At 55.4% G+C, this 272,855-nt stretch overlaps 17 protein-coding genes and 1 long non-coding RNA gene across 33 annotated transcripts; 8 read left to right on the forward strand and 10 right to left on the reverse strand.

The window, feature by feature from the left end:
* Nucleotides 1–1,029: 1,029 nt before the first annotated feature.
* On the forward strand, nucleotides 1,030–4,447 carry GTPBP3 (GTP binding protein 3, mitochondrial). 3 transcript variants are annotated; one of them, XM_075037840.1, is made up of 9 exons: nucleotides 1,030–1,263; nucleotides 1,907–2,142; nucleotides 2,478–2,564; nucleotides 2,672–2,874; nucleotides 2,992–3,064; nucleotides 3,160–3,303; nucleotides 3,450–3,615; nucleotides 3,727–4,005; nucleotides 4,108–4,447. In XM_075037840.1, exons 1-9 carry the CDS (start codon nucleotides 1,226–1,228, stop codon nucleotides 4,337–4,339), a joined length of 1,458 nt encoding a protein of 485 aa, XP_074893941.1. In that variant the 5' UTR covers nucleotides 1,030–1,225; the 3' UTR covers nucleotides 4,340–4,447. The 3 variants fall into 3 exon arrangements, with proteins under 3 accessions (XP_074893941.1, XP_074893940.1, XP_074893942.1); XM_075037839.1 differs by lacking the exon at nucleotides 1,030–1,263 and having other exon boundaries at nucleotides 1,804–2,142; nucleotides 2,478–2,539; XM_075037841.1 differs by lacking the exon at nucleotides 1,030–1,263 and having other exon boundaries at nucleotides 1,804–2,142; nucleotides 2,478–2,539; nucleotides 3,875–4,274.
* Nucleotides 4,448–5,631: 1,184 nt separating this feature from the next.
* Nucleotides 5,632–8,448, reverse strand: PLVAP (plasmalemma vesicle associated protein). Its single transcript, XM_075037842.1, has 6 exons — nucleotides 7,981–8,448; nucleotides 7,492–7,582; nucleotides 6,684–7,273; nucleotides 6,236–6,359; nucleotides 6,056–6,134; nucleotides 5,632–5,943 (listed from the first exon to the last, which is right to left on the reverse strand). Exons 1-6 carry the CDS (start codon nucleotides 8,356–8,358, stop codon nucleotides 5,937–5,939), a joined length of 1,269 nt encoding a protein of 422 aa, XP_074893943.1. The 5' UTR covers nucleotides 8,359–8,448; the 3' UTR covers nucleotides 5,632–5,936.
* Nucleotides 8,449–10,828: 2,380 nt separating this feature from the next.
* Nucleotides 10,829–13,568, reverse strand: LOC142035347 (uncharacterized). Its single transcript, XM_075037411.1, has 5 exons — nucleotides 13,235–13,568; nucleotides 12,715–12,764; nucleotides 11,796–12,192; nucleotides 11,517–11,600; nucleotides 10,829–11,303 (listed from the first exon to the last, which is right to left on the reverse strand). The coding sequence occupies exons 1-5, from the start codon at nucleotides 13,566–13,568 to the stop codon at nucleotides 11,188–11,190; spliced, it is 981 nt and encodes a 326-aa protein (XP_074893512.1). The 3' UTR covers nucleotides 10,829–11,187.
* An 8,503-nt stretch (nucleotides 13,569–22,071) lies between these two features.
* Nucleotides 22,072–29,875, reverse strand: CILP2 (cartilage intermediate layer protein 2). Of its 2 annotated transcripts, XM_075037817.1 has the most exons (9): nucleotides 29,794–29,875; nucleotides 28,119–28,217; nucleotides 27,503–27,775; nucleotides 27,058–27,240; nucleotides 26,489–26,647; nucleotides 26,117–26,377; nucleotides 25,866–25,974; nucleotides 25,610–25,767; nucleotides 22,072–25,505 (listed from the first exon to the last, which is right to left on the reverse strand). In XM_075037817.1, exons 1-9 carry the CDS (start codon nucleotides 29,852–29,854, stop codon nucleotides 23,113–23,115), a joined length of 3,696 nt encoding a protein of 1,231 aa, XP_074893918.1. In that variant the 5' UTR covers nucleotides 29,855–29,875; the 3' UTR covers nucleotides 22,072–23,112. The 2 variants fall into 2 exon arrangements, with proteins under 2 accessions (XP_074893918.1, XP_074893917.1); XM_075037816.1 differs by having other exon boundaries at nucleotides 28,119–29,875.
* Nucleotides 29,876–31,038: 1,163 nt separating this feature from the next.
* On the reverse strand, nucleotides 31,039–34,946 carry YJEFN3 (YjeF N-terminal domain containing 3). Of its 3 annotated transcripts, none has more exons than XM_075037846.1 (5): nucleotides 34,458–34,946; nucleotides 32,743–32,853; nucleotides 32,529–32,642; nucleotides 31,916–32,066; nucleotides 31,039–31,263 (listed from the first exon to the last, which is right to left on the reverse strand). In XM_075037846.1, exons 1-5 carry the CDS (start codon nucleotides 34,800–34,802, stop codon nucleotides 31,064–31,066), a joined length of 921 nt encoding a protein of 306 aa, XP_074893947.1. In that variant the 5' UTR covers nucleotides 34,803–34,946; the 3' UTR covers nucleotides 31,039–31,063. The 3 variants fall into 3 exon arrangements, with proteins under 3 accessions (XP_074893947.1, XP_074893946.1, XP_074893945.1); XM_075037845.1 differs by lacking the exon at nucleotides 34,458–34,946 and adding an exon at nucleotides 32,968–33,455; XM_075037844.1 differs by lacking the exon at nucleotides 34,458–34,946 and having other exon boundaries at nucleotides 32,743–33,455.
* A 3,008-nt stretch (nucleotides 34,947–37,954) lies between these two features.
* NDUFA13 (NADH:ubiquinone oxidoreductase subunit A13) lies at nucleotides 37,955–39,362 on the reverse strand. Its single transcript, XM_075037853.1, has 5 exons — nucleotides 39,216–39,362; nucleotides 38,980–39,058; nucleotides 38,626–38,697; nucleotides 38,470–38,539; nucleotides 37,955–38,214 (listed from the first exon to the last, which is right to left on the reverse strand). The coding sequence occupies exons 1-5, from the start codon at nucleotides 39,307–39,309 to the stop codon at nucleotides 38,095–38,097; spliced, it is 435 nt and encodes a 144-aa protein (XP_074893954.1). The 5' UTR covers nucleotides 39,310–39,362; the 3' UTR covers nucleotides 37,955–38,094.
* Nucleotides 39,363–46,613: 7,251 nt separating this feature from the next.
* Nucleotides 46,614–114,841, reverse strand: GATAD2A (GATA zinc finger domain containing 2A). Of its 5 annotated transcripts, none has more exons than XM_075037835.1 (11): nucleotides 114,735–114,841; nucleotides 81,830–81,904; nucleotides 71,842–72,113; nucleotides 60,942–61,071; nucleotides 60,275–60,406; nucleotides 56,427–56,558; nucleotides 55,114–55,281; nucleotides 54,006–54,285; nucleotides 53,151–53,440; nucleotides 52,193–52,310; nucleotides 48,129–51,132 (listed from the first exon to the last, which is right to left on the reverse strand). In XM_075037835.1, the coding sequence occupies exons 3-11, from the start codon at nucleotides 72,102–72,104 to the stop codon at nucleotides 51,002–51,004; spliced, it is 1,644 nt and encodes a 547-aa protein (XP_074893936.1). In that variant the 5' UTR covers nucleotides 72,105–72,113; nucleotides 81,830–81,904; nucleotides 114,735–114,841; the 3' UTR covers nucleotides 48,129–51,001. The 5 variants fall into 5 exon arrangements, with proteins under 5 accessions (XP_074893937.1, XP_074893936.1, XP_074893933.1 ...); XM_075037832.1 differs by having other exon boundaries at nucleotides 52,124–52,310; XM_075037833.1 differs by lacking the exon at nucleotides 114,735–114,841 and adding an exon at nucleotides 100,539–100,707 and having other exon boundaries at nucleotides 52,124–52,310.
* Nucleotides 114,842–115,432: 591 nt separating this feature from the next.
* On the forward strand, nucleotides 115,433–123,412 carry LOC142035626 (uncharacterized). The gene is made up of 3 exons (XR_012651924.1): nucleotides 115,433–115,530; nucleotides 118,234–118,431; nucleotides 123,109–123,412. It is a non-coding gene; the product is annotated as an uncharacterized LOC142035626 (long non-coding RNA).
* MAU2 (MAU2 sister chromatid cohesion factor) lies at nucleotides 118,519–138,615 on the reverse strand. The gene is made up of 19 exons (XM_075037857.1): nucleotides 138,173–138,615; nucleotides 138,005–138,022; nucleotides 137,675–137,740; nucleotides 136,894–136,989; nucleotides 135,129–135,223; nucleotides 134,559–134,586; nucleotides 133,333–133,488; nucleotides 132,641–132,787; nucleotides 132,080–132,170; nucleotides 131,285–131,388; nucleotides 130,178–130,255; nucleotides 129,528–129,593; nucleotides 129,159–129,242; nucleotides 128,131–128,180; nucleotides 127,807–127,884; nucleotides 127,230–127,341; nucleotides 126,534–126,624; nucleotides 124,663–124,790; nucleotides 118,519–123,177 (listed from the first exon to the last, which is right to left on the reverse strand). The coding sequence occupies exons 1-19, from the start codon at nucleotides 138,599–138,601 to the stop codon at nucleotides 123,103–123,105; spliced, it is 1,992 nt and encodes a 663-aa protein (XP_074893958.1). The 5' UTR covers nucleotides 138,602–138,615; the 3' UTR covers nucleotides 118,519–123,102.
* A 417-nt stretch (nucleotides 138,616–139,032) lies between these two features.
* Nucleotides 139,033–158,187, forward strand: SUGP1 (SURP and G-patch domain containing 1). 2 transcript variants are annotated; one of them, XM_075037858.1, is made up of 14 exons: nucleotides 139,033–139,067; nucleotides 139,316–139,487; nucleotides 140,092–140,195; nucleotides 140,628–140,855; nucleotides 142,678–142,801; nucleotides 143,392–143,495; nucleotides 145,199–145,322; nucleotides 147,171–147,679; nucleotides 152,510–152,616; nucleotides 153,272–153,449; nucleotides 153,711–153,817; nucleotides 154,657–154,802; nucleotides 156,305–156,434; nucleotides 156,975–158,187. In XM_075037858.1, exons 1-14 carry the CDS (start codon nucleotides 139,043–139,045, stop codon nucleotides 156,999–157,001), a joined length of 2,085 nt encoding a protein of 694 aa, XP_074893959.1. In that variant the 5' UTR covers nucleotides 139,033–139,042; the 3' UTR covers nucleotides 157,002–158,187. The 2 variants fall into 2 exon arrangements, with proteins under 2 accessions (XP_074893959.1, XP_074893960.1); XM_075037859.1 differs by having other exon boundaries at nucleotides 142,690–142,801.
* A 2,206-nt stretch (nucleotides 158,188–160,393) lies between these two features.
* Nucleotides 160,394–165,724, forward strand: TM6SF2 (transmembrane 6 superfamily member 2). Its single transcript, XM_075037456.1, has 10 exons — nucleotides 160,394–160,485; nucleotides 163,303–163,409; nucleotides 163,521–163,618; nucleotides 163,842–163,945; nucleotides 164,069–164,151; nucleotides 164,362–164,486; nucleotides 164,616–164,717; nucleotides 164,843–164,935; nucleotides 165,023–165,142; nucleotides 165,518–165,724. The coding sequence occupies exons 1-10, from the start codon at nucleotides 160,394–160,396 to the stop codon at nucleotides 165,722–165,724; spliced, it is 1,131 nt and encodes a 376-aa protein (XP_074893557.1).
* Nucleotides 165,725–166,761: 1,037 nt separating this feature from the next.
* Nucleotides 166,762–170,968, forward strand: HAPLN4 (hyaluronan and proteoglycan link protein 4). Its single transcript, XM_075037457.1, has 5 exons — nucleotides 166,762–166,789; nucleotides 167,997–168,114; nucleotides 168,473–168,835; nucleotides 169,589–169,891; nucleotides 170,631–170,968. Exons 2-5 carry the CDS (start codon nucleotides 167,997–167,999, stop codon nucleotides 170,966–170,968), a joined length of 1,122 nt encoding a protein of 373 aa, XP_074893558.1. The 5' UTR covers nucleotides 166,762–166,789.
* A 2,532-nt stretch (nucleotides 170,969–173,500) lies between these two features.
* NCAN (neurocan) lies at nucleotides 173,501–181,937 on the reverse strand. The gene is made up of 14 exons (XM_075037458.1): nucleotides 181,865–181,937; nucleotides 180,364–180,765; nucleotides 179,602–179,776; nucleotides 179,387–179,514; nucleotides 178,776–179,069; nucleotides 177,524–178,444; nucleotides 176,253–177,437; nucleotides 175,574–175,690; nucleotides 175,231–175,344; nucleotides 174,857–175,015; nucleotides 174,670–174,752; nucleotides 174,432–174,576; nucleotides 173,764–173,946; nucleotides 173,501–173,649 (listed from the first exon to the last, which is right to left on the reverse strand). The coding sequence occupies exons 1-14, from the start codon at nucleotides 181,935–181,937 to the stop codon at nucleotides 173,501–173,503; spliced, it is 4,128 nt and encodes a 1,375-aa protein (XP_074893559.1).
* Nucleotides 181,938–196,360: 14,423 nt separating this feature from the next.
* NR2C2AP (nuclear receptor 2C2 associated protein) lies at nucleotides 196,361–198,899 on the forward strand. The gene is made up of 6 exons (XM_075037865.1): nucleotides 196,361–196,420; nucleotides 197,223–197,284; nucleotides 197,456–197,546; nucleotides 197,676–197,781; nucleotides 198,134–198,201; nucleotides 198,496–198,899. The coding sequence occupies exons 2-6, from the start codon at nucleotides 197,244–197,246 to the stop codon at nucleotides 198,610–198,612; spliced, it is 423 nt and encodes a 140-aa protein (XP_074893966.1). The 5' UTR covers nucleotides 196,361–196,420; nucleotides 197,223–197,243; the 3' UTR covers nucleotides 198,613–198,899.
* Nucleotides 198,900–199,403: 504 nt separating this feature from the next.
* On the reverse strand, nucleotides 199,404–205,052 carry RFXANK (regulatory factor X associated ankyrin containing protein). 4 transcript variants are annotated; one of them, XM_075037861.1, is made up of 10 exons: nucleotides 204,846–205,052; nucleotides 204,001–204,215; nucleotides 203,693–203,770; nucleotides 202,905–202,985; nucleotides 202,481–202,546; nucleotides 202,205–202,305; nucleotides 201,055–201,180; nucleotides 200,467–200,533; nucleotides 200,150–200,230; nucleotides 199,404–199,787 (listed from the first exon to the last, which is right to left on the reverse strand). In XM_075037861.1, exons 2-10 carry the CDS (start codon nucleotides 204,206–204,208, stop codon nucleotides 199,729–199,731), a joined length of 867 nt encoding a protein of 288 aa, XP_074893962.1. In that variant the 5' UTR covers nucleotides 204,209–204,215; nucleotides 204,846–205,052; the 3' UTR covers nucleotides 199,404–199,728. The 4 variants fall into 4 exon arrangements, with proteins under 4 accessions (XP_074893962.1, XP_074893965.1, XP_074893961.1 ...); XM_075037864.1 differs by lacking the exon at nucleotides 204,846–205,052 and adding an exon at nucleotides 204,626–204,833 and having other exon boundaries at nucleotides 199,404–199,779; XM_075037860.1 differs by lacking the exon at nucleotides 204,846–205,052 and adding an exon at nucleotides 204,626–204,833.
* Nucleotides 205,053–205,288: 236 nt separating this feature from the next.
* Nucleotides 205,289–218,626, forward strand: BORCS8 (BLOC-1 related complex subunit 8). 2 transcript variants are annotated; one of them, XR_012651925.1, is made up of 6 exons: nucleotides 205,289–205,364; nucleotides 207,013–207,125; nucleotides 211,482–211,546; nucleotides 211,961–212,068; nucleotides 212,995–213,180; nucleotides 218,470–218,626. XR_012651925.1 is itself a non-coding variant. In XM_075037868.1 (5 exons), exons 1-5 carry the CDS (start codon nucleotides 205,328–205,330, stop codon nucleotides 213,035–213,037), a joined length of 366 nt encoding a protein of 121 aa, XP_074893969.1. In that variant the 5' UTR covers nucleotides 205,289–205,327; the 3' UTR covers nucleotides 213,038–213,576. The 2 variants fall into 2 exon arrangements, 1 of the variants encoding a protein (XP_074893969.1); XM_075037868.1 differs by lacking the exon at nucleotides 218,470–218,626 and having other exon boundaries at nucleotides 212,995–213,576.
* On the reverse strand, nucleotides 214,894–219,797 carry TMEM221 (transmembrane protein 221). The gene is made up of 3 exons (XM_075037866.1): nucleotides 219,490–219,797; nucleotides 215,887–215,972; nucleotides 214,894–215,601 (listed from the first exon to the last, which is right to left on the reverse strand). Exons 1-3 carry the CDS (start codon nucleotides 219,795–219,797, stop codon nucleotides 215,084–215,086), a joined length of 912 nt encoding a protein of 303 aa, XP_074893967.1. The 3' UTR covers nucleotides 214,894–215,083.
* A 4,085-nt stretch (nucleotides 219,798–223,882) lies between these two features.
* On the forward strand, nucleotides 223,883–234,916 carry MEF2B (myocyte enhancer factor 2B). 2 transcript variants are annotated; one of them, XM_075037460.1, is made up of 9 exons: nucleotides 223,883–224,022; nucleotides 230,859–230,938; nucleotides 231,116–231,319; nucleotides 231,402–231,530; nucleotides 231,621–231,783; nucleotides 232,715–232,860; nucleotides 233,394–233,505; nucleotides 233,588–233,681; nucleotides 234,156–234,916. In XM_075037460.1, the coding sequence occupies exons 2-9, from the start codon at nucleotides 230,885–230,887 to the stop codon at nucleotides 234,466–234,468; spliced, it is 1,215 nt and encodes a 404-aa protein (XP_074893561.1). In that variant the 5' UTR covers nucleotides 223,883–224,022; nucleotides 230,859–230,884; the 3' UTR covers nucleotides 234,469–234,916. The 2 variants fall into 2 exon arrangements, with proteins under 2 accessions (XP_074893561.1, XP_074893562.1); XM_075037461.1 differs by having other exon boundaries at nucleotides 233,591–233,681.
* Nucleotides 234,917–272,855: the final 37,939 nt, after the last annotated feature.

The following is a 272,855-nucleotide window of genomic DNA, read 5'->3' on the forward strand; positions in this document are numbered from 1 at the left end:
GCTGCTCGCTCCTCCCTGCTCTGGTGCCTTTGTCTGCATGGCCACCCCCCCGTATCCCCCCCCCGCCACCACCGCAGCGACCCGCAGCCCTCCCCAGGTCCTCAGCCGTCCCCAACCCACTGCACACTGACCCGAGATTTTGGGGGCCGTGGGGGGAGACCCCCCAGAACAGGTGGGACCCCATTGTCCTGCCTGCTCGTACCCCAACCCCTGTGCATCAGCTGGCTTGTATGTCCGTCCCCCCCCAAGCCTTGGGCCCTGAGCAGGAGGGGACAGGATGGGGACAGGGATGGGGACCCCCAGCCCCGGGCAGGGATGGGGGGGCAGGATGGGGGGAGGTTTGGGGGGGCAGGATGGGGAGCGGGTACCGCGCCGTGATGCTGCTCGGGGAAAATTTCTATGGTTCACGGAGCAGAGAGGCCGCGGGCGGCTGCGGGCCCCTCCCGGTACACACGGCGGGGGGGGGGGGGGGCAGCTTGTGGGACCCCCCAGGCCGCAGGTCAGGGGTCAGGCCTGGCCCCACTGGGGGGGGTGAGACCCCCGGGATGTGGTGGGGGTTCCCCGGGGGAAGAGCAGCTCTGGTTTGGGTGGGTGCGGAGCCGGGGCTAAGTCACCTCGGGGTGTGGGGGTGCCCAGCGCAGGGACACCCCCCCCCCCCAGGGTGAGCGGGGGACCCCAAAAATCCCAAATGCTCCTGGACAGCCTGTGTCGGGGGGGGGACAAGGGAACCCCCACCTCCGCGGGACGGGGACACCAGTGGGTGCAGAGGGGATGATAAGACAGGGACGGGGCAGGGATGGGCTCTGCCACGGGAGGACATGGGTGCTGCCCCCCCCGCTCCAGACACGGGGACCCCCCCAGCTCAGGGTCCGGCGGTGCTGGGGGTTATTTTTAGGGTGCAGCCGGGGGTCGCGGGTGTCCGGCTCCCGCCCGGCCCCGCACCCGCCGGGTTGCACCGCAATACCTGGGGGAACCCCGCGGGGGGGGGGGATAGCGAGGGACCCCGGGGGGGGGACACGGACACGGACACACGGACCCCCACGATCGCGCCGGGCGGAAGCGCTCGGCTCCTACGGAGCTTCAAGCGCCGCGACGTCCCTCCTGGGCGGCTGACCAATCAGAAACGGGATCTCCGCCGTGAAGCCCGCCCCTCGTCGGCGCGCTGGCCAATCGACGCGCGAGGATGGGCGGGGCGAAGGGCCCACGCTGAGGCCGCCGGGGGCTCATGGCGCTGCGGAGGGCGCTGAGCGCGGCGGGACGCAGGTGGGAGCACCCAGGGGTGGGTGGGGGGACCCCGGGGTGGGGGGGCACCCTGGGCTCTGGGGAGGGGGTGTACGGCAGGGGGTGAGCCCGGGGGTGGGGGTACCTTGGGGTAGCCGTGGGGCACGGGGAGGGGGAGCGCTTGGGGAGGGGGTGCACCCTTATTTGGGGGGGTGCAGAGGGAAAGGGGGGTGCACCCTGATGCCTTTGGGGGTGTGTGGGGTGGGGATGCACCCCAGAGGGGAGGGAGTGCGCAGGAGGAGGGGGTGTGTGTGGGGGGCTGCACTTTCAGGAGTGGAGGGGGAGATGCGGGGGGGGGGGGGGCTGCGGGGGGAAAGGGGTGCACCCCTGCACCCTGCCTGCCCGCCCTGGGCCTGGTGGGGTGCACGGGGAGGGGTGCAAGCTGGGGTGGGGGAGTGTAGAAAGAAGGGCTGCACCCCTGGCCCTTGGGGGGGGGGGGGCATAGGCAGGAGGGGTCTGCACCCCAGAGTGCAGTGGGAGCCCCCTTGGGTCTGTGAGGTGCAGTGGGAGGGGTCCCGGGGGGTAAATGGGGGGGTTGCAAATCCTTGCACCCTCTCTGGCCCATCTGGGGGGTGCAGAGAGGGAACCCCTGCACCCCTTCTCCGGGCTGCCTGCCCCCTCGCAGGTGGGCGCAGCGCCTGTGCACCGCGGCGTGGGGGGACACCATCTTCGCCGTCTCCTCGGGACACGGGCGCTGTGGGGTGGCCGTTATCCGTACCAGCGGACCGGGCAGCCGCGGGGCCCTGCAGAGCCTCACCGGGCGCCCCGAGCTGCCCCCACCCCGCGTCCTGGCCCTGCGACGCATCCGAGACCCCACCACCGCCGAGCCCCTGGACCGCGGCCTCGTCGTCTGGTTCGCAGGTAGGGCTGACATCGTGGCTCGGTGCCCGGTGGGGGTCTTGGTGCCCGGCACGGCCCCTCTCGGCTTCCCCGGCACCGTGAAGCCGGCTGAGTGCGGATGCCGGTGGGGATGGTCCTGGGTCGACGCTGGCCCCTGTGCACCGATCGTATATAGCTGCAGTACAGCTGCTAGCAGGGGTTCTCTCCCGACCCCCCCCAAAAAACCCCTGCGAGTCAGAGGCATGCATGGTGCCACGGGAGGGGAAGGGATGGGGTACGCCGGATCCGGCCGGGGGGGCAGCTCGCGGCGGTGGGATCAGCCGGTGCCCATCCAAGCCGTTCCCCCTGCTCCGCAGGTCCCCAGAGTTTCACCGGGGAGGACTGCGCCGAGCTGCACGTGCACGGCGGGCCGGCAGTGGTGAGCGGGGTGCTGCGGGCGCTGGGTGAGGCTCCCCCCGTCCTTCCCCCCCCCCCTTGGCTCCTGCTCCCTGGGGGTGCCACCGGAGGGTACCTCCAGCTCAGGGAAAGGGGCTCACCCCACGGCTGGCAGGGCGCTTGCCCGGGTTGCGTCCCGCCGAGCCCGGGGAGTTCACGCGCCGAGCCTTCCGCCGCGGGAAGCTGGACCTGACGGCGGTCGAGGGGCTGGGGGACCTGATCCGGGCAGAGACGGAGGCCCAGCGGCGGCAGGCGCTGCGGCAGATGGAGGGCGAGCTGGGACGGCTCTACCAGCGCTGGAGCGAGACCCTCACCCAGGTAAGGGTGTCGGGGTGTGGGCTCGGATCCGGCCGCCTTGGTTCCTCCGCTGGTGCCTGGTAGCTTGGGGACACGGGGCTGGGCTGTCCCCACCGACCCCCCCCCCGCACCGCCCAGGCTCTTGCCCACCTCGAAGCCTACATCGACTTCAGTGAAGATGACAACGTGGAGGAAGAGGTCTTGTCCCAAGGTGAGGGCTGGCAGGGTTGGGGGTGGGACTCGGACACCCTGTCCCTCCTGTCCCCCCACCACCACCACGTGTCCCCCCCGGCTCTCTCCCCGCAGTGGATGCCACCGTGCGGGAGCTGGAGCAGGAGGTCGGTGCCCACCTGCAGGACGGGCGCCGCGGGGAGCTGCTCCGCGGTGGGGTTCACGCCGTCATCGCCGGCCCCCCCAACGTGGGCAAGAGCAGCCTGCTCAACCTGCTGTGTGAGTGGGGCGCAGGGGGGCTGCGCACAGCCTGGACGAGGTTCCCCCTCCCCGGGGACGACAGCCACCGTCCCCGATGCCAAAAGGGCAGGGGGGGGTCCCTGGCATCGTCCCCTGAGCCCTGTGTCGTGTTGTTTCCCCCCCAGGCCAGCGTCCGGCAGCCATCGTGTCGCCGGTGGCGGGGACGACGCGGGACGTGGTGGAGGTGGCGCTGAACGTCGGCGGTTACCCCTTGGTGCTGAGCGACACGGCCGGGCTCCGCGATGCCACCGACCCCGTCGAGCAGGAGGGGGTCAGCCGCGCACGAGACCGGTGAGGCTGGGGGAGGTCGGGCTGGGGGTACCCCCCACCGCAGGGGCTGGGATGACTGGGAGGCGGCAGGATGCGGCCCCTTGCCCTACCCTGCCGCCCCCCACTCCTCAGGCTGCAGCAAGCAGACCTGGTGCTGGCCGTGCTGGACGCCGCGGCGGTGCCCGCCGAGCCGGCCGGGCTGGGGGCTGCCCTGGGGTCCCTGCTGCCCCCCGCTGCCCCCCCCTGCATCCTGGTGCTCAACAAGGCTGACCTGCTGCAGGGAGGCGGGGGGACCCTACGCGACGCCTGCACCCAGGGAGACCCCCTGCCCCCCGCCGCCCTCCTCTCCTGCAAGACGGGCGAGGGGCTCGACCACCTCCTGGAGCTGCTGGCACGGCAGCTGGCGCGGCTGTGAGTGTGTGGGGGCACGGAGAAGGCGCGGGGACGTCGGCCACCCCGTCCCAGCTCGGAGGGGTGCTCCAGGCTGGTTTCTCCCTCCTCCCCGTCCCCCAGGTGCGGAGACCCCCTGGCAGGCTCGCCCAGCCTGACGCAGAGCCGGCACAGCCTCCACTTGGGCGACTGCGTGACGGCGCTGGCGCGTTACAGCCGGGAACGCCGGCAGGACCTGGGGCTGGCGGCCGAGCAGCTGCGGTTGGCGCGGCGGCATCTGGGCCGGATCACCGGCCACGTGGGCGCCGAGGATGTCCTCGACATCATCTTCAGGGACTTCTGCGTTGGCAAGTGAGGGGTGCAGCGAGGGGGGGGTCCCCCGGCTGCGGTGCCACCGGCGTTGAGAGGACTGCGAGCAAGGGGAGCTTTTGGCTCCGTCCTGGTATTAAACCGTGGTGCCTTTGGCGGCTTTGGCGTCCTTCCCCCTCCCTGGTCCCCGGTGCTGCGGGGCTCGGCGTCCCCGTGCCGGGCTGCGGTGTTTTCCTGGCCGGGGGGGAGCATGTCCTGAGCCCCAGGCATGGAAAAAAACACTGGGAGAGGCCCCGTTTCCTGGCCAGGAGGACAAACAAGGAACTGGAGTGTCTGGAAGGGAAAAGCCACCCCGGGCTTCCCCCCTGGGGCATCCCCTCCCGTGCCGTGGCGTGGGGGATGTGGGGCTCAGCATCCTGGTGGGTCCGTCCCGGCACCCTGAGTGCACCCCCAGCCCCGGTGGGGGTCTTGGGACCCCTGGGGCACAGCCCCAGTCTGGGGAGCCATGGGATTCCCCCCAGGTCTTGCACCCACTTGGCAGCTTTGGGCACTGCAACTCCAAAGGTGGGGGCTCCCCAGGGACCACCACCCCGCCCTAACCCCCCAGTTGGGTCTCCCAGTCTCCGGAAGCGCCTGGTGCTCCGAGATTATTTATAGCGGAGCTCCAGGAAATCCTCTGGCAGCGAGCGGGTCTCCCCGGTCCCACAGCCAGGCTGCGTGGGGGCAGCTGGGACAGTGGGGGAGTCCCTCCGTCACCCCCCATCCCACCCCGGCACCGTGCTCTTCCAGGGGCTGGGCAGAGACCGGGTGGCATTCCCATCCTCCGGCAGCGGAGGGTGGCAGGAGCATGTGGCTGCCTGTATCCTGGGAGGGATGCAGCCTGGGGGACCCGAATGGGACTTGGGGGGGGGACGGGACCCGCGTGGGATCTGGGGGTGCTGGATGGGGACGGGGGTGTCCCGGGAGCGCTATGTGCCGCCGATGGGGTGCTGGCAGGGGATGGCGTGCGGGCAGCCCGACAGGCAGGAAAAGCTCTTTCAACAGGAAGGAGTGGGAAGCACGGCTGTAAATCAGCAAGCGGCAGCTGGCGATTAATCACCGCGCTCGGCGCGTCCTGTGCCCGCCGCTGCACCCCGGCCCCATGTCCCGGCGTGCGGAGGGGCCTCGGTGGCAGGATGCGGCCGCCAGGGTTCGGCGGCCAAGGGCTTCCCGCTCGCTCGGCCTCGCACGCTTCCCGCCCCAGAGGGGCGCGTGAAGCCGGGACGGGATGTTCCCGCTCCCCATCCCGGCCGTGGCCTCTGCATCCCCCCCCCCGTAGGCATTTAGACACACATGCGGTGAGCTGTGTCGGTGCTCAGGGCCGGCTCTATTTACAGCTGTCGACCGCCCCGTCTCCAAGCATACGGGTACATGCGCAGGGGAGGCGAGCGTGTGGGAGAGGACGAACGTGGGGGCTCGGGGAAGGGGACGGGAGGTTGGCTCTGGCCCTGCCGTGCTGGTGGCCCCCCCCCAGGGGCAGGGGGAGGATGGCAGCGGTGCCGGCCACTCGCTCCCGGTCGGGTTTTGCCATCCATGCCGTGGGAAGCACCTCCTGGGCTTGTCCTCGAGCCCCTCGCCGCCGTTTTCTGTACGCTGCTCGGCCGTTAGCCGCTGCAGAGAGGGCAGGATCAGGCCCCCAGCACGACTCGCCTCCAGTGCCCCCAGCCGCCTTCACCTCAGCCCCCCACCAAAGCCCGCAGGCTCCCGCGCTGGCCCCCCTCACCTGGTGTTCTTCAGGGTGGACGTGTACTGCTCCACGATCTTCTGCACCGTCCGCTGGATCTCCTCCACGTTGATTTTGCCTGGTGGAACGGAGGAGCGGGCCCTGAGCTGGGCTGGACACCGGTGGGTGGGGGGAACAGTGGTCCCCAGCGAGTCCCCCACCCTCCTCCCCAGGACTCACCCATATTCCCGAAGATGCCCTGGTTCCTCAGAGCGTCCGCGTAGGAGCCGGTGCTGGCAAAGGGTCCCGGCCGCCCGCTGCTGCCCAGCACCCGTGAGCCCGTGATGTCGAAGAGGGTGTCCATCTGCGGAGGAGAGCGGACGGTGGTGGTCAGCGCCGGCACCGCCGGCCCGCGCGGCACCGCACCTCTGGGCAAAAAAGGGGGCCTGGGGGTGCTGCAGCGGCTTGTCCGTGCCTGGGGTGTACTCGCAGCCGTGCAGAAGCGTGTTTGCAGAAGAAAGCACGCGCGTGCAAAAGAAGTGCACGCGCGAAAGAAAACGCCCGTGCCAAGGTGCGTTTGCAGGAGGGCATGTGCAAAAGAAAAAAGGTGCGTGCCCAGCCTCGTGTGCTCCCGGCACGGCCACGGAGGGTGCCCAGGGATGTCCCCGTGCCCCGGCAGCTCCCTCACCTTGGAGCCCATGCAGATGTTGAGCTGCTCCTTGAAGTACCCAGCCTGCGCGGCGGCTTTGCTCTTCTCCTCCAGCTCCTTGCTGAGCTGCTCCTTCTCCGCCAGCAGCTTCTTCTTTTCCTCCTGGTTGCCCTTGACCTGTTTCTCGGCGTCCTGCAGCCGCTTGCCCAAGTCCTGCTTCTCCCTGGAGCAGTTCATGTGACACTGGAGCATGTTCATGTCGCAGACGCTTTTCCCCATGTATTTGGTCTCCCGTTCCTGCTGCCAGAGGAAAAGCCCCTCCGTCTGCTGCGTCAACCAGGTGAGCTGGTCGTTGACTTCGTTGCAGCTGTATGGGACGGCCAAGCCCTTGATGCGCTGGAAGAGGTAGTTCATGTCGGACCTCAAGGATTTGCACTCGTGCTTCAGCAGTTCCAGGTTGGATTTGGCAGGCTCGCAGGCGATCCTGGTGTTGAGCAGGTCCCGCTGGCAGCTCTCCTGCTCCTGGGTGGCTTTGGTCAGCGTGGCACCTGCTTTGCGGCAGTTTTCCTCCAGCTCCTTCTTGGCCAGGGCTGTCTGGTCCAGCTGGTTCCGCAGCAGCGCCTTCTCGGCTGGAGGGGGGGGGCGCACAGGTTTGGGGTGCGTGGTTTCCCCCCCCCCCCCCACTAACTCCCACCCTACATCTTGGGGTGACACCCCTGCCCGGCCTGGGGAGGGGGCAGACCCCCTGCACAGCCTGCGGTGGGTCCCCAAGGGGTGCTGGGGGTCCCCAGGGGGCTGGGAGGGGGATGCCCAGGGTGGGGGGACAGCCCGGGGGGGGGTCCCTTACCACTGCAGCTGGCATTGATGACGCTGATGGTCATGTGGCACTCGTCCAGCTTTATCTTCTGGTAGAAGATGATCTTCATCATCTCCTGCAGCTGAGGTAAGGGGAGGAAGGGGGGGGGGGGGTCAGAGCATCCCGCAAGGACCCCCCCCCGACCTGGCATCGCCTTGCTCCCCCCAGGCGGTGGTGAGAGCGCTGGGGGCTGGCGAGGGCAGGGGGTTGAGGAGGATGAGGAGGGGGGCTGTGAGAATGGAACCCCCTCGGCCAGTGGCTGCCTCTGGAATGCCAGGGCTGAGACCCCCCCCGGGGCTGGGGGGGGGCATGTCAGTGTGGCCAGCAGGCTCTGCCCCCCCCCATCCATCCCTGCTGAAGCTTGTGGGGCTGAAGCAAGGTCCCAGCTCCCCACAGCCCCCAGCACCCATGGGTGGGTTGCTGCCCCTAGTTCCCGGGGGGGCTTTTCCTTCCTTCCCCAGGGAAGGGGGGGGGGCTCACCTTGGGGATGGGGTTGGAACCCTGGGTGCTATTGCACTTATCCAGGTCCCGTTGCACCTTCTGGGCGAGGACCTGCAGCCCTTGCTTCTCCTTGAGGGTGGCGTTGAGGGTGCGCGTCAGGTTCATGTTCCTCCCGCTGAGGGTGATGATCTTGTTGTAGCGATCCTGCAGCTGCTCCTCCAGCAGCCGAAGGTGCGTGTCGGTGCCCGCCTGCGCGTTGCCGTACACCATGAACAGCACCAGCCCCAGGATGATGAGGAATTGGATGAGGGAGGTGAAGAGGAAGATATACTTCACGTAAAAACCACAGTCCCGCTTGGGCATCGCTTCCTTGGCTTCCAGACCAAACTTGGCCATGGCGTAGCTGCTCTTCTCCATCCCACCGATGCTCTGCGCACCCCACCCCGCGACAGCCCCTTTCAACGGGGCCGCGCCGGGGTGGAGCTCGCTCCCGTCGCCGTGTTTATATTGCTGTATTTAATATTTCCTTCTGCTGGGCTCCTTCCTGCCTCTCCGGATGCCTCAGACCTCCCGGGTTATCACGATGCAGCTTCTGTTTGCGGGAGGACTATTGTTCCCGATTGCTAACAGAGGCGGGCGAAGCGTGGGACCCTGCTCCCCCTCCCTGTGCCGGGGCTCAGCGCTCCCCCGGGACCAGCTCTCACCCCAAAATAGCCCCCGGCACGGCAGGCACTGGGGGTGCCCAGGGAATGAGTCCCCAGGGGCAGGCAGGGTGGGCTGCGGCTGCCCGCACTCACTGGTGGGGTGATGGAGGAAAATCCCACCGCCTGCACCGGGCACCCCGGGGTTGGTCCGGGCACCACGTCCTCGTGGTGGGATGGTGGCATGCGAGTCACCAGTGGACCCCACGGCTCACCGGGTTGGTGGCACGCAGGGACAGATGCTCCACGTCTGCTCTCCTGCAGCTCGCAGGCAGGGGAAGGATGCGGCCAGGTCCTGGCTTGCAAGTAGGGTTGGCAGTGGGCTGGGGTGGGTGATGTGGGGTCGTGGGATGGAGCCACTGGTGGGAACCTGTGGCTGCAGCTCCCGTGGGTGCTGTCACCCCACAGAGCCACCATCCTGCCACGGGGCCCGGGGAGCTGCTCCTGGTCTCTGTCCCCTGCCGGAGACATCTCTGCTGGGCAGAGAGCAGCTGGTGGAAGGGAGCAAGGGGCAAATCCAGACCTTTCTGTGCCCACCTGTGGCACTGCCACATCCCCAGGCTGCCAAGGAAGCCCCGGCCAAGCTCATGGAGCGCGGGTGGCCCTGGCCCCGTGCGAGGACGGCCACCCGTGCCACCATCGCTGCCGTGGCGGCTCAGCCCAGCCGGGCACGGATGGAAAGAGCCGTGGGTTTGCAGCCATCTCCCCCTTCCCGCTCCAGGTCTGGGGTCCCCTGGGCCCCACACTGGGCTGAGGGGGGAGCCTGGGGGTGAGGGCTGGCTTGGGGACAGGCTGGGGACACGGAGGGGGCTCCTCAGTGCAGGGAAAAGGGGTCACAGCGGGAGAGGGCAGCACCGTGGCAGGGACCGGAGGGAGGGGGAATGGTGCCCATCGGATCCTCAGTACTGGTGACCACAGACGGGGCATCTGGGCTCAGCCGGACCATGTTCGGATCCTGGCCATGGCCATCGCCGCCCTGTCCCCATCCCATGGGAGCCCTGGGCTGCGGTAGCGGGGCTGACTGTGCCCGGGACACCCCCCAGCTCTGCAGGATGCCCAGCCAGGGCTGGGGGGGGCTGGCTGGGGGGGGCCGAGGTGTGGGGCCACGCCAGGCGCTGACCCCGAGCCGCTTGCTGTTTCCTGCCTTCTGGCTGTGCCGTGGTCCCTGGGGACCGGGAAGTGTCTGCGATGGTCGGGATGGTGTCGGTCCTGAATCCATTCTCAGCTACTGACGTTTCCTTCCTGAGCTGCAAATAACGGTGAGTCACCCCCCGGCCCCCCTCCGGCCCCACAGCAGGGACACTGCCGGGGCTCTGCCAGACCCCTGACCCCAGGACCCCAACATGCCAGTGGCTTCGCTGGTCAGATGCTCCCTCTGGCATCTCGCCCCATGGGCTCCCCGCAGCCTCCTGGGGTCACCGGGCATCCCAATGGGGTATGCAGCCCCCCCGCCAGGCTGCAGACCCTGCCTCTGTCCCATCTTCCCATTAGCCTCCCGGCTATAATTAAGCTTTCCCATGCTGAGGGCTGGTGCTGCGTTGAGGTCGGGCCATGGGAATGGCTCTACCTGGTTCCCCTCCCTGTCCCAAGTTGCTGGGGGGCTGGGGTCTCCACTTTGGGGTCACCGGATTTGGGGTGCAGGAATGGGGCTTGTCCCCCCTCCATAGGCTCTGCAGCCTGGGGACCCCCCGACACAAGCGGGGGTCATCTCGCAGAGGCACTTTCACCTGGAAAACCGCCTGCCAGCACTTTCCCCGGCCCCCAAACCAGGATGGGGAGGGGGGCAGCGAGGGGCACGGGGGGCAATGATGTCCCGTGGAAAGCGCAGGCAGGAGGAGGCCGGATGCCTGCGCGCAGCCTGCCTGCCCTCTGCACAGGATACCGCGACGGCAGGAAAATCTGCAACTTTCCTGGAAACTTTCTTCAAAGCGGATCAAAGATGCCGGGAAGCAACTGCAAAACAGCAGCAGCTGATGATCCCCGTTCCCCTCGGCCCCGTATCCCTGGCTGGGCTCCCCCCCCCACCCCAGGGTGCCTGTGGGGTCCCTGGCAGAGCCGGGTCCTGTCCTGGCAGCCGCTGGCACCGCGGTGGCAGAGCCCGGTTAAAAAGTCCTGGGGGGTGTGTGGTGACAGGGCTCTGGGGATGGCTGAGCTGGTGGCACGGGGAGACGTCCCGGTGAGCGGAGCAGCCTTTATTGCCCAGTGTTCCCAGTTTCTGGAGCGTGCTGGGAGCGTGGCATTGAACCCCGGAGCTGATTAAGGAGCAGCTCCAAGCAGTCGGTGGGGGAAACCATCCCTTGGTTGAGCTAAAACTCTGCCCAAAAGCCGGACAACCGACCCCTCCGGTCCTGCCGTCCTGCTCCAGCGGTGGCATCGGGACACACGGCAGCGTCACGATAGGCGACAGGATCGGGACACGTGGTGGTATCGGGATACAGAGTGCCATCGGGACACAGGGTGGCATGAAGGCACACGGTGACCACCGGCATCGTTCATCTGGACACGCTGGCTCCAGTCAGGGCTGAGCCGCTGCTGGGTCCCAGTGCTAAGGGGCGCTGTGGGACTGGGAATGATGGGCTCGGCGTTGGGGTTGGGGGGGGTGCCCGGCCCCCAGCCCCCGGCAGGGAGGGGGTCTGGGGGTTTGTGGGGCTTCAGCCTTTCCTGCAAAAGAGGAGAGAGCAGGGAGTGAGTCCCCACACAGCCCCAGGTCCTGCTCCCCTGGGGACACCGGTGACGATGGCACCCGCCGGGAAGAGTGGCCGCGAGCACCCAGGCTGGCCGCACCGGCCAAGCCCCCTCCCCAAACGACCCCAAAGGGTCGTGTCCCCCCCCCTTCCCAAGCCCTGCAGGTAGGCCAGCACCCACAGAAAGTACCGGGACGGGGGGCACCTGCGCCCGGTCGCTCGGTCCCTCGCCCGCCGCCGCCGCAGCGCGTCGACCTCGGCCGCGTAGTCCCGTCTGCGGGGGGAGCGGAGTGGCGTGAGGGGGTGTCCCTGTCCCCCCTGGGGATGGGGGGACGGAGGGTCCCCGCGGGCAGAGAGGGACAGGGCAGGGTGGTGGAGGGGCTGGGCGTGGGGCTGGGTTGGTTTGGGAGGGTGGGTGCTCTGGGGTGCTCAGCCCGTGGAGGGGGGGGGACACACACAAGGACCTTACAGGGTGGCTTCGAGCTCTCTCTGCCGGGCCTCGCATTGCTCCCCGCGCGCCCGCAGCGCTCGCTGCTGCTCCACCGCTGCCTCCAGCCGCTGCCGCAGCCCCAGCGCCTTCTCCTTGCCCTGCGCCAGCTCCTCTGCGGGACGAAGGGGACAGCGGGGGTCACCCGCGCACCCCAAACCCGAGCCCCTTCTGCCGGGCGTTGCCCAAAGGGCTGGGGGACCCCCCGGGTGAGCTGCTTGAGCGGGGTGACGGGGGGGGACCTGCGCCCCACGCCGCTGCTGCCGGGGGGATGGAGCTCACCTTGCAGAGCCGCTTTGCCGCGGGCCAGTTCGGCCCGCGCACGCCGCAGGGCCAGCACCTCGTTCCCCAGCGCCGTCACGTTGGCCTCCAGCCTGGCCTGGGGAGAGGGGACACGGCGGCGTGGGGACAGGGGTGGGCAGCGTTCTCCCCGTCTCTTCATCTGCGGCTGGAGGTCTGACCCTCCTCGCCACGTCCCCAAGCTGTCCCCCATGCTCCTGGTGGCCTTAGGTTCCCCCCGTTATGTTTCTCGAAGGGGTAGGGACGTGGATTTGGGGGAAATCCCTCTTCCCTGGAGGGATGGCTCAGCCTGAGCTCGGCGAGGATGCTGGCGCACCAGGGATGTCACGGGAGCCCCAGGTCACCCAAGCGCCCCGTGAATGGCATCCCCAGTGCCTGAGAGGGGATGGGGCTCCCCCCCGGTCGGGTCCCCAAGAGGCTGCGCAGCCCAACCCCAATCCCGGCGCCAGCCCTGGGAAGTGGGAGCACTTTTCCAGCCTCTCCGGGCCATTGTTCGGCCGGATGAGCCCCGGAGGGGCGGTGGGACCCGGCTCTTCCTCCAGGCTGCGGCCGCGGTGCTGGGGCCAGGCCTTTTCCCAGCCAGGGCCGCAGCTAAAAATACCTGGGAGGAGAGAAATGGCAGCTCCGCACCGGCTCCGGCCTCCGCTGCTGCTTTGGGACGGGGTAATTATATGTGCGTGGAGCAGCTTGGTCACAGCTAAGAATAGCTGCCCCTGGCTGGGCACGGGCACCCGGGCAGGGGGACGGCAGGACCCGGGCTGTGCCGAGGGACCGGGAGCAGCCGGGGCTCCCCTTTTGGGATGTCCCTTGCGGGAAGGTGGCCGTGCACCCCTGGGGTGCTGCCGGTCCATCCATCCCAGGGCTGCTTCTCCCCCTTCCCGGCTCATCTTTGCAGCCAGTCTTTGCTCTCCGGGGATTGCGCATCTGCAGCATCCTTCCTATCAGTGCCGGGGTTTTCCACGAGCCTGGTCGAAATCTCCCAAGGGATGAAGCATCACCCTGGTCTTGGCTACTGAGCTCTCCCAGAAATCCCCCTCTCCGCCCCAACATCGCTCCCCCCCCCCCCCCCCCCGCCGTGCATGCTGGCCGAGGACCCCCTTGTCCCCCATCCCTGCCAGCACCTACCGCCCGCTCCCGGCAGGACGCCAGGCTGACATTGAGTTTCTTGCCGTCACCGCGGGCCTGGACGAGCTCCCGCCGCAGAGCATCCTCCGCCCGTGCGGCCGCCGCCGCCGCCTGCTGCAGCCGGGTTCGGTCCCGCTCCAGCTCGGCCACGCGGTTCCCCAGTTCCCGGCTCTCGTTGGCCGCCCGTTCCCGGCAGCCCCGTAGCTTCCCCACCGCCTCTGAGCGCCACACCATCACCGCCACCGAGACCGTCACCGCCGCCACCAGCACCAGCAGCATCACGCACAGTCCCAGCACCTTCAGGGTGGCCTTGGGCACCGCAGGGTCCATGCCGGAGGGGGACACGGGACTGCTCGCCCGCTCCGGCGGCGGCTGCCCGGGATGTGCCAGCATCTCCCAGGGCAGGTCGCTCCCTGGGTTGCCGTAATTACCGCGTGTGGGTTTTTCTCACCAAACACGGCTTTGGGCTGTGGTTTCTTGCAGGTCACAGCCCAGAATAGACTTTGTTTGTGCTGGAGGTGGGAGGATGCTCTGCCCCGGCGCCCGGCCATAGGTCACAGCTGGAGGGACAAGCAGGGATGCAGTTGGGGTCCGGTGGATGTTGGGAATGCTGAGGCTGCAGTCTACCTGAGGGGTATCTGCAGCACCCCCTTACCCCCACCGTGCAGCAGGGTCAGGGCTCTGGGTCCCCAAGAGGTGCTGGAGCAACAAGATGCTGGATTTCCACAAGTTTTTTTTTAATTTTATTAAAAACTAACTTAACCGTGAAGTGCCTGTGGACCCCTCGGCTCAGGGCAGCCCTGCCATGTCTCTGTGCCCTCCAGCACGTGCCCCAGTCCCCTTCTCTTTCCCTGGGCACAGTCCTTGGTGGCTGGAGGGAAATCATCTCCCCAGGATGTCCCCACGGTGAATAGGGTGAATTTGGCAAGCAGAGCATGCAAGGAGGTATAGGCGGTCCCGGGACAGGGCTGAGCGGGCACCGGGCTCCTGCAGCAGACACTGCACCCGCTGTCGCACCCAGACTCCGCCAGGCTGGATGGGGATGGTTCCTCCTCGCCCCACGTCAGGGGACGAGGAATCATGGAGGTCCGTGTTCCTCCTGCTCATGGGAGGAGCATCCCAGGGAGGAGGAGAACCAGGAGGCTGAGGGACGCGGCTGGGAGCCTGTTCCCACCCGAGTGCTGGCTCCTCAAGTCCTGGAGCTCCTTCTGCAGGTGCTCGTTCTGCAGCTGGAGCTCGTTCCTGGGGGGGGGAACAGGGAGAGTCGGTGACAGTGTGAGGCTGGGGGTGGTGAGGGGGAGCGTGGGGCTCACCTGCTGCTTTCCAGGTCCTCCAACTGATTCTGCTGCTGGGCCACCTCTGCCTTGAGCTTCCCGTTCTCCTCTGCAGGGAGGTGACGGCAGACCGGGATCAGGGTGTCCCAGGGGACAGGGATGAGGGTGACTTGAGGGGATGGGGATCAGGGTGTCTTGGGATGGGGATGAGGGTGGCCCAGAGGATGGGGATCAGGATGACACAGGGGACAGGGATCAAGGTGTCTCATGGGATGAGGATCAAGGTGACCCAGGGGACAGGGATCCGGGTATCTCAGGGGATGGGGATGAGGGTGACCCAAGGGGTGGGGGGCCAGGGTAGCCCAGGGGCTGTTGTCTGTGCCCACACCCCCCACCCCGGACCGCTCACCCTGCCCAGGACTCACCTTGCAGCTGGGTTACCCTGGCGAGCGCCTGCTCCAGCTCCGAGGCTTGCCCCTCCAGCTCACCCTGAGCATCGGCAGAGGGAAGGGGCTGGAGGCTCCGGCTCGGGCGCTCCCTCGCACCAGCCAAAAGCACCCAGTTCAAGGCGGGGGGCTGCAGGTTTCCCCGTAGGGTCCCAGCCCCCCACCTGCCAGCAGAACCCCAGCACCTACCAGCTTATTCCTGCAGACTTCCCACTGGTGGTGGGCTTCGGTGAGGGACCGGTTGGTGACAGCCAGCGCCTCCTCCAGCCACTCCAGCCTCACCGAGCAATTCCCCACCATCGCGGGGACTGCGGCCGGCTGGCAGAACATGGCGGTGAGGGCTACCACCAGCGCCACAACGACCACGCAGAAGACCACGGCCACGTGTATCTTCCAAGCTTGCTTGGCTCGGGGCAACCAGTGTGGGCTGCAGCCCTCCATCCTGCCTGTGCCGCCCTGTCCAGGCAAAAACACACTGGGTGGGAGCGAGCTTGAGTTTCCCCCGAAAATCAAACAGTTTCATTTCTCAAAGAGTGGGACTTTCCAGGAAATCATGTGGTTTGAGACAGAGCAGCATCCGGGGGAGTTGAATGGCTGCTGGGCTGCCAAGGTCTCTTGTGGGGCTGGTGCTGTGCCCCTGCCTGCACCGGGGCTGGTACCGGCAGGGCTGGGGCAGATGCTGGGGGGACCCCGCCACTGCAGGGGGGTGACCCCAGCCCTGTGTCCCAGCGAGCTGGGGGGCTGGGGGTGTGCATGCAGCCCCATGGAGCTGCCAGTGGGGCCAGTGCCCATGGTGGGGGGGGACATGGCAGAGCATCCCCCAGGGCAAGGGGTAATGGGGGTGTCAGGGGTGTAAATGGGGTATGGGATACCTGGAACATGGGGTGCCTGGGGTATGGGGGATTAGGTGTAGGGGGTACTCAGGGTATGGGTTACTGGGAGTGTGGAGAATTAGGGCTACGGGGTTGTGCTGGTTTTGACTGGGGTAGAGTTAATTTTCTTCATAGTAGCTGGTATGGGGCTATGTTTTGGATCTGTGCTGAGAACTGTTGATAACACAGAGATGTTTTCCTTATTGTGGAGCAGTGCTTGCACAGAGTCAAGGCCTTTTCTGCTTCTCACCCCACTGGCAAGCAGGCTGGGGGGGCACAAGGAGCTGGGAGGGGACCCAGCCGGGACAGCTGACCCCAACTGACCCAAGGGATATTCCATCCTATACGATGTCATGCTCAGCATACAAAGCTGGGGGAAGAAGAAGAAAGGGGGGGGACGTTGGGAGTGATGGTGTTTGTCTTCCCAAGTCACTGTTATGCGTGATGGAGCCCTGCTGTCCTGGAGATGGCTGAACACCCGCCTGCCCATGGGAAGCGGTGAGTGAGTTCCTTGTTTTGCTTTACCTGTTAAACTGTCCTTACCTCAACCCATGAGTTTTCTTGCTTTTACTCTTCAGATTCTTTCCCCCATCCCACCGGGGGGAAGTGAGCGAGCGGCTGCATGGGGCTGAGCTGCTGGTGGGGGTTCAATGACAACAGGGGTACTCAGGGTGGGGGGTACGGGGGTATGGAGAATTAGGGGTATGGGGTACTTGGGATATGGGGTACTGGGGGTATGGAGAATTAGGAGTATGGGGTACTTGGGGTATGGAGAAATGGGGGTATGGGGTCCCTGGAGTATAAAGTAACTAGAGTCTGGGGTGCCTGGGCTCAGGGCTACCTCAGGTACAGCATAACTGGAGTTTGGGGTAACCAGGTTATGGGGTACCTGGGGTGTGGGGTACCCAGGGTACAGGGGTACCCAGGGTGTGGGGTTACTGGGGTAGGTGGTACCAGTCTGCAAACACTTTTGCAGCGCAGCCTCCCCCCCCCCGGCCCAGTTCTGCCCAGCAGGGCTGCCCCGGATCTGCCTGGGCAAAGGGGCAATTCTGGGGCCAGGATCCAGCCCTGGCTTCTGGCAAGTGCTTGGCCCTGTGATGTCCGTGCCAGTCCAGGCTTTCATGGGACATCCCCGTCCAGAATGCTCCTGGCTCCTGCTGTTCGGGAGGGTTTTTGTGTGGGGGAAGAGTTGGCGAGGGGAGGAGGAAGGTTAAAGGATGAGGAAGGGCTGCGAGCCCTCCGCTCCCATCCTTAGGGAGCAGCATTGTGGTCCAGCCACTGCATGGGCTGTTTTTTGGGAGGCCGGGAGTGGGGCTAAGCCAGCATTGGGGAGAAATTCGAAACGTTCTTTTTTCCAGGAGTTGTGCTAAAATCCTGGGGTTTTTAATGCTTTTCCTGCTGGTGTTTCTCAGCAGGGAAATGTCCTCTGAGAAAAGGCAATGCCAGCCGGTCCATCGTGGCCCTGAAGGACCCCAAAGCACTTGGGGGGACCGGGACGACTGCCTTGCCGGGTCCTCTCCCTGCCACTCTGTGGGGCTGGGAGGAGATGGGGGACACGGGATGTGGGGATATAGGGTATGGGACGTGGGATGCGGTATTTGGGTATGGGATACGTGATATAGGATATGGGATGCGAGCTGTAGGATGTGAGGTATAGGATGCAGGGTATGGGATACAAGATGCAGGATATGGGATGCAGAATCTAGGATATGGGATGTGGAATGCACATATGGGGATACGGGAATATGAAATACGGGATATGGGATGCAGGATGTGGGATAGGGGAAGTGGGATGCAGAGTGTGGGATGCAGGACTGGAGTGACACTGCAGCTGGGAATGTCACCCCCTCCTCGCACCAGAGATGATCACCCAAATAAATCCAAGTCCAGCCAAGGTGGTGCCTACCAGGAGCAGCCCAGGCCAGGTCAGAGCTGGGGGGCCAAGGGGGCTGGGGGAGTCCCTGCAGTCACCGTGTTTCCGCAGCCAGCTGCTGGTGCCACTGCTCCTGCCACCGCAACTGTGCCAGGAAGCCGAGACCCCTGGCACAGAGCCCTGGCACGGGCAACCCAGCCCCAGGGATGCTCCGGCTGCATCCTGGCACGCAGAGACAGCGGCCACCGCCTCACCTTTCCTCCCCCCCAGCTCCAGAAATAGTTGTTCCACTTTTAGTATTTTTATTCTACTGCTTCATGTGATAGAAAAAGCAATGGCTGTAAAATGAAAAACACACAAAATATTTACCAAACTTCAAGTTTTTGAGTCAGATTTTCAACATCTGGAGAATTAAAAGGCTCTGGCAGATTCGGTGAGCTGTCAGCGTAAAGGCTTTAAGTATGTTGTTATTATTATTTATGGTCTGGAGCCTGAAGAGGAATGAAGGCCAAAGGTTTCAAAAATAGCTTGAAAAAAGGGAATGGATGTTTTTTCCAGAACCAGCTCACTTTGAACAGCAAGATATTGAGATGCAACTCTTAAAAAATATATCTAAAAAGCAACTGGGAGAGGAATGTGCATTGTCAAGGGCTGCCCCGAAGCCGCCTGGCGCGGTGGAGCTCGGCTGTCCCCGCGGCGTCCCGGCTCAGGCTTGCTTTGCAGAGCAAGTGTTAGTGCTCCAAGCAGCCCTTCTCCCTCTTTCCACTGTTTTCCCCCAAATCCTGACTTCCAGTGGCCCCTTTCGTGGGAGCCATACAGTGATACCCGCCCTGGTGCCCCCGCTTTGGAAGGGGCTGGGGGGGCTGGGGTCTCTCGCCTCCTGCTCCTCCGTGTTCAAGGGCCATTTGTTTTCCTCCTCCGGCAGGTTGTCCGGAGGGACCGGCGGGAACAGAGCAGCGTCTCTTGGCCAGACGGCCTGGAATTCGGCAGCTGGATCCAGCCTGGCCCTGCCATCGTGGCAGAGACAGGGAGCTGGCACCTCCCGTGTCCCCCCACGGCTGGATGCCTGGGGATGCTCCGGGTGCCCAGGGATGCTCCGGGTGCCCAGGGATGCTCCAGTTTGGGATCCCCAGGGATGCTCTGGTTTGGGGCCTGAAGGGATGCTCCGGTTCAGGGCAGGGGATGGAGCAGACACCTCTACATCCCCTGGGACTGGAGCCCTGGGCAGGATGCGGCCCCTGAAGCAGCAGCGCTGACCACAGTGCAAAGCCAGCGAGGATGGGGTGTGCAGGGGCACATTTTGGGCTGCCGGGGGCCAGGGCTGGCACACAGGAGAAGCTCCTGCCGTGGCAGCAATGCCCTGCACCCTGCTCACCCCATGGCTTGGCCCCAGGGAGGTGGTGGGGCAGCATGGCCCCCCCCGCAGCCCCTCAGGGGGAGGCTAAGAGGAGGCTTCCAGGAGGGTGCAGCGCCTCAGCTTTTCCCTTTCATCCCTTGCCTGCGCCTGTTCCCTTTCAGCCTGAAATGTTGGTTTCTCTCCTATTTTCGGTTGGCTTTTTGGTTGCTTTCTTTTATTATTTTAATTTAGGCACTGTCATTATATTTTCCATTATTTAAAAAAAAAAAAAAAAAAAAGAAAAGAAAAGAAAGCGAGCAGCTTCCCAAGGCGTTTTCCAGCTCCCGGCTGCTGTTCAGAGCAGCTTTTGTTCCTGGCCAGTGCCAGGACGTGCTTGTGGGGTGCAGCACGGCAGCACCCCCATCCCACTGCCCGAACCCCGGCTCCCTCCTCCCTGCGGGGCTGGTGGGGGCTTGGGGGGATGCACCCCAATGTGGCGATGCTGTCGGGTGGGGAGCTGAGCAAACGGCAGCCCCATCCCTGCCGTGGGGGCCCCGGCAGCACCGAAGGACGTGCCGATGCGGCGGCGCACCGTCCCGCTCATTTACGTTGGGCTCCGGCCATCCTTAATTGCTGGCGGGGCGGGACAGGAGCTGCCGGCTCCTGGGCTCCTTTTTCCCTTCCCTGCTTTGCTATTCCCTTTTGGCCGGGGTTCGGGGGTAACAAGAAGCAGCTGAGCCTGGCCCCGCCGGCTGCCCCCACCTGCCTTTCTCATCACCACGGGGATACGCATCCCGCACGGAGACGGGGTCTCGCGGTGCCCCTTCACCCGCGTCCCATGGTCCTGCCATCCAGGAGCTCTCCCGGGATGTTTCCCTCTTCCATCCCTGTCTCTGCTTCCCAGGCATCGTTGGAGCCGGATGGCCCCGCCAGCGCTGGGTGCAAGCGGGGAGCGGGGTAATGTTGCACCCACACCTCACCCACCCCAAAAACCCACGGCCGGGACCCACCACACCCCATCGCTTGCCCAAAGCCCTGGGGGACCCAAAGGGATCCTCGCTCCGGCCCCAGCTTCCCACCTGCCCATCACGGAGCTGAGCTGGGGGCATCACCCGTGCCAAGGGGCTGAGAAGGCAAAAAAAAGAGTGATTTTTGACCCCAAAGCTGTTGTATTGCAGAAAACGCCTCTGGGTTCTCCATCCTGCAGCCTGTGGGTCCGGTGTGGGGTCCCCGCGGGGCTCCCCCCGCCGGGTACCCCCCTCCGGAGCCGCCACGGGTCACGCGGAGCCGCGTGCCGGTGGTTTCTGCTAACGATTACGAGAATTACAGACAAAAGCATCCCAGCTGGCAGCCTTGGACGCTCAGCCGTGTAATCAGCCCTGGGCTGGACTGCGAGGCTCAGCATCGCCTGGAAGCCGGGAGGGGCCGGGGGGTTATTTTGGTACCCAAAGATGCTCCGCAGCACACGGATGAGCTGAGGGTCCGGCCGGCCCTGGCCAGCGCAGGGAGCATTTGGGGCCGGGATTGGGACCAAGGGGCTCCTTGTCCCTGGGACTGGAGGGTGCAGGACCCTTGGGACGGGGACCGCGGCTTCAGCTCCTGAGCTGAGAGTCCCACACCTGGGGGGGAGCACCAGGAGGATTTTGGCTGCAGCCCCCAGCCCAGCCCCTGACCCCGGGCAGGTTTCCAGCCCTCGGGAATGCGGGGCTGGGCCGGACACCCAGCACGGACCTCCCGCAACCCTGGCACATCCCTCCGTGTGTGCCCCTGGCTCCTTCTCTGTGTCTGTGGGAGTGGGGGGGAGCTCCCGGCCACCCCTCATGGCTCTCCCCTGCTTCCAGCCCCTTCCAGCCCCCAGTGCCCGGGACAACCCCGTGGCACAATGCCGGAGGTCCCGGCCGGCGCTGGGATGGAATCCGGCAAGACGGAGCAGGGCGCAGCTGTGAGCGTAAGGGGCTGCAAACGGGGGCGTCCGACTGGCCCTTTCGCATGGCTGCTTTTTGTCTTTTTTCGCCCCATTTTTCTTCCCGACGCCATAAATAGCAGCAGAGCTGCAGGAGCCGCTTCCATCTGCCCTGCCTGCGCAGCTGCCTCCGACCAAGCCAACCAGATGGTGGAAAACAATCCTGCCCGCTGGCATTCCCCCCCCGCCAGCCCCCCGGCGCTGCCGCCAGCGGTGCCCGCGGGGGAGCATCCGCCGGCCTTCCCCGGCGAAGACGGACGCGGATCCCGGTACAGCACCCCGGGATGGGCAGCACCCAGGTTTTCTGGGGGTGGGAGCCCCGCGATGGGGTCCCGTCATTTCCAGCGCCTCCTCCCGTGCTGCGCCGCGGCGGCACCCACCCAACGTGCCGGCGTCGGTGGGTTCTCGTCCAGGCGGGATGAGAAGAGGGGTTGGGGTTTGGCAAACGTGTCCCGTTCCCCCCCGCCGCCCCCACGCCCCCCTGGGTGCCCCGTGTCCCATTTGATCTCGCAAGCGGCCGCAGCCAGTATAAGGGTGAAAAAATGCCGCGTCACGGCCAAACCATGTTGTAAAAGGGAAACGTTGTCCCGGGAGCGGGGTGGGGGGGGGGTTTGGCCCCGTAAATGCAGCCTGTTCCATTACAGCATCCACCGGGAGCCACGGGTGGGATGGGGCGCGGGGTGTGTGTGTGGGGGGGATGCCTGCGAAACCCACCCAGTACCGCAACCCAGGGGGGACAGACAGACGTCCAAAACGGACTCGCTGCCCTTCACCCCGGCTGGGGTCACCCGGTGGGTCCCCAGCTCCTGCGCCGGGCGCATCCCTGTGCCGAGGGGGCTGAGGGGCTGGATGGATGTGTGTGTCCCCCCCCCCTCAGCTGCCACGTCCCCCGGCCACGGGGAGCTGGCGCGGTTCCCCCCGCACCGCCGCCAGCCGGCTGAACCGGGCCCAAGGCAAACAGGAGCCGCCGGGACGGTGCTACCGTGCAGGGCGGGAGGCGATGGGGCAGGAGTTGGGGGGGGGGAACACGGGTCTGGGCACCCCCGGAGAAGCCCAGCAGCCAGGCGGGTGTACACACAACCTTATATTTTGTAATAAATAATGTACAAATCCGCACGTGACCTCGGTGCGTGCCGGCACCGCTGCCACTGGGTCGCATCCTGCCATGGCCTCTCACTCGCTTCCCTGGCCCCGGCGCACCCCAGGAGTTGAGGGGGGTTCCCTGTCCTGGGGAGGGGGGGTTAAGAAGTGCCTGTTTTGAGGATTTTTTTTGCCTGCGATAAAGGTAGTTGGGGCAAAACGCTCCCCAAGGGCAAAATAGCCGGGTTGGTGGCAGCAGGATGGGTGCAGGATCAGGCCCGGTCGGGCTCTGTCCTGAGCTCGGATGAAGGGCACGGGGACTGAGCTCGGCATCCCGGGCATGCCGCCCACCGCCGAGCCCCCGCACCCGGCCAGAGAGCTGGCACCGCGGCCGGAGAGCTGGCGCTGTGGCCACATTGCTGGCACCGCACCACGCCGGGGCAGAGAGCGCAGGGAGGGCTTTTTCTCCACGTCCTTGGGCTTTTTCCCCCAAAGAAACCCCACGTTTCCTTGTGGGGTACAGGGCAGGGAAGCAGTGGGTGCTCCCGGCACCCTCGGCCAACGCTGGCCCCGGCACAGGCACACGGGAGCCCTGCCTGATGGAGCACCAGGCAGGGGACCCCTTCCCATCCCAGCCCCTTCCCCTATTTGCTTCCACCCCCTATTTTATTCTTTTTTATTTAAATAACCCCCGTGGGGCCGCGGCCCCGCTGCCGGCACCACCGGCACCGCGGTCCCTGGGGCTGAGCACCAAGAGCTGCCCCGCGCGGGGCTGGGGGCGAGGGCAGGGGCAGCACCGGGGGGGGCTGACGAGGCCGGCGGGGGCTCCCCGCTGTCACCCCCCCTCCCCGCGTCCCAGCGGTCCCCTGCCCCACTGTCCCCCGAGGGCACGGCGGGAGGGTCCCACTTCACGTGTCCCGTGCGCGCGCGTTCCCCCCCCTCGGTCGTTATAAATGAGCGCGGGTAAAAGCGACGGGGAAAGGGAGGGCAGAGCTGAGCCGGGGAGGGGGCATGGGGGGGGATGTGGCACTCACGGCTGCCCCCGGATCCGGCCCATCCTCCGGCGGCTGCTGGGGGTCCGGAGGGTGGCCGTGGGGCCCAGGGCTCGGGCGCCGGAGGCGAAGTCCATCACCTCGGGGGGAGCCCGGCGCATCTCGCCGGCCCCCATCTCCCGCCGGATCTCGGCCAGCGCCTCGGCCGGGGCCGTCAGCAGGCGCTGGAAGAAGCTCTCCCGCCCCGGCGGCCGCTCCTGGCAGGTGAAGGTGACGGCCGTACCCGCATCCGCCTTCATCTCCCGCGAGAAGCCGTCGGAGGTGCCGTCGAAGCAACGGCCGATGGCGATCTCCTTGGCCAACCGCGGGTTCTGGTCCGTCACCGTGTAGATGCCGTAGTTGTGACCCAGCGGGTCGACCGGTGCCAGCATGGTGAAGGCGGCCGTGTGGTTGTTGTCTGCCACGGGCGGGTGACGGCTCAGGTAGTCCCGGAGGAGGCTGTTGACGGCCGTGCGGTGGCAGCTGCCTTGGGGGACGATGGAGACCAAGGTGCGATCCACCAGGCTCTGGTCGAAGAGCATCCCGCTGCACTTAAACTCCACGCAGGCCCCTGAGGTGTTCTCCAACAGCGTATCCCGCACGCTACGGGTGTCACGCAGCCCGTAGAGCTGCCCCCGGGTGCGGGGGTGGCTGCCCCCCACATTACGGGACCTCACCATGTACTCCTGCGGCCCCTCAATCTGCACCTTGATGAAACAAGCCCTGAACTCCTGAGGGTTGGGCCACCACGAGAGGTAGTCGCCGGTCCAGGAGGTCAGGTCGCTCTCCTTGAAGGGCACCACGTTGTACTCATACTTGTCCACCTCCACGCGGTAGAAGCGGAGGTGGTTGGCGCTGACCGGCGCCTCCTCGCACTCCTCGAGGCTGCGGTAAGGGTAGATGGGACCGTTGGTCTCGTCAACGTTGTTGGGGTCGGGCTTGGCCACGTTGATTTGGAAAGCCGTCTTCTTCAAGTTGGGGTCATCGTGGTCCAGCCGACGGTAGCCCAGCTTGCCCAGGTAGGGCTGGGACACCCCAACGGCATTGGGGTTGAGCTTGGGGCTGGAGGCCACGGCTTCCAGCTCCTCCCCACCCAGCGTGGCAGTGACATACGCCGAGTAGGCGTCGGGGCGCTGGCCGTCGCAGAAAGCGGGCAGGCAGGCTCCGTTGGGACCTGTCACCACGCTGTCGAAGCGACCCCACGCCCGGGGATTGGCAGGATAGCCGGGCTGGGGCTCCAGGTTGATGAGGCTGATGACCACCCCTTCCAGTTGCTCGTAGGGGTTGAACTTCTCATTGCTGTAAGCTCTGACCTTGACGAAGCAGCGGCGGTCCTCCGGCACATCCAGGTTGAAGAGACGCCGCTCCCGGATCTCCAGGTTCCCCACCAAGAAGGTCCTCTCCTCCCTCTTTCCCCGGTTCCCCCCGGCCGGCCGGAGGACCCCCTCCTCCTCCCACAAGCCGGTCTCAGGGTTCAAGGACCACAACTTCATCTTCTGCAGGTGCTCCGGCATCCGGACCTGCGCCGCATCCATCCGCACCTCCACCGGCCCCGTCTGCAGCGCCGCGCCGCTCTCCCCTTCCAGAAAATCTACAGCGAACATGCCGTAGGTCCGCAAGGGAACGATCTCCCCCTCGGCGTTGGCAAAGCTGAGGTCACTGGAGGCGGCGCTGGCTGTTGCCATGTCCCTGGGGTCCAGGAAGGTGACGCTGGCTTTGACCGTGCCCCTGAAGACCTCCCCAGAGGGACGGAGGAAGACGCCGGCGGGAAGGACAAGCTCCCCGATGGGCTCCTGGCCGCTCGCCTCCCCCAGCGGGATGGCGTTGCTCCGGCTGCCGTCCAGATCCACCGGCTCCTTCTTCCGCAGCATCTTCACCTCCTGGTAGACGGCACCGCCACGGCGGTTGAAGGGCAGGACCTTGACGGCATCCACCAACCTCTGCTGCCGGTCCACGAAGCGAACCACCAAGCGCTGCGTGTCCGGCGGCACCTCGATGGTGAAGGAGCCCTTGTAGCCGGTGAAGCCGACCTTCCTCCCACCCAGGAAGATCTGCCCGAAGCGCAGGGGCTCGCCGGTGTCGGCCGCCGTCACCCGTCCCTGCACCAGGATGCGGGGCTGGGTGCAGGGTCCGCAACCGCACTCGGCCACCACCTTGATGGGCAGCACGAAGCCGGCGCAGGGGATCTCCCGCGTCTCCATCCTCCGCACCCCGCAGCAGCGCCCCGTGTCCGCTCCGCACCCCGACCGCTCGGCCGGGCCGCCGGCACACAGGGTGGGCGCGCAGCGACCCACGTCGTAGTAGCGGGAGCCGGCGGCATCCTGCGGGCACTCGCTGGGCAGCTCCACGAGGCTCGGCTCAGGCTCTGGCTTGCAGCTCTGCTGGCCCTGGGCTGGGGGGGGGGCGAGGGGAGACAGGCGGTTAGGGCGACCCTCCCCACCGCACACCCCATCCCGGCACGATGCTGCCGCTAACGAAGCCCGTTCCCGTTCTCACCCAGCACGGTGAGCTGCGCCGGCGCCGATTTGATGGCGCCCGCCTCGGTGCTGGCTTTGCAGTGGTAGGTGCCAGCCTGCTCCGGCGCCAGCCCCCGCAGCACCAGGTGGCTGCCGTACCGGTACACCTTCCTCTCCAGCAGCGTCCCGTTGTGGTACCTGTGGGGACATTGGGACGGGCTCAGCGGGGATGTGGCCGGCGCTGCCTTTCCCCACCGTCCCCAGCCGTGGCTCTCTGCCGCCCAGACCCTGCTCACCAGTAGTATTTCTTAGGCACGGGGGTGCCCGAGGCTTTGCAGCAGAAGGTCACCTCCTGCCCGGCCACCCGCACCTTCGCCTTGGGGTGCAGCACCATGTAGGGTTTCTCTGCAGGGGAGGAAGGCGGCAGAGGGTGCAACAAGCCGTGGCCGCCCCCCTCCGGATCGCTCCCCCCCTAACCATGCATCCTTCGGGAAAATCCCTCGAGGGTTGCACGGCTCGGCCCCGTGCCCCGCGCCACGATGCTCACCCAGTCTCTGCAGCGTCATGTTCACCACCGCCACGCCGGAGCCGTTGGAGACGATGGGTGCCAGTCCCGGGGCGAAGCCCTCCCGGTGGGCGCTGACGTTGGCAGCGGTGCCCTCGCACAGCCCCGCCGCGGCGAAGCGCCCGTCGGCATCGCTGCGGGCCAGCAGCACCGGCGGGCGTCCCTCCAGGTAGATGCGGGCATCTGGCAGCGCCGCGCCGGTGGCGGAGACGACGGTGCCCTGCAGCGTGCGCTCAGGGCAGGCTGCGGGGGTGGCACGGCGCTCAGACCCCATGGCCATGGCCGGCGGTGGGGCCACGCGGCTCGGGGGGGGGACACCGGGGAGGGGGTTCCCGCGTCCCCGAGGGCAGGTACCTGGGCAGGGCGAGGGGGGACATTTCTGCACCTCGGTGGGACGGCCGGCGCACGGCACCTTCTTGGTTTTCTTGCAGCTCCGGCGCCGGACACGCGTCCCGGCACTGCCGCAGCTGCGAGAACAGGGGCCCCAGGTCCCCCACTCCATCCATGCCGACTCTGCGGGGGAGATGCCGGGCAGGGATCGGGCACCCCGCTCCACCCCAGCCCCCAGCCCGGGGTGGTCCCACACCACAGGGACACGAGGGGGTCCCCAACCGGGGAGGCTCCATCCAGTCACCCGCGCCCGGCCAGCCCCGGCTCACCCCCGCGCACCCCTGCCAAGCTATTTTTACCAACACGGCCTCTGTTATTGCAATTAAGCTGATGATGCGCAGGCGGAGGCTGCTTCGCACGCGGACCTGCCGCGTCGGCGCGGGGGGCAGCCGCTGCGTGCCAACGGCCCCTCGGGGACCCCTCGTGCCGCTGCCAACGGGGACCGGGAGAGGAGCCGGAGGTGACCGGCACCAGGCAGCGAGTGGTGGCCGGGGGGCAAGTGGGTGCCGGCAGGGATGCCGGGGGGTCCCTACCTGGGCAGGGGCCGGCGCTGCACGGCCGGCGCTCCACGGCTTTGCCCTTGCACTTGAGCTCCTTGAGCGCGGCCACCAGCCGGGCGTTGACGCATCGGCGGGTGCGGGTCTGGGTGCCGCTGCTGCCGCAGGCGCTGCGCGAGCAGGGGCTCCAGGAGGACCAGTGCGACCAGTAGATGTGCTCTGGGGGTGGGGGGGCAAAGGCATTAACTGGGAACCCAGCGCTCGCACCCAGCTCCGTAAGGAAGGGGCGCGTTGCCCCCGGGACGATGCACCCAAGGGGTGACTGCTGGAGCGGGTGGGTCTGGTGTAGCCGCAGCTCCGGCAGCACCCGGTGGGATGCGGCAGCGGGGGGGATGACGAGCAAGCAATGGGTACGGCCCCCCCTCAACATGCCAGCGGGGTCCGGGGGGGTGGGTGGGACGCGGCAGGGACGGGCACTCACCCAGCGGGCAGAGGAATCGGATGTGGTAGTTGGAGCAGGTCTTGCCCTGCGGCTGCTCCTTGTTGATGCAGCGAAAACCCTTCTTGGGGCTGACGTGCACCACCTCGCCCACGTCCTCGGGCAGCTCCCACTCGGTGGTGCGGGCCTGGATGGCCACCGGCCGCTCGCAGACGCGTCCGCGGTAGTAGAAGCGAATGGCCTCCAGGCTCTCGTAGTCCCCGTCCCCCCCGGGGTGGTCGATGTTGAACCAGGACGTCCACTCGGCTCCTCTCCCTGGGACGGAGCGAGCCCTGAGCGCGCGGATGCGGAGCAGCCCTGCGGTCCCTGAGCACCCCGGGGTGTCACCGGGGCTGGGGACAGCTCGGGGACATCGAGGGCTCCACGGACGAAGGATGAACGGATGAAAGCACGTGGGGATGGAGAGCACCGGGGGATGCGGAGCTTCGGGGAGCGCAGGGTGGACACCACGTCCCTGCTGCGAGGGTCCCGTGGGGACACTGCCACGGGGGGAGATGGCACCTCCCGGGCTGGCATGGTGGGCATCGCCCCGTGCAGCCCCTTTGGGGTGTCCCAACTGCAGGACCCGATGACACGGGGGGCTCAGGGACAGCCGTACCTGCCGTGTCCAGGTCGAGGTCTGCCAGGCTGGGAGCTGCTTTCCAGGGCTTCCCCGCCGCGCCGCTCTTGCCCGGCTCCGAGTTGTTCTCCAGGGGCTCTGGGGGAAGCACAGGGTGAGAGCACCCGGTGCTGGGGCACCCTCTCCCCAGGGCACCCAGTGGTGCCCAACTGGTCCCTTGCCAAGCTGCGGGCACCAAAGGAAAGCTCAGCAAGCGCTGGGACATGCCGTGTCCCAGCGGGGATGGGGACCCCCCCCACCCTGACCCCCCCAGCCCCACATCATCAGCCGGGCGAGGGGCTCAGGGCAGGATTTACCGGCTCCAAGGGACCAGGCTGGTGGTGTCACCATCCAAGGTGGCTGAGGACAGGCTGCAGCCTCCTGGCTGGCCAGGGATGGACCGAGGGGCAGCCGAGGCTGGCGCCGTGTGGCGAGTCCGGCCACGCCGGGACCCACGCTGTGTCCACAGGCTGCACACCGGGGAAATGCTGCCCGCGAGCTCCCGGCTGCCCTGGGGTGAGCCCGGCCCCAGGGGTGATAGGGCATGGGGAGACGAGCCAGGGTGCCCACGCACGCACCCACCATGCTGAGAACAGGGCATGAACCTGGCGTCGCACTGAGCCCCACCAGCCAAACCGGGAGGCGGCAGGTAATCGGGCTGTAAAACCGCAGCCGGCAAGCGGAGCCGGTGCCGGGGCAGTGGCCAGCGCAGCGGGGCTCGCCGTGCATCCCAGGCGGAGGGTGTCCCCCCGGCAGCTCCCACCGAGCCCGGCTGGCCACGTCCCACCGGAGTGTACCCCGGTGAGCCGGCGTCTCTAAGGGCAGCCCTGCCTGCCCCGCGTGAGGGTGATCCGGGGTGCTGAGACGGGAGGGTTCAGCCGTGCTGGAGGGGATGGATGCAGGGAGCAGGTCCCTGGAGAGAAACCTGGTCCCTGGAGAGAAACCTGGCCCCTGGTGCCTGGCACTGACAGGCACTGGACGGGATGCTGCCGAACACTCAAGACACCCCTGTGCAACCTGGACCACTGTGAGTACCCCACGGGCATGCAGTGGGCACCTCACAGGCACGCAGTGGGCACCATTCCTCCACCAGCAGCACTCCCACGGCAAAGTTGGAGCCTCGACTCTGCCACCTCCTGTCCCTTCCCCAGGTGGCAGGGAGCTGGGGGACAGCCGGACCCCTCGCAGCCCCTGTTCTGCAGGTGGATGAATTTTGTCCCCAGTCCAGGGACATTCCTGGCTCAGTCTGGCGCGGATGCTGCTCTTGGCACCTTGCAGAGACCCCCATGGGGCTGGAGGGGGCTCAGCACCGGGACGCAAAAGCCCCGTGGAGCGGCTGGCGTTGCCGAGCCAGCCAGGGCTTCCCTCAGGTGCTCAGCCATCACACAGCGCAGGACACGTCCCCGTCCCTCGGGTGACATGGCCAAAGAGAGGGCAAAGCCGCCCTGAGCCTCGCCAATGCATCTTCCCACCATCCGATGCCAGAGGGACCGCTCCTGGCCGTGGCCACAACCCTGGCGCACCTCTGACCCTGGCACACATCTGGCCCCGGCGCACATCTGGCGAGCGCTCAGCCCCATCCCCATCCTGCCCCGTATCGCCGCCGCCAGCCCCCCGGGAGGGCGGCACGGATGGGTTCGCCGTGCCACGGTTAGACGGCGGACCCCGGCCTTACCTGACGCCCCGGCACCGTGCAGGGCGGCGAGAGCCAGGAGGGCCAGTGCCAGCTCGCCCATGGCTGCCCTCGCGGCGGCGGGTCGGCCGGCGTCTGCGAGCGTGGCGGCACTGTGGGTCTATATATGAGGCCTTTCCCCCTCGCGCCGGCAGACAGCAGCAATCGGCTCCTGGCACTCGGGGCCGTCGGCTCTGCCGGGGCTGGATCGGTGTCAAGAGGGAAGCGGGAAGGAGCCCTCCCCAGCGAGCCGGCCGCACGCTGCCGCTCGCCGCTCCAGCCCGGGAAACTTGAGGGTTTGTTTTTGCAGAGCTGCTAAAATTGGATGCGCTTGGGAATGTGGAGGGGAGGGAAGGGAAAAAGCCGAGCGAGCCCGGCCTCGGCGCTCCTGCGGTTGGGGTCGGGGTGCCAGCGCTCCCTTGGCACCCGTCGCCTTGGGGCACGGCGGGCTGGCGGGGGCCGGTGGGCGCCCGCGCCGTGACCTGGCCCACGTGGGGTGTGCCGGAGCCGCGCCGTGTCCCGATGCCGAGCTGGAGCTGAGGCCGGGCAGAGCTCGGTGCACCCATGGCCCCGGCTGCCCCGTGGGGCTGCAGGATGCAAAGCGCCCAGCGGTGCTGGTGTGTGATGGTGGGGACCCCCCCTCAGGGTCACCCCCAAACTGCAGCCGCCCACAGCTGGGGACCACAGTCCCCTCCCGCAGCCCGGCCGGCAGAAGTCCCGGCGCATTCCCTGCATTCCCCAAAACTCCGGCTGCACGGAGCTCCCCGGTGCGGGGGGGAAGTAGCTCCCAGCGCTCTTGCAGGGTCAAGAACACCCTCTCTGCTGGGACAGGTGGGGACGGTCCCCAGCGGTGACTTGTCACTGCCCTCCCTGTTAATTAAACACCCCATAACGAGGGGGCTGCTCCTGCAGCCCTTCCCCGGCACATTTGAGGGTTTCAGGCTAGGGGGGGATGTGGCAGCACCGGGGACCCCGCAGCCACCCACGGGACCCTGGCAGTTGCCCACGTCCCCATGGGGTGGGTGATAGAGGAGGTCACGCCGGGTCTGTCCCCAAAAGCAGGTTGGTGACAGGTCCCAGGGGATGCAGCACTGGGGGGGTTGAGCCGTGCAGGGGGCCGAGTCCCCTGGCGTGGATGGAGTGTGGGGTCAAGTCCCAGCACAATCTCCCCGCCCAAACCCTGCCGGGAGACCACCGTCCCCTCGCCCCGTGTCCCCAAGAAGACACCGACCCCAAGGAAGAGCCACCAAGCGCTTTATTCCCGGGGGGGGGCTCACAGGGCCACCACGCACTCGGTGCCCGGGTACTTGGGTGGGTTGAGCTCAAACTTCTTCTGCACGTCGTAGGGAAGGAATCGACCGGCCACGAAGTGCTGGCGGCCCAAAAAGCGACGGGCACACTGCTTGGGCGCCGACAGCGACACCAGGACATCGGGGCTGATCCCACCGCTGCTCCCGGCCTCCACGTCCCACCCTGTGACAGCAAAAAAAAACACGGGGAGACGGTCAGGGGGCGACCCCAGGGGACGCGGTGCTGCCGGCAGCTCCGAGCTGGTGTGCCGGTGGAGGATGCTCTGGGGGTGACGGAGATGGGGAGGGCACAGGGAGGATGGGGTGCGTGTCCCCCCCCATTGGTATTGCTGCCCTGTTCGGCTCTGGCCACGTCCTGGCACCGTGTGGGGTTTTTCTTGGTGGGGATTCACCGGTGGCCGTGCCGAGGGCTCCTGTTTGCTCCTGCGGCGGGGGGGGGATGCAGCGGGGGGGGGGGTGTGTGATGGCAATTCCAGGCCTGGCCACCAGACACCCGGGTGTTTTCAAATTACATCATGTCTCAGTTCAGGGAGTTTGTTATTTATCGTGGATGCCCTGAACGCATCCACAGAAAGCGGCCGCCAGCCCTGGCTCCTGGCGGGGATGCTGCCAGGCTTGGGGGGGGGCCAAAGTGGGGGCTCCCCAGGGCTGTCCCCACCCTGGGAGGGCACCACGGGGGCTCCCCGGCCACCCAGGCACTGAGGCCAGGGTGATGCCATGGTGGGCAGGGTGACAAGCCCGGGGTATGGGGACCACCGGACTGGGGGGGGGATCCCATCCTGCCCGGGAAAGGGGTGCTGAGCACAGTGCCGGACCTGAGGGCACATCCAGGCTGACGATGGGGATGCGGACATGCTTCAGGGTGGCCAGGATGGCGGCACAGGGCTCCCTCCCCTCGGCCGCCTCCGCCTCGGCTCCCAGCACGGCGTCCACCACGGCGTTGTAGGCGTCGTTGATCAGCTGCACCTTGTGGGGGGGGAAACGGGACACGGTGTGTGTGGGGGGGGTCCCCTGGCCACCCCCTCCATGGGACAGGCACCGAGCCCCACGCAGGGATCCCGTCTTCCTGCATAAATAGGCTCACCCAGCAACTAGTGCCAAAAAATGTCCCCCCTCCCCGTCCCAGCCGAGGCAGGGAGGGGGGGGACACACGAGGCCCCGATGGCGGGGCAGAACCCGGCACGCCGAGACGCTCAGCCCCGGCCAGGGCAACGTTTTCGGGTCACATTCCTCTCGCTGAGCCCGGCGCTTCCAACAACAACAGAGCCGGTGGCTGGCGGGGCCGCGGCAGCCGCCGCTGGATTTCATGGCATCCCCGGGCTCCCAGCAGAGCCGGGGGCGGGAGCGGGGGGAAGGAATAAAAAAAGAATAATAAACTCAACCACGTCAGCCGGTGAGCGCGGCGGCAGCGGCTCCAGGGGGGCTTACCTCGGTGGGGAGGTAGGAGAGGAAGGGGATGTCCATCTTCTCGCACTGCGTCGTGAAATCCCGGTACAGGGGGTCCGGGGAGCGTTTGGGGTAGAAGATGGTGGGCTCGTAGTCCTGCGCGGTGGAGAGCGGGGATGCGGCGTTGGAGCCCGGCACCGCTCGGGGATGAAGAGGAGGAGGAGGAGGAGGAGGAGGGGGGGAGGAAGATACCTACAAAGATCCGCAGGTGCCGGGCGCACACCAGCCCGATGGCCCCGTTCTGCGCCGGGCCGCACACCACCAGCACCGTGGGCTGCTTCCGCGGCAGGGACGGCAGCGGGAAAGCCTGCCGAGAGGAGACGGGGACGTCGTGGCACCGCCGAGCCCCGTCCTCCCCCGGGTCAGCCCTGGGGATGGCACCCAGTGCCAGGGACAGGGCTTGAGGGGCGAATGGACCCACGGTGGGGATGTGCTGCTGGGTGGGCAGCGCGGTGGGATGGGGACAATGCCCAAAGCAGGATGAGGATGGCACACATGGCAGGGCTTGGATGGCACCCAGGGCAGAAGAGGGCCCGTAGTGGGATGCGGGTGATGCCCATGGTGGGATGCAGATGGTTCCCACGGTGGGATGCGGACGATGCCCATGGTTGGATGCCGACAGCTCCCACAGTGGGATGAAGATGACCAAGGTGGGTTGAGGATGATGCCCAGGAGAGGGACGATGCCCGCAGTGGGACGGGGCTCCCCGCCAGCCTGCAGGGAGGCGGCCGCGAGCTCCACATACCAGCAGCCTGCAAAGGGAGGCTCTGTTTATCCATTGACGGATTTTTTCCTGCTCACGGAGCCTGGCTCCTGGTCCCATCCAACCACCAGAGACCCGAGCGGCACGGCCTGCTCGCAGCCGCCGGGGCGCTGGACAAAGCCGCGCTTGCCTGGCCCTGGCCCTGCCCCAGAACCTGCCACGCTGCCAGCTGCCTTGTGGCTCCGGGGGACGTGCCGGGAGGGGACGATGCTGGGGACCCTGGCTGGGTGGGGGGGATGCCTGAGCTGGGGGTCCGTGGATGCTGTCCCTAGCTCAGCCCCATGAGGAGGATGCTCAGCCCCATGAGGAGAATGCTCAGCTCCGCTCTCCCCAGCTGGGACTGGCGCTGGAGCCAGGGATGCTGCCATACGGGGGTCCCTGGAGGGGTGGGCAGCCCCGTGCCATGGGACCAGGACCTGCCCCGAGGCAGCCCCGGGATCCAGAGAGGCTCCAACACCCAAATATCACCCCTCCTCAGGCAACTCCTCTGCCCTTAGGGAAGGGGATGGCAGAGCACGGTCCAGACACCTCCAATGGAAAAGCTGAGACAGGCGGGCGCGGAGCTCCGAGGCACAAAGCTGCCCTTGATGCTGCACCTCTGCTGGCGCTGCCCAGAGCCCGGCTGCTGCCTTCTCCTCCTCCTCCTCCTCCTCCTCACATCCAGCACGAGCGCCCAGGGCTCCCAGCGACAGGAGAGCACTGCCAGGGCATGGGGAGCCCCGGGGATCCCCCCCAGCACCCTCCTGCCCACACAGGGCAAGGGCAGCCGGTGCCCGGCAGTGCCAACACCCCGTGAAGGGCTGAGCATCCCCGTCCCGTGGACAGTGTAACCCACGGCCCCAGGTGAGCCCAATTCACCCCAGGGGAAATAATGAAGAGTGGCTGAGGAATGCAAAAAAAAACCCCCAAAAACCCAAACCCACCCAGGGAGAGGCTGCAGCCTTGGCATGGCCAGAGCATCGCTTCCCCCTCGGCTCTGCCACGAGCCCTGCCCGTCCCCTGTCCCCATGCCTTGGTCTGGGGCAGGAGGGAAACCGCAGCCCGGGGTGGGAAAAGCCACGCAGGGGGACAGGACAAGGGTGGGAAAGCAGCCGGCAGCGAAGCCCCCGGCCCTGGTGGGGTGTCCCCAGCCCCACTGGCCGCCTCACCTTGGTCACGGCCACGGCACAGGCATGTCCCCAGATCTCGATCAGCTGCTGCCGCCCAAACCGGTAATCCTCCAGCAGCTCCTTCTCGATGGCCTCTGCCTCCGCCTTGCTGGGGGGGGGAGCAGACAGCGGTGAGGATGGGGACGTGTTCCCCCCACCCGCAGCACCAAGCCCCTCGGGACCCCGCTCCGTCCCCAGGGTGCGGGGCAAGGGATGCTCGGGGTCAGCGGGCGAGCGGGCTGGGGGCTTGCAGGGCTGGGGGTGGGCACGGCCAGCAGCTGGGGGCTGGGGACGTGCACGGTGCATTCGGGGGCCCGGCACTGCGGGGTGGGGGCTGTATTTCATGCGAGGCAGGGCCCTGGCAGCGTCCCCCGGCTCGTGGGGATCGGGCTGTTATATAAAGGCAAACAATGCTGCGGTTGTTCCTTCGCTGCCGAGCCCAGAAGTTGGCAGGACCGGGGAGCCTCCAAATTGGACAATAATTGCTCACATCTGTTGGCTCACCTGCGCCGCGGATGGGAACAGCGTGTGCCGGCTCCAGCGTGCCGCCGCGCTTGTTATGGAAGGGATGGTGAAATCTGGCTCCGGGGAGAGGCTGGAATCGGGATCCCGGCAGCCCGGGGATGAAAACTTACAGCCCTGCGGGGGTGACTGGGCCGTGGTCCCGGTTTGGGGGTGCACACTCACACCTCGCCAGGTCCCAGCCGCAGGGAAGGGGACCCGCTGGCCCACTGCCACGTGCAGGAATGGTGTGGTGCTACCGGCCACGGGAACTGGAGGGGTTACTGGGCCGGGGTCCTGCTGGGTCCCTGCCTGTGGGGTGGCCCCGCACCATCCAGGCTGACCCCATGGACCGGCCACATCCCCTGGTGTCTGGGGGACACGTCCCCCATGTCTGGCCACAGACCTGCCATGCCCTTGTCACTCTGGCAGATCCCAAAGACCCTACAGACCCCATGCCCTGGCCGTGCCGACAGATCCCGTTGACCCCACGTCCTCTGGCTGCCCCGGCTGATCCCATAGACACCCCCCAGCCCCCTGCATGTCCTGGCTGATCCCACAAGAGCCCGGTACCCTGGCCATCCTGGCAGACCCCCAGAAAAACCTCATCCTGCCCCATCCCATCTTTTCCCATCCCATCCATCCCCATCCCATCCCATCCCAGTCCCCAATCCTTTGGTGCCCTCTAGTGAGTCCCAGCCCGGCCCCAGCCCCACAGCAGGATCCTGGGGGCAAATAGAGGGGAAAAAGGGCCAAATCCAGCCCCCGGTCCCCCCCCCTTGCCATGCCAGGGCTGGCAGAGCCAAGCGGGCCCCAGTGCAGCTGTGTTGTCGGTCACCCAACAAAAGGCGCGTTTCGGCTCTGACAAAATTCCCCACGTCTGCTCCAGGGGAGAACATTGCCCGTAATCACTGCTGGCAGGGAAACCTGGGCCCCGGCCCGGGCTGGCTCCCGCTGTCCTGGCATCGTCCCCGGGCAGGGGGGGGGACACAGCACGGAGCTCCCTGGGTGCTGGCTCGCTGCCCACCCAGGGAGCAGTGTGTGTCCCCCCCTCCCCAAAATGCTCCGGGGTGCACGTTCGCTACCAGCCCTCCCCGGGCTTTGCAGTTTGGCTTTGCTATAGGGCTTGGGGATGCGGTGAAGGGGGGGGGGAAATGGGGGTCCTGTCCCCCTCAGCGCCCAGGGGAGACCCAGCAAAGCCCAGTCTGACCCAGTTCAACCCAGTTACTGGTTTCTCCCGGAGGGGATGGTGGACGGCTGGGGCTGCTGCTGCGCTGACGGGGCAGAGACCTTAAAGGGAGTGGGAGGGAGAGGGGCCGAGGGGCTCGAGAGGGTCCGTCCTGTGTCCCCTCTCGCACCCCGGGCTCTGCACCCCAGCTCCGCACCCCAGCTCCGTGTCCCCCCCCTCTGCATCCCAGCTCCACATCCCAGCTCCGTGCCCACCGCTCGTCCCTCCCCGGCACAGCTCGGCTACGGGACCACCCCTACCGGGGTGCAAGCCAGGGCAGGGGGGACACACCAGAGGCAGCAGCCCTGCTCGGGATTGGGGTGTCCCCCCCCCCCACCCGGTGGGACCCCCCAGCTCCGCTCCCCGCGTTGGGGACGCGTCTGCCGGAGACATCCCTGCCGCAGCCATGGAGACCCGGGATGCAGTTGCTCCGGCAACCGAGGCTATTTGGGTACCACCCCCCCCCAACGCCCCCGCGGCTCGGGGGGTGCGAGAAGCCCGGAGTGGGATTGCCCCGGGGGGACCGACTGTTCCGGGGGACACGCGTGGGGACCGGAGACACCGTGTCCCTGCCGGGAGGAGCCCGGGAGCTTCCCAGCAGATCCGAGGGGGGGTCCTGGGTCAGCGGCGGGGAGGGGGGGTCCCTCCGCACCACCGGGATCCTCCCGGGGGTCCCCACCACGTCCCACGGGGACCCGGCACCGGCCACGTCCCTGCGGGCAGCGGGGACCAACCCAGGGTGAGACGGTGGTGGCGGGGGGGGGGAGACAAGGCACCGGGTGGGGGGTCCCGGCCGTTCCGGAGGCAAACCCCGGCAGCCCCGGTGCGGGCGCACGGTGATGGGCACAGGCGCGGCAGGACCCCAGCTCCCCCTCGGGGCTCCCGGTTCTCCTAACGCGTGGTCCGGGGCGGGGTGGGGGGGTCCGGGGGGGGCTGGCCGGGACTTACCTGAGGTACCGGGGCGGCTCCCGGCCGGTGCCGGTGGCAGAGCTCATACCGGGCAGCGGGACGGCGGAGCCCTGCGGGAACGGCGGCGACTCGACCCCCCACTAAACCCCCCCCCCCCCCCAACCCCGGCGCTTCTCGGTGCCGCCCGGGGGAGGCGGCTCCGGCTGCCCCCGCCCCGCCCGGCCCCCCCCCCGGGAGCATCGCACCGGCCCCCGGCCCGCCCCGCGCCCCCCCCCCCCACTCCCGCGGACGGTGCTGCCGCCGGGGACCAGCACACGGGCAAATCGGGTCTGTGACACCCCCCACACCCCCCCCGGCCCCGCAGGCAGCGGCGGGGGGGCAGCTGCCTGCACCCCACAGCGACCCCGGGAAGCCCCTTCCTTCCCCTGAGCAACGGCAACAAGTCAAAGACCCCAAATCGGTGGGGTTTGCCCTGCCCTGGCATCTCCAGCATCAGCAACCACGCAGTGAGCTCAGAGTCTACCCCCAAACTGCACCCCCACCCCCAACCCAATCCGCCACCCCCTGCCAGCCCCCCGACCGTGATACCGAGGGACCGGTCCCCACCGCAGGGGACAGGCAGGTACCCAGTCCCACTCCGGCACTTTTGGCAGCTGGAACAGGGTCCAGCTCAGCCCGGTAGCGACCGCCCGCTTCTCATGGTCCATCCCACACTCCCATCCCAATCCGAAGCCCCGGGGGAGCAAAAGCCAGGACCCCCGAAGACGCAGGAGCAGGGAAAAAGCAACAAGCACCCCGGGAACAACCCCATTTCCCACCGGGGGATACGGAACCGTACAGGAACAGGCACGACACCGTGTCCGACACCACGGATCCGAGTGCTTTTAATAACAGATGCTGGAACAGGCGGCACCTGACAACAGCCGCCCCCACGCCGGTCCCCCCCCAGCCCCGCAACGCCGGGGAAGCCGGCGGGCCGGGAAGTGCTGTGCCGGTGCGTCAGACGTAGTACTGCAGCCCGAACTTCTCGTTGTCCATCTCGCTGGTGGGGCGCAGGTAGTAGAGCTCGTCCACCGTCGGGGGAACCCAGCGGTCGGTGTGGAACAGGGACTCGCCGACCTGGATAGGGAGAGAGCACTGGAGGGGGGATCGGCGTGTGTGTCTGCCCCCCCTGGCTCTAAGCCCTGACGGGGGGACAACAATACACGAGCTTTTACCCCTCAGTGTAGCCCCCCCATGCTGCTGGCTCCTGGGGGGGGGAGCTTCTTCAAACCCAGGCGATCGGAACTTTCCAAGAGATCCAACACGGACCCAAACCCACCAGGACGGGATAAACCAAGGGGCAACCTCCGGCACAACCCAAGAGTCACAAACCTTCCAGCCAGGAACGTCCTTCATGATTTTGGCCTCTTCGTCCAGGTTCTGCCGCAGCAGGCGGAGAGTTCTGCAAGGCGGGGGGGGGGAAGGCTGAGCCCCCACGCGTGGGGACGTGATGCCCGGTGGGTGTCTGTCCGTCCCCCCTCCTGTTACCTGCGGTCCGACTCCGCCTGCAGCAGCGGCATCAGGGCGATCCGCGCCTCCAGGTCCTCGATGAGCAGCCGCCTGCACCGGGAACGGGGAGGGAGGGGAGGGGGGTGTCAGAGCTCAGCGGGGCACCGGGGGGGGAGTCCCGGGCTTCAGGGGAGCACTGAGGGGCGGAGGGGGGGGAATCCCGGGGTGCCAGAACCGGTGAGCCCCCGGGTGGGAGAGCAGGGTGAATCCCGGACAGGGGACGCAGAGGAGGCGGATCGCGGGAGGGGTGAAACGGGAGAACCGGGAGCGGAGGAGAGTCCCGGGGAGGGACCGGGGGGAGCCCCGGGGGCGGGGGGGAGGGGGAGTCGGCACCTGCGTTCCCGGTTCCACTTGATGAGGGTGTAGTAGCCCAGCAAGAGGCTGCCGATGCCGAGCGCGAAGAGGCTGTAACCTGCGGGGGGGGGGGGGGGGGGGGGAACGGGTGAGGGGCGGCACCGGAGACACCGGAGACACCGGGGAGGGGGCGAGTAGGGGCAGGGGCCGGGCCGGGCCTCCCCCCGCGGAGCCTCCCGGGCCCGTCCCGGCTCCGCTCGCCGTCCGCCGCCCACCTGAGATGCCGCGGCGCGGGAGGTGCCGTTTGTAGTCGATGGGCCCGTACCCGCCCGGCGGAGCCATGTCCTGCTTCACCTTCGGTGCCGCCATCCCGGCGGCCGCCCCGACGTCACTTCCGCCGCGCTCGCAGGAAGCGCTGGGCTAAGGGACACCACGTGACAGCTCCGCCGCGCCTTAAAGGGGCAACGCAGGAGGAGGGCAGAGGTGGGTCCCACCCCCGCCGGTCCCGGTGCGGCGGGGTCCGGGACGGAGGGGGAAGCCCGGCGGACGGACGGCCCGGGAGGCGGCTGGGGCTGCGAGGAATCACCGAGCAACCGGGCAGGAGGTGGGAGCGGGGACACCTGCTGCTCTCCCGGTGCACGGATCCTGCACCCGGGGGTGCTCAGCCCCTCCGTGCACGGCCGGTACCGGGGCAGGAGGGCTCCTGCACCACCACCACCCCCCCCTCCTCCTCCCGGTGCACGGCCGTATCGGTGCATGCAGCTCTTCCCCCTGCCCCGGGGACCAAACCCCCGGTGGGGAGCGGCTGCGGGAGCTACGGGGCGGTGGAAGTGGGGGGGGTGCACCCACTGGTAGGCAGCTCCCAGCTGTGTGCACCCACCAAGTGTGCAAGAAAAAGCATGCACCCACCAGCAAGTGTGCACCCACCAGCAAGTGTGCACCCACCAGCGAGCGTGCACCCGCTTGCAAACACGCACCAGCAAGCGTGCACCCACTGGAAAGTGTGCACCAAGAGCGCAGTCATGGTTAAGCGTGCACCAGCAAGTGTGCATCCACTGGAAAGGGTGTACCAAGAGCACAGCCATGGTTAAGTGTGCGCCAGCAAGCGTGCACCAAGAGTGCAGTCATGGTTAAGCGTGCACCAGCAAGTGTGCACCCACTGGCAAGTGTGCACCAAGATTACCGACACGGGTGAGCACGCACCGGTAAGCATGCGCTAAAAAGCGTGCACCCGCCAGCAAGCATGCAGCAAAAAAACCCGTGGGAGCCTGCACCCAAAAGCGTGCTCATGCTGGAGCGTACACCCACCCGTGAAGAGGCCCCTGGCAGCATGCCCACCCTCCCCCAGCCCCTCACACCCCAACCCTGGCTGCGTTCTGTTCCCCCCCCCCCCCCCCCACCCCAGCCTGAAGGCCCCCGCAGCTCTGGGTGGCAACACAGCCACCACCCACCCACCATTTTATCTGTGCACCCCCTCCCTACCCCAGCCCTGGGGGTCCCAACTGTGCTGCCCCAGCACCGAGGATCCCCACAGCACCCTGCACCCCCTGCGATGGTTTTCCTCTGCACCCCCCCCCCCCCGGCTCTGTAAGCCCTCGGACGCTTCAAATCAAGGTCACTCTTGTCTTAAGCTCTAATCAGCGGCCGTAATCCCTCGGCTGCTGCAGGGACTTAATAACTTTGCAGATGGCACGGCCGAGGCCGCCGGGCAGGCGCCCACCAGGGTGCTGGGTGGGGGGAAAGGACACTCTGGGGAGTGGGGACACTCGGGCTGAGCCCCGCAGGCAGCAGCTCCCTGCTTTCTCCAGCATCGCTTTGCTCCCGGCCACCCGTGGGAGCCGTGGGATGGGGGAAGGATCGCTGCCTCCTGGCCCAAATCCTGTCCGTGGAGGACACGGGGACGGGTGAGCCCAGGGATGCTCGTGGTCCTTACGGGATGCACCGGCAGACACGGGGAAGGCTCCTGCTCTTTGCCCCATCCTGAGCGACCCCGTGGGTTCATTAGCACCAGCACCCAGAGCCAGGGTCATCCTCCGCATCTACTGCAGCTCGTTCAGCCTTTATAGGAGAAGACTAACTTGGATGGCTTCCCCAGTACCGAATCATTTCATTCCAACCGAATTTGCAGGAGAACTGAGCTGAGAGGTGGGCAAAAACCCTTGCAGGGGAATGAGCAGCCACCCCATACCTGCTCGCTGTCCCCGGACCTCGTCCTCCTGCCCCACTTTTGGCAGGGATGGGAGTTAAACCCTATGGCAACCCATGATTCTCACCGACATCCCTCGGGGAAGCGCCTCTGGGGGGGGAAACATGGGTGTTTTCTCCCCATCCAAGTGCTTTCCTGGTGGGTGCCCCTGGAATAAGCTGCACCTTCGGGCACAACCACAGATCCAGGTCTCCAGCAGCTACTTGGCCCATTGAGAAAACAAAACCGTTCCCTCGCTGTTAGCTTTGCTCACTCTTGGAGCAGGGAGCCCGGCCAGAGCACAGTCAAACCTCATCCCCCTCCGCTGCCGTAGTTCGAGCTGCAGCTTCCCTGGGGGGGTTCCCGCTCCCCGGCCATGTTCCCACGCCGGGAGCTGTTTCCCCACTTCCCGTGTGGTCCCTTCATCACCTCCACGGGCCCTGTGTGCTCCAGGGTCAGGCACCGAGCTCCCCCAGGACTCAGGTTTTTCCCTTTGAGGATGCTCCAGAGAAAAGGCTGCACCCTCAGGGGGGGCCACCCCTGCGGCGGCTGCTCCCCATCATGCCTGGGCTGATGGAAACCTCCCGTTCCCTTTGTTTTCCCAGCTCTGAGAAGATAGAAAGCTATCGGTGGCTCATGATAAGCTCACTGAGCTAATAAGCCAGAAAAATGAAGGTGTGGAGGGGATGGGGAGGCAGCAGGGGTTTTTTTTTGGTGGGGAGGACATAACGTAAGCGGGAAATTGCCGAGGGCACGGCTTGGACCGGCTCTGGACTCTGCAGATACTCCAGCCCCACCACACGCACCAGGGAAAGGCTGGAGCAAACCCCCAAAGCCACGTCTCGGGGATGAGGGCTTATGATTCAGGGGCTGAATTAAAGACACCAGACAAGGGGAAGGGGAAGAGGAAGAGGAAGAAATTCAGCCTCATTTCCCAGCAGGCAGGGCTTTGTTCCTGGGTTCAGAGTGTTTAATGCTTACCTGTGGATTTTTCCGCTGGCAAATTATCCTAATGAAGCCGGCGTGACTTTGGCAGGACACCTACGTGCATTCCCTGATCCAGCCTGGTTGTGCGCGGGGAGGGGGAGGAAGAAAATCAGGAGAGATCAGTCAGCTCGTGTACAGAGAGAAATCCCCGTCCCTGAGCAGCCCAAAGCCTCCAGCTCCCTTCCACCTCGGAAACCAAATTTCTGTGTTTAACTCCGACTGGGTCTGATGGCTTTGCAGGACCCTGAGACCCCCCAGGGTGGGGAGCTCAAGGCTGAGGGAGATTCCATCCACAGAGAACACTGAGGCCAGAGCCCTGTCCGGCCACTAGCTCCGTGCAAAGGCATCCCGGGATGTTTCATGCTACCTGCTACTTACCAGAAGATGCAAAACCCATCGGGTCTTGTTCTGCTGCCTCCTCTGCAGCAGGGAGGAGCGGGACAGGCTGGAGCAACACCCCAGCTTTACAAACTTGGTGCACCGACAAAAAACCCCAAACCCATGATGCCGTCACCCTACCTGCAAGATGCATCGCTGTGGCACAGGCAGCTCGCTCGAAAAGCCACGTCTCTGGTCCAGGCAGCACAGGCAGGAACAGCACCGTGATATGGGAACTGCTGGGAATAATGTTCCGTGATATCAAGGAAAGAGCTGCCCAGCAAAGAGGGGTTGCCTCGGGTTGGGGGCTTACACCCACAAGGGGTCATAATCCCCCCGAATCCCGAGAGCCTGCAGTGATGTGGGTACCACGCAGGCATCCGCTTCAGGAGGAGCTGGCTGACGCCGAGGACGGTGCACGAGTGGGGTTGGGGTCTCTGGAGCAGACCGAGTGGGGGGAACCAAGTCCCCAGGGCTGCCCCACCGCAGCGAGGGTCAGCACGCCGGCTCCCACCCCAAGCTCAGGTGATGGGCGCAGTGCCGAGTGCCAGGACTGAGGGTTGCATAAATGGGATTATTTCTGCATCGTAGGGGGAAGGAACACGTTTGATGAGGTTTCTCATCAAGCCCCAAACCCTTGATTTACCCTTCTTTAGGGCTGTCAACTCAAAACCTCATAAATCCCATCAAACAGCTCCACCCAGCCATTCTGAAACATGGGCGAAGCCGGTTTCGTAGCATGCCCCCAACCCACTGATCTCCCAGACCTGTAATTAGCAGAGGAGGCTCAGACCTGGCCCTAATTTTAGCAGCAGACTTCAAGGAGTCGGTCCTTTCAATGGCCACCGGGAAAAGCACCCGAGGGCTGGGGTGCCGAGCGCTCTCCTGCTCTTAAGCCCGACTTAAAAGCGAGGCTTTATTACTGCAAAAAGGGAACAAACAAAAGTTGGTCTGTTCTTCAGAAGTCATTGTTTCACAGCTTGGGTTGTCTGACAAATTTCCTTTTTAATAAATAACCTTTATCCTTAGGAGTGGAATTCCTTATTCAAATACTCATTATTAAGGCAATTATTAAGGCTTTTGCTAAGCAATAGCTCAATATTCCCATCTGATTCACCTGGAGGGAGAGAGCTTGGCTGGTTCCAGCATCCACTCGCCCACCCGCTCCCTGCCCTGAACCGAACCATCCCTTTTGTTCCAGTCTGGGGTGGCCTAAAACTGCCTCATTTCCCCATCACCGCCAAAGTCCAGAGAGGGGAGTGGGGGACTGACATGAAAACCAGCTTTTTAATATTTCACTTGTATTTAAAAGGGTTTTTATACGTCTCTCCCTGGTACACCTGAAACCTACTGCGGCTGTAATGATGAAGAGGGGCTCCTTTGTTCATCATTTATAATTTAGAGCAAAGAAGGTATTTAAAGAGCCAAACTTTCCCTTCTTTGACTGTATTAATCACAGCCTAAGCTTTTTCTTTTTTTCCCCTGTGGCCGAGGCGAGCACATCAAGGTGCAGGACAGGACGGAGCAGCTCCCACCTTCCCAAGCAAGGCGAGACCCCCCCAGCCGGTTCCGAAGAGGGGAGCCCGGAGGAGCTGATGCAATCCCGCCCCGCTGTTACGCGGCTGCCGCATCACGCTCCTGCTTTTGGGAGCGGGCCAAGTATTTGTAAGATCAAAACGAACCTCGAAGCTTCTTTGCTCCCGAGGGGATCCCCTCGGTGGGGAGCAGAGCTGGGGGTTCACGGCCGGTCAAGCCATGGGGCAGCCCCGACAAAGAGGAGGGAAGGCTCTGCTGTAGCTGACGAGAAACGGGAATTAAAAGAGGTTGTGGACAGAATTGCAATGGTTATCAGGAGTGATTAAAATCCTCCTGGCTCTCGGTTAGGGCTTTGGAGGTGATGGGTTTCGCCGACACCCACAGGGCCTCCTCCTCCTCCTCTTCCTCCCAAGGGGCTCAGCCCCTGCCCAGGCTGCTGGGAGCAGCAGACCTGTAATTTCCAGTGGCTACATTTCCTAACACAGCCCCTAAACTGGGAGTTTTTCAGGCTGGAGTGTAGTGGACTTAACCCTTCAGATGCCAGAAATATCTAAATTAGCGCACACAATTAGCACAATAGAATTACCTCTGTGACTTTTGAGACGCTAACCTGCAGTACAGGACCCCTCTACAACGTTCTCTGGTTCAGCTGCCCCCCGGAGCCTGCCAGGTTCAGGTATTGCCATCTTCTTCTACCACTTCAATCCACAGTAGCTTCATATCTTTGGTACCAAAATAGCCTAGCATTAATAGCTTTCACTTCAGCAGTTTTGCATAAAAAGACTTTCTCGAGAAGAGCCTTCACGAGCACAGCAATTAAACAGCTTTGAGGAAAATGAAATAGCCTGCATTAAACTGGTTCCTGAACTTGCATATTCAGAAATTTAGAGATTTTTCCAATTCTAGAAGGTCAGAAGCAGCTTGTAAAGGACCCAAAAAAGCCCAAACATTTCAAGCCGTCTGTGAACACTGAGGAAGGTTCAGGTCAAAGCTGACCCAGTTACATCCAGCGGCGCCAGGAGAAGTGGACTGGGGGGCATCTGGGTCTGCCAGTGCTGCTCTCGGCTGTCGGTGCAGATCGGCTCGTAAAACAAGGCTGCTCTTGCGGGGAAGGGGCTTTGCCCCTCGCTGTAACCTTCTCCTCACTGCTCTGCCACTGCAAGCTGTCAGCAGGACCCGCAGAACACTCCTCCCATCGCGTTGACGCTTGCAGTTCCAAAACCAGGTTTTAAGACGCCAAAACGAGTTGTTCCTGCTTTCACCCAGGCTAAACCACTTTTCATCCTCAGCAATTTCAGGCGTTTCCATCAGGAAGGCTCGCCAGAGCACAGGCAGACAGTAACCATCACTCTGAAACTGCATCTTCCCATTTACCGTAGGACAGCAGCTCAGCCTGCGGCAGAGGACCACGGCTGGAAATGGCGATTGAGTACTTCTGGCAGGATGAGGCTGGGATGCTCGATGAGTTTCCAGCTTTGCCCAGGGATGAGCAGTTACGAGTTACAGACAAACAGACAAAAGCCCAGGGCTTGATCCAACACATGCACAAATCCTGAGTTACCGCTGTGGTCTTGCCCTTGACAACACAAATGCACACACTGCATATGGAAACATGAGCTGTAAAAAACAAACAAAAAAAACCCACCTATTTTTTCTCCCCTGCCTTCAAGCTGGCCTTCATTCTAGAGCAGGAACCACGTCCCTTCTTTCCTCTCTCCTCCCAAACCAGCGACTCTGGAGCACGGGCTGTTGGCAAAGCCATGTCACCTTGCTGCAAACCACCGTGAGCCGAAAGACAACAACGCATGGCTTCGGGGAACTGCCAGTACCACGAGAGAGTAAGGTGTGATGGGACTCGCTACACGACGTATCTGCGGCACTTCCCAGGCTGCTGTGCAATGTCCCAAAGGCTTTTTTTTATCCAGAATTGGGGCCAAAAATATTCTGGCGATGTTCTTGTTCAAGTTTGGAATCTAAATCTCCTTTCTCCTCCCAGAAGGTAGCAATCCACCAGCTTCTTCAGTTATCCTTGAGTATTTAAATAAACTTGAGGAACACAGGGTTAAATTTCTAGTTTTGGAATTACAGAATGACCACAACTGCAGGTCTCCAGCTCCCAGCCCTCTCCGGGGCACGCAGGCAGAACACAGGCAGCTTATTTCATCTTCTCCGGCTTGCTTACTTGGGAGGTGTGGATTTTACGACAGGACACGTACAATGGATAAAAACCAAAGGGTAACCGAGTGGCAGAGAGCAGCAATTCCAGGGTGAGAAGGGCTGAAGAGGTGTTTGTGACTCGTTTCTGCCTGGAGAACATGTGTGCCCTGTCCAGAGATGGCATCTGTGAAGACATTTAATCCATTTGTGGCTTTTAATTTCAATCCACGAAATTCCATGTAGACTTCGTCTTCTCTTCTTCCTTTCCCGTTCTCCCATCAACCTGTTTTTTGGGGGAAGAAACTGTGCCCTTGCCAGAGGAAAGGAGTGGACCGCAACCTCATCTCAAGCATCCTCACCTGTAAGCAAGTGGTGCAAAACAAAAGGTATCTCAAAACAGATATACTTGAAATAAAAGGCAGACCCAAGAGTTTGTCCATTTGTTTATTGTCATTCAAATACTAAAAATCCCTCACAATACAATATACAGTTATTGATTTCAGATTCTTCTGCCATTGAGACTATCAGGTTTTAGTGGGAATTTTTTTTTAATTTTTGTTTTATTATCAAAGATTTAGAGTCACAATAAATACGAGTGACAAAAACATACCCTGCGCTGGCGTAACATTACTCTGTTACACTCCTTTGTTAGATGATTATAAATTCTTTTCTTTTTTCTTGTTTTAAAAAAAGCACAAAGCAAGTTATTTCGCTAAATGCAATATACAGCATAACTCTGCCTTAAGCAGACAAACACTACTGCGGTTCCTTGAGGTCTTTTTGCATTATATATATATTTATATATTTATATATTTATTATTTAAAAAAAAAATGCCTTCTGTGCCCCCTCCTTCCAAAAGGAGAAAGTGAGAAATGAGCCAAATAGGGTTTCTGATGAGACCTGCCTAAGCCTGCTCTGATCTACTCCTGCAGCCCAAGCCCCCCCCATTCCATTCTGAACTGTACTTTGGTAATTTTTTTTTTTCCTTCGTAAGCAAAAAAAAGTGACAACTAGGTCTGAGAATTCAGAGGTAAATGAACGGTTCCCTAAAACTATGATAAAAATATCTATAGAAAAAAACCAACCCCAAACTACCTCAAATTTAAGATTAACCAAGAGTCTTCCTCACTATTAGAGCTGGAATGCCATGTACAGGAATCCCTAGAATACAAAAATTAGCAAAGTCACCCTTTACAGGAACTGGAAACGCTGTCCAAGTCGTTTGTGCTATAAAAATAAAAGGTTCAACCAGGCCACTTGTCGTGTTTCTGAGCAAAGGACTGCAACCTCGCCAACACTCAGAAATCAAACAGATAATAAATTAGGTTATAAAAAAATAAAATTAAAAAAACCACACAGCTCCCAAATTGCAACACGGGTTTCAAATGAAAATCCGGGGTTTATTTCACAAGTTGCTAAAATCTAAGTACAATAGTCATTTTCATTATTACTGTATTATAAAATCTTGTAGTCGCAACGTCTCAAAGAAAGGTTATATGGCTTGCAAGAACCAACGCTGCTCTAACCCTCTCCCCAGGAGAGGGGGGAAGCAAGCAGCATCTGAGCAATGTCAAACCAGCTCATGCAGCAGTTTGCAGCGAAGCAGTGGAGGGTCGGGGAAACAGGACACGATGCCAGATACTCCACCTGAATGATACCGATTTACAGGTTAGACTGTCGAGCAGCACGTTCAGTCTCTTGTTCTGAGGGAGCTTTAAGTAAAATGGTCTTTTTCCAGGAGAGGGCCGATGAGGTGACTTTCGGACAGCTCTGCAGCAGAACTAATAGCCCTTACGGAGGCAGGAATCCCAAACATGACAGCAGTAGAAATAAACCAAAGATTTGTTCTTAAAAGCGTTGTCTAAACCCCCTTCCTTCACAAATCCCAAATTATTTAACCTTTAGGGTGTAACACCATTATGTTAATATTCCATCTAACTGAGCTTTTCTATTTGTTGATTTTTTTTTAGTTTTTTTTTTTTTTTTTCTGCAAGAAGGGGAACATACAGATGGGGAGGAGGAGATTTGGAAAGACTGCAGCAAGTGTTTTAAGGACTATCTAAAGGTGGCATGGTACCTTAACTAGCCCAGTTCAACACTACTCAACTGAATACGCAGTTTTGACTACAAAGGAAGAAGCAATTCTTCTGGCATTTAACATATGTATACCACTGAAATATTTCCCTGGTGCATTTATCTAAAACTTTGCAGAAACACATATGTAATAAATATATCGTCTAAGTTACCTGCAACACTCCAAGAACCAGAGATTAAAAACAATGTCAAAACTGGTTTGAATCCCGACAGCCTAATATCCATGTAGTATTTTCTGTTCAGTTACAAAGCCTTCAAAATAATTCTACCCTAATACGTAAGTTAGTATTTGCGTGATTTTCTTCTACATTAAACGAGAACAGATCGCGGTCTAGCATTGCTGAGGGAGCAATGTTTGTAAGACAGTATGTGCAGCCTCATTTTTATATTCAGTTCCAAATCTTGAAATAAGCCTTCTTGATTATTTTAAGGCTTATCTGAAGTCTCCCCTATCCATTGTGCTGAAATTAAAATTGACAAGCTGCTGTACTGAACTGGTGGTATCCAAAAAGGTTTTGACATAGCTTTTAAAACAGGCAGGTTTAATCTGCTTCTCTTTCCATTCCCCTTTTTTCCAGCATCAGCTGAAGCTACAGCTACTCCAACACTGGAAAGAAATTGTGACGCTGTCCAGGCTCTCCAAAAAGGCATTTCCATTTTAGTTTGAGAAGTTTTGCATGTTCTTTTTAAACAAATGCACTCCCCCCAGGTGATTTAACAGTGCCAGACATTTGCATCAATGATAAGATAATGCAGGCAATTTGTCAGATGAGAGAAAAAAAAAAAACAAACCCAAAAAATCTCCACACAGGTAAGGAACTGAAACTTTTTCATAGTATTTCAAAGTGCAAAAATAAAATGCACTCAATTTCTCTCTCCACATCTCCCAATCCACAATATCTTGGAATGAAAAGAAAAATTAAAAACTCAAACCAATTCCTCTCATCCCCATTTAGCTCTTAATATACATTTGTAAAACAAACAAAAAACAAAGTCAAATTGAAATTCTAGGGCTTTATACAGCAACAAATACCATTTTGCAAAACTAGGTTTTCTATACTACTGAACAGTTTTCAAAGTATCTAAATACTGATATTCACACAACAGAAGAGGGGCTAAAATGAACGAGGTTTTTTTTCACTATGCAATAGTTAGATCTGAAGGGGGACAACCCTATACAGTTATTGGTTTAAAGTTAGATCTAACAGCAACTGCTAAGAAAATAGATTCAGCATAGACTGAATAGTAACCCCTCCCCCCCTTTTCTTTTATATATAGATATATAGATATATATATATAATTTTGCAAATAATTCTTATCAGCACTACTTCTAGTACTGATATGCAACACAAGTAGTAAGGCATGTATTTCTGCCACTTGAATTCAACTTTAATTTGGGAGAAGCACAAGGAAGAGGGAGGGAAGATGACAGAAGAAAAAAAATCAAACTGGACCTGATGGATTTGGGTTTAACCTGTGGAATCCCCAAAATATATTAAAACCACGTAGAAACCTGTCCTTAAAGCAGGGTTACCTAAAGCTCTATCAAAAATGAAATACTGAAGTGATGGACAGAGGAGCATGCTTGGTACGCCTGGAAGAACGGAGCTCTAGAGGGATCAAGGTAGGCAGTCCTGCCCCCCAACATGCCCAACACGTGCTGGCACGGTCAGCAGGCCACCGCAGCACAGACCGGGAACGGCTGCTTCTCGGCGGGTATCGGCAGAGGAAGGAGCCTGCGACCGGACAGCAGCTTCCTGGTCCTCTGCTCCCTCCACTTGCCCGTTCTGATTGCGTGCAGCTTCTGGAATTCCTATTTTATTTTTTCTTTTTTTGAGTAAAATTGCTCAAAACAACAACAACAAAAACCCTCCAAAAAGAAAATAATCAAAAACAGTTTCAACTTTTAAGTCTCTGGGAACATATGAAAGGCCCAACTGCTCTTCGCTGAATTAGAAAGACTGAACAAAGGTGTTTGTCTATTCAGTAAATTAGATTTTAGACTACCAACAGTTCAAAGTCTATTCAAAACAGAATCCAACAAAAGTGAGAGACTCCTGCACTGGTTCCCACCTGCCAGACAAGTTTTGGTGGCAGCCAGTCCCTTAGAAAAAAAACAAAAAACAAACCATACTCAACTGGAATTTGAGTTTGCACTTATTTATCATTAGCTCATCATCAGAAGATTTTGAAACATTATAATCTGTAGACTGCCTTCCTGGCTAGAGGAGGGGCAGGGAAGAAAAGCAAACATGAACGTGGCTCACTAAATGCATCTGCAAGATCAGGTTGAAATTCCTCTCTCCTTGAACTGACATCCATGCTCGATCGCAAACGAACACCGTGTTCCTGGTGAACAGGTAGTTATTAATAAAGAAACCGAAGGCAGAGAGTCATTTAGTCCTCCTTTTGTGCTGGTGACAAAAAAATCCAAACTAAATACATAAAGCCAAAAAAAATAAGAATTCTTCCCCTTCCCTGACAGCCTTCATCATCAGTCAATCATAAGAATCTGAGAACCAAATGAGCTTAAGTCTTTCCCACCCACGTGGTGTCATTTTCTCATAGCAGGGACAGCAGCACTCGATGGGATGAGGAGTGGTCTTCTTGCATCCTATAAAGCCTGGGGCATATCCAGCTGGGATTAAAGCAGATTCCACTGTACTGTGGTATAAAAAGGATGGCAGAAACAGGAAAGTCTTCCTCTCGGGCATTCCTCTGCATTATTTCCACGTGGCGGACTGTGGGATGGACCGTGGGGGAATCATATCCAGGAGATATTCACGCTGGCGGTCTACTGCTGAAGATGACTTGTGCACAGCTAAACTAGGATTAACAAAAGGTAAAGCCCCACCTGACGAGATATAAAAGAGAAGAGAGAACAAGTGTCACCGTATGACACGAACAGGAGACAAAACAGTGGCAAAAACACACTATTCGCGTTTCACCCACGTGAAAACGGATCACCTAAGCATGGATCATCTAAACATGGGGCACTACTGGCCACGGAAGTCAGACGCCTTCAGAAGATGAAAGCTTCCAAAACCATCTGAACAAACAGGAGCAACATTTTGTACCAGAAATGAAGATTTGAGCAGGCTAGAGCTCTCTACAATGAAATTACATTTTAAATGATAAATTAACCTGTCAGGAATAAAAAAAATCAAAAGAAATCCATTCAGTACTGGGCAAGAAAGTAGATCACAGAAGAGCTAGTTGCTACAGTGTTTCCCTCCTGGAGATCCTAATTATCATTTAAGAAAACAAATGACTCTTCTCCAGTCAGATTCTTTTATATATATACATATATATCTCTCTCTCTCTATATATATATAAAATTACATTAGAATTTATAATTTCCATTTATCCAAAGCAACAGCTTTTATTACTTCAAAACCTGAGGAATGCTGGGAGTGTGCACTGTAGCCTTACCTAGAGCAAAAACGTTTATTTACTGTATGTTGCTTTCAGCAAGAGAAAACACCAGTCAAAATTAAACGACTGAACTAAAACTCCCAGAAATTAGTGACAAACTCCTGCAGCATGGTACTGGCTGTGCATACGGACTCAGTGATGAACAGTCTGACATTACATCTATTTAGTCTATTTATAAATGTGTAAAGCAGTAGTTTTTATTTGGTAGCACCACCTGATTGCCCCTTTTGACAAGCATAAACCACACCAAAAGCAAGTGCCAACACCAATACTAAGAGCAAAGCCTCGCTATCATCGGGCTTTCATGCAGGAAGTGTCAAAGAGAAAGCATCCTTACCCAAAGAACTATGATTGTTGGACAGAGTGCAGCTAGTAAGTACAAAGAAAAGAAACTTTAGAGAAAAATCTACCTGTATTGATGGGAGTCTTCTTCCAGGCGGCAGCGCTGCCCTTGCTGACAGGTCTCTCAGCATGCTTACCTGGCCTACTCCCAAGTGCTGCTGCAGACGATGCATTCTGCAACTTGGGTGACTGGCTAAATGCATGCAACACTCCTCGTGGAGCTCCAGGAGGACCTCGAGACATCTGGCTAGAAGTCTGGCAAGAGAGCAAACGGTAAGACAGGTGTAGCAGTTTTCTGTCTCTCAAGTACAATAGCCTTGATGAATCTTTACTGCTCCTCTCTCCTTCCTTGGCTTCATCTGCCAAGCCTAGAATGCATTACTACAGTTTCAGGGCTGAAAACTTCCAAGACATCTCTACAACAAAATAAGAATCAGCTTTCTACTTCTGAAAGCACCTGTAAGGATGAGGAATTGTAACTGCAAAGCAGCAAAAAAATGTGCGGTGTAAGCATCTCCATACACAGGCAACACTACTTCCCTGACCTAAATAACCAGTACCTTGATTATTTCAACTCAAAGCAGCACTTAAGCAGCTTCTGTCTTCCTCCAACTGAAAGGTGGTTTTACAAGGTGTGCGAGACCTTGGCTGCTACCATCACCTTTAAACTTCACCAGCAACATTATGTGTTCCTGGCTCAAGCCAATTTTTTTTCTATCTTAGGTCAATTTACTCTTCTGCCTTTGGTGCTGGAGCACCTCTTTCCATTTGGTACATCCTAAAAAAAAATTCAGGAACGGACTTTGCAGGATAGGAGTTAAACACTCTGAATAATTACAATGACTGCAGAGAAACACCACTCTCGTCTGTTCTTCAGGTACAGAGAACGTAATTCAAGTATCAGGTCCCCACATGACAAAAACCACTTTCACCAGCCTGGTTTTAAGCTTACACTCAAACACACACACTGTGGAGCTTAAATAAAGCAAGTCCACATATCAGTTTCATGCCGGGATGTGAAACACTTGCACTTGGAGCCACAGGACCCTTGCCCCATCATCACCAAGATCTGGCTTCTGGTGGACAAAGCCTTACCTGCTTGAGCGAGTGGTGCTGCACTATAGGGTCTGACTTGGTCTGTACAGGAGACGCAGTCTGTTGCAGTATCCTTTGCTCAATCTCCTGCTCTTGCTGCAGTGCTTTTACGAAGGCAGCCTTCAGTCGGTTAGTGTGCTCAGCTTTCAAGGCCTTTTTCTGATTCGATGTCATGCAGGTTTCACACATAATGGTTCCATTCTTCTCCTCCCTCCAACGGCAGGTGAAGTCAGTCTTACACTGAGCACACATATAGGGCTCGCGAGATGATACAGCAACCGAAACTTTACCTGGAGAACACAATCAGCTTAGCTCAGCTCCACCTGTGGCTTCCATGAATGAATAATACTTGAGAAACCTCAAGAATATTACAGCATAAAAAAAAAACCCCAAAAACAAACCCAAAGCAAACCCTCCACCCTTAACTCTTCTCAGTCTGAAGCCTTGTGCATTACTAAATCTTTAAACTCTTTACTTCTGTGAATGTGTGCGTAGGTATCTGGCAGATACTTCTTTAGACTCTGGTTAGAGAATTTAGTGGCGACAGACAAACAAGTGGCTGATAGGAAGTGAACAGCTCTGGGGAGAACTGGATGCATTTTAGAGAAATCTTTTCAACCAGTGTCTAGCCCATGAGAAATCTTAACTTTTTTTTTTAGAATTTTTTTAGACCTTTTTTATAATTTTAAATAAAACAGTTTGAAAATTATTAAAGGAAGTGAGTCTTAGATTTGACAGAGTATGACAATTTAATCCTGTGACACCTGAAACTCACTGCTGCCTGCTACTGAGGTAAAGTCTAGATGGGAAAGATGCTCTCCTTGCCTTTGAGGAACATTTTTAACACTATCTCACCTTGAGTTTCCAGCAAATTCTGCACAACTTCTTCCAACCCGACTAAGTAAATAAATTCGTTATTAGCTGCACTTGGCAGGAAGTTCATCTCTGGTGCAGGTGGCTTGGGAGGAGGGATCTCCAACAGCGTCTTCTCCAGCTGCTTCCGCAAGGCGAGCTTGGCAGCGGCTTGCCGGCTAGCCGGCGAGTCGTTGGAGTTGACGATGGAAGCGGCGCTGGTCGTAGTAGCATTAGCCTGAGCGGATGTCACGGTTGTACCTTTGATTGAAGTTGGTGAAGCCTGGGAGGAAACACGACACAGCTTAGTGACAAGTGCCAGATGGTTTGGCACTTTTGAGACACGTGCTTCTCTCCACCGAGAGGGATGAGAGGGAGGGAAGCAGCGTTGGCTCCAACGCTGTGTGGGGTGTTTGTGTGCAATGAAAGCTGGCTGCTTGGGACTAGACTGAATCGTCTGCTTCTAAATCTCATTTTTGCATGTGACCAAACAGATCACAATACATATGTTTACTGCGACGTTGTACCTCCTGTTACAAATATTACGTGTCATCTAACACTAATTCTTTTTGTAAAGACCTTTATTTTTCTTTACTGATCATTCTTATAATTTTTTTAGAAATTCTAAAGAAAAAAACCAAAAAGGAGTCCTTTTCCTTATGATTTTGTCAAAGCACTGACTTTAAATTGTTTCCTTTATCTACAGCACTAGTATGGCAATATCAGTGTTAGATGTTAAGTTGCTGCTTCAGTATCTCTTGGTGTTTCAAATAGGAGGGCTAGCCCATTTTCAGCTCTGTTTACAAGAACACTCATTTACGCTTCTTAAGGAAGAGAAAAAAAGATATCCTAATGGACAGCAACATTCAGTTCACTGAAACATATATTTCTTTCCAATATTCTGTAATGTTTTGCTTCATTCCTATGTCCACGAGGTGAATGTGAACAGAGAAAAGGACTGCATGGGAAGAACAAGGAGCAGTAATAAGCGACCACATCAGTTAGATGACAGCAGGCCACACCAATTAGATACAGTAACCCAACGATCATTAATTACAACTGTCCATCTCTGTTCCTCTGAATGTTTGGCACAGAATCTTACAGAACTCACCTGCGGGATATTGACAAGCAGGCTGGTGTTGGGGACGTTGGCGACGCGGATCAGACCCTGCTGGATAATTCGCTGCCCCTGAATTTGTACGCTGGGGACCGATGCCCGCGGTGCCAGCAGCAGCGGAGGTGGCCCCGTGCTGGAGTGCTGTCGGATGTTGTGGATTTGCTGGGAAGACACAGAAATGGGCTGATGCAATGGTGCCATGAACAATGGGGAGGATTAGATAGCGGGAAGTAAGTGGTGGAAGTCGAATGGGATGACATGAGACAGTGGAAATGAGGCAAGGCAGGGAACGCAAAGAAAGCGTGATAATTAACATCCGCGCCAAAATGAGATGTTTTTCCCTTTCCCTCTGTCAAAATGAAACAAGTAGAAGGTAATGTGAAGAGATGCTTCTATGTGAGGCTATCACATTATGGTCAAAACAGCTGTGCCCAAAATCTAAGTTTCCGAGTCAAATTTCTTTCAAAATGTATAGTTGTTAAGCCTGTTTCATTTTAAAGGCATTAGGAAAGCTATTTCTTAGAATGAGGTTTTCTCCATAATCAGAATAGAAAGAAAATGAAATACCAAATCTCTACCTTCCTCCTTAATGCTGGCTATGCAACAGATAAAAGCAGACCTTTCACTGCAAAATAAATCCTCATTTAACAAGGAAATATTTTTTTCCTGGTATCCCACGGAAGTCATAATTTTAGAAGACCATATCAAATTGAACACTGCTTTCCTACTCCTTTAGTGATATCACTATGTTCTGTTATAGGTGACAAAGACCCTGCAAAGCAGCACTTTCAGACATCCAGTCAACTATCTCATTTCAGCAGCTCTTATTCAATTGCAAGACAGACACAATGAGGAAAGAAACCCTGAATTTTAGCATTTGAAAAGGTGAAATTGATATGACAGAAAGAATAATGAGGGGGAAAAAATGGAAGAACGAGGGATTGTGTTTCGTTTCCTCTGCTGCCGCTCTCCTAAAAAGCGGGTGAAGCTGGAAGCCTGTAAATTAACTTTCATAATAAAGGCAAACAAACTGCTTTGGCGCAGCTAAGGGAAGCAGCTACACAGGTAAGGCAGTATCTTGCATCATCACAGGATTTTGTCATGCTTCACTGGAAGCGTTATTGGAGAGCACAATATGCAAAACTGGAATGATGCAGGACCTTTCAGTAGCAATACATGTAGCCATACTAAGAAATCTCAGCAAGAGCTTTGTAGGTTCCCTCCAGACAAGCACAAAGATGACTAAGAAAGTAGTTAAGATGCATTAAGGAAAAACAGAGTCAGTCTACCACAAGGTAAATACTTACCTGTGCTCCTCTGACAAGAGGTGGCATTACTATCTGCGTGTTTTGCTGAGTTCCTAATTTTGAAGAAGTCTGCTGCCCTCCACGGACCAAGGGAGGAGGAATAACAGTGCCTGGTATACGTGTAGAAGAGGTCTGCAAAACAGAAAATAGTTTACTCACACTGTTTTGTTCTGGTGTATTTATATGCCCGCTCTCTTCTGCTGCTTAGTGTGCCAATAAAGCAGTATCTGAAATCTTACGCAGCAATATGGACATACGTAAGGACGCGATGGCAGTCTGGCTACACACTCGGGGATTGTTCTCTCTCATCCTGCACAGAATTTAAAAGGTAAAGAGCAGTCCTGAACAACATTTTCATCTGCCCTCCCACCGTTGAAATACAATAGCTCAAGAACTGCTGTACTGAGACACACCAAAGAGGCACGCCATAACCCAAGTACAGGAGTGGGGGTACACGAGTGCAGTTCTCCTCTCTGGCTGGTATGATGGATGCAGTATCTGTCTCGAACCAATGGAAAGACTGTAGGACAAGAGATGGCTAGGCTGGCTTCAGTTCAGTTAAGTGTTCAAAAAAAAAAAAAAAAGTGTATTTTGCAGGGGCAGTCAGAGAATGGGGAAATACAAACTGCTGTCTTCAAGGAGAAGCACGGGGCAGACAGAAGTTGGAGATGCAGGAACCTGGGGAGGTGAGCAGACTTGGCATGTGCATGTATGTGGGAAGGAAAAAAAAGAGACAGGAAAAGGGGAAAGCTTTAGAAAAAATGAAATAGAAAAGGAGTCAGGCTAAAGAAATTTGCAAAATTGTTGCCCATGCTTTTTGGGCTGCAGACTGCATTAAATCCTCAAAGTTATATTGTCATGAGAAAAAGGTGATACAGTTTCATGCACCACTCACATTCCTGCGGACCACTAATGCTAGGCAATCAAGCCTGAGAAGCACTCATGGCTCCAGAGCAACAAACCTATCATCCTATTCATGTGGCTTTACACATCTTGCCACTTCCCTCACTCAAGCCCCAAACTGACCATCATCTGTGAATTAAGACTTCTAAAAACACTGAAGCATCCATTTTCATGAGTTACCATGTGTACACACACATACATATTTAGGCAGGTGGGAAGTTTTATCCACTTCTGTTATGCCTTTCAAGTGAAGATCAAATGTTAACTCAACTCCTACACACAGGAATTAGTAGAGTTTTTACAGTCAAGCAGAAGCAGGTGGAGGTTAGGTTAATTTGCCCAAACACTGCAAATTAGACAGAATAACTTCAATTCTGGATTCTTAGCTCCCAGCTCTCTTCTCTGTCCAACCGAAGTTTCACTGTCTGATCGCTGTTGATTTAACTTGTGGTCCAGTTCCTCTGAAAGTGCTGTCTTCAGTGAAGGCAACTTGCCTCAAGGAAGAGATTACTCCAACTGACAGATTGCTTTAGGTTTTGTGAATGTTTCCTAAATGGGTAGCAAATTTACTCCTTCCATCAAGTATAGCATTCTAGGGGATTTTGAAATGAAGAGTTGCCATTTTCCAAGTGAAAGCATTTTGTGCTGAAGCAGTTTTGAAATTTGTTTTGAATTAGCCCAAGGTAAATAACCAGAAATGTTTTAAATCCAAAAGCAAAACAAGATACTAGACTCAAGAGGAAGATTAGGTTGACAGATGTCAATTGCCTCTGCTTTTTTTTTATTTCCCCAAGGCTTTCCAACATTTCGTTTTAATTTAGTCTGAACCAAGATCTTTCCTACCATCATGTGCCATTCAGTCACCAAGCCAAAAGAGAAAATCACATGATTCACTCAGCTCTTACAATTAATCATACTGAGGGCACAATTAAGTCTCTTGAGGGTACGGCAACACACCGCCACAATATTTCTATGACATAACTCTATGGCATCCTCTTTCACCAAAGGTCGTTAGTACTAGTATGGATATATTTGTCAGCAGAGTGGATCAGGATGATCAGCCACTGAAAGATAAGCTTATGAGAGTTATCTCCATGTGACATCCTACTTTTATCTCCCACCCCAATCGTTCTTAAAAAGCTTATAATGGGGTTTTGGGAGTTAAAAAAAAAATAAAAAAAATTCCACCTGGCTCCAAGCCATTAATGTGATGGGACTGTCTTTCCTGTGTTGTGCACCTTCTTCTCTGCTCCATGCCCTGAACCTGGCAGCCTGGCCCACCCCACTGACCTGGAGGGACGGTTTGCCAGCAGGAACACTCTGCGGTCCCCGCACCAAGGGCGGAGGGGTGGCCACAGCACTCCCAGAGGAACCAGCAGGCTGGAAGAGGAAAAACCAGAAAGAAAGCAGACGAGTGTAAGGGTGTAAGCAGAATTACAGAAGCTAAGGGAATAAAAGCGTTTACCTCCTTGCGCCTCAGTAAGAGAATCTTCAAAGACTGCACACACTTCCCCCCTCCCCCATCCCTTTCTTCCTCCAAGCATCTCAACATGCATATTTAAATGAAGAAGTTATTAGGTAAGTATAGATACCAGGAAAATAAAAGATTCTATACACCAAAAGCAGAGCAATGGGGAAATCTATTTTAACAGTCTCAGCTTAGAGCCCACTTCAGTCTTATCCACCATTACTACTAGTCTCAACTAACTAGGTTCAAGCATAATGCAAAGTGAAAAAATGTTTAGGAAAAGGACTTCAAACATTAAGAAGTTTAAAGTTTAGGATATGTCATTTCACCCTAGTTAGTTCAAACATCCAGAGGTCATTTGGTCAGCGTTCAGCAGCGAGTTCAGCGATGCAGGTACTTGCATTAGTTTTAATCCCATCTACTGAAGCACTCAGAAGTCCGGGAGAAAGATGCCAATAAAACAACCGAAACCAGCCAAGAGAGCTGTATTAACATCCATCTGCACCGTGAAGTGCACTTAAATCTACACATCGCCCCCATCACAAAATCCATCAAGTCAGCATCACACGCTGTAAAATAAAATTGTTTAGTTGCTATTGTTACAGATACTTGAAATTTAGCCTGTGCCTTGATAGCAGCGCGTGGGGTGTTCGCACGCCCCCTCGCCTCCCAATCTCCTCTGCTCTTCTCCTGCCACCCTCCACCTCTACCCTTCAGTGCCAGCATGAACAGCACACATAGCGAGCAGAACGGGCAACTGCTCTGACAAGAAGGTAGATTTTTTTTCTGGGTTAGTTTCTGAAGAAAACAGCTCTCCTCCCAGGACTCTGGATATTGCGCGTGGTTGTGTGAGATGAGGGATGGGGAGAGGAGGAAGGGAAAGGAGTTCAGGGTAGGAGAGCTGAACCACTCCTTCCAGGGGCTGCCTGGATTTTTTGGATGATGAAAGCATGCAGCTAACCGCAGACTTACTTCACCTGGTAAGACCTGGAATCCAGACCTGGGCTTCTGCCATGCAGCACAAAACGCAGCTCTTGGCCGCCAGCTCCCAGAGCCTGGGGTTCAAACACTTTTAACTCTACCTGTCAGCACATCTGTTATGCGCAAGAACCTCCTCCAAATGTATTTCAGCAATCTCTACGCAGCATTAAGGACTGGACGGAGTGTTTAATAATTGGAAGTATACTACATTCATAAATGGATCTGAGTTTTAACAAGAAGGTCTCCAGCTTTTGAAAATGGCTGATAAACTGTCTTCTTGTTTGGTCTTGGCAAGACAAAAAAAGGAATTCCACAAAAAGGAATGGTTAACAGGAAAACCACTAAAAACTTCATAAAGATTTTATGAGAAGTGAGATATGCTTTATTTGAAAGCTATCTTATGTTCCATAGGTTACGGCAACTGCCACAGTTCTTTAAATTTTTTCTGCTCCATTTCAAAAGATGAGATGGTAAGTATCTGTAGGAAGATAAATACCTTCTGAGTAGTGGTCTCCTTCTGGATTTGACTTTGCCGTAACTTTTTCAATAAAACAAGCTTTGCTTCTTCTAACCGTAACTCTTCTTTTAGTTGTTTAATCATTCTCTCACGCTCCTCTGGACTGCTTTTCTGTAGGGACAAGTAAGGCAATAGAGGGTGGGAAAACAGGGAGGGGGGAAAGGGAAAAAATAGATACCATACAAGTTACAGCAAGAACTTATAGCGTTATACTTGTCATGTATGTCTTAATATCACCAACATGCCTGCAGTATATGGACACAAACTGAGTACGGAGGAAGAACTCAAAGGCAAAAAGTTTTTGAGGTATTTTCGCTAGCAAAACAAGTAAACAAAGTCAAATGAAGAGTGCCGCAACAACTCTGTGTTAAGCCATGCTGAGTAAGGGACATTGTGTCTACTAAAAAGCCAATTCTGAAAAAGGTGCATTTTTTAAGCATATAAAAATCACGGAGTTAAGAGCCTGAAAAAAATAAAAAAAGACATCAGTTTTTAACAGCTTCAGGATTCCATGCTTGCAAATCCATCTTTATAAAACCACGTATCCACCTGACCCTGTGATCACAGGTGACTCTGTGGGAACAAGTGGTGTGTTTTCTTCTTTCAAGATGGCACAACTTAAGTGTGTCAAGACAAGACTACTCACCATGAGTGCCTCTGTGTTGGTCTCTTTTAATGCTATTTTTGTTAAACCATTCATTCTAGGGCTAGAAGGTTCATTGTCGGATAACACTATAACATCCGGTGAGGGGACTCTCTTTTCTCTCTTTATTTCACTGCCAATCAAAAGAAAAAGACAGAGAACCAGTCAATAAAAATAAGCAAACAACTACTTCATGCTCCAAGTAATGTTATTTACAACCTTGTGCTAGATTAATCCCAAATCTCTCAAATTCTGAATAAATGCAACATGGACGAGCTCAATCAATTTCTGTTCTCCTTGTGGATATCAAGCTTCCCAGTACAAAAGCATGCCATGAGGCAAGATTCAGCCACAACACATACCAATGGTGAATTCCTTCAAATTACAAGCTTTTCCATCAGCCACTTCACCCCCCCTTAGAAGACACAGAGTCTCTCCAGGGCTCTGCCTGCACTGGGGGAAGACCACATCCAACCCTAATCCAGGAACAAACAGGTCTCTTGCTGCTTCTCTTTAATGGGCTGAAAGGCAAAACCATACTCCCCTTTTCCTTATCCTTTCCTAATGCAAATATTGTAAGTTGTGGCTTTTCATCACTCAAGATACTGAATCTGAAGGAAACCCAGCACAAAACAATTCACACCTATTCACTTACCTAAGTTTAAGTACTTCATGGTATTATTTTCTTTCTACACCAACACTACTAAATTCTTTTCCGCTATTAACGGTGAAAACCCGTAACGGTCTCAACACAGATGGACACATCCACACAACTTCACTGGAAACCACTGAAACATGTCTAGACTTATACTGATTTTAAGTCTTTATTTGGCTTTAACATTCAGTGTCTTGAGTGATGGCTGCACCTTCCACCTGAATTCCTGACAATAAATCACCTCTCAGCTGCATTGCCTATGATTATCATACGAGAACAAAAACTTAAAACTACGTGAACCAAAAGGGACAGAGATGACATGACAACAGATGCCAGTGCCAGCACAAGCTGGTAACTGTCAGATCACCCTTGGTACCAGGATTTGGGATTTCAAACTACAAAGCATAAGTATTTCAGAGCAAGGTTTGTGGCACGTGATTGCCGACAGGTTTAGCAGGAGCTTCACAGGAACGGGACAGCAAAGTCTTCTGCACTGCCCAGGAAACAACGACAGCACTTGCTTGAGAAAGGGCCAACAGCAAGAATTGTAGGGGAACGTAACACAAGTAATTGTTTTGATTTTCTTGTAACCCAAAGCCAGAAGCAGGAACAGTAAAATTTACAGTGAGAACCTTCTGGCTTACAGTTATGCATTAGACAAAATGCATGAAGAATTTGTATCAAGCAAGATGAAGCAACTTCACAAGTAAGAGATGTGGCATATGAGTTTTGTACTTTCAAGTATCAGGTAATTACCTTTTAGATTAAACAACAGTTTCTAGACTTAACTGATATGCGGTATTGGGAATTCAATGATCTAACAGAAATTAATCCTTATTATCTTATTTAGTGATGCAAAGAATATTCACAACAAATAACAGCACTGAAAAGCTGTGTACCCTAATAAGCTTTGTGAAACGCACACCTTCAGTAACCGCTGAAGGCAGGTCAAACAGTATTATGGATACTGCAAAACCAGCCTCACATACTGAAAAAACAGCTTTTAAAATACAATTTCCATGTTAGTGGAAAAAATAAATAAAAAAGTAGAGTGTCCTCTAGAGGGCACAGCAAGCCAGTAAACTGGAGTCGTTTAAACTCTGGGGTTGTTTCAAAATTAACAGTGGCACAGGTGAAGTATTTCCAGCTTTTTCCTGTATCCAAATGCACCAAACTGGCTCAGGTCACTCTTAGCAGGGAAGTAACTGGGTCGGGCCAAGCTCTAACTGGCTCGGTACACTTCTCCCGACAGCGGTGAACAGCAGGCATGCAGGGAATGCACCGACGTGTTGAGCTCATCACTGCTGAGCCCTTTTCAGGTGACAGCTGGAGCAGCTCCACGTGAAAGACTGAGACTCTAGCTGAGTCAGGCACTGGCTGTTCCTCCTCAAACTTTAAGGTGAAATCCCTCATGAAAAGCATGGACAGTTAAGTTACCTAAAAAGCCGAGAACTGTATAAACACGGGGATTGGAGCAGCCAGCGTTCACGACCCGAACCACCCCACTCCCAAATCAGAGGGGCTCTTCTCACCAGCTCCACCCTTGAACCAGCCCAGACAGCTGCAGGGAGGGAAGCTGCAAAGAGCTACGGGGTCGACACGTTACAACCCGAACGCGTCCGCAAATACGAGGCGGCGTGAAGGATTTTATTTGGCTGCAGGTGACGACTCTACCATCGGCGACGCTTCGCCCCCCTCTCCCAAGCGACAGCGAGGGCAGCCGGGTCGATACCGGGCCGTCCTCCGCAGGGAGGTTGGCGGAACCCGGGAGCTGCCAACGGGGCCACGCCAGAGCCACGGCCGCCACGCTCCGGCCGGCTTTTCAGCGCCCGAAGCGGCAGCGTCTGAACCCGCCACGGATGTCGGCACCGGGGCTCTCCCCTCCCGCCCCGAGCGGGGGCCACCGCCGGGTCACGTGACCCGCCGGGCACGTGACCCGCCACGGCGAAAACCATGGCAACGGCCGGTCCCAGCCGGTGCTGCCCGGCCTTCATTTTGTGAGGTGAGGTCGGGCTCAGGTGCCGGCAGAGAAAATGGAGCGGCCGTGCCCGGGGGTCCCCCCTTCGCCCCAGGGGTCCCCGCCGCCTACCCGCCACGGGCACCCACGCCGAGGGTCGCTTGGCGTTCTTCAAGAAAATAAGTGGGAAACAGGGCGGGGGCGGGGGGAGGAGGAAAAAAATAATCAAAAAGCAGCCCCAGGAGAGTCACTGGACTGCGTCGTGGAGTCCTCCTCGGTTTATTTTCAGGCTGGACGAGGAAGGCCAGGCTGAGAGATGACGCCTGCCAGCCCCCGGGCTTTCCCAGGATACAGCAAGGAGGAAAATCTTAATCCTGAAGTAGTTCCAACGACGCATGCCGAGAACAGAATGACAAGGCATCTGCAGCAACGTGCGATCGACACCAGTTTGCATTCGTCAGCAATCTCAATACTCTTAATCTTTGGAAAAAAAAAAAACCCACACCAAAATTTAGGAGGAGGGGGAGCGCACATCGCAGCCCGCCATCCAAGCCTGGGATCGCTCGGCTGGGGAGCCGGGCAGCATGGAGGAAGGGCGGCCGCTCACACTCTTGATGCAAGACCAAGCACCGGCAGCTGCTCCAAACGCTTCTCGTCAGCCCACGGACCATGACCAGGGCACCGGGAGCTCGGGATGGAGGTCTGTCTGCCCAGCCAAGGGGAACAGCAGCTGCTTGGCCAAGCCGTGATACCACACGCACCTTCCACCAAGGCCCTTCCCGAGATGGACTAACAGCACCTCCAATAAGGAGCTACTGCAGCCTGGATCAGGGATCCCCTCTGCTGCAGGGGGTACCCCTAGTTACCTCCTTGCACTTGTGCAAGATACCACTGCTTTCACAAAAAAAAAAAAAAAAAAAGCAGCTGCCTAGGGCACTTTGTAGGACCACGGTATGAAATCTGGAACTAGGAAACATAACCTTGCCCTTAACAGCTCTGCAGTAAAACCCATCTTTTACTCAGGCTGTGAAGCAGGAGGTGACAAGACCAGGATCGCCGGTCGCTAGCCTGATGGTACTTCATCTAAGGGCTTCCCCAAACCCGTGCGATTTCTCCATTTTGCAAGATACATTATGACACTCCTGACAGCTATGTTATAAGACACTGATCTAATAAAAGCTGCATTAGAAACCACTAACTTCAGAGTTATAAAATCATGTATTTTCACAAAAGCATTAGCCATATCTATTTAGGACCATCTGTCTAACCAACTTTGAGTCTGTTGACATGCGACCTCACAGAGAAAAACCATTCTTGCAGCGGGGAGATACTGTATATTTTTTAAGGCAACACATACTGACCACAGCAACCAAGTTGACTCATATTCAGTATTACAGGATTTAGATCCTCAGCAGCACGACCAACTGCATAGTGAATGAGGCGGCACAAGACTGAACTGCAGAAATGTAGACCAGAACTCTGCAAAACAATCTTCCTTCAAAAAGGAGTTTGCTTTACTCTTTTGTTAGCCTGTGTGTAAAGCAAAAAATTCAAAGCAGATGTTTCAAAATAAGGAAGACAATGGAAATATCACCACTTTCAGAAAAATACTGCCACCAGCAGTTAATAATTTGGGATAACTGCCCTGATACCATGACCTTTATCCTCTGAAGCCATCAGGCATATCCTTTAGCTAAATAAAGACATAGTTCCATTATTCTCCCTTCAGCTTTCCTAAGTGTTGCTGTCTCAATCATTTGGACTCTACGCTAGAAGATGAAAGCAGGGTTGCTGCCCAGTTACGTACACCCATTTAAGCATCCACAGCAATAAAACACAATTCAACAGAGACCTTGCAGAAAGTTTGTGTAAGGAATCAAATGCAGACCTCCTAAGTACCCTAAGAAAAAGGCCATGCTTCCTCCAATATCCTCTTTTAAAATCTCAAAGCATAAGGACAGACGCGTCACGCTACTCAAGAGTCTTCCTTACTGTCTTGGAGCATCCTGTAGCAATTCAGAGCACAACAACTATTCCAGAAAAAACCAAACCAAACAAAAAAGCCACTTTCCCATGGGGACACTGTGTATTTATTTGTTGAAGAAAAGAGGGTCAGGTGGCTGAATCCAGCCTTGGAGGTCTGCTTCCACTTAGCTGAGCCAGAGGAAGATTAATTAAATTTTTGTTGTGAAGATGATACATGCGAGGTCTAAGGTATCTTGAGATGGACTCAAACTTTTCTAACAGATTCACCCTCCTGCGAGACAGAAGTTTCAATGAAGTATGACCAAGGAAGACAAAGTTTAAACTTAACACTAGTAAGAGAAAAACAGACACCCAGGAACTACTGGCTCTGGTAGAGGGTTTAATTTCAGAGGACTTGTGCTGCAGCTTACAGAGAGCTTCACGACATTAACAGAAGAGCTCCTGTATCTCAACAAGCAGCCTTTGCATTCATTCATACTGATCCAGAAGCATTACACAAAAAATAATCTTCCTTTTACAGACCAGATGATCTTGCCCATGCTCTAAAATGCCCTTTTGATCACTCTTCAAAAAAAAAAAAAAAATAAAAAAAAATCAGTGCAATGCTGCTCACTTGGTTAAAGTTACAGAACTACTGACCCAAAATATTAAATCCCCCACTGCAGTGCAAGAGACACCTATATAGCCCTGTCCTCTGGTATCTCAACATATTCTGCCCATCTGCAGGTAACCAAAGGAAACATCACAACTATTATTCAAACTAAAGCTTAATCTGCATTAGCAAATATGCAACAGTTTTGCCTCAGTCCATTAACAATCTCTTGTATACTCTCATCCAAAAATATTTGGCAAGGACGGAAGACAAACAAGGAAAGAAAAAGCAATGCAGTGGGGAATTTTTTTTTTTCCTGGAGATGTTTTATCTACATGAATCAAAGAAGTTGCAATGGATCTAGTGACTGCGGTGCAAAACTGAAGCAAAACAAACTTCATCCCTTCCTCTGAACATAAAAGAAGGAAACCTTAATCAAACTATGTCTGCATTTAAAATAAAACATTAGAATTCCCCAAGAAACTTTGGCATCAATTTTGTCACAATATCCTTTAGTACAACACATACCAGGAGGCATAGACACAACGTACATAAGCTGAAAATGAGATCTAGAGTATGGGGCTGTGCCATATTTCCATGCTTACTAGCGGCAAGAGAGGAGCCTGTTGCTCTTCACTGGTGCTGCTGTGAAAGCTGTTCCCAGTAAATTCCAGTAAAGTGGAGAGTTTGGGCAGCCAACACAGGCTGCATTCTGATGTGCTTTGGAACATGTTAGAATTTCAAAGTCAAATCCATTCATTTAGTAAGGTTTCAATGTGATTTGGCCAGATTAAAACAAAACAAAACAAAAACAAACCAACAAAACAAAAAAACCCAAACCAACCTAAAATCCTTCAAAGCACCAAAATTTAGCATCAAAACCCTAACACGAACATGCAGAGCACAGCCATTAGGCCAACTTTCATACAATTTCAGAACAATTTCTATTAGATGTTATTTTTAATTATCCTGTGTAACAAAAGGAGAATATGTTGATTCTGGGGTTCCAGAGCAGTGCAGTATTTGTCAAGCACACAAATCATAATCAGCAAGACCTAAAATTAAAGGAACTATGGAGTTCAGATAGATTATCTGTCTGAGAGCACTAACTATAGGGATGCCTACAAACTCTTCACACTCATCCTTCCTGGCAGTTTTCATTTAAGCAAACAAGCAGTGGCTTAAGTCAGGCCAGCTCACTTGTAATTTCAAGAAGCAAGATCTTAAAGCTGTGGGTATATTTGATACTTGCGCATACCACACATCAGGAGACAATAGATGGGTGCAAGCAATTTTTGTGGAAAATAAACCAAACGTATCAAATATAGACTTTTTGGCTTATCCAGACTTTTATTTCAATTGGAAGGAAAATTCAGACTCTGTAGCTTAATGTGAGAAGATGACACAATACATATAGTGGTTTGGAATGCAGGGCTTTTTGTTTGTTTGGTGGTGGTGTTTTTTTTGGTTTTTTTGTTTTTTTTTTTAAAAAGACCCCAAATGATACAAAATCTGTAGGAATAATTTCGTTTATCAGCCAGCCTTAAACTGTTTTTGATCAAGCCACAATATGCTAGTTTATCACTCTTGGCAAATAGAGAAAAGACAGGAAAAATTGCAAGATGTTCAACTGCCTAAAAAGTTTTCCAGTTTGCTTTACAAACGACACAGTCTTGATAGCAATCTTGGGATGAACAAGTAAGAACCGGGGATAGATAGATAGAAGCCAACTCTTTTATTTGTGTTTTATTAACGGTCTCACCCTTACCATTGCCATCACACTTGTGTGCTGTGACAAAACCATTTTCTCTCTCTCACTCGCTTTCCTGGTATGACTGAGAAGCCTTGCTTTTTGGAATTCTGAAGTGAAACATATTTTGAGGTTATCTATTTGGAGAGTTACTATAATTTTGAGGATTTAAGATAGCACAGTGCAACAACCAAGCACAACACAGCTGCTTACAGGGTCAAGTAGTATCCTTGCCCGTAAACACCCCACACCTCTATGAGCAAGGTTTTCCTACAATTGGGATAACAGTATGCTGTTCCTGAAGGATCCTGACACTTTTGGTCCAGAAGAGAGGACAATTTGTCCTCGTAGACCTGTCTGAGGACTGCAGCTACCATCTAGACAGCCAGTTACACGACTTGTGTCCAGAAAGATCACTTGTGGTCTCTGCCAAACCTTAACTGTGAGTACACCAGAAATCATGAGCTTAACCAGTACTGTGTATGCAACTAGTTCATCTTGTATGATTCAAGAAATAGTACTAGAAAAAAAACAACCTGGAAGATGGTCAGAACATATACCATAGATGAAGGGAGCTGCATCTGGAGTACAGTAAATGCAACGTGATGCAGCAGGCGGTATGATCCAAGAACGGCTCCAGGAGAAAGCCCCAGCCTCAGCTGGAAGCAACTGATGCTCAATGCAGGGCAAACGTGGTAGGAAACTCATGCATTTAAGGGGATGGAAAGAAATGAGGAGAGATGAAGAACAGAGGAAAGGGAAAGCAAAGCTTGAAAGCACAGTAAGATGTCAGGATTCAACCAGGTCTGACAAATGTTCTTTCCCTCCAGCACCCATATTCATGTAAATCAGGGTACTCGCAAGCAAAGCGATTTATGTTACACTATTTTACCATCCCACCGCAAACGAGACATGTCCTTATCAAGGGGGGAGGACTCTCCTTCCTCCCATTCCCTCTCCGCAGTAGGTCTAGGATAATTACACACCAGTGTAGCTAGCTCCTAGTGCTGCAAAAATGCCAGGCAGAGGAGCAAGATTTTGGTTTGGCCTTGTGTGACCTCTCATCAAAGACGACTTCTACCACTACAGACTTTCTCCTGTTTCTTCTGGCATCAGAAAATGTGCTCAAACCAGATCCTATTTTTAAATTTAACTTCAAGGTTTAGGAAAAAAAATATTAAAGGAAATATATTTTTAAGTTTAACGCAGAGATATTGCCAGGTTTGTATTTCAAATCTTGAAAATCAACTGATTTCAGAAAGATAATCCATTCATTCAGCTTTATGTCAGCTAAACTGTGATTATTGCTGGGCCACCTTTTCCAAGGAAAATATTATGTTTTCAATTCTAAAAGCATTAAGGAAGTTTAAAAGCCAAAACACCACACATCACTAAGCATGAATTTTACCAAAAAAGTTTGTAGCAGTTCAGTCATTTTAAGCAACAGCTCTTTTTTCATCTCCTCAGAAAATCAGCTCTACTGCTTTAAAGACACAGGTCTTATGAAAGCTGCGAGCTAAATTCCTCTAGAGATCAAAGGTCTGGAAAGGTAAGTCCTACACTTAATAAAAAAAAAATTATCCTTATGAAATTAAGATCCACCTTCCCTACAAATGCCGATTGTATTCTTATACATGCAAGGGATCAGACTCATCCAGAGACAAGCTGCTTCTGTATCACAGGCATCTCCAGACTCAGATTGCATTTGCTTGGACATATTTGCATCTTGAGGCTGGTCAGCTGCTCAGCGCCACGTTTATGCTCCGGGAGCGGAGCCACGCATGGACCACGGGCACCGCCATAACGCAGGAGCAGAGCCCCAGAGCCTGGGAAGCTGCTGCCTTACTTCCAGAAGTTTGCAGAATCATTCAGGCTCATTTTTGTCATTTGAGATGACCCAAGGTTTAATTCCTCTCTATTAAGAGTTTTATACAAACACGTGTTATTAAAGGTGTTCCAGCTTACAAACAGTATCCAAAGAGCTTATCCAAAGCCTCATGAAATTCTTAATTATAATTATGACAGACTTCAGCAGACTTGATATCAGACTGCCTCCTTATGCAAGCATCTTTTTTGTACGGGGAAGCCGCTTCTCCCTCCTTGCCGAAACTGAATACAACAATATCATATTACCACCTGAAATAAGAACGCTGTACGGAGAGAGGATGTTCTCTCATCTCATGTAAATAGGTGTTATTGTTCCAGATGCTCTCTGGAAGTTAAGTGTACAGCCCCCTTGTTCATCATCCTGTTTGTGCGTCTTGCAACAGAAACGGACACCATCAGAGCAGAAACACTGGCACACATTTCAAAAATACTATAAATTCACAGAGAGCACATGCATGTGGGGGCAAGTACTGCAACAAAAGAGTTAGAATACCTGATTCTAATTTATTCAATTTTTGGTATGAGCAATCTTTTTAGATATTCTTCAAAAAAAGAGCACGCATACCTGTGTTAATTAGCAGGCAGCGATTACACCGAAAGACACCTTTAGAGATTTACACCTAGTCAGCACAATACAACTGCTTGACATGAAAGTCATCCATTACCCCAATTAACTGCTTCTGTGCAAGACATAAGTACCTCCTAAATATCAAATTGAGCAACTTAGATAATTCTCCCTTTGGCAGACGGTTTATGGAGAAAGCTGAAAACTATCACCTTCCCTCAATCACACTGATGGAAGAGGTCTTGTTTTACATATACTAAAGCAGTATTTGGATAAAGTAATCAGGCTCTTGCAGTCTAAGTTTTTCTTAAAAAAAAAAAAGCATCAAAAGTTGGGAAAAGTTTACAAATGAATTGCCATTAAACATCAAAGATATCCATTTGCTTAGTAGCACCCATAAGCACCCCTCCTCCCAATAATTCCTGCGCAGGTGATAAGGATCTCATGTTTTCAGTTTCACACCTCAAATCTGCACTGCTGTAATACCTGACATCCAAGCGAACACAGATTTACTACTCCAAGAGCTGTTTAAGCCATTTTGCACAGACAGGCAGGTCTCAGTTCTTATGTATTACCACTCCAGAATCGGCTGGTGTTAGAACCAGGAATAAATGAGGCTTCTAGACTTCCTGCTCAATCTATTGCATCTTACTGCACTATTAAGAAAAAAGCAAGACCTTGAAGGGCCAACATCAGGGCCACATAATTTTTATGCTGGTACAGCCAGAATCTGTGGTTAGAAATACGGTAGAAGATTTGGAATCTGGCTTTAAAGTGATGCCCATAAATCTGTATGTCAGAACCACCCGATTCATGTGTGTATCTCATATACAAGTCAAAGGAAAAGCTTTACATTTTTGTAGGAATAAAAATCTCCAAAGTGATAGGGACCTTTGAATTCATGCTTTCAGATGTCAAATTTCAGACATCTTAAGAAGGCTGGACTTTCAAAAAAGTATTAAGAACTTGTCCTACAGAGAATTGCTGCAGACAGGTGGTGTCTTTTCATAACACTTCTAGTGTCAAAATCCACAAGTTACTTCGAAAAGGAAGTCAGACTTATCTGTACAAACTGCTCTGTCAGGAAGAATCAAGTTGCAATTAAAACTCCTCTGTTTAGACAATTATAATCTATTATTTTTCCTATATCACAGCTCAATTAAAAAAAAACCCAAACCACTCTTCCTCACATAAATCTCAATCAGTAGCTCAAAGCGCATCCTCTTTGTAACTAGTACGTTTTTCTATTCAAGACTGTATTTCTTTACTCAGCTGCTCATCACAGCTGCCACTGCTGTCAAAGCTTGTGGAAGAAAAATCAGTAAGGAAGTTATACAGAAGTAGCTGTTGAATATCACGTGAAGAGCCAGAGCTGCAACAGACATGTAAAATTTTAATTCTCTCTACCTTGAAGATGCAGAGAACAACTCCTTAGTGCCATCTAACCACATTTTACTGTGCTGGTATCCCAAATGTTACAGTGCAACTGCAGCACGTAGGTCGTAACTCACCTTTTGGAGGTGCTCATGTCCACAGGCTCATCTCCCGTCTGAACCTCCACTTTAATGGTTGCTTTCACCTCTCCACTTTTTAATAATCCTTGCACTTTTCCAGCTCCAGGATCTGTTTTTATTTTCATGTCACCTTCAGCATTTATATCTGTTCCTAATAGTCCTTTCTCCATTTTTATTTTTTTACTGTCCACATCGTTATGCGTTATCTCACGTTCTAATGCTCGTTTCTGACTTCGTGTCCTGCATGCTTCCTCTGTCATTGTGAGGCTCTGGGGAGAGAGGAGACACAAACGAGTTAAGTACACTGGAAAAAAAGTAAGTTGGACAAAACACCTTAATTTCAAAACAGGGCAAAGTACAGCGGTTACTGCAAAAGAAGTTCAGAAAGAGCAATAAAAGTTTTGCCAGTATGCTCACTTACCCTATCTTCAAAATACATCTCAGTCTGAAGCTATTAAGCACCCGGCATCACTGTACTTACACCTTTTTATGTTACACAAAAACAAACAAAAAACCAAACCAAAACAAGAACACACACACAAACCTCACTAAGCATAAACTAGAATCACCAAGGAGAAAAAAAAAACCACCACCAAAAACCCCTGCATTAGAGCACAGGAGAATATACAAACCCCCACGACGAAAAAAGTTTGGCTCTTTACCAAAAGGCAGGAAGAATGTATGTATTTGCCTCCCATGCAAATAAATGCAATTACTAAATTCTAGATTAGGATCTCCCTGGGACTGCTGCCATGTCTTTCTGAGGACCTAAGCCTGACTGCAAGTTTCGGGAATCAGACACTATGGGGAAAAAGACCACCACACCCTGCGTGAAGAGAGGCTTCCATATTTCTTGACAGCCTGCCGCCAGGCGCTAAGGCACTGCCATTGTAATACTCAAGTTGAGACTTTCTCCCCTCCTGGCGAAGGAGCCAGGCTTTTCCAGGCGGCAGAGGAAGCGCTGGGCTCAGGGGAACCAGGCTTAACTCCTCGCCTGCCAGAGGCGCAGGAAGTTTTGCTCCTGGTGGGCTCTGACATCTCAGCCCGCACTTCAGTACCTGCGGACACCCATCCATCAGACGCGGAGCTGAGTCAGGCTTTGATCCCATGACATCACTGGGCTCCACATGACCCTTCCCAGGATGCAGCCTGCGAGACAAAGCACTTTCCAGAAACCAGTCTGAGCCGGCGGCAGGCAACCCGCAGCGGGGCTAACCCTGCCGCCGGCCAGGCACCCCGGAGCATCCCTCCTCCGCCTCCTCGGGCACCCGCTGGTCCCCTCCGGGAGCTTGGGGACACCAGGCACCGAGGGGGTGGCATGGGGGAAGAGGGAGAGAGACACACCACACACACACCCTTCATCTTTTCAATTAATTAATTAATTTTAAGTGTTCCTCCCATCCCAGCTTTTTTTTTTTTTCCTCCTCCTTTTAAAATGGATTTCAAGAGTAAGGCCAACACACAATAGTTGAACAAAGTCTTTGAAATGTTTTTAGCAGTGAGAGATTAACATAATTATGCAACATAAGTAACCTCTGCTCACCCCCCACCACCCCGTTATTCAACAATGTCACATAAGCAGTATGTGATATTGCCATTTTGATAGCGTAAGCCCCACGCAAGTGACCACAAGTTTCTTTACATGGTGTTCAATGAAATCTATGGTGGTTTTTTTTTTTAAGGGGGGGGGGGGGATTAAAATCATAGTCAATACACAAAGTGCCTCCCCTCGGCTGATCTGCATTTACAGTGTGACCACACTTGAACTTACAATAATGGAAGAAAGGTGTGTTTTTCAGAAAGGCTAAGTTAATTTTGGTATTTATGAAAGCAAGTAAACAGCGCGCCGCCCAGGCAGGCAGCCAGCAGCACGGAGATTTTCGGCGCAGCTCAGTGCACCCCAGCTGACAGGCAGCAGCCTTTTCCAAACCCCACTCTGCCTCAGACAGCCCTCTGAAAGCGCAGCTTTTAACTGCAATAGTACCTCAGTTTAAGTATCTCTGCTGACAATACGGCAGCATGTCAACTGCTTCTCCCCCTGAACGAGCCGATCAGGCAGCCTGACCAGGAATCGCAAATCTTATTCCTATTAACTTGGTGCAAACGCATCTGAACCCAGGGCTAAAACAAAAGACCGGCCAGCAATCGCCCAGCTTACGTATACAGAGATGCGCTATTAATCACAATGACTTTCTTGAAGCAAGACTGCTTAGTCAGTAGGAAACCTCCTTAAACCCTGATCTGGGTTTATTTTCAGTATCTTCATATTCTCCAACCTCGCAGTGATGAGAAGCAGCAACTCCAGCAGCCTGTGCTGATCCAAGAGCTACAGCAGCACTTCAGGCACTCAGGCTCCAAACTTTAAGAACATTTACATGACACTGTATTTCTGCTCCTTCGTTTTTCCCAGTTTTGATTGGGATAGGGAAAGGCAGTATCTTCAGATGTACTGGGATATTTCATACACCACACACAGAGCTGCCAGGCAGAACTCTGCGCACTCATGGTGGAATCTCGCTTACCTGAATAAACATCACAAGCAGTGGAAATGATCTAAATCTCGTATCAACACTAAGTTTTATCTTAAAAATTAATGCAGTCAAAATCTTAACGTAGAAACGGGTTATGCATACTGAATACTTCACGAAGCAGCTGTTTTCTAGCTAACCAAGACAGCTCATCTTGGAGTGATGGAGGCAGGCAGGCACTAAGTACCCCACTCAGAGCATTTCCAGGGGCAAACCCTTTGCACGCAGACTCCTTACAAAGGTCAGACTGAACAGATTAACAACCTTGATGAAAATGCACAATGTCCCTTTCCAACAAAACCCTCTCCTATTACAAATTCTCAAGGACATCGCGTCTTGCACCCTGCAGTTCCTTTACGAACTAGCAGCAGCCATTTCTCCTTGTAACGCCACCATCGTCCCCTTATCAGACACTAGCAACAAACTTTACTTGGAAATGGCCTCAGCTTCCCTGTGCATTCCCTACTCACGCAGTCAGAAAGCGACATCTCGGTTTTCCTTCGAGGAACAGTGCTGCTGCTACAACAACTTTTCTGCAAATCACAATTCAGTCCAAGTTTTTGTTAAAAATTCACAGCGTCTTGTCACAACGATGTAGGCTGGAAAGCAGCAACTGGGGACAGCGATTGCTAGAGAGAAGAGTATCTGTAGCACAACCGAAACAGTGTGTTGTGAAGATCTACGTTACTGGAAAGACCTTTGGATGAGATTGCACTAAGATTTTTACAGCTAAATCTGAAAATTGCAAGCGCAGGCTCACTGTAATAGAGAGATCTAGTTGCACAGTTCCCCTACCACAACAGTGATTAAATCATATTTATTGTAGATGAGCCCTAAAACCAAGCTCCCTAAAATAGTTTTAACCCCTTCAGGAAATAGTACTGGAAAATAATTTGCTAACATGGATCCAGATGCAGAGAGAAATAAAGGCAAATTAACGTGACACCGAGAGAAGGGGAGGAACATAATGAGAAGGATTTCTTTAAAAAGCCTATTCTGCCTCTCTTTTCAGGGGAAAAGATGAAAACTGGTAACATCAGAGTCTTTTATGGGAATCACCTGGGTTACTGGGCCCTATCTCCTGCAAGTCAGAGGGCATCCAGAAGTAAGTGCACAGTTTAGGTGAGTCCCTGGCAGGATCAGTTTCACACAGCAGACTAGAAAACACTTCCCAAAGCAGCCTAAACTCAAGGTCTGTAGGAAAAGGTTAAAACCAGATGGGTGCCCTGGAAGAGAGGAGGAGGAAGAGGGTACCTGCAGAGACCTGCACCAGCAGGGATGGTGTCCTCATTCACGGAGAGGACGTGAGCAGCTCCGTGCGTGACAGGAGGAGGTAAGAGAAACCCAAACCCACGTGGGAAGAAGGCTCTCTCCTGATGGCAAATCTGGCAATCCCCAGCACCCAGGGATGGCATGCTGGTCCTCACATGAGAGCTTCCCAGCACTATTAAACAGCACCTTACCAGTACGCTGTGTGACCAGCCCTTAAGTCTGCTGGATTTATTGAGATCACCCCTTCACCAGTGGGTTCCACTAGACGAGAATAAATCAGCTAGATGTTTCAGAACATTCAGGCTGTTTCCAGGATAACCTATAACTTCGGAAGCTACTCCCCAAATCCCCACTTCTTCTTTCCCACTGTCAACAGCAAAAGGAACCAATCAACGTGAACAGTAAACAGCTTTGGTTCAACTTGACTATACCTTTTATTTGAAAGAAGGAAGAGAAAGTAAGGATTACACAGTAATTTTTAAGTTTTATGGAAGGTTCTGCTTTTTATTACAAGGAATGGCATAGCTTGGGGCAGAACGCTCGGGACCGAAGCGGCAAATACTCAGTGGTAAGTGCTATCACTGTAACAGATTAACTACTACGATCAATTCAAAAGGCAGTTTAGTATACCATATAAAATGCAGTAAACTCCTCGGACTGCAGGCCATTACATTGGTCACCCTGAAGCCTTGCCAAAAACTCCTCCATGCAGCTCCAGCGCCCTCTGAGTGCACTGACAACAGGAAAAACCCCAAACCTCCTGAGTTCACCACCTATTTATGCTAGTCTGGTAAACATCGTGTATGCTTGTGATGCCACCTGATGCTTTCCATTGGGAAAAGGGTCAAGAGAGCTCTCTTGCCGTTTTCCAAACCCCTCCTCCCTCCAAAGAGCAGAGCAGCAAGACCAAGACGACAAACCTGGTTTAACTCAGACAGTGTTTTTTCCAGCAGGGATGCGTAGGACACCGTGACATACCACCCAATCCCTTGCAAAGGGCTGGGGGTGCTGAAGCAATCACCTGCTCTTGCTTGCTTTTGCTGCTGCAGGGGAAAGTTACAGAAGAGGAAAAAACTCACAAAGTTCCAGTTTAAGACTTGGGAAATGAATTACTTTATGCTGATTTTTCCAGATGTGCGGTCCAGTCCAGAATAAACCCAAGCAGCTGCAGAAGCCATGCCCAGTTCACCCGACTGCTGCCTGACCAGGGCACGAACAGGCAACTGGGGCAGCAGCCGGAACAGGTTGGATGCACAAGCACAGAGAGAACACCAACATGGTACACAAAGACAAAACAACAATAAAAAAACAAAAGCACACTTTGCTTGCTGTTTGTAATGTACACTTCCACTTTTCCCCACATCACATTCAGAGTTATCTATATCACCTCCTCTCCCGTTTGTGATTTACAACTTCCTCATACAAACTCCAAGCAATTCCTTCACAGAGAAGTAGTTCTGCTGACTTTTCACTGTTTAGCACAACTTGGTGGTTTGAAGTTAAAAGGACTGAAGTTAAAATTACATCCCAACACTATGCTAGAGTCATCAGCAGTGCTGGCGAGTGCCAGCAGCAGATACGGGTTCAGTGCAGATCATCTGCAAACAGGCTCGAATCCCACTGCAGCCGCACACTAACCCATCCAGCTATGCAATACTTGCTCTTTTTGGAAGCCAAAAGCAAGTATCAACAGCCTTCTTCCCCAGCACGATCTGGAAACTTTTACAGCAAAAGAGGGAAAAAAAAAACCAAAAAGGACAAGGTTACAGAGAAGGAAACAGGGAGGTTAAGACACATTCAATGCCCCTCAGTGCGTATTTTCTAAATGTAGTTGATCAAAAACTTACTGACTCTGAACAGTCATTCGCACCCAGCACGGATTTGATGTGCACACCAGACAGGCCTCCTGCAAGCACAGCCCATGCAGTCACCTTGGATCATGCACACACCCTGCCCACAATGCCTAGAAATTAGTTTCTCATAGCAGGATGTAAAAAGTTTCAATGAGAAGCCACTGTTTCAACTGAGCTTATTTTCTTGTTATGATGTAAGTGGGTTTTTTTCCTATGTATACACTGATCACGAAGCCGTAAGTGAGATGTCCTGGAAAAAGTCATTAAAATTTTTACGTGTGTGTGTGCGCCTGTGTATTCATGTGTGCATGCATATAAACGTGCATACACATGCACACACACAGAAGTTCATGACCTTATCACGTAGATGTTTAGAAAAATAAACTTTAGAAAACCAAAGTAAGAACTAGATTTCATTTTTTTAAAGACTAAACTAATGCAACAGCAGTAGGACAAGAACACTGGTTATTTTGTAGGTTGGGGAAAAAAAAAAATATTCATCCTGCACCTGAATTCAACTGGGCAACCAAAAATCCATCCCTTCCCTGGTGAAGGCAACAAAAAGCATGACAGCAGCCAGAGGTGGGTTGATCATTTTGCTATCTCAGCCATTATTTCCACACCACGAGACCTAAAAAGAAGAAGAACTGCAAGTGCTGAAGCCTCCTTCAGCAGAAGGGACAAGAGGAGGGTACCTGCTCTGCAGCCCACTCGCTGCTCCCAGTGGGGAGAGGCTCCCAGCCCCTGGCTGGCTGAGCACTGCAGCCCACCAAGGGTTAAGCCCTGCCATTTTGGTGCCATTCACTGATATGTCCATTAAGGGTGTTACATAACAAAATGGCAGCCCTTAACCCTTCCCTCGCCGGGCTCCCACGCTGCTCAGCTGCATGTGCTCACGCCAGCCGGCCACCACAGCACCTCCCGGCTGTGCAGTCCTGCTTCTCTTTTTTACTACTATTATTATTTCCCCCCTTCTTTAAGCATTCAGGGAAAAATAAATGAGCTTGCTCAGGACTGTTAAGTACTTGCAATTAAAAGGAGACGGAGCCCCACAGAAGTTTCCTCCGTGCCACGAGTGTCGGGCGTCTGGAGGCAGCAGAGGAAAGTTCTCTGCTGGCCAGGGGACAGCAGCAAAACGGTCCACCAGCAGGAAAGCATCATTTCAGGGATACCAGCCCAACGAATCGCTGAAGGAAAACAGCCAAAATGTGGGGTACCAGAATCCTACGCTGCCCTGAAAACAGCCATGACATCCCCACGGCTGCTCCCAGCGGCCGGCTTCAGAGGGGAGCACCTGCAGCAGCTCCTTCTGCACCTCAAGCCCTGCAGAAACCGCTTTTATTTCCATCCGAGTGACCAGGCACTAAGACACACACCGTGCCCACGTTGCAACTGCTCGCAGTCATTATAGTGCAGTAGGAAGCAATTCAGCCTGGGTTTGACTAAATATTTACTAAAATGAACAGATAAACATTTGTAGAAAGGCGCTGAAGTCAAGCTTGGAGCACCACAAACATGAAGTCCTGTATTTGGCCAGAAACGGGACTTCAGTAGCTGAAGTCCCACTGCACTAGGAGTCACCCTTCTGCTTTCCACGGTGTTTGTGTCAACTCACCTTAAAAATCCCTATCAGGGCTCAATTTGGCTCCATTTATTAATGTGGAGTCTAACAATTATCTAAGTGCTCTGCGTAACAGAGAGAGAGAAGCATTCACAATTCTTAACACAAAGCTCAATGTGCCACAGATTCTATTAAACCTGTAGCCGTGTAAATGGCAAATAGCTGCTGCCTGTAAAAATCAATCTAGTAATTTGCTAATTTTTTTGTAAGAACTTCAGAGAACTGTTCACTATCGAGGTGATCTTAGAAAAAATTATAATAAAGCAACTAAAAAGACTGCATAAAAATATCAGGTTTTTTTCCAAATACCTTTTACTAGTGTCGCTATTCTCTACTCGGAGTATCCAGCCTAACAAAAAAAAAAAAACAAAACACAAAACCAAACCCCAACCCTCCCTTCTCAGTCCTGCCACAATGACACAGATTCCCTGGTTCACTCTGCAAAGCGATGCCAGTTTTTCGCATGCTCTGTGATCGTGATTCATAGCTGTAGTTTTCAGGAATGAACTGCACAGTTCAGTATGGAGTTGGTTCATTGCCACCCCTGAGCTTATTGGGGGAATTCAACCACCCTCACACGAGGCAGTCAAAGAAGAAGAATGAAATCAAAGTCATTTTGTTAAAAGACACCAGCTATTATCAGAACCGCACGGTCTGACTCCACCTCGGCGAGAAAGACTCTGCCTTTCTTCAAGGTATGGATTCTCTAGGCACATCGATTCTCACAGATATTAACTGATCATTAAAAACTGTTTATCTAGTGTTTACTTTGATTCAAAAATAAAACCTTCCACTTAAAGGACTACAACTTGATTTAAACTTTTATTTGATGGGAACAGATTTAAATATTAAGTAACGGCACCATAGATTGCAAGCAGATCCTCTCCCCTTCTTCCACCCCCCTTCCCATTTAACGTATGCTTCTTATTAGAGGAGGGATCTAGGTTGGTTCATTTATTTTAATGCAAGAGCAGCAAAATTAGCATCTTTAAATACTCAGTCACAACAACAATCAGCTTTTCCAGCACCACATGCTGTGCATATTATAATACAGGCAATTCCTTGGGTTTTTTTCTGCATTTTAAAAACTTAAAGAGAAGGGAGGCTCTCTGTGCACACAGACCATCCAAACTGGCTTCAGCATCACTCCTCTCCAAGAAGTGCTGTGCTCTTGATTCATGTTCAACCCAATATAAATTATTTAATACAGCCTCAGTACGATCATAGAGGGAATTGGTGTAAGTGGATACAAAGGACAAGGTAACAAAAGAAAGATCAAAACAACTAAGGAATTTTCTTGTTTACCAATCAATATTCTAATTCTTTTAAAGAGAACGCTAAAATTGTATTAATTCTAAGGTCCACTGCTTTGGGTTTGAAGAGGTGTTTTTAGAGGGTACAGCCACTACACGAGGGATTTTTTTGACCTGAATTCTCCCCCAAGTTTTATGGATCTATTTTTGTCTTAAAACTACTGGGCAGGAAGTCTGCTAATGACTATGTCTGGGCTTTGTATTACCAAAGAAGTCACGGAGATTCCTCAGTGCAGGATACCCGTTAAATACCAGTTTCAATTATGGTTCAAAATGCACTATTTTGATAACAAGTTGAATTGGCAAAATAAGATAGTATTTATGCACACTGCTCTACAACTGCACAGAGCTATGTTTTTCAGGTGTTTTATGGTGGTAACTCACTGAACAAGAAAGCAGATTAAGAAATTTCCATTATTATGGTCAAGATGTCCAAGTGTGACACTCTCTGCTACTCTCACTGTCATGCCTACTCCTTCACCTCTGAAAGGTGTTTTTATGATTTCATTTAGCTTCTTGGTCTCATGAAAGATGGCACTACTTTGCGAGATTTGGGAACTTATGTAACAAATAGCAAAAAAAGAAAAATCAGTAGTGCTCATCGCTTGCACAACATTAGTTCTGAAGCTGACTCTGGTACAACACAGTAAATCAAATGAGTAAATCTATGAGCAGAGACATCAACACCTACACCAGGAAAATGAGATTGGAAGAAAAGCGAAGACCAGAAATGCTTAAAATTGATCACCAGAGCCTTGGCAATACATGCGGGGGGGGGGGGGGGGAAGAGGATAAATCCTTAAACTGCTATTTATAAAATTCTTCACTTGACAATACAGTGGGACAGGTGAGCACCATCACACACAGGACAGCTGATCAAGATAGCTTTACTTTAGCTACACCACTGAGCATTGCCAGAGCTACAAAATATCTACAGAAATTTCACTTCAATTCAGAGTTTTTCTTCTGTGCACAAACGATCAAAATATATAGAAAGTCTCAAGGAAGGAATTTCTGTGTGCTTGCTTTTGCTTCTCCTCTTGTTCAAGACCGACAATATTGTGCAGCTGTTGTGACTCCCCAGTTAAAAGGAAGTGAAACTTCTTTGTCCCTTAGTAAGCTAGGGAGATTTACCTACTTCGGAGTGTGGATTAAGTGCCAAGTGAAATGCCACTTTTGGTTAAGGCACAGGAACCGAATTCTGATCCAAGTTTAAACTCAGAGCCCCTCTACAGCTCTTCCTTGTCCTCCTGGACAAGGCAGGAGCTGATGGTGCAAAAGACCAGAGGACAATTCCACCCTCCCAGCCCACCTCCCCATTTTCAGTACTGAACGGAGGGAGAGGGGGTCTCTGTGCAATATTAGAGACTCGTCCTCCATCTTATTCACAACTCCTACCTGTCAGTGAAGTTCATGGGTTCCAGGTGGGATCCCGACCAGGCCAAGTGGCTGAAAGTGTCTGCAGCAAGGATCCTGAGGGAAGAGACAAGCTGGTTAGTATACCTGGTGACATGCCCACCACCTTCAACCAAAACATGCTTGCGGATGAGACAGTCATCCTTAAACATTGGCACGCATGTGAAAGATGAGAAGACTGCATCCTATTATTTTAAGGAAAGGAACTGCAAGTCAGGCTTGTGTTCAAATGCTTTCAGATTAAAAACAAAAGCACACACAAATATTTTAAAGTTACTGCTTTTCTTACTGCATATTTCTTTAGTCTTTACTTCTTACATTAACACTCTAGGGGGAAACCAACTGCTTCTTGATATCTCTGGTTTGACCCAAACACCTGCTGGAACCAGCGTTCTCATTTCTAACTGACAGTTTCCCTCAAGGAGGAAGAGACCTACAAGACCTGCATTTGTCCTAATGGCCGGTACCACAGGAGCTTGCTCCAGGCAAGTCTTAAAGCAGTCACTGTGCCACCTCCCCATTTTACCTCTTGGACAAAAGCAGCACAGGTCCACGTGTGCGTGCAGGAGAATGCCACTTGAAGACACATCTTCAGAAAGAAACTTGCTGCTTTTAATTTGTCCAACAAGCCAGCAGGCCCCTGGACAAGCATTTTAATAACTAGTAAGATGCAGCCAACAAGGCAGTATTTGTCCAATGTTACCTACATAAAAGTAATATTACTTAAGCAGCAGGAACATTAAGAGATGCAAACAAAGAGAGTCATCTTTGGAAGTGATACCACAGTCACATGCATGCTCACACATGGGCTCAGTTCAGCAACTTAGTGACAATTTGGTATTTTCACTTAAGGGACATCAGAGCAAGTTTTATTGCCAAGCTGGATTCATTGGCTAAATACAGTCAGAGGTTTTGCTGGGGTACACCACCACCCACACCCCATAACACAGATGAAGTCAGTTGTCCCCCTGTTCCTGGTCCCACTTGAGACTACATCACCGTTTGCTGCAGAAGCTTCCATGAATTTGTACATAAGCAGAGAATGAAGGGGGAAACAACTTCTTAGAGAAATTTTTGTCCTGTAGGACAGCATATAAAAATAATTCTAAAAGAACATGCTCATGTGTTTTATCTGCTTCTTATTCCAGAAAGAGTTCTGACAGCCGATGCTTGTTTATGCTTTACAAAAATCCTTTTATGAGCCTGTACATACAGTGTGTGATATCCAAACCTTCCTTCTCCCTCTCTATGGAAACACCAAGGGAAGAAACCCACAGCCAGCACACGCTGGTCAGTTAGAAAAATCAACTAGTTTTGCCATACTAGTGGATTGGTAGGTACCTGCACCAGCAGCACATGCCAAGTCAAAAGCCTCTTATCGCAGCCTGCTTTTACACAGCACATAGCAAATAATCAGTTGACAGCCACAATTTTAGCAGCGGGTCTTGCACAGGGCTGTGCACGCTGACACAACGTCGTGTCAGCTCTCGGGGCAGATGGCAAGAGGCGCTGGGCTGTAGGTGGAGCACAGTAATTCATGCACACTAGCTGCCAAGACGACTCCTTGGAAGCTCGGCCTCTTATTTCTGCTAAGCCACCAAGAACTGAGTCATTTCCCTCCTCAAAAAGTTGCAGAGTTATTTTCTTTTGTCCAGAAGGCAGGACAACAGCTCACTGACTTCTAGTCCTCCTCTCTGGACAATGGAAAAGGGCTATAAAGGGTCACCCCTCTGACACCCACCCGAGGATCAAACTGTCCCCCCCTCAACCAAACTCCAGCAAGCTCAGAGGTCATCTTGTCCCAAAAGCTGGGAGATTGTGCCCAGTCCATCTTCTCTGTTTTACTATTTTAAGCACCCCAAAAGGTTCCAATAGGTTAAACAAATTGCTACAAAAGTGCAGATATAGAAACTTAATGAATGGATATGCAACTGTATTCTGGTCCCTGATTAGCTATCTAGAGGGCAGGTCTTGCTAATTATAGCTCATCCTATTAGTCCAATGCTTTTCTAATTAGAAGCCCATTGAAAACCACTGCAATAGCTACTTCAGTATCTTCAGCAGTGCTATAAAACTCGACAGATACAGCAGGACTTCCATGCTGCTCCTCGTGCATCTGGCCTGGACACAAACAAACAGTTCTTCATCGTGGAAGATGACAAAAAGCAACACACACAACACACACCGCGTACCGGGTCGTGACAAGCACCATGGCACAACCACGGTAATTGGTAGTTAGGACACTATTGCAGCAAGCAGGAAGCCACAAGTTGTAACACTGCTGGGGGGGGGGGGGGGGGCGGGGAATAAATTTAAAAAAAAATAAAAAAAAATTATTCTGCCTGGTAGAGGTAATTGCTGAACAGGACTGGTAAAGGTCTCAGTGGGAGGGGAGGATCCTCCAGGCATCAGCTCTGCACCGGCTCAATCTGAAGCTGGCTCAGCTCTGCCGGGAGGACGGCACACAAGGCACCTCCAGCACAGAAGAAGCCTGCGTTTTACAAAAAGTTTTCCCCAACAAACAGGTATGTGAATGAGCTTGGCAGCAACCTCACATCAGAGTGCTCCCCGTGTTTTGGAGGAGTTCAGCAGAGATCGCTCCTTCCGACGTGCTCTGGACGTGGGAAGCCTAAGCTACCGAATCGTATTTCTGAGGCTCTGGCCAGCCTCCATTTTTAATGAACTGTAGCATTAAACTCCCATAGTGCTCGTGTCATGGGACTAAAATAGTTTTCATCTTGCAAGGACACCAGAAGAGCAGTTTAACCGCTTCACTGCCATGGGACGCTGGCGGCGCAGGACCAGGGCCACCTCTCATGCTGACCCACATTCAGCACGTGGAAGTTTCCACTGAAACCCAACAGACCGCCGGCAACGAGCTGCCCGGGGAGGCAGCAGGCGCCACGGCCCCAGATCCTGCTCCAGCTCCCACTCTCTGTCGCTCTGCGGCTGGCTCCATCCACGGCTTAGCCTTCTCCTGCATCTCCAAGATGGGAAGTTCGCTTTATGTGGCACACGCCACTAAGGAAAAAAGGTTAAAATGCTTATAAGAATATTTTGAAAGATTAATTTTTAAAGCATCTGTTCAGGGAACCTCCTAGGAAGCAGGCAATAAACAGTTAAAACTCGGAAGTGAAACTCTGTCCAGTTTTGACGGCACTTCCATCAGAAAGAAAAAGCCACCGCAGAAGAAGCGGAGTGTGTAGCTGGGCACCAGAGCCACAGGTACGGTGTGCTTGGTGCAAAGCTGCTGTCGTCCAAGGGCACCAACAGGGCTCTGCCAGCACGTGGGGACACCACACACTACCTGTCTTGTAGGTCCTGCATCGGCTCCTCCACTGTCCAAGAAAACGAAGTCTTTAGTACCCTATCACTCTGCAATTTCTTTCAAAGGTTGCATGTTTCATTTAAAAAGAACTCTGGCTCTCATTCTGATGTAGCAACTTTTTAAAACCGTAATAAGTGAAATGTTCAAGAAATTGAATAGGCACTGGACTGAACAGTATCTCTTCCTAACTCGCCAGAACAGAAATCAGATTTGTTTGCTCAGAGCCTACTTTGTCACTCATGAAGTTTTTCTTTTCTATGAAATGATGATGAAAGCTGTAGATCAGAATACTAGGGACCACATTTTTACCAACATTGCTGAATCCCATCAACACTACCTAGAAAAATTATGATCCAGTAAAATTCAAGAGAGATTTAGCCTGCAAAACAGGGTTTTAAAAACATTAAATTTTCAGAATAAGACAGGCTATGGATTCTCTAAGAAGATTAAGGCATGGAAACTATGACACAGGTACCACAGTTTAGCACTACTGCTGTACATACCTCCTCAAACAACCGAGATAAGAAAACTTTTGTACTTTTTGGAAGGCTAAGTGAACTGGTCAGCAGGAAAAAAAAAAGGAGTCACATTTCAATTTAAGTATTGACAGTCAAAGGGCTAGCTTCTGTCTCATGTGTTCAGGCTTTACTTCCATGAACATTTTTGAATACAAGAGTAAAGTCTTCAAAGACTTTATTGGTCTAGAAGGAAAACTTGAAGTATCAAATTAGGGTTTTTTTAAGCACCTAAGTATCAGTTGAAAGCATTTTTGTACGCTCCAAAAACACAGACTCCTCCCTGCACGCATCTCAACAGAATTATAGGAAGAGCCATTGTATAGAAATAATAGTCATGGTGCACGTTTTCACTACAGCGTAAGCAACCATCATGGAGTGGAAAAGCTCTTCTCCTGCTTTTTACGAATGTGCCGATCCATTCTGTACCTGGCATACTGTCATGGTTTAACCATTGGTATCCTTCTCCAAATATTCAAGCATTGCTTTTTAACTACTGTGTGCCTAAAGATTCAGGTGAAAGCTGCCAAAACACCCTGCATACCCGCTCTTCAGTTTTAGCCTCTCTACAGTGAAGTACCACCTTGTAGGAAGGGAAAAAAGCTCCTTTCAGATGCTCATTAATACCACCACTACCCGTTTATTGTGTACAAGTCAGATTGCAAATAAAACCTGTTACAAATTAAGAGTCTCTCCCACTCACTCCTGAATTCCTGTGCCAGAGATAAAACATGCGACTCCCCTCCTGGGCCATCGATAGCATTTATAATTACACCCTTCAGATCAATGCTTGCGTTCACAGGGCAGGGAAACCAGGGCCTGTAGTAACCCTTTAGTTAAGCCGGTCCGCAGACGGGGATCACACGCTGCGCCAGCCGGCGAGGGCATCGTTTGAGACAGCAGCAGAAAGTCAGATATAGAAAAACTACTTACTGGCAACAGCTGTTCTTCAAGCATGTCACCCCAGCATGTCCTTCTTTTGGAGAACGCTTATTTTCCAGCATTTGTTCTCTACTGGATACCAAGTGGATACCATGGGCTGCCAAATCACATGGAAGTGCACACAGGCCTTCAAGGAGAAGCCCTGCCTTTACTTCTGGATCTGGAAGAGTATGATCTACTAATTACACTAGCTACACTGCACCCATACAGATCTTGACACCACTTTAGCAGAACTAGAGTTCAGCTTTACTCTGCCCTCTCAAACCCTGCCATTCACATACACCAGCGTGCAGGAAAACAGGAAATCTCAGAGTAAATTTTCTCCAGAAAATCCAGGCTGAACCTTTTAAAAAAACCTGGTATAATCTAACCTCTTGCAATCAAAACTTACTGTTTTGAGACCAAAGTGCAAGTGCATTTCAACTTCTCTTGTTCCTTAGTCTAGAGTATCTCAGTGGTAATTACGTTAGCAAACTCCTTCCTCCCTCCCCAAACAAGCCCCATGATCTACCTGTGCTTTTACTGAGATTAGCCAGAATTCAGCCAAGTGTGGATACCTGGAAGATGCAAAGATAAAGAGGCTCCAATAATGCAGTTCAGAAAGAGAAATCAACGCTAACTGCAATTTTTTTTCTTCCAGGAAGCCTTGCTATTCAAGACCTTGCAAATCTGGCTTTCTGTAACCAGAGCCTGGAGTACCCAATTACTACTGTCCTGGTCAGCAGTTCAGAATGCCGAAGCGAAGCGCCCACAGCAAATGCAACAGAGTTTACAGATGCTACGTGGAAAATGCAACACTGGCTAGCCCTGCGCGGAGTCCCAAGTCAGCACAAAATGGAGTGCATTTCTCTGCAGGTTGATTCAGAAGATCAGGCAGGCTCAAAATACCCAGATCACGATTTGGTTGGCTACTCATGAATAGAAACACCCATGATTGTCTAGGGTTGCACCACTACGGGCTCTAGCAGACACAAGCATGCAGCTTGCTTTTCACTCATAATACAATTTATGTCTTCAAATGGGGGTGGGGGGGGCAGGTTCCCCAGCAAAACTCTGAAAAAACAGTTATTCCTCAAAAAGTCCACAGGAAACAGCTCTAAGACTCTTGAGTTCCATAAAAGTAAGAACAATGTGTTATAAAGTGAGCTACAAAAGCTGATATTTCTAGATAAAGTTAACCTTAGAGCAACCCTTTGGGTAGACCAGTTTTGTTTTGCTTTGGTTTTGAGAGTGATATTCCCTTGTACAGAAGCATTTAAGCAATGTCCTCACTCAAAGGAACAAAGATGTATGATAAAGAATTAGGAAAGTCCATGAGTGAAACAGAGAGAAAGTATTATTTTTGTCATTAATTTTACAATTAGTAGTTTAAACTGTGAAACAGGAGTTAAGTCAGAGAAAGGATGAAACCACTGATTAAGAGGCTGCACTGGAGCCAGGTCCAAACAGTTTTATACATCTGTTTCACATCTATCCAAGTTAATCTTTGTAATTACTATATGGGTAGACCTGACTCATTAAATCAAAATCTTTGCAAGAAGCTGACTTGCAGGAACAACAAAAAACACCCTGCATGTCAGAGACAGCAGCCAAGCAGCAGACATGAACAAAGCAGCAGTGCCCGTTTCAAGAAGAGGAACTATAGTATCTACTGTTAAGCAAAAGGAGAGAACACCAAGAAGAGCTAAAAATAGATTCAAGTGTTTTGGTTTGGGGGTTCTTTGTTTTATACATAGCACAGTTTGAACTATTTTTCAGTTACTCTGTATTTATGGCCAATTATGTTGATCCTCACCCAGGGCCAAGATCTATTGGATTCACGGCGTGAGCACGAAGGGTTCCTATCACCGGAATATTCGTCATCCAGATCAATCCAGATCAACAATGCCAGCTCTGCGACTCTGACACTGCAGGACAGACATTTCCTTCAAGATGACTGAGCCTGTCCAACCATCCTCCATCCACAGCGAGTAGCTGCAACGGACTGGTTTTAATCAAAGTGCAATCTAATCACCTAATGGTGCCGGTCTCTGTGGATTGTTGTATAAACATGTTTTTCAAGAACTGGAATTACTATCTTCTGTTTTCAGATGTAGAATATATTTTTTTACAGAGGAAGGGGGTGTCTCTCTTCTATGCAAAGAGGCAGCATTATGAAATGCATTTGCAGAACTGTTTGGCAGAATATTAAACAGGGGAAGAGGGATGTGTGCATGAATTTATCACCTCCTTCACTGAGTGCCCAACAACCCCAAGGAAGAAGACTGGAAAGCTCTGGATCTCTCATTAGGAGACAGAGACGGAAATGAGTGGCAACGTCCAATAAAAAAAAAAAAAAAGCAGGTGGCAAATTGTTATTTCTAGCTCTGGTGAAAAAAAAAAAATCGGTTCTACTTTCATCATCGAGTAAGATGTGCTTTTTGCATGCATCATATTTGCTCAGGAATGCCATATTTGGGGGCTTGCTTTCATCTACTTCACTGATGCTCACTGCTGCAATGAGGCTTTGCTGTGCTCTGCAGGCAGTTTGTGCTCACCAAGTGCCAGTGACTTTAATTGGGCAACCTGGCATCAACTAAAATATGATAACTTGATTCCTCCTGAATAGTATGGTTTGTGCCTACCTGGCTTTAGCATCAGCTACTGGAAACACAGTAGTAACCTTTTTTTTTCTTTTTTAATTTTTGGGGGGGAGCTCAAGATACCATCCTCCACTAATGACACATTCTTAATCTCAGTTGTAGGAGTACAGTAATAACCCATAAGCTAATAATTTTGTAGCAGCAATTTTAGTTTCCCCAACTATATTATTTAAAAACCTAACCGAGGGTGTGTGTAGAGAATGACACCGTTCAGAAATCCAAATAAGGGAATGAAATGGCAGCTTGGCAGGGACCCAGTGGCCACACCTATTTACAGGGGAAGCCGAGCACAGCCACCATCATTAATTAATTCAGAAGCCTCGGCACACAAAACTTGATCTGGATGCACACTGCATCCCCCACCTGAGATCAAAAGGGAGCACTGCACGCTGAACATCATAAGCCATGCTTGCACACAGCCATGTCCATATAAAAATAAGGAAGGCTGTGGGGCTGATGTTTAGCCCCTGGTCCTGCAGTTAGAAGGGAAAAGGAAACAAAAGTTGTCATTATCACCCATAGGATCTAGGGGTTTTTTTAATCTTGAGCAAGCCTAACTACTGGTAAGAAACCTGTAAGGGTCCCTCGACCCAGAAGAAGCAATAGGCAAACGGATACCAAAGATGAGCAAGACAAGATTTAGACTCTCGGTTACTTCAAGTGGCTTTATGTAAAACAACATCTAACTTCCACAAAAACATGAGAGCATTTTGAGTAGAAAACAACCAGAGGTGTCACAATTACAACAAACCACATTTTGCAAAGGAGATGATCTTATCTGGTTTGCATATCTAAATGTCCTAAGGGATCAATAACATGCGCAATATTAAAATGAGTCTTATTTAATTACTTCTATAGTCTTCATCATCATAATTCTCAGGCACCTCACAGAAATAAGTTACCCATCAGGTCTTAACTGACAGGATTCACATGCTTTTGTTCCCCAAGCCACTTCTATCACTTAAAGGTCCTGGCTGCTTGTTAAACCATCATCTTCAGGTTTAAAAACACTTTTTGGTAGCAAAAGGAATTAATACATCCCTCTCTGGATACCTTTGCTAAAGGAAGGAGAAGCAGCAGAGGAATCTTAAATATCTTCAACAGAAACTAATGGAATAAAGATTGCAGGTAACAAGTTTGGAGGTGTACTCTGCCTCCCAGATCCCAGCTTTCCTGCAGAGCAGAGAAGTGTACAATCACAATCACAAAGTTTGCAATATTTATTTAAAGATGTCACGTAACAAGTTTACTTTCTTCAAAACTTAAGAATTTTAGAGCTTTTCCCGCCATAGAATACCTTACATATGTGTCATATACCAGACCACCCCCAAAGACACTGTGCTTTCCACCTCCTATTCTATGTTACTGATTAATTTTGCTTTCTTTTTGACTGTTAATAAACTTTCCCACAAACAGTATTTCCAAAATATATTAAGACCTATTGATATAATAATCAAGAAGTTTCTCTTGGTGATCCTCCTATTCGATCCTGCCAGCAGTAACAGTACCTACATATTAGCAGTCTTTCATGAACTGCAAGACATTAATTTAGTGCTAGCCTTAACTGTAAGGGCTACCTACTATCTTGGAGCATAACTTTAATGAAAATTAGAATTATGTGTAGCCAACCTGGATTAGTCTTGAGCTGAGCTTCTGAAAGTTATACAAGGATTACTTTTCAAGTTTTATGGACAATGTCATCTCCTTGCTGGGATCTTTCCTTTCGGAAGAAGCTACACCATGAGCTACAGTCTTCTTGCAGTATCATCTGCTTTCAGGAACAGGTATAGAAAAGCTGTTACAAATGTCATCTTCCTCTCCGCCCCCCGCAACTGCAAAAGTGAATCTGAATTTTAAAAGGGCCTACGACATCAAATTCCTGTCACATTTATAGAGTTAATCAAGGCGTTAAAGGCACACTTCTCCCTGGTGCATGCATGGCCCAGAAAGGAAGGATACTGCCCACAGAGCATCAGCTCTTCATGAGCACAACGCACAGATGGAGCAAAGCTTCATTGGATACCCTCCACAGATACCAAACAAAAGCAAGCAGCTTTACTATGAGGCAAGGGTTCTTCCACTACCAAAATAACTAAGCGCTTGCTTTCAAAGACTATATCTCAAGCCTTAAAAACAAACAAGCAAGCCAGCAGAAAGCAAAATTGGAAGCCCACACTCCAGAGCATCCTACAGAGCATAATGCTAGCACCATACCTGCAACTGGCACATATGTAATTTCACTATTTTACAATGAAAACCTGAAAATGTTAGATTTATATTGTGTACAAATCTCAATAGGTGGTTCAGCGTGTTTGTACATACCACAACACTAGGGACACATGCACAACTGCAGTACCTAATTCTCTTGGAGACAGGATTTTCTAAGATCCTATTAAATATGAATGCCTTCAGTTTACTTCCTCTAATTCTTGCAAGCATTTCAAAGCTCGTGATCACATGGCTATTTCAGCAAATGAACATAGTGGGCATAGCTCACAGGCTATGGCAAGGAAGTTGCTCCTACTTACAGCAATAGGTAAATCAGCATTAGCATGAGATCTAATAATTCCATTTTCTGACTCACTTTAGTACCTGGAAAGTCTTCAGTATTTGTAGCATAAAACAGACTAAGAGAAAAGCCATTACTGACCATCTTCAGCAATACTTTTCCTATGAAACAGTCACAAAAGTGACTTTGCTGCTGCAATGAGGCTTGCCCTGTTTCAATGGCATCCCACACTGGTGCTGGGCTCCGTTTAGTCCAGCCACGCTCTGGGCATTTACAAAACTGTTTTAAGAAAGCCTGCTGCTAACACCTGTCTCAGCCATAGGGTAATTGTCTGGTCTGCAGGAGATGTAGTTTCAGCAGCCAACATTGACAAGAGTCTCTCCATCTAGATCAAGTTAGGAAACAAGTAACAAGTTAACCAGCATCACTCAATTGGAAGTATTCTATTGCATTTAAAAAAACACAAGGAAAAAAAAAAGAAAAGCTTTCTTGAATGCCAACTCCTATTGTCTTATAGGTAGTAAAATTGGGTATTTATAACCCAAAGTGAATGAGACAGGTCATGTCAAAATCAATTTCAAGACTAACTGAAAACTCAATCAAGGCTTCATTTTTTTTTTTTCCCATTGAAAAGCTACAAAATAAGACTTTGTTCCCTCAACTCCAGCAATCTGCCACTTCAATGCAAAGACCCCATCATAAACTCCTACTTATTTTGGATATTTAACAAAGAAGGGAAAAAACCCCAACAAACCAGACTGTCTTGAGATCAGCTCACTCTTAGCTACATACCTATGACCATGTTCATCTGGTCTCCCATCAAATATGATTAAAAAAAAGCCACCCTTTTGAGATGCCATCTAACATTCTTAGTTGTTCTTACCCACTTTTGTCAGAACTTTGAGTAACAACATTTACTGTTAAAGAATTAGTAATTATGATAAAAAGAGTTAGCGGAACCTCTTCCCGGCAGGCAAGGCAGAGTATCTATTTCCATACTCTCTGCTGGAACTACCCACATTACTTACACAGTGAAACAGCAATGAGTTATTTTTCACTTCATGGTGTGCAAAAATAAGAACGTATCATACAGTCTCACTTGCTACTAGGTGTTTTAGAAACTTCCTCAGGTACCTGACTTTTAAAATATCCATTTATATTCAGCTGAAGATACTGGAAGTGGGGGGAGAGGGGGAGGAATGGTGTTTACTTCATGTCAGGGCTTATCTCCTGCCTTGGGGGAGTGCTCTTTTATAGGCTTCTTTTTTTTTTGTTCCCATCCCTCCAGCTCCCATTCACACAGCTGGAGTGAGGGTAACAAAAAGCACATATTGTTATGGATGACTGGAAGTGCAGTGGACTGCCTCCCGACTGTGGATCCATGCAGCTTGGGCTACTGGGTCCAGAGTGATTTGGGTATAACTTTTTAATTTAGTTTGATTCGTGTTTATACAGGAATAAGCCCAAGTCAGAAGGTGACGCATAAGACACCAAAACCAGAAGACGAAGAGCTCACACACTGATCCCTTTCATGCTGCAGCAGAGTTCACTACAGGGCACTGCAAATTAGCAGGGAAACTGCATTCAAGTTATTAGTCACCTCATAATTGTTAAAGGAATTGGAGACCAACTCTTCTTCCAAACATGGCAGGAGTAAAGCCTTTCCGGCAGAGCTTTAACTTAATGCCAGATCATCTGGAATACCAAACTTGCCAACATCTCCAAAGAGGCAAGTCACGGCCAAACTACCTCACCTAGAGAGTCACCCAAAACCAGTCATGAAAACTCCTTTACTCTTGCAAACGCTGGTTTTTGGGGTTTTTTTTTTTTTGGTTTGTTTTTCCTTTGGGAGAGAAGAAGGGGGGAGGGAGGCGAAAGAGCAGGAAAAGAAACAAAGAAGTAGGAGAATGAATAGAGGCTGAAATGCTTAACTCACTCTTAAGAGTAAAAAAAGTCAAACACAGAATTTAGTAAGAATGAATACAAACAGAACAGATTGATATAAACTCAGAGATGTGCATGTTAAATAGCTCTTTGATACCTAAACAAGACTTGAAACTCCTGGAACGCTTTAACACTCCAATCATTTCCATGATACAGACCATTTGACATATTCTGCTTATTGTGAGCAGCACCTGATTGAGTCACAGAGGACTTCTAAATGGGAAAGGACCCCCATCAGGTCTGGGTCAGCGGATCAGTTTGTTTTGTGCACAAACCAGAAGTCGGAGTGAGGACTCAAGGAGTCCAGTCGATGCCCAAGGGCCCTCCAGGAAGGACAGCGGTGGGAGGAGAAACAGCCTTCCGAAATTGAGCCTTCTTAAAAATAAAAGACAAAATAAACATGCCTGATCACAAGCTTCCACACATCTTGGTTAAAGGCACACAGACTTGACCCTGCTGCCAGGAGAGACCCACCAGTTATAAGGGATGTAGAGGAAGAAATTCTGCAGAGCTCGAAAACTCACCCAACTTGTGCACGTCACCTACAAACACACAAAATCCTGAACATGAGAGTCAGGGGCGAACTCCCTGCTTCCCTCAGTCTAGGGTTTGCCAACTCCCCATTAGACACGTGACACTCCTTCCCCGTATTTGTCTGGCCTTCAGCATCTGCGGCTGGCTGTTAAATTTTACTCTCCTAGACCTTTCAAATGTTTGGATTTCCTAATACAACAAACTGGCATTGCAGATCATGAGGTAAACCTGACGACCCTTTTCGCCCTCTTTTCATCTTAAGTCCTACCAGCAATTCTCATTTGAAAAACAAGATGGCATGGGTTAAACAATCTCAGAGATAAAAGCTAAAGAAGATGAAGACTAAAATAAGAGGAACTGCTGTTATAAGCCACATTTTGCATCCTTCGTTTGTAACACACGCTTATACCCATTTTGCAGATGGGATAACCAAGGCATAGAGAGGTTTAAGTGACTTACCCAGGGCAATATAAAACTTCTCCTCCAGGGATGACGGGGAGGCAAAGGTAATGGTGAGAACAAGCTACCACAGCACACAGGACATCAGCTGTCCCGAGCAGTGTGATTTCAAGATGCAATAACAGGGACAAACACCTGGCATTGCCTACCCCACCTCCGAGCTCCACTGGATCCAACAGCTCCGGCCAGACACCGACCCGCTGCTGACCAGTGCCATTCTGTGCTCAAGCTGCAGCGCTGAACTGAGTCAAACCCTACTGATAATAAAGACGAGGAGGAGAGAAAAGGGCATTGCTACAGCTGCACATAGCAAAGGTTTTCCACTTTCTGCCTTACTTCAGTACGTTGAAACAGCAATACATTCAAACATTTTTGCTTCAGAGTCAACACATCAAAAGCGGACAAAACTTTCTTGCTAAACCTTGATTTTCTCCCATACAATCCAAAGGGCCTAATCAGTTTTTTTTCTTTTTCCTTCCAAATGCCCTTGTCACTCCAAGAGAGTGAGCTGTGCTCATGAAGCAAGAGTCACGACACTGCTTTCCAGCCTCCCTTGCACTAGAAAGAGAGGAGCATAGCGGACCACAGGTTAAAAAGCTCCAGCACAATGAAGAGGTGCTCTGTAATTAAGACATAGGAAAACTGTACAGGACAATTCCTCCCTGCCCCGTGGAAGCCGCAGTCTCCGGAGGTGATGCCAAACAGGTCACACAGACACACACACAAATGCTCACAGGTAAACAGCAGCTGTTTACTGGTGCCCTGCTGGAGAGTCCCGAGACCTGACACACCAAGAAGTCAAATACCAAAGAACACAATTAAAGGCAATGAAAGGTAGAAATGCCGGTACCTTCAGCAGTTGGGGAAGGAAGAGGAGAAGTGCTGAACAGCAAAAAGCCAACATAGGAAACTGCATATTAATAAACCTTAACCTTTGTTCTGTCCCTGTCCTATAATGCTTGCTTCGGGCAATTCACTCTCCTTTTCCCCACCTGACAATGGACATATGATTCATCTGACACTGAGGTTCACTGATGTACACAGGTCATTCAGACTGAGCAGTGCTAAGCATATAGAAAATATCACAAAGAAATGAATAACCTCAGAAATTCCAGGTGGTGCATAAGAAATAAAGCAAGAACCGCTAACCTAGCGAGGGTCAATATATTCAACAGATGTCCAGTTCCCCAGGTGAAGGGATGCCACAGAAATGCAGACAAAAGGAGGGGGAAGAAGGCTAGAAAACCCTAAAAAAAAAGGGTTCCCAAGCAAGTCTTTACACCAATCAATCATAGTATGAATGCATAAATAAGCACAATGTCTATATTTAAGTGCCAAATTCTAGCTTGTTAAGTTTTAAGGGCACAAATCTAAAACAAGCGGCATGGGTAGCACAGGGAGAGCAGGGACAGCCTGATGAAACTATCAAGAACAGACTTTCAAAGAACACCACAACTGAAAGGCTGTCCTGGAGTTTTCCAGTCCATCAGTAGCACGTTCTTCTCTTAACATTTATTTTGTTTAGTGCCAGGAGAAGAGGAAAGAGTGCTCAAGTACCATTCCCCCCCCCAATCAACAAAATATGCTAATTACATTGCACTTCGCATACTGGTCTACAGACCATGTGCTGTGATACCTCAAACATGAATAGCATTACACAAAAGCAAACGCTACTTCCCCAAGTCTAAAAATAAGTCTACCATATTTTCAGATACCACAGTCTCCCAGAACATTTGGAGGGGGGAAAAAAACCAAACCTACTACACAGTTCTACGTTACTTAAATTATTATTGAAAGAGATATAAATTGTAAGTCAAGAAGTGCCTGGAACAGGGCTGTACTGTTGGTCATTCTAAGAGGAGGAATATAAAAAAAACCCCTCCACAACACAGTTCATTTTTCCTTTTATTTTTTAACGAGAGCTCAGCATGTGTACTTTAATTCAGAAGGGGAATGCACACACTGCCTGTTTTCTTTCCAACTTTTTTGCTGTGACCTATTTGAGCAGTACCTATACTCAGGATAAAAGCCAGTACCTGCACAGGTACATTATCACACACATGGACTCTGTACAGAGCACACAACTTCCTACCTCACAAGACACATAAAAGGGAGACACGGTGCTTTGTGAAACACGAGCAAAATAAGCACACGACTACTCCCCCCAGAATATGGCAGTAAGAAACAAAAGTATTAAAGCCTGGGGAAGAGCTCACAGTTCATACGTGCACAGTGAGTATAAAAAAAAAAGTTCTGATGCCCAAAGATTTGAAATTTTAAATGCATAAGTACACTTAATACCTACTATCAGCAAGTAACATCTAAATACTGCATGTAGAAGTTTATGGTTCAAAACATTCTAAATTTAGTCATCAAAACAGCATTTTCCACTCGAAGTTACACATAAAGCAAGTGCTCCATCAAAGCAGAAAACCTGAGCTTTGCTGACCACTACAGCACCTTGTCGATTCTGTCCTTCCCCATTTCTCGTACCAACGACTTTTCGTTGGTTGGTGACCAGCCAGGGATTTCACAACACGGACACTGTTTCAAGAGGTACCACTGAAAGCGTAAGATGATCTGAAACGTGGCCTCATCATATCTGAATGAATTTTAGACTTCGTTTTTAAAATACTTCCAGCACTATCCGAAAGATGTCAGAAGTTGACTTCCTTTATCCCAAGCATCATTCCTTCTTCTTCCCTCCTTAAAGTAGCATAGCAGGAGTGATTCCGTAAGAAAGTAAGAATGCTTATAGCCCATACAGATGGGTAGGGCTAACGAAGAGCACACCCAGAAATAGAAGTGTAAGACCATAAGACAGTAAGCCCAGAGTTCCTTCCACAGTTATAGTTCCTTTGACAGCACAGGGATAATTCCAGTTCAAACCTGAGGCTGTGCGGAGAGGTCCCTGAAAGGGCCAAACGTACCTACGTACGTGTGCTGCTGTCTGGCTGAAAAAGCGATCCAAATCCCTCATCTTGCCTTGCATAAGCCTCACAAACATCACACAATACACCAACACTGTCTGAATCTGAACCAATGATTTTAAACAGCTCCACATATGACTACCGGCCTGTAATTACTACAAAAAAGTCGTAACGCAGCTATATTAAGTTACAGTATTAGCATACTGACACTGCATCATATGCCAACAGTGTTGCATCATCACCCATTGATGCAACCTCATGACTATGTAACGCTGTTAGGGATGGTATTAGCTACTCCTCTGTGCTTCCACCTCTGAGGGAAAAGAAATAGATTCGGCTACCTCCATCCTGCTCCACTGCTGGATACTGAGTGACCACAGAGATACAACTCACTCTCTCCCAGTGAAACTCAGCAAGGCGGTTTTTACTGCAAGCACAGAACTCGGTCCTTTTTACACTCACACAAAGCTCAGCCAGAGCATGCTAACTGGCAATATATTCGCTCTTTTTCCAAGTAAAAGTTAGAAGAGCATCAGCCTGTTGCTTACCTACACACAATACATAAAGGGGTGAACTTTTACAGCCTCAACGTCACACGCCAAGCTGCGCAGCCCTCCTCATTTTCAAAACCAGATAGTTGGGGGGAAGAAAAAAAACAAACTAAACAGTCCCCAGCCCTGAAACCAGTGCCTTTTGCGATCCTATCCGAGATACTTAACCACAGAGCCTCGCTGCCTCCAGGATATCACACCCTTTTTTTTCTGTCCAGAGCTTGACAATCCAGGCGCACTGAAGGCTACGCCAGCAGCGAGTAATGGAGCGTGATGTACAGGAATACGCCGTTCCGTACGTGTCGCAATCTCAGATGGCTGTGAGGTGGCACTCGGGGGTGACACACACACACACCCCCGACAGCCAGCTCTGCCTCCCCACACACAGCATGGTCCCTGCTTATAGCCCTTGGGGGCCTATCAGCCTCCCCATGGCCCAAATGCCAGCAGGCATCAGTGCGGTATCACCGCCACATCCCAGCAGGTACCATCCCAAGATCTGGTGGGATCGACCATTTGTCACCAGAGCCTGGCCTGCGGAGTGCACGTGTACAGCAATACAATGCCCAGAAAGCCACCACTCAGTTCACTTACACAAAAAGCTTTCCACATGCTACATATCCCTTGATTTCTTACTTTCTTCTGCCATCTCCTGCCTCTGGTCCCCTACCACCTCATCCTCTCCACTAGCACATCTCTCATGACCCTGCTTCTTCCTACCCACATCTCCTTCCACTTGAGACACTGGTCAATAGTTTGTCTGGAAGAAAGCAGGGTTTCGTTCTCTTCTCCCGCTGATGTACGGCAGCTTCCAGCCTACTGGCATGTCTCTTATTCCCAAAGGCCCCTCTTCGTTTCACTTCCTGTGTGACTGCCTCTACAAGCAGCTCTGCTACCTCTGCTTCCAGCTGCATTCACAGACGGGCAAGCAAGAGAGAAACATGAAAGTCAAACACCTGCAAAAGAAGCTGGAAAGGAGGATTAGGGCCATGCCTGCAAATTAGTGCTCCGTGACAGTCACTGCTCTATGCATCAGCTTAGGAACCTCTGTCCTGGGGAAGGGGGTTTACGGGACAAAGTATAAAAATAGAAGAGTGTGGGGCAGCCAGAAAAAAGACAAGTGAAAGTAAAACCTAAGACGTATAGAGAGTGCAAAATAAAAAAAAAAGTAAGCAGATGCTCTAGAGAAGTGTGTGCATCCCGACTTGCGGGCTTCCCCGGCTTCCTCGTTCAAAAGCAGTAACCGATGCCGGACAGTTTTCAGTCGCCGGCCCCCCCGCTCCTCCACAAACGAGAGCAGCGATTCCTGGACACTCGGGAGCTCGACGCGTTCGTGCGCTTGGGCAGCGCCACTTCCCGAGGACTATCCCCACCGGGGCCAAATCCTGCCCGGCCCCTCCCGCAGTCACCGGGAACGTGCGGTAATGGAGAAAACCGGGGGCAGCTGGGCACGGCGCCCAGCGAGACCTTCACCCGCAAGCCCCCGCCGACTACCCCGTTACCGACACGACACCCGGGGGGAGGCGGCGGTTGCCTCGCACCCCCTCGGGGGTGGGGGGTCGTGGGGGCACAGCCCGGTGCACCTTGAGCCGCAGGAAGGAAGGGCGGGAGGGGACTCTTATTGTGACACGGGCCGCAGCCCGGCCGCCAGCCGGGCCAGTGCCACGGCGGGGGCTGCCCGGGGCGGGGGCTGCCCGGGGCGGCCGCTCGCCCCCCCACGCACACCCCACGCCCCCCCCCCTTGCCGCGGCCCCCGCGGGGCCGATGCCCCCGGGTCGGCGGTGCCGCCCTGCGCGGGGGGCAACGGGGTCCGGGGCGCTCCCAGCCCCGCGCCGGCCCGAGCGGCGACGGAGGAGGAGGAGGAGGAGGAAGAGGAAGCAGGCACGGCGGAAAGCTCGTAACAACTTTCCGAAACAAACGCCTCGCAGGCTGCCGTCCCAGCGCCGAACAAAAGCCGGCGGCGACCCGGGGCGCTCGGCCCCGGGCTCGGGGGGCGCGCCGCGCCGCCAAACTTTTCGTTTACCGGCGAGGATGCAGCCCGGGAGCCCCGCTGCCCCTCTGCTACCCGCCGCAGGCAGGGGCACGGATCTCCTTCGCCGGCAGGCATTAATCAATCAGTCCGCCCGACGGCTGGAGCCCGGCGGCCGGAGAGCGGGACTTTGCACTTTTCCCGGCTTAGCGAGGGCTGCCCGCCGTCCCCGCACGGCCGGGCTCTCCCGGAACTTCCCCGGGAGCGCACACGCATCCCCCGCGGCCGCCTCCCGCAAATAACTCCGCCGCCGCCTCTCCCTCCCCAAGACAATAAACCCAACGAGAACTTTTCATCTGGGAACTCACAAGCCGCGGCACCTCCCCGCTGGTCCCCGCGCATCCGGACTGCCGCCGGTCCCGCTCCCCGGCCGCCGGTTCGCTTCCCCCGCTCCTTGCCGCCCCCTTTTCCGCGCCGCCAGGGATCCCCGGCTAATCCTCTCCGCCGCGGCTCCCCTTGCCAAATAATGCGCTTCTCACACATGGAGTCGCGGCGTCACTCGGCGGAGCATGCGCGCGGCGGCCCCCGAAACACAGGGCGGCCCGTCCTGCGCCGCAGCGGCGGCGGCGGCTGGCGCGGCGCCGCGGGGACAGCGGCGGCGGCGGCAGGAGCAGCAGCAGCGGCCACACCGCGCCGCGCGGGGGCCCGGCGCCGCTTCCGGGCAATGGTGGAGCAGGTCTGTGACCCGGGGCACCATTGGCCGGAGGGGGTCGCGGCACATGGCAGGCGGGCGGGGATTGGTTGCGGCGCGGGCTGGGGGCGCCGCCGCGGGGTGCGCGGGTCCCGCCGCGGCGCCCGGGGCCACGTGGAGCGGCGGCGGTAGCGGTAGAAGCGGCGGCGGCCCCGCCGCGGCCTCCGTGCCCCGGGCCGGGCGGGTATTGTTCTCGGCGCGGCGCCGCCTCCCGGGCCGGGCGGAGGGGAGCTGCCGGGAGGCCCTGCGGTCCGGCCCGACGGCAGGACCTCCGCCGACACGGATCGTTCTCGGGGCCGCTTATCTTTTTTCCTTCCTGAGCGTCTGCAGGCGCTGATGAAGGAAACGGATAGCGGCGCGCAGCTCCCGCGGCTGCCCGGGCTCGGCCGCTCCAGCCTGCTGAAGGATACCGCGGCAAAGAGCAGGACGACGGCTGCGGGAGCGAACCGAGGGGCAGATCGCGTATTCCGGGGTGGGCTACCGATACTCGGAGGCCTTGCTAGCGAGTGCGGACGGGCGGCGGGGAGGCACGGACTCGGCTCGTTTCTGAAATCTGTCTTGAAGACAGTAAAGTCTGATGGAGACGGTCTGAGCTTCACAGATTCGGGAGAGAGACGCTCTAAGCGGCCAACGCTAGAAATAGCTATTTTCTTACACCGGAGAGCCTCAGGGTAGCTCCTACCAGTGCTGCCGACAGCTCGCAGTGGGTCAGCGAGTAGCAGAAAGCAGCCTGAAAATATCTGGAAATACTCAGAAACCCAACTCTTAGCCGTGGCGTGCACGAGGAGCGCGACTCCCGAGGCGCAGACCAAACCCGAGGGCACAAGGCAGCGCAGCGAGCCCTGCGACCTCCCTGGCACGGAGGGCAGAGCTGCGGGTGGGATGGGAGAGCAGCATTTGTGGAGTAGTCCTGCTCTCCTCCTGTCCATCTTCTCGTAGGAATACTTTAGAAGGGCTTTCTGAAGCCACGTTCACCAGATCTTAAATCCAGCAGGTAACTTAGTTGAGACCAAATTAACAGCAGAAGAAAGTCTGAACTGTTTGGGTTTTTTTTATTACCAATCCCTTTAACACACTCTCCTGATCTCTGGTGTGGTTTTCCAACTAACTGCCGTTTTTCTCCTGTCCTTCAGCAGAGGCAGCTCATTGAACGCTGTTCTCGCCCTTGTATTTCTTTGGTCTGTTAAGTATTCTCACCAGGCTGTAATCCTGGTGCAGGTCTGCCTAAGGGCGGGGGGGTGGTATATGAATAATCTTTCCAAGTTACCAAAAGACCCAAATTCTTCTAGATTTTGCGTAGCAGACTAATGCCAACGAGCCTTAAGACCTCCAGTTTGCCACATTTCTGGAGACAGGTTATTTTTTGGATGTGGTCTGTTGGCTCCTAAGCCACCAGCCTGACTACATCTTCTTCACTCAGCCCAGTAAGTCAGTCTCAGGTTAATAATTTTCACTAGGGCCATACCCCGTACTTCAGGGTCCTCCTTCCTCCCTAAGAGGAGGAAGCTTCTGGCTCCTGCAGTCGTATTTCTGACACGTTTTCTAAAACCTAGCTGAAGCATGAAGTTAAAAACGAGAGGGATGTCACAAGGAGTTAGGGAAGAAAGTTACCCCAAAAGCAATGTTCTGCCCGACCTGGTGTGCAAATGCTCCCCGACAACACGCTTCCAAGTGCGATACTTATTAAAAGCGATTTAGAAGCAGAATAATTAGCAATGGTGGTTTGGGTTTTTTTCCCCACGTTTTGATCGCTTAATTCTGAGGCTGAAAGTTACTTTATAGGGCCTGTGAAAAGACAGGGGCCCTCTTCTACCTTCTTGTGGGTTACATCCCCTAATCATACACCATATTCAAGCACAAAGGATTTCCAACAGTGATGGCTCACTCGTCTGCACCATTACTTTGCCTCCCAGTCAGCACATCATCCAGAGTCTTGCCTATTATTTTTTTTACATTAAAAATGACAGACAACCCCTTGTCAAAGACTGCAGGTGCCCTCTCAAAGAAATGCAGAGGGATAGCCAGCATAGGAAGGGAAAGCCACATCGTCACCACAACGGCTAGCGTGCTCTCCGCCTTCCCACTGGAAGCCAGCAATGGGACCAAGCGGCAAACCTCCCTCCAGGCCCTTTTCACAAGAAGACTACCAGGGAAAATTCAGTTTTAGCTGTTACGGGGCAGGTAACTGTAAGCCTAGAAAACCAAACCACCCTGTCTACAGTCCTTCAAATGTGATGCACAGAAATACTACCGCAGACTGAAGAGAATGCTTTTTTCTGTTTGATCAGCTTACTGAAAACATCCAAGTGAGTGATTATTTAGTAATTACTTTAGAACTGTGTGTGGTTTAAGACCAGTGACTGATTTTTTTATTTTTTAATAAAGACTGGCTTCTCTCTGAGGGCACAATTCAAATTTTAGCAACAAGATCTTGCTGGGGGATGGTCCAGGTGTAGCATCAAGAGGGACTGAGTCACCTGGAAGGCACATTAGTCTTGTAATTGCTTAATAGAGACACAAGCCGATGTTATTTCAATCACAATCATCTGTGGCAAGTCAGTGGCTCTATCAGCAAGAGAAACACCGATACCGCAGAATTGTTTATTCCTAGAAATACATATGTGCCATGAAGTAACTTGTTCACAACATGTTTATGTCAACTGCTGAAGTGAAACTAGTCCTAAGCTGCTTGCAGGAGGAAAGTTCCACGAAACCGCAGCAAATTAAGGAAAAAAGCTAATTAATCTACCTGTATCTGTCAGGCTTTGAAAGAGTTGGGATTTGGGGAGGAATTCTGTGGGTATGTTCCATCTTGTGTTCAGAAAGAAAGTGAAACTGACACTACTTCAGTCCAAACAAGGCAAACCAGACACCTGAAACAGTAATTAATAAATGGTATCCCTGTTTTAATATATATACATCTTTGCCAGGTAGAGAGTATTTGCCAGTATTTAAAATAGCACCTAAAATTTTCACAGCCAAGTGTCAGTGCACCCTTAATCTGAATATACTCTTTTTTGGGACTCTGTACCTTCTAACTAAATACTTGGGTGCTACGCATCACCATATTACACCTTTATTAAAATAGGCAACATTATATTATTAACATTATTGGATTTTAATCTGAATTAAATACTACATTTAAATTAAAATCCAATAGTTCAAAATTAGAGAAGCTATTTATGTAAGCAAACAGCTATACTTTTGCAGATCTTTTCCTTGTTATGAATCAGACGATGCACAGTAAGTAAAGCAATACCAGAACAGTATTACCTCACCATTTCTCACCTGGGCCTTGACTAAAGCTACTCAATTAAGCGCAAAGCAGAGCACCATGTCTGCGGTGGCCAAATGGGAGAAGAAAAGCTGGAATTCAGCTGGCTGTCTTGGGTGTGTCACTAAGGTGACACTGTTCAGCGGAGGGCATCAGCTGCACCGTGCTAATGACACTCCCTGGTGCCTTGGTGCCTGGACTGGCTCTGCCTGGGTGGCTCCGGAGGGAAGCCGTCCCCATCAGCCTTTGCGCAGCAGGCACCCACTTCGTTTGTTTGTATCAGTCTTTTCCATTTTTGTAAAGGTGTATTACAGAGATCCAACCTAGCAAATTGCCTTGAATACTTACTTGCACATGATTTTCATTTAAGAATGTGGCATAAACCCAGAAAGCTGCGTAAATATTTGTTCCGATAACCAAAACTGATGTTATGTAGCCTAGATTCTACTTTAAAGCTGAACATCTCACCACAGAAGCAAAATTTTGCTGGAGCCACAAAGTCCAACTATAAATTTCTTCCTCCAGAGTATTTCCCGCATTCCAAATGTGAAGTCCATAGATAATATGGATCAAATACTTCATCCTTTCTGTATATTTTAATACTACACGATCTACACTCTTCATAAAAATACCACCTAATATAGCATACACTAGGACATTAATTTTGTTGCAACAATAGCAGAATTTGGTATTGGGATGTGAGAAAAAAACCCCAACAATTTAGGCAAAATTCACAAGTGTCCCTAAAGGAAGAATGAAAAATTAGATTAAGCCTTTTCTCAATGCACATGAATGTAGGTCAAAGAACAAGAAGTAAAGCTCAAGCCAGATCTGGTAGACTTGGTCATCCTCCTGCAACCAACAGCAGATGTCAGAGGTAAGACGCATGGGAACATGCTAATATTGGCATACTAAACAGGCTAAACAAGTTCTTAAGCTCAATAGCCGATATGTGTTTTAGTAAAGGTAGAGACTCTAAAGTCACTTGATGGTCTTAGAGGACCAAGAAATCAGGAGCACAGATATTTCTGAAAGCTGCTTCAGATCAGCGTCTGTATGGGTCATGTTCACCCAATTTCCGCTGTTCAGAAGATAAGCTAGGGGCTACTGCTGTGTTGACCTGGAGTCTGACACTGCAATCCTCTATTTTTTAAAAAAAATCATACCCCAGCACCTTGTAAAAGATGGTGGTTTTTTTAATCTTTTACTCCGCTGCCTATGAGTTTGAAATTAACAGACTACATCCTTAAATAGTTAAAAGGATAAAACTGTAAGCATGCTGCAATAGTGCTCAGAATCTTAAGAATACGATTTTAAGATGGCTTATGCTAAGGATGAAAGGAATTCCACAGGCTTGAGACCAAGAGATGGTCCTTTACTTATTTTCTGGTGAAACTATTTTCATGCAAGTGCAAGTTGCAGCTCCCACCAGCTGCTCGAGACAGAATTTCTGCTAAGTAGTTCAGGAATAGCATGAGATGGTAAACTGGTGCTTTTTGACAAGAAGACTCAGGCACTTCAGGGTCACTATATAATCTGTACTGCCAGGTCTGTTTGCCTGTCTCCCACCCACTGGGAGTAACACTTAAATGTGAAACGTTTTCTGCAGCAAAGCAGGACATGAGATTGGAAACAGTCAAAATTCCATGATTTAAACAGTGAGGTGAATGACCCTAAATAGAAATGAAAATTAATCTTTCTGGAACTGAAAGAAATTAAAGATCTCTAAGTTGCTGAGGAAATGGGGAAAGCAGCAGACGTATGCAAATACTGCTTGGCCCAAGATGGTGCCTTCAGTGTGATATTATCTGACCTTGTCTCTAATAAGCACTTTTATGGTTGGAAGAGGATACATTAGGAGCTTTGCTCCAATTCAACAAGCGCTTCATGGACTATCGATTTTGCTCGGAAGTGGGAGAGAACAAAGTTCACCCAGCATTGCTGTTATTTAAAGATCTGCAAAAGAACATCTCAACCTCCTGAAACGAAAACTGGTCCACCACAGATTGTCTCAGATCACTTCAGTTCATCTTGTGATCTGCAACTTCGGACACAAATGTTTTGCTGGCAAACAGTGAGTCAGACCCACAGAGCCATTACTTGAGGGAATGGCTGTAAACAAGCACCTCTTGCTTTGTTTACTGATCATTGTCACGTGGCTCATCAGTACTTGTCCCTAATTAAAAGAAGAATTATCTAGTTGCAGTAAACTCTACAGAGTTCCTGTATAATTGGACTTTCTGTAAGTTTTAACCACCACAAACAGTCCTATGAGAAGCAGGAGCTCGAATCAGTGGGTGCACACCACCTCAGGCTCCCTTCCTGCTGATTTTATCAATCACTGAATATTCCCAAGAATCTTTTTCATCTGGACCTGCCAGCCTATTTTTAACTCTCACATCTGCAGCCTGTAAGTGCGATACACCAAAAGAAAACCAGGGCCCTCATGAACCTCACTGTTTTCATCATTTTGTGCCAGAGATAAGGCTCGGCCTGTGAGTCTCTTCTCTAGCGTGGAATCCTTTTCCAGAACAGACTATGGGATACTCGGCACTGGGGGAATCTGCTTACGAGAAGTCTGCCAACCAGCAGCGGCTTGTTCTGCATCAGCTGGACTGCTGATCACTTAACACTGTCCTTTTTAAATGAAAACAGGGTTGTGCCACGGTCCACGTATGCGATCAGATGATTTTATTATTATCTGCTAATTTCCTCTCATCTTACACACACGCACACTGCATTTTGCCGCCTCTAACTGGTAGGCTTCTCAGGGTGGGGGCACTCTGAGTGCTGCAGGACCGCTGTGCTATTAAACTGTGTAATTTTAAACATGAACTGCTTCCCGAGTGCAGTAATGAACACTTCCAGTTGTGTATAATTTTTTGTTGACTCCTGATTAAAAAAATATTTAAATTACTAATTCACACTAGTATCTGTGTCCATATACGCTGAAACCCTAAGCAGCAAAGGCAGGAGAAAAGAGAGCTGACGCACCACAGTTGTTATGAAGTACTCTTAGAATTAAAACGTGTTCGGCATTTCCTCTGGCGTGGAGAGTGTTTTGGTCCTTACTGCCCTCCAAATTAGAGGTAATGGGGGAAATATAAATATGACCTCAATAACGAATAGTTTTTACCAATTGTGGAAGAGAAGCGACCAAAAGCTCTATTTGTAGCTACCCCATTTTCTAGAAAACGAGCTTCTATCCTTGAGGGGACCAGTTAGGCTGCCTGGTATACTTTGGGCTGAAATGGTTTCTTTCTCAAGAAGATTAAGCAGCAGATCTGAAAGTCGTACAGTATCGTAGATGCCATGATTAAAACTATGCTCTCTCTCTCTGACACATGTGAGATGCCCCTGCACAGGGCTACGGTGCCATTTTCAGGAACTGTACCAAAGATTTTGATTTTGAAAGCCAGATTGTGCTGCTCAGCCAAGTTGTGAATTTTTAGGTTATCAAACTTAAAACTGAAAGGGTTCAAAAGTATTTTCAAGTAGGATTTGTGTTTATCTGCCAAAATGTCCTGGAAATTGCAGGAGGTGGTTGTTACTGACTCCGGGTTGTCATTGTTAGTAATACATCGTTATTAATCAGATTTGAACAACCCCCCAGTCGGTGTTTACCAGTTGGCAAACTGGACACAGAAAAGCCTGATTCAGGAAGGATTTGTTTTTACAGTTCAGACCCTGCAAACTAAGGGTTTCAGAGCGTGTAGGGAATGTCTTTCACAAGGTAAACGGGTTTGTAGTTGCAGCCTGAAGAACTCCACCTAAATTCCACAGCTGTATTTGAGCAATTCCCAGTAGTTTATTCTCTCAATCCAGCATCAGACTAGATTCCTAACGGAGATTAATGCTCACACAATCAGATATCTGTCTCTGTGGATGCCATGACATCGACAGTTCTCTGTGGTTTAACAGACAAGTTCTGACTAAAGATCCTTAAGGATGGGGTAACTGAGAAATAAAGAGTTGATGGTGATACAGTTTTGATGAAAATGGGTACGAGATCCTCCAAAACATTGTCAGGTTACTCTTCCTTTAGATTTATTTAAATATGCAGACAGGCAAAAGATTCATCCTCTCCCTGTTGCTAAAACCCGTACTGTGTACGAACACTGAGGCTGGTTGTGTATAAAATCATCTTTTAACTGAATTAGCTTCAGGTTTAACTTCTTTTTTTACTGCAAGTAAAGCCCTTCTCACCCCAAAGAGTGGGACTACTGGTTGGCTACAGACAAAAACATCGAGCGAGGTGATCAGCATGAGAGGTTAAATTTCAGACTGTGATTAACCTTAGCACACCGATTATCTCCAGGACCAAAATCAAGGTAGCCTTGGAGGGAGCCAGGCAGAGAACTGAAATCAAATGCAGAAATCTTGCAACAGAGAAGAAATGAACTTAGTACAATCCTGGTTTAAAAGGGACTGCAATAAAAGGTAGATAAAGAGCAAAAAGTAGGAACTTGGAGCAAAACACATGCAGAATACTGTGCCTTCAATAAAACTGAGCATTCTACTTAGAGCTGTGAAAGGGAGTGCCCAGTTGTTCCTGGTTTCTCAAGGCATCCACCCAGAGATCAGCATTGCATTGAAACTTGCATTGCATCCAAAGACAACTGTGCAATTTCGCTTCAAAATCATCTCCTTGATTATAATTAAATTTATTAAAATCATGTAGCATGCCACGCAAATTATCTGTACCTCTCGAACAACTTTCTTTTAAACTTTCATTGGTGAATGAAAGTGTGACAGTTCAACATGACCTCAGTTTGCTGTAACTCATGTTGTTATTTGTAAAAGATGAATACTCCGAGTCCTTTGTTACCTGTAATTCTCAAGGACTTGACTGTGTTATTTGCAAGATACCAGCAGAGCCTTGCTATAAAGTTAGGTTACAAGCAATCACGGGCACATTGATGTAAAGCCAAAGGTCTGAGAAAGCACAGCCAGGTTTTACTGATCTAAATAAAGTCGACTAGGCAGATTGTTATTGGAGTATGCTGCGTTTTGAAAACCTCTGTAGTTTCACAAGGATTGTAAGAGTCTTATACCATGTTTACTGTAAGCATTTATTAACATTGTTCCTTGTGGTAATAAGATGTTTATTATCAGCACATAAAAAACGCCAGTCTTTTCCCCTAACCGACTGCTAATTCTAACTTCAGTTCTATGAAGTTGCCTTTCTTCCCCCAACAGCACTATACTAGGTCAGTTCCATAACCTGCTTTCCTGCTGAAAAGCAAGGCTTATAAATTAGATTCATTTCTAAATTTAGGATTGATGGGATCAGTCATGACTGGTCTTATTTCTTCAGGCAGATTTCAAGGGAAAAGTATTCATAAAGCAACTACCCCTTCTTGCTTACAGTTTATGGAAGTCCTAAACTATAAATCTCAGCACGTTCATTGCGTTAGTTGCTGAGACCACCTTCAGAGAATTAACATAGAGCTTTTATTGGAAGACCAAGATTAGGGGGTTTTCTTCTTCCAAAATAATCTTCTATTTCAATAGTACTTCACAAATTGCATATGTGGTGTCCCCTAGTCTTTATGTTAGAAAATACAGGCTGTCCAATAGGAACAAGAATCAGTTGAGGAAGAAGAGAAGAACGCTTAGTTGTGCCAACGGGCAGACTTTGGTAAGCTGTTTTCCAATCTGAAATCTGTCCTGGACAATAAATCCAAATACTTCCACTGAGAAAAGGCAGTGGGGGAGATCCCTCACAGCCATCAGATACTGCTACTGGTTACATCAGACACTGCTACTGGTTACGTGCCGCTCCCAATGCACTGCTAAGAGATGGCTCTCAGGGAGAAAATCACATCTGTGTCACCAAAAGCTGAAGCACCCTTTGTTTTCCTTTGAAGAGGAGGCTGGTCCTCCATCACCACTTACCGAGCCTTGCTCTGGGTCTGCCGGGTGCAGAGGCACACGCAACCAAGAGGGAGGAGAGAGAGTGCCACAGAACTGCATTCCACGGTTTCAGTGCTCTAATGAATAATCATATACTTGTTTAATAACTGCAAAAAAAGGACAGCCCAATTCTTATCATCAGGCTCCCTGGAGATTTGACATCCTTGGCATTGTATCCTAAAAGGAAGGAAGTTTCTCACTTCCCTAGCTATTTCAGTTATATAAATCAATTGTTGAAGGATAGTTTAACTGGTCTGCGCATCGGAACCAAGGCAACTGCACTTGGGCTCAGATGCTCTTTAGAGATACTTATTTATAAATTAAAAATATGTTTGTAATTTATCAGTAATTATATGCATGTACATTGAAAAAATGGTGAAATCTAATAGCTAGGAAAAAAGACTGCCTGATTTTATACTGGCAGTCATGATGCCAAGTCTGTTTGTTCCCCGACTGTGAAGCTGTTTGGTCGGGGTCCTCTGGACACAAAGCCCAGATACCCAGTCACCAAATACCAACAACCATCCTCCTCTCGTTTTCTCCAGCCTCCTTGGAACATCCATGTTGTACCAGCCGGGCAAGTGGGTTCAGTTGCATAAACTTAAAGGAGACTATTAGTAGGGGCGGTGGATTAGAAGATGGAGTTTTCTGACAAAGAGAAAGTTGCACCACAGGCTGCAAAAACAACAATAAAAAGATGGAAAAATCCTGAGAATACCTCTGGTAGCTCCATGAGCGTAAGGCCACTGCTTTACTATGCCAGGCAACCAAAAAGCAAACGCTGCAGGTACTGTTCCAATATTTCAGCTTGGCACTAACACCCTGATTATTCACTTGCAGCAAGGTATAGATCTGTCCTAAGCCATGGAAGCTAAAGGGTGAACTGATGTCACGGCTGACATAACGAACCTGTTGTAAAATGAAACTATGATAAAGACACAATAGCTCATACATGTCCATGTACCTGTTTCTAGGGAAATTGTGTTTTCCAGAGTATCCTTCACAGCCGGCATTCATTTGCTTATTTTGCAAATCTAAAAACCTATTTGATTAAAAGTAACGACTCAAGTGAAAAGGCTGGGAGGATTCAGTCATACAGCAGTGGTTCTCATCCTCCTCTCCATGCTGATTTTAAGCTTCCCCTTCTAACTCTGCTGCAGAGAGTAGTATTTTCTCCTGTGCTTAAGATGGGTCAATGGATTTGGTTGATGCGATTTATTTGTCTGGGGTAAAAATATTTATTATCCTATTCTGAAAGTAACTTAGGGCATCTCTATAGGTAACCAACCAAACAGGTAAGACCGCTGGCCTCTGGAGATACTCTCCGATGCTCTTCAATGGCCAGCCTGCCTGTATGTACATAGTATGGCAGCTCAAATGCCATCAGTTTTCAGACCTGGGCTACTAACCACACTGGTAAGTATTCAAAAAATACACACGCCAGCTTGCTCCAAAGAAAAGGGAATTAGTCAGCAAAAGGGGTAGTCTTATAGTGTGTCTTCTCTCATTGTTCTTTGGCTGCAACATCCATTAATATTTTTGGTTGCACACCAAAACTGTGAAACTAGGTACTCTTGAGTCAGCCCAGAAACATAGGTGAGATCGAACCCCAGCGTTCTGCAAGGAACAGAGGACCGACCAGCAAGCCAGAACAGGTAAATACTTTTCACATATCTTCCTGAAGAGTTTTCTTCTGAGCAAGAATGCCATAGAGATATTTCAGACTATGGCTGTGGCTCACTGATACTGCTCAGTTCCTGAAGTGGAAACATGTATGTCAAGGGATGCAAGTGGTCCAAAAGTTTTGAAAACTGTAATTTGTAATTCACTGTTCCAGTTCATTCCAGCCTTAGCAGTAAAAAAGCTCTGAGTCCTCATTCCACAGCAGTACACTACTACGAGACATTTTAGGGTTGTCTCTCCTGTTCCCTCAGGAGTGCTGCTAAAAATGTGGCTGTGACCCACTGAGTAAGTCACCACTATTACTTTTAAATTCCCTACCTGCCTTTGGGAAACTGTGACAACACGCAAGCCAGTTTCTCTAGAGACTCAACAGACTCCCTAAATTCAAGCTGAAGATACCAGGTTGGAAAGCAGTCGATCTCCCTTTGGCCCAAACAGCTGAACTCTTATCAAGATAAAAGACCTAAATCTAGCAATGGCCTTTTATTTTTCGCTGCAGTAAGGTGAACATTCAGCGGTTCTGCCTCTTATACACAATCCTTGAAGCACTCAAGTCTGCCATGATAGAAACTGGGTAATTAACTTTGGATGAAAGCTAATTCACATTCTTCAAGTAGCTTTCGAAAGCAAAGCTAGTGTGTTTGTGTACTTTTTTAAACAAATTTTTTTTTTGTAGTCCCCAACTCGTTGCTTACAGACAAGTTTCTTCCTGCAAGACCCTCTGAAATTGCTCATGGCAACAGGAAATTAAGATGTTTAAAATGAAGCCAACTGGGAGAACATGAAATAGCCTGCAGCATTTTTCTTGCTTCAGATAGTAGCCCATTGGACAGCAGGATTTAGGGGCCACTGGTACACAGGCGTAATTTCAGCTGTATTTGTGTGGTAACATCATCTGTTCTACTCTCTGGAAGATTTAGTCACTGTTTGAACAGTATGCATGCTCAGGTTCATGTAAGAGATGTCATTAAACTCCTGAGAAAGTCTGAAAAAAAAAGAAGTCATCTGTACCATTGAGATTAGAAGAAAAGCTCAATCTACAGCTTAAAAGAAGACTGCCCACTAAAAACACGTTTTCTTTCTTAAAACTTCGTGCTTGGTACAGTCATGAAAATACTGAAGTATTTCACAGAATTTTCTTTGCATTTAATAGTGCTTTGTACTCAGCTAGTTCAAATAAGTATTTGTACCACCGATTTCTAAGTTTTTTAGGAGTTGCATTTATAAGGGTCCTTCTCAAGTTAAGGCAAAAAGAAAAGCTTTTTCTTCCCTTACACTTTTTTGCTGTTTGGAATTTGCTCCTAAAATGCTGTGAAAAGTCAAGATTTGTAAAGTTAGTTACTTCTAAATACTTAAACTGACAATATTCTTTTACCTATAGCAACTGCCACAGAGTACACAGCTCGTACGTATACTCCCTTACACTCTCTCTAGCTTTTCACCACACTTATCACAAAGACGGGGAAAAAAGTGGAAGACAGATAGAAAATTAATAATTAATTAGATTTTTAAGAAGCCCTCTAGATATGTTCTGTGAAACATGGCAGATAGCTGGGGGTGAGGAGAAGGTGGTAGACCACAGACAGGATATAACTTTATTTTGAATAGAGCTTGTCTTGCGTACAAACTAAATCCCCCCCCCAAGTAGTACAGAGATAAAACACCGCCAGAAAAAGAAAGCGATCGAGGCAAACGCAATAGTCGTGTTTTCAAATTCGGGAAAATGAGCCTGGTTCTCAATCTTTGCGCACGTAACCTCCACACATCTAGACACAGGGGTATAAGGACTCCTCTTTGGCATCAGCCCCACAAAACACCTCCATCTTAAGTCCTGTCGTGAATTCAACCCATCTGGCACTCTCCAGCAAGCAACCAGTTTTTTTGTTCCTGCTTAGCAGGTCCCCTCCGTAAGTGGCCTCACCCTGCCTGCATTCACCCTTTCTTCCCAGGGACGCCTCATCCACGGCAGACCCTCGGTTTTTTGCTGCCCCGTGACAGAACTTTGTCCATTTCTGGAGTACCACTTTCTCTTGCAGTGGACGTCTTGTTCCCCCCGAAGCACGCACCACTGAGGCTTCTCTCAGGAGTCCTGGTACCTTCATTACCAAAAAAGCTGCCCTCCGTTCCTAGCAGCACCCTTCCCTCGCCAGCCGCCGGCCTCTCCCCCCGGCATACCCCCTTCCCCGCCTGCTCCGCAGCTGGCTACACCCAGCCCGGCCCGGTGGCCCCAAGTTCTTTCCCGGATGCCCCATCTTTAGCATCGGTAGTTCCCTCCCCTCCCCCACTTCCCCTCCCCCGCCTTCCCAAGTCTCTGGGACTAATAATCTGGCTTTGCTGACATGCTCTGGTAGCTGTGCCTATCGGGCAACTCCCAGGATGCACTCTTCGCTCCTCCCTGGCACCCCCTCAGCCTTGCCCACCCTCCGCTGGTACTTCCCCACCCCCCCCCCCTTTTTTTTTTTTTACCCCCCCCCCCTTTTTTCCCTCCCCCTTCACCCCCCCCCGTCCCCGGTTGGTGAGCGCCCCTCCCAGGCCCGGTCTTCCTCAGGCCAATTCCCCAGCGTCCCTCCGGGCCTTCCCCTCCCCCGCCCTGCCCGGGCCCTACCGCCCCGTCCCCGCCGCCCGCGGGGGCGCCCGTACCCCCGGGAGAGGGGGGGGGGGGGCGGCCGTACCTCACAACCACCCCTCCCTCCTCCTCCTCCTCCGCCGGTCCGCGACCCCCCCACCCGCGTAGCGACCCCCGTCCCCCTCCTCCTCCTCGCCTTCTCCCCTCCCCCCCGCCCTCCTTCCTCGCCTCCTCACTCGCCCCTTCCCCTCAGCCCCGCTGCCCCCTTCCCCTCGCCCCTTCGGGGTGTGTCCCCCCCCTCTCCCTCCCCGAGCGTCCCGTTCCCCCCCCCCCGGTCCCCAGGGGCTACGGGGGGGTGTGGGGATGTCACTCACTCTCCTCAGCCCCCTCAGAGCCGCCTCCTCCTCCTCAGCGGGGCCCGGGCCGGACTGGGGCCGTGGGGGGAGGGGAGGCGGCTCCCTCAGGTGGCCACTGACAGGAGGAGGGAGGGAGGGAGGGAGGAGGGGGCTGCGCGCGCAGGGAGACCCGCCTCGCGCCGGGCTCCCTCCCTCCCTCTCTTTCCCCCCTCCCTCCTTCCCCTCCCCTCCCCTCCCCGTGCCGCCCGGCGGCGCGGGACTCCCGGGGTGGCGCGCGCGCCACCAACCGTCACCTCCTCGGGACGCTTTTCCCGCCCACCCCGGTTGCTAGGCAGATTTGGACAAACTTGCGCCTCCGCGCGCCTCGCCCCGCCTCTTGCTCAGGCTTTTTTGGGGGGGGTAGGGTGGGTTTTTTCTTTTTTTTTTTTTTTTTTTTAAACGAGATACGGACGGCCGCGACACCCAATGAAAACCTGGGGTTACCCGCTCCGCTAGCCAATCGCCCTCCTTCGGCCCCGCCCCCCCGTACTAAGCGGTGAGGAAAAGAGGCGGGGCGGCCCCTTGATTGACGGGCAGCCTTAACCAGTAAGCGCCGCGCCGCTCTCGGTGGGTGGAGGAACGGAAGCCAATGCGCGGCCCGGCGCACGGGGAGGGGGCGTGGCCGGCGGCCGGGCCGGGCTGTGAGGCGCGGAGCTCGGCCACCCCCCCCCGCCTCCCCCAGCGACCCGGGCACCGCGGCGGGGCAGGGCTCGCCGCCCCCCCCTCCCTCGCCCCGCTCTCTCCCAAGCCCGGCACCGCGCCGAGGCCGACTGAGGTGATGCGCTGCCCGCGGGGAGGGGCCGGAGCCGCCGGCCGCGCTGAGAGGCCCCGTCGGCGGCCCTTATCCGCCCGCGCAGGCCGGCCTGGGGCCTCAGATAGGGGCCGGCGGCGGGGTCGTTCGCTCCGTGAGGCGGGGGGGGGGGGGGGGGGGGGCAGGCCGCGCCTCGGCGGGGGCTCCGCGGCCTCCACCGGGGAAGGGCTCTGGTGGTCCCCGAGCCGCTCTAGCACCGCGGACCCCGTCCCCGCGGGGCAGGAAAGCCCCCCCCGGGGGTCCGCGCAGCCCGCGGGAGGAGAGCGCGGTTGCTGTGACTCATCCCCGCTTCCTCCGGCGATCTGGGTCAGGGGTGCGGAGACGTTCTCCGGCCGTACCTCGGGGCGGGGGGGGGCGATACGATCGTTCCCGCAGGAGCTGGCGAAGGGGGTGTTAACCCTTTCGCTGCGGGACGGGCCCCGGGAGAGGTGAGGGGGGGGTCCCTCGGCGTGTTGGGGGGTGTACGTGGTGCTTGGCATCACGGCGGGTGGGATTATCTAAATCCACCTGGTCAAGCCAACGCGTAGAAACGGGAACAAAGGAATTAATAAATTAACTTTACCCATGAGACTCCCTGAGCAACTGTATTCATACAAAAAACGTCTTCTGAGCTGCCAGCTTGCAACCTACCTTTGCTGTTTCTGACATGAGCCTCAGGACTTCTTATTCAGCATTTTTAGACACCTGCAAGTGAGCTTGTTCTTAGAATGAAAAAAAAATAAAAATCTTGGGTGAAGTAAGTTTATCATCAAGGGCAAATAAAGTGACAGAACCACACTTTATAATGCCAGCACCAATCTTTCATCAATCATTTTCTACACACAGCTTATTATAGCATTAGATGCGGCTTCCTATCAGGTTATTTAGGCGCTTGTTTCAAAAAAGTAAAAGTGAGATAATGCTCATTATTTTCATCCATAATCGTTAATAAGCATAAACAGGTATGCTTCCCCTTTTACTCAGGTAGGGAAGGCAGAAGGCACATAATCAAGGCTTTTGCAAGAAACGAGCAGTAGAACCAGAGCTAGCATCCAGGCCTCATCCCTCCCTCTCCAGCACTCCTGCTCCTGAGCTGTATTCAGCCTATGGTCAGGAAAGTTCAACTTTTCAGATCTGTTTTCCACTCTAGATCAAAGATTCACCATTCCTGTTAACAACTTTGTGCTCGACATCCTTTAGGTAAGACTGAACACCATTTTTCTTGTTACAAAGTACCTTTCTCCACCCTTTTTTTTGTACAAGAGTTTTAGCTACAAGTAACTAAGGGTTAATAGCACAGCTCACAACCAGTTGTTACTCTGGTTAATGACTTCTCCCAAAGCACTAAAAGCCAGGGGCTTCACCTCAGGCCATTCAAAACCTCATGGCTAACTACTAAGGGCTCGATCCCTTCTGAAGCGATGCTTTAATCCACACGGATGCATGCATCTCAACTTGCTTCACTTGCTGTATCATCAGGAGAGTTTCAAAACACGTCTAGCACAAGATGCATTTTACGACTGAGAAGCTAGGTAAAGTTATTTCCAGAAATCTCTTCAATAACTTTTTCCTTGTCCTGGTTGGGCAGAATTTTACCGAGGTGATAGCAAGCTTTGCCATCTGCAAAGGCAGTATCCAGCAGTCAGTCCTAGCAAACACTGGAAGATCTGTTTTCTCCTTTATGTTTCAACCATGCTAAGGCGTTACATGGAATAAGCTAAATAAGAGCAAAAATACTCGACAAAAGAGAACGGTCAGTCACTTGTTCTGCAGCAGGCTGGCATCTTAATTTTGCATTGTCAGCTCATGACAAGCCTCTACACAGTAAAATGCAAAGAGGATCTACTCTGGATGCATCTCCAGATCTGTTAGGCAAGTACCAAACTTTTGTCCCTCTTGCTAATGTATTTTAGATGCATTTCACGTGGAGTTTTGCCACTAGGTACATCCTCTGCAAGGAGCTGGTTCACAGGAGATTCCAGAGTCGGCCCCGACAGCGGATGAACAAGGCAGAATGGAGAGGAGAAGGTGATGATAGCTCAGTTTATGCCAGATGCAATATTTTTCTGAGGAAGGAACTGCACATAACCAGGGTGAGGAGACTGGAGCATCAGCATAGCTGCGTCTTCTTTTCAACAGAAAGGAAGCTGCCATTGGGGTTAAAATTTTCATATAGTGAGTAACTTGTTGGAACAGAACCTACTCGGCTTCTATGATGAAATTCAAGGGACTAGCTTAGCAGCTCAGATGACGTTTTGGAAAGGGACAGTATGCAGCAAGTTTTTAGTTTCTTCGAAGTTTTACTTGCAGACAAATAAATTCAGCAGTTTTCTTCCTTTTAAACTGAAGCTCAAAATGTAAAAATACCTGCCAGAGCCATTGAAATTTTGGGATAAAATTCAAAAAAAGCAATCTTCCATTAAACCAGATTCCATTTGTGAAGATCAAATGTAGTCAGCATCCTTCTCGACTGCACAACTGCAGTGAAAAATACTTCTGTCCTATACCAAATCAGAAGAATTCCAGGTATTTGACCAATCCACAGAATTCTTGTTTTATCCCAGACACCTGCCGGGGTTCCAGCCATCTCCAGAGCAGGTTCAACAGCCACCCTCAGCCACCTCCAGCGTGCTAAGGCGAGCAGTCAGGTGGACATTTTCAAGCAGGAAATTCTGGTTCTCGTTCCAGGCAGGAGCCTTCCGCCCGACTGCAGGCAGAGCAGCGATCTATCCCTGCTCCCCACGTGCCCCCCGGCACCCCTCCGCAGGCAGCCGCAGTGCTCTGTTCATGCACCAACTAGCACGCACCGTCTGTGGCTCCCTGCCCTCCTGTCCCACAGCCAGGACAGGGCCTTAAACAACTTCTAATGCTGGGCTGGGCAATGGGGTAAGTCACTGTTGCCACATAAAATGCTTCCTTTGTAGCCAGGATCGCCTGCAGCTCAACTAAAGGAATTAGTATTCTACAAACTGCTAGAAGAAGTAAAATTAAACTTTATTTAAAAATTCTTCTAATATAGAAAACGAGAGGAAACAAAGGCAACAAAGGAATGCCCCCGGTTCCATCTCATTACATGAGTTACTGTATTTACAGCTTCAGGAAGGAGCACTGGCAGAAGGTACACGTCCTGCTACTTATGGAGAACTACAAACACTTAACAATACATTGTACAAACCTGACATAACATTTAAAGGTTCACTGCGGGAAACAATTAAATACACTTGCTAAGACAGACAGTAGAAGAGCACAGACAGGTGTTATTTCATCCTGATTTCTCCAAGTGTTCTGTACAGCCTAAACTACCGACATGATTTCCTTCTCACTCACTCACCACCACTGTGGCAAGGACTGCCGTACATTATGGAAACGCGTTTATTCAGCATCATTTGGAGAGGTCAGTAATCTCAAAAATTAAATGGGATGTTACTGAACTCCTCCTATCATAATTTTACTTGCTGGAGAATTTGGAAAAACTGAATAAAATTAAAGCAGTGAAGTAACACAGAATATGTTGTGCTGAACTCCATGTGTCCACAGGCAGCATAGCAACTTAAGGCCCTAACATTTTATCAATGTCAATTTTTGCTTGTGGTGTCACAGTGAGTGCACATATGGGATGACGGGGGATGAAGTTCATGATTTTTATTTTATTTTAAATTCCCCAGCCGCCAGATTGATCTAGATTTCCTGTGTGCATGGGCCTTTCTGATGTTCATACTGTAGGAAATGAAATACAACAGGCAAACACTTCTTCAGACTGCATTCTCTATACATATATAAGTTTTTACACTATCTACAAAACAGTGATTAGATGCTTCTGTGTAAGGTCTTGCTACTCATTTAAAAATACTAGAGAAAAAACTGTACAGTTCTCTAAATTACATCTTTAGAAGAATAATTTTTTTAGAAGTTCATAAAAGACTTCATGTTTGTTTCTATAGAGAATTAAATGATTGGACAAGAAAGATTAGAAATATGTTGTTCAAATCAAGTTAGACAGACCAAGCACTTAACAGAACATTATTTGTAAACTGTAAACTTCTAGTTTTCTGTTCAACTTTACATAGGCATTTGAAAATTAGGAAGAACTTCAGTTATGAGGTCCTTGTTTTAATCTCTGCTACATACAAAAGATACTGAAAAGCAAAAACTATTAAATAATTTAATATACAAGTGTAGTTAAAAAGCACTGTACATTGTAACAAATGTACATTGAATTTTAGAGATAGAAAATCACCAAGTTATTTTCAAATTTACATGATTTTTTTTAAATTCTGTGATGGGAAGAGGACTCTGGAAATGGAGCAGAGTTCTGGACTCCACAGGGCTGTGGGTGAGTGCGGCCGAGTGCTGTTCTGCACAAAAACAAAGCTCAGGTGAAGCTGGCTTGTCACAGACAGGGAAATCCCAGGTTGTTCCTCCTGACACTGCAAGTTCAGCTACCAGGTTTAGCAAATGGTTCCTATTAAAACCTGAGCTCACTTACATCACAGGCAAGCAGGCAGCCTTTCCCTCAAGTACTTCCTTCCCTCCCGAGAACAGACCGGCAAGGGATTTGAACTGCAAAGCAGCCTGGTTCGCACACAAGTACCGACAAACGAGAAGCCAGAAAATTGCCACTGCAAATTGCTCTCCCGCAACACAGTCTTCAGCTCTGCAGGTCCCCCAGCAGCAAGGTAAGGTCAGGAGATGCAGCTACCTGAGCAGGCACTGGGAGACATCTCGCTGCAAAATGCTTTTCTTAAACTCAGCCCAAACCACAGCTCTCTAGAGTTGGGATTTTTTAATATTGCCTTATAGAAGCAGCACTTTTTTAGCCAACATTTAAAGCAATTTATTATATTTGAGATGGGCATGTCATCAGTTAAGTAACAGCCTCAGACGGGATAGCAAGAGACATGCTTGGGTTACCTGAACGGGACTCTAGCAGATTTTAAAGTATGTCTTTTTCAGTTACTAGTCACTCCTCAGCTGTGAAGAGCACTGTCAAGAAAACAGCCAGCGTTTACATGCTTAAAAACAGGTGGAGAGTTCTTGCAACCCAGTGACTTGGGGAGGGAACAGCCAAAGAGAGATACTGCTTCCCATACACCCCAAAAAGGGAAAGACTGAAAAATAGTCCGTGGGATATTGATATTCCCAAGGTAGGATTTACCTGATCATTCCTGATCAAAATCTAAGCACATGACAGCTGTTGAGCTTTGGAAGTTGTTCCAACAGATGCCTGCAGCGCAGCCAAGCTGTCTTAGACCAACAAGCAGAGCAAGCATGAACCCATCTCCTCTCGCCGTGAACCAGGGCCACACGGGCAGTGTGCGCCCACCGAGGTGCTGGCACGGAGACGGGCTCCTGCCCCTGGTGCTGTGAGCCTGGCGGCTTCCATGGGAATGCCGCAGCAGGCCAGCTGTCAGCTCTGCGATTCAAAGCCTTCGAGGGGACAGGAGACCACGAGAGCCGGGTGGCAGACACAGAACAATCTCAATGAGCAAGTGATGCAGAACAGGGTCCATCTGCATGGATTGTCCCTGTATTTGGTACCTCCAGATACCCAGTATGCTAACTCACTAATTTCTTCCCTGTTTTTTTGAGTTCTAAAGGAGACTTCAAACAGCACTGAATTTTTTTCTTGCAAACCCAGTAATAAGACTCTCTCCCTATACCAATATTGAGACCATGTTTTCCCCGTTGGAGATTTAACAAGGCCTAAAATATACATTGCTTCTGCAAGAGTAAATGTCTCAGAACAGGATCTAAATAAGCATCGTGTGTCCAGCAGGAGAAACATAAAATCCTATTTTGGTAACTGGACAAGCACTTGTCCCTTCAGTATCATTCAGCAGTGAAAATTGAGGGGTTTGACTTACAAAAAGCAAGTGTCTCTGTGAGCTGTTGCTAGACAGGGGACAAGACTTTTTGAGAAAGAATGACCATTGCAGGGGGTTGGACTAGATGATCTTCAAGGTCCCTTCCAACCCAAACCATTCTATGATTAAAGACAGATTTCACAGTATTCCTTCTACAATAAAAGTTCTAAAGGTTTGAGGGGGTCAAATATTTCACCTAAAATATTTTCCTCCTCCTTCAGAAAAAGAAGCAACCACAGAAAGCCCTACACAAGTAATTTTTCTGGCAGATTCCTTTTCCCTCCCCCTTTTAAGCTGGGAGATAAATATGCAGAGCTACCAAGAGAGAAAAACACTTTATTCAACCCCGTGAACCTCGCAAGCTTTACATGGCACTATGACGGACTGGCATGGATCCTTGCTATAAAGCTGCTGATGCTTCACGGAATTAACAACTCATACTGTTTTCTGCAGAACAAACTTGGGCCTCGTCTGTCCTGTTTTGAGACAGCTGTAGAGGCACAGGCAATCGCAGTGAGAATTCACAGCTGAAGAGTTCAAAAAACTGAGATAGAACAGGAAAGCTAACAGAAAAGTTTGGAAACATTAAGTTTTTGCCAAAGGCAAGACTATAGTTTAGCTTTTATCACAAGCCTCTGGCTTATACTGGATCTGGGTTTTAACCACCTACTTCAACTCTGACTTCAATCACTTGTAAAAATCATTAAGGCACAGATGGCTGCCTTCCCTTGGTGAGGCTGCAGTAGAGAGGCAAAACGCTATTTCCCAGTTGCTTGGCCAAAGCAGGGACTAGACAGGAGGACAAGAACTTTCCTCCTTCCGTACAAATCATGACAACGTAGCAGAGATGGAGAGAGCTGTGGTTCTGCCTTACCCTGTGCGGGGCTGGACATCAATGCAGGGAGAGAGAAGGAAGACCCTCATAGGGACAAAGTGGTGGCACATTGTCACACACTCAGGAATCCGGGAGGTGAAACCTGCTCCTCTGACAACAGCACCCGTCTGCTCCACTCAGCCTGGAGGCCACCCCGAGGATGCTAACACACCCCCCGGCTGCAAACACCCTGCCCGTCAGAACTCGGATCTCGCCGATCTCATCCATACCTTCACCGCAAGGCTAAAAACAGCGCTGGCAACGACTTGCAGACAATGAGAAGGAAAAAATATTACCTCAGAAGCTAAATTTAGAACTCGGGGCACCCTACAATCAATCATGATTTAATCCAATTATTCCCAGGAGCGGAAGGGTGCAGAAAACATTAAAACTAGCATGCGTCGTACTTCAGGGAAGGTTGAAGTATTTAGAATACAATTGGTATTCAAAGCTGCATGAGTCCTCTTCATTTTCTGTGACAATTTTTAAAAAGTAGGTATCTAACAATTTAAGGAACAAGTGTCCTTTGGACTAAACCTTAATTCTCAGTAAGAGGAAAGCAGATTAAAACCAGTAGGTATATACACACTAGCTGTATATTCACACACATTATGTAAAAGCAGCTTAAAATGCCCTTCTCACTTTGCAAGTCTATGAAATGTACGTTGTCTTTATGCAATCTGTTTCCTACAAGGCCCTCACTAGAAGAGGAATTTGCTGCCTTTTCTTTGAAGAAAAGATTTTGCATGAATTTCTTCTCCTTTTTTGGCATTTTTTTTTTTTTCTTTTTAAACACACTGTCCTGATAGTTATGCTTTTTCACAGGAGACTGGCCAGGCTGGTGGTGGGTCCATTCTGTGCCTGGAACTGTACAGGAGGTGGTCCATCTGTCCACTGAAAGATAACAAACAGCATGAAAATCCCACAGCCGCTGCCTGGGGAGGGGAGGAATGGCAGTGAGGCCAGAGGAAGGAGCTTGCCCTACAGAGGTTTACTACCTTGAGATAATTAAAGATTTCATCAGGAGAAGCTGCGTATCAGGTTTGACTTTGTTTTACATGTGTGGAGCTCCTGTCCCTTGAACAGTATTTCTTTCAAAGCCAGTCCACATGCCTGTCATTCCAAACCTAGCTGACTCCTGTGCTGAATCCAGGGTCAATGGCAATCAAGTGAAAGCATTTCCTGCTCTTACAGGTAAATGCCTGACCATCCAAACACTGTGACTAGCACAAATGAGGGACCTAGCTTGAGATACATTTGAGCCCATTATGCACTGCAACTATAGTGTTCCCAGAGCAAGTTAAGCCTCTGGTTCTCACTCATTTAATTACTATTTTCCTCTAACATTAGTCAAAATCTTCTAAAACAAGCAGATTTAATATTTGTTTCCTAATCCTCTTCCTTCTCCAGATTTTTAATCCAGCATAGATTACGCAGAAGCCAGCAATGGCAAGCAAAGAAAGGGGAGGCGGGAGAGCTGGCTCACATGTCTGGGCCTGGCCCATGGACTGTGCTCCTGGATGGAGGCAGGCACCTGGCCATGGGGGTTTCGCAACAGAGGCTGCATCCCAAACGCTTTCACTCTTGCAAGCCTCAGGATCCCTCTGTGAGCTAAGCCAACAAATAGCATCTTCCTATTGGCCTTCTCCCCCCACTCCTTTCTTCTCCCCAAAAGGGAATGCTGGGAAAAAGATGTCAAGTTCCTCACGTCTCACATTCCCATTTGGACATTATTTCAGTCCAGAACAGTAAATTATCTTATGCCGTTGCTGAGTTGCAGCTTAGGAAACCATTCTGTATTTTTAAAACAGTATTAAGAATGTTTCTGACAGGAAGAACATCAATATTTGAAGTCCAAAGAAAGTTGCTCCTTAAGGCAATGGCTATGCAGACATCAAGTGGTATATTAACTGGAAATTCAGATTTATAGATAAATCGAAAAAAACCCACCCTTAGGAATGCTGAAGTATCAGTAGAAACCGTACTTTTAGCAGTATACAACACAGCATTCCCCAGAACAAGGCAGACTGGGTGACCTAAACATTAAAATTAAGCCTGAGAACATAGTAAGTTTCTTTCAAAAGTAATAGTTGTCACCAAAATGAAGTGGCTACTGGCTACAAAAGCCATTTAAAAAAAAAGTCCTGGTGTAACAAGAAAACACTTCTAAAACAAAGGCCGTACCCACCAAATAACCTTTATAAAAATTAACTAATTGACTCACATTTCCTTTTCCTGTTATCAATCCAGTTTAAGTACTAGGAAGTAGACTGAATTTTGGCAGAAGTGTGCTCAGCAGAAGAAAGGAATAGTAAAGGAAAGCAAAGCACATTGTTTTGCCTCAGAAATGGTCGTAACTGCAAGATGAAGATTGCTTACCGTGATTAGATTGTGTTCTGGAAGACTGCATGCTTCAATGTGGTCCTGCAGGAGCTGCTGCGAGAAGTTTTGATGCATCTGTGCTGCCTCGTGTGCATCCATGGCATTTCCACAGGCTTTGTTCAGGTCTGAAAGACAAGAGCATCGTGTGCTCACCAAGAAACATTCTTTGTACTTGCTTTCAGCTGACCATCTCTCTTATCTGAAAAGGCTGTTCCCTATATTTGATGAATCCAATAATTGATTTAACAGCCAATATGCCAAAGTCATAGCACTGCTGAATGAAAACCCCTTAAGAGAAGCAGGGGCATATGGGGAACCCAAAGTCTTCCCTTTTCCAATAGCATTGGCAGTGCACATTGCAAGATTTGGTGTTATTTTAGTTTCCAACTACTCAAAATAATATTACAGTAGCTCTAAGAGGAGGAAGCAAACTTCTCATGCCAATAAAAGTCCCTGTGCAGTTTGCATTGTGTCTTTTTAGTTTCCAGCACCATCTAGTGGGAGCAGGAAAGACTCACGGGTTTCTCACTGCATCTCCAGGATTCAGCAACACAGGTTTCAGAAGTCGATCAACATTTTTATTTTTTGGTGAATCCTTGCTTTTGGGGGACTACAGAAGCCTCCTGCTTTGCGTACACCGGAAGCAGATCCTAGCATCTCGTTTTCTATGAGGTTTACTCACAGGTATTAGCTCAGTCAGATTTAAGACTTGTAACCTACTAAGAATTACACAATTTCAGCTATAAATTACAAGCAGCACAGTGTGGCAGGGGCTGAGGCGCTGCACCTCCTATCAATGAACATGTGGTTATGTTTTGTTATTCCTCATCAAGCACCTTTTCTTCAAGAGTAGGTCATTAGTTCTATAGAGGAAGCTCTTAGGAAAAATCAAAGCAGAACGGAAACTGCCTCTTGCTGTTCCCAGGCTAGTGGATATGACCGGAGGCAACAGCAGCTGAACATGGGGTGGTGGTGTTTCATCTACAGCGGATTCATCATTGTACTATCGGCATGTTTTGTATGCGAACTACCACTTGGAAATGAATAAGAAAAGTATTTCAATTGCCCGGAAGCGGTTTTGTAGAAAAGGCAACAGTAAAGCAGAAAATAAGCCTGGCCCACAGTGCTCAACGCAGAACACCATGCTTATAGTAAACATGACAATTTAATATAAATTGAAGCTGCGGGGTAAGTTCTTGGAAAAAGGGTAGAGTTACTGCTTTATTTTCTAGTGAGAGCAAATCAATTGCAGCATTAATGTTGACGGTCTGCCAAGAAGCTAGTCAATATTTGAACAAAGCATCCCGGGGCCTGTGTAAGTCAGATTAAACAATATTTATGTATGAAGTGATATAATAGTCTCTTATATTTATTAAAGCCCATATACAGAAGCAAAGCTTAAGTGAAACTTAATCAAATGTTTACTACAATTGGAACTGCAGGCAAAGAAAAGCAGAGCAGCAGCAGAATAGATGCTACAGGGGGGTGGAGTGGAGCCCTTTCCAAAGGGTCACCAGTTCAGCTGTTTATATCATAAACTGTCATCCAGCAACAGCAGGAGAAACCCAACTGCTGCCTCGCACCCGTCACAGGGGGATGCTGGAGCTTTACAGGGCCTTCTCACCCCAGGCATCTTACAGGCCACCCCAGAAAAACAACTGGAATATCTGACAGCAGTGCCAGAGCTGCAGATCAGTAACTGGCAGAACCACCTTGCACTTCCAGCGGTATTTTGTAAACCCAGGCAGTCTTTCATTTAGTCTGTCGGCGAGGGCTGGCATTGGCATACATCCCCATACTCAGTCCCCAGCTAGTAGCAATGGGCGCTCTGCCGCTTTTTTTAGGTACAAGACCTGTTCCTAACTTACCTCTCAACAGAGCTGAGGACCACAGCTGCACAGACATATCCGGTATCTTGCTTGCAAGCTGCATGGCTGGTACTACCATATTATTACTTTCCTGGTGAAGAGCAGATATCAAAATAAAATGGGTATTTATTGTTTTCCCCCTTGCGAATACACATTACATAGGGATGTTAAATTTGTGACACAAAATTTGTCTACTTTAATCGCTGCCATGTTCTAGCTAACAAGTCAAAGTGCTTAATGGGACAATAACCCAAACACATCGTATCTAAAACTGTCTGGAATTTTGCTCTGTCCTAGGAATTATGGAATCTATGTTGTGCAAAATAATAGAAATATTCCACACATTCTGGCATATGGTGAGAATCAAGGAGCTCGTACCCACAATTCCTTCCAAAACAATCCAGTTGAATGATGTTATTTGTCCTTTATTCAGCTCCTTTTTTCAAGTGATTTCAGGCATTATAGGAACACACACTTTTATAACAGACTTCAAACACTACTACTTTGTTGAAGTGTTATTAAACATGCAAATTACAGCTACAGAATTATGTAAGTCAATAAGCTGCCAACTTTTAGTGGGACACCAATAAACAAGCATTCTTAAAATAAGATTAATTTCACAAAGTGTCCTGATTTTCTTTGGCAAATGACAAGTCAAACATTTACATGGTAACACTAGAGACAGTGAAGGCTTACCCTGTGATTCCCTAATACATAGAATATATGACCCAGGAGTACGAGAGAACATGCTGTTAATCGATTCAAGTCTTCTGCGTTTGACATTTTCAGTGTCTCTCGCAAAAATCGCCTACCAAAACAGAGCAAAAATGAAGTGTTTTAAAAACTCTACTTTCCCTACAGTATGTAAGAAGCATCATTAAGAACTGAATTAATCCACATGGCAAATATTAGCACTTGGGAATAAATGTGTGCTGCAGGTGACCTTAAACAAAGCACTTAATTCCCAAAACTCACTTTTCATTTAGCAAAAATGACTATAATACAGGTCCTCCTTTGAAAAGCTTTTGTTTCAGATGTGCCACTGCCGAACACTGCACAAGTATTATTATTAGCATTCAGAACTAAAGAGATCTAAACCGAACAGCTTCCTGGTATTTTCCCCTAAGTAATAAACAGAAGGTTGACTAAATCCACAGGGAGAAGAGCTAGCAGATTTGAAAGCAAGGCCTCAGGGTTTTAATTTTTCTCTTAAAAAGCTTGATTTAGTTTCTCCTTTTTTCCCCACCTTCCAAGTGCAGTGATTTATACTCACTTTGCCTCATTGTATCTTCCTTGAAAGAAGGAGAACAGACCTCGGATGTAGAAAGCCGCTGCTCGAAGACAGTGAGAGCTATGGACAAAGCAATGCATTGAAATCTAGGCATTGTGCAGCGATTACATGCATTACAGACAGATTTCTAGGAATTTGCCCAATAATCAAATCTCCAAACAAAACATTATATTTAACCCGTGGTCAGAACTTCTGCCTTGAAAAGAAGTTGATTATTTTGTTTTCTTTTAAAAAAAGCCTGCTACAAATCCACTATTACCACCACCAACGCAACATCAGCATGTAGATAGTTTCTGGAATTCTCACCTCACAGGAAAATTATGGTCTGGATTTATCCTTTCCAATAAGCTGTAAAGCTACAAAGTGGGAGGGGAAAAGAAAGATAATCAGCATTTCTCGCATATACAGGCTTAAATACTGACAGCAAGAGCACATCAAATCAAAACGGCGCAAGTCACCACAAACACACTCAAGTTTACTTCTACTGGTTAGATCATAGCACAAACATTCCAGTATTAGGAGTTTTCATGCCCATTTTGATCCCAAAATCAAGTTTTATACAAAATAGTCTCAGACTTTATAGAACTTCCTATACAACATCAATATTTCCTCACAGAACTTTTAGCTGTCATTATCTGAGCTGTTCAAGACCCAAATGAATGCTATATCAGATACGCTATTTAATTGAAACCAGAAATCAACTAAGCAAAAAAAAAAAAAATCAACTTTTTAAATTTTTTTTGCTCTCTAAGCTTTTTAACAAAGTACTGTGTGCTTGGTGAAAAAAGTTCATTTACAGCCTCTACACAAGAAATTTGCAAGCACATCTCTGAAAAGTTACTACTGAGGGATCAGACACATCACTGAAAGAGTGCATACAGCTAAATTTTCGTATTAATATGGCTCCAGGGACACCTCTGAAGCAAAATCAACGCACACATGCACATACCTATTTCTGGATGTTTAGTTAAACCTTGCTAGGTTTTATGTAATCTAATAAAACCCCTAAGCAGATGGAAACTGAAGCGAACAAGTTGAATGAGTCAAGATGACACAGTTAATCACACACTTCACATTGGGAAGCTTGCCCTCCCAGTGCTGTAAAAATTCTGTGTACGATCCAGAATACTATGCTTCAGTGGTTTGCAGCTCGGCCAGCTGATGCCACTGGTTCTTTACTGTTAATTGACACTACCCTGATGAAGGAGTTGCCTGGCTGCCAGACAAGGTACCACTTTGCAAAAATGCTCAGAAAAAAGAATAATCCAAGCACAGTAGCAGTTTATTCTCCAATAAATTTCTGAATTTAGAATGACAGTCAGAAACCAGCTTACCTCTTGATGCCGGTTGCCTTCCCTGATGTACACACTGGCTAAGTTTGTCACAATAAATGCCCACAGTTCTTGATGTGTAGTGAGCTAAAATAAACACAATACCAACAGCACAGTCAAATACTTCAGCATCTAACCCAGAATTTGCTCACCCCATATAAATCACAGATTTGGTGCCTGATATTTTGCTATTAATAAATCTTCCTGACCTGAACTGTGATCAGCATAGAAAAAAATAATGAATGCAACTAATATAGATGATCTCCAGCTTTCCCTTCCAACCTCAACTGTTCAGTGACCCACACAACAATTGCAACAAGCCCATTTCCACACTGAACATCCACAGTAAACAGTTTGGGAAGAAAATCTTACCCTCAGTGCTGTAGTAAATTGTGCTTCTGCATTGTCCATGCAATTAACAGAAATGCAGTAGAGCCCCTGTAGAAGACAAGGTATTTCTAAGGTAATGCATAATACAGTAAGCCCAGAACGCAAAGAAGAAAGGCACGCACAAGACCACAGAAATCTCAGGATATTGACAGGAAAGAAGGTAACCAACAAGTCTTAGTTTTGCTTGGTTCTGGGAAAAATAAGCAATTTCTCCACAAAGTCCTTCAAAATAGTATGCTCCTGTAAAAAATGCCCCATTTATCTAAGAAAACCCTCCTGGTTTCTTATAATACTCAAACAGCAATGCTACATAAATTCTTCTCCTCACACAGTTCCCACAACATACCCTCTCAAACGTGTACAGGATAAATCTTGTGCATTTGCCTTGCATACTAACTACCATGCTACACATCACTTATTTTAAAAAGGGATTTAAGCCTTTGACAGCTTTAAATAACACTGGGTGCAAGTCCCCACAGCAGGACTGGCAATCAGTAACACAGACCCCATTACTCCACAGGAAATCTTGCTGTCTGCCTCACTACCTTCTCATTAGTTCCTGGTGATGAGTATGAGCCTCAGGTAAGGTCTTCCAAAGAGTCAAAAGCTTACCGCTAATCACAGACACTTACTAATAGAGTGTGCAGCTGGGCAGCATGATTAGAAAACAGTCTGGGAGACTGCTGGCAGAGCTGACAGACTTGTGAAATCTGTTAGGAAAAAAAAGTTAACTTTAAGATACTTTTTCTCCATTTCACTTTATGCTCTAAACCCATCTACTTGCATCATACATGTCATGCAGTACGTTTACAGCGATTGGTTCAAGAATCCCAAGTCATGCTCCTAGGAAAAAGCGGAGGCTAGACTTGCCTCAAGGTACACACGCTGCTCCATACACACTCTTCCCACACAGACGCACACTCAAAGTGGTTTTGAATTATTTGCTTTGCAGCAGCTCCACCATATGGTGGCACCACCTGCAAACCAAGTCACAGATCTCTTCTGACACGCTCAGAATTTGAGTTGGCACGCAACAGAAAAACTGGAATCAAAATCTTCCACGGGGTATGTGCTTGTGATGAGTTTTATGAGCCAGAACCAATGACTATTCTTTTAGCAGGCTAAATTTCCCCCCACCCCCCGAGTACATCCATGAGAAGGCTGACAGCAGAGGTTGAGATGATACAACAGTAAGTCCTATAAATAAGGGATGGGTGAAAAGGATTTAAAAATGACTGTGAGAATGGAAAAAAAGCACAGTTCTTTCTTGCATTAAGTAACACTGTCCCTCTCTTCCTTCCCCTCAAACTGTGCAAGAGAAGAAAAGGACAGAAAGGCAGGGAACCTTAAAAACTGAGAAAAACTTGGACAAGACAGGAACACCTAAGAGGAAGAGTTAAGAGCCACTCTCAGTCATGAATCTGAAGGAAAAGACATCAGAGTCAGGCTGCAACGTACAATCAGGAAGGTGTCAGTTGTAGACACCAATCAATTATTGTTGACTCCATGAGCAACTCCAAAGTGTTCTTAAATAAAATATTTAAGAGGAGGCTAATTCCACGGCTTCAGAGTTGCAGTATCCTGAGCATCATTAGGCCTGACTATATCTGTTAGTAGTTTAGCACTGCTGGAACCCCCATCTGAGCCCGACTATCTTGCTCAAAACTGAAATTCCCGTGTTTTAAAAGCTATCACTGCATACATTCACAACCAGGGAAATGATGATACCCCACTTTTACCTCCTGCAACGCCGTGGCTTTGTGTCCCGTGACAAGCCGACACATGATAATGTGTTCCAACAAAATAACTTGGAATGATGACAAGATAGGACTGCAGTCCAACACTGAAAAGGGAACAAAAGTAATTCAGTACGTAAAGTTAAGACAAAATTAACATCCTAACCACACAGCCCCCCCCACACCTAGCCGGCTTCCTCAGTTGCAGGTGGTTCAGCAAGACTTCAATACAAAGACTCCTTTGTGGAAATCTAGAGAGAGATGTCTTTGGCTGGACCACCTGGTGTCAGAAGAGTCATCATACTGCCCAGCTCCTCTTCCATATGCCACAGGAAGGATGGCACAGGTTTAAAAAAAAAAAACACAAACAACAAAACAACCAACAACCAAACAAAAAACCCCAAACCCACCAAAACCATGATGCCTGAACTGTCAGAAGTGGGAGTCTGAGCACCACTTAAGGAAAAACTCCTTGGGAACACATGCTCATTTTAGAGAATCAAAAGCTTGGATAACCAAATACATGGACAATCAGAAAGGCAGCATGAAAATACATGTATTTACAGTCCCATTTACCAAGTTATAATAAACCCCCCCAAAACAAGATTTCTGTACTAAAAGTAACTATCCAGTGTTAAAACAGAGCAGAGTTCTTAGACACAGCAGAAACAGACTGACAGCAGGCTGTCCCAGTGAGCTAAATAAGGTTGCTGTGGTTTTGTTTTGTTTTTTAAATTTAAATTAGCAACAAGTAATGGAATCTTGCAGCATCAGCTAACTGATAATCCTTATCCTTACTTTTTAGCTTCTCTAGCTGCATGAGCGCTTTGTCTGTGTACTTCTGAGCCTTCTCCAGGTACCCTGCTTGCATGGAATGCATCACTGTCACCTGCCGGAAAACACAGGAAAGATTACAGAAAACTACCTTTGCAAAGAGGAAAGGTCTAGGAGTTCACACAACTCCTCTGCTACCAGCTTTTTAAAATAAATTTTGACATCATTCAGGAGTATAATCATATTCGAGAAGTGGGGCAATTAGTTTCAGGAATTTGAAGTCAAGACTGTTGCTCTGTTGGTAAAAATAAGCCAACATAGCTCTACGTCGTATGAGTTAATCTGATTCTATTTGGCTTGGATATTAATAAAGTTACATTCCAGTTTCCAGACTTCTTGCACAGTCTCTTCAAACACTGACATCACTGAAAGCAATAGTCTCACAGATGCTGTGGCAGAATTAAACTGCCAGTGTAACGTAAAGCAGCATATGGTCTGCAGAATCTATCGCTGCTGGCTCCAAGCAATTTTTAACCAATTCCTCATTAATTAGCAATATACATTAAGTAAAAAAGAGCTTCTCACCAAGTAGACAAGCACACACATGTGTTCCTTGGGCAGCCAGTGAAAGAGATCAGCAGGGTTGCTGGGCAGAATTTCATCATCATGCAGCGTGGATATGGTCTGGATGCACTGCTGAAGCTGTTTCAGGCATGGCTTCACACTTTTCACCTGCAAAAGATGATTCACATCAGACATAGCTGCTGCAGCCCAGATGCTTAAACATTTACTTAGTTGGGAAAACTTGCCAGGCAATAATAATAATCCCTACATTCAGGAAATAAGTTCATGCATAAATCACAACACTAGCATGACAGAACAGTGACTACTTCAGGCCCGCTCCAGGATTAACAACAATCACCCCTTCATATTTGCATATATGACCAACAGATGCTCAAAATTTTTTTCAAAATTATACACAAAGCCCGTTATGTCCACCAACATAATATGGAAGCAAGAGTGGCTGCCATGGTTATAAGCGTATCACAGTTAACCTTTCCTTGGGGAAGAAGAAATGAATTAATTTCTTCACTCCTCGTCTCATTTGTGATTAAAATCTATAGAAGTTAAGTTTCATTAACAAAAAGCATGGCGCAGCAAAACAAACAAACAATAATCCCCCCAAATCACCTCAGTGTAACAATTAGCTACTTTTGAGCCAGTACTTTTTCCCCAGTTCTCACACGGCAACTATAAGAAGCACAACTCACACTTACCTGCCCAGCATCCAGGTAATGCGTGACCTGCAGGACTAAGAAGAATACACGTAACGACTCTTTCTGGATGGGGTTTCCTTGCCAGTTTTCAACTATCTGCCCACAAAGAGTAAGGAGAGGGTGCACCTCCTGCAGCTTTCGTTCCATTAGAAGGAGCTATAATTTAGAAAAAAAAAAAAATCATTATTTTTGTGCTAACCAGTTTAAACACTCCAAGAGCTTCAGTAGAACCCCAGGTACATTGATTTATTTAAAACAAAAACAGATTCAAAGACATCTTATTGCAAGAGCACCAGCCTTTTCACATGACCAGATTTTTCATCCCTAATTACAAGGGCTCCAGTGACAATCTGCAGCTATCCTTTATCCTTTCAGAAAATTATTTGTCATAATTAATAAAGGAGAAAAAAGCCAAACCTATTCACAAGAATTTCACCAGAATTCCGCAGACTTAAGGCTTATCCCAGATATATTTTTATACTGTGCTTTCTCACATGAACAAAACAAAATACATAAAGCAAATAAGCATGCACGATACCTTAAAACAAACGGCCTACGTTCAGGCAGGTTACATTCTATTGCTCTGTAACTTGCATTACACTAGCGTCCTGGTTTCAGCTGGGATAGAGTTACTTTTCCTTCTAGTAGCTGGTATAGTGTTACATTTTGGATTCAGTATGAGAATAACGTAGATAACACACCGATGTTTTCAGTTGTTGCTAAGTAGCGTTTATATTAAGTCAAGGATTTGTCAGCTTCTCATGCCCAGCCAGCAAGAACCTGGGAGGGGACACAGCCAGGACAGCTGACCCAAATTGGGCAAAGGGATATTCCATACCATGTGATGTCACGCCCAGTATATAAACTGGGGGGAGTTGGCCGGGAGGGGGGAATCACTGCTCAGGAGCTAACTGGGCATTGGCCAGTGAATGGTGACCAATTGCATTGTGCACCACTTGTTTTATATATTCCAATTATTTTATTATTATTATTGTCATTTTATTATTGTTATTATTATCATTATTATTTTCCTCCTTTCCATTCTATTAACCTGTTCTTATCTCAACCCACAAGTTTTACTTTTTTTTTTCCCCTGATTCTCTCCCCCATCTCACTGGGTGGGGGGGAGTGAGTGAGCAGCTGCACAGTGCTTAGTTGCTGGCTGGGGTTAAACCACAACTAGTTAAACAAGTAAATAGTTTATTTTAAAAGTACATCCAACTTACCATCCCCTTGCTTAGCAGAAACAGTGCTCTGAAATGAAACAAAATGATGTCATGCTCAGAAAAAACTTACCCAAACCACAACTATATACATAAATCCTGAGGGGAAAAAAAAAAAATCTGCTGTTCTCCCCCTCAAAGACAATAGACAAGAGAGTATTAAGGAACCTGCCACAGAAAGCACATTTAAAAGCTAGATGGAACAGTTCAATCATAGCCCCAGGAATCAAAATCCCAGCCTCTCAGGTTTGTAGCCAAGCTTTGGACAGTTCCAGTTACAATAGCTTCTAAGGCCAAACCAGGCTACTGCGAAAACTTTTGCTGAATAAGACAATAAACAAAGTTCAGTTTGAAAAAAGACCCTGCAGAGCTTAGTGGACATTATTGGTTTTAACAGAAAAAGGAAAGAACTGGAGAAACTCTCAGATCTAAGAGAATACTCAGAAATACTGGTTTGCCTTTAAAACCCATGTAGCAATCACATTTCCATATAAAACCAGAATATCTCTAAATAAAAAGTAGACGAAACCAAAATATTTTCTGTGAGAAGGGAAAAAAGTCCAGGGAACTCACCTGGTATACTCTGATCCTACCACCCGAGCATATTCTGCTCCAACTCCAAGAAGGTCACATGCAGATACTAAGTCTTTTTCAAGTGTATGTAGTTGCTGAAATGAAAAAAGGCCACAAGAATTTGGCATTTTCTTTGTGAAACTCATTTGCAGTTTTTAAAAATGTAATTACTCCTGTGCTTTACACGTGACAAGGGCTAAACTGGTACTTGTTAAATTTATCATCTGATTTTAGACACATTTTCCAGGAACACCTGGCATTCTCAAAAAAAAAAAAGTCTGTAACATTTCAAAGAAAACGTCTCAGCCCAGTTTCATACCACGCAAAGCTGTTATAACTCATTAAGATCACGTGCAGATCAGATCCCAACAGCTCCAATATAACCGTGGACTGTTACATTGGAGTAACTGGAATAACAGTTTGTTTTCCAGCAAGAAGAGCAGAGAAAGTCTGCAAGGTATGTTTCAGGTGACAGGGAGAAAATGGTGCAGCTGCCAGAGCACCTCTCACTCCCTCCTGCCTGCCAACTTTTGTACTTTCTCCAAACTCAGGTAGAAAGCCACACAGTTGTAGCAGAACAGGCACCAAAGCAATGAGAGACACAGGCCTCTGTGGTCAAGCAAAAGCCAGAAAGGAAATACCACACAGAAGAGAAATCAGCAAAGAATGTCAAGCTTCGAGGGAAGGATCCTATTCAGAGGGAGGCACTGAGAAAAACACTTAAGCTTCTTCTGAGTACTCAGGCATTAACTCATTGCAAAGTAAACATTTGTCCTTTAATCGATAGGAAAGTAAGTCTCTCCACAGTTCACTGTTCCTAAACTACACAAAGGAGCTTGGCAATTCCTTTTCAACAAAGTTGGTCTGCTTGTTTAAGCTCATCAGGAAGGGGGAAAAGACAAGTACAGGTGACTATTAAGACAGTCTTCAAAGATAAAATTGCTTCTTAACTAGCTCTCTGCTGCAGAGTACCTGTAAAGAGCAATTAACTCCCTCAACTCTCAGGTTAAACACCTCAAGCCTCTTTAGGAGCAGAGAAGAGGCATAACCTGGAAAAATAGGGGGTCATTCAACAATAATCTGCTCTTCCCACTGATCACTTAACTTTCTGGATATGTTCCCTGGCCTAATGCACTGGATCACTGAGGAAAATCAGCGCTTTTAAGAGTAGTTACACAGCTGAAGTAAAGACTGTAACAAATGTTAAACACTTCAGATTCCAACATGCACCACTTTATTCCTAGAAGCGAAGACAGTCTGACCTGTGCAGCTGAAGCCACACTTAGGAGCATATTACAGAACAGGAAGAGTAACATTGCTTGGAGGCCTTTGCACCACCTGCTTTTCCCATCCCAGTTCTGCTCTGTGTGCTAATTAGGTTGAAAATAATCAAACGAACACTTCACATTGGCAAACTCCAATTCCAGCAGGCTTTAAGAAAACATTTGCCCTTCCTGCAAGCCATAAGGTGGATCTTATTTTGCTCTACTTCTAAAGTTGTGTGTTACTAGTGCCCACGGGATGATCCTTGCTGCTTCCTTCCCCATCTGCCTTCAGCAGGTGAAAAGTGGGCCTTGACCCAATCCACAGTCTACCAATATATCGTTACTTTAAAGCATGAACTTCTCTTTTGTCTCTCCATTAACAGCAATGATGGGTTGGGAAGGCATCCAAACTCTTTTTAAGAAGGATACAGCTGTTTTCTAACCATTTTTACCAATCACAGTGCTACAGTATAACATGGTTATTAATATAAATCACTTACTGCAAGTTGAAAAAGCAATCTACAGTGCCAGTACGGAGTCTGCTGTGAAATCTGAATGGCTTTGCGTAACAGAGGTTTTGCTGTATCCACTGAATTCTGAAACAGAAACATGCACAACATAAAAAACCAGGCTACTGGGAACTTCATCACTAACAATAACAACTTTTAAACTAGTTGTATTCTGTGTTGATCCCCCATTAAAGTCTCACAGGTCAGGAACCTTAAAACATGAAAAGCAACAAAACCAAGTATTTAACACACAGGCCCACACATCTACACTTGACTGAAACTCTGTTCAAGAGTATTTATTAGCTATTTAACTTCTTTGGCCGCTATTCTAATGGGCACTTTTTTCCTGCACGTGAGAGAAAAAGCAAACATTTTCTTTAGAGAAAGTAAAGACTAGTTAGGGCTCTTCCGGAGAAAAAGAATAAAAACAGCCTAGGAACACAACAAAAGCCTGAGGAAAACCATCCACTTCCCTCCCTCCCCCCAAATTAGCTTGTCTTTGTCCAAATGAGGGCTAAAGAAATAGTTTGGCCAAGTAAACTTCCTTTGCTGTGGAAGACCTGCATTGCAATTCCATCAGGAACTTTCACGATAAGAAAGGCCAAGAGTCTTTCAGGCTTACACCTTAGTACTCTACATTTACATTGCAGCAGACCTCTAAAAATTTCATAAATCCTATTACTAATGGCGATAACTACTCCAAGACCAAAGACACTCAAAATAAATGCAGCAGGACAACCAACAACACCTGAAGTAGTCTCAGTGTACTCACCTCCTGACAATACAGTTCAGACAGAAGGCTGGCTGCCTCAAACTTAACATCTTCAAACTGGGGAATCTAGCAGCATCAGAGTTAAGTAAATATTAAACACTGTCTGGAAAACAGCAACAGCCCGATGTCCAAAAACCCTTAACAGAACATACGTGTTAGGAAAGCGTCTCCCAACCACAGAATTAGATTAAAAACACCAGCTAAATCCCCATCCCCAGGGCCACGCTCTCTCTCCGCAGAGGTGTTTTGTTATCAAAGCCCCCTGGTGCAGGAGCAAGGTGGTCGGGCAGCAACGCTCCTCGCCCAGACGGACAGCCAGGAAAAGGATACTTGCTGGGATATCAACCACTGCAAGAGAAGACAGGGAGTTAGTCTGCAACCACCACAAGCCAGCCCCACTGACAGGGCCCCCCCAGCAACCCTCCCCTCCTCGTCCACACACATACACACACACCCCCCCCCCACTGCTCCTCCACACATACACCCCCCAGGGCTCACCGCCTTCTCCAGGTGCCCGCGGGCCTGGTCGCCGTTGCGGGTGTGGTGGTAGAGGACGGAGCCGAGCTGAAGGTGGGTGCGGGCCTCCATGCGGGCCGGGGGCTTGCGGGGCAGCACGGCCTGCAGGCAGTGCACGCAGAGCCGCACCTTGGGCGGGCTGGACGTACGGAAGTGTTCGGCCAGGCCCAGCAACGCCAGGTACCACGACTCCCCACCGGCCGCGCCGCCGCCCGACCCCGACCCCGCTGCGGGCCCAGCACCTCCGCCGCCACCTCCTCCTCCGCCGGCCCCCCCGCCGCCTCCGCCGCCCGCCTCCCCGGAACCCGCCGCGCCGCCCGCCGCCGGCTGCGGCTGCTGCTGAGGCGGCGGTTGTTGCTGAGGGGCCGCGCCGGCCGCCGAGCCCGACGCGCCCGCCGCCACCGCCGCCATCTCAGGGCCGCCGCGACAACACGGGCGGGAGGGGAGGGGCGGGGGCGAGGAGCGGCGCGCAGGGGCCGACGGGATATGGAGTCCGCCCCGCCGCCGCCACCGCCCGCGCGGGCCGCTGGGAGGCGTCTGCCCGCCTGAGGCGCTGATGGGAAATGGCGGGACGCGCGCCGCCTTATGGGAGTTGTAGTCCGACCGGCCGCCGCCGCCGGGCTGCGTCCGGGGGATGGGGAAGGAGAGCGGCGGCGGCACACACCCCACCCCCCCGCCCCTCAGCGAGCCGGTTCAACCCCCTGACCGGCTCTCGGTACCGCGGGAGGCGCGGGAAAGGAGGCAGGGTGCCCCGCCAACTCTGGACTACATCTCCCAGAAGCCTTTGCGGCACACCAGCCTGGCGCCGCCCGCCCCGCCGGGCGCGGTGCATTCTGGGACGGGAGCTCCAAAATGGACAACCCGAGGGATGCGCCAGGTACGGCTGGTCCCGCCGAGCTACCCCTCCCCTCCTCCCCGACCTCTGCCCTGCCGATACCCCTCCCCGGCCGGCTGCAGTGTACCGGGCTCGGTGGTTTCCCCGCTGCTGCGTGGGCACCGACCCACCCGCGGAGACGTTGGGGGGGGGGGCCGTGGCAGGGCCGTGGCATCATTCTTCCCCCCCGGTATCTCGGGGAGGCCCCGAACCCCGCAGCGTTAATTTTCATTCCCCCCCTTTTCCCGTAGGGAAAGCGAGCCGGTGGTTTGGGGTCGCGCAGTCTAAATCGGCCAAGACGAACGTGAATATTCTTCACCAAGAGGAGCTGATAGCGCAGAAAAAGAGAGAAATTGAGGCCAGGCTGGAGCAGCAAGCGAGACAGAATTCCCTGAGCATACAACAGCTACCTCTGTTTGGAGAGTACGTGTGAATTATGGTGCTTTTAGACAGGAGCTTTGCTGGCAGAAAATGGGCATGTTTGTCAAATGGAACTGAAGAGATGAGCTTTACAAAGCTTTTGCGCTTGGAGGCGAATACTGAGAAAGTTGAAATTGATAATTGCATAAAGGTTAGAATAGGATACTTGCGCTTTAATTGATCCAGACAGATTTTTCAGCTACTAGTGAGAACAGATAGGTGCTAACAGCAATCGTATTTTTAACAGGGTGTTACTACACTTCCCTTCTGCTTCCTGTTTGTTAACTTTCTTATAATTGTGACTCCTAAGAGTTAGCACAGTTTCCCAGTTAAATGTTTGCCTGGGGGTTTTGGAAGCAGGGTAGTGTAACAGAGCACAGAAATCCTGTTTCAATGGAGTAGTAAACAGGCCAGGTGGAGAGTGTGGGTAAATGCTGTAAGCAGCAAGCTGAATAGTTCTTGTGCTTTTGAAAACGTGTTTTCAACGTTAGATGAGAAAAATTAGTAGTCACTGGCATTTGTCTTGTATTCTGCTCAAAATAAATGCATGTGAGGAGGGCTGTGGAGGATGATGAGTACCATCACCGACTTTTCTTTTTCTATTCAGAGATGACAGTACTGACAATGAAGCCTGTGTTTCCAACAAGTTTGTTAATGATGGCAGTTTCCTCCAGCAGTTTCTCAAGCTGCAGAAGGAAAAGTCAAGTTCTGGTAGGTCGACTTCTGAGCAACAGGAGGCCTTCCTTTTCCTGGTGATACCAGCTTTGTGTGAGCTGCCTCCATGTATGTTCATTTTAGAAACCCTGCTATGAGCTGTTACCAGTACGAGTAAGTTCTAAAGCAATGATGATCCCTTTAATTTGGATTAAAGTCTTTCTTCAAGATGTGATGGGGTGGTTTGCCCTCTTTCCCTCTATAGGTGCTGTACAGGCAAGCATCTCTCTTCTAGCTTGAATCTCGCATTGTAAAAAATCATCACAGCTCTCATTTCATTATGTAGCTTTTATCAGTCAGTGTCTTTAACTTACTCTGAAAATAACGGCCTGTTGCAGCTGTAGTACTGCCTCAGTTGTTATTTGTAACCTTCTGAGATTAAAACAGTAAGGATGCACAGGAATTATTTTCCCCTCATTCTTTTCTAAGAACCTCCCCCAAGTTCTGCTAATAACTCGGCAAACACTTCTGCATCAAATGCTGGGAAGAAACCTATGCTGTTTGGGAAGCGCCCCGGTCAGGTCCTGAGCAGCATGCTGCACCAAGCGAAGAACTACTCCCATTCCAAACAGACCCCAGTCGTTAACCGCCTCAGTGTGTTTCAGTCGCCAGATGAAGATGAGGAGGAAGATTATGAGCAGTGGTTGGAAATTAAAGGTAAATGACGCCTTGTACTACGTTGTTTGTTTTGGGGTGCAGGTCTACTTACCCTAGTGATAGGAGATGAGTGTGGGAACAGGATTCCTTCAACGCTTTTCCTCAGTGGAGGGTTGGGGTTTCTTCCTTATGCTGTGAATTGGTAGTCTTAGCACAGTTCCTGTGTGCAGACTTGTGCATCATGGAATACAAATGACACCAGTTAATGCTGGTGGACTCCTCCAAAGCCAGCTTCATCAGAAAAGCTGAGGGCTGAATGCTCTTAGTTATTACTGATCCAGCCTGAGCTTGGTATGGGAGATGGGTGACTCGCCATAGTTAGACCGGATCTGTTTTGTGCCTAGGGAGATTTATTTTCTCTTGAGTTAAGGCAAGTGCTAGACCCATCTATAAGTCTCTGCGAAAATAATGTGTAGAGAAGAAATATGTTCTACTCTTAATGGAGTTTGATTGTTTGCTAATCATAAGAATTCTGCTTTAGTACAATTGACAGGTATTATGCCTAGTGCTGAGTTGTCTAGAAAATATATAGATATAATGCTTGTATTTAAAATGGAATTTTAGTTTTTTAAATGATAGAAAATGAAAAGTCCTCAGTTTGGGAGTGGCTATGTAGGAGGAAAAATTGTATGTGTTAATAAGATTACATGTTGGTTATGGAACTATGATCGGGTAAAATCAAAGTTCCTGTCTCTTTTCAAAGTTTCATTAGAAAAATCTCAACTTTAGGTCTGACTGCTTTAAGTAGGGTAGACAACCAATGAAGAATATTGCAGCATTTAAATAACCAAGTTTATCTGGATAACCTTGGCTAGGAAGCCAGAAGGCAGATTTGCTTAATAATCTGAATTTCATGCGTGCATATTAATCAAGTATAAAATTAGATTGGAGTTGCTAAATAAGTCACACTAAGCTTTGTGTCATAATGTATTTCATTATATGTGTACAAAACCATGTCTAGCTATTTCTGGTGGGATTTATAAAAGCATAATCTTAGCAAGTCTGAACTTAAGCGTGAAATGCACTGCAGGAATGTGAGAAATAGCCACTGGCTGCAGAGAGCAAAGATGGAATATGAACCCTTAATTTAAAGATCGTGGGTTCGAATCTAGTCTAGATCAGTGTGGACACCTCTACTCCTGTGTGCTCTTTGTTCAGCGCCCTACCCAAAATATTGTTGTCTAGACAAATACCTGTGTTTAGTTCCTATTGAATGTGTCCTGCATCAGATCTGTAATTGCTGTCAGTGTTAGTCGGTTCCTTTCTTGGCGCAGAAGCCAAAATACAGTTTCTTGGAGACTGAGCTCTCCTCTTATCGCTGGTGGGATTCCCTCCAAGTGGGGGTTGAGACACAGGCACATGCCAGCAGGAAGAGCTATATGCTCCAGCTACACAATCTGCCTCTGCTAACTGGATACAGAGCGATGTCTGGGGAACTGGAATCTGTAATCTTTAGTGAGTAATGTGGCTGTTAAAACCAAATTCATGTTCCTCCCCATTGTGTTTCATATGGAGTAGAGTTGTCAAAAGCAAATTATGTTGCAGTTGAAGTTGCACCCTAAACTGTGACGATCCAAATCTTAGGCTTTTCCTTGTAGGAAAAATCTAGACAAAATATTAACTTCCTGCTAGGGGAGTGCAGAGGCTGACAGTAACCTAGGGATTGTAATTTGTACAGCTGTGTAAGACTGGATCCCCCATTTCATCCTTTTTCTTCCCGTTCCCATTCTACTTTTGTCTGCTGCCGTGGTTCTTAGAAGTAATGTACCTGTTGCCTGTTTGGTGTGTGAGTTGAACCCCAGTACTGACAGCCTGCTTAAAGTTTTACCCCCAGAGGATGCGGAGACCCGACAAGTGGTGGAAAAGCTGGCTAGGTTCGTGGCTGAAGGGGGACCAGAATTAGAGAAGGTCGCTATGGAAGACTACAAGGATAACCCAGCTTTTTCGTAAGTGTGATGATAACTCATGTCTTTCAAAGCAGAACGCTGTCTCTTTGTAGGAGAAAAATAGCAGCCTTGTGTATACGGTTCTTGCAGATGCGCTTGGTTTAATTATCATTGGGTGGATTTGAGCTTTGTTACAAGTAATTGTTTATAGCTGGGGAAACTGAGGCAGAAAGTGATACTGTGATGATGCTGAGGAGGCAGATCAGCTAGCATTAGGAACACAGCCTGGGAGGTTTGGCTGCCTATACAACATCTAGCATATGGGGATACTGGACTCGATCTCGCGACTGGTTTCGTCTCCTCTGCCATTGACACTCTGTGTGGCTGTGGACAGAGGATTCCTTCCTATATCAGAAAAGACTGTTATTTATTTCCATTCAAGTGACAAAAAATTTGGATGCAAGTCCTTAGATTAAAGCTGTGTGTATTTATACATGCCGAAGACTTTGTAATCCACATTTTAAGTGTATTCTGAGTATCTATTTTGTGGGTTTTGGTTTTGAGCTGTTTATATGCCAGAGTATCAGTGTTTGTATAGTTGTTGCTGATGCATATTTTTTGCCCTTTTTTCCCCTCCATCTTCACCCTAGGTTTTTGCATGATAAGAACAGCAGAGAATTCCTTTACTACAGAAAGAAAGTGGCAGAGATAAGAAAAGAGAATCAAAGTTCTCAGGCATCCTCTTCTCAGAAAGGTAATTAAGACTGGGATCTGGAGAATACGAATTGCATAAGTTAAACTTGACTTCTTCACTCTCTGTAATTGCTTGTTAGGTCTGTTCTGGAAACAGTTGGAGTGGATATTTGGCTGTCAATCTGCTGCTTGTAAATAAAATTTCAAAATGGAAGGAGGTGGTGATGAAACATCACCATGATGACATCAAACTCTTGTGCCAAAATGACTGTCCCCCAAGCCCACAGCATGCTATACCATGTTCTACGTAAAGAGCTCTTGAAAGAGATTTTCCTCATATTTCTCCAAAATACTTAAAGTGAACTAATATGTTTCTCCATTGCGTGTGTTCTGGAAAGTGTTTCAGCCCTGAAAATGCATTTAGGAAAAGTGCTTTTTTTCAGGTGTTCTTATTTGGTTTGTTGTAAATGAAAATTGTTTGTTGGTTGAACATAATCCCCATTTCTGCTGCTGTTTCCTTATCTGAAGCTTTTATTTTCTGCTTGGGATATAAATCCTTGCAAGTAAGGGACTGTGCTTTCGGGTGGGAAAACAGCAGAAGTGGATGATCTGCCAACAGACAGGTGGTGTGAGCAGTGGAATCTGGTTAACTGTGTTGAGACAGAAATTATTTAGTGAGTGAAGTGTGGTCTGTGGGCCAGGCATTTATCGCTTCTAGTCCAGCCTCTGTTTCAGGCCTGCCTTGTGGCCCTGGCAAATCACTCAGCCGCTCTGTGTCAGCTTCCTTTTCTGTGGAAAGGAGTCTTAATGCAATTTGGCTGTCATGCTGATGAGTTAACAGCTCAAACAAATCATGGTTTAATAGACTGTAGGCTGAAAGAGCTTGTTACCAATATCAACTAACTGATACAACAGTTTGGAAGCTAAGCGGTATTATCCATGCTTTACAGGTGTGGAATATTGAAGCAAGGAAAGGTTATGACTTGTCCATGGCTTATAATCATGTCTTCTGCCTCCTGGTCCTGTGCCAGCACACTGGAGTACTGGCACTGGTACTGTGCAGGTAGCAAATGTCATATAAGGCTGTCGTGGCTAAATAACGTATTTGCCTGGCTCCTTATAAACATCAAATATGCTTGAAATATTAATGATCAGAGCCTTCTCTGTGCCTTTGGACTAAGGCTGCAGTAGCCACCTCTTCCAAGTGAGGAGGTTTGGGACTGTTCCATGGAGAATTTCCTCTGTCCTACAACCCTCTCCTAAAATGGCCAGCAGATGTGTAGTGACAGTAGGTACAAGTGGGATTGCAGTGCAGTATTAGTTTGCCACCTTTTCTAAGGGCTTCCCATTTCTCCTGGGGACGTTGGTGGCAAAGTCTTTAACTAGAGATAATTGTGAGTGCTGAGGTGTAATCCTATGGGAAAGTGCCTGACACGAGGAAGAAACAGACTTCCTCTGCTGTAGAGAGAAACAAGTGTCCATCTTTGAAGACAAAAGCTGGTTTGTCTGTTAATCTGCTCTCATCTAGCTCCTGGCACAGAGGAAGCTGATGTGTGAATGGGCACTCCTCTGGTTACAAAGTTGTTGTACAACCTTATGCAATATCATGTTTTTGTGATATAAACTCTATGACTGTTTATGTGTAATACTTCTAAAAATTAAACTCGACCTTTTGCCCTTATTCTGCTCTTGGGGTTCTTAGAACAGATAGGCTTTGACTGTTGCTTGTGTGAGTTGGGCCCAGTACTGACAGCCTGCTTAAAGTTTCACCCCCAGACGACGAAGAGACAAAGAACTCTGCTGAGAAACTGGCCAGGTTCATAGCAGACGGGGGTCCTGAGGTGGAAGCTATTGCCTTGCAGAACAACCGAGAGAACCATGCTTTCAGGTAAAGGAAGAAACCTGCTACTGAGTGTAATGTGGTGGAGCTTGGATGGGTCTTTTTTTTTTTTTTTTTTTTTTTTTTAAATAGGGAAAATAATAGACAAGCTTGTGATAACTCTGAAGTTGCAAGGACAGTGCACTTATATAGCACTGATACTTTTACATTCTCAAACTTCACAGTTTAAAACAAGCCACAGAGAGAGAGAAATCGATTTGCTTTCCCCCAAATTAATTTACGACTTCCACCCCTCCTCACCTGCTTTCTGTTGCAATGTGCTAGTATAATTCTAACCTTTATACTTTTCCCTATAGCTGTGCTTTGGTGTGGGCCCCCATCCACCACTCATACCGCTGCTGTCCAATTAATTTCCTGGGTTGCTCTTTACACAGCATCTTCACTAATGTACAGGTAGCACTCCTTCACCATTAGGTCCCCCTTTGGAATATCTTTTTCAGCCTTTCAGGTGTGAATTGTTCTCTTCAGTGCTCACTGACAGCTGTTTAATGCCTCCCTTTGGTCTCATCCATGTTTCATTTTTCTGCTCTTACGAACAATTTGGTGTGTTCTCTGGAAGTGAAGTGGGGCTCAGGAAGCCTTATTTTGTTGCTGATATTTTCGTATTTTATTGGCTGCCTTCTGGCCCTCTGGGGTACTCCCCTTGTGCTATGAATTTCATTAGACAGATGTGCTAATACCTGAGGTGCTTCATTATTTACTTTAAAAGACCACTGTGATCCCACCTGGGCACGGTCAAGTTAAACACTATCTCCTCTGTTAGGATTTCATCAGGTTTGCTGTAGGGGGGAGCCCCATCCTGCCCTTGGCTAGGTCCTGAAGCAATCCTTAATGCTGTTATTCAAATGGAGGGATGCAAGACCACATTTGGTGAATTTTAAAATACGTTAGAGAGCTGTTTGTGTTTGCCTGTACATGTTGTGTAGCGATAGATGGGAAATGCCTGTCATCTCTTATGTTTTCTTGTGGGAGCAGGCACTGTCCTGAGGAGAGGTTACATCAAGTGTTAAACTGGTCCTTTAAAAAGGGAAGATTGTAGAGGAGTTAGGAATAGACAGGTTTTCTGTGTGAAGTGTTTAAACTGGAGTGAGTGCAAAAAGATAACATGTTTGTAACAAACATGACTGTTGATTTTTTTTTTTTTTTTTTTTTTTTTTTTTGCATAGCTGCTAGATTGAGGATTGTTCATATTCTTCCCACAGAGACTAAGGAGTTTTATTTTACCCAAAAGGTCAGAGATGCCTATTTCTGGAAGGGGTAGCAAATAAAGCAATGTTTTTTTGTGTATGAGGGAACAGAAGGAGGAGTCATGGTGTAATTAAGCAGACTGGTAATGTCAACACTTCTAGCTTGAATAGAGGGCTGGGAGCAGTTTCTTTAGGCAGTGGTTTGGCTTTCCCCTTGGTAAGACCTGAATGTTTGTTTTCTTCTGTGAACTGAAACCTGACATGTTGTGGAGCCCTTGCAGTTTTTCCAAACATGCTCTGGGAGGCAGGTGAATTCTGGGGGAGGACCTTGCATTTCCACAAATGTAACATGATCCTTTTTAGTGCCATGTGTTTATTTGGCACCAAAAATAGCTGTGGTTTGCTCATGAATGGCAAATAGGCTTCCTGATCCCAAAAGCTTGCAGCCTACCTTGCAGGAGCACATGGAGCCCTGCATTGCATGCACATACACACAGGATGGTGCTGGAGAGCAAGGAAGTGTGTGGGAAGGCTAGTTGTGCAAGAGCATTGCAGGAGAGAAAAGCCCTAACCAAACCGTGCTATATCCAACCCCTGCATAGGACTGTTACATATAACTTCCTTTTTTTTTTTTCCCTTTACTTTACAGGTTTTTGTATGAGCCAAACAGCAAAGGCTACAAGTATTACCGGCAGAAACTGGAGGAGTTCCGTAAGGCCAAAACCAGCACTGTGTGTGCCCCCTTGCCTGTAGAGTCCAGTCTGAAAAGGAAGACCAGTCCTGAGGCATCACCATCACCTTTGTGCTTACCGCCTTTGCCTTTGCCCTTGCCCGTTCCCTCGCCTTTGCCTTTGCCCTTGCCTGTTCCCTCGCCTTTGCCTTTGCCCTTGCCCGTTCCCTCGCCTTTGCCTTTGCCCTTGCCCGTGCCCTCGCCTTTGCCCTTGCCTGTGCCCTCACCCTTGCCCTCGCCTTCACCATCATCCTCTACAACTCCACCTGATCAGACAGCTACAACTACTGCTGCAACAACAACTACAGCTACTGGTACAGGCACTACTAAAAAGAAACGGAAGAGCAGGTGGGGGCCAGAGGAGGACAAGGTTGAATTGCCTCTCCCACAGCTTGTCCAACAGCTGGATTCTCCCTCCCCTCTTTCAGGTTAGTGGGTCTGTATATTGTGTTGAATAACTGTTTTTTCTGGGGAGTGCATTCTGCCTTAGCACAGCTGGCTTTGTAAACAGAAAACCCAGCGAGTCTTATCTCTTGTTGTAATCTTCTTGGTTGCCAGCCCCCTATCTTTCGGCTAGGTCTAGCAGCTAACTCTCCCCTGTGTGGAAACCCAGATAAACCACTTTATCTCACAGACACCAGGGATTGGATCTTATCGTTCTCCAGCTATCTCTAAAACCCTGCTGTGCTATAGCTCATTACAGCCTCAGCCTCTACACTATTTAGAGCTATTTCACTTCAGGAAGAGAGTCTGTCAGAAAACAAATATCAAAGGCTGAACCGTGCTTATTCCCCATGGTAGGATAAAATCCTTGGGCAGCACTTCCATCTCACTCTAACCGATCAGAAGGCTAAAAGGGAATAGCTGTTCCCCAAGTGCTGGAGGACGCAAGTATAACTTCCAGTTCCAATTTATACCCATTTCAGTTCATTTGATTACAGACAGGGTTCACAGTCCTCATCCAGTGTGGAGGCTCATGCTCCTGTTACTTCACCTGCCAAGTTCAGCCAGGGGGTGCAGCTCTCTTCAAGTGTTGGAAGATAATTCTTCCAGTTGAGGCACTTCTAGGGAGCTCTCAGAGGTTGAACTCTGGTGGCCCATCTGTGCATGTGCAGATAGGTAATTAGGCAGGCAGTCAGAGATGCATACAAAAATTGAGTCAGTCAAGGACAACAGGTGAATGTAGACATTTAAGATGGCATCTTTGAATCCCTTGCCCAGTTAGTGTGGTATGGGGAAAGGATGTGAAAAGGAGAAGGAGAAGACGTAAGATAAGGCAGTCGGTGTTGGCAAACTGAGAGAATTAATAGTATGAGGCTAGAGTTATAGAAAGAGTAGTAAGTACCTCAGTAAGGACCTTTTACAAAAAGCAATAGCGGAACAGATGAAGTGGGACAAGTAATAGAAAACAAGCTATAATTTTCTGAGCTGTGGGGTGAGACCACAGATAATTCTCAACACGTGGTCATCCTGCACAATTCATTGCTTCAGCAAGTCTGTGGGTCTTCTGCTTTGGCTGGGCTTTAGAGGAGATAATTGCTCAACCCATTAATAGCTTTGATTGCTAGGCTTGGGTAAGATGTAGGGTTGGCTGTATATGCTGTGGTGTCTGTTGATTCTGCAGAGGTCAGGAAGGAAGGAAGGACTCTTATCTCCTAATCCAGCACTTCAAACGTAGATGAAGAGAAGTTCCTATGTAATTCTGTGTTCTCATCACAGCCCTATACAGAAGTCTTGGCTATACATCTTGTACACACAGGATGAGATACCAACCTGGGTGGCTTATTCATTTGACCTTGAATTGCTTCTCATAGTAAGACAGAAATCAGATGCAAAAGTCTTTCCTGATTTTTTACCTCTGGAGTAATTTTTTTTTCTTGCAGACAGTAATGAAGCTTCGATGATGAAGCTGGGCAGGCGCTATCAAAACAAGCATCAGATTCCATCTTAATACCTCCTGCTGCAATGGGGGGGCTGCAAGGGTATCCATGTGCTCATTCCAGCATGCTTCCTGCTGAAATCTCCCTTGGCTCTTTTAGCCTCCCCTTAATTAGACAGGGACATGCTCGTTGTGTTCATGCTCACTTTCTGCAGGGCTTTGTGTCAAGTAGAAGAAAAGGACAGCAAACAATTTGCCAGGCATAACAAATCAACCGTTAATGCGCTGTTAATGCTCTGCAGGGGGAAGGATTTTTTTTTTATCGGTTCAGATGGACTAATCCCTTTTCAGAATTAACATCTTCAACCTGACAGGTGAAGAGAATTCCAAATTACACCCCTGGTCCTGTGGAAGGTTAGAGTTGCACAGTATGTTTTGGTACCTAAATATCTATGTCTTAGTCCTTTATCCTTAGCAATTGTTTTGGAATTAGTGGAGGATTGTTCTGATTCTTTTCCTGTCTAATCTTAGTAATAAATCAGTATCATGGAGAGGAGAAAGTGTAGCCCTTTTGGACAGAAACAAGGCTCCTCTTAAATGTACTGATATCGAAACACTTAACTGCATATGTACTGCAGGGACTAAAACATCTGAAAAGCTGAACAGAACAGAGATACTGTGATTAGTGAACTCTGTGGACTAATGGGAAATTACAGGTTGTCGTTAGAATTTTCTGAAACCTAATATTGGATTGGTTTAACTCTGATTAGTTTTAATTGAGTAAGATCTTCAGACTATGAAGCAAAAAATCAGGCACTTCTGTATTGGGATTTCTCCTGCTGTCCTTAAAGGACATTCACTTCTCTTCTAACAAGCTCTTCTTCAGACATGTGGGAAAGGGATAAACCTTCAGGTAGTCTTCTGCCAATGCTGCAGATAGACTGCACCATTAACCCTGTAGGCAAAGCTGATGTCATTCAAGGAAAAAAATGTATTTTTCCCAGGCCTGCTGAACATGAGACTGAGAAGCAACTCCTTATCTTTTGCACAGCATTTGCCTAGTGCTAGACCGATGTAAGGAACTTACCTTAGCTATTTTTATGCAAATTCAGTGACTGATCTTATTTATTAATAGACTTTTCTATCTTCAGATGTGGACTTGGGGTGGAGCTTTGCTTTTTCTGTCAACTTTGCCTGTATCGTGATACTTTGGGCCAAGCCTACAAAAATATCTCTCAGAGCTAAATTTCTGCAGTGACTTTCAGCATCTCTCAGCATAAAGTCTGCAAGGTACCAGAGCAGTCAGACAAAGCAGATGTAGTTTTAGCACAAGAAGGAGCAGTGGCGTATGCTTTCTGAGAAGTAAAAGAAGATGCTATAGTCTCACCTTTCTCCTTTAAGGTGGTTATATATGCTGGCAAGCCACCAGCTCACAGGGCCTCTAGAGCCATGCCTGGCTCTTAGCCTGAGTGTTTATGCAATTCAGAACTAAGCCAAAGAGCTGCTGACCTCTGTGAAGGGCAGAGAGTCTTCCTCAGTGCATTCAGAGAAAGCTTTCCCATGCCCTGAGACAGGAGGTGAATCTTTGACTAAGGCTGATGCTGAAGTGCCTCAGTCTCACATAACATTTGGGGCCAGATTCTTCCTTATGTGGAACAGGCGTCGTGTGTTCATTAAAACTGTTTCCAATTCTCAGTGCTCTCCAAGACAGAAATTGGGCTGTTTATCAATAATAGATAGGTTTATTTTTCTATTTGTTCTTATTTCTTGGGAGCTGAAAGTGCGTATCCTAGCACCAAGCCTAGCGTAACACGGCTTCTTGCTTCCCTCCTCTTGGAAAACCTCTTGCAGTGTTTTACATAACTCTTCCTGCAGAGTTGACTCCCCGTGCTGGTGTGAATGTGCAGAGGCTGTAGCTGTGCAAAGGAGGGTGGATGCGCTATTTTATGTTCTCCTTGGGAGGCTGGAGTTAAGGAAGCCACTTTGCAATTGTGGAGTGCTCAGCCAAAAGTGTGTGAGAAAGGAGGGGAGATAAGAGTGCTCAGATCAATTGCCCTGAGTGCGAATAAGAGGAAGGGAGAAGATGACCCCTGGGGCCTAATTAGCATGCTGTGTAGACATTTGGTGTCATGAACAATGATCCTATTATTACCGGGCTTCATAATTAATAGATAATGAATAATTAATGAAGCATCATTTAACTGTAGTCTGGACTTACATTCAAATGGAGGTTTTTGCAGTCATTAGGAAGAAATCCTTTTCCTTGTATTGAAAAATGCAGTGCGCTTTGAAGTGTGGTTGTGTGTCTTCTTTTAATCCCTTAAATATTTAACTGTTGGGATCTTAGCTCTGAGGTGCTTTAGAGGGGAGCTGCCAGCCCTGCTATATATATATATGAACCAAGTTTGCAAGACAATCTCCATTGTAAATCTCTTTTTTGCAGCCCCAGCAGTGTTTCTGTTACTTTCTTTCATGGTGCAGCAATTACAAATAGGCTTCCTTTTTTCCCCCTCTCTCTTTCCTTTAACTTGCCCTTTGAATTCAGAGTGCTGCATGGTCATTTTAAATCAGTAGGTGCCCTGCCCGGATAATGTTAATACCTAATTTCAAGGCTTATCTGATAAAACAGCAAAAATCATTCCAAAGGAGGAGCTTCCAAAAGGGGATGCTGCAGAAAAAGGAGGATACTACAATGGGATTGTCAAGCAGAGGCTTAAAATGCCCTCTCTTTGAAAGCAGGGGCAACATCCCTACCAATACGGCTCTTGAGCCTGTAGATTAGAAACTAAAATCTCCTTGGGGAATGGCAACTTCCAAAAGCAGCATAATGCTCATGTCTTTATTCTAATGTGGTCATTTGCTTTTCATTTTGAATGAAGTTGCTGTTTACATAGTAATCAGCAGACACTTACGTGCACAGATTGGACAATATGCTGACAGGCTCAGATCTGCTCGTGACTCAATTCTGAATAATTAAGTATCGCTCCTTGCAATGGCAGGGGTTCAGGAGGAAGCCTTATGAGGAGAATTAATCTTAAGGAGGAATGATTTTTAAGGCATGGTGTAGCAGATTGCCATGCACTGTGACCTCTGAGGATGTGAGACATAGTTTATGAGTCTGCTAACATGATGTGGGCAGAGCCTTGGACCAGGGTGAGAGAATACTCTGAGCTGGCTGGTGAAGGAGGTGCGACCCAGTGGCTTTCCTGCTCCTGTGGTTCCAAAGTCCTACCAGGCGGTTGTTCTTCAGTTAAGTGTCTTGATGCTGGAACCATGAAATGAATATAAAACTTCATGTGGGGATCTTGAGGTGTGGTTTCACTGGTCTCAACAGCTGTCTCAGATTTTTTGAAAGTCTTTTAACATGTGCTTATTACAGTTCAGGACCTCAAGGGTCTTGGTTATGAAAAAGGGAAACCAGTTGGTTTGGTGGGTGTGACGGAGCTCTCCGAAGCCCAGAAGAAACAGCTGAAGGAGCAGCAGGAGGTAATGCCCTGAAATGATTTCCAAATTCATATTGCATTGCAGCATGGCTGGGTTAGATGGGAAAACGAAGGTGGAGGTAGCAAAGAAACTTTCCCAGTGGCCCACAAATAAATCTCTAGGATTTGTGCTGAATGCCAAAGCATCATGTGGTGCTGCAGTCAGCAGAAATATTAGAGGACTTTGGGGAATATGAATTAAGCCAGCCAATTGCTGTCCTACCAAACTAAAACCCAAAATCTATAAGGTCTGTTGTGTCACATCTGCAGCTGGTTATGTATTGCTTCAGCAATGGGGAGAAGGTGAGTGGATGCTTGCAAGCTTTGGGGGAGTGAGAGCAGAACTGGCTTTTGCCGGAACGTGAGGGTGATGCTTAAACTGTGGGAATGATCAGATGGCAGCAGTCCTCAGTGTTAATATCAAGGTGCCACTGTCAGAGGAGCCAGCACATAATGCTCCTGTTTGATCTGAGAAGCGAGTGGATCAGATCAAGCAACAGCACTGCCTGTTGGGATTTGTAGTTGTCATAACCTGTATTCTGTATGGCAGCTGGGGCAGGTGCGGGCTCTGCAGCAGAGCTCTGCGTGCCTCTGTGGCAGACTCTGCTGCCTGTGAACAGGTTGTCTTACTGAGTGCACTGTTGCATCTCTTCCTCTAGATGCAGCAGATGTATGATATGATCATGAAGCACAAGCGAGCCATGCAGGAGATGCAGATGATGTGGGAAAAGGCAATTCAGCAACACCAACATGGCTATGACAGTGACGAAGAGGTGGACAGTGAGCTGGGAACATGGGAGCACCAGCTTCGACGCATGGAGATGGACAAGACGCGAGGTGTGTAGGGAGCTGCCATGCAAACGTCTTGCTCACTCTGTGGTTGTACAAAGGCCTCCAGAGGGAGATGTCTGAGATGTCGTTGTTGGCATGAGAGTTGCAGGGTCACTTTTCACTGGTCTGTGCTGTAGCTTCCCTGCCTGTTGAGTGGAGATAATAACCGTCTGTTGTTGTGAGGCTTTATGCTTCACAAACCCTCTGAAATTCCAAGTCAAAGAACACTGTGTTATTGCTGTTTTCTCTCATCTGTGTCTTGGGCAGAGTGGGCTGAGCAGCTGACCCAGATGGGCAGAGGGAAGCATTTCATCGGAGACTTTCTTCCACCTGATGAGCTGGAGAAATTCATGGAGACATTCAAGGCATTGAAGGTGAAATAGCAGAGACTTCACGAGGCGGTGGCAATGCTTCAGACTTGTCCCGTAGCAGTGAGGGAAAGATCTTAAGCATGCTTAGCCCTTTTTCACAGCAGTTAGCTACCTGGCAGCCTTGAGGTACTTCTGCCCTTACACTGGGAGCTCTGTTACTTCTGGAGGAAACAAGGGGTTAGTTTTTTGCTCTATGCAGAGAAATGGCTGTAGCAAATTAGAGAACAGACTATTGGGACAGTATTTGGGGGTTAGCTGAAATTATAGACAAGCCTCTCGGGCTACCCACTATTTGTCTGCTGTTCCTGTTTTGGATAAGTGGTTGCTGATGCCAAGCAAGGAAATTTGAATTTTTATCCAGATGATTGCAGTAAAGTGAAAATATAAAGCCTACAAAAAGCTTATGCAAAGCACTTCAATACCTGCCAATTCTCCCTAAACTGTAGAACTTCTTGATGCTGGTGCATCCCTCATAATGTTTTCATGTAATCAGCATGGGGTCTGACGTTCCCTGGAGATCCTGGCTTAAATAAGAACTGTATTTGAAGCTTGATCCAGTGAGCAACTTTAAATTCAGGAGCTAAATATTTCTCAGCTTAATCTCACAGTAGCATTCCCTGCTTCTTGCAGATTATGTTATAGGGCTGTGCAGTGCTTTACCATTTACCTGTTTTCTTCTCTGTGGTGGTTCAGAACTGGAATCCCAAGAAATCAGGCTAGTTATTAATTGTTTGCCAGAACCATCCTAAGTTTGAGTAGCTGAAGCTGGTTTTCCCCTTCTCTGACCCACAAAGATAGGTGCATATAAAAAATAACCAACACTACCTTTTGTGTCTCTGCAGGAAGGACGTGAGCCAGATTATTCTGAATACAAAGAGTTCAAACTGACTGTGGAAAACATAGGTTATCAAATGCTAATGAAAATGGGCTGGAAGGAAGGCGAGGGACTTGGCTCGGATGGACAGGGGATTAAAAACCCAGTCAGCAAGTAAGCAGAGTTGTTCTACTATTGATTTAGTCCTTTCCTCTTGGGCTGATAATTGATGCTCCTAGCCTACTGGAAGCAGCTGCAATGAATGTGACTGTAATTCATCACTTGAACAGAATATGGAATCCTCGCAGCAAAGGAGAAAAATAATTTCTGATTTCTTTGGGGTTCCCTCCCCCAAGGCGTGGGTTTGTTACTTTACATCGGGCAGGAGGTATGATCTGAGCCAAGAGTATGTTGTTTCTAATCTCAGTTTGCATAGTGCGTTCTTCTGAGAGGTGCCTTCTCGCCAGTTTCCCCATGTATAAAATGAAGATAATGCTTGTCTGCACCTCACCTCTCCCAGGGCATGTGAGGATTAAGTCATGTCTTCAAAGTCATAAATTTATTTAAGTATTAAAGAACATGCCTTTTGCATCTGAAGCGCCGTTGGTGCCTGCTAGCTAGTCCCTGGTGTACTGTGGGTGAAAGGAGATTACCAGTATTTGCTACTGCTAGACCTGTGTTTGAAAGATGTTTCAGTCCAGATCAGAGAGCTTTGTGTGTGATCATGCAACTGTCTTGACGTCACTCTTTTGCACAGAAGTTTTCTGATTTGATCACGCTTTGTATATAATAAAGCTTTATGAGAGTTCTATCCAAAAATAGATGAGCATCTCTTTTTAGGTGGATCATCTGTTGGTAACATATGCTGAACTTCAGAACCAAATATTGGGGATAGGAAATACTCTGAATTGGTTTTTAGCATTAAATCCTTTCAGAAATACCAGTTGTTTGTTTACTGCACAATAGAAAGTATCTCTACAAAGCACTTCTGCTCCTCTTTCGCAAGATCTCTCTGGCAACATGCTTATTGGTTCAGAGAAGTCCTGTGATAAAAGATCGCTGTAATCAGAACAGCAAAGCTTACAAACAACAGAAGGCAGGCAGTTTCTGTCCATGACAGGGTTGAACAAGGGTTGTGATTTGCTTGGGCTCCACCATCTCTGATGTTCTTAGAATGGATAAGAAGGTGCTACAGCAGATGGAGAGGAATTGCTTCTGGTTTTGGACTGTTCTGGAGTGACGGAATGGGAGGCAGGCACATTGTTTAACAGTTCTGTGTACCTCCAGTCAGCGAGGTACAAATCGACGCATTTGGATGCCAAAGGTTAGTCTGCCAGTCAGAGAACCGTTCAGTAGGGAGGCGTCCAAAGCGTAGATGGTATTTCTGTTCCAGCTGTAAAAGGTTAAGCAAATATATGTTGACACTACTGCTTCCATCTAACAATAGCAAGCGTCATTGATTTGGAAGGGCAATGTAGAAACGTGGCAAATGCAATAAGCTGCTCAGTATTAGCTGTCTGTCTTGATGCAGTGCACTCTGTGTGATGATGCCCAGTGCTCCCTGATGCTTGTTCTCTGTGCTCTGACGACAAGAGGCAGCAGGTATTTCTGGTGAAGAGGAAGGTGATCTGTCACATCTGCTTACCTTGGAGGCTTTTTTTCCTCTTTCCAAATAGGGGAACTACTGCTGTGGATGGAGCTGGTTTTGGCATTGATCGTCCCGCCGAGCTAACCAAGGAGGATGATGAGTACGAGGCATTCCGTAAGCGAATGATGCTCGCCTACCGCTTCCGACCAAATCCATTGGTAAGGTTGTCCTGAAACCAGAGCAGACATAGTGACAAATCCATTGAGGCTTCTATGCGTATCTTGTAAGGGTGGGAGTGTTTCTAGTGCTTAGCCAAGAGAGCAAGTGCTGTGAAAGTTTCTCTTTGATTCTGTTCTCATGCTGAATCAAATTATCGCTACTGAAACATCCATGGACGTGCAGTTTTCCTTGCTGTAATTTTTTTTTTTTTTAATACAAAAGCCCGTGGTTTTAGTTTTGTCTGCTGCATACCAGTATAAATGCTGTGCAGAAAGGAAGTGGATGGGTTGTCCATGAATCCATGGTTTATTTTGAATAATTGTTTTCTTGGTTGCAAAAGGCTCGTAAGTTTGCATTTGCCTCTTACGTTCAGTATGCCAGCACACCTAGAAAGCTACGTTTGTAATTTTTGATGGGCAAACCTCAGGTTTCACTGTCACAAATGTCACTTTTCAGTGGCTTTTTCAGATAATTAAGCTCAGATGCTCATTGTTCTGTGAAGACAGCAATTTTGATTCATTTTCTCTTATTTCCCACAGAACAATCCACGACGACCTTACTACTGAGAATATTCTTGGGACAATGTATTTTCAAAACAATTGTAATTTTACTGTGAAATGTTATGAAACTGCATTATCATTCTCTTATTTGCTAATATTGTAAAACTTATTGAAGTCACAATACCATTTTTCACCCAGAAGAAAGGCCTGCAAGCCCACTCACTGCACACTCGAGTGTCATGACAACTGTGTCGTAACAAGGCCTGGGTGGTTTTCAGAGAGGAGAGCAGAGCAGGTGAGAACGGAGATCTTTACACGGTGCCCTGCTGACAGGGGAAGGGTAGCACCAAAGATACCAATAAGAATAGTTCAGGGACTCCATTCGTGTTTAGCTCAGTGCCATGTTACAAGGAATGCATTTTTTGCCTAACAGCAGATCCTCTGTTCAGATATGCAGCTTGGGCTGCTCTTGGGCGGGGGGAGGGGATGTTGGGGGCTTTGGGGTTGGTTTGTTTTTTTTTTTTAATTGCGAATAAGGGACTGTCTCCGACCCAGCTTTTGGGGCTATTGTTCAGTCAGGCTATTGTTCCTTGAAGAACTGGGTTCTGAGGCTGTCATATAGCCTGAAGTGTAGTCTGACCTTCAACTGACATTGCAAAACCAGTGCCTAGTTGTTTTACCTCTGCCCTGTGGAAGGCAAGGTGTGGATTGGTGTGGAGCATGGCTGCAAGGGTTGAGGGGCGCAGGGCAAGTTCATTCAACTTCAGAGGCATCAGCCTCTTGGTTTCTTGAACACTAAGTTCACCCCAGCTTCCTAGCAAAACAAGAGACTTGCTAACACTTTCTGTGGAGTTGGATGATGAAGAACCAAGCCTTCGAGCACAGCTTATCAAAGGCTATTTGGATTTTGTTGTCATAAGAAACCCCTCCATAAATACAAATTTTCTTCATTCAGTCTGTAAATAAAATTAAACTCATTTGTTCCTTAGTTTTTAATCACTGAATTTTTTGAAAGAGTGGTCTTACTGTGGGTTTTTGTAGGCTGAGAGACTGCTCTAGATCTCTTTCCTTCCAAGCATCTTAGGGAAAACAAAGTGAGGTTGGTTGGTTTGGTTTCTTCTGCATTTGTTTTCCCTCAGTCCAAATACTTGGCGTGTGATTGTCTTTTGTTAACTTTTCTTAACAACATCGAGTCAAGGACTTGGCTTTCAATAAAAACATTTGAAACAGTAAATTCAGTAGGGTTTCATTTTGAGAAAAATCAAAATGCATGAGCACCTTGTGAAGGCACAGATCTGGCTTGCTGCTGCGCATGGTGTGCCGGCACATTGCGTACACTTGCTACAGCTTGTACACCGCTGATCAGCATGGGCAGTAATCGTGGAAGATTGGGAAATAAAGATAAGAAATCTGGCAGGTCCTCAGTAGGGCCAAGCTTCTGCTCAAATGATTAAGGTCGCTGTGACAACTGCGCATTCCTGGTAAGTTAAGACACCCATCCCTTCAGTTTCTCCCTGTTGTGGCAGCGCTGCTGGGTCTTGGCTCTGGGCTGGCACAAGCTGGAGCTGCTGAGCTGGTCTTCCTGAATCGCCAGAGACTGGAGCACCACGGGGCTGAAGCTGGGCTGCCCATGTCACTGCTGGGTTTTTTTATAGGAGAGGTTTGTGGGGAGGCTGCTGGAGGGTGGAGGCATTTTCAGAATCACTTTTTGTTCCAAGTGTATGTAGTACAACATCCTTTCGGCACTGACAGTGACCTGTCAGCAGGGTGAGTGGGCAGGCTTTCCGCTATTGCTGATCCGGTCTTTAAAGCTAATCTGATACTACAGCAATCCCCGAGTACTTCATTGATGTCATGTTGGCAAAACTTTTATTCCTTTATTTCAACACAATGGCCTTGGTCTTCCTGAGCCCCTTCTCTTGATAACTGTTCCTCAATAGGTGCTTTTGCTCTGCTCTGTTTTGGTGGGTTTTTTTAACGTTGTAAGTCACGCACTATTCCCTGTGCCCTGCTGCTGGGAGCAGCAGGCAGGGGTCAGTTCTGCAGAAACCCGGCGAGCCACTTAGCGCAGTCCTCCTTCTTGCCATCATTAGCTACAAAGCGGGGATTTAGTCTTCAGAAACCGAATCAAACAGGCGGCTGCTGCGGCATGCCCAGAAGGTCACCAAAGTTGGACTCTTCTAGATCAAAGTGTAAGTTCCCGGTGCTGGCTGTGCAAACGCTGTGCCAGCTGGCCGGCTGGTGTGAACACGCGGTGGCTGAGCACAAGTCTGTGGTGAGCGCGGCACGAGGATATATCATGAAATCACCCACCCGGGGAGAGGCAAAGGTGTCAGTGCTCGTTTGCCCCAAGCGGCTGTTGCAAGAGCTGGGAGACTGGAGCGACGCTTGTAGAGGGTTTGGTGTTTGGGAAGATCTGAAGGTTATTGCATCGTCACCCCAAATTATCTGGTTTCACCCCCCCCTCTTTTTTTTTTTTTTCACAGGGTGTCATGCTGCTTTTTGTACATCTCCCTGTACAAATGGGGCTGGTGGGTGGTTTCTTGGCTGCAAAGCCCCATCTCGTTACATCTCAACCTCCCTTGCTCTCGGGTGCGCTCCCTTCGCTGTAGGCTGAACGAGCACTGCCTAACGAGCCTTTCCTCATCAGTGACAAGCCACCTCGGTGCTGACGAGGCACATGAGGTGCGTTCCGAGTTCCTCCCGCATGGAGGAACGATGAACAAGCCCAGGGCAAAGTGCAGGGCGGCCGATGCAGCTCCCGGACTCTGAAGCAAGAGGGCAAAAGAGTGATGTGACGCAGTGGCACGTTTGTGAAGGTTTTGTGAGGAGGGGAGAAAGGTTGAGCGGCTGCATTGGGGGGGTGTCTGCTAAGTACTGTGGAAGTTTAAGTGCCGTCCCAGCTCTGGATCACTGAGGCAGGTCTCTCCCCGGGCTGGGGGAGAGATAAACGCCTGTGTTTTGAGCAGAGAGCGTGAGAGGAGGAGGTCGGGGGAATGCTGGGCTCCCAGCTGGATGCAGAGACCTTGAAACTCCTGCTCTCTGCTCAGTTCAATTCATTATTAAAGGTGAGGATGAAGTGTTGGCTTTCATGTGCTGCGCTCCTTCTCTTTTCCTCTTACAGATCTGAAGAGGTGTGTCTTCCTGGTTCTTTTAAGTACTTAAGGTTTCCAGAATGAATTGGAAAAGAAAAAACACCCAGTCCCCAAGCTTTCAAAGCCTCTTCTGGAGTGCTTTTATCCTTCCCCCGCAGCCCTCAGCACTGTTTCTCAAGGCAGCCCTCGAGCGCAGAGACCAGCACGGACCCTCGTACAGAGACACATGTGTTCAGCTGCTGCCTGCTTCCCCCCCCCCAGGACCCCCTGGCCTTCCTCCCGGGCGGATCGGGCACTTTAAGGGCGCTGCCTGTTTGCCGGCAGCGGGGCCAAAGTCCGTGGGCTCCGGCAGCCAAGCCGGGGATGCAGCTCCCCGCCGTGCCGGGCGCACTCGCCCCCTCCTTGCTCGCCATCCCCGTAGCCTTCGGCATCAACGGCGCGACCACCTTGGCAGAGTGAGTGCGAGCCCGGGACAAAGCTTGGGGACCGGGATGCTGCGGTCTGGCGCAGGGCACGGTGCTGGGTCCTGTCCTCTGCTGGTCCTGGATGCTGGGTCCAGTCTGGGACTGGGGTGGGGGGAGCATCCAGTCTGGCCCAGGACAAGGCTCTGTCCAAGGATGCTGGGAGCTATCCCACCCAGGACAGGCCACCGGGTCCCATCCGGACCTGGAGAGGGGGGAGTGTTGTCCAAGGCAGGGTGCTGGCTCTGTCCTGGGGCTGGGGTCCAGCCCGGGACAGGGGGCTCGGTCCAGGTGCTCCTGCCCTAGCCGAGCCCACGGAAAAGCCGCTGCAGGCTGGGACTTTGCCGACGTGTTTCACAGTTGCCTTTAAGACATTTTAAATCCCATTATCAGTGAACAGACCAGCAGCATTGCTCAGGCTCATTGCACAACGCGGGGTGTAACGGGGCTCGCCGACAGCCCAAATCCCCTGGGGATTAGGGTGCTCAGACCCTCCCTGATTTATGAGCATCCTCTCCAGCCACCTGGCCCCAGCGCAGCCCCCCCGGGCCAGAGGGACAGGACCCCTGACACTGGGTGTCCCCCCCATATTCGTCCGTGCTTCCCTGGGTGCTGGGGACTTCTCCAAGCCCTGTCTCCCCCTCCCAGACCAACCCCCCCAGCAACTCGCCCACTGGCATGTCCCAGCGTGGCCGATGCCACCCCTCCGTGCCGGCCTCGTCATCGCCACCGTCACGCTGCCTGATAACAGCCCCGCTTTCGGTTTTACTGCTGAGTGACACCCCCGCGATGCCCCAACCCCGCCGCGTTCTGGCCGCTCGGCACGTCCCCGGCCGGCCATCACCCTCGCGTCGGGGGATTTGGTACCAGCCGGGGTCAGCTCCCTGGGGAGCCGGCCAGAGCCCCGCCGCTTCCTTACGTGCTTTATTGCTCTTCTGTGTAAAACCACGCTCTGGCTGGTTACTTTTCTCTTTTTTCCAGTCTCACGCTCCAGGACCTGCCAGCTATGGGGTTTTCCTCTTGTGTTCTTTCATCGCTTTACTGCACTTTCTACCCTTTCATTCCTGCCAGACCCCTTCACCCTCCTTTTCTCATTCGTTATATATTGCTTTTTATAGCTAATTTTTGCTTTTGCTTTACCAGCAGGAAGCGCTTTTAGCCAAACTTCTCTTAATCACTGAGCTGGGGCTTTCCTGGCCACCTGATAAGCTTTACTTAAAGATCTCCTGATTTTCATTCCCATCTTTTCAGTCTTCTCTTTCCCTTCCATCCCACGTAGCACCGCACCGTCACAGCCCAGATCTCCGGGATCCATCACCATGAAATCCACAGCCCTTCTTGCGTGATGTGGCACCGGCTAAAAACCATCGGTAGCTGTGGGGAGCACAGACCCCTCCAGCCAGCCCCCCCAAACTGAAGCCCGTAACAATATTATTCTCCTGCCCAGGCGTCGCAGGGGGATGTGGAGGGGGTACGTCCCCCCGTTTCTTAATTAGCCCCCGCTGCAGGACGAGCGATGGTGGCCTCAGAGACCCTCAGCCTGGCAGGGTGAGCTGGGTGCCCTGAGCGCGGCACCCCAAGGTGCTGGTACGTGTTGGTGTGTCTCGAGCCCCGTCACAGGCACGATCACGTCTTATGGTGGCGCCCGGCGTTGTGCTACTCCACCGCAGCGTCCGTGTTTGAATTTTGAATTAATCATTCTGTGGGAGTAATTGGTTGTGTAGTAATTAATTATACACTAGTAATAATGCACTTAGGTGGTGACACTTCAATTATTTGATTGTTTTGAAGTTTTTTTAAGAGCATCTGTGTTGGTTGGGATGCTTAGGGCAGGCGGTGAGGACAAGCTCAGCTTCGCTCGGTGCTGCCGTGACACCCATCCTGTCCCTGGGCACGGGGTCCTGCGCTCCCCGGCCACTGTCCCTGTCCCTGGAAGAGCAATTCCGCCTGCACAAGGCAATCACGAGCCGGGTGTTGCCGCAGCCTCCTATAAATGAGACCGGAGCTGTTCTCAGCCGGGTGACCCTGGGGCAGGGGGACGGCTGGCCTTTCGTCCCTGGTCGGCACGTCCGCCGTGCTGCGCCGAGGAGCGCGCGGGCTGGTAATTGGGTGTTTCTGCAGGATAAGCTATTAACACCGGTGCCTGTGCAGACAGACAGCCACGACCTTACCTTTTCTTTTTCTTTGGTAACAGGGTTAAAGGCTGGAGTGAAAAATACCGTAATGTTTTCCATGTTTCGTAGCTGAAGTTTTGGCAAGACCAGAGCTGCAACTCTTCCAACTGATGCAAGTGCTTCTTGCAGGGGATGCAGCAAGCTCAGGATAGATTTCCCTACAACTTCTTCACTCCCTTAGGACATGTTTTCAGTATCTGTCTCCTCATTACCGATTTGCTTTATAATCGGTTTCCTGGTCTCTTGTAACAGTGGCCCATGGCCACAACCTGCAGAGGGAGAGGGAGAACCACGCTGGGGCTTCTCCCCTGCCCTGACACAGGAGCCTTGGCGGGGCAGCCCCTTCCCCATCCATGCCTGGGTGTCAGACCCAGCCTTCCTCCGGGCTTCGCCTCCCCAGGGTTATTTCAGACCCTGGAGGAGCTGGTTGCCCCCTGCAGAGGATGGGCAGCACCCCATGCCACAGTGGGACCCCGTCTGTGCTGGGGAGCAGGGGCCGATCCTGCCGTTCTCCCTGCTTCAGCGGAGACCTCTCAAAATCGGTGGGGGCAAAGGGTGTTTCGGCTGGACCGGGGGAAACGGAGCTTCACCCCCCTGGCTCTGCCCGGGTGCTTGAACCCATCTTGCTGTTCTGCAGCAGCCCACTGGTGCTGATGCTGACAGGGGTGCTGGTGCTCGCCAGCCTCTTCTCCATCATCTTCTTCGTAAGCGGAGGGAGCCACTTCCAGGACCCCCTTTTCTGCGGTGAGTCTCCCCCGGGGTGTGGGGACTGATCCCGTGCCGGGGCAGGGAGCGGAGATCTGGGATTTGGGGAGAGCCGTGGAACCTGCTCAGAGCTGGCTCGCTCTCCCGCAGTGTTTGTGGTGTTCTCCTTCACCTCCGTCGTCGACTTGATCATCTCGCTGGAGGAGGATGGCTACATTTCTGGCTTCATGGAGGTCTACATCAGAGAGGTACCACCTCACCCCACCTCGGGCTCTCGCACACCCCGGCCGTGCAACGAGCAGCCCCGTGTACTCGGGTCAAGCACGGATGCTGCTCCCGCTCCTGAAGCTGCTCCTGCCGCAGAGGGACCACGCACGGAGCAGCCCTGGCTCCCGCGGGATCCCCTGGGGAGGGGGTGTGGAAAAGTGCCTGCCCCAACCCCGTATGATCCGCTCTCTTCCAAACGGGCAGGGTGAGCCCTACCTGCGCACGGCGCACGGCATCATGATCTGTTACTGGGATGGCATCATCCATTACGGGCTCTACCTCGCCATGATCGCGGCCATCGGCCAGAGGTGAGCGGGGATGGCGGCGGAGAGGAGAGCTTGGAGGGGCTCGTGGGGGTGGGAGGGTCCCGAATTTTGTGAGGAGGGGAGCTCTGAGCCTGGCAGAGCTGTCTGATCCCGATGTCTCTGCAGAAAGAGCTACAGGAACCTGGGTCTCTTCTGGCTGGGCTCTCTGATGATGAGCATCGTCGTCTTCCTGCTTGGGAACCTGATAGGTACGGGGATGTGGAGGGGGGCTCGACTCCACATCCAGCCCTTGCTGATCCCTCCAGGCTGCCTCCATCCCCCCGACTGTCCGGCGGGTTTGCTCCAAGGCACTTGTCCCACGGGCAGAGGAGGAAGGTGCTGACCTGGGGGCGAGCAGCAGGTATCGATACTGGGCACTGAGCACTCTGCCGTGCCTATCCTGTACTCTCCTTCCCCAGGGAAATACAGCTCCGACCTCAGCCCTGCCTTCCTCCTCAACCTGCCCTACATCCTCATCCCCATCTGGGCTGGGACGAGGCTCTTCCAGCAGCCCAAGGCCCTGCCGTGCCTCAGCCCTGAGAAGGTGAGCTGGGAGCTGGAGCTGGGGCAGGGGCTCTGCGGGGAGCTGCACCGGGAGCCGTCAGCCTTATCCCCCTCCCGGGGCCGGACCACAGGGTGCGGAGCTGAAAATACGGCATTTTCCTTCTCCCAGGTTGCAGAGGAGCAACGCAAGCGCCTGTACCAGCGGCCCCAGGACATGGGGCTGGTCCTGGTCCTGCTCCTCACCGCCGCGTTCACATTCTTCAGGGGGATGGTGAGTGCTGGGTCCCTGCACCGGGGTACCGGAGAGGGCTGTGGGGGTCCCAGAGGGGCCGCGGGGGTCCCAAGGAGGGTGCATCTGCCCCACACCTACCTCCCCTCCACTCTCTGCATCCCCAGGTGGTTTTGGACTGTCCCGCCGATTCGTGCTTCGAATATATCTACCAGCGCGAGCCGTACCTGCGCGACCCCGTCGCCTACCCCAAAGTGCAGGTGAGTGGGGTTGAGGCAGAGCTGGACCCCCCCCCACTCCCCGTGCCACCGGGGACAGGGTGACCCTCTCCGTGTCCTCCCCTCCAGATGCTGATCTACATGTTCTACGTCCTCCCCTTCTTCTGCCTCTGCATCTACGGGCTGGTGCTGCCCGGCTGCTCCTGGCTGCCCGACTGGAGCCTGGTGTTTGCCGGTGCCGTCGCGCAGGTGAGGGCTGCCCCGTCCTCCTTCCCCAGGCTCCAGGGGTGGAGGGGGGGGGGAAACAGCGGGACCCCCCGGCTGGGTTTTGGTCCCAGCCAGGAGAGAGCAAGCGGGGGTCCAGGGCTGAGCCTGGGGGGACAGATCCGCACCCGCGGCTGCATGTGGAGCAGTTCCCACCGCCGCCGCCCGATAATTACTTTGGCCTCGGTGGATCTTAATGGAGCCGGGGATTAGTTTGACAGAAATAGGCTGGAGCGAGCCCGAAGGTCTATAGATAGGATGCGCGCTGTGGGCGCGCTCCTGCAAAACACCCTTTGGTGCCGGGTGGGCTGCACCGGGCCCCCCCGTCACTGCCGACCACCTCCCACTCTGTGTCCCCAGGCTCAGTTCTCCCACCTGGGCTCCTCGCTGCACCCCCGTACGCCCTTCCCCTACCAGACCCCTGAAGATGTCTGGTGGAGCTTCTTCATCACCAACGTCCTCTACGCGCTGGGGCCCCAGCTCCTGGCCTACCGCTGCCTGCGCTGCCCTGCCTTCTTCTTGCCCGCCACTCCTGCCAGCCTGCACGTGGGCAAGAAGCACCAGTGACGTGTCCTGCCTGCCCCGGGGGGACTGCTGCCCGTCCCCCCTCTCCCTGCTGCAACAGCAGCCGCTCTGCGGTGGGACCTGCCTGGCAGAGATGTCCCCGGGGATGCTCCGGTGTCCCCCTCCTCCGTGTCCCCTAACGCTGTGGGGTGCGCTGGGAGCACCCCAGGGTGCTCCGCGGGGGCATTGCTGCAGCCCTGCCCTTGCCCAGGCGCCAGGGGGGTCTCGCTGGTGGGGGGGGCCCGCGGGAGCTGGGCTTCCCTCCCGGTGGGTCCCTGGGGGCCGTGGGGGCCCCATCCTGCCCCGGTGCTCCCAGTCACAGCAGAAGGATGCAGGAGCAGGGACCGTGCCAGGAAAACACTGTTTACAAAATAAAGGAGCGAAGGTACGGCTTCCGAACCTGTGTCCGTCACCCCCCCCGCCGTGGCCGTGGCCGAAGCACCGCACCGGCCCCCCCACATCATCCGCCGGGGCCCTGCCGCTTCCCACCCTCTGCCCGGTGCCGGTGCTGGGAGAAGCTGCCTGACTTTGCCCCCTCCTGCCCTTTGGGGTGCAGGGGTGCAGGGGGGGGGGTCTCCTGCTGCCTGCGCTGCCCTTGCCTGCCCTTGCTGGCTCAGGGTCGGGCTGGGAGGGGGGGGGCAGCCGGGGAAAGGGGTGCCCCTGAGTGTGCCAGGGGTGCCCACGGGTGGGCAGGGGTGTGCGAGCGTGGGGGGGGGGGGTGCACACGGGTGGGGGTGCAGGCAGCAGCTCGGGGCTGCCCTTGCAGGGGCCGGGGGGGGGGGGATTTACCCGGTAAAACTCTTTTTAATCCCGCCGCTTCCCCGCCCGCAGCCCGGGCCGGGGGTACCGGCAGTACCGGGGAGGGGGGGGGAGCCGGGACCGGGGCCGGTCGGGCCGGTGACCTTGGCGAGCCGACGGCCCTGCGCAGCTCCGGGAGCCGGGGCAGGGCCGGGCCGAGCTCCCGGTGCCGCCCCCTGCGCGGACCCGCACCGGCGGCACCGGCGGCACCGGAGCGCTCCTGCGGCCGGGCCCCTCCCGCGGGCCGGTACCGGCGCCCGCGGAGACACGGTGAGTACGGGGAAAGGGGGGGCGGGGGGGGCTGCGGCTGCGGCTCCGGTCGCGGGGAGCTGGAACGGGACACCCCCCCCCCAACCCGGGTACCGGGACCCCGGGCGGGAGATGCTCCCGGCGGCGGCCGGGCCGGTTCCGCCCCCGCCCCGGGCTGCGCTGCCCGTTCCCGGGTACCGGCGGTCCCGCAGCCCCGGGGCTGCCGCCGCAGTGTCCCGCACTGCAACACCGCACCGGCCCCGGGGCTGCCGGTGGGGGAGAGCCGAGGCTGCCCCGCTCCCCCTGCCCCCGACCGGGCACCGAGAGCCCCGGGGATGCTGCCCCACTCCCCCCAACCCCAGGACCGGGACCCCCGGGGGGGGGCTGCCCCGCTTCCCCTACCCCAGGACCGGGCACCGGGACCCCCGGGGATGCTGTCCCGCTCCCTTTGCCCCCCCCCGAGCTGGGACCCCCGAGGGGGCTGCCTTGCTCCCCCTGCCCCACGGCCAAGCCCTGGTTCCCCTTCCCCAGCCCCACGGGGGGGCTGATTCCCACGGGGGACACACACACACAAACACCCAGGCTGCCTGGGCTGGGATCTGGGGCATCTCCGAGAACACAGGGTTCAGGGGGGGATTGCAGCCCCCCGGGGGGCAGGGGGGGCTCCGACACACTTTTTTTCCCCAGGGAAGGGGGGGATGTGGAGCAGGGCAGGGAGCTGGGGGGCTCCAGGGGGGCTCCGGCAGCCACAGCCCACTTCCACGCCATCAGTTCAGTTTCCAGATGTGGCAGTGCTGACATAAATAACTCACGAGATCCGGCCCGGCGCGTCTGCCATGAAATATTCATCCCGGCTGTAACTGAGCGGGTGAACCGGAGTTCAGAGCCGGCACAGGCCGGGGGGCACAGGGGTCCCCACGGGCTGGGGATGCTCAGTGAGGGGGGGGAAGAAAATGGGTGACCCAGCACTGGTGGTCACCCCTGACTCTGCTTGAGGTGGGAGATGGGGTGGGGGGCTTCCCCACAAGGGGTGTTGGTGGGTGACAGCGTCTCCTTCCCCGGCTGGCACGACCCTCGTGGGGTGCGGGTTTGGGGATCGGCAGCGATGCCGGGGGGGGCTGCCGAAGCCGGGGATCAGACAGAGTGTGGGTTTGCTCAGAGACCTCCCGTCTGCCGCTCTCCTCCCTGGGGGGCCGGTGGGTGCTAAGGGGCTCTGTTCTCCCCCCAGATGCGTCCCCGAGGCCCCTGGGCCGCCGGCCCGGCAGCTCTGCTGCTCCTCGCCGGCGTCCTCGCCTCCGACGCGCTGCTCAGCACCCGGGGACGGAAGAAGGTGGTCCATGTCATGGGTGAGTGGGGACGGGGGTCCGCAGCGGGGAGCTGGGCTGGACCCCCCTGGAATGGGACAGGGGGAGCTGTCCTGCAGCCCTCAGGCTGTTGGGTTTACTATCCATTAAAGCATGATTAGGGTCTCTGGGGCATCCATTGCGTGTCCCCTGCCCTGGCCAGGAGCTGCCCAACCCGCCTCGGGGTTTGCAAAGCCCCCAAAAGAGGGAAATTCCCCCCAAAGGCTGTCACCCCACCTGCCCCATGGCCCCAGCCTGCCCTGTCCCCGCTGTGGGTCCTTCCCACGTGCCGGCACTGCCTGGGATGGAGGCAAGGGAGGCTTGGGGACAGAGACTCCCCTGAGCTCGGTGTCCCTTGCAGAGGGTGACAGCGGGGCCGTGGTCGTGCAAACGGCCCCGGGGAAGGTGGTGACGCACCGGGGCGGCACCATCATCCTGCCCTGCCGGTACCACTACGACATGTCCGCCCACGACCCCGCCGAGATCCGCCTCAAGTGGACCAAGGTGACGGAGCCGATGGCCTTCGTGGACGTCTTCGTGGCGTTGGGGAAGGCGCGGCGGGCGTTCGGTAGCTACCGCGGCCGCACGGCTCTGCAGGAGGACGGCTTCGGCGATGCCTCGCTCATCATCCGTAACGTCACCCTGCAAGACTACGGCCGCTACGAGTGCGAGGTCACCAACGAGCTCGAGGATGACACCGGCATGGTCAAGCTGGACCTCGAAGGTAGCGGCACGGCTATGCCGGGGAGGATGCACAGGGACGGGGAGGACGCCGGGTGTCGCCGTGTCCCGTGTGGGATGGCCAGGACACGGTTCCCGGTGCCGCATCCCCAGGCTGGGCTGGGTCCTGCTTTACGGCCGGTTGTTTTTCCTGGCGTGTGCCGTGGTTTATTGCCTCTGTTATTGGCTTTTATTGTTGCTCCAGGTTTACAGGCTGGCAGCTAATAAACGCTGGAGATAGATAGTGGCACGGCCTCGTAAAGCACTGGGGGGGATCGGGCCGTGGCAGCAGTGCTGGTACTGTACGCGCCTCCGAGCCCGCCGGGACGGGCTGCTGTGGCTGAGGATGCCAGGAAAGGGGGAAAACACTTTTTTGGGGGCTCAGGAGGCACAGCAGCACTGCTCCGCCTGGTACGGGCTCGCTCTGAGGATGCCAGGGCTTGGCTGGACCCTGCGCGGGCACCACCGATGTCCCCAGGTCCCAGAGCAGCAGCTCCTGGAGCCCAGGGGTGCCGTGGGGGTCTCTGCGGTCACAGGGTGGGGGGGTCTTTGGGGTTACCGAGCAAAGCCTGGAGCACCCAAACTCCCCGAGCAGAGACGATGGCAGCTTGTCTTCGCTGGACTTTGCCTGTCGCAGCCCCTGTTCTCCGCCGGCTCCCGGTGCCTTGCGCCGGTGATCCCGTTCGTTGGGTGCAGCTGCGAAATAAGGTGGGGGAGACCCCCCCCCATACCCCAGCCTTCCTCTCCGTCCCCCCAGGTGTGATCTTCCCCTACCACCCGCGCCTGGGTCGCTACACCCTGAACTTCCACGAGGCGCAGCAGGCGTGCCTGGAGCAGGATGGCATCCTGGCCTCGCACGACCAGCTGCACCAGGCCTGGCTGGAGGGTATGGACTGGTGCAACGCCGGCTGGCTGGAGGACGGCTCGGTGCAGTATCCCATCTCTCGGCCGCGGGAGGAGTGCGGCCGCAAGGACACGCCGGTGGGGGTACGCAACTACGGCTATCGGCACAAGGAGAGCGAGCACTACGACGCCTTCTGCTTCACCTCCAATCTCAACGGTAACGGCGGCAGGGAGGGGAAACTGAGGCACAGAGCACCCAGCTCCCCGTTTTGGCTGGGCGGGGTGGGGGGGGGTTCCCATGACGGCCCGGGAAGGTGCTCAGCCCTGACTGAGAGAAGGATGCGGCTGCATGTGCCCACCCTGGTCTCCCCAGCACATCGAGACGGGGTTTGGTGCTGGGGACCCCCAGCAAGGACCAGGATCTGGTCCCATCGCCTTTGGGGCTGGGACACCTGGTTTTAGCAAAACCCATCTTCCCCGGGCAGGAGCAGGGGACGGAGGTAATTGCAGCAGCAACCGGGCTGGGTGATGGATGAGGCCGGGGCCACGCAAGACAGATGGGAGCCGGGAGGGCTCCCGGGCTGTGTAAATTCCTCCTGGCTGGCAGGGCCGTGCGGGGGGGCGCTGCCGATGTTTATTTAATGGTGGCAGGCAGGATAAATAGCGGGTGTAATCGCCATGAGGAACCATCACCAACCGCCGCCGTGCAGCCCCCATAAATCTGCCCGCACCGCGGTGGTGGCTCCCCAGAGCCCACCCGGCCAGGCGTCTCCTCCAGCCCCCCCCCAAAATGTGTTGGGGGGGTGGGGGGACGTCCACAAGGCTTGCACCGCTCAGCTCCATCCCTGCCCGCATCCCACCCCGCCGGGTGCCGGTGCCGTGCCGGGTGCAGGATGGTGCAGCTGGGTCCCCGTCCCCAACAGCCCCTACTTTGCCCCCCCTCTCCCACCAACCAGGCAAAGTCTACTTCTTGAAGACGTACCGCAAGCTGAGCTACGCCGAGGCGGTGCAGGCCTGCAAGAACAACGGGGCGGCCGTGGCCAAAGTGGGCCAGCTCTACGCCGCTTGGAAGATCCAGCTGCTGGACCGCTGCGAAGCCGGCTGGCTGGAGGACGGCAGCATCCGCTACCCCATCGTCAATCCCCGGGCACGCTGCGGGGGCCGGGAGCCCGGAGTGCGCAACCTGGGTTTCCCGGACAAGAAGTACAAGCTTTTTGGGGTTTATTGTTTTAAAAAAGCTGGTGAGGCTGCCCCGGAGAAGGCGCTGGGTGGGGGGCACCCCAATCGTGTGTGAGGCTCACTTTCACCGGGAGCACCCCCAGACTTGGCCGGGGAAGCCCCCCCTGCCATGTGCTGGGTTCCCCGGCGTCGCTGCCTTCTGGGGAGCTGCGGGCAGCCCCCGCGTTGGACTGGGAGAGGTGCCCGTGCGATGCCGGTGCGGGCTGCTGTGCCGCGGGCTGCCGACAAAGCCCGGTGACGCTTGGGGAAACTGAGGCAGCGGGAGGGGAATGACTTCAGTAGCCCAGCCAGGAGCCTGCGCTTGGAGCCAGGGCTGGCTCCCCAGCTCGTTGCAGTTCTTGCTTGTCAGTCAGCATATTGCATGTGCTAAAGGCCCATCCAGAGCAAAGCAGGCTTGAGCCCCCGCTGTCCTCGTCCTCACGCCCAGGATCCCCGGCTCCACGCCGTCCCTGGGGCCACGCAGCGCTGAATCCGCAGGGAGATGCCGCAGGCAACCAGCATCGTGGGACCAGCACGTCTCTGCAGTGGGGGCTGACCTGCGACGGGCTCCCTTCCCCTGCCCCCCAAATCCCACCTTGCTCCTGGGCAAGGACTGGGGGCACTGGGCTTGGCTTCATGCAACATGGGCAGCCGGAGGGGGGGCACTTGCAGCCCCTCCAGCACCCATATGAACCCACTCGCCACCGGCCACCCCACAGGGCCGGTGCTGGTACCCGGCGAGCCCGGGGCTGGGGCAGCTCCTTCGCGCTTGGCTTCGCGCAGAAGCGGCCGATGGCGGGAGCAGGGAGGTGCTGGGTGGGCGCCGTCCCCTGCGCCCACCCGGCCGAGCACCGTCCCGAGGCTTTTTGCAGGCCTGGCGCTCGCGAGCTGGACGTAGATGAAATAAAAGCTTTGGCCGCTTTTCAGAGCTGAGCCGGGCTCTTGCGTGTCCTTCTTTGGTGCCGCCCTCGAGGGGCATCTTGGGTGCAAAAGGGACCCCGGGCTGCGCTGCGCCATGGGGCTGCTCACCCCCACAGCCCTTATATTTGCTCCCCAGTCAGACCCCCTGGCCCCACTGCACCCTCCCTCGCAGCCAGACCTGGGCAAGTTTGGAGCATCCCGGCTGGAGCATCCTGACAGCATCCCTCTCGGATTTATCGGGACCAGATCCAAGGGAGCGGCATCAGCAAAGTCACCTTGGGGCATCGCAGCGCTGGCAGCAACCGTGGGGACAACAAGGCACCGGTGGGGACCCTGGGGTCCCCCATACTAGAGGGGGCTCGGGGCTTCCTCCATGCCCGGTGCAGCTGAGCACAGACCATCCATCAACTTTACCGACTGCCAGCACTGATGAAAATAAATAGCTGCTGGGATGTGACACCCCCAGCCACTAGGACCCCCCCTGGGAGGGGAGAGTGGGGAGACCGTGCGTGCCGGGGGCCACCGGAGCCCCAGGTGGTGGCCATCACACACCGAGAGATGGGCAGCCGGGGTGGGGGCCGCAGACCCTGTACCCACGGTTAACGCAGGCAGCACCCGGATAAATTCATCAGCATCTCTGCGTCTTATCTAGGCCGGCAGGGAAAGCGGCGGCCACGCTGCTCCCCACGGGCGACGCACGCGGCAGGCACCGCCGGCGTGATTCATGAGCGCTCGGCTCGCGCCACGAGCAGGCGGTGGGGTTGGCACAACGAGCCCTGGGAGAAGGATTAGGTTTGCTTAAAATTAATTTAGTGGCAGCGAAAGGAGGCAGATGGAAAGCGCCGGCGAGGCAGTTCCCGGCCAAGGCAAGGGCTGCGGGGGGACTGTCCCTGGGGTCCCCGCTCCCCCGCCTGCCCCCAGGAAAGCACAGGGTCAGGGCCGCTCAACTGTTAAAAAAATTTATTAAAATGTCCAGCAGTACAGAAAGGCAGAGTCAGAAATGGCACAGGGAGGGGACAGGGAGGGGGGCTCGGGACACGGCAGTCACGTCGCAAACAGCAGAGATCGGAAAGCGCCGTACACACACACACACACACGCCAACTCCAACGGGGACCCGACGACGAACGGAAAGGGGAAAAAAAAATAAACCAACCCCAAACCAGGCGGCAGAGCAGGACACCGGCCCCGGTAGCATCGTCCCCCTCCCCGCGTCGGGCAGGGTCCCCGTGCCGGCCGTAGGGATGCCCCACGGGCAAGACCGGGGTGCCAGGGTGGGAAGATGGAGGTGTGGGGGGGCTGCTAAAAAACCAGAGCCACCCTGGGCCAGCGAGACACGATGGCCAAGGTGGGAGATGGGGGGGGGGGGGGGCTGGCAGATTAACCCCCCTCTTTGGGGAGGGGGCCAGAGCCCAGCCGGGGAACAGCCCCCCGCCCAGGGATTGGGGGGGGGGGTCCCGTGTGGGGCTGGGGGCTCGACCCCGGGTTGGGGGGGCTGAGCGTGGGGCATGCAAGGAGGGCTGGGGACGCACACGCAGCCGCCCCCTCCGGATCCTATTCCCTACGGGGCCGGGCATCCTAGGAGCTAAAGCCAAGGGGGGTTATAAAAGAGGGGGGGGGGAGTGGGAGGGGGGCGGGAAACGTCACCACATCCCGTCGGGGACCCTTGTGCTTCCTCGTCCCCCGGCTCTAGAAGTAGTGGCCCTCCTCCATCCAGTCCAGCCGGAGGTGCTTGCGGTGTTTTCGCCGCTCCTTGCGGGGTTTGTGGTGGTGGTGCTGGTGGTGGGGGTGGCTGTGCCGGTGGTGGTGGTGACGCCGCGCTCGGTGCGACCGCCTGGCTAATGGGGGCAAGGGAGGGGACCCGGGGGGGTCAGGAACCACGGCCCCAGGAGGGAGCCGGTGCCTTGACACCCCCCTCCGCCCCTTCCCCGGGACCCCCCATCCCCACTAACGTTTTGTGCAGAGGATTTTGGGCCGGTCCCACTTGCCGGTGCTGTGGCACTTGATGGTGGGCACGTGGCGCTGGGTGAAGCCCTCCTCGCACTGGTAGCGCACGCTGGAGTGGATGCTGTACTTCTCCTTCTTCTTCCCCACGGTGAAGGCGTTCGCCACCTCCGGCGGGGGCCCGCACAGCACTGCGGGGGGGGAACAGACCCCCGTCACCCCTCCGGCACTGGGAGGGGACGAGGGGACGTTCTGCCGATGCCACCGGTTCTCTCCACGAGCCGGAGCGGTGGCGGATGGCTTTAGGAGAGGCTCCATCAGGTTGGCAGTGAGGCGTTCCCCAGGATTTACTTCGTTAATTAATGGCCTTATCGGGGCGAGCGCGTCGTTAACACGCGGCCGGTGGGAGAGGGCGGCGCGCTCCTCCGGCTCGCAACGAGCAGCTGGAGGTTAATATAACTTTCAAGATAAGGAATGAGAACTTAATAGTTTTAATGGTGGCAAATTAAACAAATTAAAGTGGAGAGGGAAGAATTGACTGTGGGGAAAAAAAAAGGAAAAAATGGAGATTAAGGGGAACTGCTTGAGTTTTCCTGGATGAGGAGCTGGGATAGGTTTCCTGAGGATGAGGAGGTGCCTGGGGGCTGCGGGATGGGGATGCCGGGGCAGGCGGTACCTGTGCCTTTCTTGCAGATGTAGGGCAGGTTGTAGTTGCAGGGCACGTCGTTCCACTTGCCGATCTCGTGGGACACCAGCACCACGCAGTCCTCGCCGCCCGCAAAGAAGTTGTCGGGTTGGTTCTCCCGCCAGTTCTCATATTGCTGGTGGGACACGAGAGAGGGTGAGAGCCCCTGTGCCCCCCCATGCCCTGCACCCTGAGCCCCCCCCCCGCCTTGCACCTCCAAGGGTCTCACCAAGCCGGTGTTGTCGGTCCACTGGAAATCCTGCTCCACGATCCTGTCATTGAGCCCGATCCAGGTGTTCTCGTGCCCAAAGCCTACGGAGAGAGGCACCCACGGCTCGCGCGGTGAAGGCGAAGGACGCCCGGGGGTGCTGATGCTTGGAGAGCTGCGGGATGGGGTGTTCTCCCCCCCCCCGCACCGTTGATGAAGCCGTGCTCCTCCTGCGAGTGGATGCTGGTGAGGTGGCCGGCACGGCGACGGCAATCCCGCTCCGCGTCCTCCCAGGAGCGCCGACGGGCAAAGTACCGGTAGCAGTGACCCTGGAACTTGTGCCAGTTGTGGTCGCAGCCCTCCGTGTCTGCGGGGAGATGGGCACGGTGAGGGGAACCGGTCCCCCAGCACCCCGGGAAGGGATGCGGGGAACGAGCTCCCCATCACGGAAGGGGCAGGACTTTTCCATCCCCTTCCCAACTCCCCATGCCTGCTCCCAAAGGGACAGGGGCTGGGCAGTGTCCCCGTGGGGGTCTCGCCCACCCCATGGCAACACACCCGGGGGACACACCGGGTCCCCACCTTTCTCGCAGCGGCTGCCGCCGTAGCTGGGCAGGCAGAGGCAGACGAAGGAGTTGACTTCGTCGATGCAGGTGCCACCGTTCTGGCAGGGGCTGGACAGGCAGTCATCGATGTCTGCAGAAAACGCCGGGAGCTGCGGGTATACGGAGACCCCCCGCCACCGCCCGCCCAGCCCACCGTCCCCTCTGCCACCGCCGGTGACCGAGCACGGGGGAATCGAGCAGGATTTAAGAGCCGCAGCCCCATTCCCCTCCCCGCTTCCAAGCGTGGTCGCTGCTCCGTGCCGTGCCGGGATGCGGGACCGGATCCTGCCCCGGTACGGCGAGATGCTCCGGCCACTCACCGATCTCGCAGTTCTCCCCGGTGAAGCCCGGGGCGCAGCTGCAGCCGCAGACGGTGCCGTTGGCGCGGCAGGTCCCGCCGTGCAGGCAGGGGTTGTTCTGGCAGGGGTCGGCCGGAGCTGCGGGGTGGGAGTGGGTGCCCTGAGCCGGGGTGGGGAGGGACACCGCGGCACCCACCCCCTTCCCCACCGGGACCCAAGGTCCGGTCCTGCCCCGGTGCTGCCGGCTGCCGCACGTTAACCGCGGTGCCTTTTCCACCTGGCCCTGGCTCTACTCTTTAAATATATTTGTTGCCTTTGTTTGAGCCGTGGCCGGGTGGCGTGTGCCGCACGTCCCTCACCAGCAGCCGCCTCTCCAGCTATTATTATTAGCAACTGCAAATATTAAATATTTAAGAGGACGCTTTCCCAGCTCACATTAATAGCTGGGCTCACTTTGAAAAACCCAGGATCTGCCCCCAGCCCATCACGGCTGCCAGAAACTCCCCGGTGAGTAAATTGGTTTGGGTAAAAGCAGAGACCCCCCCCCAAACCTCCGCCTTAAAACTGACCCAGCGGGTCAGCAACACACTGTACCAGCCTGGGGGGGGGGGTCAACCTTGAGGTCCTCCTGCCACCCAGCCCGTTTCCCCCGTCCCCATCAGATGCCCGCAGCACCCCGACCCCGCAGCACCGCGCTCACCGTGCCGGCTGGCGTTGCCGGCGCCCGCCCAGGCCAGCAGCTCCCGTTCCTCCAGCCCCGGCTCTTCGCCACTCCCGCTGTCGGCATCCAGCAGCGGGGACCCCCCTGGTCCCCCCAGCTCTGCCGCCGCCGTGGAAGGCTCAAAGAGTGGCTCTGTGCTCGGGGACTCAGACCCCTCCGGCACCCATGGGTGGGGGGCAGTGGGTGACGGCCAAGGGTTGTGGGTGGCCGAACCAGGGGGTCCGGGGGGCTCTTCCCTCTTCGCCTCCCCAGAGGCATCCTCCTCCGCGGGGGCTGTCGGTGCATCCTCGTGGCTGGGACCACCCGGGGGGCCGAGGCTGGTGGGGGGCTGCCGAGGGGTGGAGGGGGGCAGGAGGAGATGCTCCGCTCCCCCCAGCTCCGGTGCAGCGTGGCTGGTGGGCCGTGGGGCGAAGCCTGCGGACCCTTCTTCGGCCGCCGGCTCCAGCGCCTCCGCCGGCTGCTCGGTGCCAGCCCTGGGGGTCACCTCGCCGGCCGCAGCGGGAGGCAAAGGCGAGGGGACGTCCCACGTTGGGGGGGACGCGGCCGCTTCGCCGCTCGACTCAGCTGAGCCCTTCCCGGCATCTCCGGACCCGGCCGGCGGCTCACGGCTGGGCTCAGCTGGTGGCTCGGCTGGACCACGGGGAGCCGTGGGACTCAGCCCCCCGTGGGGCCATGGAGCAGCCGCCTCGGTGGGGTGCTCCACGGAGGGGCCAGACGGGTGGAAGAAGGTCACCGCTTTCCTCTGCCTCTCCAGCGAGCCATCGCCCGGAGCCCCGCTGGCGTCACCGTGGAGCTGCGGGGCCGTCTCGGGGCCCTCGGCCACCAGCGGGGCCGGCGGCAGCGGGGGCCGTGGTGGGACGGAGCCGCCGTCCTCCTGGGAGAGGGCGTCCCCGGAGAAGTCCTCGGTGGCATCTGCAGGTGGCCGGGGGGAATCCCCACGGGCGCTGGGGACGTGGGGCTGAGCCCCGACCGCGGTGACGTCCCAGGGGCTGAGAGCGTCGTGGGGAACCGCGGAGGCAGGCAGGGATGGGGACGGCGGAGGGGGTGTCCGTGTGGGCTCCCCAGGATTGCGGGGGGCCACGCGGGGGCTCCACCGTGGTGAATCCCTCCGGGCGGGCGCCTGCGGCGAGGGGGACACCGGGGCGGTGGCCGGTGCCATCAGCTCTGCAAGAGACGGCACAGCCGTGGGGTTCCTGAGCCGGCACAGCCCCCGCCAGAACCCCCCCAAGCTGCTTTCGGGCATCACTTACCGGGGCTGATCTCTTCTTCCACCGCGTTGGAGGATGAGTAGGTGCCCTCCCGCCAGAGGCTCTCGGTGCCGGCACGGGGGATGCTCCACGTCTCCACCGCGTTGGCTGCAGCCCCCTTCACCTCCAGGGCCAGGACGGGGGACTGGGTGACCGTCCCCACCGGGTCCACAGCCACCGTGGGGTCCCCAGCCACCGTGGGGTCCCCAGCCACCGTGGGGTCTCCAGCCACCGTGGGGTCCCCAGCCACCGTGGGGTCTCCAGCTGCGGGGTCCCGGCTCTGCCGCTGCAGCTGGAAGTAGCGCCCGTTCAGCCCGGCATAGCCGCTCCGCCTCGGGGCGCGGGAGCTGGCCGGTGGGGTGCTGGGGGTCTCTGCTGCCATGCCAGGGACCGTCCCCAGCCCGGGCGGTTTTGGCGGTGAACCGGTGACTTGCTCCCGGGCTGGGCTTTGGGACTGCGGCAGGAGGGCGGCCGGGGGCTCCTCAGGGTCGGGGTCTTCTTGCGCCAGCGGTGCCGAGCTGGTGCTGGCCGGATCCTGCCGGGAGCTCGCCGGCGCCTGGTCCACCACGTTGAGAGCTTCGTCTTCATGGGGCCACGCCGGCGAGGAGGCCGTGGTGGGAAGCGGGGACGTACCATCGCCCAGCCCCGGACCACGAGCCACCGGTGCCCGTGACGGCACGGCCCCGGGGAGGTCACCGCGCCGTACCGCCGGGCTGCCGCTCGCCGGCCGCAACTGCTCGTCCTCGCCCAGCCCCGCGGGCCCCGGCTGCGGCAGGAGGCCATAGCGGTCACGGGGGACGTCCCGGGAGTCCCCCGACGTGCCCAGGTCCTCGCTGCGCTCCACCAGGACGTTGTCGTCGCCCAGCGAGTCGGGCGCAGACGGCACCGGCTCCTCTGGCTTCCTCTGCCCCGCGGCCGCGCGTGCTGCGGTGAGACCGCGAGCATCAGCCGTGCGCGGCGGCGGGACCGAGGGGCACGACGGGCATCGGGGCACGAGCGGGGACCCACGTCCCCCCTCGGGGCTCGGTACCAGGCACCGCATCCCCCAGCCTCGCACCATGCCAGGGTGATGCATGGAGCTGGGCTCCCTCCCAGCGCAGCTCTCCTCATTTATCTCATTAATTCCCCAATTAAATATTCATCCGCAGCAATTTTCCCGGCTATGCCCACCGATTCCCAAGGGAAGAAGGGGCAGGGCTGGTGGGGGGCCTGGCCGGGGGAACGCGGTGCCGGCATCGCGGCCGGTCCCCCTTACCTTTATAGCAGTAGGTGTCGAATTTGGAGGCGGCGGGGGGGAAGCCGGTGCGGTTGGGGAACTGGTAGAGGGTCCTGACGCCCGAGGCCTCGCCGCCGCATTTCCTGCGCGGGAGCCTGATGGGGTAGCGGACGCTGCCGTCGGCCAGCCAGCCTGGGTCGCACTGGTCCAGACCCTCACGCCACGCCAGGTAGAGCTGCCCCGTGGTGGCTAGCGAAGCCCCCTGGCTCCGGCAGTGCCTCCGGGCCCCCTGCCAGGTGAACCGCCCCGGCACCGTGGCATAAAACACCGTCCCTGTAAGAGAGCAGAGCCCATTGGGGATGTGGGGACGGAAAGCCGCGACGATCCTGATGGCTTGGAGCCGAGCGGTGGTTTTTGGAAATCTCCATCACTCCAGCACGACAGCCACACCGTGCCGCTTGGCACGAGCGCAGAGGGTGGCACCGAGCACCGGCACTGGCACCGTCACCCATCCCCACAGCCAAACCGCGGCAGGCGAGAGATGCAGGGAGATGCCCACGCTCCCAACCACAGCCATTGCTCCGCAAGGATGTTCCCGGGCACCCGCCTGCCCAGCCCGGCGCGCACCCGGCCGCCGCGGCACCGCTTGCCTCGCAGCTCCCGGGCGTAGCAGTAGACGTCGTATTCTTCGCCGGGCTCCCTCCGGCCGTAGCTGCGGACGCCGGGGAGGCTGTTGCGGTCTCCGTAGCAGCCGGGTCGGGAGAGCGTGATGGGGTACCTGCCGGAGAGGGGCACGGCAGACGCTCAGCTCCACGACCACCCGCAGTGGGGGATGCCCGGCCAGCAGCCCGTGCCGCGCACTTACCGCACGGTCTGATCGGCCAGCCAGCCCGCGTCGCAGTTGTCGTAGCCATCCTCGAAAGCGGCTTGGAGGTGCTGGGGCGAGGCGATGACGGCCGAGTTGTCCAGGCAGGCGCGGCGGGCAGCGGCGAAGGTCAGGGCGTAGCGCTCGCCCGCGGGGCGGTAGTGGAAGACGACGCCTGGAAGGGCAGCGGGTGGCAGAGCTGGCACGGGGTGCACGGCTCACACAGCTTGTATGGGGTGCAGGGCTTGCATGGGGTGCCCGGGGTGCCCGGCTCACAGAATTTGTATGGGGTGCACAGGGTACATGGGGTGCACGGCTTGCGCAGGGTGCGTGAAGTACGTGGGGTGCACGGCTTGCGCAGGGTGCGTGGCTTGCACGGGGTGCACGGGGGTGCACAGCTTGCACAGGGTGCACGGCTTGCACAGCTTGTGTAGGGCACGTGGGGTGCACGGCTCACACGGCTTGTACAGGGTGCATGGAGTGCATGGCTTGCACGGGGTTCAGGGCTTGCACAGGGCACGTGGCTTGCACGGGGTACACGTGGTGCACAGCTTGCACGGGGTGCATGGCTTGCACAGCTCGTATAGAGCGCACGGGGTGCAAGGCCCCCACGGGGTGCATGGGGCACACGGCTTGCACAGGGTTCACAGCTCGCACGGGGCGCGTAACCCACACGGGCACCCACGCCAACCCGCCGCGGTCCCCGCGAGGCCCCCGCGGCTCTCCCGGCAACGCCGCTCCATGGCGCGGTGCCCGGCTCACCCGTCACCTCCAGGGGCAGCAGGTCCTGCTCATCATCGATGCCAGCCACCACCTCGCAGCGGTACAGCCCCGCGTCGCTGGCACGGGCGGCGCGCAGCAGCAGCGTGGCGTTGTAGCGGTCGCGGGGGTAGCCGGGCAGGGACGCTCGGCCCTCGTAGGTTTTCACCACCTTCACCGCGTTGTCCTTGGCCACCAGGATGGGGACGTCCTCCCTCTGGCCGGTGGCCGAGCGCACCTTGCTCCATTTGACGCGGGGAGGGTCGGGGGGCTCGTTGGGCCCCAGCGAGGCGGAGGGTTGGAGCAAGAAGAGGCAGGGCAGGGCCACGGGCTCCCCCAGCCCCACGCGCACAGCCTGGTGCTGCACCCTGTTGATGTGGATCACCTTCCCATCGTCCTGGGAGCCTGCGGGGAGAGGCACCCAGACACCACGGGAATGGGCGGTGAGAGCTCCCGCAGGGCTTTTGTTCGTAGGGGGAAGAGCTGGGGGCGTTGCGGGGTGTTGGGGGGTCTGTACCGGGCGCTCCTGAGCCCCCCCCGAGGAAGAGCATGAAGCAGGATTATGTGCAGCCTCCCCGTCTAGTGGCTGGAGACTGGCTTTGCCAGTTAAATCTGCCCCTCCGGGGCTGAACCCCCGACTCGGCCGAGTCCCTGCCGTCCCCCCCCCCAAGGATGCTGCCAGGCTGTAGCCGCTGCTCTGCACCCGTGGGTCCCCCACTGCTCCCGTGGGGATATCAGTCCTCCCCGTCCCTGCCCACAGAGAGGGACCCCTCGCCAACGACTCGGCGCCATCCAACCCCTGTGGCACCGGCGGGAAAGCCCATCCCCACACTGGGATAAAGCATGGCAGCGATCATGACCTCCTCCTCCTCCTCCCGCACTAATCCTGCCCCAGCCTATACAGGCTCCCAGCTCTGCCGCTGCAAATCCCACAAGTCTCGGAAACCCCCGTGGCCCGGCTTTCCCTGCCCGCAGCGGGGTCGGGGGGATGCTCCCGCGGAGCTCAGCCGGCCACTAATCCCCGCCTGGCACCTTGTCCCCCCCCCAGCTCCCCACCCTCCATCGCACCCCAAGCCCTTCGCTCGCCGGGAGATGTACGGGGAGGGTACCGGGGTGGGGGAATCCCAAATCCCCCCCCCCATGCAGCAGGATGCTGCGATGCCCCCGCCATGAGGGACCGGGGTGGAGGGGGGACACGGTCAGAGACACAGCAAATCCCCGGGGGGCTCAGCTCCACGGCGGGGAGGGGGCCGGGGGTGCTGCCAGCGGGATTAAGGATTTAAGGTCTCGCCTGTGGGGATCCCAGTGCGGGGGGGGGGGAGTCCACGGTCGCCTGAGGGGCTTCTCCCTCGCTAATCCCCCGCAGCTCAGGGCGGGGAGGTGTGGGGGGCCACAGCCCAAGCCCTCCCCTGGTTATTATTCACCTTCGCTATTTATTCTGGCTGATAGTGCATTATTTGCTGCTGTTTACCCTTATTGGCTAATTAGCCCTGACGGCACTTACCCAGGACGGCGATGGGGAGGAGGGAGAGCCCGAGCAGGAACCAGCAGCCGGCATCCCCCATCACATGGACCATCCTTGACCTGCAACGAGAGCCGGAGCCAGAGGGTGGGCGGCCGCTGCTCGCCCGCTCCCTGCTTGTTCAGCAACGCCGTCGGGCCATAAATCACCGCGGGGCCGCGCTGACACCAGCCTCCCGAGAGGCACGGGGAGGGAGCAGGATTAGCCCCACTTAGCAAGATGCCATTAGCCTGGAGAGAGTTTGATTTCACTCCCGGCGTGAAGCCGGTGCGGGGTCGAGATGGAGGATGGGGTGCCATCCGTCGACCCACCGAGCCGCCAGCTGCCCCGCCGGGGTCTCCCTCTGTGTCCCCTGCCACCAGTGCCACCCACCGTGACACCCCCGCAGCCACCCGGTGCACCGCTGGAGGCGGGACACGTATCTCCGTGGTGGGGGTACCGGGCAAACCTGGGGGTCCCGCACACCCCCAGCCCAGCAGCAGCAGAACCGGCGGCGCTGGAGCCAGCCCTCGCTCTGCTCTCAGCATTAACATGCAGCGGATGCCTCCGGCTGCCGGAGCCGGCGTGCGGCGTGTGGAGCACAAAGCCGGCACCGCTGCTCACCGAAAATCTCCCATCCATCTGTTTGACTGCAGCGCCGATTAGTATTTTCTAAATCATTTGGTCTCTGGGCTCGGAGGGAAGTCGGACAGATCGCCCGCCCGGCACGGGCACAACCATCACCCGGCTCCCACCACAACCATCACCCGGCTCCCACCACAACCACAGTCCCGCTCAGGCTTTGTTTGGGATTTTAACCGGGCTCCGGCACCCCGTGCCGCTGAACCGGCCAAGCAGAGGCAGCAGAGATGCAACCAGCACCCCCAAATCCCAAACGGGGCCACGCTGGAGCCCAGCACCACGTGGCCATGAGATTGAACCAGACCCAGGGTCCCCCACGTGCCGGCAGATCCAGCATGGGGTTTGCTGGTCCCTGCTGCAGCATGCAGGTCCCCCGGCTCCGACACCGACCCCTGTCCTGTCCCCTGGCCAGGACAGTGAGTTGGGGAGCTCTCAGCTTTTGGGGGGACCCCAGGACCCCCCAGTCCCTCTTCCAGCTGCCTGGAGCTGAGGCTTTGGTTCAGCCCACAGGTTCCCCCATCCCCGATGCTCCATTTTCCAGCCCTTGATTTCTCATTCTGTCCCTTCTGCTTTTATGGGACAAAAATAGAAAGAAAGAGCAAAATGGCGAGAAAAAAGGAGACCCCCCATGTTCAGTGCTGGAAAAGGGCCTTTTGGGGGGTGCAAAACTGGGTTTTATCTTACTTCTTCTAAAGAAGAAAGCATTTGCAGCCCCTTCCCTCCTGCAGCAGCTCTGCGGGGCTTTTTGCCTCCAAACCCAGCTGCTGATAAAAGATGAGGAGGTGACCTGACCCTGGCTCCGGCTGCGGAGGGAAATTCCTGGGGTGTGGAGCGGGGAAGGGGCTGTGGCTCACTGTGCCTTCACCCAGCCACATCTCCTGGGAGCAAAAAAAACCCAGAGCAGCCCCGGGGCTGCTCCACGGCACCAACAGCACAACAGTGACTCCTTTCCCACTCGGAGATGCTCCAGGAAGGAAATCCCCCAGGCTCGCGGCCTCGGCAGCACCAAACTTTTCCCTGTCTTCCCAGTACGGGAGGGAAAAATAAATTGCTTGGCATGGTTGGGGCTTGGTAGGTTCCAGCTCCTCCCCATTGAAATGCTAATTTTGACTTTCTGGGGTGTCAGGAGCTCTCCCAGCACAAACCATCAGTGCCAGGGCGTGGGATGGGGCAGCTCCTGCCCACCCTCCCGGCCCGTGTCCTTCGCCGAGCCACCACCCCAGGACCTGCTGGGCGAGGGGGGGGAGCTGGGTGCGGGTTGGGGGCAGTGGGTGCGGCATGGGGACATCCAAGACACTCAGCACTGGGGGAGAAGGGTGCCATGGGCTGTGCTCGCACACGTCCCAGGGCTTTGAATCGCTCATGGTCCCTTTTTGGTCTCTTCACCCATTTTCTTTTTTTGCATCCCTTGACACTCCCCTGCCCTGCAGCTTCCAGGCGACTTTTCCCATCGAAGGGCAAACAAGACAATTTCCCACTTGGGACAACAGCTATCGGGTCTCACTCCCCAACACCTCTCCACAACATCCCCAAGACCTTCCCCTTCTCCATCCTCCTCCTCCCTAGCCCATGGCCACCCCGGCTCCCAGCAGGGCAACCCCCATTCCCAGCCACAACCTTGGGCCACCAGCCCCAAACCACAGGGTGCCGGCCCCATGCCCTGCCCCGGGCCACGTCAGGGTGGTGGGACGGAGCAGGAGCCAAAGGGACCCAAGAGACCCGCTAACGTGGCAGCGTATAAATACTCCTCTAAGCTCTCGGCTGTTTACCCAGACCCGCTGTTCTGGAGATGGGTCCTCGCTGAGCAAACGCCGGGCAGCGCCGCTGGGTAAACAGCCTGGGGTTTATTTAAATGTTAAACAGGAAAGTCGCTTTTTGGATTTGCAACCACTACCCCAGTTGGCTGCGAAGCCGGGCGTACACCGTGCCGGCGATGGATGGATGGATGGATGGATGGACGGATGGATGGACGGGACCGTGGTCCCTGACCCTGCCGGGGCACCCCAGGCTGGCAGCACCAGGGAGGAGCGGGTGCTGCCGGCGGTGAGACGCCGGGGGCCGCAGGGCTGCGCGGCTTCAGCTGCGTCCGTCGCCTTCCCTGACATCAGCATTTCTGCAGGTTTTGCTTTCGCAGCAGGGAAGGTGCCACGGTGGAAAGGGCCGGCCCAGCCGGCAGCACCCGCCGCCTCCTCGGGGAACGCGGACCACAGGCGGGGGGGTCCTGGGGTCCCCCCACCCCGGGGACAGGACACGCAGCCCCCAGCCTGCTGCTCCCTTGGGACCACCCGGCTGGCACCCCTGCCCTCGAAGCACGCGGGGACCACGTTCCCGGTGGCACCGCGGCTCCGCTTCGAGCCATGGAGACAAAGGAAGGTCCCCGCCATGCTCCGCTCCCCCCGGCTCCTCACCGGACCCCCGGCTGCCGCCTCCGCCGAGCCCGGCCCTGCGCTGAGCCAGCAAAAAGTTTATCCCAAGGTCAGGACAAACAGCACGGCAGCCTCCGGCCCCGCCGGTGCCGGAGCCACCACACGCGGCGTCCCCGGCACGAGGACCCCCACGCCGCGCTGGGGGCTGCCGAAGCCGCAGCCAGGCAGCGTCCTCCCAGTCTCGGCATCTCGTTAATTATTGAGCCCGTCTCCCTCCCACCTCCTCTTGATCCACTAACCCACAATCCAGCTGCGGCAGCGCCGGCGAGGCAGCCCAGGGCTGGCACGGCCGAGTCCCGACCCCGCGGCACCACCGGCATCAACCCTGGCCGGATTCCGGCTCCTCACCGCAGGCACGGGAACGCCGCTGCCAGCATGGCTCAGCACCACCAGCCTCCGTGCCAAGGCAAGGGAAGCAGCATCAGCCCCATCCCGCCAGGGCAGGATCCGGCCAGGGTCCCCATGGAAGGGGCCACGGGCTAAGCCACGCCGGGCATCACCGCGCCGTCCCCAGCGGTGACCGCAAGGTGAGGAGGGTGGCACGGGGAGCCAGCGCTGGCCATTGCCACCGTGAGCCCGAGGGGCTGAATTTTGCGGGGTTGGGGGTCTCTCTGCGCAGTCAGGGCGATGCCACGGGCTCAGGGCACAGCGATGTCCCCGGTGCCATGCGGCGGAGCCCCCTCGGGGACGAGGAGTGTGTCCCTGTCCCCCGAGCAGCCCAGCCCCAGCCGGGGAAACGGCAGACGAGAGAAATTTAAAATAACGCCGGTGCAAAGCCGCCCCCCCCCCCCCCAACCCGAGCGAACATTTTCACATCTGTCACTAGCTGTCACCTCATGAATAATTCATCTGCCTCATGAATATGCAAAGCCGGGGCTGGTGATTAGCTTCAGCTGAAACATAGCTTAATTCCTCACAGGCCATTGGGTGCCGGGACGACCCGGCCAGTTTTGGGGTCTCCTCTCGCCCCAACCTGCCCCCAGCCATGGGGTGAGACGGGGGCGGCTGCGGACCCCGGGGTCCCCACGGAGCAGAGGGGACATTTGGGACAGTGCGGGGGGACACGGGCTCGGGATGGGTGGGAGCGGAGGGGGGGCACTGCCCACCCACCCAGGCAGCCTAGATGTAGCGGGACATGGGTGCCCCCCACCCTGGGGACGCCCCAGCCCTGGGGGTGCCCCCAGCTGCCCCCCAGCCAGTGCTCAGACCCCATGACCTCTGCTGTCCCCACAGGTCACTCCGGTCCCCAGTGCCACCGGCACACACACGGCATTTCGGTGCCCACCCACCCGGCGTGTCCCCCCCTCCGCTGGCACCCCACGGGGCTGATCCTGCGCCTCCGCCCCCCCCCCCCCCGCACCCAACCTCGCCGGAGCCCACAGCCCCCCACAGCACCCACCTCCCTCCCAGTGCCACGATGCCTCCGCCACCCCAACGGGAAGGGGGTCTCCACCGAGGGCCCCCCCGGGGCTGCACGGCCGCGGCGGGAGCCCGGCGACGGGGCCGGCTCCGCGTCCCCTCCTCTCTGCCCACAACAAAGGAATTCTGCAAACCTCGCTGCCGTCACATCTCACAGGCAACGTGATGCTTCCCGCTCCCCCCCAGCCTGCGAGAATAAATTAGCACCTCAGAAAACTGTGATCCCGTCCAATATGGGCCCTTTGCTGGGTGCGATTTTTATTAGGCAGACAGTCTGCAGCCTTTATTTTAGAATTTGCTCTTCTTTTTATTTTTTTTAATTTTTTTTTTTTTTTTTTTTTTTTTTTTGCCCCGCTTTCTGTCTCTCCCCGGGAAGCCAAAAGCGCCGCGGGAGCCCCAAAGCCGGCGCAGCGTCGTGGCAAGCCCCCCTGGCCCCATCTCTGCGGATGGCTCGGCCGTACGCCAGCGAGCGACTCCGAAAGCAGCGCCGGTGCCCGGCACCGAAAGCGAGGAGGAGAACACCGGGCTGGTGGGCCTGGCACAGAGCCGGGTCTCTGGCACCATCCTACCCCCCGGCGCTGGGTTTGCTGAGCCCCCGGGGCCGGTGCACGGGAGCGAGGAGCCCCCAAGCAACCATCAACCCCTCGCCCGTACCCCGACCGGTGTCCGTCCATCCCGGCAGCCCTCCATCCATTCAGCCCGGCCTCACCGTGCGGCATCCCCATGGCGGGGCACGCGGGCTGGGACTCATCCTGCCCGTGGTACTGAGCCCCCACCATGCTGCCAGCCCTGCCCGCTCCCTGGCAGCCGGGGGCACCCCAGGGATGCAAAACTTCCCGGCTCCCTCCCTGCCAGGGAGACACCGGCAGCACCAACGGGGAACCGGGCGGCCAAAGCAGGGGAGGGGACCGAGGCGCTCCGGGCTCCGACACCGCAGGGGGATGACTCCCCGGTGGGCACCCATCCGCCAGCACCCGCTGCTCTCCTGCCATTCCTCACCCCTTCTCCCTGCCCACCGCCTCGCTGCCAGCTCCCCTGCGGGCTGGGCAGGGGGTCAGGGCACAGCACCGTGCCGCCTGCCCTCCCAGCGGCCCCCAGCCCTGCTTGTCCCACTGGCCCCAGTGCCGGTGTCCCCCAGTCTGTCCCCATCCCACTGGCCCCAGTGCCGGTGTCCCCCAGTCTGTCCCCATCCCACCGGCCCCAGTGCCGGTGTCCCCCAGCCAGTCCCTGTCCCAGAGTCCCCCAGCCCCTCTCAGCTCCAGCCCCACTGTCCCCAGCCCTGACAGCCCTGGTCCCCCCAGCATCCCCCCGTTCTGGTGTCCCCAGTGTCCCCCTGTCCTGCTGTCCCCACCACCCCCGTGGTCCCAGCCCCACTGACCCCCTGCCCCACTGCCCCCAACGCCCACTCCTGATCCCCCCAAGCCCAGCGTCCCCCTCCAGCCCCAGCGTCCCCAGCCCCAACCCCAGCATCCCCAGCCCCGCCAGCCCCAGTCCCCCCAGTGTCCCCAACCCTCAGTCACAGCCATCACCCCAACCCCAGGGGCCAGCATCCCTCACCCCGGTACCCACACTGCCCCCCATCCCAGTGTCCCCCAGTTCCCACCCCAGTATCCCCCCCCCCCAGCCCCCTCATCCCCCCGCCCTGACAGCCCCCTTGTCCCCACCGCGTCCCCCAGCCCGGATCCGTCCCGTTCCTGCCATAGCGGTGTCACCGGCCCCATCCCCATCCCCGTCCGCTCCCACCGCCCGGCCCGGCCCCGCAGACACCGGGCACCGCAGCGGGGGCGCGGCGCGGGCGGTGCCGGTGCCGGTGCCGGTGCCGATGCCGGTGCCGATGCCGGTGCCGGTGCCGGTGCCGGTGCCGGTGCCGGTGCCGGTGCCGCACGTACCTGGGACGGTGCTCACGGCGCGCAGGGGGTCATCGCCGCCGGTGGAGCCGAGCACCCCGCCGGCACCGGGGGCTTAAAAGCGGGGGGCGGAAGGTAGAAGGGAGGGGGGGGGGGCAGCGGGCCGGGCCCCCCCGGAGGGGGCCGAGCCGGGCCGGGCCGGGCCAATCGCGGCTGGCGGCAGGCGCGGCCCCCCCTCCGGTGCCGCCGGTGCCGCCCGCACCTGCCCGCAGCGGCGGCGAACCCGCGCCCGCTCCGCGCCCCGCCGCGCTGCCCGGCGCAGGGCAGAGGGGCGGTCGCGCATGCGCCGCCCCCCACCCCCCCCCCCGCCGCCAAACCGGGGCCGCCCCCCCCCCAACACACCCCCCCACCCCCCCACATCGAACGGGACCGGCGCAGGCACCGCAGCCCCCCGCAGCCGGGGTTGGCAGGAGCCCCTGTAATTGGGGGGGGGGGTCCCTTCTAGCCCCTCCGCAGCCCCCCCCCCCTTAGGTCGGTGGGGGCCCCCCCGTATGCACAGCATCCCCCTCCCCATCCCTGCACTGGGAGCCGGCTGCGTCCAAGCAGGGTTTTAGGGGGGGTCTCCAAAAAAGGGGGGCATCTTCCAGCCCCCCCCCCAAGCCACTGCGGGACCCCCCATGCTCCAGCCACTGTGCTCCCCTCTATTCCAGCCCTGGGACCCAGTGGGGTTTTAGGGTATCTTCAAACAGGGGAGCATCTTCCAGCCCCTCTGCGCCCCCAAATCCCTCCCAAACCATGCAGGCTGAATCCAGCAGCATCTTCCACCCCTCTGCACCCCAAAATCCCTGCTAAGTCATACAGGGTGCAACCAGCAGCATTTTCCAGCCCCTCTGCACCCCAAAATCCCTGCTAAGTCATACAGGGTGCAACCAGCAGCATCTTCCACCCCCTCTGCACCCCAAAATCCCTGCTAAGTCACCCAGGCTGCATCCAGCAGCATCTTCCAGCCCCTCCACACCCCTGTACGGCCCCATATGGGGAGCCCCGGAGGGGCTGGAAGATGATGAGGATGGATGAAGGCTAGAAAAAAGCCCAAACCACCCCAATAAAGGGGTTGAGACACTTCAGGGAGCTTCAATGCCAGAAACGAACCCCAAAACGGGGAGGGGGAAACCATCACTGAGCTGTCGGGGAGGGTTTGGGGGGGGGTCACCTTCCCGCCGGTGAATGAAGAATGCCACCCTGTCTCCCACGACTTGGCAACAACCGGTGAAAAAATATTTCCCCCCCTCATTTTCCCCATAGGATGAGTCCACGGAAACCCGAGAGCAAAGTTCTCATTTCCGACTCCATTGTACCAGACTTTTCGCGGCGTTTCCTGCCTTTTGTGAAGCCCCCCGGCACAACCCCGGCATTGCCGGCGCACAGAGCTCTTCTGTTCCCCTTCTTTATGTGGCTGCAGCTGGCGTCCCCGTCCCCACGTAGGTGCCCGAGCGTGGGGGACAGCGACAGGGGTTAATGTCGCCATCGTGTTTGCCAAGCAAGATTGGGGAGAGGGTCCCAGGGGATTTGCCGGCACCCTGATGTCCCGGCTGCTTCCCACTCCAAGCGGATCCAGGTGGCTGGTGCTGCCACCCTACAGGTCTCCAATCCTGCTATCCTGCTTTGGAAAGGGCATCCATGGGTGCTGGTTGGGGTTTGCTGGAAGGAGGGTGCTGCACCATCTGATGTGCCCGCAGAGGATGCTCCAGTGAGGATGAGTGTGGCTCCCGGCGGAGGCAGGACCCACTGCCCACGCACAGCGGGATGGGGCCGGCTCCAAAACTCTCACCCCGTTCATGCAAGGGCCTGGGCACCCTTCGGGGTGAAGATGCTCCCACTGCTCCCCACCGCAGCTGGGCTCTGCACCCGCAGCAAGACCCGCATCCCACCCTCCTGCTGCCTCCACGCTGCCCACAGCCTAAACCCTTCCTCCCGCTCTTCATCTTCCTAAGCTTCATCCGGAAAGCCGGCGGCACCAGCAGGGTCTGATCCGCACGACACATCGTGCATGGGTCGGGGATTAGACGGGTTCATCCGGGAACCCGGCTCCTTCCCGCACCCAGCGGTGGGGGGGACCTCCCCCCAGCACCCACCTCCCGTGGGCCACCCTTCACGAACGAGCACCAGGCGCGGTGACGAAGCTGCACCCAGCCTTGACCCTGACCCGCGACGGGTCCGTGGAGCGAAAAGGCTGTGGGGAGAGCGGAGCTGGAGCCCCTCGGGGACTCAAACCTCAAGGGGCAGGTGAGGGGGGGAGCGGAGGGACCCCGGGCACCCACCCACCCACCACCCGGGGCCCCGGCTGGGCCCTGGCAGAGGCAACGTGGCTGATCTGCCACCGGCCATTTGTCTTGCTGAGGAAGGTGCCGGCAGTGAGTTATCGGAGCTCTCCTCTCGAGTGGAGATAAATGTCATAACAGACACCAGCCAGCGCGGCTTATGGATGGGGATTTAATAGACACCTCTCCCCCCGCCCGCTTCCCCGCGCCGGCAGCTGCTCGGCACCCGGGGACCGCAGCCCGCGGCGGGGTGGCAGTGGGCACCAGCTCCTCTGCTGGCACCAGTTTGGAGCCCCGGTGTCCCCCCAGCTGGTCACTCCAGCTGGGACGTGACTTCATGGGGTCTCCCCGTCCCCCGGGCCCAACCTGGAGCCCCAACATCCCGCCGTGGCCATCCCTCCATCCGTGTGGGAGAGCCAGATCCTCCTGGCACGGAGGGATGTCCCCATGTCCCCATCCTTGCCCGGCTCGCGGTTCCTTCCACACCCCCAGCCCCGTGTCCAGCCCGTCCTTGCTGCATCGCCCTGGGAGCACCGACGGCTCTGCCCCGAGCTGCTCCCACAAGGCAGCACCCGTGTCACCGGGTCCCCACCGCTCCCTGTGTCCCCAATCCCACTGGTGACAAGCCGGGTGGTCCTGGGGGCAGCGGTGGTTGGGGTCACTCCATCCCTCGGTTCCGCTCACTCGTTCCCAGCCCCGGTGGGTTTTGCACTGGCATCTGCCAGGGCGAGCAGGGACCCGAGTGTCTTTTTGAGCCCGGAACGCTGGGTTTCTGGTGAAATCCTGCAGCAGTGTTGCCGTGACGACCCTCCTGCAGTTTCCATCCAGAGATGTTTTCCTTTGTTGTGACAGGGACGCGGGGAGGCGGCCGCCGGCGATTGGGGTGCGTGGCGGCGGTGGCGAGGGGTTCACACCACGAAGGGCAGGGACCCGCCGCTGCCCCCGGGGAGACCCGGTGGGTCTCCGGCACCGGCGTGGGGTTGGGGGGAATCCGCACGGCTTCAGCGTAACCCTGGCTTGGCCTCAGCCACCCAGGGGACAGCAGGGGGGCCAGGAGCCACACGTGACATGAGTTTGATAGGTCTCAGCCAGGTCTCGCTCCCATCGAGACCCAGAACAGAGAGGTGACATGGCCAACCCACAGCGTGGGGACAGGCATGGGGACACTGTAGAGCCCTAAACGGGATGGAGGCGTTGGATCTGCAAAAGCAGGTGGCGAAGCGCCCTCGTCACCCCGATGACAGAGCCAGTTTGGGGGGGTGTTGAGGCCAGGAGCCTCCCGAGCTCCAGCGCTGCCCCGTTTGGCAGCCGGGGCCACGGCGCCGTGACCGGGGTGCTGAGCAGCATCGCCACCGCCGTCCCGTGGGTGCCGAGCACCAGGGAACCGGGGTGCCAGGCACCCTCCCTGCGCGGCGAGGGGCCCCGCAGTTCCCCACAGCCGGAGCGCAGCCGCGTGCCCCGGTCCCCGCATCGCCGGGGGTGCGCGGGGGGACCCCGTCCCGCGCCCCGCGGAGCCGCTTGTTATTCCGCTCAGGTCCGCCGGCGGCTAATGAAGCCCGTTCCAGGAGAGCTGCCACATTCATCGGGAGAGCGGCTTAGTAATGAGGCCTCTGCCACCGCAGCTGGGGCCAGCGCTCGGGGCACTGGCACGGGGACAGACAGCGGGCGGGAGGGCGGACGGACGGACAGACGGCTCCGTGGCAGGGCGAACCAGCAGCTGGTGCCTGCGTTGGCTGAGATGTTGGTCCAAAGCTGGCACTGGAGCAGGGCAGGACTCCTCGACTCGGGGTCTGCTCCGGAGGGGACAGGCTGAGACCTGGCACCACGGACCCGCTTCCGTGCTGCCCCCGACCCCTCGCCCGCTGCTCCTCGCCCCGGCTGCGGTTTGTTTCTGCTTTCGGCCAGGGCCGAACCCGCCCCGCGGCACAATCTGGACATGGTGGCGAGGGCACCCCATCCCGGGCTGGGGGCTGCAGCATCCCCCTGGGGATATAGGGACCCTGCCCTGGCCAGGCCCAACTTCCCTCCAAACCCGCTGGCAGGATGCATTGATTTTATTTTCTGTTTCCATGGCAACTGCCTCCTTCCCTTCCCCCTTCCGGCAGCTGGACCCGCTCTTTCGCCCTCCCGCAGCACCCAGCCCCGCCAGCACCCACCGTCCACCACGGACACGGGGGACGCAAGCTGTGACCCAACACGGTCCCCTCCTCCAGGGACTCTCCGGGGTGGCAATGCCACCAGCTCAGCATCCGCGGGCAGGACCCAACCCTGCACCCCGGTGCCCACCGCGACGCCCATGGGTGATTTTGGGGGAGCTGCCGGCAGGGCTGGCACGGGTCTGGGAGCAGGCGCAGGGGACACCAGCCCCAGTCAGCCCCTCTCTGACACCGGCAATAATTAGCAGCAGGGCCGGCGGGATGCCGCACTGGTTCATTAGCCAGGGCGGTAATTCCCCCCGGCACTGCCGGCGCGGGGGCGCCGAGCAGCATCCCCCGTTAGCAGAGCCAAGCTCATTAACAGCACATCCTACCCCCACACCTGCTCACGGCTGATGTGCCGCATCTCCGGCACCCCCTGTACGGTGGCACCGGTGGAGAGGACACCGGCACCGCAGCAATCCGGCCACGAGCCCGGTGCCCTCACCCCTTTGGGAGTAAATGCCGGTTTGCGGCTTAAAAGCAGGGCTATAATAAGATAATTATAATTATATCCTTTTATCCATCCCCTTCCAAAGGGACGCACCCGTCGCTGCCCCGCACATCTCCTTCCCAGCGCGGAGATGCCACCACGTTGTTATTTAGCATTAATTACCGGCTGTGCCAAATCCTGCCCTTCCCGGTCCCCCCGACCCCCCCGGGACCCCCGGCCCCTCTGCGCAGACAGGGGGAATAAAGGCAGAGGCACAGCCCGGAGAACAGGCAGGGCCCTGTGCCAGGCAGAGAGGCCGCGGCGTTGAATAACGCCTGTGCCGCATTCACCGGTAATCTCCAGTGTTTACACGGAAGTGGAAATCAATCGCCACAAGTAATTAACGGCGAAGGGCACAACACCCGCTTCTTCTTCGGAAGCGGCTCCCGGCGCCAGCCGGGGTTGCTCAGCAAAACTCACACGCCGGCACCCGCCGCACAAAAGGCGACGGCACCCGTTTCCTGCACCGCCGGCACGAGGTGGCCACGCCGGCACAGGGCCAGCATCCCGGCGACTCGCGGGTGGGAGCTCACGCCCGGTGGGAGCGGGGGGTCTGGATCTCTGCCGGCGCCTGGTTTGGCACCAGCCTTTCTATTAGCTCTTGGATAAAATGCAAAGGCCCCCCCGGCGGGCGGCTGAGTGCCGGGGCTGGATGGCAGCCGGGAGCCAACGCCGACGCCAAGCTGCTCCCGGCGCAGCCCGGGGCGAAACAGCTGCATTTACCACCCGCTTCGTTCCTCGAGAGCGAGGAAGATGCCGAGGCTGAAGAGCCCCCGGGCCGGAGTGCTGCCCCCCCCGGTTGCCCCCAAACAGGCAGGGCTGGAGGGGCCAGGGGGTCACCGGGGTGAGGGGGGACGGTGCCGGCAGGCGCGGGCAGGAGGTAACGCGGCGGCGGTGGCGCAAATGGCAGACCCATCCCTGACGCGTGATGAGCCGAGGGGCAATTAAGGCTCCTGCGGTTTTTGACCCAATTTCTCAGGCGAAACTCGGTGGGGGGGGAGAAGGGGAGGAAGGAGGAGGAAGACGGAGCACGTCACGTGTGTACTAGCGTGTGTCACCGTGTGTGCGTGCGTGCACGGGCGCACACGTGTGTGCTCCGCGACACGCGTGTGCCAGCACGTGCAAGCGTGTGCACAGCCCCAGCCGGGGGCCGAGCCCCCAGAGCCGCGCTGCGAGGGGGAGGTGACGGCTTTGCAGCACTCGGCTGGTTTTATTTTTGCTTGTGGCTGAGCGCAGGCAGCCTCGGCGCGGCCGCCGTGACTCATGCAGGCAGCCCAGCACCCGGGGAGGTTTGGGAGGGCTGCAGAGCACCGCTGTGCCGTCGCCTTGCGTTGCCTCCCCCAGCAAGGCGGCGACGGGGGCCGTGGGACCACCGTGGGGTCAAGGCTTGGCAACCTCGCCGAGCACCGGGGCACGTCCGCAAAGACCCGGGGCTGTGGGCAAGCGTAGCGGTACCATATGCTGCGAAGGATAATTTTAAGCAGCTGCCGTGTTATATGTGTGTGTGTGTGTGTATGTGGGGGGGTGATTTCTCCCCGCACAGCTGCTCCAGGCTCCCCGCGGCTCCCTCGCAGGCTGGGGGGGCAGCTCAGCCCTGCCTGGCCGGGGGTGCCCACGGGAGAGCCGGCCCTGCCGCGCTGGCCAAGAGGCAGCAGGGAGGGCTTGGATTTCCCCGTGCTTTGTGCTGGTGACTTGCATCCAGGGGGACGCTGGGGTGTGCAGGGATGCTGGAACATGCAGGGATGACCGAGCGTGCAGGGATGCTCTAACACAGGGGTGCTCCAGTGCAGGCATGCCTGAGCATGGGGGGTGCTGGAGCATGGCGGGGTGCTGGAGCATGGGGGGGTGCTGGAGCATGCAGGAACGCGGGAGCATGCAGGGATGCTGGAGCACGCAGGGATGCTGGAACACGCAGGGATGTTAGGATGCGCGGGATGCTGGAGTAGGCAGGAATGCTGGGATGTGCAGGATGCTGGAGCACGCAGGGATGCTGAGGCACGCAGGGATGCTGGGTTGCGCAGGGTGCTGGAACACGCAGGAATGCTGAGATGTGCAGGATGCTGGAGCATGCAGGGATGGTAGAGCATGCAGGGCTGCTGGGATGTGCGGGATGCTGAAGCATGCAGGGATGCTGGGATGCGCAGGGTGCTGGAACACGCAGGGATGCTGGGATGTGCAGGATGCTGGGTTGTGCGGGATGCTGGGATGTGCAGAATGCTGGAGCACGCAGGGATGCTGGGATGTGCGGAATGCTGGAGCACGCAGGGATGCTGGGATGTGCGGAATGCTGGGATGTGCGGGATGCTGGGATGTGCGGAATGCTGGAGCACGCAGGGATGCTGGGATGTGCGGGATGCTGGGATGTGTGGGATGCTGGAGCACACAGGGATGCTGGGATGTGCGGGATGCTGAAGCACGCAGGGATGCTGGGTTGTGCAGGATGCTGGGATGTGCGGGATGCTGGGATGTGCGGAATGCTGGAGCACGCAGGGATGCTGGGATGTGCGGGATGCTGAAGCACGCAGGGATGCTGGGTTGTGCAGGATGCTGGGATGTGCGGGATGCTGGGATGTGCGGAATGCTGGAGCACGCAGGGATGCTGGGATGTGCGGGATGCTGGGATGTGCGGGATGCTGGAGCACGCAGGGATGCTGGGATGTGCGGGATGCCGGGCCGTGGAAGGATTCCTGCACACCCCCGCTCCCTCCCTGCAGTCTCTCTCCGCTGTTTTCAGCTGCGCTCCACCAGTGCCACCTACAGAGCTGGCCCAGGAGGGCACCCGGCCGCCCCCAGCCCAGAGCCCGGCGGGGTCCCCCCCCACTTTGGAGCCGGGGGGGGGGGTGGGGGGGTGCACCCTGTACCCCCGTCCCCAGAGCCGTGCAGGGGCCGGGGGGGACCCTGCGGGGGGGGGGGGGGCGCATTGCAGAAGGGCTGAAACCCGGGGGGGACACGGCACCCACAGGGGTGCTGCATGGTTGGGGGGGGGGGGAGCAGGGTGCTGCACATCCCACCCACCCACCCCCCGCCGTGGGGGGGTGCAGGGGGGCCAGGAAGCCCCCGCACGGCCGTGTCCCCGCGGTGGGGAGGGCGGAGCGCTGCGGCGGGGAGGGCCGGGGGGGGGGGGGAGGCGTTGCCGGCCGGTGCCGGGGAAGCAGTTCCCGGGGAAGCAGTTCCGCCCGGGGAAGCAGTTCCGCCGCTTCCTGCGCCGGGCGGGCGGTGAGTGCGGGGCGGCCGGAGGGGACGGGGATGGGCGCGGGGACGGGACCCGCGGGTGGCCGGTGCTGCGCGGGTACCCCGGGGCTTGTCCCGGTGTCCTTATGGCTGCTCGCCGGTCCCCAGTTGCTGCTCAGGGGTCCCCAGTGCTGCCGGGCTGCCCCCAATGCTGCTCAGGGGTCCCCATCGCTGCCCGGGGGTCCCCAGTTGCTGCTCAAGGGTCCCCAGTGCTGTTCAGGGATCCCCCGTGCTGCCGGGGTGCCCCCATTGCTGCTCAGGGGTCCCCAGTGCTGCTTGGGGTGTCCCCAGTGTTGCTCAGGGGTCCCCAGCGCTGCCAGGGTGCCCCCAGTGCTGTTCAGGGGTCCCCAGTGCTGCTCAGCATGTCCTCAGTGTTGCTCAAGGGTCAGCAATGCTGCCGGAGTGCCCCCAGTGCTGCTCAGAGGTCCCCAATGCTGCTAAGGGGTCCCCATCGCTGCCCGGGGGTCCCCAGTGCTGCTCGTGGTGTCCCAAGTGTTGCTCAGCAGTCCCCAATGCTGCTAAGGGGTCCCCATCGCTGCCCGGGGGTCCCCAATTGCTGCTCAAGGGTCCCCAGTGCTGCTCAGGGGTCCCCAATGCTGCCAGAGTGCCCCCAGTGCTGCTCAGGGATTTCCTCTGCTGTCTGGGTGCCTCCAATGCTGCTCAGGGGTCCCCAGTGCTGTCCAGGGGTGCCCCCAGTACCATCTGGGTGCCCCCAGTGCTGCTCGGGAGTCCCCAATGCTGCCAGGTTGTCCCCATTTTCGCCCCTCGCTGACCCCATCTCTCGCAGGCAGCACGGCTGCAGGCAGCGATGCCCGTGGAGCCCCTGATCTGCGCCGACACAGCCACGCGGTGAGTCCCGACCCCCGAGGGGACCGTGGGCAGCGGGGCGCTGCGGCCGCCACCCCCAGGCGAGTCCCTCCTGGGTGCCACATGCTGTCCCCTGGCCCTGTGGGGGACTCGTGTCCCATCGCTGACACCGTCCCCATCGCGTCCCCGGGACGCTGGCACGTGTCCCTGCAGGGTGAGCTCCGTGCTTAACCGGGATGTGAAGCAGTTTGGGAAGAAGCACATGTTCGACACGAACGAGGAGACGTGCTGGAACTCAGACCAGGTGGGGGGATGAGGATGGGGGAAGACGGAAGGGTGGGACGGGAGCCGTGCATGGGATGGGAGCCGTGCACGTGATGAATGCCCCGCTCTCCCCACCGTGACGGAGCCCTGGTGTCATTCCTGCCTTCAGGGCACGTGCCAGTGGGTCACCCTGGATTTCCCTCGCACCGTCAAGGTCTCACAGCTCCACATCCAGTTCCAGGGGGGGTTCTCCAGCCGGCTATGCACACTGGAAGGTAAGGAGCTGGTTTGGGGGTCCCGGGGGTCCCTCTGCCTCAGTTTGCCCACACCTGGATCCCACAGCTGTTTGTTGTGAGGCCCAGAGGTATCTGTTAGCCGTTCCCGAAACCCAAGAGGGGCTGAGGCTGTGGACTGGAGCAGAGAGGGGTGAATACCGAGGACCTGGAGAACTCCAGGACACTTTGGGTGCAGATGGGAACCTGGTCCTTTAGATGGACCACTGCTTCCAGCCTTGCAGCAGAGCCAAGGCAGGGAAGATTTTTGGGGCAGCCGAGGCCGTGGCAGCCATTGGCGTCTCCCCCATCACCTGAGCCTCCACACGGCTGCCTCCACCCTTGCCCTCCGCAGGCTGCAGAGCAGGTGAAGAACTGGTGAAAATATCCGACCTGTACCCCGAGGACATCAACGCCATGCAGATATCCTTTGCTGCGCTGTGGGCTGGGTCGAACGGCTTGGCGGGTGGGCTCAGAGCCACCCGCAGCTGTGGAGGAGTGGGGGGGCGATGGCGGAGCTGCAATTTAAACAACAGACCTGTTGGGTGCTTGTTGGCACTTTGCTCCCACTAAAGCAACTCAGCGGAGCTGGAGCAAATCCGGACATTGCCGGCTACACTGCACCGGGGTGCGAGCCCCCCGTGGGCCCCCCTGGAGCAGGTGTCCAAAATGTCATGGTATCCCCCTGCCTATTTTTCTCCTTTACGGGCCCTGCACAGATTCCAGGTGGAGGAGACGGTGCTGGATAAGCTGAAGATCACCTTTGAGAACAGCACTGACTTCTTCGGGAGGATCGTGGTGTACCACCTGGGGGTGCTGGGGGAGAGGCTCTAGGGCAGCGGCGAGGGACAGCGTGGGGGGCGGCCCCCCCATCGCCCGCGTTCCCCCACAGGGACTCTGCTGCGTAGGGGGAAACGGGACAGCAAATCCTGCCAGCGGGGACCTGCTGCACGCAATTCCACCCCAAGGCGCTGAGAGGGGACCCCCTGCCCCACGGGATGGCAGTGACAGAGGGACACCAGTGCAGAGATCCATGTGCTGGACTTCCAAGCCTTTGGTGGGACACAGCTTTTGTAACCAGCTGAATAAAAGGTGTCCCAGCTCCTTCCCGGCTGCTCCTTAGGCAAGTGCCACCCCGGGACGGAGCCCTCCAGGGTTTGCCATGGCAAAGCCAGTGCGTGGCTTGAGCAGGAGAGAGGAGAAGTGCCCCCTCCATGTGCTGTGGGCTCTGGCTGTCTCTTACCTTTGCTAACCACCCCTGAGCTTCTTGGAGCGGCTGTTTGTGGCCTCGCGGGGCTCCAGCTCGGAATTACAGCGTGCCAACTGTCAGCCGGGGCTGTGCCGTGTCCCTGGCTGGCAGGGTGATGCTTCTGCAGGGTTTTGCTCCTGCCTATGGATATTTCCCTGGCTGGTTATAGTGCTGAGTGCAGGGAGGGCTTGGCAAGATTATGGGCGTAAGACGGAGCTTCCCTCTTCAAAGAGGCAGCTCTAGAGAGGGCACTGGGGGGATGCAGGCCTTGAAGAGGTTGGTTGGCCCAGTTCCCCTCGTGGTTCCCCAGTAGCTGCTGCTGGGATCGGGGACTGGCAGCTGTGACAGGCCCAGGCAATGGACAGAACTCCACACGGCTGCTTTAGAGTTTACTTCCAATAATGCAATACCTGAATGCGCACACGGACGAAGCAGCCGAGCCCGGACAGCGCAGAAATGCAGCTGCCATGAGAAATGAGTGTCCCGGCGTGCGAGGCACTGTGGCCGTGCCACCCTCCAGGAGAGGCATAGATCCAGTGAGGGCAGGCAGTTCCCGACTTTCTCCGCATGCTCCTTGCTCGAAGCATCGTGCTGCTGCCCGTTTTGGGATGGCTGGGTGAGGCCACGTTGGTCCCAGAAGAGAGCCCTGTGTCAGCCAGGAGAAGCGCTGGTGCTGCAGCAGTGCAGTGTGAGCCACTGCGTCACTCTAGCTCCTTGTTCTGAAATAGCTTGAGGATGTGATTTTCAATAACCTGTTGGACTAACGGAGAGGAGAGAAGTGAAACCCAGGGTAGCCAAGCCTGTGAGAAGCCAGTGCTGCTGTGGGCAGGACCTGGTCACCATTTTGCTCCCATTTTCCAGTGGGAGGCTGGAAAACCCCTGTCTCCAGGGGACATCTCCCCTGTGCCATCCCTAACTCCAACACAGCTCTGGTTTGGAGCGGGAGCAAGGGGAACAGGACCCATCTTGATTTCTCTGGCTTAGTTTCTCTATGTGGCAGAGCAGGGAGCTGTGGTGGAAGGTCAAAGAAAGCCCCAAGCAGGGCTGGAAGCTGGGAATTGCCTGGAGGCTTTTTGGGGAGGGAAGGCAGGGGTCCCTGCCAGACATGGAGGGGACACTTGCCTTTCTTGTGTCCCAGGGCCACGGCCAGATCCATTGGGGTGTAGCCAGAATCTGCCTCCATCGTCAGGTCTGCGCCGCGAGCTGCAAGCAGGCAGTGGAGATCAGGGCACGGCACTTCTCTGCCGACGTGGCATCCCCTCCGGGTCAGGCACAGGGTGAGGGGACCCCAAAAAAGGCGCCCATCCTGGCTGGGCAGCCCCCCATGGCTGGAGGGCTGCTCAGTTTCTCCCCCCAGGCGTGTCACGCTCTGTCCCCAAGGCGGTTACCAACGAGCAGAGATTTGAGGCCAAGGACTAAGTGCAGATCTTCCCCGTTACCTAGTAGGGCCTCGACACACTTGACGTGATTGCCGCGCACGGCGTAGAGCAGAGGAGTGCCGCCGTTCTGCAGGGAAAGGGAAGGAGCTGTGTCATTGTTGGCTTCGCACAGGGCCGTGCTCATGCAGCTCCTGCTTCTCCTGGAGCAGTAGGTCCCCGACCCACTGGGATCCCCTTTCTGCCCTGTCCCAGCTCTGGACCGGGTGTTTTCTCGCAGAGCGGCTCTGCGCAGGTTTTATTCTCTGTATGCCATACAGTAACTTTTAAATTGCATAATTTTAAAGACAACCTTAAGTTCTGAGCGCTGTTTCCTTGTGGCTGGTAACATCACCAGTGTGAACAACTGAGGAAACCATTTAAAATTATTATCCAGATCAATTTCTCGAAACAACTGCATGAGCAGGCAAACGAGTGCTGTGAGCCTGGGAAGCATCTAGGAGAAAAGCATTGCTGCTAACTCAGCCCAGAACGATGTGAACTCGCTGCTGCTTTTTAAAAGGAGCTTTGCGGAGCCCCATCCGGGGCTTGGTGTTGCTCCCAGCGCTGGCATGATCCCTGCAGCGGCAGCCTGCACCCAGCGGCACTCACCCAGTCGTAGATGTTGATGTCCACGTTCCTCTCCAGCAGCATGATGACGATGTCGGTGTAGCCACCCATGCTGGCCAGGGACAGGGCGCTCTCCCGCTCCTTTGCCAGCGCGTGGGGGTCAGCACCCTGGGGACGGCACAGGCATTAGCCCTGATGGGTGAAGGAGCCCTGCTGAGACCTGGGGCACTCAGCACAGGCTGGGTACCCCAGGGGGGCTGATCATGGAGCCAGGTCCCGACAGCCTCATGGGGCAGAGATGGCTCACGCATTCCCAGTGACCTCTCCTTTACCAAAATCCTTACTGGGCATATTTTAATCATAACCAAACATCTTGGATGAGGACTTAAAAGCCCTTCTGCAGTGTCAGTAAACTAAGCATGATGGTTCCTGTTACTCAGCCCTTTTTCCCATCACTAGTAGCAGTGCTACCAGCCCTGTCTAAATGCCCGTACAGTATCCACCGTCTCTTTTGTTACTGATTTACCTAGAAAACCTCCCTGTCTTCCAAGCCCTGCCAGCCACAGACCTCTCCTGGATTTCATTATAGCCTTTATCAATGTCTCACCTCATTTATTTTGGGTTCCGTTTCCCTCTGGTAATGCATTGCAATTTTGCTGCTATTACAGTAGCAGAGCCAGAGTTTGGCCAGCGCTTGTAGCGTGAGCATTCACTGATCACCGGACACATGTGGATGTGGGACTGAGCTTTGGGGAGCAGCTTGATCCAGACTGCAGGGGGATCTGGTTCCTGCTCATCCCCCGACAATCCTCGACTGCAAGCCTGACACTCAAGGACGATGCAGCAATGAGTTCATTAACTGCAACGATCCCTCAGCGAGCACATTTGCTGGCAGATTACAGGGCCCAAGTGATAAGCTTGATCTCAAATTACCAATAAGCAGATATTTAATTACAAACACTTATTGCTAACTGTGAGATAAGGCTCTTCATGCTCCTGACTTAGCTCACAGCCCAATGGGGAGTAGCATCCGACAGCGTCTGAGCCATTAGCTCTGCAAACGTGTCTTGTTTGGTGCCATGGGAAAGATCAGCTGAGATGGTACCAGGATGGTGCTGGACAATTTGGCAGCCACTGGGGTTGGAGATGGGACATCTCCTGTTAACGAGGTGCTGTGTGAGCATGGCCTTACCCATTCCAGCAGGTGACGGACCATTTCGATCTCTCCAAAGGCTGCAGCCCAGATCAGCGGTGTGAAACCTCTCTCATCAGGTTTATTTACCAAGTTCTCGCCTGCACAAACATGGATGAGACATTGTAAATAGGAAGGGTAAAGCCCTCTCTGCTCCCTGTCCTCCCAGTAAACCCAGCAAAGGCTGTAAAACTAAGCTGTGGGTTTATCAAAGAGAGTGCTGTGACCTGGCAGGACTCTGCATGATCTGGGGTGAGAACCCGAAGAGACATGTACCTTTCCGAAGATGCTCCTTCAGCTGGCTGAGCTCACCTTGGGCAGCAAGCTGGTGGATGGACAATGCTGGGGGGATAGAAAGAATTCACCCATCAGGACAAAATGTTTCCCCAGCTCAGCACCCACCATCTGCAAGTGGGTCCCTGCAAGCCTGGCGAGGTGGTAATTGGCCAGCCCCCATCTAAGCCCCCAAAAGCCCTATGTGTAACACCCTTCTGCTGCTCAGCAGTGGGGACAGCCAGCCACGGCAAGTGCTGAGAGCAACAGCACTGGAGGGAGCAGCCTGAGAGACTGCCCCAGTGGACACTGAACAGCGTGGCAGCAGGAGACAGAGGCTCCAGCCCTGCTGTCCCTCTGTTCCCCCTACAACCCATACGCATCTGCGTCTGAGATGCACAGCCCCGCTCTGCCCGGTGGTACTCACTGTCCAGTGTGGCTGGGAGGGCTGAGACCTCATTGCCTCGCTGCCTGTTCGTCAGCGTGTTCGTGTGCTTCAGGGGGAAACCTGTTCCAGAGAGAGGAGAGAGTCAGGGCATGTCTCCTCTGTGCACAGGGAGGAACGACACTGACTTGAGGCCAAGAGCGTCATGAAAGCTCGGGTCTCATGCGATTTATCTGAAGCTGTTCCCTCCTGTCCCTGGCAAAAACTGAGTCCTGCAAAAAAGGAGTTATTCCCTTGCAAGTAAAGAGCCTGGAGGCTGAGGTTTGACCAGTGCACAGGGACCAACAGCTGAGCAGGGAAGATAAAACAGCCCGAACAGCTGCCCAAGGAGGGGCAGAGTCCATCTGGGGCACCGCGGGAGGCAGGGATCTGGCATTAATGACATAATTGCACACGATATACTGCAGAGGACAGCCTGGGGGATGCACTCAAGTTCATCCTCATATTTCCTCCCCTTGAAGATCTCCACTTGGAAATCTCAATGTGTTTTCAACAAGCAATTCGTAGTTTAATTAGGAAAGTATATGAAGAGTTTGCCATCTCCGGTTCCACTGCGTGGAGCTGCAGTGACCTCTCACTGCTGGCACAAGTCATCACCAGGGTCTGGGTTTGGACTTGGCCTTGCCACATTGTGGGAGGGAGTGGCAGCAGAAAAAGACTATTTTCTAGCTGCCTTTGTGGGATGAGAGATCCAGATGACCCCTCCCACGCCTGTCTCCCACTGAGGCTGCACCTGAGCATCTGTGAGCACCAGGCTCTGCATCACTCACTGTCAAGGGCCAAGAGCTCGGTGCTCCTCTGCCTGTCATTCGAGGCAGTCGAGGGTTTTGGGAGAGCGTCTCTTCCACCTACAAAACAAAGGTGGCCATTAGGGACCTCCGTTCTGCTTGTTGGGGAGGAGGCTGGGCTCCACAAACGGCACGAGACCCAACCGGCACGGCAAGCACCCCGCGTGCACCCCAATCCCCAGGACGGAGGGCACGTTGATCCCAGTTTACAGGGGGACAGACGCTGCAGGATCCCGGGTTCGTGCATGCCCCGTCTTGGCTCCCACCGCCCCGTCACCCCCAGCACTCACCGTCCCTGCGGTCCAAGCGTGCCGTGTCCTGGTCCGGCCGCAGACATCCCGGGGGAACACGGCTGTCCCCCGTCCCCCTGCTCACAGCCGGCTCCCCTGCGGCTGTTGCTCCCTCCACTCTGTTTTCATCTTCTTTTGGCACCTCCCGGGCGTCCCCGTCATTTGGGGGGGTCTCCACCAGACGAGCGACTGCCGCTTCACCTTCCATGGGACAGCTGCCACACAACACGGGGTTAGGAAGGGGGGGGGGGGAAAGTGGGGAGGGGACAGCGGGGTGGGGGGGAAGCACCAAACTCCTCGTTGCCGGCAGGCGCAATTTTTGGGGGTGCCCCCCTTGCCCCTCTCCGACCAGACTCCCCACAAATCCTCCGGTTGTGGAAGCATCGCGAAGATGTACGGGCACCATCACCGAGCACGGTCGCTGAGCGGACCGAGCCAGGGCGGGTCGGAGGGACCCCCCCCCCCCCCAAAAAAAAACCAAAACCCCACACATAGCCCCCCCGCCCCGTTCTCCCCGGCCACCCCACTCCCACCTCCAGCTATCCCTGCCCTCTGGGCTGATCGGTGGGCCCCGTGTCCCGGCTCAGACCGGGTCACCGTTCCCTGGTGAAGAGTCTGGGCTCACCCCCGGTATCCTCCGGTGCAGGGCCCCCCCCCCGCCGCCCCGTTCCCGGTTCCCGGTTGCCGCCTCCCGCCCCGGCACTTCCCCTTCCTCCGGCCTCAACCGGGGCGGCCTGGCAAGGCCCAGCCGGGCTAGGGGAGGGGAAAGGGGGGGAAGGGGAAGGCTGCCTGAGGGGAATGGGGGGCACACTGGGGGGACACACCACCCCCCCCCCCAGCTCCACCTGCTGGAGGCCGGGCGAGGCGGAAAGCCTGGCGTTAAAGCGACAGGCCCTTTCCGTGGGACGGGGACACGGCGTGGAGGAGGTCGTGGGGCAGCAGGTCCTCACTGATCATGGCGGGGGGAGGGAAGGAGGACGGGCGACCCCCCGCTCCCCAAATTTGTCCCTCGACCCTCCACGTCCCGCTCCCGCCTGAGCGGCTCCGGCAACACAGGTCCTGGGGGTGGGAGGGCTCCGGTCCCACAGGCCCACGGAGGGGCTGTGAGGGGACAAGTGGCCGATGGTGTGTATGGGGGGGTTGTCCCCGGGCCGGGGGGGGGACCCAGGACCCCTGGAACGCTCAGCCGGGGCTGAGGCGGAACGGTGGCGTTGGGGCGATGTTTCCAGCCGGGAGCGTTTGCGGGGCGGGGTGAGGCGCCGCCCCTGTTTCCAGCCGGGGCGGTTTTGGCGGGCGCCGGCGGAAGCGGAAGAGGCGGTGGGGCGGGATGGAGGAGCCCGAGATGCAGCTGAAGGTGAAGAAAGGTGGGAGCTGGGCCGGGGCCGGCGGGGGTGGTCGGGGAACGGCGGCTCGGTGGGCGCCGGCAGCCGCGGGATCGGTCGCCGCAGGGCTCTGAGGGTCTGCATTGGCCGGTGGCGGCAGGACGCCGGGTGTCGTGACAGGGCGCGGGCGAGACAGGGCCCTGCGGCGACAGCAGGAGTCGCGACAGAGGCCCTGCGGGTCGTGAGAGAGAGAGGTACGACGGCGGCGGGGCGAGTTGCGACAGGGTGGGTGGTGGTAGGGCACCGCAGTGACAGCAGGGCCAGGAAAGGCACCGCGGGGTTAGTCACGATGGGGAAGTGGAGGTCGTGACAGGGCTGGGGACGACCTGTCCCGACAGTTCGGGGCTGGTGGAGCCCCTGTGGGTCCCCCCCCGGGCCCCTCGGAGCCTGGCCCTGCTGCGGGGAGCTGCCTTGTGTCCTCCTCTCCTGACTCGTCCGCTCTTTACCTGCCCCGCTGCGAGGGTCTGTGGAATTACTTGTGTCAGGACAGACAGACAGCAGCCATGTCTGTCCCAGGTGCGTATAATTATTTCTGTGGACTTTTGCATTCATTCCCATTTGCATTCTGAAGACTCGGCGTGTCTGCCAGTGTTACAGAACTGGGGTATGTGAGCAGCTGTCACTGAAACAAAAGCTCTGAAGGGAGGAAGAGAGAATCCTTATCCTTAAAATAGAAAATTATGCAGAAGCTGAAAGGTGCTCCTCTTCAGCCTGGTGAAAATGCTCCCTGATTCAGCCCCCCACTATGAACAATGAAAGCATCTCTGATTTTTATGTCTCGTAATTATTAAGAGCTGTCAGTGTTCTCCTTGCAAACCTGGAGGAAAAGAGAGATCAGAGCTGCGATGCAGCTGTGCAAACCACCAGCTGAAAAGGTGTTCCTGTGTGGAGGGTAGTCCGGATGGAGGTTGGGCCAGGATGAGAGGGCTGAAGGGAGGGGAAGCAGCTCAGCAGGCAGCTCGGAACAGCACTGAAGCTTCCCGAGCCCTGGTCTGCAGCCACCATGTCTCCTTCAGGGACATTTTTAGGATGTCACCTGGGGGAAGTGTCTGGAGGGGAGGAACAGAAGGACCCTGCAGTGGGGGGTGGCTGACACGCAGGAGAGCTCGGGGCTCTGAGCAGAGACGAACCCGAATGGCTGGTACAGAGACAGGGAACCTCCAGACCAGGAGACACCGGCACTCCCAGATGGATGGGGTGGCTGCAGGCACAGGAATGGGAGCCAGGCCTCTGCTGGGCTTTTCTCATCTCCTGGCCCACTCCAGGCTGGTCAGAAAGGGCCCAATGATGGGCATAACCCAAGTGGTCCCTGAAACCAGAACAACCAGAGCTTGTAGGGGACCGTGGAGGTGGTGACATCTCGGGCTGGCCTGTCTGTGGCTGGAGGCAAGCTCATTGCTGGCTGCAGATGCTGTTATGGGGAGAGTGGAAACAGAACTGCCTGTTTAGTGGGATTTTGCTTTCACGTCGTTGTCAACAGACTAGTTATAAAAAAATATGTGGGGTTTTGCTCTGGTCTCTTCATAGTTGTGTTGGGGACAGGACCAGCGCTCCAGGGCAGCCTTTCCAATACCGCCTTCACCCCTGTTGCTCCCTCTTTTCCATAACTCTGTTGTTTTTCTTGTTGCAGTTACGGACAAATTCACAGAGAGCATGTACGTCCTGGCCAACGAGCCCTCCGTGGCACTGTACCGGCTGCAGGAGCATGTGCGGAGATCCCTTCCAGAGCTCGCACAGCACAAGGTGAGTCGTGCTTTGCTTTGGACTCCAGAGCTGTGACACAGTTGGGCACAAAATGTTTTCCTGACTTGGCATGTCGTTCTTGTTTCACCTCCCTGGGAGCGGCAAGGAGGGAGGAAATTGGCTATCGGGGTACAAGGTGCTGCGGGACCCCAGCTCGGTCTGAACTGGAGGGGATGAGGGGACATTGCAAATTTACCTGCAGACCTGAGGAAAAAAGCTGGAGAGTCTGACCCCAACCCCATGCTTGCACGGCTGGACTTGTGTGTGGAGACAAAGAAAAATGAGTAGTCCCTTTTGTACAAGGAGGAGGGAGATGTTAAATCTTATTACCCCTGCTATGCTGTGAGATTTTTATTTCCTACATAAAATAAAGGGGAGGGTGAGAGGAGGGAAGGGGGAGCGCGAAGAAACAAGTGCGAAGAGCCCGCATGAGGGAAAGCAGGATAATGAATCGCATCTCACAGCTGTGTTCCTGCTTTCCTCCAGAGCACGGAGCACAGACACTTTAATGCCAGCCTTGTTGTCCTTCTCCCTCTTCTGCCAGTCATGATTCATTAGGAGTGATGTCTCATGAATAGATTACTGCTTCATGTCTATGCTAATGCACTGTCAGGCCCCATTTTTCACCTTTGCTTTACAGCCCTGGTTTCCAAATTAACCTGGATTGTGACACTTTATTATTCAATTATTTATTAACGTTTTATATACGTGTCTGTGTGCAATGGTAGGCATATAGAGATGTATATGTATGTATAGCACATGCTGATGCGATTGCATCACTGGCATGCAGGAGACAGGTTTGTAATATTATTCCTGAGCTGTCACTTGCTTTCATTTAATCAAGATAGTCCCAGCTTCAGGGAATGTGTCCTGAACAAAAGGAAATTGAGCAAATTGTATGACAAGTCATGCAGAGGGAAGAGATCAGTTTCCATCACTGAACAGTGCATAACGGGGATGAGGGCGAGGGGCAGTGCGGAAGCGCTAATGGAAGTGACAGCTGAGCGAAGGCACTGGACACAGAGCATGTTGTTAGGCAGCAGGGTTTATGCTGGGCAAGATCTCTGAAAACCTTTGATTCTCTCATTTTCCCTGCTCAGCATGCTCATCGTGGTTATCTGCAGTGTTCTGTGACCTCTCTGGCTCATCTAAGTTCATTTCCTAGCTGCAGCCATCCAAGAGAATTCTCTTTTGTAGCCAAAATTGCTGCTGTTTTCCACTTTGTTCCTATGAGAAAGGAGGTCATGCTGTCCTGTGGATGCCAGCAACAAATACAAGGACCCTGCGTCCCCCCTGTGACTGCAGCCATCACAAGCATCAAATACATTTGGTCTTTGATGCTTTCATGTTCAGCCTTGCAACCACCCTTCTGCCCTGGCCACTAGCCCCAGTTGGGGCAGCGGTGGCCTTTGTACACGAGGAAGAGTTCTCTGTGCTGCCTGCAGTAACGATGCAAGTCAGGACAAAGCTGAACCGACCATGCAGTGCCCTTTGCCCCAGGGCACTGCCCCAGTGCCACCCCAGTACCTATTTGCCTCTTTAGTGTTCGAAAACGTTTCCTGATGCTTGCTCAGAAGTGCCGCTGTTTACGTCCATTTCTTTTTGCCCACTGCTTGGGCACTTCCAGCTTCTTAACTGCTTTTCTGGTTAGTGACTGTGTGTTTAATGGTGCACTGATGTGGCAAGAGCTAGGAGAAAATGGAAAGAAAATTATTTGTGGCAGCTGGAACAACAGCAGATCCAGAGCTGCTGCTAGTGACTTTTCCTCCAGCCTCGTCAGCTCCTGAGTTCATTTTGTTCCAAGGCTGCAGCATCGTGTTTGGGAACATGCTCTCCTCCCTGCTGGTAACCAGTCCCTGGTAAGAACTGAGAGACTTAAACATAACTCCATTAGGCCAATGTCCTGACTGTGCTGCCAGGCTGCCGGTAGTGGGCTTGTGGCCAGGTTTTTTCCATTGTTCTTGATCCCACTCTGATTTTATCCCAGTTTCAGGCATTCCTGTTTGCAGTGCACAGGCTGGGCCTGTCAAGCCCTTGAGCCCAGACAGCCAAACCCCGGGAGAGAGGGGTGTGCTCAGGGCCCTGACAGGGCCATCATCACAGCAGAGCATTCAGTTAGATGGGGATGGATATTTTGGGTGGCTCTGCCAGAGCCCATCGGCTTTGTGGCTAGAGACTGGAACAGGAGGGTGTCAGCGGGCTGTGCACCATGAAAATGCTGTCAGGTTTTATCTAAATCAGAGCAAAGGCATTAAAGTGAGGTGGTTTTAATTCTTCAGAACACAAAAGAAGAAAAAGAAACATTCTGCATGGATCTGTTTTCAGGTAAATTAGTCCCAAGATGTAAGTAATGTATAATGGAAACAGGATTTATTGGCGTTTTCCAGCTTTCCTTCAGCCATGCAGCAGCTCCATCTCTGGCTGGCTGAGTTCTCCTGAGATGCAGCCTTTGAAATTCCCAGGGGATTAAACCTAGGAAAAATTGGGAGGGAGGGGGCTGAGAGAAAAGTTTCTGCAAGGAGAAGGTCACCTCCATGCCTCTACAACAAGCAACTTTGTATGATTTGATAAAACAATAATCTTAATACCTTCCTCACCATCTCAAACTCTCCAAGCAGATTTACCACCTCCCAGATAAGATACAGCGTGATGCAAGGCCCTCACTGCCTCTGCGCGTTGTAGCTGCGCTGCTAAGCCCCACTCCACCCAGAGCAGCCTTTCTGGATTTCGCCTGGTCTTTTGAGAACTTACATCTCCTCATTAATTTACTTCCAAGCAACAGTAATATATCATTAGTGCTATTGTATATTAATAGCTGGCTTTAGTTCTTAAACTGCATCCAAGGGCATGTCCTGGGAATTTCAAGAAAGGACATCAAGAAAAGATTAAGAAGTGAGGAGCTCTAGGGAAGGGCTCTTGTTCCTAATTAAGGACATGAAAATCCCAGGAAGTGGTGGGAATGCTGGGAACAGACTGGCTCTGATACTGGGAAATGATTAAAATCTACTGGTGCTCAGAAACAGCAGGACCACAGGCAAGTGGCTGTGACACATACGACTGAGTCAGTGCCATGTTGGGGTCTAAATCATTGTTAAAGATCATCTGGCACCTCTTGGAGAGAGCGGAGTGACGAGCTGCAGGCAAGTTTCTGCATCTTCTGCAGCTGCCTCTGCATGCGAAGCTTGTTCCCAGCAACAGATACAGTTGTGTAAAACGCGATTGGACTCTGGGATGTGCTCAGTCTCTGCGGGTTTGTGAGTCCTGGGTCGAAGGACCCTCTCCTGCAGAGAACTGCCTAGAGCATTGCATGTAGAGGCTTGTTTCTTTTGTAGTTTAAAGCTATGTGGTCAAGTGTCCTGATGTAGGGGAGGCTTTGAACAGCAGAAGTGATTTTGGATGCCGTCCAAGCTCCTACCCGACCTCCTTCACTCACAGAAAGAGCCCCTTTCCTCTGGCTTGTAACAAGACCCAGCAGAATAGACTGGAAAATTAGCTCCCATGAGAATATATTTTAAAGAGTGCCCGAACTACTTAAGGACTTTTGAAAGAGTTTTCTATTGAGCTACACCTCTGAATTCAGCTGCGCTTTCATTGTGATTTGTGTATTTGTTTGGTTTTCCCTTTCCTTGGAGCTACAGCGTACAATTATGTCCCATGCCAGAACTGGCTGCATGCAGTGCTGCTTGAGTTTGTGTGGAGTTTACAGTGCTCCTTCCAGCTCGTGAAAGGAAGGGCACAGTGCTGACTGCTCCTTGGGATCAGATGCCAGAGCAGACTGGAGGACAGGGATGCTTGCGGCTGTGAAAACGTTTATGAATGGCAGGTCTAATGAAACGAGAACTTTCCATGCTGTGAAAGAAACTTTTACCTGGTTTTGCATGAAGGACTAAGGAACGAACTCTGCAGGAGCTGTGTTAGTTCAGATCCTGGCTGCCTGCTGGGCCAGACACACTGGGAGATCTGAGTACTCTGAAACATCCAGCTGGTCTGTTGCACTCAGCGCAGTCACTGGTTGCTAGCAGCCTGACTGACCGTGGCTCTCGGCTGACTCGTGGCCTAAAACATCTAAAAACAAGGGGAATTTTGCCAGAGTATCCAAAGTGTTGGCCTGAACTAGTAGCCTTTCCAGAAATACACAAAATAAATGTTTCTTTTAAATGCTAGTGCGTGGCACCCGGAGCCCGGAGTGCGTCACAGGCTGTCAAGCGGGAGACAGAATCCAAATGCAATTTCCAGTGACAAGCAGCCAGAGCCCTTGTTTGGGCAGGGCTGGCAGAGCATATTGCTGTGGGCTGCGCTGCTGCATCTGTCCAGTGCATGCCTAATGATGCCGCCTTCTTTTCTCTTCTCTTTCAGTCCGACATGCAGAGCTGGGAGGAGCAAAGCCAAGGAGCCATCTACACAGTGGAGTATGCCTGCAGGTACAAGATACTCCTCCAAGCAGGAGGGTTGTCTTCGCAGGCGGAGGTGTTGTGGTAGAAACAAAGCAGAGGCTGCCTGTACTTCCCTGACGCCTCCCTGGTGTAAGTCAGGGAGAGAGCTTAGTCAGGGTGGGGGTGTGAGGGTGCGAGGCAGTGCTCTCTGAACCGTTACCATGAATCTCAGGGGCTTCACTTTAAGTGTGTCAGCTCTTCCCCAGTTCTGTGTGCAGTGCAGACCTGCTGCTCTCCTGCAGTAAATCCACCCACCAGCTAGCTAGTGTGTATGAAGATGCATAAAGTTGAGGTTCCTTATTAACAGTCCTTTCTGTCAGGGGGTGTGTGCTCTAAAACCATGATACCTTTGGAAATACTAACCAGTCCTCCCTCTCCCTCCACCCCTCTCTCTTCTTTCAGTGCCATAAAGAACATGACTGACAGCAGCGTGTACTTCAAGAGCATTGACAGCCTGCTCAAACATGCCATAGCCATGAAGGATCAGCTGAACGCTGCTCAGGGCCGCAGGTAGCAAGGGGATGTGACACTGCCTATTTATCTGAGTGACCGTTCTGGCTGGCAGAGGCTTTGGTGATGTAATGCAGCCCAGTGCAAATACGCCAAGCAGTTGTCTCGGTAATATGATTCTAGACTATTATTTGAAAGAGCATGCTGCTTGCCTTCCAGTGATCTTCTGGCTTTCTTTACTGGGAAGGAAATAATCTTGTTTACCAAAGGGTAACTGGAAAATAATTTATTTCCTTATTTAAAAAAGGATGTTTGGTTGTGTAATACATTAAATCTTTCTTGTGTCAAAGACATTTGGAGTAAGATGATGCTACTGAGATGGAGTAGGTGAGAGGCTGCATTTGGTGCTGATCTCTCATGTATGTGGCTCTTTTGGGGCAGAGTCCCACAGAGACAAGTGGTAGCAGAATGATGATACATTTTTGTATGTTTGCAGCTGAACTGCAGCTACTAAAATATCTTCCAGCAGATCGTCTGAGTCTAGTGTGTTTGTCTCTCCTGAGAACAGTGTTAGTATTGGAGTCTGGGTAGGAGTGAGAAAATTCCCAAATGCTCATGCTCATCCCTGATAAAACTACCACAGCAAACTGAAAGCCTCTGTCTCTGCAGAATGACTCTGCCATAGACACTTCTGGTTCAGGTTCTGTATTTTCCCAGTTGCCCCCGTAGCAGGGTCGCACTCTGTGCAGCATTTTTAGTAGTTTTTGCGGTGGTGTGGCTGTGAAGATTGCTGTCTTGACGCCCCCCAGGGGCTGGTGTGTGCTGTTCCATAGTCTGCGCAGCACGCTGAAAGGTGTGCTTGTCTAAGCTGCATTCCTGCTGCAAGCAGTGAGATTTTATTTGAGGGAGCCCCTGGTTCTTCACATTCTTACGGCTGCTGGTGTCCTGCCTGCCTGATGGACGTGACTGTCTCTTTCTTTTTACAGCACTGTTGCCCCACAAGCCAAGAATCCTCCAGCCAGTTCCTGATTTCTGACAAGACTGGCCGTCCTCTGCTGCCTTCTCCAGCCCAGCTCTATGTTCTTCAGCCATGGGGAGGAGTGAGAAACCATCTGCTCAATCTGTGAAGCTGCACAGAGGCCTCTGCCTGCCTCTCCGTTGCCAGTAACAAGGTGCTGCACCTGAGCAGGCAAATCCTGCCACTGGGGTCAGAACTGTCTTTGGGGGGTGCTTTGGGGAGCAGTTGTCCCTTTCCACAGCACTCTGCAAAAGAGAAATTGGGTGGTTCTGCATTGTCCTTTCCAGTTCTTTTCAATGGCACACTGCTATGAGGCATTTTTTCTCTCTACCTCTTGGCCACAGAAATATCTCAGAAAAACTAGGTCTTGCTTTCAGTATTTTGTAGATGACTGTGTAAAGATGTAATGTAGGCACACTTCAGCTTTGTTCAGGAGGCATTCTGCAAGGAGAGCTTTTCGTGTGCGTGCCAGGGAGTTGCTGAATTTGGTTTTAGTGAGAACAATAATAAAAAGGAAAAACAAGAAAGTTCTGTCTAAAACCTTCCCCTGTTGCTCGCCTCGGGCTGGGGGGTCTTGGAGCCTGCTGGCTCTGTGTGTTTCAAAGGGCATGGAGCAAAACAAAGACATGCAGAGTTGGAGCCTTTCAAGTGAAAAAAGAAACTGTCCTGTTCTTCAAAAAAACAACAAAAAAAGGACTTTCTTCATCCCCTGTCAAGCAGTGGGAAACAGAGCTGTACGCACAGCTTTGGAGGTCACTTTAAAAAAGATGCAACTTCAGTGTTAATCTCTCCTGGAACCAGCAGTTCTGTTCTGCTGAAGAATTTACCAAGGATGCAGGGATCAAAGCAGTGCTAAGCTTGGTTTCCAAAGAAATTGCACTGTGCTCAGGATAACAGGTGTCTTTCAGGATAATAGCACGGGAGGTGAGAGGGAATCTGGATCGGTGGCCTCCCTTCACTCCCTGAAATGCTTTACTGGTTACTGAATGATAAGAAATTGGGGAAGAACCAAGTGTGCTGCTGCTCTGGGCCTGGGCAGGGTTGACAGAGTGTGGGGCCGCGAGTAACCAGCAAGGTGTTCGTTGGCACAGGGACAGAGTGAGCTAAACCTGCTTGTGTTTCACAGAAACAGCTGCTGCCTTCAGTACTTGCCCTTTCTGCCCTGCATACAGCAGAGGACTGTCAGCGCCAATGCAAACCCCTTCCCGGACCTCAGCCTCAACAATTGGCACTCTTCTGGTGGCACCCAAGGAATCCCCAGAGAGGTTCCTCTACCACTGAGCAAAGCCAGGGTGCTGGGGCTGCCCCAGCACAGCCCCTTTCCCTGCTAAGACCCTGCTTAGCTAGCTGTGTCCTGCTCAGAGGGTGGACGTGCTGGTGAGCAAGCAGCAGGCTCTCTGCCACCCCAAACCCACCCTCTGCAGCTTGCAGACTGCTCTGGCTCCATCTCGCTTGTAGCTCCTCCATCGCCTCCTCGGTTTCTTACACCTGCCTGGCTACGTGCTGTGAGGAAGGCTTGCTGGGTCGGTTGTATGAACTGTCTCGGTGTAGTGCTGGCTCCTGGGGATGCAGGAGGGAGGTACAGACAGCCAGAGAGATCAGCTGGAATCTGCTGGAGAAAGAGGGTAGGTCTGCTCATGGACAAGGTCCGCTTGCTGCTTCTCACTCACGTGTTCCGCTTCCTTCGCTGCAGTTGGGACAGCTGTGGGGGTCCTGCATGGGTCACTGCCAGCCGCTGCCGTGCCAACGCGGTCCTGGTTCATGGGGTGGCAAGTGCCAGCAGCGTCGCAGGTGGCAGGAGCGGCTGAGGGCTCAAGGCAGGCGGCTGAGGGCTTTTGGCTTTGAGTGGAGGTGGCATCTTCTCAGCACGAGAAGCAAAGAGCGTGAGGCAGTGGCTGCACAAACCCCCAGGCAGGAGGGCAGAGGGTGGAAAAGCAGCCATCCCCCTGCTCTGGTGAGACATGACCTATATTAAGCTCTAAATAGAGATGCAAATCTCGGCCCTGGTGCCTGCAGCTCCCCTGGGACGAGACGGGGAGAAAAGGTCCCGCTTCCACTCACACCAGAGTCGAGTCCTTGCCCGAGGCTCCAGGTTTGCGTGACAGCACGTTCCTCATCTCCTGCGTGACACCGTTCCAGGGCTTGCTCTGTGCCTGCAGCAGGCCTGACTCTGCCGACAGCGTCCTGTGCGTTCGGGGCAGGTTGTAGCTCTCCTTCTCGGAGCGAAGCCCAGGGCTACCCGAGGAGGTGAGGTTGCTGCTGGCTGGAGAGCCCAGCTGGGATTTGCGCTCCAGGAAAGGAGGGAAGGAAAATTCCCGGTGGATCTCGGGCCGGGGCCGGGGCGTAGCCACGTTTTTGTTGTTCAGATCGCTGGTGGAGGATTCGCCGTGCTGGGCAGAGTCGTTCTCGTACAGGGTGTGAGAGACCTCGGAGCGGGTGCGGCGTGAAACCTGGGAAGCCCGTACCAAGGCGTGCGTCACCGTGATCAGCAGGACGATGATGCCGGAGGAGAGAATACAAGCGCTGGCAATACCGGCCTCCAGTTCAAACAGCAGCAGCATGTAGATGGCGAGAGCTGGAAGGAGAGGAGAGTTGCAGAATGTCTTGAGGAACCAGAAGGACTAAAGCGATGCATTTGACCTGCAAAATTCAGGCCAGAGGAGCCCTCATGAGGGCTGGTCACTGAGAACAGAAAGTTAGCGCTACAGGAATGAGTGGCAAAGTCATTTGCAAAACAAACCTGATGCTGAAGTAGAAACTCAGCAGCTCACAAGCACTCAGCAACCAGTGCAAGATGTATGGTCTGGGCTGAAAACGCACGGTCCCTACTGGGCTGTGCTAGTGGGAAATGAGCACTTGCCTGTTAGGTAGACTGAGACCCCGCAGCAGAACAAGCCGATGGCAGTGTGGCGAACCGTCCGGCTGTCCAGAAGGAACCAGTCTGCCCTGCAAAACAGATGAGAAAAATACAGGTCTGCATAGTCTCCTGGCCCTGGTCTCAGCACAGGAAAAACGCTGATGCTCTGGCCCCTGCTGAGAAACTGAAATGCTGGTTTTTGCATACAGAAGAGGTTCAGAGCCAGGTCACAAGCCCAAGGACCTCTGCTGAATTGGGGTTTCCCCCAGGCTGCTGTGTTGCACAGCTCTGGGCTGCGTTCTTCCCGCTCTGGAACAGAAGATTTTCACTTGAAATTTCAAACTTTTCCTGCCTGGCTCCTCTGCTTCAGAAACCAGATGGGGGCAGGGGCTCAGGAGAGACAAATGGCTGGAGGCTTTTTGCAGGTGATTCCCCCCTGTTCTGCAAACCCTGAAGAGCAAGCAAGGAACAAAACTGAGGCGTGTCAAGCCCATCTCCCCCTTAAAGAATGACAAGTAAAGTGCTGGGGCGTTGAATTAAGCAAGGCCAGGTTCTCTCTTCGCCCTTGGGATTGGATTTCTGTGCTCAGCTCAGATTGCAAGCCTTTTGTCTGAAGGGGGCTTGGTACTTGAATTGTGCTTAAAACACATGAAAAGACCAGCTCCTTTCCAGCAGGGTCTTTGTTTCCCACCCAGCACTGTTCCCTGCGCCTGCTGCCTGCGCTTTCCCCAGGCATGCTCTCCACCGAGCCACTGACAGCTCTGCCTGGGCATCTTCAGAGCCAGATTGACCTGGCAAAACTCAGTCCTCGCTGGGCTTCGGAGGCTTCTGTCACCAGAGGATGTCTCTGCTAATTGGGAGAGCGGGATGTGGTCGTTAGGGGATGCAGCGTAGTGTGGCCGGGGTGGAGGTTGGCAGACGGGTGCCAGGCGACTCGGGGGGTTGGAAACATGAGTGCTCGGAAAGATGCTGGCAGGACTGCGATGCTGGGAAGCCACAAATAGTCCCTTGAAACAACTGGGGGTGCACGAGGCCTCGCTGGTCCCGCTGACCATCTCCAAAAAATCCCAGGGAGCTGTTTGGAAACGTGCCCTGGCTTGGAAGGACCAGCTGAAGGGGCAGCAGCAGCAACTGTCCTCCTGGCAGGACCAGCCCTTGTGTTGCTCCTCCACAGCAGCCAGCATCTTCGACCCCACGGAGTGAATTCGGCATCCAAGGATGCTCTGCCCTGGCCCCTTCCCCTCCTCCCAGGCTTGTCGTAGCCCCTCGGCCGTTGGGGAGCCTGCAGCCAGGAGCCGTTAATAGACCCTGGACCCGCTCCCGCTCCTCGCTGCTGGCGGGGAAGAGCAGCCGCTTTGTTTTATTAATTACCTGAGTCGAGGGGGATTAGCGGGGAGGAGAAGGACTTTGTTTGGAGCTGGCTCGGACTATTGAGCGCAGCGCTGAGAAGCGGAGCGGTAATTCAGTGTGACAGGCCCAACGTGGGAAAGGTCCCTGGGACGTGAGCGGGTCCCCTAATGAAACCGGCGCCCGGTGGGGCCAGGCCAGCTCGGCCGTGAGGAGACGGCAGCTAATGGCATCCCACATCGCAGGGGAGAGGGGCTGCGTCCTGCCGGCACCTCCTGCCCGGGGGCAGCCTGCAGACCAGCATCCCTGTGTCCCGAGAACCTGCTCTTTTCCTCCCAAACACGAGTGTAACCCTCAGCTTGCAGTTGGGGAAACTGAGGCACGGACAGACTAAGTGATCTGCTTGAGATCCCAGGCAGAGGGACACCAACCCAGGGCTCCCAATCCCTCGTATCGCCTACAGCAAAGCCAAAAGCGGCCTCTCACTTCACTGGGGCTCTGGAACAGAGCACAGGAATATTATTTCAGATCAAATTGTTTGGGAACAGCTTCCCTGCTTGGCGAGATGTGCCAGCGGGGTCCGCAGCCATGTAGCCATGGTTGCTTTGTCCTGTAAGCCCTTGAACAAGTCGCTGGTGTTGGAGTACGGGCTGTCCTGCAGCCAGCACGCTCCGTGTCTCTACCTGTGACTTTGCATCTGGCTGCCTCATTAGTGCTGCTCCCGTTTCACACAGGATTTTCAAAGTTGAACCTCACAACTCTGAAATTGAGCATTTTACAGCCCAAATCAATACCACAATTTACAGCTGATGGGGAATTTTCTGCTGTAACAGTTTTCCAGCAGAAATTCAGCTCCCACAGAAAGTCAAGTTTGCTACAGGAACTTTGTGTTTTGCAGAAATATTTTGCTTTCCTTCGTTAATGAGCACGCTAAGCATCAGCTTCGCTTGGAAGCTGCTGAGAGGAGATGCTGCCACTTGCTGGAGTGCCTCCAGCCGTTGTGCTCCATGCAGAGCATGAGGCATTGATGGGTTTGTCTAATTAGGGACAAAAGTAACTGTTGAAACATTATCATTTCCTTTAAATGAGTTTTGACTTGCTTAAGTCAGAGTGATCCCAAAAGGGTCCTCTGGGCACCATTGCATGAGCTACATGGAGGGACCTCCGTGTATGGACCAGTTTCCACCAAGATGCTTTCAAATCTGATTTTTCACAAGTTGTTTTTTTCTTTTAACCCAGGAGCAGAGCTGGTGCTGGGCCGGGCCAGCGTGGGCAGAGGAGCCACCAATCCAGGCCAGGTCTCCACTGAGGAAGGAGAGGGGAACTGCTTTGGAAACGTTTTTGCAAGTGTAAATGTGCTGGTAATGATTAAGTCAACACATGTCTATGGTTAATGATCCCAGGCCTGTGGTCATTTTGGTGCTGCACGAGTGGCCTGTGCGATCACCCCGGCAGTGACCCGAAGAGCCCAGCTCTCCCGCTGCAAAGGGACAAATCTCGGGTGCTCCTGGACATCACGGCCGGGCCCGGCACGTCTTCCCTGCCTTGGCCCTAGAGCTGAACTGGTCTTGCGGGCTGGTGTGACCCCACGTGCTCCTATAAGCCCAGAGAGGGACCCTAACACACTCATTGGGTTTACACAGGGATCTTATCAGGGAAACTAAATAGCGTGTATTAGCGCAGCCAGGTGGACGGGCTGCTATAAACTTGCTCCTAGTTGGTAACAGTCGCTAAGCACAGCTACACCCCAAATTAAGGGGCACATTTACAGCCCCGGGGTTCATCAGCCAGAGATAACCCTGCTTCCAGGGCAGGCACTGCAGAGGTGAGTTTTGTGATACCCAAAGTGCTCAGCGAGTGCTGGCAGCACCTTTCGCTCCCCACAGCTCCCTTTTGCAGGGGTAGTGACTGGGGGGGGGGGTGCTGAGCAAAGGCCAGATCTTGGGGTGCAGGAGGGTCCCCCACGCCGCGGGGACAGGCGCCCTGTGACAGGTCCCCTCACCCTCCTTGCGCCCCTCGTTCCCCCAACCCCATCCGCACCCCCCCAGCACCCTCCGTCCCCTGCAGACCTCCTTCTCCCCCAGCCCCCTCGCCGCCCCCCAACCTCCCGGTACCCAAGACCCCTCTGAGCCTCCCCTACACCCCGGCGGGCTCCCAGAGCATCCCGGTAGCCCCTCGCTTTAACCCTCCCGGACCCCCCAAACCGCGGTACATCCCCCCACATCCCCGTACACCCCCCCAAACCCCCGTGGCTCTCACCGGTCGGGCCCCGGTTGCCCCCGGCACAGCTCGGTGCTGAAGTAGCCGTGGAGGAGGCAGAGGAGGAGGCAGCTCACGTTGAGCACCAGGCAGAGAGCGGCCAGCACGGCCGATACCGGCAGTAACACGGCGGCCGCCGGCTCCGGCAAAGCCCCTCGACCGGGACCGGGACCGACACCGGTCCCGGTACCGGCCCGCCCCGACGGCAACTGGAAGATGAGGCTGGAAGCGAGCAGGGCCATGGCGGCGGCCAACGTACCGAAAAGCAGCAGTACCGTCAGGGCCCGTTGCGGGTAGGCGGCGGGCATGGCGGACCCGGTACCGGCACCGGGAATCGGGGAAGCACCGGCAACCGAAAGGGGGTTTACCCGCTCCTCGACGCTAAAGTTGCGATCGCTCCGCCCCCCCCCCCCCCCCCCCCCGGTGCACCCGGGATGGGGAACCGGGAACGGGTACCGGGAGCGGGAACCGGTACACGGGAACCGGCACCGGGAACCGGTACCGGGAACCAGCACCGTCGTTCGGGGGGCGGTGGAGCTGCGGCCCCACCGGCCGTGAACCTCCTTCCCTGTGTCCGTTACCCGACCGGGGCGGGTCGGGGCGGGCCGGTCCTGCCTCCCGGTACGGCCCCTCGCCGCGGGGGCTGTAACCGAGCGGTTCCTCCCGGGACCGGGACCCCCAAACCCCGGGGAGGGTGCTCCGCCCAGCGGCCTCCCGCCGACGGGACCCCGGGACCCCCTTCGGGCCGGTGGGGGCTTTATGGGGGGGGGGGGATGTGGATGGAGGGAGCAGGAGCAGGGGGCTCCGAGGGGTCCGTCCGGGCTCGGGTGGACGGACAGAGGGACGGACGAGTGCTGCGGTTGCTCCCAGGGGTGCATCCCGGTGCCCCCCTCCGCTCTCCCCGTTCCCAGCACCAGCTCCGGCTTTCCTGCTCCAAATACCGGGATCAACCCCGCCAACCTAACCCCGGCCTCACTGCGGAGCCAACTGGGATGAGGGTGGTGAGAAGGGGACACCGTGGTGGCCTAATCCTGCTTCCCCCACCGCGGGGGGGAGAAGCACGTTTGGCCTCCGCCTGGTGCGGGAGCAGCCTCGGCGGGTCAGGAGCGAGCACCCAAAATGTTCTCAGTCCCGTAAGGCTGAGAAAGGACCCACGAGGTGCTGCCCTGCCGTCAGCCGCCAGCCCATGGGGCCGGCACAACTTTCCTGTGTCTTATAAATATCCTGGGAAGCAGAAGCGCCTTTTCTCCTGGGATCTGCCCCGCCAGCAGATTCCCCCTGGGAATCAGGGAGGATTTGAGAAGGATTAATTCAGGAAAATTTACGCTACAGGTCACCCGTTACCTTGGGAAAGACCCTGCGCCTTGGGAGCAGTGGGGAAACTGAGGCAGAGTTTCCCCACTCAAACCCACACGCTCCCCCGGTGCGGTATTTTCCCCTGCGTATGAGAGAAGGGGATATCGGGATCGGGCCTTTCCGTCCACGTCCCGGGCGCCCTGCCAGGGCCAGGCCAGGGGACCGGCTGCGACGCTGACTCCTCCAGCCCGGTGTCATCAGCGCCTGGGCCCGTGCCCAAGCCTGGCTGTGGGATCCGGACGGGGTGACCTTTCCGTCTGGCAGAGGAGCGTTGCCCGCCGCGGAGCTGCCGGTCTTCCCGTCCCGCGTGGGTGGTTCCCGCTGGCACCCTCCGCTCCGGCCGGAGCCGCGCGGGACACGGGCTATTTTGAAAGCTGGTGTGTTGGCCTTGGCAGGCACAGTGGGTTTGGCTCCCGGCTCTTTTCCAGCCCCGCTCGCGTTTTTGACTGGGGGGGATGTCAGTCCCCGGGCCTGTGTCGCTGGCGCTTGGCCCAAAGTCCCCAAACCAATTCCCGATGACGGTGTCTCTGTCCCTTCCCCGTGGCCGGGAGAGTGACGGGGCCCAGCCATGTCCTACAGGCTGCGTCACTCGGGGTGCAGAGCGCTGGGGGGCTCAGCCCAGGGCACCCAGCAGCTCGGGCTCCCCCAAAATCCCAAGATTTTGGGGCAGGAAGGGCCTCAAGAGGGAGCTCAAAGCTTTCAAGCTGCCAACCTGGAGCTTACAGGGAGCAGCCAGGCAGAGCCCAGCCTGGGCACCCCCTGACCCGGGGGGTCCCCCTGCACCCAAAAAGGGGGTTCGGCTGCCACAGCTGGAAGTGGCTCTTAGCCAGACCCAGACCCTGGGCAGCCCGAGGCGGAGGTGGGGGGGACGGGGCATGGAGGGTCCCACAGCCCGGGCAGGCGAAGGGCCACCCTGCATGTCCCCAAACCCCAGGCCGGGGTATCCGGACGCGTCACCTCGGACTCCGTGGCTGCCGGGACGCTGCTTTGCCGATGCTTTTGCTCTTCTGCTCTCCCTCCCACCTCCTCTTCAGGATCAATTAAGATTATGAGCAGGGCTAATTAACAGTCTGCTAATTGCACTCTGAAACCCTCTATAAATCATGAGCTTTAAAAGCAGCTCTGAGAAAGATGTCATGTCCTTTCTGCCAGTGCAGCCTGCACTGAAAGCCTTGTCCAGAGTCCCCATCTCTCCAGCCCCTCTTCCCAAATCCCCCAGGGCTGGGACCGGACCCCCAGCGTGGCTGGGATGGAAGGACATGTCCTCGCCGTGGGGCTGGCGTGGGAGCTGATTTCCAGTGAGCCCTTGATAACCTCCTTCCCACCTGCTGCCCGGGCAGCTCCACTCATGTAAAGGGAATTGCATCAGTTCCCCCTCGCTGCTGTAAACACGGGTGCTCCCTGCGGGAACCGCATGCTGAGCAGCTCCCGGACAGCCCTTTGCCTCCCTGCCACGGCTAGTGGGAGCAGGACCCCCAGCATGACCACCTACTCCAGCACCCACCTGGGGGATGCCCGGCAGATCGTGGGCTCCGGGGAGCCGGTGCAGATCGTGGTGGTCATGGTCATCCCTGCGGCTGCACTGCAGCTTTGCCCCCACCGAGGCAGAGGTCACACAAGGACAGGAGATGAGTTGGGGTGTGAATTGGGCAGCGACTTCTCCACGGCTGATTTTGGGGCCAGGTTTGGACCTGGACAGAGAGGCAGGGCACATCAGCATCCCCCGAGCTCGGGTTCTGCTTGCCCTTGGGGAAAAGCACCTTCTCAGCCCAGCTACTCTGCACCTTCCAGCCGAAATGCTGACTCCCTGCTCCACTGTGCTATTCCCCTCCATCAGACCCAGGCTGTCCGTGGGTCTGTCACCGTGTGGCAGACCAGCGTTGGCCTCCCTTCACTCTGCAAAGTCCACTTCGAGTCATCTTCATGGGCTTTGAGCCGCAGGATCCACCGTCACCTGCATCCTCCGGTCCCTGCTCGAGACGCCCCAGTACAGAGTGGGTTTCTGCCACCTTCCCCTGGCTGGGAGTGGGGACCGTGCCAGGAAATCACAGCGTTGGATTGTCCCGGGTGTCACCGGGGCCTGTCCCCCACCTCCGTGCCGGGTTGGGGGGGACACACAACGGTGTTGGGGTTTGCAACAAGCAGGTGTTGGGTTGCTTTTTGTCGAGGCAGGTCGCCGGCAGCGTGCGAGTTGCGTGCGGAGGTTTCGCTCGCCATCGCCGGCACTTCCTCGCACCCTCCCACGGGTTATGTCACTGTGGTTCGGCGGCCCCCACGCAGGGTTCCAGGGCCACTCGCTGCAGGGTGGCCTCGATCGCAGCGTGGGGATGGGCTAGGGGCAGGAGAACGGGGCAGCCCCCCCCCAGGGCAGGTCATTTATATAAAGGAAAAATAAAAACGAGAGGGAGCGGGTTGGAGGTTTCCTTTCGGAGCTGCAAAGCAGTGGCGGGGTTTCGAGCCGATGAGGTTCTTTTTCGCTGTGGTTTCGCCGAGCCTTCGGTGACCCTGGGGACCGGGCGACTGGCATCTCTCACCCCTGAGGCCAAGGGGGCCCGCAGTGCTGGGGGGGGGTCCCCTGAAACCAAGGTGGGGTGGCCGGGGACCTGGCATGGGCCAAACCCAGAGCCTGGCCCTAACCCTGCTCCCAGGACCCCTCCATCTCAGCCCCAACCTCCCCCCCCGGCGAGGGCACAGCATCCCCTGGGACCCCCCAAACTTCACCCCCATCCCACCCCCCCAAATTCCCACAAACTCCCCCACGTCCTCCCCTGTCCCAGCCCCCCCGGGTCCCCCCAACCTCCCCCCATCCCAGCACCCCAATTCCCCCCCCCAGTTCTCCCCCACCCCGCCCCTTCACCTCCACCCCGCCCCTCTTCCCGGCAGAGGCGGGACTATGCAAACCAGCCCTGCCGTTACCACCAATGGCGAGCGAGCCCGGCGGCTCTATGCAAATCTATCGGCAGGGGGAGGGCGGGGTTATGCAAATGTTGCCGGCGCGGCTCGGGCAGGCGGCGGGCAGCGCGCTGCTCCGGGAACACGCACCGGCACCGGACCGGGACCGGCACCGGCACCGGAGGGCGGCTGGGCCGCACCGGGACCGGACCGGCTCCGCTGCAGAGCCGGGAACCCGCGGCCGAGCCGACGGGGACTTGCCGAGGAGGAAGAGCCGGTGTCCAGGTGCGTGTCCCGGGATGGGGAAGCGGGGGGGTTGTCCCGGACCCACCGGGCTGCGGCCACGCTCCGGTGTTGCCGGTAGCGGGGAGGGCGGGGGGGGAGGCAGTGGTCAGCAGTGCTCCCCCAGGCCCACCCTTCTACCCCGACGGGGCTTCCCTCTGCGGCGGTACCGACCCCACCGCAGCCAGCCGGCCGCCCCGTCGGGGCGCACGGGTTGGGGGACCGAGACCGGGACCGGCCCCCGGCGGGGGTGGGGGGGGGAATGCCGGTGCGGCCAGACCGGCGCCCCGCGGGCTGGCCTGGGCACGGCGGAGCCCCGTCCCCCGCCCCGCCGTCTAGGGATGGCGGGCTATAAAAAGCCTGTGGTTTGCGCCGAGCTCGGGGCGGTTATTTTTACTCGTGTCTGTGCAGGGAGGAACGCCCGGGTTTAACCCAAAAGTGCAGCCTGGATGGCAGACGCCCTGCCCCGGCCCCGCCAACAGCCTCCCCGCCAGCCCCGGGCCCGCCGAGGCCTTCGGGCGCTGGGGTTGAGCCCACTGCGTAAAGGGGAAACTGAGGCACGGCACCGCGGGGCTGTCGGCTCGACGTGGAGTAAGTTGTAACGCCGCCGGTGACGGTGACACGGCGCCGGGACACCCCGATGCAGGGCCAGGGCCTGATGTCACCGTAGCTTCGCTGGGGTGTCGCACCGCTCCGGCAGTTCATAGCACGCGCTGAATCGCAGCCCGGTTCCTTCCCGCTCCCGGGTGGGGATGTTGACCCGTCCACCGTCCACGGCTCTTGCCAGCACGTGGCATCTCCGGCGTGTCCCAGCGCACGTGAGTCTCCCTCCATCACCCGTCCCCGCAGGGAGAGCGAGGTGGATCCTCTGCCGGATCCTCCTGCCCTCTGCAGCCGACTGCCAGCGAGTCGCCGTCCCCGGGGCTTTATTCTTTTAATGAGAGAAAGTTTCCCAGAGCTGCTGGCTCTGGAGACGGGGTTTCGCAGGTAATGAATTAACATGGCAGCTGGCGGGTGAGCTGGAAGGCAGGGACCTGCGCCGGGGAGACGATGGGCCGTGCCCCCTCGGTCCGCACACATCCCTTGGGGCAGCGGGTACCGATTGGGAAGGGAGCGTGGGCGCCCAGGCCGGAGAGCTGGATCCTGGCTCTTTTCCATGTCCCTGGCTGCCAGATGGACACATCACATGTGGGTGACGTGTAGGGGAGACCTGTGCAGCTCAGCGGCGGCGGGGGGGGGCAGATTTGGGATATAGATGCAGGCCTCAGGTTTGGTTTAGGATGTCAAATGTTCCTGCTTGCCTCCGAGCCCGGGGCACTGATGCTACCCCGGTGCTGAGAGCCGGCCGGCGCAGCAGTGGGGAAGGAAAGCGGGTTTGGGAAACTTTGCATGGTACAAGGGGATGGGGATTCCTGCTGACACCCAGAAGTGTCCTGGCAGCAAGGGGGCTGGAGAGTCTGGCATACCATGGGGTGCCCAGAAGGACTGGGGGGGATTAGTGTATTCAAGACCTGTGAATTTCCCTCCTCTTCACAAGAATAACAGCAGGATTGTCAAGAGCAAACCAGATTTGTAAGCCGTGCAGCCCTAACGCCACGGGGATGGGCTCAGGCCAGCTGTCAGCAACTTCTGGCTGCCCCCAGCAAACCCTCCAGCAGCAAATGAGCATCATTTCCCGTATTAGTGCCCAGCTGCAGTGTGGGGTGGCCCAACCCCGCGGGAACAGTGTGTTTCTTCCCTCGGCCAGTGCCAGCAGCGTTGCAGACACCGAGCAAAAACGGTGGTCTGGGCCGCGGAGGGGGTCCGTGGGTCCGTCTCTCTTCCCAAGCGCAAGAGCTGCCTCATTTTTGGGGGATGTTTCAATCCATCCTTCTTCCACACAGTCATTTTGGAACCGAAAAGCCTCCACCCATCACCACGCTTCGCCCGACCGCACCTGGCCGCAGCAGTGCTGGGCGCTGGTGGGACTTTCGGTCTGTGTCACTGAGCGGGATGGAGCCGGGGCTGGATGGCAGCCGGGTCCCCCCGAGCCCAGCCAAGGCCTGGATTTGGCTCTGGAGGGGCGCAGAGCCGTGCCATGGCCAGGCCCTGTGCTGCAATGGGGGTAGAGAGATGATTTATAATTGCCCCTGGGGATTTTGCTGGGTGCTGGGGTGATGCTTGTGAGATGGAGGAATGTGGTTAGCGGATGCAACCCCCTTGTCCCCAGCGCCCTGATGTACCCTTGGTGCCCCGGCTGTCCCCAAGCCCCTGCAGCACCACGTCCCCACCAGGCTCTCCTTTCCCCTGCTTCCCAGCAGGCTCCTCCTGCCTTCCCCGCTTCCCTTCCCGCGCTGCTGGCCCCGCTCTGGTTTATACTGGTTAGTTGTTTAAACAACCTATAAAAAGCAGAAGGGCCTGTCCAGCCCCAGCAGAAATCCTGCTCAACTCTGACTTCCCTGCGCCGAGTTTGGGATGCTGCTCGCTCCACGAGGCCCCAGTGCTGCCATTCCCCAGGGATCGGTGAGAGCCACGGCCGTGTCCCCAGCTGGAAGCAGGGCAGCACTGACCAGGGATGGAAGTGACCCATGGTGGTCCCAGCACCATGTGTCCATCCATGACGGGTGGTCCTTAAATCCCCGTTTCAATCTTGTTGCCTTCCTGGTCCCAGCGATGCAGCATCTGGCCTGTCCTCCCCTGGGATTTTGCTGTTCCTGGCTCAGATTTTCCCCTCCTGGCCAAGCTCGCTTCTTTTCCCTGTAAAAGATGGGATGGAAACTCTTTCTCCCACTTTAATCATTGTTTTTCTCCAACAAAGCACTTTTTGGAAGCTGCCAAACGCCGACAGCGGGTACTTGCTGGCCGCTCTCTTCCCGCCCCCCCCATTTCTGCCCAGTCACCCCCAGCTTCAGATTTGCAACAAAATCCCCGTAGTTTGGTGAAAACGGCCTCTTTCCCCAGTTTCTATGTCAATACCACTTTGTCCCATGGGGATGGGAGAGGTGGAAGGATGAAATGTTGGGGACTTCAGACACCCTGACCTGGGGTTATTAGGGGAGCACCCGGACCCCGGAGCAGCAGAAGTCACTCCGGGGTCTGGGTGCTCCCCTAATAACCCCTCCACTTTGACTTTAGGATAAACTTGGTGGATTTAACATTTCTGGGATTATTCAGGGATGGAGAAGAATGTAAAGGTGTCAAAGGCAGCGCTGAGACCCCCCGGTACCATGCCGAGCATCCTGCACCACGCGGCATACGGAAAAACACATTGCTCTCAAGGGGTTCGCTTCGTCTCAGCGCGCTAATTAGGAGCTGGGATAGGGAATTTACAGGCTCTGGCATGATGCAAATGACCCCTAAAGATGTACAGGAGCCAGGGAGTTAATTACAAACCTCATTGCGGCCCGGGGGGTCGGGGTGATACCTCGCTGCGGGTGCTGGCGAAGGGACGGTGGGGATGAGGGGCTGTGCCTGGGTGTGGAAGCGAGCCTGGTGCGTGCGAGCGAGCAGAGAGCCCGGGCTAAAGATAAGCGTGCGTGGGAGGGAGTGGAGGCCGGCGGGATGCCAGGCAGCGCGGGAGCCTCCGCCGGGCGCAGGCAGGGGAAAGCGTCTCCTTTCTGAAAGGTTTTGAGGGCTCGAGAGCTTTGCTTGCGCTGGGTTTTGTTGGCCTCGTTCATAGACGATGCTGAAGGGTGCTTCGTCCCCGCAGCCAGGCTATGTCATGAGTTCCCATTGCGGCCACGCTAACGAGGAGCCGTTTGCACGAGGTGGGACCCGGTGGAGACGAATGCAATGAGAGGCTGCGGGGTTTCTCCAGGGCTGGCACCCCAACCCCGCTCCCTCCTGCATGGGGGTCCCTGGCCATGATCCCTCGCCGGACACTGGCTCCTTACGGGAGCCAGGCTGCTCCCTCGATGCTGTCCCCGGCCATGGGGATGCCACCTTGCTGGACCATGGGATGGAGGTGACAATGCTGGGCAGAACCACCCCGTTGTGCCCGTCACCGCCGGCTGCAATAATCGCCTGCAGCCATAATGCTGCTTATCGCCTTATCGCCCAGCGCAGCAATTAAAATCCAGCGTGAAAGTCCCTCCTCCCCTCCCAGCCTTTAATACCTGTCCGGGGGGAACCGAGTGCCGGTGCCCTGCCGCACTGCGGTGGCTGAGACACCGGGACCCGTGGAGGCAGTGAGCCGTAACGCCTTGGACCCCGCTCCCGGCGAGCATCCCTCCCCTGCCCCGTGGCCGGGCCGAACCCTGCGCCTGTCCGGCACATGGCACGGTGCCGGTGATGGCGGTGGCCCGGCTGGGGCTGCGCATGTCCCCGTGGGTCCCACGTGGCCACGGTGGCCGAGCGGCCGAGGCGATGCCCCAGGAGGAGCGGAGCCCGTAATGAGCTGCGTGGGGACGTGGCTGATGAAACCGCCCCGCGTGTTGCACGAGGCATCAGATGGTTTCCCTGGCGGGGGGACGAACCGCCCCGCACCCAGCCCAGCCTGCGGTGAGCGCGCCGTGAGCCCCGGCCGCAGCGGGTCCTCAGCTCCCCCGGCCCGATGGTGCTGCGGCTGCTGCTTCCTCTTGCCTCCCACCCCTGCTTGCTATTCTGGGATGGGGCCCCCCGCAGCATCACCCCATGGGTGCCAGTACACCCCTGGGACATCCACTGCATCACCCCATGGGTGCCAGTACCCCCCTGGAATGCCCACAGCATCACCCTATGGGTGCCAGTACCCCCCTGGGACCCCCGCAGCATCACCCCGTGGGTGCTGGTACCCCCCAGAGCACCCTGCCTGGGCAGATGTGGCTCCTCTGGGGCTCAGAGCCATGCTGGTGCCCGGGTGGTGGCTGCTGTCGCCTGTCCCCTGCCCTGGAGCAGCATGGAGGGGGGGGACGTCACCAGGCATCAGGGCAGGATGGGGCCAGGGACAGGCTTGCGGGATCAGTCCCAGTGTAGGGACCGTCTCCCTCTGCACTTCCCATACATCTAGAAACTGGGGTGCTGGAGCAGGGCATCAGGGTGCCACAGCATCCGAGGAGCTGGGGGTGCTGGCCCCAGCTGAGGGGGCCCTTGGCAGCATTTTGTGTCCCCACTGCAGATGGGGGGACACATCCTCCTGTCCCCAGCACCCTGGAGCCTTTAAAAATCCCCCCCCCGGAGTGAAGCTGTGCAGGAACATGGGAGCTCGCAGCCGGGCGAGCATCCCCTGACCCAAACAGGCCAAACCCAGCTGCAAGCCGGAGCCCTCCCGGGATCAGCTCCTGTTTCCGCACCCCAAATTAAAGACCATGGGATGGGGGTGGGCAGGCGAGAGCTGACCCCTCCGGGCGGCTCCGGCTCTATACCTGGGAGCGCCCTGGCCCGATGCTGTGCCGCAGGTGTTGGTGCTGGGATGGCAGGAGCAGCCTTGGTCCCATGTGGGCAGCAGCAATCGTTGGGAAAACCTCTGCCTTTTCACCAGGGAATCGTTGGCTTTTTCCGGGGGGGGGGGGCCGGGGTGGTCTCGGCACCCCCCGTACCTTGGTGTCGTGCGTGGGCCTCGGGACACAGGGTGGCAGCAGGGCCGTGGGAACGGCAGCATGATTTCCTTCCATAAATTAAAATTAGTTTTGATCAGCTAAATATAGCAAGCTGAGCAAGATGGTAAATGGCAACGTGCTTGAGAGGGGGAAGCGGGACAAACTGGGGCATCGGGGGAGCAAAGGGCTGGCTGGTCCCCAGCCTGCACCCCTGGGGTACAGCCCTGCAATGGGGGGGGGGCTGCTGGCCACGTTCGGGGGGGCTCCTGGGGTGCTGCCGTCCCTGGGGAGCTGGAGCACAGAGCTCCCAGCCCCGCCAGCTTCCCAGTTTGGCTCTTGCCCCGCGGCCATGTCTTGGGGACGGCGGGGACTGAGCTGGGCCAGGTCTGCACCCAATTTGGGGTGGAGAGGCTGGGTGCAAGGGTCCCATTGGAAGCATTTTAATGCCATCCGTGGCTCTGCGCCGGGCTGCGGTGGCACCGGGGCATTCCAGAGGGGTTTTGGGGTGACCGGTACTGGGTGACGGCAAAAGGAGCGGCAGCTTTTGGGGGGTGTCACAGCCCAGAGATGGGCTGCGATGGGTGCTGGCACCCTGCAAGTGGGGTGGGATGCAGGGTCCCCCGACCCCTCGCCCTTCCCAGTGCTGGCTCACGTGGCCCGAAGAGGTGGGTGGTTTCGCTTTGCTGTCTCCTCATACAGCCACTTCCTGACCTCCGAATGGCGGAGGTCAAATTTAGTCTGTTCGCGTTAGAAAAAAAAAGAAAATAAAAATAAAATTAAAAAAAACCCCAACCTTGAACCTAAAACCAGCCCTTTTGTTTTACGGACGCTCCCCGCAGCCAGCCCGGCCTCCCTTATAACCGCCCTCCCCATCCGACAGACCCGCCGGTGAACAGCATCAGTGCATGGGGCAGGATCGGAGCAGCCTCCGCGGCTTCGGGCGGGCGCTTGGGGATGCAAAGGCTGATCCCCTGCTCCCAGCGAGGGTCCTGGCATCGCGGCACCGCGGCTTTTCGGTCGGCACGTGCAGGTGCTCGGGTCCCCGGGGCTGGTGCGGGGTGGAGGTGATGGAGCTGGGGCGGTGGAACCGGCCGGGCAGAGCTAAGGTGATTTTTTCACCCCCCCTGCCCCAGCAGAATTTCCCAACTTTTTTTTTTCATTTTTCAGTTTGCCACACTCTTTGCTGAAAAAAAATGCTGAAACTTCCTCTGAAAAATTATTTTTTTCCGCAAAACTTATTTTTGGCAGCCAGAGGGGCGAGGAGGCGTGGGCGGTGCAGGGGCGGATGCTTGCTTGGGCTGGCCCCGGACTGCGAGGGCTCAGGGGCTTCTCGCTCTCTTCCAGCCCCTCCTCGAGCTTAGGAGGTGAAAATGGGCCGGAAAAAAATACAGATCAGCCGAATACTGGATCAGCGGAACCGGCAGGTAGGAGCCGCTTGGGGACGAGGTGGGGATGAAGGGGACGGGGACCCACAAAAGCCATGAAGGGAGGCAAAGCCGCTCTGCTCCCACCTTCCCCACGGGTGTTGGAGCCTCCGGAGGGTTTGGGGCTGTATCCAGGGGTCCTGGGTGCAGCATCCCGTCCCCTTCCCTGCTCTGCAGGTGACCTTCACCAAGCGGAAATTCGGGCTGATGAAGAAGGCGTACGAGCTGAGCGTCCTGTGCGACTGCGAGATCGCCCTCATCATCTTCAACAGCACCAACCGCCTCTTCCAGTACGCCAGCACCGACATGGACAAGGTGCTGCTCAAGTACACGGAGTACAGCGAGCCCCACGAGAGCCGCACCAATTCCGACATCCTTGAGGTAGCGGTGAGGGGTGGCCAGGGTTGGGGGGGGACGTGCCGGGATGGGCGCAGGACCCCGCTCACCGTCCCGCTCCCCGCAGACGCTGAAGCGCAAGGGGCTGGGGCTGGAGAGCCACGAGCTGGAGCTGGACGAAGGGTCGGATCCTGGGGAGAAGGCGCGAAGGCTGAGCGAGGGCATGGACCTGTCGGTGGCACGGCCCAGGTTTTACGTGAGTCGCTGCCGTCCCGTGGCACCGGGGCTGAGGGTCCCCGAGGGTCCCCGTCCCCTTCCCGTCCCTCATCGCCGCTTCCCCCTGCAGAGCCCGGCGCCGCTGCCCGAAGCAGCCTACGGCAGCTCCCCGCCGGCCGCCGACGCGTCCTTGGGCAGCACCAGCGGCTCTCCGCAGGGCCAGGGTCGCCCTCCCGCCTTCAAGCCGGCAGCACCGAAGCCGCCGGGACGCTCGCCGGGACCGCTGCCCCCAGGTAGGCTCAGACCCATCACACGGGGTGCTGGCTGCAGGGGAGAAGGTCCCGGCCATGGGCACCCTGTCCCCGCCGTGGGCACCTCGTCCTCGCCGGCCCCGTGGGGATTTTCCCGGCCGGGTGCCGCATGCAAAGCTCCTCTCGCAGCATCTCCCAGGGACTTACCGGGAGTGGGGCCGGGGTGGGTGCGTGGGCAGGTAGCACCGCCACAGCTGTGGAAACACCATCCCCTGCCTCCATCCAGCTGTTTCCTGTGCCCTGCCGGCACCCGGCACCCGGCTGGCCCCGGCACCCTGCAACCAAAGCTCCCTCCCGTGCGGCACAGCTCGGAGCTAGGCACGAGGGTCTCATCCTGCCCGGTGGGATGGCACCAGCCCAGGGTGGTGACAGGGACACGGGTGCCTCCAGGGCCATGCGGCGGAAAAGTGGCTGGAAAAAATGATGCTGGGGCTTGACGGGAGGATGGGAGGTGGCACGGGGGTGGCTGGGCAATATTCCCGGTGCGGGATGCGGACGTGCATCATCCCCATCTCCCTGGATGGGGACGGCGTGGTGGCCCCAGGCACGCTGGACGTCCCGGCCGCTGCGTGGGGAGCTGGGGCGAGGGTGCTCCCCGCAGCAAGGTCCAACCGGGGAGGTTTGCAGCCCGCTGGCCCCAGGGCCGGATCCGGCCACCGCCTTCGCGCACCGTTTCCGCTCGCAGCGTGCGGTCGCAGCGGACCCGGGGGCGGCCGCCGCAACCCAGGTGCGCCGACGGCCTCGCGCAGGATGTGGGTTTGCCGGAGCGCAGCACCGTGGAGGCACGCACGGCCGCCTGCGGCGACGAGGGCACCGTGGGGATCCCCCCCCGCCCCGCCAAGGACCGGAGCCCCTGGGACCCCACATCCCTCGGGGTCACCCCGTGCATCCTCCCGTCCCTCTGTCTGTCCAGGTATCGGCTACCCCCTCTTCCCTGCCGGCAGCCTGAACCGAGCCCTGGCCACCAAGACTCCCCCGCCGCTCTACCTGGGGGCAGAGGGCCGGCGCGGCGAAGCCCACGGCGGCTTGGCGAGCGGCCGGAGCGGCGGCAGCGCGGCGGTGAGTGCCGTAGAGGGGGACACCGGGCCTGCAGCGTTCACTGCCTGGGCTGGCATGCTGGTAGCCCCCCCCCCAAATCTGCAGCTCCCTGCCGCCGGGGTGGGCTGGCTCGGCGTCCTCGGGGTGCCCCTGATTCCGTGGGGTTGGGACACCCTGGCCGTGGGGGTTCCCGTGGGGGTCGGTGCCAGCAAGATGCTCGGTGGTCTTGCGCACCCCACTCCCCAGCAGTGACACCGTGGGAGGGGGCAGCAGGGTGAGGGGTGTCCCCCCCTGCCATGGCTCGCTGCAGCCAGGCGTTTCCCAGCAAGTCACCATGCGCAGTGTCCCCTCGGAGCCGCGCAGACATCCCCTCCCCAAATTCAGTGAGGAGCTTCTCCCATCCGCTCCCACCTCCTCTTCCTCAGCCCAGCACTGGGGCTTTGCTGGGGGGCACAGGAAGGGGCTGGGGTGGGGAGAGACTGAATCACGACACCCCCCCCCCATGGGGCTGGCAACACGAAGCCTGATGGGGGGGGCACCCCGCTTTCCCGCAGCGGCCGCTGTACCCCACTCTGCAGACCCTGAGCCCCGTGCTCACCCCGGGCAGCTCCGGCGTCCCAAGCCACGGCCTCACCGGCTTCCCCTTCCTCGCCCCAGCCCAAGCAGGTAAGTCCTGGCCCCTTGGCCCTGGGACAGCACGGACCCCCCCCCCCCGCTGGCTCCTGCTCATTCTTGGCCTCCTGCTCAGCAGAGTTTGGGGCTGGCGAGACCCCGCTGCCCCCCGGCTTCCTGCAGCCCGGCCCCACGGCGTGGCAGCACCCACGGGACATGGCAGTGCTGGGGTAAGGATGGGGGACGGCCGTGGGGTGGGGGACGGCGGGGGGACACCACGGGTTGGGGTTGAGCCTGTTCGTGGGGAGCTGCTGCACCCATGGGTGCTACCTCCCAGCCATGGGTGCTGCAGGCACCCAAGGTGCAGCCCCCCCCACCTGCCGTGCTGGGGTCTGTCCAGCTTCATCCCAAAACTGGGGTGCAAGGGGTCACCCCAGGACCCACCCCCCACTGTCGGCAGAGCTTATTTCTAACCAGATTTCCCCAGGGGACCTTGCCCCCATGTGTCCCCCCCCGGGTCACACACTGGGTGGGCAGCTGCCTAGTGCCTGGCTGGGTCAGAGTGCGTACATGAGATGAGTTTGGGGGGTCTCAGCCCCTCTAGGGAGGAGAGGGGGGGTTGAGCTGTGCCTCTCCCCACCCTGAGCACCTCGGTAGGGGATGCGGGAAGACCCGACCTCACTCCTCCTCCCCTCTTACCCCAGGGTCAGCAGCCGAATGGTGTCCACCGAAGAGCCGGCCCCGGCCCCCAGCACCTCCCCGCAGCACCAAGCCATCAGCATCAAGTCGGAGCGGGTCTCCCCGGGGCTGGGCTGTCCCTCGGGCACCCCCCAGCCCCCCCTGGCCAGCCTGACCTCCCTGAACGAAGCATCCCGAGGCTCCGGAGACCTCCAGCCACGGGATGACTATGCCAAGGGGTACCCCTACCCCCTGGGCCCCCCCCGGCCGCTGGCGGAGGAGCAGCGGGCCCCCATCCCCACACGGCGGGCGCAGGCCATGGACGCTTGGCAGAGATAGCGAGGCTGATGGGGTGCAGGGAGTGGGGAGCCTGGGGGAGCCGCCCCCCCCCCCCAAGACCCCCGACAAGCCCCTTGTGCCCTTTGCAATGCTGCCGGGGGGGGGGTCGGCGGTGCCGCAGGGCTTCCCGTGGGGTCCCAGTCCCCCACCGCGGGACTGCAGCTCCCAGCAAACCCCCCTCCCCACCCGGGTGCCCCCCCCACATGCCACCCCCCCCTCCCTTCTAGCTCTGACCCCCAGCCCCCTGCGAGGCCAGGACCCCACGGGCGAGGAGCGCTACCCTCGTCCCCTGTCCGGTGCCGGACACTGTACATCCCTGTCCATCCGTCTGTCCCTGCGTCAGCGTGTCCCCAACGAGCAGGAATGCCTGAGAAGTGCCACGGGGTGGCAGCAGGACTGAGAGCACCAGCAGCGGGTCCAACTCTGCACACCCCTGGCCCAATCCTGCACCCAGCCGGCGTTGGGGTGGGGGGGGTGGGGGCTGCTGGGGTCCCGCAGCGGGGTGGGAGGGAGGGAGGGGTGGAGGGAGGCAGCTGGGGGTGGTGGGTGCTGCTCCCCCAGCCCAGGGGCTCTTTTCTATTTATTATCTTCTCACCAATAAAGAGCTGGGGGTGTCGGGGTGTCTGGTGTGAGCTTCTTGGGGGTCAGGCAGGGTGACTCGGGGTGGCTAACGAGGCGGTAGGTCATTAATGTCCCCAAGGGGAGAAGCGGCCCAAATCCTGACCCCCTTGGGCTCAGCGTCGCTTGTCCCCCGTGTCCCCCAGGCTCAGAGCCGCCTCTCCAGGGTCACCGATGAGGAAGGGGGGTGACAGCTGGGTCACCCCCACCTCTGGGCAGGTCCCTGGGGCCCAGCCGTGCTGCTCCCACCCCTCAGCTCCCTGGGAGACCCCAAAAAAGCTGCTTATAAGGTCTCAGCGCCACGGCCTGGCCCTGGGAGCGGGCGGGAGGAGGACAAACCCCTTCTGTACCCTTAAGATCGGCATCGGCGGGGGCAAGTGGGGGGTTAAGTGGGGGGGTGGGACAGACCCAGCTGAGCTGTGTCTCTTATAGCTCAGGGCTGGGCTGGGGCTTCTGCTGCTCCCTGCGGTGGGGGGGCATCCCCTGGGGCCTGTGGTGTGCTGGCTACGGCTACGGCTACGGCTACGGCTACGGCTACGGCCATGGCCACGCTGCTGAGAGGTGAGCGAGGACCTGGGGGGGGGCACACACCAGGGTTTGGCAGTGCCCATCGTCCTCTGGTTTTGGGGGACAGGGGGAGCGGGTTCCCCCCAGCACTACCTGGGCACCCACAGGTTGGGGTCAGGCAGGGATGGGGGGGGTTCTCGCCAGCGCTGAACTCGGCCCCTTCCCTCCCGGGGGGGGGATTACTGGTGGCCGAGCCCCGAGATTAAAACATGGGCGGGAGATTAATCCTGGGAAGAGTTTGCCCCGTTTAATAGAGCCTGGTGAGTGACATAAATAGCAGCCGGGATTAGGGGCTGTACGGAGCCCCAGCAGCCCAGGGCCGGATCCGGCCTCGGCCCAGGTCCCCCCCCGGCTGGCGGGTCCCCTCCTGGGCGACCCTTGGGGCTGGGAAGGGGCTTCTGCATGGAAAGAGGAGGCGAGACACCCGGTGAAAGTGTGGGGGCTGGGGTAAGAGACACTGATTGAATAGCAATGACTGCATGATTTATGGTTTGCATTATTGCATGGCTCATTTGAATATATGCTAATAAGGCTTTTCTCCTCGTTTTGTTTGTAAGATTTAGATTTGCTATGGCAACCCGCTGGCATGGAAGGAGCGCCAGGAAATGTCAGGGTGAGGTGAGCCCCGGGGAGGGGCTGGGGCTGCCGGGGAGGGGGGGACACTCACCGCATCCCACCGTGGGGACACGGGAGCGGCCGGCGGGACCCGGAGGGCAGCGGCGGGAGACTCGGGAGCTGACCGGAGCTGTGCATCCCCCCGGCTGCCTGCAGGTCCAGTAATGCCCCGTTGTGACAGGTCCTAAACTGGGGTGGGGGGGTGCCCTGGGGTGCCCCCAGCCCTGCTTTAGGCTTGCAGGGATGCCCCTTTTGCCCTCTGCCCCCAGCCTCACGTCCCTGCCCACCTGCCGAGCGTCCCCCCAGCATGGCGGAGACGGTGGGATGCCCCATCGCACCGGACCCAAAGGCGGCACCCAGGGACCCCCAGCTTTGCTGGGGGGGAGACAGTGCTCCAGATGACACTGGGAAGAGACAGAGCATCTGCATTCGCTCTGTCCCCCACCCATCCATCCTACGGGGTCCTGGTCCTCGGTGGAGGGGTCTGGGCCATCTCCCCACCTCTGTGGCTCCGTGTCCCCTTCCCAGGTGACCAGGGAGATGCTCCAGTAAAGCCCAGTTACCTGCAGGCCCAGCATGGCGGGGGGAGGAGGCTGTGCTGCTCCGGTAGGGTGCTGGGCTCCGGCGCTCGGGACTGCGGAGTCGGTGGGGCTTTGTCTCCGGGTTGGTGCTGGTACCTCTCCCTCTGCTGAGGGGGGGGATGTGCTGTCGGGGCTCCGCACCCCGATTTGGGGACGGCTGCGGACCTTGCAGTCAGGGTGCTCCCTTGCCAGTGGAAAGGTAAACGGGTTGGTTTTGGGGGGGCGACGACCATCCCCTCCCCAGAACCGTGGGCGAGCAACCCCAAGTCATCGGATGCCAGCCCGGGGAGGGGGGGGTGCAGGCTCATGGTCCTTGTCCCTCGGGGTCGTGGTGCTACCGAGGGGACATCCCGGGTGGGGATGGGGTCTCCACCCACTGCCCCCCACCCAGGCGGTTTTGCCCCATCCCGGGCTGCGGGGACGGTGCGGTCCCTCGGAGCCCCACGGCCACGCGTGACCGCGGAGAAGCCCCAGGCCGGCTCCGGGCTGTGGCGGTGGTCCCGGGGCTCAGCCGGAGCTGGGCACTGCCTGTCCCCTCACCGACCCGACGTTGCCGGGCCGCCCCCTCCAACCGGGGACCGGTCTCTGCTCCCGGTTTACCCGGAGCCGTTTACACGCCTTTTAGAACGGGAACGAGCCCCGGGCTGGGGGCGAACGACCCCGGTCCCGGCCCCGAGGGGACGGGGGGGGTACCCGGCCCCTCCTCGCCTCCCCGTCGCAGCAAACCGGGGCCGAGCCGGGGCTCCGGGGGCTGCCGCCCCCCTCATCTTCCCCCCCCCCGGTGTATCCTCCCCCAAACACCCACTTTGTTGTTTTGCAAAAGCCCTGAAATATTCATGGCGCTGCGTCGAGCGCCTCTTAATGAATTTTTGATCAAAACGTTATCAGGGAGCCAAAATACACCCCCCCACCCCCCCCACCCCGCCGTCGAGGGGGGACGACGACCGGGCCCCCCGGTACCGGGGGGCTGGAGGAGCCGGGCCCGGCCCCGAGGACCTTTTACCGGGGGAGGGAATGATTCCCCGGGAATGGTTTTTCCGGGGCCGGCGGCAGGATTTGGGGTGCCCGACGTGCAGCCGCGGCCTCCTCCTGCCCTCCCCCGCCCCCCGGGACCGGGAGAGACGGGCCGGACCCCCGCAAAACCCCGGTTGGACGGGACGGGCGGTGGGCAACCGGGGCAGGGCGTCCCGCCGCCCCCCCAACCCCCCCGGGAGAAATATTCGTTGAGGGGGAAATGCATAAGCGGAGCTCATTAGGGGACAGCACGGAGCCGGCGGCCTCCCCTGCAGCGCCGGGCTGGGGGGGGCTGCCCGTTACCGCTGCGGGGGGGGCACCGGGCACCGGCCCGGTCCCGGTTCCGCGGCGGGGGACGCCCACCCTGATCGCTCCGGTGACTGGAGCCAGCCTCGGTCCACCCCGGTCCGACTCGGTGTCGGTGGGGGTTTGTACCCCCCCCGCCCCCCCCCCCCGGGGATGGTTTTGGGGCGCAAACCCCACCCGGTGCTGCACGAAGCCACCGGGTTTTAACGCGCTCCGAAAATCCCGGTGCACCGGAGGCTGGGGAGGGGGGGGCAAGGGGGCTCAATTCCCGGCCACTTCGGAGCTTGGAGGTGTTAACACCGCGGGCAGGGGGGTGGATTTGGGGTTTAATTCAAAAATACCCGATTTTTGCTTCGTTTCCACGGACTAATCCTGCCCCGACCGGGGAGAGGGGGGCACCCTGCCCGCCCGCCCCCTCCTGCCGCAGGGAGGGAGCTGGGGGGGGGGAGGCAGGAGGACCCCCCCACACACCTTCCCCTCCTCTCCGGATCCGGGCCCCGTTCCCTCCGTGCCCCGTGGGGTCCCCCGAGGGTCCCGCGGTACCCGGGGCCGGGCGGTGACGCGGGGGGGGGGGGGGGGTCGGGGGTCGGATCCAGCCCTGCCTCCCGCTGCCCGTGTGGGGCCGCATCCGCGGGGTCACCGGGATGATGATGATGATGATTAAAAATAATAAAATCCCCGTTATTTTTAGGTTCTGCTGCCACAGCCGCCCCCGCCCCTGAGCCTCTCTCCCCCCCCCCAGCCCGGTGCATTCCCCCCAAGCGCAGGGCTAACCTATCCCCTCCCGACGCGAGGACGTCATGCCTTACGTAGTAAAATATGGAGAAAAAGGGGGGGGGAGGCAAAAAAAAAAAAAAAAAAAAAAAAAGCGCATTTTTTTTCCCTCCTCTCTCCCATCTCCATTTCCAAAAGGGACAAAATGGATGTTTGGGCGGAATCCGTGTCGTGTCCCCCCCCCGCCGCCCTCCCTCGGCTCCTCTCCGAGGACCCGGCGGCGGAGGACCGGGGCTGCCCGGGCCCGGTCTGGGGGCTCCCGGCGTTAAAGCCCCCGGGCAGACGTTATCTATTTAACCCCACGTAAAGGCAACGTGATCGCGGGGGGCTCCGTTTCCCACAGCCCCCGCCGTTTCTGGCAGTCTTCTCCGGTTCTACCGCCCTCCGCGGCGGCTGGATGGCTCCGAGCTCCGCGTCCTGCCCGGTGCCGCTTTTCTCCCCCCCCCCCCAACCCCCAAAAGCCCCCCCCACGGAGGCTGCCGGTGTCCCGGTTGCTCTCGGCTCACGCTGTCGCTAAGTCATTAATGGATGCAGATGTGCGGAGGGAGGTAAATAATCCCCCCCCCCTTCTTTTTCTCCCTCTCCCTACCCCGCACCGAACTCCCCGGGCCGGGGTAACGGGCAGCACCGGGCAGCTGCCGGTAGTGCCCGCCGGAGGGGCAGGGCTGTGCGGGCACCGGCAGCCCCCCCCGCCCCCCCAGCTTCTCCCAACTTGGAAGAAGTCTGCGGGGAGGGGGGGGACACGACCCCACGCCTCCCCCACCTGGGCTTTTTTTTTGGGGGGGGGGGGGTTACCTTTCTTTCCCCCCCACCCCTCCGGATTAGGGGCTGCGGGTGCCGGCAGCCTGGTGTGAGTGTTGGGGGGGGGGGGGAACGGGACGAGGCGTGGAAAGCTGCCCTCCCTCCGGCTCCCGCAGCGCCGGGAACAATGGCCACGGGCTCCGTGGGGACAATGCCCGGCGGAGCCGAGCTGCTTGGGTTGCAGGACACGTCCACCACCGCCTCGGCCACCCCGGGCCCCGGCCCCCCGCTCCCCCCCCCCAATCCGGGGCAGGCACCCCCCCGACTGTCGTGTCCCCCCCCCCCACCCCGGGACAGGCACCCCCCCGCTCCGCCGCTCCGCCGGGACTGTGGGAAAACGCGTGGCCGGGGATTGGGGGGGTGTTTTGCGTGGGGGGTGGGTGGGTGGTGGCACTAAACTTGGGGAAAAGTCGTGTGTCCTCGTCCCGTCCCCCCCAGCCCGGGGCCGGTTCTGTCCCCTCCCGGCTTTAGGGGGACCCCCCCCGCCCCCCAACCCCGCCACCAACAATTCCCTCTTGCCCATCCCAACTCTTCCCACAAACTCCACCGGGTTTTCCCAACCGGGGCTCAACAGGTCGGTACCGGACAGTCCCCAGGTGCGCGCTCCTCCGCTTCACCCCCCCTCCCACGCCATTTCCCAACCGTCCATCACTTCCCCCCCCCCCCAATCCCACCCCTCCACCCCCCCCCCCTTCATTATTCCTGTTATCCCAAGGCAGCCTCCGTGCCCAAACGCCGGCATGTGCGAGGCAAACAGAGCGCGATTGTTCGGAGCCTGGGAACGCGCGGAGGGGGCGCGGGGGCCGCCGCCCGCCGACCCCCCCCCCGGCCCCGGCCCCCGTTCAGCCGCGATTGTGATGGAAATAGGCCTTTCCCCGCATGCTGTTGAACTTGATGTTGACTCCTTTTCTTTGGGGGTTTCACATCTCTTCGGTCACTTGTTTTGTGGGAAAATTTTCTCCCGAGCTCCGGTGTGAAATTAATTAATCAGGGCCTCTAGATGGCAATGGGACACAAAAGGGGACAGCCCGGGGAAACTCCGACAAACTCACAAAAGCCACCCCCGGGGTTTATAGCCCCGGGCCGGTCGGACCGACTGCCCTGCCCTGCCCGGTGCCCGAGGTAAGGGGCTGCTGGAGCGAAGTTTCGGTGTGTGCAGCTATTTTTTTTTTCTTTTGGGGTGGGGGGAGGTTTGGGGCGAAAAAAAAAAGGGGGGGGGGAGCAGGGACCCCGGGGTTTGGGGGGGTGCTGTCCCCGGGCGGTGTGTTGGGTGGGCATCCCCTCCCGTCCCCTTCCCACCCTGCATTGGTGCGAGGCTGTATCCCAGCCGCAAATTACGGCGGGGGGGGGGGGGAAGAAAACAATAAAAAAAAAAATTCCCCACGCAAAGGGCCGGGGCTGAATTCGGCATTTCTGGAGAAATAGGGGAGGGAAACAATTTATCTTGTTTTATTCTTATTTTCCCCCCCCTAAAAAAGTAACTGGGGTTGTTCCTGTGCTGAAGCGCCTGGCTCTGCCCGAGCGGGCACGGCGGGGATTTCCACGCCGTTGTTTCCCGAGCGGGGAAATCTCTGCCGTGCGCGGGGGGAAACTGTTTGCCCCCAGTTTGGACTGGGGAGGTGGTTGTTTGATTTCCAGTCACCCTCCACGCTATTAGTTTCAGCGGGTGCCGCGTGTGTGTGTGTGTGTGTGTGTGTCCTCCGACGGGTTTAGCAGCGACGGGGGGATAAATGTAAAATCAGATTTTCTTTTGAAGCACTTTGCAGGGCAGGACATGATTGTTTTTAGAGAGATCTATCTTTGCAAAGCGTTCGGGGCTTTGGGGGAATATTTCTGCACGGGAACAGGCCAAAAATACGAGCGTCAAATCCCCTCCCGCTCTTTGTTGCCACAACACCTTTGGGTGACAGCGGCTGCAGAAACAAAATCATTAAAATCTGTTCAATCTTTAGTTTTCGCCCACATCGATATTTCCAGCCGGGCAGCAATTCGGGTGGATTTGGCCGGGGGTTTGGGGAACCCTTTTCCTCGGGGTCGCCCCCTCCCTCTCCGGTGTTGGTTGAATTGAGCCGCGAAGCGATGTGCAGAGGAACGAGTCGTTGTATTTTAAATGCAAATAATTCCCAGCGACAACGCTGAAACCAAACAGAAAAAAAGAAAAATGGGGCGGGAAAAGAAAAAAAGGGGGGGAAATATCTCGGTGGGAGGAAAAGGGGGCAAAAAGAAAAAAAAAACCAACAAACTGGTTGAAGAATCCGCTTTCGAGGGGCGCCGGGCCGGGGGGCGGGGGGGCGAGCCCCGGCGGGCGAAAGGCTCCGGTGCCCGGGGAGCGGCGGCGGCTGCCCGGTGCGAGGCTCCGGTGCCCACGACGCGGGGGAGCTGGGCCGCCCCCCCGACCGGTAAAGCCGGCCAGCCAGCCCCTGGGTGGGGGGCAGCCCCTCGGCGGGGGTCTGCCGTATTTCCCCGGCAGCAGAGGCCGTGTCCCGGCTTGCCCCCCCCCCCCTCCCACCCCTCCAACCTTGGGCAGAACCCGGGGCTCCGGGCTGGAGTGTCCCCACTCCACGGGTGGAAAGGACCGCTTTGGGGGCATCCCACGCCCTGTCCGCCGGTGGGACCGGCCCCGGTTGCCCGGGCAGGGGCTCCAGCACCGCCCACCCCCCCGCCCCCGCTGCCAGCCTCGCCGGGAAAGTTGCTCCAAGTTGGAGGGATGGCGGCGGCGGCACCGGCTCCTCCTGACGCCTCTTCTCTCTCTTTCCCTCCCCAGGTGGGCTCGGTGGAACGGCGCGGCGGGGGACCGGCACACCGGGCGAGGCGGAGGTAACGGCGGTTCTCCTCCTCCCCCCCTCCGTCCCCACCACCGGGATTCGGCCGGTTTTACCGGAGGGATGCGGGGCAGGTATGGGACCAGCAGTTAGTGGCGTTACCGGTAACGGTGGGAAGTTACCGGGCTGGCGGGGAGCGGCACACGGCGGCATCCCTCGGTGCGATGGCGGGGGTGGGGGGGGAAGGTTGGGGGGGACCGGCAGCCGGCCGGGCTGCCCGGGCTCCGGTTCTCCGGTGGGAACCGGGTCTCCCGCTCCGCTTCGAGCCGAACCCAGCCTCGCTGCCTCCCGCCGAGGCGGTCGGCGGTTCCTGCGGCGAGCGCCGTGCTCGTACCGGAGCCCAACATGGCTGCTGTAGTGAAGGTATTTGATTCACACGAGGGTGTAGGCGAGGGGAAGAAGGGGGGACGAGAGGTACCGGGGCCGGAGCCAGCGCCCGCAGCCGCCGGGGCGAGGGGTACAGGCGGGCGACGACTCGGTAAGTGCCGGGGAGGAACGGGGCCGGGCGGGCCCCGTGGAACCCCCGCCGCGGACACGCGTGGGGAGGCCGCCTTTCCCGTGTCGGCGCTGCCAAGCCTCCCCCCACCGTTCCTCGGGGGCAGGGAGCGGTGGGCAACGGGAACCGGGAACCGGCGGGGGCAAACCGGGCCGCTGCGGCCCGCCCGGGCCCTGCGCGGCGGCTACCGGGGCCCGGGGGCGGCGGGGGAACGGGGCCGGTAGAGATGCCGCTCCCCGGTCCCGCCGGTGCCCGAGGCGACCCCTTCCCCGAGCCGGACCCGGGTCGGAGGATCGCTCCTGGGGTCGGCGGAGAAGCTCCGCCGGTGCCGTTCGTTCCCTCGGCGGAGCTTTGGGGCCGCGGTCGTTCTTTACCCTTTGGGGAAGGACCGCGGCCGGGACCGCCCGGGGAAAGAACGGTTCGGTCAGCGGAACCCACCGGGGAGGCGGAGCGGGGCCGGGACCGGTGGTGCCCCGGGTGGTGTGGACGGCAGCGGGGCCGAGCCCGCCGGGGCCGCAGCCGCCGACCGGGGCCGGGCGGGAGAGTCATTCCGGAGCCCGGCTACGGAGGTAACGGTACCGGCTCGGCCCACGGGCGGTGCGGACCCGCGGGGCGGCGGGGGAGCGTGGGGGGGTGCGGGGAGAGCGCGGGTGGCAGCAACCGGGTGTGTGCGGGGGGACGATCCGTTAATTTGGCAACCGGCTGCTTCGCTGGCACCATCTTCCCGTTCGGAACGGTTAGCCGTGGCGCGGTGCACCGGAGCGACGGGAACCGCAAGGGATGCTAACGATAATAATGAAGAGCAATACTAATAATTAATTAGTGGCGGCTTGGAAAGAAAAGGACGGAGGAGGCACGACCCCGCACGGCCCCGGGGCGCGGCGGCGGCGGCGGTTCAGCACCACGGAGAGCGGCGGGGCCGGTTTCCCGGTGCCCGGTTCCCCGGTGCCCGGTGCCGCCGGTGGGAGCATCCTCCGCCCGCTCCCCGCTGTGCAGCGGTCACCGCTTGCAGATGGAGCTACCTGTCAAAGGGTTCTCCCGCCCCGGGGGTCCCCGGTGTCGGGGTAGAAAGCTCCGTTGCTCCCGGGAAGCTGCCGGTGCTTGAGGGTTGGCATCTCTGCAAGTGCCGCCGTGCATCGCTCTCAGCCCCTTCAAACGCAGATATTCAGATATGTATCATATATATATATATATAGATGTATGTATATAAAAGGGCGGGTGTGGACAGCGGGGACCGGGACGGATCCGTGCCTTCTCCCCGAAACCCGGAGCTCTGGGAGCGGGAGCCGGGCCCCGCCGCCGGCCCCGACCCGCTGCTCCCGGTCCTCGTTGGAAGCGGAGCCCGGCCGGGGCTGCCCAGAGCCGGGGCACCGGCACGGTGCTGTGCCCGGTGCCGGGACCGGTGCTATGCCCGGTGCCGGTGCTCTGCCCGGTGCCCGCGTTATGCCCTGCCCGCCTGTTGGTTTCGTTTTTCTGCCGCTTTACCGGAGCGAGGTACGACGAGGTGGCCCCGGGAGGGCTACGGAACCCGCCGAACCGGGGCAAAGCTGGGAGGGGGGGGAGCGGGGGTGTGAAGGAGGCTGGGGAGAACAGGGGTGTCCTGCGTGGGTGTGGGTATCCACGGCTGCGTGTGCGGGGCCGTGCGTGCATCAGGACGAGTGTGACCGTCAACGTGTGTGCACCGATGTGAGCGTTCCTGGGTGTGCACCGGGGAGCGGGGGGTGCTCCCGGGGGGGGTGCACCGGTGCCCGGGCCCCCCCCGGGGTGGGTGCGTGTACACGGCTGTGCCCGCCGGTTCGCTGCCGGTGTGAGACGGCTGGGGGGGGCCAGGGAAAGGCCGCTGCCCCCCCTCCGCCCCCCCGGGATTGCCCCGCCGTTGCCGGGAGAGGGGAGCGGGTCCTCTCCACCGGGGCAGGGCCGGTCGGGACCGGCCCCGGGTGGCCGCACGGGGGGGACGTGGAGCCGGACCTCGGCCCCGGACTCTGTCCCGCCGTCCCTCCGAGCCGCGGCCCCGCTTTGTCCCGGGTCCGGGGGGGTGGGTGTCCCTCCCCTGCCGGGGGGGGCAGAGCCGAGGCCGGGCCCGTCGGAGGACCCTATTACCGGGGGTCTGTCGAGCCCGGTTTTATTCCCGAGCAGCTGCCAATTTTCCCTTTTGCAAGAGGGGCCCGGGAGAGCAGCCTCGACGGGAGGGTCTGTCCCCCCTTCCTCGCCACCCCCGGCCGTTTCCCCGCCCCGGCCACGTCGGGTTTAACCCCAGCCTTTACCGGCGGGGTGGTAGTGGTGGGGGGGGGGGGGGCCGGCTCCGCCACAGCCCTGCCCGAGCCGGGTTACCCCCGGGGCACCGCCGCCTCCCCGACGGGGCGGGCCGGCTGCTGCGGGAGGCTGGGTCCGGGGAGGAGGGAGCCGAGAAGGGGGGGGGCCCGGGCGAGCAGACGGGCCAGCCCCCGGGGACAGCGGCGACCGTGGCGAATGGCTCTGCCCCCCCCCCCGGGGGGGGTGGTGCGTGGGTGGGGGGTGACCCCTGCCCCGGCCCCACGCCCGGGCTGTCCCAGCCCCGCCGCTCGGGCTTTGTCCCCGTCGGCCGCCCCGTCCCTCCTCCCGCCCTCCCCCGCCCTCCAGCCATCCCTCCGCCGCCGGCTCTGCCTCAACTTTAGAGGCAGGTCCCGGAGAAGCCGGGAAGCGGGAGAAGGATCCGCACCGGTACCGGCACCGGGCGGGGGTATCCAACCTCCATCCCCGGCCGAACCTTCTCCCTACCCTGCCAGCCTGGGAAGGAAGCGGCGACCCGGAGGCGACGGCGACCGCGGGGAGCACCGGCCCCAGCGGGGCGAGCAGGTACCCCCTCCCCGGTACCCCCCCCCTTTTCCCGGGGTCCCCTCCCCGTCCTCTCCCCGTTCCCGGGGACAGCAGCTCCCCCGAGTTTCCCTCCGAGCAGCCGCACGACCGGAGCTCCCCCCGCTCCGGCTTGGGCAGCTCCCCGGGAGCATCCCCCGGCCGGTGCTCGGGGCCGGTGCCCGGAGGCTCCCGGCCGGGGTGCGGGGTCCCTGCGGGCGAGGACGGGGTCGCCCCGGGGAATGCCGGGTGTCCCCCCAACAGACCCCCCCTCGGGGAAGACCGACTGCCCGGTTACCCCCAGGATATGCGGGGTCCCTCCCGGGGATGCGGGCCCGGCGGCAGGGAGTGGACACGAAAGGAAGGGGAGGAAGAGGAGGAAGAGGAGGGCAGAGCGGGGGCGCGGTGGAAACCCCCGGGGGGGCCCTTTCGGTTGGGCCCGTCCCTTCCCCAGCCACTCTCATGACTCAGCAGTTCCGTGCCAGTAATTTACAGTAATTACAAAGTGGGAGCGGGCTCTGGGGCGAGTCTGGGGGCGAATTTGGGGCTGGGAAGGAGGCAGGTCCCCGGGCCGCAGGCGGCGGGGATGGATCCTGGAGGAGCATCCTGCTCTGCGATGGCCCCTGGCCATGGGGGACTGCGTGGGGCTGAGCCCGCTTTAGGGTACGGGTCCCCTTTGGGGTGCAGACATCAAGTCGGGGCGCTCGGGTGGGCATCGGGAAGCGCTGATGTTGCATGTCGCATCCCAAGGCGCCGGGGCAGATTCCCGCTCTCCCACCGAAACTGTTGGGGTTTCTTCATTATTGGCGGCGAGGGGACACAAATCGCAGCCACCCCGGGGGGCTCCGACGTTGGAGCAGAACACCCCCGGGCGTGCGACGCGGCTAAGGCCCGTTTTGTAAAGACCTGGGTTGGTTTTTCTCTTTGGTTATCTAGCTGTATGAGTGTATGTGATATCATAAAGCTAGAGAACCGAATGTAAAAACCCGCTCGCTATTCTCCGGGAGAAGAGCCCTGCCCTCCCGGCAGGAGAGGGGCTCGGCGGCCGTCGGCCTCCCCGAGGCACTGGCCCCGGTGCCTTTGCAAGGGGGAGAGCGGCTGGAAGCCAAACGCGGCTGTGGAGTGGAAATTTCAGTGGGGTTTTGTCTTTAATCATTTTTATTGAGGCCCAGAGCTAGTGCCTGAGCCGGGGTGATTATTTTGATTCCAACCCGGGGTTCCTCAGGCTACCTACAAAACCAGCACCTTCATTTTATTAATTTTTTTTATTTTTTTTTCCACTGTGGTTTTAATTTCCACGTCGACAATTAAGCTCGCTTGCGCCGGGTGTGCCGGAGATAAATGAAACGGGGCCAGCTCAGAAATAACCCCCAGAGAAACCCTGTTTATAACGAAGTAGAAGGAAAGTTGCTTAAATATATTACCGCATGCAAATTGCAATTTAGCACAAACCTGTTTCCGAGGCCGATTTATCTACTGGGGAAGAGAAATAAATCATCGTTGCTCGTCAGTTATTCTGCATCTGCAGAGAGATTGCAGCTTTGTTCTTCGGAGAGGGGGATTTGGGAGCTCCGCTCCAAGGGTGCTCCGGTCTCAGCCTCCCCCCTCCCCGGTCCATCCCGGACCCCCGCCCCTGTGCTCCTCCTTCGCTGCCCGTGGGTCGGGGTGTCGCATGCAGCCAGCTCCCTCCTTCCCTCCCGCTTCCTTCGGCCCCTCTCGGTCCCCGCGGCACTCGGGGCGACTCGCCGGTGCGAGGGATGCGGGGCTGAGCCCAGGCTGCCCGGGGGCTGCGGGGGCCATGCAGGAGGAGGAGGGCTGGATCTGGCCCCGATGGCTGATGCTGGAAGAGGGGAGAAGCTGTAAGCGGTGACCCTGAAGGCTGAGTGGTCCCCAGTTATTCCTGGGAAGCTCAGGGAAGGGGGGAGCAGTGTATTCCGGCATGCGTTTCGGGGTGCGGCTTGAAGCGGGCAGCGAGGAAGGCCCCTCCGTGGCCGCAGAGTCTGGCTCCGCACTCTCAGATATTTGGCAGTGGTCAGCGGGGAGGTTCTGCAGATGGACCCAAGCACCCATGTGCTTAAACCACGGCAGGATCAGGCCCTGACCGTCCGCCACTCTCCCACGGGAGGCAGGCACGGTGCGAGGGGCACAGCAGCCCGAGCAGGACAGTGGCACCGCGACACATCTGCTTCCCCCCATCACTGCTCAGGTCTTTGGTGCATCAGTTCCCTGGCTGGGTTGGTGCTGAGAAATGAGAAGGGGAAGAGCATGAGCTCCAAATATTAAAAGCTTGACGCCCCGATCCCTCTCCCCATCAGCCTCTCCTTGCCCTGCACATCCCGGCTTCTACGTGGGCTTGCGCCTCCTCTTTCACCTGATGTTGCTGGAGTCTGCAGCAGAGGAGGAATTTGGGGTGCGGGAGGCAGGGGTGCACCTGCCTGCCTCTCAACAGCTCTTGCTTTGTTCGGGCAGGAGAGGGGTAGAGTCCTCATCCTGGATCTCTGTGATCCCTGGCACTGATCCTGCACCCCCAGCCTGCTCAGACACCCTGAGCTCGCCCAATTTTGGCCTTTTTTCTGGGCAGGGAAGACGTGGACCCTATATATAGCGTGGGATAAAGCCGGTATGGCCCCCATACACCCCAAAATATGGTGTGGGATAAAGAGGAGGCGGTCCCTTGTACACCCTGTGCCCCGTAGAGCTGCTCTGCCTGCAGCTTGGGGACAGGGACAGAATGGAAGCGTGGGTGCTTTAGCCATGGCAGTGCCGAGCTGGGTGGAGAGCTTTTCCCGCAGCACAACGCGGGGCTGCTGCGGTGTCCGGAGGCACCGGCTTGTCTCCTTGGTGGAGACACAAGTCCCTGGGGGAAATGTGCCCCATCCGATGGCCAATGCCACCCTGCGCTGTCCTTGCAGGGCCGGATGGATGGGGCACGGCACCGGGAGGAAGGAAAACCTTCCCTGGCTCCTCGCTTATTTGCCCTGAGCTCCTTCAAGGGACGGTAGGCTTCTGTCAGAGTTGTTTTTCCATACCAGACCCGCTTACATCCCTTCGACCGCCTCATTCTCTCCAAGATCTGGACCAGCCGTGAATCCCATAGCTTTGTGGAGAGGTTTGGACAGGGTTTGGGCAGCGGCTGCCTGCACCGACCTGCCCGCGTTTCCATAACGTCGGCAGAGGAAGCCGCTGGCTGGCGGGAGAAGGGTTCCAGCAACAGCGAGGCCGCGTGGGGACAGCCGGGAGGATGCAAAGCAGCGGCCGTGCAGCAGCGGGAGGGATGCACGGTGCACAGCGCGGGGAGCCGGTGCTCGTGCATCAATCCTGCCCTCGCCGCTCGTAGTCCCAAGCTGAAGCGTACCCCAAAACACAACCCCACGTACCCCGCCATCCCGGCTGGGAGCAGAGGGGCAGCCGGCACAGGCTCTGCCGCGCTCGGGAAACCTTCTCCTCCCTCCTGACTACTTGTAAACCATTCAGCAAGAATTTCTTAAAATAGGTTCCACTTTAAGGACTTATCTGCTGAATACCATTAATTTTCTGGGGTTCGTTAAAAGCAAACTTGGTATCATAGCAACTGAATCTATTCCAGGGAAGCAGCCAATTGCACCGCGCGGTGTGTGCAACCGAAGGCGAGAGAAAGGAGCCTTTCAGGTTTATTCTCAGGCTTGTGCCTTTGCAAGTGAAGTTTTAATTTTCAATGTTTTATTCCTTGCAGAATATTTTATAATTTCTCCCGGTGAATCTGCAGGGAGAGGAAAATCACCGCGCTGGCAAATATTTGCAAAATCGCCTTCGTTTCGTGCCGTCCGCGTGCGGGCAGAGGTGGTGGCAGAGGGATGCGGTGGGTGCTCGGGCCAGATCCAGCGATTCGGCCTCGTGTTTGGGACAGCCGGGCTCGTCCCTCCGGGGTCCACACCGCCAGCCCCTGTGTCACCCTCGGGAGCAATGCTGAGCGTGGGCATCTCTGGCCGCCCTGGATGGATCAGGGACCGCCCAGCGGGATTGGGGGCTGCTGGTAAAGAGGACGCTAATCCCCGTCTCATTTCCCCGTCCTTGCGAAAGAAATAGTCATTATTTTCCTTTTAATCCCATCTCTCTCCTCTTTTCCATTAGGCCCTAAGCTGCAATCTTGTTCCCGGGGGATGTTACGCTGAGGATAATCCCAGGCGCTGCCGGGGCGCTCGGCCCAGCTACTTTGGGGCAGGGAGGTGGTTTGCAGCCCTGGGCTGCTGCCGGCGGGTCGGGGCTGAGCCCAGTCGTCCCTGGGGTTCTCCGGTCCCGGTTCCCGGCACGGGGAGAGAAGCCGGGCTGAGCATCCCAGAGTTGGCACAGCAGAGCGAGTCAGGGGCAATGGGGCGCTCCCCAAAACCCTGGCCCGGCTCTGGAAATGGGAATAGAGAGGTCGTGGCCGGCTCGGCTATTGGGATGCCGGGATGGTGCTGCTGCCCCACGTCGGCTGTGTCGGCTCGGGTGGTCAGGATCCGGCCTCGGCCTTGGCGGTGGGACAGAAGGAGACCTTTGTGCTGTGGCTGGTGCAAGAGATGGAGGGATCTGGGGGGATGCCGGGATTTGGGGTGCCGAGAGGAGCTGGGCAGCAGGTCCACCTCTGCCCCATGGCCACCAAGCTCAGCCAGGAAAAACAAAATGGTGGGGCCGGCGCTTTGCCGGCCGGAGCCCTAAAAATAATGCCGCCCAAGATCGTGTCCCGCCACAACGGTCAGCTGTTTTAATCAGAGATGGGTGGTGGGAGCCGCGTTTGCAGCCGCCCCGGCCACCGGCATCATGCGCGTGTGTGCCCAAAAGTCGCGGCTCCTGGCCTTGGCCGTTAAACCCAAACTGCCTCGTCCTGGGGTGAGGGGGTGCCCGTGCCATTCCCTCGTTCCCAGCGCTGCTCCTTTCTCCCACCGCAAGCCGATGATTTTCCAACTTGATAGCAGGAAGGGAAAAAAAAAGTCATTTATGATAAAAAGTATCACTTAAATAGACAGAAAGGGTAAAAGCCCCAGACAAAAACATATCCCCGAGCAGGAGAAAATGAAAAACACTGATGTGTTTAACTTTAGGCCATTTAAAAATAACTATTGAACAGGCAACAGTAAATAACAATTCCTTCCCATCAGGTACGTGTCACTGCGGCAGCGAAGCTCCCGTTTATTTACCCAAAGCTGGTGGAGGATGGCCCGGCCAGCTCTTTAGCTGCTAATTTTTATAGATGTCAGGCTGAAGTCTCCGACCTGGATAAATCAGGTGCCGGCGGTGAAGGGAGCAGTGCGAGAGCGCTCGGCTCTCCTTCGGTGCCGGAGGGGTGCGGTGCTCCCAGTCAGGAGTGCGCATGGGACCCCCACCCATGGGACCCAGCCTGGGGGGGGTGAGATGAGACCCCACGTGTGGGACTGGGTGCCCAGGACATCAGGGTCTGTTCCCAGCCCACCGGCCCCATGCGATGTACTGAAGCCTTGCTTTCTCTTTTTTTTTTTTTTTTTTATGGAGAAATTATTATTTATAGTTTAATATCTTCATGTTTCTATGGAAACTCCATGGCTGCGCTTGGTGGAAGAAGTCAAAACCAGCCGGGGAAATGGCAATATTTGAAAGTGAGCGGAGTGGGGGTGCCTGCGCCGGGGTGCGGGGACTGGGATAGGGGGTAGACACAGGATTCAGGAGGGGACCCGTCGCGTGTCGGCGATGCTCAGTGTGCCAGCGATGTGGCCTTGGTGGCTGTGCTTTGTCACTCCTGCCAAAGCCAAACCCTTCGCCCGGACTCCTCGGCAGGTGGTTTATCAGGATGCTCCAACCCAGCGGCGTTTGCCGAAGCCTTTCCCCTTCCCCACGCCAGGAATCCTCCCGGCACGGGGAAAACCCCTTGGGGATTGACGGTGCTTGGTAGGGCGAGGGTTGGCCGAACCCCCTCGCCGCGGGCACGCATGGGCATCTCCCACCCAGGGAAAGCGCTACAGCCCCGAATGTAGGTCACGCACGTATGTGTATCATCATATACATATGTTGACTTCAAAGAGCTTGGGCTCATCCTCGCCGATAACAAACCCGCGTGTGGCTGTTAAACAGATTTGCATTTATAAACGGCGAACGCGGGGCACGTGCGTTATGTACCGGGGGGGTCGGGGGGGACCCCCCTGCCTGGCACCGGTGCTGGCGCTCATGCGGAAAGAGCACGGTGGCGGCGGAGACCTTCTCCCCCTAATAGCCGGTGACAGGGACTTGCTAGTGGCGATGTCCCTGCGTCGGGCGCGGAGCAAGGACGGAAGGTGTGCGACGTCCCCGCTTTTGTCAGAAAGTATCTATCAGAGCAGCGGGGAAAGGTCAGCGGGAAAAGCACGTGGGGAGGCACAAGCGGGCCCCGAGGAAGCTGTCCTGTCCGTTTGTCTGTCCTGCTACGAACGCCAGCCAGTGATGCCCACCCCCCCCCGCTCCAAGGATAGCAGGAGATTAGCTTAAAAAATCCCAGCCGCTTCAAAAAATATTAACTGTGGGTTTCGCCGCCTTTGCCTTCTGGTTTTCGAGCCTTTGGGGATGGTGTTTTCATGCCTTCCTCCGCCGCCACCAGAAATGTATTTATTTATTTTTAATGAAAAGCACGATCCCGGTGCTATTCTGGGGCTGGGCCCTGACAAACAAGGGAAGATGCTGGGGCTGGTGCGGGGGGGGGCTGTGCCTGTGCCACTGCCGCCGGCTTCGAGGACCGACCCCCCCTCCCTGCCACGGTGGCTGCGTGACGAGCAGGACCCCCGGCTCTGCCATCCCTGTAGCTCCCTGGGAAGCTGAGCCCAGACTTTCTCTGCCCTAATTCCCTGGGAAACCAGGCGAGGGCTGATCCTTGCACGGCTTTTTATTGTTTTCTATAAATCTTGGATTTCCATGGAGCTTGGAGAGGATTTTTGGGCAACCCACGGGCTCGATATTAGGGGAAATCAAGGTGGGATGTGCCCGAACTGCCCCGTCCATGGGGAATCCCATCCCTTCGTGTGTCAGGTGGGGATTTAATGCAGAATATTTGCTCCCAGAGCGTCAAATGTTGGTTGTGACACCCGGCCATGGCTGGGGCCACAGAGGAGCTCAGGGCGGTGCCGGGATGTTTGGGGGTCCCTGTCGGTCCCCACGGCTGGGTTGTGGACAGGGGTACGGCTGCCGGCCACGTGTCCCCTCTGCTCGCCGAGCCTCTGGGTTTGCAAATCAGGGACGGGCACTGGTGCCTTTTGGCTCATTTCTTGTATCAAAATTGAAGCATCCGAATAAAAGAGAGAGACGGGAAGGGTCCGGGCTGGGAACATTAACACCGGCTTGGCTGCCCGGGCCATAGAAACCCCCCTCGGCTCCCCATTTCCCCCCCCCTGCCAGCCACCCCTTTCACAGCGAGCTTTGGGGATGAAACCCCCGCGCCAGCTGCAATGCATAAACCTAAGACGGGCACACGTGTGCTCCCACGCACACCCCCGGGCTTGCACACGCGTGTGCACGCGCAGCCGAGCCGGAGTTGGGGCCGGCTGCTCCGGGAGACGGGGTGCGAGTGGCATTTCAATGCAATCCAGGCGGGAACAATGAGGTGTGTTTTTAAGGGACTGTGAAAGGGGGGTTTTTGCTGAAGGACTGAAAAGGCGGCGGGGGGAGGAGGGAGCCGGGCAGCCCCTCCATTAGCTCAGTGCAGCAGCGAGAACAGCTGTGAAAAGAGCCCAGGCCTTTTTCCCACGCCCAGAGGAGCGGAGCGAGGGAAGGAGCCCTCCCAGCGAGGTCAGATCCCATCACTAATATATACACAGGCTGTGCCCTCATTCACGTCACCCCGGCGCAGGTTTGTTTAAGGCACACACACACTGACACTAATTTCTCCTCGCCCTCGCTCCCCCAGCCGGCCCCATTATGGTCCCCGCTGCATTAAACCCTCCCCGTGCCCCGGCGACGGCTGGCGGCATCGAGGGGGTTGGTTTTGTTGTTTTTTTTTTTTTTTTAATTCCTTCCCCCCCCCGCCTCCTCTCCCAACACCTGACCGGCAAGGTCAAGACGAGCTGCCCGCGCCGTGGCGGCGGCGATGGGCTCTGTCCGGCAGCTGCTGTGCCGGGGCCGGCTCGCAGGAATGTGCCGCGACGGCCGGGTCCCGCAGATGGGACCTGGCGGGGGTTTGACACCCGGGACTCAGCTGGTGGAGGCGGATGGGGGCTGCGGAGCTTGGGGGCGAGGGAAGGATGAAATGAGCCCCCCCCCCCCCCACTCCCCGCCATCCTGGCTGTGTGCATTCACGGGAGCGTGGCTGATTGATGCCGGTGGAGGTCTGGCCTCGTGGCTGCTTGTCGGGAAGATGAAGTTGTGGGTCTTTGCTGGGGCCAAGTTAAAGGGTTAGTCCAAACCCCCTCCAGCCAGCAATTTCCAGAGACTGACCGGGGAGCGATCCCGGCAGCTCCGGTGCCGCCGGTGGGGTCGCACCGGTCCCGGCGCGGTGCCACGGCAGCCACCGGTCCAGGGCATGGGCGATGGAAGGAGCAAGCCCTCCTGCCCGTCCCGGTGCTGGCCGGACTCTGCTGTCCCGCAGGGCAGCGAGCCTGGGTCCGGGCAGCTCTGCCCCTGCCCTGGCTGTCACCGTCCCCGTCCTGTGCACCCCAGCACCGGGGGGATGCTGGGGGACATTGCACGGGGCTGCTGGGGGGTGCAGGATACGTGCATGTGGGGCTGCTCTGCAGCCCTCGCAGGGGGATGTGCGGGGGGTGAGGGGGATGCTCCCCTCCTGGTCTTGCCATGCCAGGATCCGGCCACAGCAATTCCCCATCCCTCCTCGCCCTGCGGTGTTGCCGGCCCGGCCAGGCATCTGCCGTGAGACGGGCAGCAAATAAATCAGGTCTTGTTTATTCTCGTGCCTGGGCTTGGTGTGTGAGTTCATTTTAAAACGTTCTGCCTTAAATTACAGCCTAATAAATCAATACCCACTTAGCGATGCAAGCGAGCGGGAGCAGTTTGCACAAAGAATTAAAGTTGCCTCCGCGGCTCTCGGGCTTCACGAAGGGAGAGGGAGCGAGTCCCGGCAGGACCCTGTCCTGCGACACGTGTGTCCATGGCTGCGCTTGGCTGGAACATGCATGTACATGGCTGGGCATGGCTAGGACATGCATGGGCATGGCCAGAACACATGTGAGCATGGCTGTGCTTGGCAGGGACACATGTTAGGGCAGGCGTGTGCTGTCAGTTGCCCCGTGCAGGGGCTTGGGGCAGCCTCGGAGCTAATCCCAGCCCCCCTTCAGCTCCTCTGAGATGGGGTCTCTCTGCATTGCCCCCCTAAAAAGGTGACAATATGGTTCTCCCGTCCAGGTCCCACCCACCTCTCCCCACTCGGGGCGCTTCGTTATGCCCCTGCTAATGGCTTTCCCTGAGCATCCTCCTCCCTTTTACCCCTCCGCTCACACCTTTCACTTGTCTAATCCCCTTGTATTTGTCTGGGCCGCCTTCCAGGGCCACCCACCTCTTTATAGGGCCACTGCTAAGTAAACGCTGCCTTTGCTCTGCTAAACGGGGACTCCTCCTCGGCGCAGTCGGGGTTAGCGGGACCGGACCTTTCATGTGCCGCTCGCCTTTCTTGGGGGCTGCCCTTTGCCTCCTGCCACAGCACCCTCCATCCTCCTCCTCCTTCTCAGGGATTCGGGGCACACCGGGCTCTCGCTGCCCAGCATCGGGGCATCAGCAGCCCTGGGTGTCATCGCTGCCTGCTCCCACCAGAGCTGCCCTTGGCGATGCCCAAGGACCCTCGTTCCCGTCCCCCCCGGCTTGTGTCGAGGCTGGTTTTATCCCTCCCCCTCCTCGTCTCCCTTGCCAAGCCCTGACACTTGATGGCAGCCCATTCAAAATGCATGGGCTCCCCTTTCCAAGCGCCCCAGTCCTTTTGAACTAAAAGGATTTTCTCAGAGGCTAAGTTCAAATGTATGGCCGTTATTTATTTATCACCCCGCTATGTATTATTCATTTATTTAAAAATGTATGGCAGCTGGGAGCCCCGTGTTTAATCACCCCACGGATGGCGAGGGCCAGGTGGAGCCAGCCCCTTGCTCCGCCGGTAACCTGGCGCGGTGGCTGCCGCCAGCCCGCCGGCCTCACGCCTGATTTACCATGAACCCAGCCAAAACTAACCCCAAGCCCACGCCAGCCAGAGCAGGGCAGCCGTGCCGGCTGGGCACGGGGCCGGAGCCGGTGTTTCAGGGGGATGCCAAGGACCTGCTGTGCCCCGACGCTGCGTGTCGCTGGATGTAGGTCCACGGAGTTGTCATTCCCCCCACCCCCAGCATGGCTTTTTGGGGTTGGGGACGAGGACGTGCCCTGCTTGCCGCCTGGCTGGCCCCTCTGGTGGCCCCAGCTGGCAGATCGCTGCCTGTCCCCAACACAAGGACAAAGTGGCCGACGTGCTGCTGCTGTGCAGGGAGGCTGGAAGGGGCTGGCATTGGGCTGTCAAAAAGAAGAAAAAAGGCAGAAAAAGGAGAAAACTGGCTGTGCTTTGCTTTCCCCGGCATCACGGGGAGGAGGGGAGGCATCCAGCCCTCCTGGCATCTCCTTGTCCCTGCAGGGGTGAATGACTGAGTCCCCTCACCGGAGGAGCACAAAGGGTTAAGGATGCTTTCCTTCCCCTCTAAAGTCCCCAAGTCCCTCCATGAGCCCCCACCACCCTCTTCCTCACTGGGACACTCGCTAATTGAGACAGCTTCAGCCCCTGCCTCCCTCCTCTCCCCCTGGGGCTGAGCTGCCTCTTCCCAGGGGGAGCACATTGTCTGCTCCAGCCGGGTTGATGTAATCCCTAAGCCCGAACAATACTTCCCCACCCCGCTCCTGCTGAAAGGGTATTAGTTGCCCAATGAGATAATTACTCCACAGGCCACCCTAATCATCCTGTCGGCCCAGCCGCTTTCCTCGGCGGGCGAAGAGCCACCCGTCGCAGCCCCACAGCACCCGGGATGCGGGTTCGGGGTCCCCTGGGGTGATGCTGCTGGAGATGCTCACCCTATGTGGGCACCCAAACCCCAAACACCGGCAGGAAAATATACTCGGAAGGGGGGATGTGCTGCTGAGATGCCACCTCCATTCCCATGGCTGTTGTCACCTCAAAATGCCACCCACGCGTGGGGTGCAGGGTGAGAGTCCCAGGGTGCTGAGCCTGGGCTGGCAGCACTGCTGCCACCATACTGATGAAGCACGGGTGGGATGAACCCGCTCCCGGTGCGATGGGGTTTGGGTTTTCCTGAAGTCACGTCCCTGCCTTGGGTCCCTCGGGAAGGGTCTGGGCTGGCAGATGTCCCCTGAGCGCCCGGCAGCAGGCACAGACCTATCAGTACATCGAGAAACCAATTACCAGGATAAAATTTTGGGAAACAGTATCCTACATTTTTCATTAAATACCGGCGTTCGCACAGACCTGATTTCAAAAAACCAGAATTTCAGCAATTAAAAAACCTGCCCCAACCTATAGGATAAATGTGACCAGTCTCCTGAATTGCTTTAACAGCAAATAATCCCGGTTTTCAGCCCTGCTTTGCGCAGGGTTTGCTGCCGGAGGGGCCCTGCGCTTGCTCCCGCAGAGCGTGCAGGGCTGCGTGGCGCATGCGTGGCGTTAGTGTGTACCCGCGGGCACACGCGTGTACCCACACATGCAGAGCTGGCTGCTCGGCTGGGCTGAAATCCGGCAGTTTTTTCCCAGCCGGATGGTGCCAGGGCTGGCTTTCCCCTCCCAGAGCAGCTAGGACGTGGCTGTCAGCCGCAGAGCTCCCCCGTCCTTTAATTGTCCGATGTGCTGGAATTGGGGATGCTGCAGGAGAAGGGACCTGTTCAGGGCTGCCGAAATTAAAGCCTAGTTCTTATTAATCCTGCTCTTTGCGGCTCTGGCTAGGCTGAAGTCAGGGATTATCCCATCCGCCTTCCCGCACACCGGTACTGCAAGAGCGAGGCAGCCGGAGAATTAATCTCCTGTAGGTTTTGCTGATCCCATCCCCAGGAACGGTGGCTGGGGGGCACCTGGAGGGGCTGGGGGGGGCCGGAGCCAGGCAGGGGGACAAGGACCTTCTGCCACCAAGGATTTGTGTTGGGCTCGAGGAGGGGAGCTGGCATTCGGTGGGATGCTCACCGGGATACTCGCAGGGATGCTGGCTGGGACCGGGGATGGGGTTTGAGTGACAGATCCGGCAGCGCCGCGGTCACCAGGCTGCACGTCCCCGAGTTCCCAGCAAGGACTTTCTTCCACCCCCCCAGCACCGTTGGGAATATCGCCGGTGGCGCGGGGGCCGAGCAAGGCCAATGCTGCGGTGAGGGACGCTGCCCCGCTCTAGCCACCCGCTCCTCCCCATCCCTTTTCTTGGCCGATCTCTTCTGACAGACAAACACCGGTTCTTTCTCCGCCACAAAGTCCTTGTCCAGCCAAGCACACAAAGCGGATCCATTATCCGATGGGGGACAGAAAGGAGGGGCCGAGGGGGGGGGCGGCCGCCGCACAATGCGCCCAAGTGGCGCGTGGGGCCGCCCCTATTGTGTCTGGGCAGGAAGGGCCGGGACCCACGGCGCGGCCCCCTCAATGGCAGCATTGTGTCTGAGCCCCCCGTCCCCTTGGGCATCCCCTCGGGGTTGTCCCCCCGCCAGCTCCCGCCGTCAACCCACCCTGTCTCCGGGCTTTTTGGGGGTCCTCTCTTCCCGTCGGACAGCCTCGGGAGTGCTGAGGGGGTGTTGGAGGGGGCTGAGGTTTTGGGAGCAAAGCAAATGGGATTGATGGGTGTCCCCCCCCCACACACACACACAGCCCGGGCAGGGTTGTGCGGGGTGAACGTGGGTGCTGGGGTGAGCGAGAGCTGAAGTCCTCACCTCCATGCCCTGTGGTTTTGGGTGATAAAAAGGCTGATCTGGGGCAGACCAAGGCATCCCCTCCCTGGCAGCGGGTGCTGGGGGACGGGGGACATGACCAAGGGCACATCTGGAGGGGGTTTGCCCCCATCATCCGACACAGAGGCGTCTCCCTCCCCACCGGCTCCCGGCAAGGTTTGGCTTCTCTTCCTGCCAATGCCATCCCGTCTGCAAACCGGGATGCAGGATGCAGTCCAGGATACAACCCACGGGGTGATGGAGCCGTTCGACCCCCTCTCTACATCCCGATGGAGAGGTCAAACACAAACCCGTCCCTAAGTGGGGACCCCTGCGGGTACCAGAGCGGGGTTTGTACGTAGAGGTGGGTGTGGAGACCTCAAGGCCCTTCGCCAGGCTCCAGCGATGCCAGTAGAAACCTTTGCAATCCCCTTAAAGCGTCGTCTCGGCCACGTGCACCTGCCCAGCACGGCAGCTGGGCTGGTTAAGATGGCTCAGTGGTGAGCAGCGTGAGATCGGTGTGGTTTTGGAGGTGATCGGTGTGGTTTTGGAGGTGACAACATTGCTCTTTTTTTTTTTTTTTGCAGAGGACAAATCCCCACGTTGCTTTGATCACCGCGGTCCGGCAGCATCCCTCACTGGGGACGGGAATGGGGCGAAGCGGCCACAGCAAAAGGGAGCACCCAGGCCAGCGTGGGCAGAGCCCCAGGAAGACCACCCACCCCACAGCACCCTCGCCCTGGAGATCAAAGGATGGAGGAGCCCCGTGGGGTACCGTGGACTGGACTTTCCTGCCCGTGAAAGCCGCCAGGCTGGGAGGAGGCTGCTCCTGGCACGGGTTTGCAGCGGCAAAGTTGTACATGGCTGTCGGGGACGGGCTGGTTTGGTCGCATCCCTCCACGGCAAGCGCAGTGCCTGCAGAGCTAAGCAAGGGAAGTTAGCTTTGCTCCCCCAAGGATGCTCGAGAGCCCTTCGCCTCTCCTGGATGGGGTAAGTTTGGGCTTTTCTTGCTTTCCTCTCCCTTCCTGCAAGCTCAGGCAGCTGGCACTGGGTTTTCCCTGCAAAACCTGCCCCCGAGCTCTCTCCAGCCGGGGATTTGGGGGGACCAGGGAGCAGCGCCGTGGAAGGGGGCACCCACGATGGCTCTGCGCGTGGCTGGGCTGCTCCTCGCCGTCGGGGCCAGGCAGGCAGCTGCAGTTGTCAGGCTGCAAGATGCCACGCTGATTTTTTTTCCTTGTTGTCTCAGGGGCAAAAAACCCAGCTTTTGTCCCCATTTTATTTATATTCCTCTTTGAAAAGGGTTAGATTTCCCCCTCAAAGCTAGTGGAAGACTGGGCTATTGATAAGAGCTTTTGGTTGCCAAATAATTGACTTTTTCCCCCTATCTCCTTTTTAATGTACATCTAAAATTCTTTCCTCTATGACTCAAACCCATCCTTTTCTATGACTAAACAGCAGAAGGCGGAATCTTCCCCCCCTCACCTCTTGCTTTGCCCCCAGCTGGGAGTGCAGCCTCCCCCACCATCCACAGATCCTCCTGCTCTGCTCCATCCAACCCCCCCATTTTCCCTGCTTGTAGACATTGGCTTTAGCTGCACAAGCGACTTCCATCTCCATCTGGGAGCCTGTTTTGGGGGGGTTACAGTTTCATCCCACCCCCCCAGGAGCGCTGGGGAGGGGGGTGGGGAGGAGCGCAGCCCCGCAGCAGCAGCAGCAGCAGCAGCAGCATCGCATCCTTGGGAGTCAGTCAAGGGAGAAAAACCACATCCCCTGCGGTCCTCACTCCTCCAAGTTTTTTCACGTGACCGCAAAGCTGTCCGAAACATTAGAAAAAATAACTTTCACCTTTCCCAGGGTGAGCCTGGCAGCTGGCGCGGGCGCTGCCACGGTGCCTGTCGGCAGCCCACGCTCTCGGGGCTGGTTTTCTGGCAGGGATTTGGCTCAGCCCCAGATGCACGATGGGGAGATGAGGAATGTTATCCCCCATTTCCCCCCAAGACGATGCCTGTGTCGGAGGGGTTTTGGGTATCTGCTCATCAAGGCTGGATTTGCCTGGCTTTTCCTACTCACTGGTACCCCAAGGGGGATGCGGGGTGCATCCCCATGGGATCACCCTCTGGAGATGGGTCTGGGATGCTCCCATGGCACAGGGCAGTGGCAGTGCTTCTTTTTAGGGGAGCGAGGCACAGCAGCAGTCTTGGGGAGACGTACATCTCCCCAGGACTGCCGCTGCGCCTTGTTCCCCATTGCCCACCCCCTCCAGCAAATATCTCCGGGGACGCTAATCCCGGCATCGACAGGCAATCTCCATCCATGCGGAGACCGGTGCCATCCCATCTGGAGACCCCAAGATGCAGGGATGGAGCGGGGAGACCCACCCAAGAGCGAGGCACACACTAATATGCCCAAATAATGATGCCCCATCGCTTTGGACCCCCCCTTCCCATCCATTTTTGCTTCATTCCTTCTCCCCCCTGCTTTGAAATAGCTTCTTCTTCCTCAAAGCAATATTAATGATGGTCGATGGGAATTGTTGGTGCTGGCACCCAGCACAGCCCTGTGCCCAACGGATGCCCCGAGCAGATGCTCGGCGCCGCGGGCAAAGCCGTCCTCCTCCTCCTCCTCCTCGCTCTAAGATGGCCGGCGGCCCCAAAATGGTGCTGAGCATGAGACGCCATCTGCAAGGCTGGTCCCACGCCCGCCGTGGCCTTTTTATGCAAAGGGGAATTAATTAGATTTGAATATGGTAATTAAGCCATCAAGCCCCGCCGGGTGCTATGAGGTCCCTTCTTTTCTTCGGGCTTTCTTCTCACCCCTCTCTCCCGCCGCCCCTTAACCCTTCCCCCTCTGCTTTTTGCACCCAAAGTACCGCTGCTGCATCTTAATTAAACGCCTCGTCTAGGCAATGCCATCGCCGCCCCTTTTCCCGCGCCAAATTCTGTCCGTCCTGGGGATGCCGTCCGTCTGTCTTGGTCAACGGCTGCATCTGTACCTCGTGTGCGTCCATTTATCCCCCCCCAAAAAACCAGGTGCTCACAGAGGGATGAGGGCAACTACCCAAAAGGAGAAATGGGATTTTGCCAGGTGATGGCCACAGCAAGAAATCAGTCCAAAATTAATTCCCCAAAAGCTGGGTCGTATTTTAAGCGTCTCTTATCCTCATGTTCCCAATATTGTCTTTTTTTTCCAACACCTATGGACTGTGGGAGTCCTGGTGTCACCCAGGTGCTGCCCTTGCCTGATGCACAGGGTTGGGTGAAGCTGCTTTTGGGAATTCTCCCAGGCTCTTTTGTGACGGGAAGGAAATGAATTGAGCATTGAAGAAGCTTTCAACATCTATGCCCAGAAAAGGAATTTTTTAAAAACTGAGAATTAAAGCTTTCGCCATTACCACATTTCTTTATAGCATCCATCCAGTCACCCCGACCTGTAACTGCTGGGTCTTTATCCACCCCAGCTAGGTGACGGTGCAGAGACTGGAAAACTCCTGGAAAGAGGGATCTGCTCAGGGAACAAAAATAATCCCTGGAATATTTCTTATACATCTATCTATATTTATAAGGAAAATATTTCTCTTTTTTTCCCACTTACCTTGTAAGGCAAATGAAGGAAATTGGGAATACCTGTGGGAGCTCGTCAAAAAAGCCCCCAGGCGCTTTCTCAGCAAGTTGCTGAGAACTTGAATTAGCTTCTTTAAAAACCAGAATATTTGCAACGGGGTCATTTCTGGTAAAAATTTTAATTGTATCAGCAAGCTGCTTCCACCTGAAACAAGAAAAGGGCTGAGATTATACATACATATTATATATATACACATATATGGTGGGCGTGTGTGCATATATATATACGGTGATATGGTGTGTATATATATATATGGTGCTGGTAAGAGGTTCCCAGGGGTTTAATCCCAGCTGGCAGCTCGTCGACAGGCGGGGGTGACCCTGGGGGCCCCCGCGCTCCCTCACAGCGCCGGCTCTGACCTACATAGCGGGTGCTGGATACGGCCACCCTGGCAGCCGCTGCAGACACCCGCTCCCTGCGGCCGGTGCGATGATGGACACGGGGGGGGGCCATCCCCAACCTCCCCTTTGGCCTCAGTTTGGGTGAAATAAGGGAGAAATGGTGGTTTTCTCCTCCGGCTCCTGCTACGGGGCAGGCACAGGGTGCTCACGCCCGGCTCTGGCAGTGATGCTTTGGGTGCCTTTGGGGACCGGTCCCTGGGCTCTCCTCACCCTGGACCAGGCTCTGGCTCTCTCCCAAGATGCAGGAGATGCCGATGGCATCTCCTGAGCCATATTTTGCAGCTCAGCCTGAAATAGGACCACGAGACCCGCCTGTGTTGGCAGCCCAGGGACCCAGCTTCATGGGGCCACCAACCCCAGGGCGCTTGTCCCCACTGCTGCGGTCCTGCCGACTCCTCCTGGAATGGCAGAGGGGAGAGAAAATACACTGGAGAGAGGGAAAAGGAGCAGGAGAAGAGAGAGGGTGAGGAAGAGGAGGGAAATCTATAGAGCAGGGGAGGAAAGAAACCAGTGAGAGAAAGAACTATAGGAAAAATATTAAAAAACAAGGCAGGGAAAAGGGGCAGAATGGAAGAAAGAGCAGATAACAGAGGGGCTGATGGCCTGAGAGACAAGTCAGGGCGAGGCGATAAAGCAGGAGATGGGCAGATAAGACCCCAGGCAGTGCAAGCGGGAGGCAGAGCGTGGCGGCTGCGGAGTTGGTACCCACGGGAGGATGCTCGAGGCTCCGGCTCACGCCAGGGCTCAGCCCCTCTGAGGCTGGGACGGGAGGGGGTGGCAACGGTGGCAGCGAGGTCCCTGCCAAGCTGGAAAGACCCAAAGGTCTACAATCACACGAGCATCCCCATATCTCATTAAGCAGGGGTCCCGGCTAACGAGCCTGGCCCAGCGGAGCAGGTGAGCAGCACCCATGGCAGGCAGGTGGCTGCGAAGCACAGGGCTATAAATCTCCCACGCGGTGCGGGTGCCGCCGAAAGCCTTCCAGCAGGATTTATCTCCCCTTCCCGCTTTCCCCGCCTTCCCGCAACCGCCACGTGGATTCCCCGCGGCAAGGGAAAACAAGCGAAGATGCTTTCTTTTGTCTCCGCCGCCCGCTCGGCCGCGGCTCTCCGGCTCTAATCCACCTCGGCCACCTCCCCTCCATTCACAATTTTCTTCCCATCTCGGGAGTGGAAGAAAAGAGACAAACCTTTTTTTTTTTTTTTTTTTTTTTTAATTACAAAATAAATCAGCGTCGGGGAGGTGGTGGCACTGTTGGGGAAGGAGGGATGGAGACGCCCCAACAGCCGAGCCTGGCTCGGGCTGGTCCCAGGGTAACCCCAGGGGTTTCACCTCCCTGAGCCCCCGCACGACGCCCACCTCGGCTCACTGCTACTCCTTATTCCACAGAGCCCTTACAAACCATTTATGCTACTTCTGTGCAAAAAAAAAAAAAAATTAATATAAATATAAGTGATGGATGTGCTGGTGAGAGCTCTGCATTGAGGGAGCAGAGGGGGGGAAGCGGGGGGAGGACGGAGAGCGCTTAAAAATTACAGTGGGAATTAGCAGGAGTCTAAGCTGTTGTTTGCGCTGCCCATTAGCATCTGCCTATTTATCTGTCACCAGATCCTCGTGGCATCTATCCATCCATCTGGATCCTTGTCAGTCTGTCTGCCTATCTAATTATCCATTAGCATGGCAAAGCGCCCCTGACAGCGGTCCCGGCGAGGCAGACGCGAGACCACCTCAGCTGCCCTTCACCATCGCGCGGATGCTTTTATGAGCTTTACCGACACGCGAGCAAAACCCCGCTCGTAGCTTTCACAAAACAATACCTTACGGCGGGCAGGGAAGGTTCTGCGAGGCCGCGGGATGCGGCTGCATCCAACGGCAATGGGGGAAAGATGGGCTGGAGCAGGCGAACGCCGGGGGTTGCGTGGCAGGGGTTGTCCGTAGGGTGTCGATCGTGTAGGGGGAACACGCGCGCGTGCCACGCTCTACGTGCACGCCGCGCCGCACGCTTTCGATGCTCCGTCTTGCCCATGGAAAACAAACCCCGAGGCCTCGCCCGGCACGGGCATCGCCACGCCGTGCCGCGGGCAGCTCCGGTGCCGGCGGCTCTTTGTGCCCGTGCCGTCGCGTGGGGTTTCTTTGTTCGCGGCGCCGGGCAGGTTCCCCCTCCCGCGCCTGCCCACGGGCCCCGGCTCAGAGCAGCCGCCGAGGAGCAAATCAGCGGCGTTTGCATATTCAGAGCAGGTGGGGGCCCATATGCCTAAGATGCACCAGACAAAATTAGCCACCATAATCATAATCAAGTGTGCCGTTGTGCTGGGGGAAGGGAGAGCCTGGCAGACAAGCCTGATAATTATGAAGCTCAGCATGTGCGCAGCGGTTTTGCAACAATTATGCCTAGCTCAGCAAGCCGGCAATGATGCTTGTTACAACCACCCTCCATCGCCCACCCACCCGCCGGTAGCTCGCTCCCGGGAGGGCTGCGCCAGCCTCGGTCCTCGCCGAGCCGCCGTCGGGAAGGGAGCGTGAGGCCGGCGAGGGGCTGCGGGCAAGACCCCGTCCCGGTGGGTCCGTCCCTTTGCGAGCTGGTTTGTCGTTCGGCGACGGCCGTTGCTCGGGCATCCCCCACTGAGCTGCCCGCTGCTCTCCCTGGGTCCCCACCACCTTCCTGCACCCTCCTCTTCCAGCAAAACTCCCCGGTTCCCACCCGGACTAAACCCACGGTGTCCGAGGTATCTCCAGAAACCATCCTCCCCCGGCCCCGTCAGCACCCGGCTGCTCTCGCCCTGCGTGGAAAACAACACAAACCCTTCGCATAAAGGAGCTCTGCCGCTCCGGCTTCGCTAAAATCCGTTTATATTTGCCTCCCAGGACTTTCCCGTCCTCCTCTGCTCGCCCTGCTCTTTGCAGGGGTGTGCGTTATCTCCCGCTCATCCGCTCCGCAGGCTGGGAACGAGGGCGGCGGCAGGAGGTGACACACCAGATTCGTCTCCAGCCGCCAGCGCTCGAGGGCCGGTGTCACGCAGCATTTCCCTGAACGAGCCCCGGGGAAGGGGAACGGGAAGAAGCCGCGTGCGCGCGAGGCCGACGGGAGATGCTCCGCGGCATAGCGAGGACCAGCCCGTGCGCCGTGGTCTCGGGAAGCGGCGGCTCCGGGCTGCGCCGTCGCAGCTCGGCCTCGAGCGGGATGCTCCATGGAGCCTTCCGACCCGCATCCAGCGGAGGAAGGGGGAAAATAAATTGGTTTCCTCTTTTAAATAGGCTGGAAGCTGCCTCGGCTTAAGCTGGGTCAGGGGGTGGTGCTGAGGGATGCTCGTGTTTCCCCGGGGTGCCCCGGTGCAATGGGGACAGGGGGGTTGTAGCGGTTTCCCTGGTGGAGCGGCTATAAAGGAGCTCAGCGTGCGTGGAAATCACGGCTCTGCTTTCCCCAGCATCCCCCGTCTTTCCCTCTCCTGTTTGGCGTTTGGGGGGTCAGGATGAGCCACCCCCCCCCAGCCCCAGGGAAAACCCTGCTTGAAGCCCAGCAGTACCTGCAGCTCTGGGGTTAAACAGCTCAAAAGGAGGATTTTCCGCGCAGGGAGGTTTGTGGACATACCCAGCATCCTGGCACCTCTCCGCCCGTTACCTCCCAGCTCAATTAATGGAAAGAAGAGCCAAACCAACACAGAAACACCCGTCAGCACTGGAGGATTACTCCGCTCCGCACCAGGATCAGCCAGGGGCTGGTTTGCTCCAAACTAGAGGATTTATCAGAAGATGATGGCAAAGCTGGGCAAGGACAAGTTTGGTTCATTTACCGTGGGGTATTTCCCGAAGTTCAGTGAAACAGCCCCAAAATCCAGTTTCTTCAGGATGGAGCAGCAAGTGCCTTTGGGGACGGCACGTGGGAACAACTCAACATCATGGGGAAGATTTTGGGTCCCCAAAGATCTGGCCCGGCTGTTGGAAGAGCTGTCCCTGTCAGTCCCTGGGTGTCCGGCGAGTCATTTGGGGGATTTGCTGGATCCTTGCCGGGCTGGTTTTTCACCCCAGAAGCAGGAAAGGACGTGAGCCTTGGCAATTCCCCATCACTCAGCATCTGATCCGCGCCGAAGGGCTCTCACTCTTATCCATGTGGGAATAGCAGTGGTAGCATCCGGCTCAATTGACCAATTTCTGTGCAGCTGGAGCATCTGGAAACAACCAAACCAGCCCACATTGGCCCAGTTTCCCACCTGCAGAGATCCACTGCTTCAGCCCTGTTTTCGGTAGAGTTTGGAATAACCCTGCAGGAACTTGGATTCACGCCTGGTCCCTTCTTGCCCCGAATCACCCATCAAGAAGTCACCCTTTATCAGGATTTTCCAAATCCCAGCAAACTGGGGTCATCATTGTGCCATGCACCTTCACCGATCCTCCTCTTTCTTCCCCAAATACTAAGGTTTCCCTGGTCAATCCCTTCCAGAATAAATGCCTTTGCTTAAATCATGGAGCCCGGGATGCTGAGGGAGCTTCCCGGGGACTTTGCTGGGCCCAGGGCAGACCCCGAATCCCCCCATGCTGGGGGTTGCTGGGGCTGTACCCATCTGCGGCAAAGGGATCTTAAAATATTCTTTGCTGGAGCTTTGGAAAGGAGCTTTCGATTGTTTTAATTGATGGAGGAATTGGACAGCGAACAGAAACACAGTCAAATAAATCAGCACTGCATTTTCACCACCTTTTCCATCCCCCAAAGCTAGTTTGGGAGCAGAGCGGCTTTGCAAGACTCGGGGAAAAAGCAAGAAAATTCCCCCACCTGTTTGCTTTTAAACAGGCTTTTTTTTTAAGGAAAAAAAAAAACAACAAAAAAACCTCGAAGGCTGTGAACAGCACCCGAAACCAAGCCGGGGTGTGCTATTCATGCACACACGCTATCCGAGGGGCAGGATCCCCCACTCCACACCCCACGGGGCTAAAGAGCAGCAACTCTCCGGACTATAAATTCCCAGATTCCCTGGATCTCACCAGCTCGGCTGTTATTGAGATGCAGGGAGCAGGGGAGAAGGTGACCGCCGACTCCATAAATATTATTGGGGGCGACGGGGCTGCGCGGGGCCGGCGGGCGCAGACAAAGCGCCCATTGAGCTGTCGGCAAAGGCGCGACGGCCCAGCTGCCGCGGGGAGCCAGGACGGGGGTCAAGGTCAGAGGTGGCCCCTGCTTGTATTATTCCCCCCCCCCCAACCCAGCCCCTTTCCTCATGCCCATAAAATTAATAAAGTTAAATGGGTATCGCCGGCTCAGCGTGCCCATGGAGGATGCCGGGAGAAGCGGGTGCTGGCAGCAGCAGCCATGTCGGTCATGCAGGAGGGGAAACTGAGGCACCGTGCAAGAGCCCAGCATCGCACCCGCTCTGAGGGGGCAGTACCCGTGTTTTTATCCCTTGGGGACCCTTTTGCAAATCTGTTTAATAACATATATCCTTAAAGGCTTGCAGACTTGTCATCCCCAGCTCTGTGCTGGAGCAACCCCAGGATCACGCCAGCGTGGCCGGGGAGCCCGTGCCCACCCCAAACCACCCAGCACCCCTGCCCTGTGCCCAGTTCTCCCTATGCCGAGGGTTTCTCCATATGGATGGAGAACCGGAGCTTTCAGCTGTGCGTGGGAGCTGCTGCAAGGGCAGCCCCCGACAGCCTCATCCACTCCCCAGGGCTGGGGGTTCAATCCTGCTGGCACATAAACTTAGATTTTTAAAATATTTTACTCCTTATTAAGCAATCCCTTAGCAACGCTTGTTTCCATGGCAAAGAGCAGAGAACCTCCATGCTGATGCTGAGCTTTGCCTTAAACTATAATTCAGCTCATTTTATTTGGGTGCTGCCCCGTGGGGCCAGGTGCCCAGCACCCATGGGGGCTGTCCACCCTGGGATAGACCACGGGTGCCTGTTCTGGGCTCCGAGCCAGGCTGGGGACACAAAACAAGGGCCGTTTACCTGGGAACAGGAGGTGTGCAGCATGCAGAGCCTCTTCTTGCAAAAAAAGGGGGCTTGGGGCACGCTGCGCACCCCAAAAAAGCCAATCTCCATCCCCTGTAAGCCCAGCTCTGGAGCTCCTGTAGTTTAAAGGCAGAGCCATGCCCAGCTGCAGAGCAGCCCGGGCTTCCAAAATTATGCTAATAAGCCCAGCCACCAGCGGGGCTGCAGGCTTTCCTTGCTTCCCTGCACCTCCAAGCCTTAACGAACTCAAGCAAACGAGGCGCAGGACACTGGGGCAGTGCTGGGTGCCAGCGGGTGCTGCAGCACCAAACCGAACGGGAGGCGGGTGCTTTAGAGCTGAGTTGGTGGGGGCTGGCACCGCACGGTGAGTGCTGCCCTTCGGGCAGCCTCGCTTTCCCAAAGGGGCATGGGAGTCACTTAAAAATTGGGATTCCTGCAAAAAATCCAAATGAAAAGGGTATTTTTTTAGTTTTCAAAAATCCCACCGACGTTCCGTGCTCCACTTGGCATTTTCGAAGAAATGGGTTTAATTCTGCTATCTCTATCCTCAATGGAAAAAACTCCACTTGGGAGCAACGGCAGGTTCCTGGGACGGACCCTCCACAGGGACATTCCCTCCCAGAATCACCCAAGGTCCCCATTTTCCACCCCAGAGACCAAAATCAGCATTTCTGTGGGTGCGAGAACCCCGGCAGACCTGGCATTGCTGGGTTTGCTCGTCTCCATCTCCCCGGGAGGAGAAAGGAAACTCTCCTTCCTCACCGCGCTTTTATTTTGCTGCAGTGGTAACGAATTCTTGCAGCGGTTCGTGCCCTGAAGGAGCCTTAAAACCTCCCAAATTTGACAGCCAAAAATAGCTATCGCTCTGCTTGTTTCCAAGTGTTCACTAGCCCTGATTTATTTACCCCGGTTATTTGAATCCGTCTCACGCTTTGAATCCCAAATCCTAAGCAGAATGGAAAAAAACCTGCATCTGTCATTTAGATGCTCTTGCACTCGTTGAACGGGGAGGGGGATTATCGTTTCTTCTGGCTGAAAGGGTGTCCCCTGTGCCGGGGTCCTGAGGAGGGCTGGAAAAGCTGAAAAAAATCATGGCTTTATCAACTCCTGGGATTTCCAAGCATCCGGACTGTGCGGCAGCTCCAGGAGTATTTTTCCCAGTCCTTAATATCCTTGTTTGCCGTGGGGGAGGCTGCCAGGACTGCGGGTGAGCAGAGCTCGGGGGGGACCTGTGGGCTGGATTACTCAGCGGCGTGGGAGCGTTCGGCAGCAGAATCGCTGGTGGCATCCCCGTGCACCCTCTCTGCCCCGTGCCTGTGCTCCCCCATCCCGGAGCCCATCGCTGTGGATGCAGAAACCCCCGCCGCCTCCCTCCTCATCCCAGTCCCGATGTGGTTTTGTCCCTGGGGTGCCAGTGGCACGCTGCTTGGGGAGTGCCGAAAAGCAAAATGCAGATTTTTGGTGCAGAAGGACCCAGGTCAGGTGTCCGTGGGGCAAACCCTGCACTGGGACACAGCCGGGACAAGGCTCCTGGCAGGCGGGGGGGCATCCGTGGACTTTCGATCATGGCAAATCTCCTGGATTTTCTTCCCACCGGCTTGCACAGCCCAAATCTCTCTCCCTGATGGTATTTCAAGCCACCCGACACCCACTCTTAGCTCGCTGTAGCTCTGTTTGGAAAGTTTTGAAATTCTGGGTCACTGGATGATTTGCACTCGATGATCTCCCCTGCTTGGGACCAGCATCTCTGGCACTGAGCACCCACCGGGCTGGGCTTCTGCACTGGCAAGGAGGGGCTCAAAACATTCCCAAAGCTGGGAACGAAGGGATGAAGGGCAGCGAGGGTGGATGGGGCTGTGGGGGGAGGAGGGTGCCCCCCATCCTCCTCGTCTCCCCCAAAACAGGCTCAGCTTTTCTCATGTACATACACATATGCTCACCTCCGCCACGCTGCTGGAGAAGGGGTGAAATTAATCCCTATGGAAATTTATTTAAATGAATTCCCTGCCTGGACACTCAAGCTGTTCCCAGCCTGGCGAGGGCAGGGCAGCCGGGGGAGGAGGGAGTGTGGACCCCCTGGGCACCCCAATTCCCCCATTACCACCACATCTCATGGGGGTTATTGCCCCCCAGGCAGTTGCCCCAGCGGTGCCGAGCTGTGCCACAAACCCAGGTTTGGGCCCACAAATTGCCCCAGGGCTCCCCGGGGGTCACTCGTGTCTTGCCCCCATGTTGGAGCAGGGAGAAGATGCCGGCGGCTCTCGCTGCACCTCGGCGAAAGTCGGGGGGGACATCCAAACAGGTTGTTTTTTGCCCCATAAGCTGTGGGCCTTGGTCAATTCGTTAGGGGAAAGAGAAATTAGCTGAGCATGTCAATAAATAATACTGGTTTTCCTGCCTAAAACACACCTTGGTCTATTAATTAAATTCACGCTATGTGCAGCAGCAGGATCGAGCCCTTCCCGTTCCCATCGCACTGATTGAGCTGCTGAGATCCTCGTCCCAGCCCCGGCCGTCCTTACGCCAGGCGCTTGCGCTGATGTTCGGCTCGAGTGGTGTCACCCCACGAGAGAGGGGAGGTGTGGGGGCAGACGGGGACCCCCTTGGCCTCAGGGAGGCAGAGCAAGCACCGCAGTGAACCCCAAGCTCCTGGGAAGCGTGGGCAACCCCCCCCATGCGTGGCCCCGATCCCGTACGGCAGCAACGCAGCCGGCCCCGGAAAAGGGGATCCGAGGCATCTGCATCCCCCGGACAAGGCTCCTTTGAGATGGGGCACAGATGGGGTATTGTCAGCGCAGGCAAGGGGTGAGGGAGATCCGGGAAGAGGGTTTGAAGTGGGATTGTGATGGGAAAGGTTGGGTTTGCAGGGAGCTTGACCTCGCAGGGGACCTCCCCGACATCGAGCATCCACCCCGCGCCCCGGCATCTTTGCGGTATCCCGGAGGGAGAGCCCAGCCGGGCTGTGGCAAAACCCGAGCATAAAAGCATCGAGGAGGAGCTTTTCGGAGAGGAATATTCACGCTGAAGCATCAGGCGATCTCAGCACGTGCAAACGCGCTCACGCCTTCGCCAGCCCTGCGTGGGCATCCGTGCGCACGGGTGGGGGATGCACGGTCCCCGTGTGCATCCATCCCTGAGGGCGTCAGTGTGTTCGGGGTCTGGGGGGGGGCTCAGGGAAAAGGAGGGTGCCTGCACCGATTCCCCACCCCACGCAGACCACGGAGGGAGATGGACCTGAACCCCAAAGCCGGCAGAGCGCTGGTGGGGGATCAGGGCTGGGTGAGCCGGCAAGAACAGGCACTTCTCGGGGATTTATGCCATGCAGCACTTGTCAGCGCAGCTTTAGCACCCCATAAAGCAACGCCGAAGGCTGAACGTGAAGGGAGAACACAAAGATGCCCCGACTGGCCAATTAATGAGCAAATTCGGGCTCAGGCCCTGCAAAGCTGCATAAGGGAAACGCTTGGGGGGGGAAATGCAGCCGTGGGGAGGACGGGAAAATGCAGGCGACTGGAATTAGGGGAGGGGTAGTGCACCGCGACGTGGCATGGCAGCCCCGGTGCAGGCAGCAGCTAACGCCACGTATGTTCATTTGCAGGCAGCTGCCCGGCAGTGCACCGGGGGCTTTGCTGACTGCACCCCACAATCGGGACATCGGGACCCCCCACAAGTGACCGACAGCAACAAGGACATGAAGAGGTGCCACCGCATGGCCGGGGGACAGCGACCTGGCACAAAGCACGGCTCTCGGTAAGGATTTTTTGGAGCAGCCCACGGGAATGGGGCAGGAGGTGGGGACCCCACGAACCCCACAGCGGTGCCCAGGTCACCCCAGAGGTCTCGCTGCTTTAGGAGCATCACCTTAAAGGACTTACAGGAGTTTTGCAGGACACAACTCCCTCCCCTGCCCGGGCGGGAGCTCTTCTCCCCATTAGACACCGGCAGCGATGTGGTTTTTCCTGCTCCTGCTGTCACCTGCCCTCTTTCAAGATGTCCCAGGCTGTCACCAACCACTTAAATACATGCTGGCCCCAAGCTCCTGCCTATCTCCACTGCAGGAGGCTGGAGCCAAACCCTAATAGAAATGTCCCCAAGCGCTTAGGTGGGATGGGGACTGAAATTATTCGGGCAGGGAGTTGGCGTTGTGGTGACACTGTCACCTCCTGGC

The sequence above is a fragment of the Buteo buteo genome, chromosome 10, assembly GCF_964188355.1.
Source record: "Buteo buteo chromosome 10, bButBut1.hap1.1, whole genome shotgun sequence".
Classification (NCBI taxonomy): domain Eukaryota; kingdom Metazoa; phylum Chordata; class Aves; order Accipitriformes; family Accipitridae; genus Buteo; species Buteo buteo.

Coding starts and splice junctions, on each gene's coding strand:
- SUGP1 (XM_075037858.1), top strand. CDS start 139,043: ATGGACAACCCGAGGGATGCGCCAG. Junction 139,488..140,091: donor CAGCTACCTCTGTTTGGAGA/GTACGTGTGAAT, acceptor TTTTCTATTCAG/AGATGACAGTACTGACAATG. Junction 147,680..152,509: donor TTCTCCCTCCCCTCTTTCAG/GTTAGTGGGTCT, acceptor TGCTTATTACAG/TTCAGGACCTCAAGGGTCTT.
- HAPLN4 (XM_075037457.1), top strand. CDS start 167,997: ATGCGTCCCCGAGGCCCCTGGGCCGCCGGCCCGGCAGCTCTGCTGCTC. Junction 168,836..169,588: donor GGTCAAGCTGGACCTCGAAG/GTAGCGGCACGG, acceptor CCGTCCCCCCAG/GTGTGATCTTCCCCTACCAC. Junction 169,892..170,630: donor CTTCACCTCCAATCTCAACG/GTAACGGCGGCA, acceptor CCCACCAACCAG/GCAAAGTCTACTTCTTGAAG.
- BORCS8 (XM_075037868.1), top strand. CDS start 205,328: ATGGAGGAGCCCGAGATGCAGCTGAAGGTGAAGAAAG. Junction 205,365..207,012: donor GCAGCTGAAGGTGAAGAAAG/GTGGGAGCTGGG, acceptor TTCTTGTTGCAG/TTACGGACAAATTCACAGAG. Junction 207,126..211,481: donor CAGAGCTCGCACAGCACAAG/GTGAGTCGTGCT, acceptor CTTCTCTTTCAG/TCCGACATGCAGAGCTGGGA.
- TM6SF2 (XM_075037456.1), top strand. CDS start 160,394: ATGCAGCTCCCCGCCGTGCCGGGCGCACTCGCCCCCTCCTTGCTCGCC. Junction 160,486..163,302: donor GGCGCGACCACCTTGGCAGA/GTGAGTGCGAGC, acceptor GCTGTTCTGCAG/CAGCCCACTGGTGCTGATGC. Junction 164,152..164,361: donor CCTGCTTGGGAACCTGATAG/GTACGGGGATGT, acceptor CTCCTTCCCCAG/GGAAATACAGCTCCGACCTC.
- PLVAP (XM_075037842.1), bottom strand. CDS start 8,358: ATGGAGAAGAGCAGCTACGCCATGGCCAAGTTTGGTCTGGAAGCCAAG. Junction 7,583..7,980: donor GTTCCAACCCCATCCCCAAG/GTGAGCCCCCCC, acceptor CCCTTACCTCAG/CTGCAGGAGATGATGAAGAT. Junction 7,274..7,491: donor CATCAATGCCAGCTGCAGTG/GTAAGGGACCCC, acceptor CCCCCCCTCCAG/CCGAGAAGGCGCTGCTGCGG.
- CILP2 (XM_075037816.1), bottom strand. CDS start 28,344: ATGTCCCAGCGCTTGCTGAGCTTTCCTTTGGTGCCCGCAGCTTGGCAA. Junction 27,776..28,118: donor CCTCGACCTGGACACGGCAG/GTACGGCTGTCC, acceptor GCTCCGTCCCAG/GGAGAGGAGCCGAGTGGACG. Junction 25,975..26,116: donor CATGACGCTGCAGAGACTGG/GTGAGCATCGTG, acceptor CCTCCCCTGCAG/AGAAACCCTACATGGTGCTG.
- TMEM221 (XM_075037866.1), bottom strand. CDS start 219,797: ATGCCCGCCGCCTACCCGCAACGGGCCCTGACGGTACTGCTGCTTTTC. Junction 215,973..219,489: donor GGGCAACCGGGGCCCGACCG/GTGAGAGCCACG, acceptor TCTGTTTTGCAG/GGCAGACTGGTTCCTTCTGG. Junction 215,602..215,886: donor GGTCTCAGTCTACCTAACAG/GCAAGTGCTCAT, acceptor CTCTCCTTCCAG/CTCTCGCCATCTACATGCTG.
- GTPBP3 (XM_075037839.1), top strand. CDS start 1,808: ATGGGGGGGTTGCAAATCCTTGCACCCTCTCTGGCCCATCTGGGGGGT. Junction 3,616..3,726: donor GTCAGCCGCGCACGAGACCG/GTGAGGCTGGGG, acceptor CCCACTCCTCAG/GCTGCAGCAAGCAGACCTGG. Junction 4,006..4,107: donor GCACGGCAGCTGGCGCGGCT/GTGAGTGTGTGG, acceptor CCCGTCCCCCAG/GTGCGGAGACCCCCTGGCAG.
- NR2C2AP (XM_075037865.1), top strand. CDS start 197,244: ATGCCCGTGGAGCCCCTGATCTGCGCCGACACAGCCACGCG. Junction 197,285..197,455: donor TGCGCCGACACAGCCACGCG/GTGAGTCCCGAC, acceptor GTGTCCCTGCAG/GGTGAGCTCCGTGCTTAACC. Junction 198,202..198,495: donor AGGACATCAACGCCATGCAG/ATATCCTTTGCT, acceptor CGGGCCCTGCAC/AGATTCCAGGTGGAGGAGAC.
- MEF2B (XM_075037460.1), top strand. CDS start 230,885: ATGGGCCGGAAAAAAATACAGATCAGCCGAATACTGGATCAGCGGAAC. Junction 231,320..231,401: donor CCAATTCCGACATCCTTGAG/GTAGCGGTGAGG, acceptor CGCTCCCCGCAG/ACGCTGAAGCGCAAGGGGCT. Junction 231,531..231,620: donor TGGCACGGCCCAGGTTTTAC/GTGAGTCGCTGC, acceptor TTCCCCCTGCAG/AGCCCGGCGCCGCTGCCCGA.
- LOC142035347 (XM_075037411.1), bottom strand. CDS start 13,568: ATGGACCCTGCGGTGCCCAAGGCCACCCTGAAGGTGCTGGGACTGTGC. Junction 12,765..13,234: donor CTGCCGGGAGCGGGCGGTAG/GTGCTGGCAGGG, acceptor CCCGTCCCAAAG/CAGCAGCGGAGGCCGGAGCC. Junction 12,193..12,714: donor TGCCATTTCTCTCCTCCCAG/GTATTTTTAGCT, acceptor CCCTCTCCCCAG/GCCAGGCTGGAGGCCAACGT.
- NCAN (XM_075037458.1), bottom strand. CDS start 181,937: ATGGTCCATGTGATGGGGGATGCCGGCTGCTGGTTCCTGCTCGGGCTC. Junction 175,691..176,252: donor CGGCAACGCCAGCCGGCACG/GTGAGCGCGGTG, acceptor CCCACCCCGCAG/CTCCGGCCGACCCCTGCCAG. Junction 174,577..174,669: donor GGACCGACAACACCGGCTTG/GTGAGACCCTTG, acceptor GTGTCCCACCAG/CAATATGAGAACTGGCGGGA.
- YJEFN3 (XM_075037844.1), bottom strand. CDS start 33,369: ATGGGACCAGGAGCCAGGCTCCGTGAGCAGGAAAAAATCCGTCAATGG. Junction 32,643..32,742: donor CCCGGCACCTGCGGATCTTT/GTAGGTATCTTC, acceptor TCCACCGCGCAG/GACTACGAGCCCACCATCTT. Junction 31,264..31,915: donor CAGCCTGGATGTGCCCTCAG/GTCCGGCACTGT, acceptor TTGCTGTCACAG/GGTGGGACGTGGAGGCCGGG.
- GATAD2A (XM_075037836.1), bottom strand. CDS start 72,104: ATGACAGAGGAAGCATGCAGGACACGAAGTCAGAAACGAGCATTAGAA. Junction 61,072..71,841: donor GACATGAGCACCTCCAAAAG/GTGAGTTACGAC, acceptor TTTGATTGGCAG/TGAAATAAAGAGAGAAAAGA. Junction 53,441..54,005: donor GAATTTGCTGGAAACTCAAG/GTGAGATAGTGT, acceptor TGTGTTCTCCAG/GTAAAGTTTCGGTTGCTGTA.
- NDUFA13 (XM_075037853.1), bottom strand. CDS start 39,309: ATGGCGGCACCGAAGGTGAAGCAGGACATGGCTCCGCCGGGCGGGTAC. Junction 38,698..38,979: donor AAGTGGAACCGGGAACGCAG/GTGCCGACTCCC, acceptor TTCCCGGTGCAG/GCGGCTGCTCATCGAGGACC. Junction 38,540..38,625: donor CAGGCGGAGTCGGACCGCAG/GTAACAGGAGGG, acceptor CCCGCCTTGCAG/AACTCTCCGCCTGCTGCGGC.
- MAU2 (XM_075037857.1), bottom strand. CDS start 138,601: ATGGCGGCGGTGGCGGCGGGCGCGTCGGGCTCGGCGGCCGGCGCGGCC. Junction 135,224..136,893: donor GATTGCTTTTTCAACTTGCA/GTAAGTGATTTA, acceptor TTTTCATTTCAG/CAACTACATACACTTGAAAA. Junction 132,788..133,332: donor ATTACCTGGATGCTGGGCAG/GTAAGTGTGAGT, acceptor CATCTTTTGCAG/GTGAAAAGTGTGAAGCCATG.
- RFXANK (XM_075037861.1), bottom strand. CDS start 204,208: ATGGAAGGTGAAGCGGCAGTCGCTCGTCTGGTGGAGACCCCCCCAAAT. Junction 203,771..204,000: donor ACGCTTGGACCGCAGGGACG/GTGAGTGCTGGG, acceptor TTTGTTTTGTAG/GTGGAAGAGACGCTCTCCCA. Junction 202,306..202,480: donor GAAGGAGCATCTTCGGAAAG/GTACATGTCTCT, acceptor ATGTTTGTGCAG/GCGAGAACTTGGTAAATAAA.